Here is a 245534-nt window from a genome sequence, read left to right on the forward strand (position 1 = left end):
TAAAAAAAAATTACCCCAATAAAAAGGGAGTTATTGAAACATCATAACATGAGAAATCATAGTGATTGTTCAGCCTAACTGTACATTTGTTTTATAAAATAATGCAGACACTATTTTGCAAACTTTTAATAGATCATTGTGTACAAATCGGTGTTGAAAAGAGGCACAGAAACTATAAAATTATATATATATATATATATATTTAGGGAATAACTTAAATGACCCAATTATTGAACAAAAGACTTAAGTTCAGTGACTTTCACATTAAGTATTTATGATTTTGTCCTTAGTATTGGGAAATTTATAAATCATTTTCAATTGATTTTAGTGGTCTTTTTATACAATCATTCATATACCACTGTCATATTTTTTTTTCTCTTTCTGCTGTCTATCTTTCTTTAATTTATTATATATTGTCTCTTAATTTTATTCGTCTGGTTCAATGCATTGCGTTTTATAATGATACGAAAAACTACGTAGTATACTGATTGACCTACAAATATAGAGAATATGTAGCCATGGTAAACTTATCATCGAAATTAAATGACAGCATATATTCCCAAGCACTACTAATAGTGTAGCTCCGCTATATTTTCATTTGAAGGTACCTGAAATAGTCTCTTTAAAATTAAATCACAATATTTTATTCTCGAGTGCGAGGTACAGTTTGTTGTGTTGTATAGACATCTACAGAGGCCGATTTAGAGGGTTTCCATGAACCCGGCCCCCTTTTTTTGGTAAATTCCTGGATCCACCACTGATCTGTTTATTGTTGGAGATTTCTGTTGACATACTTGTGTATTTTGTTTTTAAGGGTCGTTGAGTTGCCCTCTCGTTATGTGAATAGCCACACTTCCTATTTTAATCATTGCAAGATACACCGTGTATATTGGACAATATTTTTGTCTTTAAGTTTCTAGAGAGGGAATTTTGACAATTAAAACCTAATTGAATTAAGAACATACGTGTTTATTGTATTAAGTCGAAGTTTAAATAAACGGAATCGAACTGCATAATATTTTTGTTGTTTATATTTAGGTATTTATGATGCAGACAGTAAAACGAAGCCGGACGATGATGACCCAACTCAAAATGTAGGACAGCTTATAGAAACAATTAAAACAATTTTGGAAATAAAAAATGATATACAAAGAGCCTATGAAAATGTGGCTAAAAATAAAAAATCAACTGGAAAAGATGACGAAGATTGTATAGAAATAGAACCAGGAACAAACCCAAATAATTCAAAACCTATCACAAGTAACAATGCTAACCATTCACTGCCTTTCAAGTATTCAGAAACAGTAGACAAATCGCCCATTGGTAATGCAGATCAAACCAAATCAACTGGGGTAGAAGTATATGATATACTTTCAAAGAAAAACAACAAGAATGATAGAAATTCATTAAGAATTAAACAGGCTGGAATGAAAATCACGGTCAACAAAAACATAAAAAAATCAGGAAAAACAACAGAAGATGCGACCCGAAAAATATTATTTTTTCAAAGAAACAAAAGTGTCAAGATTAATCTGCCAAAGAAAGTGCAACCTACTTCTTCTAAACCTGCCAATAAAGATTCGAAACAACCGAAGGATCCACTGGCCCCAACTGAAACAGATGAGTCCCAACCATCATCTGCGAAAGTACATTCCGAGATCATTCATGATGTTAAGAACGAGGCTGTACTGTTAAAGTCAGAATCTCTCTCTGAAACACCAACAGACAGAATTATCATGCCTATTAATTCACAGCCTACTATTAATATTTTAAAAACTGACACTGTACTGCCTAAAACTACAAAATCAGTAAGTGAAACTGCAAAAAGTGAAAGAAAAACAAGCAAATCACCAACAAATTCAATGGCTCAGAGTAATGTCACGAGAAACACAGTTTCAGTTAAACCCAAAACAACAGTGCCTAAGAAGTCATATAAGGGAAGTGTTACATCATTGGATGATTTAAACAGTTCAAATAGTGATATTATATTACCTAAAACTTCAGGCCTGGTAAATAAAATTAATGTAATTTCAAAATCGACTCTTTCGTCAACCAAGCAAAATGGTATTATGGATGGTGGCCAGAAAAACAATATCATATCGTCTGGATCATCTGCTACAAGTCAACCAAAGACGTCTCATGGTAGAAAACCTGAGTTGCATTCACATACAGAACCTTCAATTACAGTAAGTAAACCAACTATTGCCAATGAAGTTTTAAACATAATACCTTCACATGATGATGAGAATCCTCAAAGCATTTCTAGAAATTCAAAATTAATCACTGGAATTAAGGTCGGTGGTAACAAACGTCTACTGCGAAAAAATGATTTTTCATATACAAATAAGCTTACAAGTCAACAGAAGGGCTCAAGTGTCATAAATGAGCCAGTAACCATATCAAAATCCATGTCTAATCCTTCTGATGAAAATCAATCGTCATCTAACAAGGGATTGTCAATGAAAGGAGTATCGGGTACTACAACCCCGAGTTCAACATTATCCAAAGATTTTCCCGTATCTAATGACAGAATCCACACGACACAAATTAATGACGAACAAACACAAACTGAAACAAACGATGGCAACCATGTATCATCTGTAACACAAACCGATTCTCCCATCAAAAATTCGAACATGACACGTACCTTAGATTCAACCATTGTGTCTGTAAAGAAAATAAAAGAAAATTTGAAAACCACAGATGGGAAACACGATGATAAAATATTTGGAAAAGGACACGTAACAGATGAAGACAAGTCAAATACAAAACCAAAGTCCCCTCTAGTCAATAAAGATCCAATGCTGAACGAGAATGTAGGAGAGGACACGAAGATTCTTGTTGTGGGTCAATTAAGTCCATCAATTATAACAGGTAACGGTCGGCTTGCTTCGGAAGCTGTTGAATCTGGACAACTTTCTATGCCTCATGGATTATCAAATAGTAATGCATTTGTTGTTAATTCTGGGCCAAGATTTGTGAATAATCATGTTTCAATGGAAAAGATAAACAGAAAACAAACCAAAGATGGACTAAATAAAGGACAGAAAATAGTAAATAAACTATCAAATAGCGACATGCCTTCAAACGATGATCAAAGTAGTATTAACATCATAACCACGGATTACATTTCGAAAACTGGAAATTTACAAGTGTCTAAAGAAACAACCGTTCAGCCTGAACATAATACCGTGCCAGGTTCCATTGTCACAGGTTCATTAGGTATAGAACAATTAGTTGCTAGGAATACACTTTCAGCCCGCCCCACATTCGTTTCAGTTGTGCCTACTCCGCCTAAAAGTCATTTATCAAATTTCATTGAGAGAAATTTCGATGATCAAGCGGTTAATGGAAAAAAAGTGCAAAGTATCAATACTTTGAATGTGTCTCCTAACGAGAAAACAAATTTCGATGATCAAGCGGTTAATGGAAACAGAGTGCAAAATATCAACACATTGAATGTGTCTCCTAACAAGAAGACAACTTTCGATGATCAAGTGGTTAATGGAAAAAGAGTGCAAAGTATCAATACTTTGAATGTGTCTCATAACGAGAAAACACATTTCGATGATCAAGCAGTTAATGGAAACAGAGTGCAAAATATCAAAACATTGAATGTGTCTCCTAACAATAAGACAACTTTCGATGATCAAGCGGTTAATGGAAACAGAGTGCAAAATGTCAACCTTTTAAATGTGTCACCTAACGAGAAGACAAATTTCGAAGATCAAGTGGTTAATGGAAACAGAGTGCAAAATATCAACGCTTTAGATGTGTCACCTAACGAGAAGACACATTTCGATGATCAAGCGGTTAATGGAAACAGAGTGCAAAGTATCAACACTGTGAATGTGTCTCCTAACGAGAAAACAAATGTCGATGATCAAGCGGTTAATGGAAACAGAGTTCAAAATATCAACGCTTTAGATGTGTCACCTAACGAGAAACCAAATTTCGATGATCAAGCGGTTTATGGAAACAGAGTGCAAAATATCAACGCTTTAGATGTGTCGCCTAACGAGAAAACAAACTTCGATGATCAAGCGGTTTATGGAAACAGAGTGCAAAATATCAACGCTTTAAATGTGTCACCTAACGAGAACACAAATATTGGCAATTCTATAACGCTAAATTTGAAAGTTCACAGCGATGGCGAAAACGGTATTCACAACACGTATGATAATAATGTCAACTCGGACCTTTTTAAAAGTGGCGTGTCTGTCAAAAGTTTGTCAACCGATTCACCTGTTTCATCCAACACCGATGAATCTTTGTTCGTTGTTACCGCATCACTTCAAAGCACACAAACCAAAGTACAGAAGGCTAAATCAAAAGAAGATAAAAATAAATCTCTGGGCACGATTGTTGTTCCAAACAAACAAATGGCTGGTTTTGTACCAATGAAAACTATTGTCGATCCATTACAACAGTTCTCTAAGAATAAAACAGAATTTTCTGATGACCAACAAATGAGAGACAATATTTCAGCTGGTAAAACACTATCTAAGGTACCAACTGGATTAACCATTCAAATCCTTCCATCAAACAACGATAAAAACGCACATGTAGGTTCCAAGAAAGCAATGAGTAGGTTTTCCAGGAAACTTAAAAAGACCGGAAAAATAGCTGTTATAACAAAACCTGGTAAGTAGAAAATAATTATGATAAACTGTTTATCAAAACAACAACAAAAATAAACATTTATCAGTATGCAACTGGAAACAGTCCAAGGTTCAAAATAAACACATTAACATGTGCAGTGCTATACAGTGAATCAATCACTTAAACTGTACTTGGCACAACCTTTAAGAATGTTCAATCCTCGATGCACTTCTGCTTCGTATTTTATTTTACCTTTAACTTTTCTCATGTGGCACTGATAAGTCTTTTGCAGATGAAATGAACATCTTGCGGTACAAATTTATAAGCCTTGTATCTTTAAAGAGTTTTTATACGAAATGCAAAAAAAAATTGCGGCCGTATAATGATATGGCGATTTCGTCGTCGTGGTCCGATGACATTTAGTTTCCAGACAATAACATGATTTAAGTGTATAAATCTCTATGAAATTATATTGCAAGGTACAGTTTTCTAGTTTCAGGACAATAACTTGTGTATAAGTGTATGGATCTCTGTGAAATTGCACAACAAGCTTACGTTCCCAAAAAGGAAGTTTGGCATTTTGATTTTGAGAGCTATGTGCCTAATCGTTTAGGAATTATCGTGTGTATATGTTTTGGATTTTGACTTGGCTCACATTGAGGTCCAACAAGGTCCAATATTTAAGTTGGTTTGGTTTCGTAAAAACATTAACTATTGAGGTTCCGAATCTAATTATGTATTTAGAGTTAAAATATTGGACCATAATAAGTAAATGGTCAATTTCAATTTTTCTGAAGTTCTTTAACCATATTCATTTTGTTTCGGAAATCTATGCGGTGTGGAATATTTAATCACATTCAAAGTTCAGAGCTTTATCAAGCCTGGATGTTGTATAATAATTGCCCCTAGCCGTTCAGGGTTTGACCTCTTTGGTCGTATCAAGAAGTAGAATAACAAAATTACGAACTTCAAGAGAAATTTCATAACAAAAAGTCCCATATCAAATGGTTAAACAAAGGCTCTGACACATCAAACAAATTGAAAACAACTGTCAATGGTGTCATATTCAGGCTTTAATACAGGCATTTCCTTATGTAGAAAATGGTGGATTATACATAGTTATACAGCTAGATAAACCTATCACAGTTTGACAAGAGCATATAGTTAAGCTCATTATATTCACAACAAATTTTTATCTATTATGTCTGTTTATATTGCGCACACAGCGTTGTCGATATAATAGAATTTAATGCGACTGTCATACAAGTGAGAGTTTAGCTAGCTATAAAGCCAGTGTTATTCCACCATTTTCTACATTAGAAAATGCCTGTTTCGAGTGTTTGAAATTTTGATTTTCCATATGATTAGGGACTTTGAATTTTGAATTTATACAGCAAGACTATCATGCAATATTTGTTAAATTGATATGCAAATTTTACCGACAAGGTCTTGGTATTTTCTGATGAACTTTTTTTAGCTGCGCCTTAGGGAGCATTTTATTCTATACTAAGAAGACCATAGAATAATACTTCAAACATACTTCCAGTTTGACTTGAATACTTGTGTTCCATTACGTTTACAGTATCTGTTAAGTGAACACCTTATTAGAGGCAACAGTATATCCCCGATTTTCCATTTAATCCGAATTAAAAAAAAACAACAAAAAAACACACATGGGAAAATAGCGTTAAAAATCTGATTTATACAGCAAGACTATCATGCAATATTTGTTAAATTGATATGCAAATTTTACCGACAAGGTCTTGGTATTTTCTGATGAACTTTTTTTAGCTGCGCCTTAGGGAGCATTTTATTCTATATTAAGAAGACCATAGAATAATACTTCAAACATACTTCCAGTTTGACTTGAATACTTGTGTTCCATTACGTTTACAGTATCTGTTAAGTGAACACCTTATTAGAGGCAACAGTATATCCCCGATTTTCCATTTAATCCGAATTAAAAAAAAACAACAAAAAAACACACATGGGAAAATAGCGTTAAAAATCTGATTGTAGGGATACCGGATGAGTCGACATTGTAGGAGTATTCTACTATGCTTGCATCATCCGACTTAAAACCACTAGGTCGATGCCATTGCTGAAAGAATTTTGCATCACCTGGTTTTATTATATTCTCAACATGATAATACAACTATCTTTCTTTTGTTTTTATCATTTTTACATGAATTATTTTAAAGACTCATAGAATGATATTTTTTTTGTTTATTTCCTCGGTGACAGTATCATTTGAAGACTATTTTCAAACTTTATTATTGCTTGCTGAAAAATGTAAAATTCGTTACTTTAGACAGAATTTGCTCCTATTTTATATCATGCTCAAGAAATTCAATCAAAACATGCGTCTCCAAATAATCATGATGAATGTTGTTACTATTTTAACAAGCTTGAAACAATGCCAACAGTATAATCTTGAAAACATACAATTTGAATGGAGATTAACGTTTTCTGTTTGAAGAATATTTTGACTGAAGTTGTTATTTTCATACACTTCGAATAAAAATTAAAGAACTGCAAGTGTCTTTTATTTAAGGTTATTGGTCAGACAGTAATGGGAAAAGGTTATGATAAATATTCAGCACAAGGTACATAGCCGTGACATTACCCCCGTCAATCTTTGGAATTTGGCCCCAATATGGTTGTACAATTAGATAGGTTAATTTGCCATTGTTGAGGGAATATGCGACTATTTAGGTTATGGATTCATTGAAAGTCTATTTTATGATGGTTCAGACTCTAGTCCGAATATTATGATAAAATGGTTTAAAATTATGTGTAACTTGAATTTTTAACAAAATCTGTACAAATTCAAAACGTAAGAAATCTCCATCGAAACAAAATACTCACAAAAAGAGTTATTATGGAGAATAGAGTTGTCGAAATCCAATTAGAAAAATACTTGATCTGAATAAATTAGCACATGTAAGTGTTTTAAATTAAAAAGTTTTAATGTTTTTCTCTAGTCGAATAAAATTAGCTAACATTCTTAATTTGTATGCTGAATTCTAACATTCGAACAAGATGTTATTTGTATTCATACTATATATGGAATCTGACGCTAGTTGACAGGCAAAGTTGACCTTGGATGGATTTGAATATTATTGAATGAAATTTTTGGTCATCTAGCTCTTCAATTGTTTGAGTTCTTATGCATCCTAGGCTTTTAATTTATTTGCGTTATGTGTTCCTGATAAAGGTAAAAAAAAAAAGTGGTATTAACAATATGTGGATTCTTAAGTATTCTAATGAACTTCTGGATAATTTTAAATCTCGGTCTGTTCCTGAAATTAGTTATAACATAACGTTTGATTTTAAAACCCTGTATACCACTATTCCCCATGTGAAATTATACTTTTTTTTTTAAATATTTTGTGCGACAAAATTATATCATATTTCTTTCTATGTGACGTTTATATTTCTGACGTCATACACGCTAAGCAATGAATGTGGTTTTTAAAATTGATAGATACTTTGTGTGCTTTTTAGTTAAATATTTGTTTGTTTTGAGATTGCGACACAATGATGACTGCTGTACCCATATTGTGACTACTTTGCATATTGTGTCTGTTTTGTTCACACATCGTTGTTAATATAATGGAATTTGATGCGACTGGCATACACGTGAGAGTTTTAGTGTTATAAAACCAGGTTCAATCCACCATTTCCTACATTTGAAAATCCCCGTACCAGGTCAAGAATATGACAGTTGTTGTCCATCCGTTTGATGAGTTTTATCATTTGATTTTGCCATTTTGATTAGGGACTCTCCGTCTTGAATTTTCCTCGTAGTTCAGTATTTTTGTGATTTTACTTTTTATTTTAGAAATGCTCGTCTGATGGATGAAATATAAAGTGTGGTTTTAATTTTTTAGCAGAAAAACGTATTTGACCTTGACTTCATTTTCAAGGTTCATTGTTCAATGTTAAGTTTTTGTGTTTTGGTCTTAAAAGAGGGACGAAAGATACCAAAGGGACAGTCAACCTCATAAATCGAAAATAAACTGACAACGCCATGGCTAAAAATGAAAAAGACAAACAGACAAACAAAAGTACATATGACACAATATAGAAAACTAAAGAATAAGCAACACGAACCCCACCAAAAACTAGGGGTGATCTTAAACTGTACGTATTTTTGTTCTTTCCAAATGCACAAAAAGAGAATATCTTGAAATAGATTGCATAAGAAGAATGTAAAAATGGTCTATTAATTTGTATGATTCATTGCGTACAAGACAACCAAAAATAGACAATTAAAACGACACAAATAATAAGATTGTTTAAAATGTCGATTAGTTTACCATTATTGTCGATTAAGTTCAACAATACCTTAAGATAAAAGTACATATTAATGTAGTTGATCATGAAACCACACCAGTTAAAAGTTTAGTTTGATTTTTTTAAACTAGAAATTACACAATTTTATCATTCTGGTATCTATGATGAGTTTAATTATCCCGGTGCTATATTCGAAGCTTGTTTTGGTACAACGAAATATGTAGTAAATGATGAGTACATAAGATTAACTTAGTTTGAGAAAACACATTATCAATATCTGTAACTTGATATCTTCATATACTTTATCTAATTCTTTTTTAAAAATAACAGTGCACATAACACACCATTAAAAACTGAAGATTGAACATAATGAATCATTACAAAAAACAGGGGTGATCTCAGCTGTTCTTGAAAGGTAAGGGAAGATCTTGCTCCACATGTGGCAACTGCCATGCTGCTCATACAAGTACAAATCTGTTTGGTAATTACAAAGAAGGGCACTTATGCTTACGATGTTTAGTACTATCATGAATTTTAATATGCTTTAGCTTGTTTTTGGTTTGTTTGACTGTGGAAGTGTTGTTGAAGATTGCTGAGATGTAGTTGTCTTTTTGGTTGTTGGTATCTTTTTGATTATTTTCTAGTTGGCATGTATTCAACAGCGCTTCTTAACCATTAGTGTTATAGGAAGTACACTAATTCCTCGTAAGTCCATAATAATCAAAAAGACTGTTAACCAATTTTAGCAATCATATATGTACGTATGTACATTCTAAACAAAGCATGTAAGAAGATAAGTTTAAATCAAACTAATGAACTTCTATGCGTTGATACGACTGTCATACAAGTGAGAGGTTTAGCTAGCTATAAAACCAGGTTCAATCCACCATTTTCTACATTTGAAAATGCCTGTACCAAGTCAGGAATATGACAGTTCTTGTCCATTCGTTTTTGATGCGTTTTGTTATTTGATTTTGCCATGTGATTATGGACTTTCCGAATTGATTTTCCTCTGAATTCAGTATTTTTGTGATTTTACTTTTTGTTATACTATTCATGACGTGAATGAACGATTCAAGCAAATGATTCTATTGTACGAATCGATATTAAAAAGTACATCATTAATTTACCTCACCTGACAATAGAAATTACAATATCTTATATATTTTATGTTTTAGGAACAAGTGACAGTCAAACGCTGTCGACAGCTACTGAAAAACAACACCACAAGAATATGGATTCCTTAAATTCAGATTTGTATGAAACTAAACATACAAGAAATATTAATGTAGATGGTTCTGAACCAACCTCTAAAAACAAACAGCCATCTAAAAGGTTACTTATGTTCCCGGGAATGGTACAAAGTATAACTAATTTTGAAAACAATAGAGTGTTATACAATGCATTCCGGAAATTTAAACTTGCTGGTCTGAAACGACAGCGGAGATCAACATCAATTCCTTCGTTCTTACAAAAGCGACTGGATAAACCAATAAAAGTTTACAACAATGCTTATGAATCAGGTAAACGTAGTCAGAATTCAATTCAAATCAAAGGAACAAATAAAGTTAGAAAGATGTTTTTTGAAGTTCCAAACAATACTCAAGGTAGTATTGAAACACCTACCGAATCATACAAAGACTCGAAAGTTTTAAAGACTCAACCAGAAATGAAGGTATCATTGAATTCTCCATTAGAGAACATGAAAAATTCTGTCCATCAGAGTGAAAAGTATAGTGGATCATCAGGAGTTGTTATTCATCGATATACAACCGAGAAACCTAGACTACAAAAACGCAGGAAAAGTCGGCACACAAAGAGACATATCAAAGACGGTCTATTTCGAAGGATAAGTAAATCTTTGTCAAACGGTCTACCCATTTATTCGAAGACTAAAAAAGAAAGTACTCTAGAGAAAAAACCTACGAAACCAGGAAAAAGTTTAAGTAATGGTAATGGAATGCGAATTAATCTTGGTAATATTGAACAAACTCAACAGGCAAAATCTCGTTCGAAAGATGTAATCAAAGTGAACAGGATTTTATCTCAATCAAGAGTATTCATGTCTGGTGACCATTTTCCTGTTTCCAAGACTGCAATCAAACCGATGAATGTCTTTTATGATGCAAAATTTGAATTACCAAAAACATCAAATTCTGCTGATAGCATTCCAAAACAAAATGATCAGTGGTATGAAATGCCCCAATCAAATATAAAGTCGATACTAAAAACTGATCAACATGATATACACAATGATAATAATGATAATAATCACAATTCATTTCCGGTTGATACTGCTATACCTTTAAATAGACGGAAAATGCCAACATACAAATCGCCATTTATACCTTCAAACCAGATGATCGATAACCCTACCAAAACCGACGAAGTAAAACCTACTAAAATATTATCATATCGCAGCAGTGATTCATCAAGCAATGGCCTTTCTTCAAAGCCAGATAAATCATTCGTGTTTAATCCGCAACCACATCATGACAGCATCACTGATAGAACGAAGTTTGTATCTGGATTATCAGAGTTTAACGATATGGCGGTGGAAAATGATTTCCCTAATTTCAACAATCAAAAGCCTTCTAAATCAAACCTTAATGGACACAATGATTATCTACTTAACTTGAATGATATAGGGACTGGTCAAATTGATAAAAGTCCTTTAGATAATATTCGTCCTAACGTCATCAACTTATCAAATATCAAAATAGTGCCAGGCGGTTGTATAATCGAAGGCAGGTTCTATCGTTATGAAGAACTTCCAAAGTTTATTCAGGATTTTTATGATAACAAAACAAAAAATGAACATCTCAAACTGTCGCTCGGTGATGTTGAAAATGTTTTAAACGATTACACGGAAAACACAGGTTCTATTTCTCAAAGTTTCTCAACTGATTTCCCAATGTTAGAGTTGATTAAAGGGAACGATTCCAGTCCTTTTTCTATACAACTCCCAGGAGATTCTCAAGGATATGACATATTAGTGGATCCAAACCTCCACGAAGGTTCACTAGAATTGGCTGTTTTACACGCTAATAATTTCGCAGCAGGTAAGTGACTTAAATTTGATATAAATCTTCAATACAGTATTTCCTCTCAAGAATTTGAATAATAACATTATAAATGGTTACTTATTTCAGTTAATTGTCATTTCTATTAGATTTTACGTAAACATAAAAAAAGAAGATGTAGTATGAATGCAAATGAGACAACTTTCCACAAGAGACCAAATGACACAGAAATAAACAACTATATGGCACCGTACGGCCTTCAACGATGAGCCAAGCCAATACTGCATAGTCAGCTATAAATGGCCCCGAAATGACAAATGTAAAACAATTCAAACGAAAAAACTAACGGCCAAATTTATTTACAAAAAATAAACGGAAAACAAATATGTAACACACCACTGGATAACAGACTCCTGACTTTGGACATGCACATACATACAGCATGTGTCAGAGTTAAACATGTTGGTGGGCACAACCCTCCTCTTAACCTGGGACATAAATTTGGTATAAACCAAAGCATGCAATGTTCACTACAGCATGTTCTCTCAAGAACATTTAAGAGTGTCAATCCTGTCAGATTTGAATATCTTAATACCTTGTAATTTTAGAAGAAATTTTAAAAATACACTTTATTTAGTTATAATGAATCGATAATACACATTTAAATTTTACGTAGTAAAAAAGATATAAACCTGATGATTGAACAAAATATTTTTCAGGCAATAATCGTTTCGGCTCGCCTAGAACAATGGCATCAAGACCTGATATAAACAATAGACAAACAAAAATGAAGGGAAAGGAAAATAACCGCCAATTATTAAGCCCAGTTTTGAAATGGAGTGAAGGTGTTAATGATAAAGCTGGGACAGATTTAGCCCCAATCCCTAATTATCAAGTTGCTTCGGATATTAGAGTTGTAAATTCGTTATCAGCAGACCGTTTTCGCGCTCAAAACGACGATCCCAACGATTTCAGTGTATCTCAACTGAACGGTAACAGATTTGGATCGTACAACAATGGAATGAAGGAGGTGATAAGCTTACCAGGAATGAGAATAAAAGACCAGAAGGTTTTAACTAAGTTTTTCAATCCAATTCATATAAGCAGTAAAAACACTGTACCTCTTGTGCAGAGAAAAACGAGTCATCAGTATAAGAAGATAGATGGTGCTCCGAGCGATATTATTTTGAGGGGCTTCCTTGATATTCCCCTCAATAATATGGCAGCTAAACTACCATTGAGTAAACCTTTGAAGAAAACAGAAAATCAAAACACAAAGACAAGCGGTGTTGCAAGAAAATTGGGTTTAGTCCGAAAACAGGCTAAACCAGAAGCACAATCAAATGATGAAGCTGAGGAACTGGTTTTTAAGAACCCAAGACAACATATGGCTAATCACAATGCGCAGTCAAACAATGTTGCAGATAAACTAGGTTTCCGCAGCTTGGTACTAGAAAATGATTTCAAAGATCCACCATTAAACGCTGTAGCCGGTAAACTGAGTTTAAATAGCCAAGTACAAGATAAGCCAATTCAAAATGTACTGTCAAGTGGAAAAGCTATCAAAAATACACCACCGGACGGTGGTGCAAATAAACTTGGTTTAAAGAGCAAAGTACAAGATAAGGCTAGTCAAGAATCCCAATCAAACACGATAAAAGAAAAAGTTCAAGACAAAAAACAATCAGACGATAAGGCAGATAAAATAAAATCAAATAAAGTAATACTTCAAGGCAAGACACAATCAGACGATCAGGCAAATAAATTAAAATCAAATAAAGTAATACAATCAAATGATCACCGAGAAACTTCCAGAGTTGATTTGGTTAGTGGTTCGAGTGTCAATACAAAACCACGGGACACATATCCCCATAACATGCGAAAGAATAGTTTAGATGACAAATTGAATAAACATAAAGGAAAACATGGCTCAAGAAACAATGATATGTGGCTAAATGGATTAGACGGAAAACCAATTGAAAGATTAAATACTGGAATTCAAGACAAAATTCCGAATGATATCAAGTCAAATAGCGTTGCAACAAATAAGCGTTTGAATAGCAGAAAGCAAGGCAAAACAATTCGACATGAAAAAGACAAAATTCCGAATGATATCAAGTCAAATAGCGTTGCAACAAATAAGCGTTTGAATAGCAGAAAGCAAGGCAAAACAATTCGACATGAAAAAGACAAAATTCCGAATGATATCAAGTCAAATAGCGTTGCAACAAATAAGCGTTTGAATAGCAGACAACAAGACAAAACAATTCGACACGAAAAGCAGTTAAATAGAGTTGTGACTAAGAATACGAAAAGACCCAAGAAAACTGTTCTTCGGGATGGTGCACTTAAGCCAAATGATAAAGTCTTCTCAATATTTAAAGATAACAAGCATAAATCAAAACAACTAAAAAACAACCCATTTGCAAATCTCAAAAATATTTTAAAGGCTACTTCCAGTGCAAAAAAATCTATCGCATCAAATGTGCGTAGTGTTCAGAAGGGACCACGCACATTCTTTGATATAATTGAAAATAACATTATAAGCCCTTTTAAATCAGTACCAGTGGATACTCAACTAAAAGACAATTTTGCTTCCAATTTCAATTTAGGAGAAATATTGAAAAATGGCGTGTCTGCCTTTCACCATGAACCTGTTACATTCCCAAATTTCATAGCGCCTCCGAAACGCAACTTAATAATGTCACCTACAGCCAGTGTCCCATTACATTTAGCAGGACAACACAATCTGGAATCTATTATGAGCAAAATTGTAACAACTCCTTTTGGGATGAGACAAAATACAATTATGAACATTTTCGGCTAATGTTATATTATCAGAAAAAAATCACATTTTGTGATTATATAATTATTAGGTTGCTGCTTCGTGGGTATATTATGGAAGTAACTTTCCCTCAAGCGAGCTTTATTGCTCTAATTATAAAAAAGAAGATGTGGTATGATTGTCAATGAGACAACTATTCACAAGAGACCAAAATGACACAGACATCAACAACTATAGGTCACCGTACGGCCTTCAGCAATGAGCAAAGCCCATAAGCTTACTCTCCGGCATAAAGGACGCATGTAATATATTAATTATTTCAATTACAAGAAGGGTCTGTTCAAGGGGTCAGATCTATTTAGATAAAACAAAATTTTAGACTTGAAAGTGTGAAAAAATAGAAATGAGAAGATGTTGTATAATTGCCAATAAGACGTAAACTCTCCATAAGAGACCAAATGACAAAGAAATTGACCACTACAGCCCTCAACAGTGAGTAAATCCCCTACGCTTAGGAACTGTATACTATCCTTCAAAATCCTTCTTATCTATTTTAACAAACAAAATACACCATGTGTTTAATCACAATTAAAGATGACACTTTTTCGACTGTTTATAAATAAGTAGATGCTTGTACCGTTCTTGTTTCATTTTTTGCAGACTAGTTCGTGTAATATTAATTTTGTTTTACAAAGTACTCTTCACTTTATCAGTACTCACACAATTGTAAAATTTCGAATTGTAATTATTTTTTAATAAAATAATAAAACAATATTTTCTACGTAATTGAATAGTCAACTACATATGTGTTTTTTTAATGTATTTATTCTTTACGTAATTGAATAGCCACAGAAATATGTTTTCTAAATAAAAAGTAACATGTTTGACTTCGAAGGTCCTTTTCACCTAGTTCTTTTTTTTTCATAAGTTAGTTTGACATATACAAAAGTCCAGTTCCTTAACCAATTTCCTTGTGAATTACATTTGTCAAACAAACAAAAAAAATATCAATTAACACCCGGAAAATGTTCAACACTGTAAAACAAGATAATTTTCTGGTTTTTTTTTAAAGACTGCTAATAGTTATTTTTGTCTTTTAGATATCAGTAACTGAGGTTTATGCACTGTTTATTTATTATAACTTAATTGTAAAATGTTATTTTTCATATTTGTCACTTGATTACAAGAAGTGACATTCATTATAACAAATGTACATGTGATATTTATAATAACAAATGTACATGTATTATTACAAATATTGTATTTTCATAGATAGTTATAAACATTAATCATGTTATTCGTTCTTCGTATTTTATGCAAAGAGGCTTTCTTTCGACGAAACTGCCATTGTGTGTTTGTCTTTTGACGATACTGCCATTGTGTGTTTGTCTTTTGACGAAACTGCCATTGTATGTTTGTCTTTTGACGATACTGCCATTGTGTGTTTGTCTTTTGACGATACTGCCATTGTGTGTTTGTCTTTTGACGAAACTGCCATTGTGTGTTTGTCTTTTGACGATACTGCCATTGTATGTTTGTCTTTTGACGATACTGCCATTGTGTGTTTGTCTTTCGACGATACTGCCATTGTATGTTTGTCTTTTGACGATACTGCCATTGTGTGTTTGTCTTTTGACGATACTGCCATTGTGTGTTTGTCTTTTGACGATACTGCCATTGTGTGTTTGTCTTTTGACGAAACTGCCATTGTGTGTTTGTCTTTTGACGAAACTGCCATTGTGTGTTTGTCTTTTGACGATACTGCCATTGTGTGTTTGTTACTTGTTGTACATGCCAAAATAAATGATAAGGTAGATTTTTGTAAGCAGATTCCTCCATGAAATACTAGAAAATGTTCAATTTTCTGAGAAAAAAAATGCGCTTTTAAAAGGGTTGATTTTCTTTCACCTGCTCTATATTATTTGTTAACTGGTATTTGCTTGTAACTTATATTGAATCAAGAAGCTTTGGTATGATTGCCAGTGAGACAACTCTTCACCAGAGGCCAAATGACGTACAAGTAAGCAACTGTATGTTACCGTATTTCATTCAACAATGATCAAAACCCATACCGCATAGCAAGCTATTCGAAGGCCCCAAAAATTCCACAGATGAAGAAAAAACAGAGAAGGTTGAGCGAAAAATAAAATATTTTTTTACATGATGGTTTGTCTTAAGTCAGGGACTTCTTCAGTCAGTAACTTTACTTACATCTTGAAATGTAAAATAGAGAATGGAAATGGAGAATGTGTCAAAGAGACAACAACCCGACCATAGAACAGACAACAGCAGATTGTCACAAACAGGTTTTCAATGCAACGAGAAATTCCCGCACCCGTGGGCGTCCTTCAGCTGGCCCCTAAACAAATATATATACTAGTTCAGTGATAATGAACATACTTAACTCCAAATGTGTGAACATACTGGTAAATCTTTGGAAATCTTTGTTATAACTCGGTCTCTTCTTTAAAAATTGCTTATACTAGTAGTTGTGTGCATGATTGAAGGAATGTAGTACCTGTGTGTCTATGTGTCTTTCACTTTTGCATTGTGTATCTTGCAGAACTGAGGCTCATTGACGTATGTGCATGTCGTATTTTATCCATACTACTCAGATATAAGGAATTATGCCAAATCATGAAGTCTTTTTATTTTCTTTTACATGTCTCAGTCACAAATCGTATTCCATGCTACCTAATTGCGAGTCTCTTTCACGGTTATTACCGAGCTATAACATGGAAGGCATTCATATACAAAGATTTGAAAGGCCATTTGAATAATGTAACTTGAATGACAAAAGTAGAGAAAAAAATAACAAATTATACTGATTAATATAATGGAAACACGCTCTGGACTTAATTACGTTGAATCAAGCAATGTCTTCTTCTTTTTTTTTTTTTATCAAATACACAAACTATTTAATATTTAATTAACATTCGTCTTTCAAAAGATAGAATATTTTTCTCCTAGAACCACTATTTCGAGACCTTAATAAAGAGGTTAATTATTTATGTTACAATCAAATTATAAGATTATATTGTTAAACAATTAAAGGAACGTTAATAAAACAATGATTTGTGTGTCATATTAGTACAAATAACTATACACTATAGATAAAACAAGTTAGATTTGAGGGTCTGTGTAGGTGAGTGTCATTACTTTATTCTTTCTTTTTTTGTCATTTGTTTTCTATTACTTTGTATTTTTTGCCCATTATTCTTTACTCCTAATATTGTAATACCTCGTGATTTTCTTTTCTTTTCTTTTCTTTTCTTTTTTGTTCTATTTTTCGTACTTTGTGTTTGACTTTTTTGAGTCTTTATATTGTAGCACCTCATATTTTTTTTAATTTTATTTTATTTTTACCTATTCTTCTTTGTCCTCGTTAACCCATTTCCAGTAGTAATAAGCATATTATTCTCTATTCTGTAAGCCCCATCGAGATCCTCAGAAATTAGTAATTAATAAACAACAAGGAAGGTATAAGAACACGTCAGGTGTTTTTCTTGTCATTTATAAAACAATGCCTTGTAAGGCCAAGAATTTAGACAAACTATATATAATTCGTAATATTTTTCTTCCTTATACTTTTTCTTCCTTCGTTGTTAAATTGCATTAGCAATAGCTCCAAATTGTGTTGTAGTTATATGACTTATAAAAAACTGTAATATAAACGTGAAAGCATAATTAGTTTCCATCCTAACATTCTTTGGAGTTGTTGTCTCTTTGATATGTTCCCAATTTCTATTCTCAATTAATCTGCTTCATATTTAGACCTTTTTCTCGAAATGACTACTGATGGTAGGTTGAATACCAAAATTTATGACAAACGCGATGATTTTAATTTTCCTATAATCAACTTTCCACTTCTGTGTAGCAATAACCCAGCGGCACCAGGATATGGAGTATATGTGTCTCAATTGATACGTTACTCTAGAGCTAGCTCAAAGTACGTTGATTTTGTTGAACGAGGAATACTGCTTTCTCAAAAGTTGCTAAGACAGGGCTATGAATCAATCAAATTAAGGTCGTCACTCAAGAAATTTTACGGTCGCCATCATGAGCTGATTGGCCATTATGACAAAAGTGTATCAGAAATCATATCTGATATTCTTCCTCAGTCATAATAACCTTCCATCATTACCGAACTAAACAAAGAAATAACACGACGGGTGCCGTATACGGTGCAGGAAATGCCTACCCTTCCAGAGCACCTGATTTCACTCCCGGTTTTTAGTGGAGTTCGTGTTGTTTTTTAATTATTATTTATAACTGTTGATGTAAATGTCCTTTGGTTTTGTGAGTCTTTGTTTACTCCTTGGTTTTGATTGTTATTGTCTTGTTTTTCACATTTTAAAAATTTGTAGCCAGTTTGTTGTAGAACTACGTTCCCATTTGTGTACGCGTGAAATGCAGATTCGTTGTATAAAACAGGTAAATACATTTAGAGAAGACTCTGATTATCCTCTTGGAGTACCCGAGACCCCTTTCAAATCCGTGATTTTGATGGGTTTTGTGTCGCTCAGTCTTCAGTTTCCATGCTGTGTTTTGTTAACTGTTGTTGGTCATTTTATCGTTTTTTCCATGGCGTTGTCAGTTCGTTTTCAACTGTTTGAACATCCCTTTGGAATATATTTCGTCTCTCTTTTATAAATGCAACGTTTTCTTATTTTAAATTCGTAATATATAGTTTGTTTCACACGACTCTAAAACGATAGAATATATCAGATCTGAGAAGATATTAAGACAAGTAAAACAAGTAAAACAAGTAAAACAAGCAAAACAGCATTAATATTTCCTGATCTAAAATCGGCAAAATTCAAGTTTTTCATTCGAAGAAAACCGAAGCTAGAACTTCTGATTTTTAAAAACGATCCGATATAAAGCTTTGAAAATTGAATAAGCATTCAAGGATTAATTCTAGTTCAAACCAGTGCTATGCTTCGCCATAATGGAAAATGTTACTAGATAGAGAAAAATAATAATTCTTTGTTTGAAATGTTGAAATATGTTATAAACTGTTAGTCACACATAAAAAAAAATCTGATATTACTAATTATGATTAAATATAATTGTCATATTTTTCACATAAATGTATGTTCTAAGGCACCTGTTAAAACGTCAATTGAAGTAATGAATTTATTTAGGGATTGAGATCTATTAAAATATTACTCTGATGAATATCCTTTATATATATGTAAACCTCAGATCTATGTACGACCTCAAATCTGTGTCCGTTTCTCAAATCTATGCCCAATCGTGACGTCAGAGCTGAAGTATAGTATGCGTTTAAGAAAATCCGGCTAAATTATTTAGCTGGTATTGATAATATTGTTTCAAGTACGGTCTTATATGCTTTTTGTTTTATTAAGTCATTTTTCCATGTGTGTGGTTAAAATCTTTGCATGCGTGGGTTATTATTGTATGACGTCTTTAAGAATGAAACTACACATATTTATTTTACTAAAAAAGACAGCAAAGAATAAATATTTGTTTGCAACTTCGACGTACTTCGTTTTGTCTTATGAATTTGTTCATATCGCTGTTTCATTAACATTTATACCACTTTATCTATGTTTTTCCTTGAATACTAGTATCAAAAAATCATTCTAAATTGATAAAAGAAAAACGTTCTTTATATTTGAAATATTTGTGAATCCCAATAAAACATATATCAATTGTTTGGTCTTGGCTGATATCGATTTAGTTCAAATGTAAAACTTGTAATAATGTCTTTAATAACGAAAATATTTCCCCGAGAAGAATCATTCTTTATGTTTTGGCACATTCCTTCTCTCCAGAAACCAGATGTAAACACTGCAGTCCCTTAGTTCATGGCTGGATTTGAATTATAAATATTCCCCAATAGTAGTAGTAAGTAAAGATATCCGATAATTGTCAGAAAACATTTCAAGAGGATAAATCTCTTGTTGACGTTTTTGAAAATATTCCATCAGTCCACTATTCATAACAGATTTTCCTCCAGTTTAAAAAACAAAACATCAAGCAATTTTAAACCATGTGTATTAATAGATAAAATGTTAACCTTGCTTTTGTCATATAAACCACTTGTTCAATGTTTGTACGGTGTGAGTTAATGCTCCGTGTTAAAGGCCGTACTTACACCTGTAATTGTTAACTATTCATTGTTTACTTGATGACGTTTTGTTATATGTTTTACGTCAATGAAAGGACATAGATTTGAGCCAAAAATGGCCATAGATTTGATTAAATAAAGGACATAGATGCGAGACAATACAGGACATAGATTTGGAACGTCTATGACGCAATATTAAAAAGGACATAGATTTGCGGAAAGGACATAGATTTGATGCCGGACATAGATTTGAGGCCGGACATAGATTTGAGGCTTACATATATTTGACATATATACATTTTTAAATGTTTCTTAGATATGAAATTTGAATTTGTGTATCTTTATACGTAACTATAGACATATGTCTCTGACGTAATTTATTTAACCAATTTAATCAGTATTCTCTACGTGTCCAAGAATAAACCCATGTAAATAGCTTGCGGTTACTGTTGTTTATTCTTTGGTTTTGTATGTTGTTTTGTGTACTAAAAAAGTTCCAAGTGCCAACACTTATTTACTTGCACTCTAAGTATCATGGAATGACACAATCATGGTATATTGAGTTAGGTGCATGGTGCAAAACTTAACTGAAATATTGGTCACAACAAAAGTCTTGTCTGTCTGTTTCTTTTTAGTCATGGTGTTGTCAGTTATTTATCGACTAATGACTTTGAATGTCCCTTTGGCATCCTTCGACTTGCTTTTAAAAGCGTTCTTTTTAAAAAAATTTACAATATTTCCATCCTTGGTATTATTAAACAGTTTTTTCTGTGATTGCGGAAGAAGTAATTTCTCCAATATTTCAACTATCAACTATCGTGCAGACAAAATTGTGTTGACATTAACTGATTTCAAAATTCAAGTTTTAACAGCATAAAGTTTTACGAAAGGAAACCCTTGTGCATAATACATAATGGTGAGCAATTCAGTCAGAATTCCCTATTAGTAGGTGTAATATTAAAAAAAGATGATTTTTCTAATGTTAACATAATTGATAATTAGAAAAATCGCACATTGTTCTAACGAGGAAGTTGTAATTCGCACTTTTTATAATGACACATGTAAACCTCAAGTTACAATGATATATATCAACCATAGATAATAAATCAATTTGAATACCAAGTAATGTAGCTGACCCAACGCTCTCTTGTCAGACTGTTCATTTGTTACATACATGTATATCCGATGTGCATTAATTATTAATAAGGAAATAACTTAAAAGGTAGATGGTTATTTTCTAAAGAAGTTTTAGAGTTTCTATCCAAGAAGCACTGAAAAGGTTGTTATGGTGCCATCATATATGTCTAAGAACAGCAGTTGCGGATTCAGGGGTGGGTTGGGGTCCGGAGGTAGAACTCCTTTTTTGGATGATCAATGCGTTTATATGGAGACTTACGGTTGACCCCCCCCCCCCCTTTTTTTTTATCCTGGTTTGGGAACCCAATTTATAAATGGCTAGATCCGCCCCTGAACAGAATGGCCTGTAGACAATTTAGTGAAATTAAAAATAATCCCAAGTAATGATAGATCTGTATCGAATATTCATAGTTTAGCAAAGTTCGATTTTTCGTCTATACATATACCATGCATATCTTGTGATAGGTAAGGCCATTTTGACCATTGGATAAGAAAATTTCTAATTTCGCCATGCAATTCCCAGACCTGGATGCGTATTTGAAATGGTCCTAGCCACTTAGAATCGTACGACGGATGATTGCATACATAGCAGGATATGCAAATATACTGTCGACGCACTGGTCTATCTGCGACTGCATGGCGAGTTAATGATTATTTTCCGGCACTTGATTCTATCTCGAAGTATAAGATTTCTTCGGATATTGATTCACTATATACATTCATGCATATGTTTTGCAGAAGTGTCTTTCCGAAAACTGACCACGCCATGGCAAACAAAAAATGACAAATAAATACACCAAAGATTACTATAAAACTTAAGACAGAGTCACACAAATCCCACCAAAAAATTAAGGTAATCTTGATGATCTGGAAGGGTTAACAGATCCTGTTCCCCACGTGACATTCGTCGTGTTAGTCAATTAAATGTAAATTAGATAAGTCTCGAATTTTTTTTTCTACCCTAATTTTCATCTTGTATGAATAAAAGAAGTCGTGGGGGAAAGAAACAGTCATCAAATGACACAGAAAAGGCAAAAGATATATAGATATGTTATACTCTTCTATGCACCTCAGTTATCACACCGGGTTCTGATTTTTTTAAAAGGGGTTTTGGCTGTGTAGTCAAACGATAGTCAAACTCGACCTCTTGTCAGCGTGCATATTCCAAGTCAAGAAAGTCGGCAGTGCATGTTTTTGATATTTCTCCGCAAGATTGATTTATCCCTTTTTGATTGGCAGCTGAATCCATCAATTACTAACATTTATTATACTCATTGACAGAAATTGTGCAATTTGCATTTTAAATGCATCAAAATTGTAGATACACTGCACCACGTATATTTTATGTATAAAATGTCCCACGATATACGTATAACCCCTTTTTAGCTTTACCGATTGCTTTTTAAATGCATTGTTTTCGTCAAAGGGACTTTTGAGAAACAATACATCAAGTATTCCCAGAACAGTAAGATGTAATGCAGAAGAAAAACGGCGTGCACATCTGATATGCTCTATGTTGCTGCATAATTCCCTTTTTCTTCATTTTAAACCAGTTCTAGACTACATTTACAGGGGGGAATCTCAAGACAGCAGACTAGACTACTGTTCTGCAAGGAAACTTTACCGGAAAGGGTATCATTATGAATGGTCTAAAGATAGAAACAAACAGATGAAAATATGATCTTTTTTTAATGTGCCCACATATCAATCAATATTTATGTTCAATTATTCTCCCTATCGCGTTGTTATTCGATATACAAATAACCCGTGGTTTCCTCGTTCTTTGTTTTAGGTATATTCCATATTTTTTGCACTATACCTATAATGACAATTGGTTTTTTGTGTATTTTGCCATAACATGTTTCGTTAATTATACCTCATATTGAGCAGGGCGAAATATTATGGACATACTTAAATTAATTTCATATTTATTCCTAGGATTTTTCTCCTCTAGTAAGTAAAAATTTATTCAAAATACTTAGCATGTTATTTTGTTTTCCGAAACTTTCAATTGAATTTCGCCAGTCTAATTACAACTTTACGAAGTGAATTTAGAATAATAAAGTAATTAATAATTTATTGTGTAAACAAATGTCTCCATAAAATTTCTCGAAATTAATTACAATTACTCTTTTGAATTTTAATTTTTTAACGAGCTTTGACATGCAGTACATGTAGAACTTAATGTTTAAGGGAGAATGAATGTGCTGCATATTAATTTTAAACATTCCTGCGTATTTTCAATCTAATGTTAAAAAAAGACAACCACAATATTATTTCTGACAAATTTCCAAGGACATTATAAAGAGTGGCTTAGCGTTGTTTCAATGGAATCAAGGCTTCTTCGTGCTGTGTATTATCATAATTATGCAAAGTATTATTTAGTGTTTGACAATTGATTAGTGAAAACAGAATTTTATATATTTCGTGCGTCCGAATTTTCTGGATTAACCCTCTTCAAGAATGCTACAAACCTAATTCGTTCAATTTTCTTTTGTCAATTTTAAAGAGATCCTCGGTGTTAAAATATAAAGAAGGAACGCTGAAACCAAGCATGCTTCAGAACGTGAACAGTTAAAAAAGTTTTATAAAATAGGACATAAAATAGCTTCTCTAAGGCAATTGGAACCGATACATTTGTGGTGGGGGAATCGGGCACTGATAACATTGTTTAGCTAATCATAGCATTGTCCAATTTGACAACACTAAATGAAATGGGAATAACACAATAAGTTAAGTTAAACATCGATCCATTAAAATATAAAACAAGTATCTGTACGTAAAAAACTTAAAGGGAACTGATAATCACAATTTCTTCATAATCTTTTTCTTTACTGTGGACCTCCTGATGGTAAATCGCTACAAACGTTCATGAGCAGAAATTTGGGCGTTTGCATGACATAGTCCTGACTCGATACAGGTAGCATGCAATCGGGAATTGTGTGTAACAGTAATCAAATCCTTTCATGTCATTCATTCATAGTTTAAATTTGAGGTATGGCCAATTTCCCCTCAATTCTTTTCATTCGATAAGATAGGTAAATCATGTTTTAAATAGCCCGATAGATGTTAATTATAGTACATTAAAATACGTCACATCGTCTATTTTCATACCTTGGACAAGTATACCTACAAAAACAAGGCCAAGATTGATTTTTTTTTATTGATTTTATCTAATTGTTAACACCCTTTATGCGCATAAGGTACCATGTATACAACGTAACTTGTCAAGAAGCCAAATAATATTGAACAAATTCAAATGGGATGTCATTCTGAATATATTGTTCTGGTCTTTTAAGGTTTTATCGTCTATAAGATAAGATCTAAGCGTTTACACCAAAAAAAAAAAAATGATCGGTTCAAATAAGATCGATCTTTTTAAAACCACCTCTAGAGGTAGACTTTTTAAGTCCTATTGAAAATCGATCTTACCCGTTTACAATGAACCAAAGAACGATCTTTTTAAGATCGATCTTAGTAAAGATCGATCTTTTTTGTCAGTGTGAACGGGGTCTTAGCTAGCTTTAAAACCAGGTTTAATCCATCATTTTCTACATAAGAAAATGCCTGTACAAAGTCAGAAATATAACATTTGTTATCCATTCGTTTGAGGTGTTTGAGCTTTCGGTTTTTGTCATTTGATTAGTTTTACTGAAAAGTAGAAAGAACTAGATAAAAGAACAGTATATTTCTAATTCAAGATATCAATAAAGTTTTAGTGCAATAGAAAAACATTATCTTTTTCAAGTTGCTCCACATTCATGAAAATACAAGACAGTCAAAATTAAATGCAAAATAACTAGCGTAGTTTATGAATAATTAGGTCAACTTTTTTTTATGATTAAAAAAGAAAGATTTTTTTTTCATTTTCATTGATTTTTGTCTTGTCATGTACCTATCAGCCCTATCACGATACATGATTTACTCATTACATACACCTGACCTTAGTTTTTTGCACGTGTTAAACAATCGTCATCTAAAAGTTAGTGCTTGAAGGTCAACTTCTGACAGTTTAGTTAATTTCAAATGTAGATTTAGGTCTTTAGTCATCTAGTAAAATAGCACAAAACCATTAGACGGTTTATGTTTTGAATAAAATATGCCAAATATGATACAGAAATGCACTCAGTCTGGCTTTTTATCTGAATGATGAAATCTACGATTACTACTTTTTTTACAAATACGGATCAATTATATTTTTTCTTAGATTCATAGTTTTTTTTTAAAGAAAACTAACAAACATAAGGGGAGGTTACTCATATAAATTGATTTTAGAAAGGAATGTGCAGTAAACTACGATTTTGTTGTGTAGCATAAAACCGATACGATGATCCCTTTTTTTTCTAAGGTCTTTTTCTTCTCATTGCGTACTTTAAATCTTAAATTTTTTGTGTGTTTTTATTCACAAAAACATAGTTTTCAAAACTTACTAAAACTGAGCATGAAATAAGGCTTTGTGGTTTTTTTTTTCCTGTTCCGAAAATAGCTAGATATACTAATACTACATTTTGGTAAATCATTAAAAATTCAATCATTATAACTTAGGTCCTTCTCGTCTTTATTAGGTTCTTAAACCTTGTTAAAGTTCGTGTGCAATAGATTTGGATTTTTTAAATCTTTTTCCACAACTTCAAAATAGATTACCCAATTTAGATATAAAAGGCATGACAAAACCGAAGAGTATCCATTGCAACACGACATATTTTATTTAGGGTTTACTTATATTTGTAATTTTCTAATTGTCCAATACAGCACGATGGTACTACATTCAGAAAAGAACTTTAATCAAACAAACTTGTGCTTATATATATATTACAAGAATTTAAAAAAAAAATTAAATCTAGTTTTATGTACAAAGACAATGAGCATGTTTCAGAAGATAAGCGATCGTTCTAGGCTGCTTCTTTGTATTACTATCACAGTTTTCTACACACATATATATATATACGCCTATCCCAAGTATGGAACCTCTGGTCTTTGTTAACCCTGTGTGTTTTTTCAATGTTGGTTCATATATATGTATCGGATATATATATATATATATATATATATAAGACCCATTTTGAACATCTCTATATGAAAATAAGTAGTCCAGCCCTGGCCTCAGTGACTCATTTTTTTTTTTTTTTTTTTTGTTGTCACTGAGTCCAGCTCGCCCTCCATTACCTTCAATGGTGCAAGCTCCCGGGTAGATTACCCGGGGACGATAGAGACAATGCCAGAGCGCTCAAGTACGAAAAATGTATCACAAATGGTAAAACTTCATAAAATAAACAAGTTGCATACCTGAAATGCTTGTACACTATATGGAAACTCATCTTAACAGAAGGAAATCCCTTGCAGTCGGAGCTGTGGACATCTTGTTTACATCAGTAACGCTAAATTACGGAACGTGACGTTTCTACGTTATAACGTTAGACGAAACGAATTCAATGTATCGATACAGATTTTCAACGTTTAAACTCGTTAAATCAACTATTTTGCACCTCAAACTATTTAAACGCGGACCTTAGGGCACTGAATGCTGCTGGTAAATTATGACACTTTAAATAAAAAAAGACATGTTTATATATGTGTTCCTTCTGTTGTTCAGATGAAGTTTTCTGATGGTGTTTTTTTCTTCAGTTCCCGGCAAGTGACAGAAAGTTCCAACCAAATTAATCAGTTTTAACTTTTCCACATTTCATGGTTCCTTTCAGTAGATGACAGGACAATTATTATAATAATTTTCTTCATTAAATTATCATCCCACTTTTATTTTTTTAACAATTTTTTTATCCCGAAATTCCATGAAAAATCCCGAATATTTAATTTGGGGTTGCCGTACGGCCAACAGGCGGCTCTGTCCATTTCCTTGCGATAACATATAATATATCAACCTTTTTAAATGTGAATAAATTGTTACTTATGACAAAATGAAGAACAACTTTAATACTGACGATTTTCATTTTCTCTAAAAAAAAATTAAAGTTCTTGTTAATACTTCAACGCGGTAAGTCTTTTTTTTTTTCTTAAGCAGCGAATGATAAGTCTGAAATTGTTTTTCACTTAAATTCTTTTATTAGTGTATTCAATTTAACATTGTAATTTAATGCAATTTAATTAATTTTTCTTTCTTTCAAATTAAAGAAACACATACCCGCTATTAACATATGGACCAAAATAAAGTATTTTGGGGTGGCGATTAATCATTTTTCAAGTCTAGTTTCCAAAATCGTATCAGGGCCAGACCATCTCCGTTAACATTCGGATTGAAAAATTGTTAAAAAATAAAAGTGTAATGATTAGTTGATGAAGAGATCTTGTCCCGTCATTGACTGAAAATTTACGAAAAAAACGGAATAATCTTTCGAGTTATATTAGATTCTATTTTTTTAGTCCTAGAACTATGAAAACATTCCTTTACAGGTGTGAATGGTTTTTTTACCCGCAGAAAACGTTCATGCAGCAAGTTCTTTAATTATGAAATCATTAGAAAATAAAAATTCTTTTTGTTTTGGTAACTATGTGACATTTTTAACTGTTAATTTCCCTAGATGCAGATCTAGAGTGCCGACAGATTTGTTGCAAAACGTAACGGTTATTTGACATTGATTGCTTTATCGTTTTCCCCGGAATATTCTGCTCATTGTTGACCTTCAAAAATATCATTTTTAACCGGATTTTTGTGACAAAAATGTCGGTTATTGATTTGGGGATGTACGGTGGGCGGCCGGGCGGACGGCAATCAAATGTGGTCCGTGCATTAACTCATGAACCGTTCAACCAAAGCTTTTAAAATTTTTAATGTGTTATTACTGACAACTATACGAAGGTCAAGTTCAATAATGGCGATTTTGACTTTTACCGTTCAGGAGTTATGGTTCTTGAAAGATTGAAAAATGGAGTTTCCTGTCGTGTCCGTGCATTTACGCATGAACTGTTCTACCAAAGCTTCCCAAATTTTAATATGTTGTTACTGATGACAGAATGGAGGTCAAGTTCAATAATGACGATTTTGACTTTTACCGTTCAGGAGTTATGGTTCTTGAAAGATTGAAAAATGGAGTTTCCAGTCGTATCCGTGCATTTATGCATGAACTGTTCTATCAAAGCTTCCGAAATTTTAATATGCTGTTACTGATGACAGAATGGAGGTCAAGTTCAATAATGACGATTTTGACTTTTACCGTTCAGGAGTTATGGTTCTTGAAAGATTGAAAAATGGTGTTTCCCGTCGTGTCCGTGCATTTTCTCATGAACCATTCAACCAAAGCTTTTGAAATTTTAATATGTTGTTACTGATGACAAAATAGAGGTCAAGTTCAATAATGACGATTTTGACTTTTACCGTTCAGGAGTTATATGTTCTTGAAAGATCGTAAAATGGTGTTTCCCGTCGTGTCCGTGCATTTTCTCATGAACCATTCAACCAAAGCTTTTGAAATTTTAATATGTTGTTACTGATGACAAAATAGAGGTCAAGTTCAATAATGACGATTTTGACTTTTACCGTTCAGGAGTTATGGTTCTTGAAAGATCGTAAAATGGTGTTTCCCGTCGTGTCCGTGCATTTTCTCATGAACCATATTCAACCAAAGCTTTTGAAATTTTAATATGTTGTTACTGATGACAAAATAGAGGTCAAGTTCAATAATGACGATTTTGACTTTTACCGTTCAGGAGTTATGGTTCTTGAAAGATTGAAAAATGGTGTTTCCCGTCGTGTCCATGCATTTTCTCATGAACCATTCAACCAAAGCTTTTGAAATTTTAATATGTTGTTACTGATGACAAAATAGAGGTCAAGTTCAATAATGACGATTTTGACTTTTACCGTTCAGGAGTTATGGTTATTGAAAGATCGTAAAATGGCGTTTCCATTCACGTTGTTGCATTTACTCATGAACCATTCAATCTCAGCTTTTCAAATTTTAATATGTTGATACTGATGACAAAATGGAGGTCAAATTTGATATTGACGATTTCCACTTTCACCATTCATCAGTAATGGTTCTTGTGATATTGCCAGGACACAAATAAATGTTAATAAATCCGGTTTGCTGTCGTTGTGACAGCCACTTGTTAAATATTCTATTGATACCTAAGCATCTGCAAGATTTGTCTATATATTTAAGAATTGAATGCTTCTTTTGTAAATTCATTGGGGTGTAAAAGTGTTGACCGAAGTACATTTTGTATGAAGCGCGGAAGCGCTTCATTCTAAAAATGTGCGCACGGTCAACGCTTTTACACCCCTATGAAGTTACAAAAAGAAGCATTCAATACTTATAATTACACTTTTTAGCTATAATCATGAAAACACGAATTTTATAATTGCATTTAATAATTGCATTACTCAATAAAACTGTTCGTTCATGATAACACGTGGTCCCTCAATAAAGTGCATAGGTTATATGCACTTTATTGAGGGACCACGTGTTATCATGAACGAAAAGTTTTATTGAGTAATGCAATTGCTTAAGGAATAACACATGATGTGCAGTTAGCCAATTAGAATAAAGTATTATAATGAAACATACATCTAATGTAATTATATACATATACATGTATATATCTTCTTATGCATTACGGACTGAGTTTTAACACTTTATTTTTATTCCTGACCTTCTCATTTACATTCTTGCAAAAACTTCTCCTTTATAATGCACGCCGTATCCCTATGAAATTTTGTTTTAGAAGTAGGAATTTAATTTAGAGAAACTCAGGTTGATGTATGAAAATCCGGAAATTGTAACCCTATTAATGCAATTTCGTTAATCCCATCCGTTTGAATATGATCACAAAAAACACCGATAGAAAAATAGAAAAACGAAATTTATTGGACTGAAAGCATACAGATTGAATTAGGAAAAAGCAAAACACAAGCAGACGTTGAAACTCATGATCATACAAAAATTAGTTTGTTAGCATGGAATGAGAAAAAAAAATGGTTATTATTCGAATAAATTTCCCTGTATTTTAAGTAAAAACAGTCTCTGAAATTCATTGTTCTGTACAGAAAAAATCCGGGGCCGTGTCAACGAAACTGTCCTAGGACTATGACATGTCTTAGGATAGTCTTAGGATACGTCTTAGTCCTAAGTCAGGTTAACGAAAGTGTCCTAAAATAAGATATGTCCTAAATTTGGTCCTAAAGTTAGGATATACAAATAGGTGTCTTAGGATAGTCCTAAAGGTTACAATGTCCTAAAAGGTAATAAAAACAAAATATATAGCAAGCCGCATAAACTCAATACTAAAAATACTAATACTATATTAAACTATCATACTGTTATTAGAATTAGATTAATAAAACAAAATATTTTTCAATTTTGTTAAAGATTCAATTTTATTACATTAAATTATTTCGTGCTGCCTTTTTTAAGCCTACGAAATACTACATGTATCATCATAAGCAATATTTTTTGCGAATAACCAAAACGGTGCAATATTAATTTAAATATGGGAAAATATTACTTATTTTTTTAACTAATTCTGATTCGATATATGTAATGAAATCGAGAGGACCTAACGACAAAACTAGTTCATGTACTAAAATTGCAGCACGCATATTGCACTTAACAATGTTTTGTGACTATTTACTTTTGTTTTCGTATTAGATTCTTTTATATCTTTTATCATATTTAATAACGTATTTATAAGTATTACTTTAAATCTTTAACTTTTATTTTGCGTTAATTGTTTTCCATACAAGAGTTGTCCTCTCTCTCTTTACATATAGATACTAAAATACAATAAAATCTATGTCATAGAAATCTCTACCTTTTTTCCAATTGAATAAATGTGTTAGGATGGTCCTAGGACCATCGTAGTTAGGACTGTCCTAAGACAGCTTTGTTTTACATCCTAAGATATGTCTCAGACACGTCCTAAGACCATCCTAAATAATGTCTCGATACTTTCATTGACACGACCCCCGATATAGAACCGATAGGGTTTCTGGATTTTCTTTAGTGTTGGTGTTTCTTTGTGTGAATAAATGGAGATATGGGATATACAATAAGATAGCAAAGGCTATGCAATTAACGACATCAAAACCATAGACATTTTTCCGTTTCCTAGACCGGTGTTTCCTAGTACATATTTGTTTAAGTCGTTAAACTTCTAATTGAACTTCTGGAGAAAAATCAAACCATAATGAAATCAGGAGATGTGGTATAGTTGACAATGAAACAATTTTCCACCAAAGACCAACTGACGTACATGATAGCTTGCTAACATTGGTACATTTGATAACACCAGTTTACCATTTCACTACACTGCATATTCACTGATACATGAATTGTCACCACATTCCTTATAAAATAGCACCATCATATTGTTTTAACCGTTCGGCAGTCCAATTTGCACTGGGCATATATAGTTTTCATATATACGGCTTATCTATTAGGACAGCAGTCTTTTAAATTGTTTACCTGCTTACATGCTTGTACTAAAGCTGCGTATATCGTCAGGTTTGTTTTTTTTTGGAAATGACAGGTTACTGAATTTGGCATTATGATACATGATATAAAATAACACGTAGAATACAGACTCCGCGGAGCTTACATGTCGTACATGCACAATATCAAACTGGAATTTTTGCGCGGAGTGTTTTACTTATATGAGGGGGAGGACAGGGGTAAGGGAGACAGGGAGAAAGGGGTAGGAGAAAGGAGAAAGGGGGTGGGAGAAAGGAGAAAGGGGTAGGAGAAAGGAGAGGAAGGCTGGGAGAAAGGAGAAAAAGTTGGAGAAAGGAGAAAAAATAAAATATCTCTCCTTTTAAAATTTTTTCTAATATTTCAAGAAAAAATATCTCAAAAGGAGATGTTTTATTCTAATGGGAGAAATGGGGGTAGGAGAAAGGAGAAGAGGGGCGGGAGAAGGGAGAAGAGTACCCCCTGTCCTCCCCCTTTTATATGGAGGGTGCATATGTTAGCGTAACTTCATTCCACCGTGTATTTATTTCGGGTATCTGTTTTTCACTAGAGAATATTGGAAGTAAAAAGTGTCACGAGCGTCGATCTTGGTATCGTTGTTTTGTTTATATTGACCGGTTTATTGTTTACATATACATTTATGGGTTGAAATTAGAATAATTTTCAGGGAACCAGTTTAATAGTCTTTCATTACTGAGTAAAACTATAAATTTTTCGTCAATAGACAAGTTATAAAATTGATCGTTATGTTTTACTGCTTCATTATACAATATATTTCGAAGGTCTGCTTACAAAGGACATAAAGTAACTACATGTTTCTCATCTTCAATTTCGTTTTAACACATAAAACAACATCTTTCATTTATTGGCTTTTTCTCATAATGTCCTGTTTCTATTTTAAGTGGCGTTGCGCCGGATCTAAATTTTGCATAAGCACTCAGTCTAAATTTGATTGATATATTTTGTTTTAAATATAACTCTGCACAATATTGTGATTTATATCGCTTATAAGTAGGAAGCTTGTTACCATTACTCTGTGACAAAATTTTCGTTTGCCATTCTGGATCATTCTGCAATATATTTATTAAATAAAACATCTTCAATTTGTAGAACAATTTTCTTTATGCAGCACACTATCAATACTAGTATACAAATCAAAGTTACAATCTTTAAGTTTTTTTCATGACTCTATTACACCAGGTATTATTATTTACAGCATTTTTATGTGACCATTTGAAAACCTTTATAATTTATTCTGTCATTGGTCATGGCACTACATCTTGCCCAATGCCTAAATACACATGTCCATTCAGTGTTTTACACTAGGAGGTCTCCAGCCCATGTCCCCGTTAATTTCATCATTTGGCGCATACTTGCCAACACTTAATAAAACACCTGATAGCTCTGTTCTTGACAGCGTTGATACAAGAAAAAGAAGGAGTGCCCAAAATGGATACACCGTAGCTTATTACTGACCAGACCAGAGTATCAAATAATGTTTTAAAGGTACTGTGCTAGAAACCACAATGTGCTTTACATTTATCAATTAATAAACTTAGAGCTCGACTGGCAGACCTTGCTACAGCTTTAGCCATAATATTTTGATGAGTGGTGGATATTTGGAACTGGAACTGGATCCGGATTTACCAACCTTTTAAATTCTGTTGATGGATAAAAAGTAATATGTGAATTTGTCGCAAAAATTGACGTTTTCCTATAAAATTACAAGACCAAAAATGGTGACCCAAGTTTTTATGCATACAATGACTTATACTGATGTAACTCGATTCAAAATACAAGTGTGCCAAAAAGTTTAGAAATCGGGAGATATGCCATTCGGTATCGTGTTGTAGAACGTTGAAAATCTGTATCGATACATTGAATTCGTTTCGTCTAACGTTATAACGTAGAAACGTCACGTTCCGTAATTTAGCGTTACTGATGTAAACAAGATGTCCACAGCTCCGACTGCAAGGGATTTCCTTCTGTTAAGATGAGTTTCCATATAGTGTACAAGCATTTCAGGTATGCAACTTGTTTATTTTATGAAGTTTTACCATTTGTGATACATTTTTCGTACTTGAGCGCTCTGGCATTGTCTCTATCGTCCCCGGGTAATCTACCCGGGAGCTTGCACCATTGAAGGTAATGGAGGGCGAGCTGGACTCAGTGACAACAAAAAAAAAATTTAAAAAAAATGAGTCACTGAGGCCAGGGCTGGACTAGAAAATAAGGAGATTGTGTATGATTGCAAATGAGACAACTATCCATCAAAGTTAAAATTAAGTGGATGTAATCAATTGAAGGCAACCGTTTGGTTTACATGCTAACCGATATTGCTTTCTTCAATATATGCTGTTGCAACTTGTGTGTCATATAACAGCTGATGTGATTAATAACAATGTTCCTTTAATAAATATGACAATGCTGTTACTCATCAGGTGTGTCAAAAAACTTAATGGTACACAATTAATGTTATTAATTACAGAATGACAATATTGATGTATATAAACTAACCATTACATGGGAAATGACCCTATTTGTCGAACAAATTGTTGACCCTAAATAACCTTTTAGCATTCTTCACTTTTGAAACTGTAGTACAAAACAGGCCAAAAATCAGTTGAATTGAGGTCTGGAGCTGGCATGTAGTCCTTTGTTAAGTATTTTGCTTATAGTTTCTTCTGTTACCTTTTCTGAAAATGGACTCGGGTTCCTTTATCTGAGTGTTACTGTGTGTTCTGCTGTGTGTTTGTTTAACCCACATTGGTTAGAGTTAAAGAGGGAGAGTTCAGATATCACAAAACATGGTTAACACCGCCGCATGTTTGCGCCTGTCCCAAGTCCGGAACTCTGGTCTTTGTTAGTCCTGTATGTTTTTACAATGTTGGTTCAAATATATATACCAGACTTTAGTCGTTTTTTTTCAAAATTGCTTGAATTATTTATTTGCCATGCTTCTGATCGGCAGCACATTCGAAACTTCTGACATTGATAAAATAATATTTCAAGTCACTCACAAAATACAGAAAATTGGGAGAAACAAATATTTGAGAAAAAAATATAATCATTAACCTACTGCTGCAGATCATGAAGTTATACGATACTAATAAAAAGGAAAATAACAAAAATGCCGTAAACCGAGGAAAACTCTAACCGGAATGACCCTAAGCAAATGGCTAAATCAAAAGCTCAAACACATCAAACGAATGGACAACAACAGTCATATATATACCTGACTTGGTACAGGCATTTTCTTATGTAGAAAATGGTAGATTAATCCTGGTTTTATAGATAGCTAAACCTATAACTTGTATAACAGTCGCATAAAAAAATATATATATCACGTCTTTTGGGATTAATCGGTTGAAGGGGGGAGGGGGGTGTTTCAGATAACAAAAGTATTGTTTTAAATATAAAGGACCGCGTAATACCGTCTCTCGCGTTTTACTTTTGGTGGTACACGTATGTCGTAAACACCCACTACGAAACGAAATCTGAATGAAAGGGGGTAGGCGGCCATGTTGTCATAGAACACCTGATGTAACATATATTTGGATAATAATCATGAGAGAATTTATTGTGATTTTTACTACCCAAATCACACAACATACAATTACAATGTCATCATGTTGATGTATTAACCCTGGTAACAAGTTTGATGATGAGAAGGGGAATTGATAGATATTTGTTTACGTAGATAAAAAAAAATAGGTTAATATGTATTTAAGATACTAATAGACAAAACAATATATTTTATTACCTGTCATTTCTTTAAATACAATGTGGAATTTTACATCGTATGTATAACGCAAATAGTTAATTTTATGACATTTGGATATTCTCATTAAAACGTTCATTGCTTGACTAACATTGAGAAAGTCGGAGTATGTTTACTTCAAACTTATAATGTTATTTATTTGAATGTAGAAGTTAATCATTATTCTTTGTGTTTTGTAGATTTTCATCCTGCTCAAGGTCAATGGGGTCTCAGGTGGGGTTCGCCGGGATCTTTGAAAAATTTAAAAACCGTGAAACTTCTTGGAAATTTGAAAACAATAAAACATAGCAAAGTATTATGGCGTCCAATGAAACATGACATTGTTATAGCAAGAGATAGTTCAGATTCGAGTGACGATTCAGACAAACATAGGAGACGTTTCATAAAAAAACTAAAACGTCGCCTTTCAAGACGGAAACGTATAAAATTAAGGAGAAGAAATGCTAATGTTTTGATTGAAAAACTTATAAAAGAGAAAATTTTGCGAACAAAGAATGAACCAAACAAAAATACCAAGTCGGATAAAATGGAACCTCGTATTCATAATATTGACAAAGGAAATCAAAACGTTAAACCATTAACTAAATCAAGTTTGGTCAAAACGCTTGGAGAAAGGCTACTATCTGATTATGATTATACAACTATAACCCCAAATGGCAAAGAATCAACAGGACCAGTTGTTTCTTGGGACGGCATTTTTACGGCAAATGAGAATGTACAAAGTTCCACCAAATCTGAAGCAGTTGGGAATTTAGGTCACTCATTTATAAAAACATCGTCACCGGGAAGTGGCGTTTCAAAATCTCCGAAACCAAACGCGAATACAAATGCTGAACAAGAATTTGAAGGAGAAATAGAAACAGAAGAACAAGTTATAACAACAACAAAAAAGAATATATTTTCAACGTCAAAGCAAATAAATGAAGAACAGGAAATAGAGGCAGAAGAAACCACAACACAAAATATTATATCTACCATACGACCACTTGCATCCTCAACAGCGTCATCAAACAATGGCGAGCAAGAAATAGAGGCAGAAGAAACAACAACAATAAACAGTATAACTACAGTAAAATCACATTTATCAAAAAGTACAGCTGCCGGTGAGCAGGAAGTTGAAATAGAAGGTATCACTAGTACAACGAAAACCTCTGTCACACAACAAACTTTAGCAACTGTAGACCAAGAAGTTGAGGCAGAGGAAACCACAACACCACTGTACAGCACATCGACAAAAACATTAGTATCTAGTATAAACGATCACCAACCTAAACAGATGGTCATTGATAATGCGGTTGCAAATAAATACCACGGTATTGCAGGTATATACATTAAACCAAAGTCACTAGATAAACCGCAGATAACTGCTCAAATAACAGGAGCGACGAGACAAAAAACTGAAATTCCTTTAAATAATGGCAACTTTAGCTATATTACAAAAGGCGAACTTTCAATTTCTGGCAAAACTTTACCCTTAGATATAAATAGTGTTAATTCAAAATCAATTCTAAACAAAGATGCAAATGGGCATTCAATGGGTTCTGAAAGAAAAATAGACATGAATAGCATTATACGGCATCCACAAAAAGCATTAGGCAGCTACCATCCACCAGTCCCAGCAGAAGAGGCTGTAGTTAGTGTCCCAGGGGATGCTTCAGTAATCAGTTCACTCGACAAAAACATTCTTCAGACAAAAACAACTTTAGGGAAAGTAGGCAGCGGTAGACGACGAGTAGATGATAATGGCAAACCCAGCTTGAAATATCCAGCTGACCTTAATTCTACAACGGGATTAAGATCGATCGGATCGAATACATCGGAAAAAGAGACATTAGAATTCAGTGGAAACGTCTTTGAAATCCAACCATCATTAAATGTTCACGTTAGAACAACTGCATCAAAAGACAAGAAAGATAAAACGTCTAGAACTCCTTTAAGTGCTCATTCGAAACCCATTTCAACAATTCCATCAAAGTCAAATAGTTTTGTTGCACCAACCAAACTCCAGAAGACTATTCATACAATAAGAATTAATGGACAAAGTAAACCAGCAACACATCACATTGTTCATGGAACAAGCCGGTCCAACATGCGACATATTTCACTTTCAGGTAAAGATAACTTTAAATTGCAAAGGCACGGTATTACGTATTTACAACCGACAATTGAAGTGGTAAGGAAAAATGGGAAAACACCAGATCAACAAACTGGTAATGGTGTTGCAGCTAAACTAAACAAGAAAACCATTTCTACGGTGAAAAACCAAAATAATTTACCTCAGATCAGTGATGGTCGACGATCTTCAAATTTTATACTTAATAATGGTGTTAATGCTTCCGGAAAGACAATGTCGCAGGAACCACATGACAAAACCTTCATTGCTGGTAGGAGAACATCAGATTTATATAATAACGCTCATCCACAAAGTGGTAATGGCGTTGCATTTAAATTAAACAAGAATACAATCTCTGGGAAGAGAACCCTAAATAATTTACCACAGATCAATAATGGTCCACAATCTTCAATTGGTATACTTAATGTTGGTGGTAATGCTTCAGGACAGACCATGCTGCAGAAACTAAATGACAAAACCGTCACTGATGCTGGTAGAAACGATATAAAGCAAGTCAGTTTAGGACCGACGAAAAGTCTAACCCCTTTTCTTCCCAATACAGCACCCTTTGTAAATGCAAATGAAAACACTAGAAATGCTAAAAATCAAAATCAAAATTGGAAACCAGTGGTTCATAGTATTTCAATCATGAACGAAATTCACACAAGGACAATAGGTTCAAAAGATACTGGTTTGGATCACACTCCAAAAATTAATTCAATTTCTAAATCCATACAAAAAGAAAACAGATCAGGTATAAAACCGAAAAAATTATCATGGCAACACAGCGCTACCAGCAAACCAGTTGTTCAACAAAAAGCTTTTGTAAACAATCCACCAAACCCTTTACCAATTGCTTGGGGTCCTGTAGCAACAAGTAACACAGTTGTCAAAGAAAAGAAATTGGGAACAACTGATATTCAAGGACAACAACAAAAATCGTGGGGTCCCATGGCAGCCGGTAAGTCGAGTCTTAATAAAAAGGATACTAACGTGGAAATCGGTAACGATATACAATGGGGGCCAGTTGCTAAAAGTAAACCGAGTCTGGGTAAAAAGAATATAAACACTGAAATCGGTAACAATATACAATGGGGACCAGTTGCTACAAGTAAACCAGCTAGTATTAACTATATTCAAACTCATAAAAATATATCATGGGGTCCAGTAGCTACAAGTATTCCTGTAGTGACAGGTCAGCAAATGAATATACAGGACAAAGAAACAAACATCGATGCATCACGGCAACAAATTTCGAACAATGGTCAAGGCTCGAGCCACAAGGTTGCTACTAATAATATTTCAAATCCTTCGCAGATAACCACAAGTCACATATCTGGTCTCTCTCGTGGTTTGCTTGACCAACTTAGACAACCAAGCATGAGAAATTTAGGTTCAAATAGAGGTAGACTTACTATCATGGATGCAGGCAACAGTTCAAACGTGTTACCAATGCCAAATGGGAAAGCCAAAGATCAGATACAAAATAAGATAAAAGCAGATGAAATTTTAACGTCTAAGTGGTTAGACTCCAAAAGAAAAGAAGCTACGGTGTTAGCTACAGAGTTGGGCGGCATATGGAAAGGTAATTGCCTTAGATATAACTGAATAAGTAAACCGTGTATAAGCATATTAAAATGGTATCTCTGTTTGCAAGTCGTAATTGCATAAGTTTTGAACTTGATACTTTTACAGAAACCAGTACTGCCACATGATATTGTTATCACAGTAATGGGTCTGCATCTTCAAACTGTATAGCGTTTTATGTTCCCGTCTATCTGTCCATCAACACCATTCTACATTACCATTTAATCTTACACGCAGTTTAACGCAGGTATTGAGATTTACATTTTTTTTTTTAAAATTATATCTGGATAAAAAAGGTAAGAATATGTGATGTGATTTTCAATGAGACAACTTTCCGACCGATAGCAAATGGCATAGAAGTTAGAAACTATAGTCGTTCAAGTAAAATTAAGTGGTTCTTAGTTATAAACAAAGACGCAGAATCATAATAATAATATACCGTATAATGCATATGGTTAGGAATATGCAAGGTTCTAATGTTAAAAGACATACTAGAATAGCGCAAATATAAAAATAGTTTCTTCATCAATTGAAGTGTGGTTTTCAGATGTAAATAGAACAATGATTGGTGGAGCCTCAAGCTCATGTCCAGTGTATACAATTAAATACCAGGACAATACAGTTATATTAGATACAGTGGATAATAAATGCAGAACGTAGGTTCGCTGTCGTGCAGTAGTACTAGTTTTGCATGTCATGCCTTTTGTAACCAAATACAATATTATACATGTGTGATAGTAGAATTTAGTCTTTGCAACTATGTAATTTATCATACATATATGCTTAATGCGAGAATTGCTCTTGTAGGCTATGCAGGTGGTTACCACAAATATACATTAATATATATCTAGTGCATGCTTGAAGCAGATGAACAAATATAAAGTCATTTTTATTGATTATTTTAAAGGCGTTTTTCATGAGAAATGCATAATGTGAATTGCTTACGCAGAGCGCGCGACTTATGACCATGTATGTTCGTATATATTTACGTGTCAATACATACGAAAGAAGATGTTAACTGCACTCATTTGAAAAAAAGGAATTCTCGTCATCGGTGCTAAAAGCCAAATATCAAAAAGAATCTGGTTCAACTGATAAAACCAAACAAATTGTACAGCAAACATAGCTAATAACATCCTGTACTTGTGCATCGGGAGGATTAGCTCAGAATGCACACATGTAAAATTTTAGTTTTATCCGAAATAGTTTCAAGAATCAATGTTCAACAAACACATTGCATATCGGGCTCCTCTTAGGAGGGAATTATTGATCGTATCCCTTGGCTATCGAAGGTGACAAAAGAAGAATGTTAAAATAGCCATAAACACATGTAGATGTATTTTTTTTATCGATAATGTTCCATTTTTCAGCAGTTTGTTCAATTGTACTATTTTCTTACTTATTGGTTTCTATAAAGATTTAAAACTTTATCTTTCCCCGGAAATGTATAAAATACAATGTTTGGCATACAAAAATGAAATAAAATAAAATATCTTGGATATGATTACCAACAAGACAAGTTCATGTTTCCATGTGGTTGTCAATGAGACCAGTCAACTATTCATATGAATGCCAGTTCAAATATTCATAAAGACTCAAGGACAAAAGATGTAACTGCCAAAAAGACAACCAACTATTTATCAAAAATGAAACATTGTGAATTCAGGCACATATATTTTCCTCTGTGTTTTTGTATCATCGTATTGCCATTTGATAAGCAAGTCATGTTAATCGGATATAACTTTATACTGCTCGATCTTCGATCACTCTTAATGAAATGCAAAGTGTGACTAAGTTTATTGTTGACTTTATTTATTTTAAAGTCAAGGATATGACAGTTGTTGTCCATTCGTTTGGTGTGTTTTATCATTTTGATATTTGATTACGGACTTTCCGTTTTATATTTACATCGGAGTAAAGTATTTTTGTGATTTTACTTTATTTTTTATAACATTTTAGGGTTATCACCTGGCACAAAAAGACAAAACGTGAACAAATCCGAGAGAACACGTGGTACGGTGCCAATGTCTACTACAGGGATAGGTTAGTTTAACTAAGTTTGTTGGTATTTTAGCAGATCTTAACACAGAAAAAGTTATATTTGATATTTTACGAAACATTAATAAGTTCGTTAGCTTTCTCGTTTGAATTGTTTTACATTGTCATTTCGGGGCCTTTTATAGCTGAAATAAAGATGGCAATTATACCACATCTTCTTTTTTTTTATATATATGATTGATATAATCAAAACTTGAAGCTTGCGTCTGTGATTAAGTTACTGTAAAATATAAATAAAAAACAAAACATCAGTCTAAAGTATTAGATGTATAACTAACCAATAACAAGAGGAAGACTTTAACTAGAAAAAAGTTGCCGTCATCATCATCCTTATCACAATCATCGTCGTCGTGATCGTCGTTGTCGTTAACATAAATTATATATTGCTTCTATTTATTTCAGACCCTATTACATTCCGGTGGTCACCTACGTGGACTTAGCTAAAGTTTGAGAATAGTTAGCCACTGCCTGTACTTCCAAGAATTCCATGCTTCCTTCATGAGGAACGCAAAAGCTACAATTTACACATGAATGTACTTTTCTGTTTGTCGATTTCATTAAATGGGTACCATCATACATTATGTAGAGACGTGTTTCTGAATGTTTTTTCTTTGTCATATTTGAGCTTTATATTAATATTGCATAATAATTGCAATGATTCATGGCTTTTTATTGGAAATTTCTTTTGTTAAGAATCGATTTTTTTTATGCCTAGTATATTGTAGTATTCATGATGGGATTATAATTATTACTAGAATTATATGAACCCTTATATTTGTTCTCATAACAGGAAAAAATCAGCGCACTTAATGTCTGTTCCTCAACTCCCTAGAGACTTGTTTCCACGGCCATAGATCTCATAGATACCACAACGTTGACCGCTGTACCCCTATTTTTGACATTTTTACCTGTTTCGTCTGTTTGTTTTGTTTACATATCGTTGTAATATAATGGAATTTGATGCGACTCATGCAAGTGAGAGGTCTAGCTAGCTGTAAAACCAAGGTTGATTCCGACATTTTTTACATAAGAAAATGCCTGTACCAATTCTGGAAAATAACAGTTGTTCTTCATTCGTTTGATGTGTTTGAGCTTTTGATTTTCCCATTTGATTAGGAACTTCCCGTTTTGAATTTTCCTCGGAGTTCTGTATTTTTGTGATTTTACTTTTGTATTATAGATATTAGATTAGTCGTCACAGTGATCTGTAAGTTTACCGATTATGTCCTACTTTCATTATGGACAGTATTACTGAGTGTGGATGTACATGACAGGTTATGCTTGCATAACAGGAGAAACTTTTGCAACCCGGATCTGTTTTCTCTCAATCGATTTATGATTTTCGAACAGCGGTATACTACTGTTGCCTTTATTTACACATTGTCTCTTTTTTGAGTTCATGGAATTCCCAATCTAATTAAAAACCGATCTCATCGGTCCCGTTTTCTGATATGACGAGCTCCCACGCGACATATCAGAAAACGGGAGCGATGAGAGATTGGTTTTTAATTAGATTGTGGAATTCCCTATATGTTTTTTTTACATTGATGTGTATTTCCCTATAAGACTTATGAGAAATTGAAGACCGGTAAACTATTGTTGTTTCTAATTTGCAGTGTTCACATATTTTAACTTTCCAAATAAATGTCAACAAATAGCTCATTTAGTCCGCCTAATAATTGTCAGTGCAAAAGACAGTTCCTACAAACTAATTCCCCCTGTTTTTGAATCGTTTCTTGTGGTTGTTTTCCTTCTAAACTGATTATGATATAAAGTCGTCATCAGAGCAATTGTGTTATCAACTCACCAAAAGATTTAAGAAATATTGTATATGCAGAAACACAGACGCTGTGTACGTGTGTTTCCGACGGGACATTGTAGAAAATATACAACTTGATTATCAAAAGCACTTATTAATTATTACTAATAACCACGTGAAAGAAACTAAAAGAAAGATTTGAAAGAATTGTTCAATGTGACATTCGTGATTTGTCATAACCGGCATGACCCGTTCAAAGGCGAAACAAACATGTTATTCACCAACCAAACTGGCATTAATTAATGTAAAATGGCACATGTTTTTGTCACGAAATCTACATTCAATGAAAAGGTAAATAAGGGAAGAAATTTAAATGCAAATATGATTAGAACTTTGGTCACGATATTTATGTCCATTAATGAGAAATTAACTTTTTCCTCATCACAAATCTTTCTTAATTCTGTAAAATCCAACGAATCAACACTTAAACAGCTTTTGATTACTAGCTCTACGTTAAAAGAGATTTACAATGCATATACCACGATATTTACTCGAAATATAGACAAACTTGTGCAACTGGGTAAGTTGTAAGGCATGATGGCATACGTGACATAATTATATAGATAATTGATATTTAAAGGTTAAATTCACGTATTTTGTGTTTTACAACATTAGCAAAAGTCCTTGAGTTTGGTCGTTTTTTCCTCGTTGCTACAGAAGTAGAAAAGAGAATGGATACGAGGAATGCGTCAAAGAGACAACAACCGACAAAATATAGGTGAAATAGCACAAGTCCACCAAATCCCGCACCTGAAAGCATGCTTCAGTCGAACCATAAACAGTAATGTTTATCAGTTCAGTGAAATGCCAGCCACCCATACTCCAAAAAACAATAATACAAATGAACCAACATTTAAAAAAACCACACACACACAAGACAAATAAAGTCTAGACGGGTTCCCTGAATACAAAGACTACAAATAAACTATAGGTTGGTTGTTCCCCTCAGGAACAATTGGATTGAAATGTAATGATTAATATAAATTAAAGAGGGACAATAAATACTCAGCTCCAGATAAGCACATATATGGTTGTATTGGGTTTGCACGTTTAAGTGCTCTTAAAGACAAATCATCCGACGTTCGTAGAAGGCTTCATGTATGATGATAATTCAATGTCATTAATGGGTGCAGACAGTCATCCAAAGTCTCATGTAGTGTGATTTATACTGGTAGGGATAGCACTTATGTCTTTAATGAAACTGGGTAGTTAATTAAAATCTTTCGGGTACTTTAATAGATACGCATTTAAGCCACAACCGTAGCCATTCCTTAGAATTTCCTTAAAATCTCCTAAAGTTGACACACCACAGATTCTTCTTTGTCTAATCTATCTGATTGGTCCTTTACTATTGGCTTGACATCTTCAAAATCAAAGACATCTACACCGATGTCCGTTGATCTAGATGAGACGTTCAATTGTTTTCTGTCTGCACTAACCTTGCATGTAACTTTTCTTTCTGTCAAAAACTTTTCAAGCAAATGCTAAAGTAATTCTTGTTTTTCATTTCACTATTTTGATACACCTGCATGGCTGGTAATATTGATTTTGATGGCACAGCAAAGTTGAAATATATTGAACCTCCAGAGAAAAATGTATTTGCAGATTTTCGTCAGACATAAATCGACGAAATCTTTCATGAACCAATTACTTCAAATAAGACAGAAGGGTTTGATTTCATCCGAATATCTCATTTGCTTTATATTATCTTAACTTGTTGGTTCAACCACATCTAAAAACAACCGAGATATGAAATTGGGTTTGTCTTGAATCATTTTGAAAAACTGTTTCATAGTTGCCATCTGTTCGTTTTTCTTCAAACCATTATCACCTCTGATAAAAAGTAAAATAACAAAAATATATATTAAAGTTCGATAATACTTTGAATATCATCATCAAAAGGAATAGGATCCTCTATATCATCATCAAAAAGAACAGGATCCTCTATATCATCATCAAAAGGAAAGGATCCTCTATATCACCATCAAATCAGTATTGTTGACAGTTTTTTTTATATAATCCTCAAAAGCTAGAAAAGTTTCGAAAAGTTTCTTCTTAGACGGTGGTGATGCCATGTTATTGAGCTTTTTTTATTCGAGCGTCACTGGTGAGTCTATTGTAGACGAAACGCGCATCTGGCGTTAATATAAAATTCCAATCCTGGTATCTATGATGAGTTTATTTATAAATGAATTGGAATAACGGTTTCAAAACTGATGATTTTTTTATACGTCTATGTCAGCAGAAATTTGTTCCTGTGAAAAAAGTTCCAGTGGAACTAATTTCACAGGAAATATGTTCTGGGAGAACTTTTTTCACATACAATTTCTATATAATTTGTTCCATCTCTATAAAATAAGTTCCACACTGTACCTGGTGAAATAAGTTCTGGGTTTGTGAAATTTGTTCCTTACCGCTAGTGAAATAAGTTCCGGTTTGTGAGATTTGTTCCTTACTTGGTGAAATAAGTTCTGGATTTGTGAGATTTGTTCCTCACCTGGTGAAATATGTTCCTTGTCTGTGAAATATGTTCCACTGGTTAAACAAATTATCGTATATACTGAGCACTTGTCATCAGTGAGTTAAAGTTATCATTCAAGTACATTATAAAAAAACATGTATTATATTGATAATGTAATAAATTAAAAGTGTAAACATCAAATTTGGATCCTGTGGCGTAAAGCAAAAGTTTAATAACACTATTAAGAATAATAACAAAAATGACACTTATCATATATTACACCGTTGGTTTTCCCGTTTGAATGGTTTTACACTAGTAATTTTGGGGCCCTTTATAGCTTGTTGTTCGGCGTGAGCCAAGGCTCCGTGTTGAAGGCCGTACATTGACCTATAATGGTTTACTTTTTTTAAAATTGTTATTTGGATGGAGAGTTGTCTCATTGGCACTCACACCACATCTTCCTATATCTATTATAAACCAGGAAAGAGTACAACATAAAAATTAATAAAAAAGTCATTCAGAAAAAGTATAGTTAAAGATTAACATTTGTACTCATTTGAAAAGGTCACAGTTACTATTCAATTATATTAAAAGACATAAAGAAACAAAAGACACACTCTTTTGAAACTGTGCTAGGACCTTAGCTAGCTAAGTACATGTATGGTTATAAGAACACCCATGACAGATTAACAGGAAACAAGGAGGTCGAATACCACATACATGATAAAACATCAATACAAATGATGATACATTATCATTGCTTTTATTTCTTATCATCATCCTACATTCATGCCTTAAATTGCAAATGTATCCCATGCAAGCACAGTACAGCATCCAGCTTGCATTATAATTTCTAAAGGTTACAAGAAAATATTTTGCTGTGCAATATGTTAAAGGTACATATGTTCTGTGAAACAAGTTCGAGTCGAACTCTTCATTGATTTCTATGAAATAGCTACGTTCAAAACTAATATTACGAGAACTTATTCTACTTTTTTTTAAATTTTAATATTGGAACAAAACTCATGGAGCATTTTTGGCGGAACAAATGTCACGCCGGAACATTTTTTTTATTACATCTACACTAATAGCGGCATATCTGTTTCAAATTCACATGGAATGATTTTGAAATTCAATGTTCCATTACCATAATGACGACTGGTATAGGCGATAATTCGACTCTTTTGCATCTTTATCTGACGGTTACCCTTTATTTCAATGATGGGCTTTGATGTGTTCCAGTATGTCCTTCTGTGACAGTGACCTCCGAACGCAGAAATAACATCTGAATGAGTCCATCATAAGGGATCTCTACAAAAAAATAATTTGGAAAAACATCAATAGAATAAAAAAAGTCACAAAATCCAAATCTTCGTAAAACCGAACAACGGTCAAATGGAACCGAGACTACTATAATGTGTTATAGTAGTCTCAGAATGAAAGCAGTCGCACAATTATGTCTGAAAGGCCAACAGTTGTCAAAAGATGAAAAATTTGTTGAACACGAAGTTACAGTACATTCACAATTGCTTTGTACAAGAAGTCACATAACAATATTGCAGACCTAAACCGACTAAGTATTTTGCATTTCACGCATGTCAATATAAGTATACAGCAATATAAGCCGGGAATCATGCTTATTTGATATCAAAGACGAATGATCATAAAGGCTGTTGAAATACGTTCTTTTAAAGATTTAGAAAAGTTTAAAAAGTTTGAGATTATTTTTTTCAACCCTGAAACAGATGGTCAACCCTGAAACAGATGGAAAAAGACAAACACCTGTACTTGATTTAATACATCGTCTATGTTCTAGGTGCATGATGCCGGATGGCTGGCTGCTCATCTTTCAGTGGTAAATTAAAATGCATATTCGGTACGAGAACCGCGTGAGCGGTTAGGTCAATTAATGCGATATTAACAAAAGTCATGTTTTGTGATCGGTCATTCAAAAAGTTTCAATGGTCTTCAATCAGTTGATAAAAAACAAAATTTTGATGTCAAAAATATTACTTTCAATGTATTGTAAAAGGTTACTCACTGAGTAAGTGGGACCTATTAAAAATGCTACTCAATGATTTTTCAATAATTACATTTTTTTTGTTTTTATTAAGTTCTAAATTATCGTATGATGTTTTACGGCAATACAAGATCTCAGTAATTTGAATAATGATTAGGCCCAATATAAAAAATGCCGTTGACAAAAAATAGTTATAATACGTACATTCAGTGCCTCCATACAGACGGATGTATACAAAACTGTTCTAAAAATATACAAATTATTAATACAACCATTACTGTACTGAATGAAATGAAATATGTTTATAAAATCTCGGTTCAACCCATGACAAATAATTTCTATGATCTTCTATAATATAGAAAGCCCCTGTCCTTGCATTTCTAAGTTCAGGGATTCTTAATGCACTTCGAGTCCCTTCTGATAAATTTCTGAAACAAATCGTATCATCTAGGACAATTATACAAGTTTATATTAGTATCAGGAAACAGAAGACAAATCGAATCGCAGGGCTATTTTTTTTTTTTTAATAGAAACTATATTCTCAATTTTATAGTTAGCTTTAAGAAATATTAAAGTCAAGTAGACTTAAAGCTAACTATAAAATTGACGGAGAATATAGTTTCTATTTAAAAAAAAAATATTTGTTCTTTCTTTTTTGCTATTTAGGGAACGACCATTTAACTTCTAAAAATATATTCTGATCCTTAATTTGATGAAAAAAAATATTATATTGTGGTGAAACTAATGACGAAACAAAATTTTTCTGAATGCAGATTTCCCTCATACCTAAAACAAATATTGATAGCGTCGAAAACTAAATAAATACCCCTTGAAATGAAATGGTTGCGCCCTAACGATTGTGCGGTTCACATTTTCCCCGCCAAAATCATACGCGTATGAAATTTTCGCGATTAAAAAAGTTCGTAAGATATGCATAGATAACTTCTGCTAACTGGATGTTTAGTAATATTTAAGTTATTAAAATGTGTAATTCTTTATCCTTAAAAACAAGTTCAAGCCAGACACTTTGGGGAAAAAAATAACAGTTAATCTGACGTCATCTTGCGCCGTGAAGTATCGGGAGTTTTGTGTGCTTGTTGGGAAAGGTCCCGAGGATATCCGTCAAGATCGTCTGCAAGATGTCGAAAATTTGATATCACCATTTGTTTTAATGTAGAATAGAATATAATCAAGGTAATGCTGACCGATTGTTCAATTTTCCCTCTAAGTCCGTTTGTTTTACGTTATTTCATCTAATGGCATGAAATAACCAAGGGCTCGTAGTGTTTTGGGACACGATCCCAAGAAAATCAGGCTTAAATTAAAATATTGTTTGTTTGCAGTTTACCGACCGACCCTCGAAAATCCGCCCGACTGGGAAAATTTTATTGCTTTTATTATGAAGAAATTTTTTTTAATACTTTGTACTTCTACTGACGCGATCCGGAACGTCAGGTTTTTCCGGCCATGATTTAAAGTCTTGGTCAATTACACGTTTGAAGTTCGTTTTTTCTTCTCTTCCTGTCAAGCGTTCAAAGGACCCTTTAATGACAAAGCACATGGAGATTGTTTACCGGTATCCATGAAGTAATGGAAGAGTATTTCACCGTGTCGTCTTCTGTAAATATTAAAACTAATAATAAACAAAAAAGTGTGGTAGTAAATCGTTTGTACAGATTTAGACAAAGCAAGACATGGAATGATGTATTTGACGATATCATGGACGAAGATGCTGCAGATATCCGTAAAACTGACACGATAACCGTGTCAGTGTCAAACAAATATGGAACAGAATGTTTTGAACCGGACTTTAATGAGCCAATATCTGTTGTCAAACAGTTTGACAGCAGTCTAAAGTATGCAGTTTTTACAATCGATCGTTGTGAAGACAACAAATGCGAAACAACGCCTGTACCTGCAAAGAAGGACGCATTTCAATTGCTTATGGAGCGACGATGCCAAATAAATAGGAGGCCAACCAAAATACTTAAAGATGTAGAGAAAATGAATGGTTAGCATAAAAATAAATATCTTCTCTCTATATTAAATCTATCTTCATTTGCAATGAGGATGCTCCTTTAGGATAAGGGGGGCTGTCCCACTCATTGCAATTATTCTCTTTCTTTAAAACAATATTAAATATACCCAAACTGTGTGGCCTGTGTGAACTGTCGGAATTGTCAGAAACATGAAGTCCTTAAACTTCCAAATATTTTATGCAGTCAACACATTTAATACAGACCTGGCATGAATTTACTTTTTGAAGGGGGACTATGATTGCACCCCGAAGTCTATTAAAATTTTTGTTTCAATGGAGTCTGGCATCAACATATGTTTCAAAATGTAACCCTTATTACACATATGAAATGCTGGATCTACAATTTTTTTCAACCTTCCCCTCCTGCCATTTTCTTTATTTTTTGAAGAAAAAAACATAGCACCTCTTTCCCCCTTCTTAAATGGCAAGTTCCTGTAACTCCAGAATAATGAACATTATATAAATATCTGTCAATGGAAAAGGGGATGGTCGGGACAATGGGTACTTATAAAACTCCACCATCACATGTTTTCTGCACCTGTCCATATTAAATTAGGAACTGTCTGACATTGATGGATCTTGGTCTAGATGAAAAGGATAATCTTGATTCTTGATTTCACTACACTTTTATGTGCCTGTCTCCAGCCTGTAGTTCTGACAGTAGTCGTCGTTCGTTTATGTTGTAATATTTGTTTTTCGTAAATTGTTTTGTTATAAATTAGGCATTTATAGTTTTCTCAACTGAATTGTTTCTTTTTTTTCATGTCGAGGCCTTCTATAGTCAACTATACAGTATGTGGTTTTTTTTCTCATTGTTGAAGGCTGTACGATTCAATGCCTATAATTGCTTACATCCACATTATTTGAACTTTGGTGGATAGTTGTTTCATTGGCAATCATACCACTGTCATCTCCTTATTTTTATAAACCTTGCAGTTTAAATATTAACATTTTTTTTACAGGAAAAGAATTACTTTTCAATGAGGTCTGTGAACATATGTGGACGTGTAATGCTTGTTTTCCAAGTACAATGATAGAAGGTACCATACATAAAGAAATACATCACCTTGTCAATATTCTGTGGTATTTAGATGGCAATAAACAAAAGATAATGGATCGCAGTGCATTGGTGAAAGAAATTCATCCCATACCACAAAGGTATATTTTCTAATACAAATGTTTTTTAGATCCCCGTAAATTTTTGCAGCACCCTAGTATAGCAATCCGTCTGTCTGTCCGTCTGTCAGTCTGTCTGGCAGCGTTTCGTATGTCATACAATAACTGAAGTTTGCTTTGACTGATTGAATTAAAATAACGTTTAGCATCACTATAGAAAGCTCTTTCAAATTTTCCTTTTCAAGTTATGACCTTTATTATATAAAAACTATACACTGGAATACAACAAAGAGTTGCATTTATATTCTTCTAAAATTTCAAATTCTATTTCTTTTGAATAAAGGTAAACCAAATGTCAAAACCTATATTTTCATGCCAGATGCCATGTTTTGAATACTTGTATTCTTATATTTCAGATTCCTTGATAACTTCAACAATTTTAATGATTGGCAGAAAAAGAAACAGAAAGCACCCTTTCTTTCTTCTGAAAAACTGAAGACCCACAGCTCTGCACTGTTTTCCTTGATTTCATTATCTTACACACATACATGGGGTGACCTGAGAAAGGATCTTGAAGCTTTTGCCTTGTCTCTTGATTCGTATGCATCATTTCTTGATTCTAGTAATGATTGTCAACAGAAACGTCATCAATTAAGCAGACCAGTCCGTCAAATTGATGAACATTCCTCATTACACCATTTTGATGGATCTGAACTGAACCAGAAATATTCACTTTTAGAAGAAGCTCTGTCCAGAAAAGACATGTATCAATACATTTTATTTGATGAAAAATTACATGCTGGTTGTTTGTTTAAAACAAGTGTAGAAAAGTTCTACTTTTTCAGTCATATTCAACTGTCATTTCCTGTTGATATGATGAAATACTCACCTGGGGGGTCATTTGGCACTGTTGTCTTTTTCTGGAAGACACCTGAAGGACGAAAGGATGATGAAATAATGACATCAGCTGTTAAAGTTGTATCTAGACTAAAACCTAGCTTACCTGAATTCCACACTCGCCAAATGCGAAAAGAGTTTTACACCAAATTTTGTCATTTACCTGTATCTGCAACTGGCAACACTGTTCCACCACATATACTGAGAGCTATATATAGGGAACTTACTCTAGATGCAACAGCAGACCAGAATAAAGCTCTTGATGAGAGAGTAAGGCAAGCTTTGCTTGCAGAAGACTCAGATCTAGTTACTGATCTTAGACATATAAATCCAGGAAGACCCGGGGACACGTTCAATGATTTTTTTGAAAACCTACATCAAAAAGTTGAACAGATGGTTGCTGCAGATGAGCGACGTCATAATGTGGAGCACATGGCTACTTACCTGTCGGTTCGTGATTTAAAGGAACAAGTAGAGAAGGATCTGGAACCAGGTTCTGCTATTCCCAGTGAGTCATCAATACTCTATGCATTTGTACCAAAGAATTCACATGCAAATACTGCCAAGTTGTATAAATCCAAAATTCCACTTCAATTTAAAATCCAAACAAGACAGTTGCGTGTTTCACATCAGGATGATCACTACTGTTCAGCTGTATTCAAGTACATAAGACAATTTGCTATAAAGTTTCGAGATTGCTGCAAGCTTTTATGCATTGATGATAAGGCTAAAATTGACTATGGAGAGCCTGGCATGGCAGTTTCCAGTGGAGTAAGAGGAAAGAAATCAATTGTTCCATCCAATGTTTCCCTTTCAGCTTTGGATCATGATCTACAGACCAAGGGGTCTGTCACTCCCTCTGTTTCCTTAGATGTTTCCATACCTGAGAGTATTGACGACACTTTTTACAGAGGAAAGGTATCTGTTATCTACAAAGACTCGATTTTTATGCCTAGTTCACCTTGGAGGCATGCAACTGAAATATGTCAAATGTTACAAGCATCTGGAGAAGTACCACCACTTGTTATTCTCTTCTCTGATGGAGGACCAGACCATCGCATTACTTACCACGCAGTTAAGTTGTCTCTTATAGTCATGTTTAAAAAACTAGATCTTGATATGCTAGTTGCGGGGCGCACTGCACCTGGGAACAGTTGGGTCAATCCAGCGGAACGTATCATGTCTTTATTGAATATTGCTGCGCAAAATGTTGCCTTTACTAGAAGTGAAATGAATAGCGAGATGGAACAGATTATAAAGAGTGCCAACTCGATGAGTGAGATTAGGTCTAAAGCTGAAAAGAACCCAAGATTGAAAACTTCATGGATAGAATCTGTCCAGACTGTTATTGATATTTTAATTGAAAGGACCAAAAGGGTGGCATTGAAAGCTGTTCCATTTGATTGTCCAACACCTTCAGACCTAGCAGATGTAAAGGCTTTTGAACATTTGGTAAAAGAAATGGTTGATGGAACTTTACAACAGGGACAATATCAGGAGAAACATGTATCTAAGAAAGCAGGTTAGGGCAATTGAATTTAATTTTAAATTTTCATTTTCCTGTCATAGTTTTCTCATTTGCAAAAAAAGAATTATTCTTGAATTTTGAAGAAAGTTTTTACCAAAATATAGGGTCCAAATTTATTAAAACTCTGACAGGAACACGAAAACAAATAGATATGAAAAGGTTTAAAATTTAAATTTGCCAGGATTGAATTCCTTTCCTTTTGTGCTGAAGTCCAAAAACAATAATAATAAAAAAATGATAGCCAAAGAACCAGGCAGTGTCATGAAATTTCCATTTCAATTTTTTTTTTATATCTTCAATGACAGAAACTATTTAATATTAAAGAGTTACTTTTCAATTTCAGATTATATGAAATTTCTTGAGGATCACTGCCGGCAGAGAGCCTACATGTTCCAGATAAGAAAATGTCAAAATATCAACTGTTGTCGTCCTTCTAGATCAGGAATTACATTTCCATGGGTGCCAGATCCAATGATGCAAGTTGACAAAAATCACTACGAACCTTTTGAAAAAGTACTAGGAACTGACACAAATGAGTCTGATAAACCTTCAGCCCAAAATACAAAGACATCAGTTGTTGCTGAACAGATGCAGGTAAAACTTTAAGTAGTCTTGATAAATAATTACTTCAAGAAAAGCTAGTACTATAAAGACATGAATCGATTTATAAATAAATCTTTATTATCTGACAAACAGGATGCAAACTAAACTTTAAAAAAATGAACAATACAAATCCTGGTTTTTTACACATGTTTAATACTTTAAAATAACACTGGAATATCTGTTGTTTATTTTTCAGGGCATTCGTAATGCTGGTTTAGTTGGACAAAATGTCAGACGAACAGTTGCATGTTATGAGTGTGGTAAACCACGTTGCATCTATGCTAAAAAATCCTTAACAAGCAGAGAAGCCAGGACATTGAATAGAATGTTAGAGAAACATGATTATACCTGTGGCTGTATCATTGTTCCAGAAGGTATTAAACTTTAATATTTAGGTTTTGTAAGTACTCCTTATTTAAAAACAAATCTGACATGGAGAACAGCTATATTTATTTTACACATACAAAAGTGCAAGGCATATTAAAAGAGTTAAATATCCTGGTAATCCAAGTTGTATTTAATGACAAATATAAATGCTTGAAAAGATCATGGGCAACATTGAACCGACAGACTTTTTACAATTAATTTCAATGTTTTTATATATTGAAGCAGTTTAAAAAAAAATAGAATGCATATATATCATTTGTATATGGAGAGTTGTCTCATTGGCATACCACATCTTCTTACTTTTTATATACTAAGGGTACATAAAGACACTTTATATCTGCTCTTTGGTCGGGTTGTTGTCTCTTTGACATATTCCCCTTTTCCATTCTCAATGTTATTGGAAATTTTGAATTGAAATGGATTCAATGTTGTAATTTCTTTGTTGCAATTTAAACTACTGTGATTTATCTTGCAGATGACACACTTCATGGTATAGTTCACACTAGGCTGCAAATGGATTGCAGAACTCCTGTAGAATTTAGTTACTATGCTGACAACACTCCAATAAGACTACAGAAGGACATTTGTTGTTATTGTGCATCACCTAATTCTGAAAAAGATGCTGAAGAACTTGCCAAATTCAAAGTTGTACTCCCTATTTGTAATGATTGCAAGAATAGTGGGAAACCCATTATAAAAAGAAACCCAAAGAAAAACTAACATTAATCAATCAATGGATGTATTGTTGACGTTAAAAAAACTGTCATGAATGAACATGTATATAAAGACACAACTACAGGACCATATTTTTTTTAAACTTGACAGAGAGCTGTCAATTTTCTTGATACTTCTTTATAAATTTAAACCATTTATTTTCAGAGTTTATGCTCTGTAGGTTCTTGGAAAAGAACCAATTACAAATATTGTTAGAAATTTCAAAACAATCAGTTGTCTAATATATTTTTTTTAAGTTCCCATGTTTGTTCTTAATTGAGGAAGATTCAATTCCAGGTTGATTTTTATTTATTGAAAACACTCTTTAATAAACAATAAGCCTGATCAGGTATCCATAGCTTTAATATCTACATTTTTCTGATGAAATACTCAACTCATCAAAGCAGTCTAGTCAAGAAGAATATATATATATATATATATAGAAGTCTATATATATATATATATATATATATATGTGTGTCTGTCAGAAATGTGAATATTTTTCTTTAATTTTTAAAACAATTCTAGTCATTCCTTGTTTATAAGTGTTCCAGTATTTCAATATCATATACCATATTTTTATGTCATATATTTGATAATGACACTATGTTATAGTTTCAAATTTGATTAAAAGTTTTTAATCTGAAAATGCCTGTTTATTTCACATAGGTTTTCAGTGTTTGTTGTTTTAAAATGTTGTTTTCTGCAGGAGAGACTTGCTTTGTGTAACTGCTTATGTAAACTTTATTTTGGCTGATAAAATAAAATATTTTTCCTACCTACCGACCCTTCACTCTGAAGGTACAGTCGGTAAACTGCAAACAAACATAATTTTAAGGTTGGCCTCAAAACAACACAAGTTCACAAACAAATCATATCATCCGTTGCCGTTGGGAATAAATATCCTTCATCATATTGTGATAGAAATTTATTGTGAAAAATATCCTAGTTTAATATGGTTTCAGGTTGTAACTGCAAATGTGTATGAGAAGGAAACAACTGAACTATGACATGTTAAATATTGATGATCAGGTTTCCCTTGAAATTGAAGTAGAAGGCTCAATTAAAATTATAGGCGGCTGTAACATGCGTTCGGCGTAGCCGGACTCCCACCAAGCTGTAAGCTTGGTGCCTTACGACAGGGGTTGTTGGGGCTGCTCAAAATCCCAGAAGCTCTGGCATAAAGAGAACAAAATCCTGCATTCTCGCAATCTCCTGGCACTTAATTTCATCTTTTAAATGACCATTTTTTTATGTATGAAATTAAAGAAAGAAAAAAAATCTCAGGCATAGATTACCTTAGCTGTATAGCCTGTATTTGGCAAAACTTTTAGGAATTTTGGTCCTCAATGCTCTTCAACTTCGTACTTTGTTTGACCTTTTTAACTTTTTTGGATTCGAGCATCACTGATGAGTCTTTTGTAGACAAAACACGCGTCTGGCGTATATACTAAATTTAGTCCTGGTATTTATGATGAGTTTATTTACAAGTTTACCTTAGTATCAACTGTTGTTGGTGCTGAATTGAAATTATAAAACCCTGCTAAATTTCAAATTAAAAGACTTTATAACCAAATTTAATATCCCTTTTAATACTTCAAAAAAGATTTGAACAAAGTCTTTTGATATGCTGTTTTAGTTAATATTTTTTTCCACTTTGATATGTATACTGTGACTGAGATATCAATTTGCAGACAATTTGAATATATGTTTTATGTGACTAAAAGCTGTGAATAACTGTACAATAAGAGAACTTAAAGTTTATCATTATTTATTCATTAGTTTTGATATATATTCATGTGTAATTAGGTTTTTTTCTTCAAGTTTGTAGAAAATGTCCTTCTTGGGTGCTGACCCAGCACATGGGATACAAGAAAGGAGACAGAGTGTTGCTATACATGCTGGTTTACCAGGAAGGCGGAGGAGCACAGTTGGAAGTCTGTTAGTGAATACAGAAAGCTTAAAAGAAAGACAGGTGAACATCCAGAGTTGTTTATTATTTAAATAGAAGTTTGATTCAATGAATTATTTTTTTTCTATTTTCATTTATATGTTAAATTGTTGAAGTGATCATTTAAACACATATTTTTGATATACAATACAGATAGGATTAGCAGTCTGCTATATGAAAATAAGTTTTCTTAGCTGTCATATGGACAAGAAAATCTGATTTTCACTTATTGTGAAAGAAGTGTAGCTTTTCCACAGAATTATTTGTAGTTTACCTGACTTAATTTAAATTTTGCACATGTAGTACAAATAAATCAGATCTGATATATAAACACCAAGATTTACTTATCATGTTAGAACATGTAGTATATATTATACCTGTATACATATAGATAAATAGAGGAGAGTAAAATTATGAAGGACATGGTCTGAAGGGTTATCTAAGAGTAGCAAATTGCTACAGGGTGACATTAAAAATTTATAAAAAGTCCAATTTAAGAAGTTCTTACGTTCAAATTTATTGCATTTAATTTCATCTCAATTCTGATAAATTCATAACATTATCAAAGTTAATTTAGATACTTATTTGTTTTATTAATTTAGCAAAAAGCAAAAGAAGCAAGAGATGTAAGAAAATCACTTCTCCAGCCTCATCACAAATTTCTGATGCAGATGGTAGCACAGCATTTGGCATTAGATTATTCTGTATTGGAAGATTTTGTCTTGGATGCTGAGAGGGTGTGTATATATATTGTTTATCTTTTTTGTCTGTAATTATGGTCTCTTTGCACATGTATATATAAAAAAGATATGGTATGATTGCCACTGAAACAAGTCTCCACGAGAGACCAAATGATGCAGGAATTTACAGCTATAGATCACTGTACAGCCTTCAACAATGAGCAAAGCCTATACTGCATGGTCAGCTACAAAAGGCCCCGAAATCATAAAGCAAAACAATTCAAAATAGAAAACTTAAGTAGTAAAGTCTGACCATACATGTTTTTCCATTATTGGTTTAAATTTTTTTTGCAATTCTCTTTAAATATATTTATGTATTTGCCAGGAGGACCTATTTTCAAAAACATGAAATAATCTACATTTCAATATAAATGTATGTATGAAGAGAACCTCAATTTTTCAGATTTTTTGATGAAGTGTTGAACATTTTTCTATACAATGGCATGTAAAGCTTTCAAATATAAAGAGCATAGTCTCAGTCTTTACGGTGGACTGCTAAATCTACAGGCCCGAGGCTCAATTTTAGATTTTTTTTTAGTTAGATTCTGTTGGCCTGTAGATATGATTTTTATAGGCCCAAGAGCAATTTTACAAGCCTGGGCTGTCTGGGCTGCCACTCAGCATGAAGACTATTCTCCTCTCCTTGTTTTCCAATTTTACACTGCAGTCAAAAAGCTATTTTTGTCGAGCCTTCGACTTTAGTCGAAAAAGCGAGACTAAGCGATCCTACATTCCGTCGTCGTCGGCGTCCACAAATATTCACTCTGTGGTTAAAGTTTTTGAAATTTTAATAACTTTCTTAAACTATACTGAATTTCTACCAAACTTGGGCAGAAGCTTGTTTATGATCATAAGAAAGTATCCAGAAGTAAATTTTGTAAAAATGAAATTCCATTTTTTCCGTATTTTACTTATAAATGGACTTAGTTTTTCTGCGAGGAAACATACATTCACTCTGTGGCTAAAGTTTTTAAAATTTTAATAACTTTCATAAACTATCCTTGATTTGTACCAAACTTGGACAGAAGCTTGTTTATGATCATAAGATAGTATCAAGAAGAAAATTTTGCAAAAATAAATTTCCACTTTTCCGTATTTTACTTATAAATGGACTTAGTTTTTCTGCGAGGAAACATTACATTCACTCTGTGGTTAAAGTTTTAAAAATTTTAATAACTTTCATAAACTATCCTTGATTTGTACCAAACTTGAACAGAAGCTTGTTTCTGATCATAAGATATTATTCAGAAGTAAATTTTGTAAAAAAAAAATTCACTTTTTCCGTATTTTACTTATAAATGGACTTAGTTTTTCTTCCAGTTAACCAGAGACATATAATACATTATATGTCTCTGAGTTAACATTACATACAGTCTGCAGTTAAAGTTTATAAAACATTTATTAGATTCATAAACTATCCTGGATTTTTTACCAAGCTTGGAAGCTTCTTTCAATCAAAAGACAGTACAGAGAGGGAAATTTTTATTGATGTTTTTCCTCATTTTTGTTGAGTCTGCGATTAACAGCAAAAGTAGGCGAGACACTGGGTTCCGCGGAACCCTTACAAATTTTTGAATAAACGATTACACTATTATGTTAACTTGAAATTCACTTTTAAATTTAAGCCTATGGAGAGAATGAATAAAATCAAAATTAAAAGAATACAACTAATATTTAGTTTGTTTTTCATGTATTTATTGTCGAGCCTTCGACTTTAGTCGAAAAAGCGAGACTAAGCGATCCTACATTCCGTCGTCGGCGGCGTCGTCGTCGGCGGCGTCCACAAATATTCACTCTGTGGTTAAAGTTTTTGAAATTTTAATAACTTTCTTAAACTATACTGAATTTCTACCAAACTTGGACAGAAGCTTGTTTATGATCATAAGAAAGTATGCAGAAGTAAATTTTGTAAAAATAAAATTCCATTTTTTTTGTATTTTACTTATAAATGGACTTAGTTTTTCTGCGAGGAAACATTACATTCACTCTGTGGTTAAAGTTTTTAAAAATTTTAATAACTTTCATAAACTATCCTTGATTTGTACCAAACTTGGACAGAAGCTTGTTTATGATCATAAGATAGTATCAAGAAGAAAATTTTGTAAAAATAAATTTCCACTTTTCCGTATTTTACTTATAAATGGACTTAGTTTTTTTGCCAGAAACAAAACATTCACTCTGTGGTTTAAGTTTTTAAAATTTTTATAATGTTCTTAAACTATCCTGGATTTCTACCAAACTTAGACAAAAGCTTGTTTCTGATCATAAGATATTATTCAGAAGTAAAATTTGTAAAAAAAAAATCACTTTTTCCGTATTTAACTTATAAATGGACTTAGTTTTTCTTCCAGTTAACATTACGTACAGTCCGCAGTTTAAGTTTATAAAACATTTATTAGATTCATAAACTATCCTGGATTTTTTTACCAAACTTGGAAGCTTCTTTCAATCAAAAGACAGTATAATAATCGAGAGGGAAATTTTTATTGATGTTTTTCCTCATTTTTGTTGAGTCTGCGATTAACAGCAAAAGTAGGCGAGACACTGGGTTCCGTGGAACCCTTATGAATTTTTTTATATTAATCATACCGCATGTGCATATATTTTTTTTTGCAGCAAGTTACATTGATAACAGATTTCTGTGTTAAAGATGGCAGTAGAAGTGTTAAATTTTATTATCAGGAAGCAATGATACCTCTTCTCGAAGGTAATAAGAGCTCCAAACAAATATATGTTTGTTAATGGTTATTTAATGTCCACAAACAAAATCAGGAAGTCTAGTTAATATTTACTTGTATTTTGTTATATTTTTTGTAAGAATTGAGCACTTTCTAAAGGATTCATAATTCAAGAAAGAAAATTTCACCCATGGTGCATTTTACAAAGGCTATGACAGAAAAAAATGCATTGGGGGGGGGGGGGGGGGGGCACTTTATTTTATACAATGTTATACATTGGTGATGGATATATAGATTAAATTTTCACTCTATCAAAAAACGAAAGAGAAATTCTGTTTGCAAGTTTGAAAAATTGGATAAAACAAACCCATAACAAGTATCTGTGAACATCCAAGAGCTGCTTTTAAATTTTGCTAGTCATTGTGGCATTGTAATTAAAGAAATTGCTTTAAATTGATTCTTGAAATGAATTAACTTGAATTTGCCTGATCATGGCATAGTGAAAGAAAATTTCAACTAAATGCAAATCTATTATAGAATGTGGGAGAACAATATCTGGAGCAGGAAAAGGAGCAGTAGCACCAAGGGTACTAGTAACGAGTGGAACAGGGGAGAGATTGAGAGGAATATGTGTTTATTTTCTACGTACCAAATCTGACATTGCTTTGACAAGCAAAAATATATATGATGTAAGTTGACTTTTTTCTATGCTGTCTGTCCAGCAGAATCTGAACATAGAGATAGCAATTTATCTCTCATGTTGCTGCAAATTATTGTATCAGTATGGCTTTTATAAATTAGACTGATTTGCTAAAGGATAATTATCTACAAAGTTAACAAAAAAAATAAAAATAGGATTTTTTTTTTTTTGAATATTAATTGAAGTGGAATTGTGAAATAATACTATGCTCATAGCAGTCAGCTTGGTTCAATTTAAAAAACATTGATGATGTTATATTGGCTTGCAAGTTATTAATCTAATCTAATTATTTAAAATTCAGGTAAAAAAAAATCACCTTTAAATTACTGTCTACATTCTTTAGAAGTTTTATTTTTTTGAAAGTTGAAACATGTAAGATCCTTTTACATTTTCAATGGTAGAAAATATATTTTAACAGGAAGTGACTTTTGGAGTATTAGATGCCTCAGATCCAACAGGAATATTGACAGCATTTGAATGTGTAATGTCCAGTCTGTATCAACCATGCCTTTCAGCATTAGAGACTTGGGGAGAGTTAGACAATGATCCTCATGGCAGAAAGTCAAGGTCAACTTTTATGGATAGTTATGAAAATTTTGTGAGCTTCCTTGGTCGTAAGTTTTTATATTCTAAAAGATTTGGCTGAAAGAGTTACTTATGTTTCTGATTAGTTAACACTTTCACTACTGAAATTATTTTTTCGCAGGATTCTGTGGCCAAAATTTATTTGCACGAGCAGTTTGCCTGACTGGGATTAATTTGACATGTGCTACAGCAAAAACGACCTCGTAGTTTTGGTCATTGAAAACTCAGGAACCGTAGCGAGTTGTGTGGTCAAATTTTGATAAAATGTAGATAAATATTATAGGTTGAGCTCTCATAGACTGTTCATAGAGAAAGAAGCGGTTTACCTTAAAAACGGGTGTCGATAACGTAGATTGATTGAGTCGGAAGATAATTTTTGTCATTGCATACTGTATATCACTTTCACTTACATTCAGCAACATTTCTTATGCACATGTGTGTTTCAAAATGTTTCGATGAGCCACTGAATTATTTTCCTTCAAAAAACGTTTCCATTTTTGTTTTCTTGGCAAAAATACTTGTAAAATGAGACTGTTGTTCATGTAGCAAATATTCAGCTGTCTCTCAAGAAAAAGAGCCTAGTGAATTTATTTTTTTTTGGAAAATTGTAAAAATTAAAATCTTTCCTATGTAGTCAAAATTTAGGATGTACATGTATAAGATAACATAAAATTGACAAATACATCAACTGATGTTTGTTAAAGCAGCACAAATAAATACCGAAAGCTGACAAATTTATTTTCATCATAGTTTAATTTATTAATCACATGAAGTACAGGCAAAGAAGATCATATTATATATGCAGACAACTACTGGGTACTGTTTTATTTAAAATCATGGTATGCACACACAGATGCAAGTCGTTGAAAACTATTGCCAAAAAAGGGATTAAAATACTTGTTTTATTGCAGAATGCAGTTTTAAAATTCATTGATGGAAAGCTACATCAGGGAACTGATATAGTTTGTAAAATTTTATTACTTTTGGAAGCTATGAAATTTGTTTTATTTTCAGTTTATTATGCTGCCTTGAATAGGAGGATTCATATCATAAACTCTTTTAAATTGAGTGAGGACATATGGAAAACTATTTTTTTTTTTTATTTTCTGCTTATGTGTTGGGCTTTTATTGGGCTATTTAATGGAATGGTTGTCAAAAGGTAAATAAAAATAACTTGAATGAGGTTGTTATACTATAACTAATGTTACCAGTCTATTGATTAATCTATTTCATCCAGTAACAAGTATTACTTACATATACATGTAAGCCTATATATTAATGTGGTATGAAAATCCTGCTTACATGTACTAGTCCCATAAATGGTGTTAATTTAAGAAGCTGACTTACATGGTAACAGCCACAAGACCCTAATATGGTCCCATTATCCCATTTCCGATGTGATCAGTCTTTTATATGACTTGACTTCTGAGAGAAGCAGCAACTTCAATACCTTTTGAAGTCTCTTTTTGAACACAAAAGAGGTGTTTCCTGGTGCAAAAATGGTTGTTTACATGAGAATTACAAATTACAATAACAATAGGCACTGCCACACTGGTCATTCATCTTTTGTGTTTGTATGCAACATGAGGGGGAGTAATTTATTATGTTCCACATAATTTTCAAATCAAAAAATTGAACCCCTATTGTTTTCAGAAACATACAGGAACAGTATTTTTTTACAATAATAAATAATGCCATCTTAGATTAATTAGTAGAAACAAACAACACGTTATGTTTTTCACTTTGGAAAAAAATTCATTTCCCTTCAGCAAAAAAAATAATTATTTTTCCCTTCCCAATTCTGAAAAAAAAAACAATTTTCCCTTCCTATCTAAAAAAATATTATTTTTCAATTCCCTTCTTTGACAATGTTTTCTTTAAAAAAAAAATATGGAATAAAAACAATTTGTTACATAAAAATAATCATCTTGGCATCTTTCAGTTGTTTTACTCTCTGTCAACAGAATTTGTTTTTCAAAACAACTTTAAAAATTTTTGTATGCTGAACCTCTGTTACAAGACGAGATACATCATGGAAAATAATTTACTCTCGATTAAAATACGAATAAGATTGCAGAATATTGTTTCATCTTTCGAAACCACTTTTCTTTTAAATAATAAAGCTATGAGATGTGACAACATGTGTTTTTATGAACCGCACTATTTATAAACTCTCCATTTTGTCAATATCTGGTTCTATTTTAAATGGAAGTGGACTTTCGTTTTGTTGACATAGATATTGCAGTACAGCCTTTCAACAAGAAGAAATAAAACCTGTAGCACTGTAGACTCCTAAGAGTGTCTAAAACGATGATAAAAGAGTATGATTCAATCGGTAATGAAAGGTTGACTGTCAACGGCAGCGAGAAATAATAATTTACAGTCGTGCACCTGATGACGACAATCAAAGTCTTGATTTCAAGTTGTTTTACAAATATGCTTCTCACCACTCCAAAATTTACATTCATACATTACTTTTGTACAAGTTGAACGACTTTCATAACCGCAAGTTAAGTTTTCTAAATGTTTCACGATTGATTCCACCATTTTGTTTTCCACGAGTGTTTTTCTTCTCAACAATCTTTGTAAAAAGATATTTTTACAGCGTTTTTATGCCCGATACTAATATATAGAATTCATTTGAAGTTTATCATGACATCTATGGAGCAACTGCACAAAGAAACATGTCTAACATTATTTTTACTGTTTGCACTGTGACTGTCTAAAAATAGAAATCTATGTATATCCGTAAGGATAATTTCGCCCTCAGTTCCGTGGTGCCAAAAGGGTAATTTTGGCTCGCACTCATTGTAATTTGAAAAAAAATATTCTTGGAAATGTGTATGTGTTTAAACTCTTTATTTATAGGTGAAAATGTGTAGTGAAAAAGCACAAATGAATAGCTTCAAATAACCTCATATTTTATATAATTCTGTCCAAGAAAGCTTTGAAATAACTTGAGTAAGCAAGAATGGATCTGTGCAAAGTTTTTATCACAATGCTTGGTTCTATATAGACAACATTTTGAAGTCTAAGATTTCTTTTGATATTACAGATGCACAAGCCAATTCTGGTGAATGTGTAAGATTAGCTAGTAATACCAGTGAAAAGATCAATCTACAAGAGATAAAGACTGCACAAGACTGTATACAGGCTGCAGCCAATCCTGATATAGTCTCTGATGTAGAAGAATTAGCTACAGTTTGGTGTAAACAAATTGAACAAGTAAGATCATAGTCGTAGCATTGGACACCTTTATAGTATAAGATTATGTAATCAGTAGTAAATTTTCCTTGTCAATACTCAAATCATTAATTGCATCATATAATTTTAACTTCTGTTGTAATATTAAAAAGGATAACAAAATGTTTGCCTCATTGGAATTAATTTTTATGCCCCACCTACGATAGTAGAGGGGCATTATGTTTTCTGGTCTGTGCCTCCGTTCTTCCATTCGTTCGTTCGTCCGTTCGTTCGTCCCGCTTCAGGTTAAAGTTTTTGGTCAAGGTAGTTTTTGATGAAGTTGAAGTCCAATCAATTTGAAACTTAGTACACATGTTCCCTATGATATGATCTTTCTAATTTTAATGTCAAATTAAAGTATTGACCCCAATTTCATGGTCCACTGAACAAAGAAGAAGATAGTGTGAAGCTCAGGTTAAAGTTTTTGGTCAAGGTAGTTTTTGATGAAGTTGAAGTCCAATCAACTTGAAACTTAGTACACATGTTAACTATGATATGATCTTTCTAATTTTAATGCCAAATTAAAGTGTTGACCCCAATTTCACGGTCCAGTGAACATGTAAAATGATAGTGCGAGTGGGGCATCTGTGTACTATGGACACATTCTTGTTATATTCAGTTTTTATTTAAAGAATAACTAATCTGCTAATCAAAGTATTCAAATAGAGAAAAATATTAAACGAATGACCAAACAATACATTAATTCATGAATGTGCATGAGTTAATTATCAGTGTTGTTGGGTCACACAAGTTGAATATTTTTCGATATTGGAATACTTTGATTAGTTATATTTTTATAACATTGGCAAATGGCTTTTTTATGAAATTAAAGTAGAAGTTGCTAAGGAACTATATCTTTTTCTACGCATTCTTAATTTGTTTTGATATGATGCAACCGACGTCTTGACAACCCCTTTTGTTGTATGACGTCAGAGAAGTGAAATAACCCATTTAATTCACATGAGAAATTATTGGTTTTTAATTTCACTGGGAAATCAATGTAATTCATTGCAACCAAGTAATAAAAGAAATTATTTTTATTTTGTTACTTGAGCCGAGCTTTATTTCTTGCATTGTTTCATTTACAGATTTTAGCAGAAAGTGACCAGATGAGGAAGGAAGCAGATGATACTGGACCTATGGCAGAGTTAGACCACTGGAGACAGCTAATGGCCAGATTCAATGCCTTGTTAGAACAAATAAAAAGTCACAACTGTCGCATGGTCATCAATATTATCAACATTTCTAAATCAAAAGTTTTAAAGGTACTTTATTATTTATAGCTTTACTCACAATAAGGTAAACAAAAGGACTAGGAACCTTTAGGCCAAATTTTCCCTAAATTCAATCATACTCCAATTAACTTGCATTTTCAAAATTAAAATTTAAATGTGTGTACTTTGAAATAAAAATGCCCTTTTTGCCCTATATTTATATTAAGCAATGTTCTATTTAATCTCTACGCTTCTCCCTTTTGATTTTAGACAATGAGACAGATTGATTTTATGATTCAAAATTTGAGCCACATGCAACTTAATTTCGATTCTTAAGTTTGTGAAAGGATTTATTTCTTAGTCTTAGTACAAATTCCAGATTAAAGAAATATGCATTAATGTCTTACAGATATCTGTTACAAACTTAACTTTTTGAAATTGATTCTTTTTTTTTCTTCAGAAATGGAAGGAATTGGACAAGAAAATAACAGACAGTGCAAATGAAACCAAAGACAATGTGAAATACTTGTATACACTAGAAAAATATTGTGACCCTTTATACCGCTGTGATCCGGTAAAGATGGTTTTTTTAGAAATTGTATACTGAATTACTATGTGATACACACATTTCAAACGCCAAAAATGAATCCTGATATCAACATTCTATTTTCAATATATATAGAAAAAGAAGATGGGATATGATTGCCAATGAGACAACTCTCCACAACAGACCAAATGACACTAAAATTAACAAGTACAGGTCACTGTATGGCCTTAAAGACCAAACAGCCTATTTATTTCTACCAGTGATTTTTCGTTAAAATTTTGTGAAGGTATTTCATGATTTGAAGAACAAAAAATGATGAAAAAAATTGGGGGTCACCGACTTAGTTTTGTCGCTATAGCAACCTCAGTTTCGTGTTTTCACGAATATTGACATAATATTTGCTTGTTACATAAACTCTCCAAAAATCCTTTATATCAAACCTACAAGCATAATTCTTGTTTCACATTAAACAGTATATTTGTATCTATCAAATACATGTTCAAGAGTTTAAGCCTCATATTGTTTTGATCTTTAAAAATATGATTTATTTCATTCCCGCCAAAAATAAAACGTAAAAATGAAAAACGTTTCCAGATTTAAAAAATATCTACCAGTGATTTCTTTATAATAATTTCAAGAAGGAAAGTACCACGTGCACTCTTCAAAATAAAGCCAAAAAAAGTGTATGTCACCGACCTATCAAAAAAGTTAGGAGCAATTTTCTTGTTCGTTTTGAAGAAAAGAGTTGTCTTTCTATAGAACATCGCATCTGACGTCATAGTACAAACTTCCCTTGCTGGCGCACTATTTGAAAAAAAAATTCGTAAATTGGACGTTTGAAAACAACATTTAAATTTCCAAGAATAACAACTATAATCACCTACTTTATTATCCGGTAATACAAGAGATTAAATGCATGTGTCAGTATTAGATCTTGTGATGTTGTTGCCGCACAATATTAACCTTCAGAAACCCCATCCGTCGGAATGGAATTTTGTATGAAATAACCTTTCTCGCCGCTTTTGTTAGGAAAGTCTGGTTTTGTCCTCTGTCCCTCATTAGCAAAATAAATGAAAGATGGCACTGGCTAACTACAGAGTATTTGGCTATATCAGACTATATGTGTGTGTTTTTTCCTGTTTTTTTTTTCGCGTCAATTTCAGAAGTTTGCGTAACAAACTCATTTGCTACTGTTGACAGAGGGACACACAAAAGCATGCACGGACTTCTTTGTACCATTATATTTCCCGACTAAGACGAACGTATAGAAATTATTCCATCTAGTTTGTGAAGTCGTTATTTCTGAATATTTAAGATATAGGGAAATTAAAATTATAAGTATAATATATAAATTAAAGTTTTTGATTCTAAAACGTTATATATATACATCTATCATGAAATACAATCCCTGTTATTACTACCTTACATGACAATGTTTTGAATAAACGAGACCGTAAATATAAAATACAAAAGGTTTTTAATTCAAAAATTAATTTAGAATTCATTTTCTGTTGAAAACTACAAAGTTAGATTTCTCCAACAGGATAAAATATTATAAATCTAAATTGCTAATTTTGTAAATTAAAAAAAAAGACAAGGTTGTTGCCGGAATTGAAAATCGAAATTTGTTTTCAATCTTTCCGGTCATAGTTTTAGCTAAATGAAAGGGAGAGATTTTATGTTGGATATTATTCTTGGAGCAATTATTTTTGTTATAAGTTAAATTTACAACTATTTTATATGTTTTGCCTTACAGCTAATTTCCTAATGCATGTAGGGTAAAATTTTGGTTGACTTCCTTGCTTTGTTTGTATAAATGTTTATTCAAGCTTTGTAATTAAGATTGACATCTTCATATATAGGTATGTAAACCTGTATATATGATAATTCAATTGGACATTAACAAAATATACCAACAAAGCAAGCAACTAACTAAAGTGATGATCTACATTCAGTAGGAAATTAGCTGTAAGCTTCAGTGAGATCAGGCGAAATGTTTATCATTTCTTCTTAAGACAAATTGAAATGAAACAAATGACAAACGACAATGACCCTTTGTCATAATTATAAGATTTTGTCAAATAAGCAGTATAAATAAATTTTAACTTCATTGCAAGATCGGACATTATTTTACGAGAAGCATCTAGACATTAGTTACATGCATACGTTGCCAGTATGTCAAAACTTCTAGGAATAATTTTTTATCGGCCTGACCTTCTTAATACTCAATTTTTTAAAATTTTGAAAAATTGACAATAAAATTTGAAGCAAATCATAGGAAACATGTGTATTAAGTTTTAAATTGATAGGACTTCAACTTCATCAAAAACTACCTTGACCAAAAACTTTTACCTGAAGCAGGACAGACGGACGAACAAACAATCGGCTGCATCGATCAGAAAACATAAATTGGACATATAAATAACTTTCACCTATCTAATAACCCCGGTAACCTGTACACAATCGGCGCAAATGAAAGACAAAATGAAAGAATTAAAAAAAAAATGAAATGCATATTGGCGCAAAAAAGTAGAGATCAAAAGTTATATTTCATTGTTTTTATAAGAACGAAGGTTAAATATAGTGTAGTATCTTTTGTGTCCATTTGTGTTAAATCCACAAGATATCAGCTCGACGCTTAATTCCTCTTTACTTTGGAGACATATTTTTAAGCGTACACCATGTTGGAATCCGTGAAAAACGCGAAATAGGACGTTATAATTTGACGATTTTATTGCTAGAAACAACGTCATAGAGCTGCTATGTCACTACCAAGTTGCGTTAGTTGATGCGCATAAACAATAGGCTGTTTGGTCTTTAAACAATGAGCAATAAGCTTTAAAAAAAAATGATGCCCCATCCTTACAATACCCCACAAAGAAAAAAAGAGGAGATTGTGAGTTCCAGGGTTTATTTTCAATTATTTAATGTGTAGAATGCTTCTTTGATTGGTCAATAAACTAGTATTTATAAATATATTTTAAAAATATTTATTGTATTTTGAGTGTTTCTTGACTATAATGGAAAATAAACTTGATTTACAAACATAGAATTGTATGATGAATTTTTCAGGTTTCTATGACAAATTGTCTGCCAGGATTAATCAATTCTATAAGAATGATCCATAGCATATCAAGATACTACAACACCTCAGAGAGGATGACATCATTATTTATAAAGGTGGGATTTTTAAGCTTTTCTTCTTCTTTTTTATTTGCATAAGAAGGATATTTTGTTGGCCCTTTCAATAAAATGGAAAATATGTCAAAGAGACAAACCTCCCCCTTTACCTCTAGCCAATGTAGAATAAAGAAACACATAGCAAAACACACAGTAAAACTCAGTTTAAAAGAAGTCCAAGTATAATGTCAAAATAGGTAACAAAAGAAACTAAGCAAAATGACAATGATACATATAAAATTAACAAAGAACTACTAGCAGTTACCTACATGTCAGCTCCAGACCATAATTAAATTGATTGAAAGAGTATGTCTTCCATCAATTTTTTGTGTGGAATTTATTATAAACCACCTTTAAGTTGACCTAAATACAAATTCCAAGATACCATACTTAATTTGCTGATTCTGTTAATTTTTGTCAATGTTAAAACTTATCACTTTACCTTTGAATGGGGCAAAATTTAACAGTATTGCTTCAAACATTTGCTGTGTTTTCTGATTTTGGATGAAAAAAATGGAAAGACAATTTTGTTTGTGCATGTGAAATAAATATTTTGATTTGATTTATATAGGTGACTAACCAGATGGTTACTGCATGTAAGAATTACATAACAGACCATGGAGTAAACAGGATATGGGATCAACAACGACAGCCTCTTATAGAGAAACTGCAGAACTGTGTCAATCTTTATAAGAATTATCAGACTGTATTCCAGAAAACAAAACAGAAAATTGAACAAACCCCAGGAGAGAAGCCATTTGAATTTTCAGAAATGTACATTTTTGGAAAGTTTGAAACATTTTGCAGAAGATTAGATAAAGTAAGTTGCTTGGTGATTATTATGAAATTCAAATAATTTGCAGTTTTAAGTTTAGCAAGTTCTAGCTGTGATTGCATTTTTTAATGATGTGATCTCATATTCTGCAAGATCCTTCTATCATTGGTGCCAACTTTATTCATCCTTGCATTTACTTAGGGTTTCATTTTATAAAACTATTTGTATGTCCTCTATTGTGACTTGCAATTTAAGTCTATTATTGTCACTCATTTGATTATTTGCAGACATTTTGATGGATTTTTTTACCTTGTATTGTCAATATTGTTTTGTGTCTGTTAATACCACTATCAGCCTCAAATTCTTTATATCATTTTACATGTTCACCTGTAAAGCCAAACTTTTGCTATATATTTAAGAAGAAATTTGAAATAGATAGCAACGAAATTGCAACCTAATGATACAAAATAACCCAAAAGACATTTAAAAGACAACTAACAGTATAAAACATTTATGGACAACTAGTGTCTGAAAAATAATAAAAAAAAAAAAGGATAAGGTAAGGTTAAATTTACCCTCAGTCTTGAATATAGTTGTGAGTAAATTAAAGTGATATGTTCAAAGTTCTATGATTAGTTTACAACAGAAAATACTTGAACACAAAGGAGTAGGTTCAGTAAGACCCCTTTTTGGCCCCAAAATATAGCAGTTTTACAAAATTGTGAAAATGTATTTTTTTTTTGCAATTTTGTGGAAAGTATCATGCTTCTGCTACATAAATATGGGTGGTTTTTGACAGTACAATGCACATATATCGGGTACTAGCATCATTAAGTCGTGCTAAATTACTGAAATCTTCATAATTTTAGCATTTTAGTTAAATTTTAGATGGTTTCTGTTTTAAATGAAAGTGGCCTCATTCGTGTTCATTCATAATATTGAAATGCAAGTTGTATTTGATGATAATACATAACATATACATACATAAAGGTTGAGGATGAACACGGATGCGGCCACTTTCATTTTTGACAAAAATCATCTGAAAAGTGACTTTTTTTGGCATATTTGATAGATTTTTCATATTTAAGCTTGAATCGGAGCGATTTTAATGACTAAATCAGCTAAAATCGTTCACAAAAACTATTTGAATCAAGTGAAATAGACACTTAAGTGTTTAAAAAGTGTTAGATGAACTTGAAATTTGAGGCCAAAGTCGGTCCTTACTGGACCTACTCCTTTTGTATAAAGTATTTTGGAATTAACTTACATAGGCAGAGTTTTATGCTTTGTTTTCTTTTCAGATCATCACTCTTCTGAACTACATTCAGATATTTTCCACATTATCAGAATCTAAGGTAGAAGGAATAGAAACGTATGGAGGCAGGTTTCAGCAGATTTTGGGAAGCATCAAGAAAAAGCCTTATGATTTCTTAGATCAAAGAAAAGTGGACTTTGATATAGACTTTGAAGACTTTAAAAGACAGCTTGCAGAATTGGAGGCAAGTACTTTAAACTTCTTTATAGATTTCATGTCAAATTTACATTAGTGTAAGCCTCAATGTTGCCATGTGCTTTAACAGTTTTTGTGAACATTTATCAATCATGCATTTATAAATGCAAAGGAAATTTATTCCATACTGATATTAGAAATAATAAACAAAATCTTTGAACTTTTTAAATTTTATACTGGTGACAAGTTGGCTATATACTTACTGCACAATTTTATTGTGGATGCATACTGATTAATAAGACTTATAATTCTTTTAAATAACAAGATAGCAGTCTCATGTTTTTTACCATACTATAAGTCTTCAACACAGACTTCCACTGTTTATTTGCAGTCTTTAATTATGTGAAAATAAACCTCTTTTTCAGACTGGCCTTCAAAACTTTATGGACAGTTGTTTCTCAAAAACTTCCTCAACAATAATGGCATTAGAACTGTTAACTAGGTAAGACATTTAGATTAGATTTACCTAAAACTAAGTGAATGTCAAGTTGTTTTTTTGCCTACTGTGCTTCTTGAATCTCAGTCTTTAAGAACTTGAAGGTAACTACATGCACAGAACGATTTGATGTGAAAATCTTCAATGTCACTTTAATCCTTTTATCCAGTCAAAAATTTAAAATGAATTTTGCATAATTTTTTTTATGGCCCTGCAACAAAGTTGTTGGTGCCATATAGTTTGACCCTTGTCAGATATTCCGAAACTTTCTGAAATTCTGAATTCCGCTACAAACCATTATACAGAGTTTTTTTCTAAACGCCTTCAGATATTGGGCTGATTTTTGGTATGTGAGTTAACCATGATGAGTTACAGATCAAGTTTAAGTTTCATTCCGCTCCACTAATTTTTGTCTAAATTACGGGCTTTGGACTTTGAGAAATTGTTGAAAATGACAGTTATACAGACTTTTTTTCTAAATGCCTTCAGATATTTAGCTGAATTTTAGTATGTGATTTAACCATGAGGAGTTACAGATCAAGTTTTATTTTCGTTATGCTCCACTAATTTTTGCCGAAATTACAGGCTTTGGACTTTGAGAAAATGTTGAAAATCACAGTTATACGAAGTATTTTCTAAACGCCTTCAGATATTAGGCTGATTTTTGGTATGTGTGTTAATCATGATGAGTTACAGATCAAGTTTAAGTTTGTTTCCGCTCCACTAATTTTTGCTGAAATTACAGGTTTTGGACTTCGATAAATTATTGAAAATCACAGTTATACAGATTTTTTGTCTATACACCTCCAGATTTTGAGCTGATTTTTGATATGTGAGACTACCATCATGTTTGTGTCCACATGTGTTATTGAAATTGCAGATTTTTCAACATTTTGGGAAGGGGCCATTTGTGTTGCTTTGACACATCTAGTTCTGAAAAATTTGGATTGTACAATTTTGCACAACAATATGCAATCTTTTGACAAAACACATGTTTTTCTATTGATTATTAACTGCAGTATATGATAATTTTACAATTGAAATGGGATTTGAATAGATGATAAGATGTAATTTAAATTTTTACCAGGTTTGACAAACTGAAAATACCATCCCTGAATATTGAAGGCAAATATGCTGTTATACTAAGACAGTATGGAGAAGAAGTTGAAGAAATCAGGAAAGTATGTCTTATTAATCCCCTAACTAAAATGATTGCATATCGTCAAGACTCAGTCAAGACTCCAGAAATGTTCATATGTTGACTTTAGTTGGCGTTATAAGTAGATATAAGAAGATGTGGTATGAGTGTCAATGAGATGACTCTACATCCAAGACAAAATTTGTAAACCATAGGAATCTGATGAAACTTTGTTTACCAAGTGACCATATAGGGGCATGGGTTTGTGAGGGTCCTTAATTTATAATTTTCAATTAGTATATTACCATCCCAAAGGAAAAATTTCTCAGAAATGATTGACTAATTTTGAAAGCTTGAGTGACCATCTATAACCAGTATATTTAGAAAAATCACATTTCTGATCATAACCTGGATTTTTAATTGAGATTGAGTGATTGATGTTTAATTTCACTTAACAAACTTTGCTTTTTAACAGTGACTAGCTTTTATCAAAATGGTGGTTAATGAGAAAGTAAAAATAATTTAGAAAAAACACTAACTTTTGACAGGCAAATAACTTACTTTCAGTTGGAATACTGACACAATCTTTGTGCAATAAGCTGGTTAGAAAACATCACCTCAGTGTAGACTGGTAATTTATAAGTGGTTTCAATACTAGAGAAGGTTAGCTATGATATAATGTGTTATTGTATGTGTACTCCTAATGTATTGCAGCTTTATATGAAGTACAAAGAAGAGCCACCAATACCCAGGAACATGCCACCTGTAGCAGGGAAGGTCACATGGGTTAGACAGTTATCACACAGGATAGAATACCCTATGCTTATATTTATGGTATAAATAATATTATAATTTAAATCTCTGATTATCTCATTTTTGGGGTCACCTGTTCCATTGGGACCAAATGAAATATTGCTACCTGTTGTCGTCTTTGTTTTTCCTTTTACTTCTGAACTATATTTCTTAATAATTGCTGGACTTCATCAGAGCTGTTTAAAATGACAGTTTTGAAAAGAATGAAGATTTAATGATTTTTTTCCGGAGCACCTGAGATCATCCCTAGTTTTTGTTGGGATTTATTCTTTAGTTTTCTATGTTGTTTCATGTGTACTATTGTTTGTCTGTTTGTCCTTTCCATTTTTAGGCATGGCCTTGTCAGTTTATTTGCGATTTATGAGTTTGACTGTTCCTCTGGTATTTTTCCTCTCTCTTTTAGTTAACTTTATTTCAAAGCAAAATCTTAAGAATCTGTAGTAATAAGTTTATGACTTATGTATGTCCCATCCAACAAATGACAAAAACTGAAAAATAGGGATATAATGCAAGTAATTATTTAATTATAACCATCCTTTAATCATAGCCATACATATGTTGAAGCCCTGTTTTTGAAAGACTTGAACTGTATAAAAAAAATTAGACAATGTTTTCGATTTGCAATGATAGATATTCATCATCTTTTGTAGTAAAGAAACAGGATTCATTAAAAAAAGAGAGCAAAATGAACCTTTTCAATTTTTTGTAGGAACAATCAGCCTGCTTGAAGACAGATGAAGCAAAGAAGATAATAAGAGCATACAACAGGATAGCCAAAGTGCTAGTAGAATATGAAGTACTGTATCACAATGCATGGATCAGGTCTGTGGAAGTTGCTACCACATGTAAGATTTTTTTTAAGCTTTACTATAAAAGTATTACTCTATGAGTGGTGACTTTATTTATTACACCCTGTTCATTTGTATGTTTCAGTCGGCGCTATTCTATTACACATTTCTTATGTACTACTGAATAGTTTGACTTCAAATAAAGTGTGCAAACTTTTAGGGTCCTTCAGATACATACCTTTTGTTTGGTGATACTTTAAACTTTTCTTTCTATGTTTCGAATTATTTTTTGATTTTTTGTCACACATTTATGTAAGACTTTTTAGATTTTAACATATATTTTTTTACAGATTTGCAAGTGCCAGTTCTAGTTAGACATCCTCAGAATCAGAACATGCTGTTAGTGAACTTTGATCCCTACATATTTGAAGTAATTAAAGAAGCAGAATATATGATGAAACTGGATTTAGACATTCCAGAGTCAGCAAAATTATTGGTTCATGCAAAAGACAAACTGAAAGACCACAGAAATCAGATGCAGGTAGTTTGAAGGAACGCACTGATAGTAACCTGTTATATAAGTTATTCTTTGATGCTACAGTATCAATGGCATTCACAATTTAGTTCTCTTCATTATATCTTGTAGATTGTACCTTTTACAATTAATTGATGATACTTGATAAGTGTGTTCACATAAACTAGAATGGCTATAGATTTGTAAAAGTATGGAGAAGCCAAAACCAACATTAAAATAGATTTGAAGGCCCCCTTGAAAGTTTTGAAGGACTATATGAGCCATCTTGCACGTAAAACCCCCATGGGCATTATGAAAAGATGGCAGGTATGGGTGTGTATCATTAAAAAAAATTTCAAGTGCACAAACTCAAGTTACCTTAGGTTCTGAGTAGTTTTTAACCGGATTTTTGTGTCAAAAATGTCGGTTATTGATTTGGGGATGTACGGCGGGCGGGCGGGCGGGCGGCAACCAAATGTTGTCCGTGCATTTACTCATGAAGCGTTCAACCAAACCTTTTAAAATTTTAATATGTTGTTACTGACAACAAAATGGAGGTCAAGTTCAATAATGACGATTTTGACTTTTACCGTTCAGGAGTTACGGTTCTTGAAAGTTTAAAAAATGTTGTGTCCGTGCATTTACTCATGAACCGTTCAACCAAACCTTTTAAAATTTTAATATGTTGTTACTGACAACAAAATGGAGGTCAAGTTCAATAATGACGATTTTGACTTTTACCGTTCAGGAGTTGCGGTTCTTGAAAGTTAAAAAAATGTTGTGTCCGTGCATTTACTCATGAACCGTTCAACCAAACCTTTTAAAATTTCCTATTAGGAGTTTTGGTCCTTGTAATATTGATAAATGCCAGAACACAAATAAATGTTAAAGAATCTGGTTTACTGTCATTTTGACAGCTCTTGTTTCTACATCATTTCTTGAAAAAACTTTGAGTTAATTGATATATATGAATGTTGGGTTTTGAAAAGTTAAAATGAAACTTACTTTAAAGTAAAAAACTAAGTGTTAAGATCCATACCCTAAATCAATATTGATAAACAGTATCTGTTCTATATTTTGAAAACCCTTGGAGTAAATTGAACATATCTGCTTGGTATGAGTGTTCACTCGTACAGGATGTGTGTGGCCAGTTAGTATTTCTTACCTACCTAATGAAGTTAAAGTACCTAAATGAATTTTTATGTATTTTTCTTCAGTAATATAGACATTTTTTTTTTTATCTAAGAGAATTATCTACTGACAATATAATTAATCTTTTATATATTATTTACATCCTTCCAGATGCTTCTTGATGAGAACAATTCTATCAGAGATGAAATTCCTTCAGTGTTTCAGATTTTACTGGGACCAACCCTCAAAAAGGTAAATTATATCTTGTTATCAATAATAATACAGGTTTTTATAATATGAATTAACACATTTACTAAACTGCAAGGTGTATATAAAAAAAGCCAACTCTCTGTAAATACTGGCATGATTTCCAAAAATATCTTCAAACAATTCTCATGGGATCAATTGGTGATTTACTAGGTCTGACTAGTCCTGAAGGAAATTGGTTTGTTGAACCAGGGGTTGACTGCATTGAATCTACTATTTGAATGACATTCATTCATTACAGTTACAGTTTACATTGGAGTTAAAATCAAATTTGGCTGTGTATTCATACTCACAAGGCTGTAAAATAGATGTCTGTAAAATTGACATGTGGAATTTTTTTATCAAGAGAACCGACACTGTTAAATTTCCTTGACTTCTTTCTAAAGGAAGTTATTGTACGATCTATCAATTAAAACCTCACATTATAACAAAAAAAAGAGAAGTAATTATCGTAGCCACATGTAAGATAAATCTTACAATATAAATGTCAATATTGGAAAATTAAAATAATAAATAACACATTGACATGACAGTTAAGGTCAATATAAACCATTAGTAACCACATGGAGACCTGAAATGAGTAGATCTTCAAGGAATTTCAAAACCACCAAAGCCAAGTTGCATTCTAAAAGCTCAGTGAGCAATGACAAAAATCTTACTATTGCGTGGATATCAGTTGACCTAACAAGTGTTTTTTTTTTGTGGTTTCTGAATCATAACTAAATTACTACCTTGCAATATTTAAACACAATGATTTTATTCATGAAAAAATTGGAAAGTTTGATTTTGACAGTTTTAGCATGCAATATTACATTCCTGAAATTCTGGAAACGGTGAATTAAACATTGATTTGAGCTATGGCTTTTTTTATTGGTTGAAAACAACATTGAAAAAATGGGTAAAAATTAAAAAACATTTTAGTTTCAGAATAGTAGCTTTAGTACCAAATGACAGAAAGATTTGTTCTAACAAACTGTCATGGAACATGATTTTGATGGATTTGGCATATACTAGAAAAGAGTTATGCCCTAAAATTTATATTATTTTATTTTTTGCTCTTTATGGATAAGGAAAACTTCTCCATGTGACAAAATATCTAATAATTTATACTTAATATATTTGACCATGACTATACAAGTAAAATTTGACAGAACAGATGTTTCCTGTTCAGAGTATGATGGAATTAGAAGTATCTTTCATTACTAGATTATCTAATTCCAATTTTATTTAGAAATGGCATGCAAATGACACACTTATGTTTGAATATGTTGAAGCCCATATTTTTGTTTTTAGGTTGATATAGCAATGAGACCAGGAGTTATTTCTCATACATGGACTTCACTGAGTCTCCCAGCCTACTTTGAGGAGGTGAAAATAGCTTTAAAAGAACTGAAGATAGTGGTGAAACAAGTAAGATATTAATATTTAATTTCAGAGGAGTAATTATAAGATATATATTGATAAATTATTAAACTTGCCTGCATAAATATACACATGTAGTAGTTGATGCTTAGGCCAATAAATAAACATGTGTGTTTACTGTACCCCTACCTACCCTAAAGTTTATTGGCCATTGATTAACCCTTTCAACGCTACACAAAAAAATAGAAAAATGGCTGCTGCTGCTGCATTTTTTTTGTGTTCATTCATTAGAACAATATATTCCTTTTCAGACTGCTGTAACTTTTTAGCTCACCTGGCCCGAAGGGCCAAGTGAGCTTTTCTCACCACTTGGCGTCCGTCGTCCGTCGTCGTCGTCCGGCGTCGTCCGTCGTCGTCGTCGTCGTCGTTAACAATTTACATTTTGAACTTCTTCTAGAGAACCACTGAATGGAATGGAACCAAACATGGCATGAATGTTCCTTATGAGGTGCTGACCAAGTGTTGTTACTTTGTAGCCGATCCATCATCCAAGATGGCCGCCAGCGGGGGACTAAGTTTAACATAGGACGCTATGGGAAATGCATACAAATGACTTCTTTTAGAGAACCACTGAATGGAATGAAACCAAACATGGCATGAATGTTCCTTATGAGGTGCTGACCAAGTGTTGTTACTTTGTTGCCGATCCATCATCCAAGATGGCCGCCAGCCGGGGACTTAGTTTAACATAGGACCCTATGGGAAATGCATACAAATGACTTCTTTTAGAGAACCACTGAATGGAATAAAACCAAACATAGCATGAATTATCCTTATGGGGTGCTTACCAAGTGTTGTTACTTTGTAGCCGATCCATCATCCAAGATGGCCGCCAGCAGGGGACTTAGTTTAACATAGGACCCTATGGGAAATGCATACAAATGACTTCTTCTAGAGAACCACTAAATGGAATGAAACCAAACATTGCATGAATGTTCCTTATGGAGTGCTGACCAATTGTTGTTACTTTGTTGCTGATCCATCATCCAAGATGGCCACCAGCCGGGGACTTAGTTTAACATAGGACCCTATGGGAAATGCATACAAATGACTTCTTTTAGAGAACCACTGAATGGAATAAAACCAAACATAGCATGAATGTTCCTTATGGGGTGCTGACCAAGTGTTGTTACTTTGTAGCCGATCCATCATCCAAGATGGCCGCCAGCGGGGGACTTAGTTTAACATAGGACCCTATGGGAAATGCATACAAATGACTTCTTCTAGAGAACCACTAAATGGAATTAAACCAAACATAGCATGAATGTTCCTTATGGTGTGCTGACCAAGTGTTGTTACTTTGTAGCTGATCCATTATCCAAGATGGCCGCCAGCGGGGGACTTAGTTTAACATAGGACCCTATTGGAAATGCATACAAATTACTTCTTCTAGTGAACCACTGAATGGAATGAAACCAAACATGGCATGAATGTTCCTTATGTGGTGCTGACCAAGTGTTGTTACTTTGTAGCCGATCCATCATCCAAGATGGCCGCCAGCGTGGGACTTAGTTTAACATAGGACCCTATGGGAAATGCATACAAATGACTTCTTCTAGAGAACCACTGAATGGAATAAAACCAAACATTGCATGAATGTTCCTTGTGAGGTGCTGACCAAGTGTTGTTACTTTGTAGCCGATCCATCATCCAAGATGGCCGCCAGCAGGGGACTTAGTTTAACATAGGACCCTATGGGAAATGCATACAAATGACTTCTTTTAGAGAACCACTGAATGGAATAAAACCAAACATGGCATGAATGTTCCTTATGAGGTGCTGACCAAGTGTTGTTACTTTGTAGCCATTCCATCATCCAAGATGGCCGCCAGTGGGGGACTTTTGAATGAAATTAAACATGTTCCTTTCCTTATAAATGAGGTTGTGTTGTCACTTTTAGCCAAATTTTATATTTTTTTATATGATTTCAAAAACCCAAGTAGAATCAGGTGAGCGATACAGGCTCTTGAGAGCCTCTAGTTTATTGTAAGAGATACAGAAAAAGTTATTGCATGAAAAATGCTCAGGAGAGTATGAACTGTAATGTTAGGCAGTTATTTCAGTAAAATTTGTATCAGGTTACCTGCATTTTCAGGTAATTAACAGGTAAAAGGTGTAATTTGTTACATTTGTGTTGAATTTTGAATAAAAACTACTTTTCGTCTTCATCTATTTGGTTTTTTTATCTGCCATATAATAAAGAAGACACCAATTGCTCGATTCCGTAGCGTATTGCACCATACACAACGTATTATGTAATCATGGCACAAATCAGTGGCTCCGTCCTCAAAATTTTCAGTCAACCTCCGTTTTCCCCCCTTTTTCTACGTCTCGTAATGATCGATCAAATCATATTTCCCACACGTATTGAATGTAATAAACACATTGAGATAACAAGAAACCTTTTAACTAATCCTCATCATCAATTTCGCCATAGAAATGCTGAAATATTTCCATATTTACAGCTTCGTTTCCGATTTCCGCCATTTGCATTTGTCAAAATATTTGTTTTTATTTTCCTTCAATTTTCCTTCTACTGCATGATTTTACAATAAAAATTGCCGGGATTTCAAGCGCAAATGAGACCTTGCATATCCTCGATTCATACAAGGAAAAATTAGAGAGGACCCGAATGAAAACCGAATGGTTTAAGAGTCCTTATGAAAAATCCGTTGTCATCGCGGCATATGCCGCGAATAGCAGTGGCGGACGGCGTATGTCATCGCGGCATATGCCGTGTATAGCGTTGAAAGGGTTAAGCATCGTTGAAGTCACAATGTTGCTCCCATAGACTCAATGTAAAAAAAAGAAAAAAGAAAAAAATCCTTATTTCCTACCCTGGTTTTTTTTTCAGCATGTGACAATAAACACATATATTTTTTTGTGTGGCCTTATCTGCAAACAAAATATATCAATTTACTATGGTTTTATATTGATAAAACTTGAGCCTAATATAGCAATTTGCCAATGTAATTGCCATCTCCGCTTACAATTAACTAACCCACATGTATCTTTGTAATGTTATCTATTGTAACTCTTCCTGATGTTATAGAATTGTAGAAAGATTTATAACAGGGAAATAACCGGGAATGTAGGTATGGTGCTAATGAGGAAAGAATATGTGCTAAAATTAATTTACCTACATGTACTGACCAAATAAAATGAACATTTGTTCTTCAGTAGTGTATTGACATTTATTACCTTTTTGCTCTGACAATATGGGTTATTATTGGAACATTATTTTCATAACTACAAGTTCTTTTTTTTCTGTCAAGCTAAATTAATCAATGAATGATTGGCTTTTCAAGGAGAAATTAAAAGGCTTCATTGAAAAACTTTCCACAGAGAACAATAGCTACTGTATTTATAAAATGGGACAGGTGAATGTATCATACCTTGGCCAAGAGGAAATTGTTCTATGGAAAGTTTTTATTTCGTTTGCAATAAAAGTATTGGCTATAAAAAGTAAAATAAAATAACAAAAATACTGTATGACAAGGAAAATTCAAAACAGAAAGTCCCTTATCCAATGGAAAAACACCTCATCCAAACAAGAGGATAACAACCGTCAAATTCCTGACTTGATACAGGCATTTTTGTATACACAAAATTAGTGGATTAAACCTGGTTTTATAGCTAGCTAACCTCTTACTTGTATGTAATGTATTAGCCTAGCATGACAATGGTCGCACATTTCTGTCTGTTAAAGCTACCACATTTGTTATAGTGTCAAAATTTAACTTCAACTTCAAATAAATACATTCTGCTATAAGTGTTTTAGTTGAAGCTTAAATTTGAGTCATAAAATTTCTGAAACTTACATATAACCTTTCTTCTGATGACATTTGATCATTTTCTACCTGTGTTCAAAAGAAAAATGTCTGTTACATTTCAGTACTAACTTTATTATATAATGAGAAAGATTGACTTGAAAATAAAATGGTTTAGCAGAACTTAATACAGATTTAACTGTACAGCATTACTATTTTAAATACTTATTCGAAAAGCATGATAGAAACACTACTACCATTTTTTGATTTTATAAAGAATTAAGTCAGTAAGAAGCCTTTGTCACTATCGCTTTCTTTATTTTCATATCCAGAAATTACACAATTTTGAATGTGTCTATTCACATGATTCATTCTCAAATGAGATTTCTTTTAACAGGTGAATGATATTAAAATTATAAGAATTGACAACATGCTTAAAGATATTAGTGAAACATTACTGTGTGAACTTCCAGAAAAGACACCATGGACAGTTGATGAATTTATGCAAAAAATGGAGGTATTTTTATTTATATTATTTTTGGTTAATGTCAATGTACCTGCAACCTAATAATTCGCAAAACATCTGAAGACATTTAGAGGTAAACATTCAGTCTTGATTATGCAGTTAGGATCATTCATGAAATAACCACTTTTTTGACAACCATATTAAGTAACTACCCACACAGCTTTAAGTTTCAATGAAAAGGTCATTTGCACAGAATATAATTTCACACCACAGAAAACACAAGCCATAGAAAAGTATTCTTTGTTGTCAAGACAAAGGGTATTTTTTCTATAACAGTTACAATTTATCAAACAGGAATTGTAGAAGGCCTGCTACACTGATGCAATCAATGCACATAGTGGAAAAACTACTCACTGTTGCTTGTGTCCCTTGTAATATACTGTAAATTCAGAAATTATTTCAAAGATTTTATAATTGCGAAAAATATGACGTAAATGCAAAATTTTCAACTCACATTTTGGAATATTTTATTTGAAAAAAACTGGATTTTTCTCAAAGTCATAAAAATTAAAATCGCATTTAAGTCTAAAATGATAAAATTGCAATCGTTAATGCAAGCAATACTTTCAGAATTTACAGTAATCAAAATGTGATAAAAATTTATCACCATTGTATTGTCTCGTTTGTTTGATATCAAGGTGTATTGTGGAGCTATGACAACTGAAATCAACAAAATGAGCCAGGTAATAGAAGATGCAGTGAAAGAACTGATTTGTATATTTCTTCAAAGAGCTCAAATGGATCAAAATTCTGTTCAGTCAGGACAAACATCAGAAACATCATCAGAAGGTAGAAATTAAATTTGAATTCAAACAAAAAAGTATGTGTGTTATTAGGTAAAGATTGAATTTCATGCAATTAAAACCTTATGGGACTGATTTTATATCTAAATCTTCCAAGTCTTATCACTACCTATTTGATACACAAAATATATTGCATTGATCATAACATTCTATACATCATATCCATGAACATTTCCAGAAATTTAACGATGTAATATATGCTCAGATATTCAAGGCACAAAATGATGTAAACTTGTCAAGAAAATTACATAACTTTTGCAAGGTACAGGAATCTAATATTTCTAATAATACAAATGATGTCATTGTTAATTTTATGTCAATAAATATGTTACCATCATAAATTCTGAGTACATCAATCTGCGCAAGTCTGACAGCCAGAAAACCCCAAATAAAAATATCATCCAATGAGAAGATGGATGACCATATAACCATGCCTTTATGTCATCCATTTAATTTCCGCCTGCGCATCAAGACACATGTGTTACAACTTACAGAGAAGACTAAGTTTTTTGTTTTTTCAATAGTGAACATTGTAGGTATCCCCATACCATTGTTTATTTGACATTTTTTTGTTATAATATTGTTGTTTATAAGTGTTTAACTTCATACTTCTTTAATTATGAAGTTTAATGCTCCCAGTCCTTACGAGGCCATTACAGGTAGTGATGTTTTTTTAGACGGTTCGTTACCCTTTCCTGTGACCGCAACAACGGTAGGGAACCCCTCCTAATAATAGTCAACTAACCGACGTTTTTACTTCGGTGACTTCTTAGACTGGTCAACAGACCCTGGATGCAGGTTCTGTCGGTTATCATGGAGGTGTCCCTACCATTACCACTGTTACGCACACTTTTTCTAGGCCAGTTGACACCACAGGGTCCATTTCATCTTACCCTGGTACCTCTATGGGTTTAAACTTACCTGGGTCTAAAGCACCAGCGTCCTATTGTGGCTTCACTTTACCCGCTTCGACTAGTAATGCCATGTCATGGTCTAGACCTCCTTGGTCTCAGTGTTATCCTTATTCAGGCTTTCCTGGTCAGGGGTTTCATGGTCAAGGGTTTCCTGGTCAAGGTTTTCCTAATCAGGTTTTCCTAGTCAGGTTCCTAGTCAGCCCTTTCCAGGTTTCTGGCCTTATTGTGGACCAACACCAGTTTTTGTTCCTCAGAGTACTACACCTAATCTGTCAGTTCCTGCTCCTCCTTTAGCAGTGTCTAGTAGTTGTAGTAGTGTATCTGTACCTGCTGCTCTGCCTACCTCTTCTGTTAGGCATCAGTTTAATCAGGTAGCTGACTCTGGCCCCTCCTTAGATGGGTTCAAGAGTATTTTGGACGATTATCGTCAGTCTATTTCTTCTGAATTGACTTCTTTCTCAAACCGCCTGGGTACGATTGAGAACATTGCCAATAAGTCAAAATTCTCCAGTGATTTCACTCCGTCCAGATCATGATATTGGAAGTGAGGTGGAGGACAGTGATGAGGAAGAACGCTTTTCAGTTGCCCCAGGCAGCCAAGAAGAAGGTTTTACCTCTGATGAAGATGACAGTTCAGTTCAGGTCTCTCAGTATGTTTTGCAACCTTCTGTTCCTGTGTCTATCTCTTCATCTGTAATTGGTCAGTCTTCTACCAATTCCAGTAAAGAACCAGAGGCAGAAGATGCTCCTTCCACTTTGAAGGATCTCAGAGATTCTGTTTTATACAATCATGAGATATGTCAACAAGGTGCCATTTCAGTCTCCTCCAAGACCCAAGAAACTAACCTCTACTTTCGAGGCTTCATGTGGTCTGTCTGTAGACGATACTAAATCTCATACTAGTTTTCCACAATCTAACCATATGTCTAACTCTCTGCAGATCATCAATGATGGGATTGTGGCTAATGAGTCCCAATTTTCAGTGGTTTTGGGCTTGCCTCATTTACTGAGCAATTCCCCTCGAAAGACTATGACATTTTTGACTCTACCGTGGGTACACTGGTACCCAAATGTGACAAGGTTTTTTCATCTACTATTGCTTCTAAACCCGCCGATGGACTGCGTCTTACTCAGTTAGACAGTTTGTTTGGTCCAAAACGGAGAACTTTCTTAGAAACGCATCTCATGTTTTAGGCACTGCTTAACACTTTTTATCAGCAGTTGCTCCAGTTCTTAAAGACTCTTCTCTTCCACCAGAGGTCAAACCTTTTCTATAACAGGTAGACAAGGCTTTGGGTGCCTCCCAATTGTTGATTATGGGTTCCATCGCCAACTGCACCTTATCCAAAAGATCTGAAATTTTGGATAAGGCAAAGGTGTCAGATAATCTTAAGGATGCTTTCATCAAGTCTCCATTGGATGAGAAGATTTTCGGGTTACCACTTGATGAGGTACAGAAGCATCTCAATCAAACTACAGCCCCAGTGAAGGTAAATGTATCTTTCTGGAAATAATTCTAAACGAGGTAGTTATTCTTCCGCTGGAGGCTCATCTTATAATTCTCAAGAGAAGAGGAGGAAAATCACTAACGAGGGAGGTAATAAACCTAAGAAATCTTCAATCTCTAGGTCTAAAATTATTCCCCATTTCAAAATGGAGACCAATCGTTCAATAAGAACTTCTATTCCTCCAGGAATGTGCACAACATTCCTGGATCTGACGGACGCTTATTTTCATGTTCCAGTTTGCCATTCATACCGCAAATTCCTTTTGTTTGTTTGGAACAAAAGGGTTTACTAAATCAGGGCTCTCCCTTTTGGTCTGTCAACTGCACCACTAGCCTTTACCAAACTCATGCAGGTAGCAATTTCTCACCTTCATTCACAATCTATTCAGATTCATTCTTACCTGGACGACTCACTGATCAAGGAACTTTCTCCCGAGAAATCTATCTCAATACCGATGTAATCACCAGATTGCTGCTCTCTCTGGGGTTTCTCATTTCTTTGAAAAAGTCGGACCTCATTCCGTCTCAGGACATTATTTTCTTAGGTGAACATTACCCTACTCGTCAGTGCATAGTTCAACCTCCTCAGGAAAAGTTTCAGAATCTTGTTCAAAAATTCATCTGTTTCTATCTCAAAAAACAGTTACTGCTTGCCAGTTTTCACAACTGCTAGGTCTCTTGAATTCACTAGCAGATGTTGTTCCACTCGGTCACCTTCACATTCGACCTCTTCAATTTAATCTACATCAACATTGGCTCCCAGCTACACAGGATTTGGGAATTTCCAGTTCCAATCATTCATCAGGAATTGTTTCCTCATTGGTTTGGTGAACTTCTCAAGCAAACGTTTTGAGAGGCCAACTTCTGTCCTCTCCAGTTCCAAATCAGACTCTGTTCACAGATGCCTCCAACCTTGGTTGGGGAGCTTATCCGGAAGGTCTTTCAGTGTCAGGAGTGTGGACTCCAAATCTTTTGAAGGAACACATCAGCATACTAGAAATGAAGGTTCTTGCACTGTCTCATTTTCAGTCCGTACTGCAGAACAAATCTCTGGTTCTAGCAACGGACAACACCACTGTGGTGGCTTATTTGCGAAACCAAGGGGGAACTCATTGTTACGAGCAGTATCTTTTAGCAAGAGAAATCCTCCTGCTTTGCAATCCCCTTCATTTACAGATTGTAGTTCGTCATGTCCCAAGGAAACTCAATGTGTTAGCAGATGCTCTGTCAAGAACACTTACCCCAGTCAATACAGATTGGGAACTTCTCCAATCAGTACTTCAGGCAATAACATTTCAGTGGGGGTCTCCTCATGTAAACTTGTTTGCAACAAGCCTCAATTACAAAGTTCAAGTGTTCATGTCTCCTGTACCAGATCCGAAAGCTTACGCAGTAGACTGCATGAGTGTTCCTTGGGACGGGATGTTCGCTTACGCCTTCCCACCCTTCAGATTTTTGTCACAAGTACGTCTGGAAGATCTCAGCACAGCAAGCGTTGATCATTCTTATTGCTCCAGCTTGGCACAAACAAGCCTGGTTTCCAGATCTTCTTCATCTGTCTTGTGCTTGTGCACTGGTTCTACCAGTACGACACAATCTTCTGTCCCAGTTCAAGGGCAAGATACTTCATCCGAATCCAGAAAAGCTACATCTGTTCGCGTGGCTTCACTCAGGGATAGCTTCAAGAAGAGAGGTTTTTCTGAATGCGCAGCCAAACATCTCTCAAGAGCAGTTAGAGATTCCACTAACATAGTCTATGATGCCAAGTGGACTATCTTCAGTAGTTGGTGTAGTGAGAAGGAAATTGATCCTTTCCAAATTTCTGTACAACAACTAGCAGACTTTCTGATCCACCTTTTTGAAGAGAAAGGATTATCTCCCTCTACTATTAAAGGCTATAGATCAGCTATTTCTAGGATGATTCAACTGTCTGTAGGTCCAGACTTTGGTAATAATGAATTCATTTCTCTTTTAGTTAAGAATTTCACTCTTGAACACCCTAGACAGAGAGTTTTAATCCTGTCATGGAATTTGAGTGTTGTTTTATCAGCTGTAAAAACCCATCCTTTTGAACCTGCTGAAAAGGTTGAAATCAACTAAGTTGAAATCAAGTTTTTATCGTATGATATTCTGGTAGAAGAAGAAGTGAAATTCATGCTTTTTCCACTGCTGATTACTGCCTTCGTTTTAATAGGGATAAGTCATCTGTTACCCTATTAACGAATCCAGCTTTTTTAGCCAAAAAACAAATTCCAGGTAGAGGTTCAGAACCAATAGTGATTCCAGCCCTTCCTGATGATTCAAGTTCTAAAGTACTGTTAAGAATTGCACATGAGGTGTTCCCGCTACCGATCTCCATGTACACGACGTCACCGTTGTTGTGACGTTAGCTTTTCAGAGTTCAATACATGTATCATTGCAAGCAGACGTTCTTATTTACTAAGCCTTAATTTGTGTCCGATACAACCACTCTACGATATTGGTGCCGTGACCAGGATGAATCTGAAGCTACGTTCGATACGAGCAGGACATAGAAGTGCAGTTTCCAGACTGATAAAGAAATTTGAAGACGTTCAACAAGAAGAAGATGGAACCGTGGACACGGAGGATTTGTCAAACATATTGGATAGTCTGAAACGGAAGTAAGAAATATTACGCAAGTTAGATGAGGACATAGTACAGGAACTGGACGACGGAGATATTGAAACAGAGATCGTTGAAGCAGATGAGTATTCATTTAACTTAGAAGGTAAAATTCGTCAAGTCAACAAATTTATCTTAGTCAAAACTACAGCGTTGAATACACACGCAGAAAGTTTTACTCCACGCATAGAAACTACTCAACCCGTTCATACTATAAACTCTTCATATACAGAACATCAGAACAATTCAAATTACCGTTTGTCAGATTTTCGCCCATCCTTTAGCTCAACTAGTGAATACAACAAACTACCCAAGTTGAATCTCCCTACTTTCGATGGAGATATTCTTCAATGGCAATCATTTTGGGACTCATTTGAGACAGCCGTGCATACGAAACCAACCTTAAGCAACGTCCAAAAATTCAATTATTTGAAATCGTTACTTCACGATGAAGCTCTAAAATCAGTGACAGGTTTTGTGCTCACTAATGCAAACTATGAAAAGGCAATTTCCCTATTACAAGAAAGATATGGTCAGCAACATAAAATTACACAGAGGTATATGCAGGAACTTATTGATATTACGTCGCCTAGGTACACACTTTTCAACCTCCGACATTTTTATGACAACATTGAAAGTTACATAAGAGGTTTAGAATCACTAGGACAAACTGATGATTCATACGGAGCGCTGTTAGTGCCAATAATATTGAACAGACTACCAGGGGAAATTCGAAAAAACCTAGCAAGAGAATTTGGGTCCACAAACATACGCTTAGCAGACTTACGAAAAGGCATATTTAATGAAATAAATATCATGGAAGCCGGTAACTCAACAGACAGTCATGAAAATCTTACCGCTACTGCAGCATTTTTGACGAACACAATACCGCGAAATTGACAATCAAGTCACAACCACCAAAATAAGAATCACCAAAACACTAACTTCAAATCTAAACAGAGCGATTATTGTCACGAATCACATGCCTCGGTAAACTGTACCAAAGTTGTTGAATATCAAGACCGGATATCAATAGTCGAAAGAGACCGCTTATGTTTCAACTGTTTAGGACATCACAATTTGGTTGATTGTAAGTCAATCAAATCATGCAGAAGGTGTGACAAGCGTCATCACACAAGTTTATGTAAAGAGAATACACATAATGAATATCTAGACAGTGTAAACGTAAGTACCATACAACACAACGCGAAGGAACCGGACATAATTTCACATTCACAGGCAAACACAAATGTTTTGCTCAAAACTGCAATTAATCCTGTAAGATCGGGACGACACTGTTCAGATGCCAACATTCTTTTTGATGAAGGAGCACAGAGATCGTTCATCACAAAAGACCTAGCCGCTAAATTACAGTTATTAATAACTGGCACAGAGACTTTAAACTTATCCGGATTTGGGGACAGTGCAGAAAGTACAACAATTAGACACTTAAAAACTAGTATTCTTTATTTGCTAACAGATGAAGGACAATTGCCAATCAGAGTATTGATCGTACCTGAAATCGCCGCACCGCTCAAAACGTACATCCGTAAAGCCGCAAAATTGCCGTATTTATCAGGAATAGAACTCGCTCATCCAGTTACAGCGAATGATAATTTTCACATCTCAGTACTCGTAGGAGCTGACTACTATTGGTCAGTTGTAGAAAACCATGTCATTAGAGGCGAGGGACCTACTGCCGTGAAATCAAGAATTGGATATTTATTATCAGGACCACTTCACGGTACACCAAGCTACAATAACCAGCAAACAACTACAATGAATGTAGGGATATCACAAAATACAGAAGAGTGCAACCCGGAGAAGTTACGGAAGACAGAATCATTTGGTATTGAACATATTGACGAGAGGACAGGGCGAAAGAAAGTATTTCAAGTATTAGATTCATATCAGAACCAATAGTGATTCCAGCCCTTCCTGATGATTCAAGTTCTAAAGTACTGTAAAGAATTGCACATGAGGTGTTCCCGCTACCGATCTCCATGTACACGACGTCACCGTTGTTGTGACGTTAGCTTTTCAGAGTTCAATACATGTATCATTGCAAGCAGACGTTCTTATTTACTAAGCCTTAATTTGTGTCCGATACAACCACTCTACGATAAGTACTCTGTCCTATCTGAGTCTTACTTTTATATCTTCAAAGAACCTGAAGTCTCCGCACCTCCTCAAATTCCGGGTTATTTATTCCTATTAACAAAGGAAAACAAGATTTGTCTGCTAAAACCATTTCAACTTGGATCTGTAAAACTATTCAATTAGCTTACAGTTTTTCTAATGAAGAACTTCTGAATAGTATGCATGTTAAAGCCCATGATGTTAGAGCTATTTCTACCTCCTGGGCCCTGTTTAATAATGTTTCTTTAGAGGAAGTCTTATCTGCAGGTTTCTGCAGAACTGAACATTCTTTCATTTCTCACTATCTGCAGTCTTTAGCTACTCAAGCTCAGAGTTTGTACTCCTTAGGACCTTTAGTTTTTTGCACAGAGTTGATTTTCCTCCTGCATCTTCTGGTTCAGGGGATTCAGCTTTGTGTTAGATTCTATATTTTACTCAGAATTTATGATGGTAACATATTTATTGACATAAAATTGTATATTTTTAAAGTAAAATGAGATTTTATTAAATAAATACTTACCATCATAAATTAAAGGTCCCTCCCAACCTCCCCTTCATCCCCTGTTTTTTTCCTATGGGTTCTTGCTTACGTTAGGAAATTAAATGGATGATATAAAGGCATGGTTATACAGGCACTGCTTGGTCATCCCTCTTCTCATTGGATGATATTTTTATTTGGGGTTTTCCGCCTGTCAGACTTGCGCAGATGGATGTACTCAGAATTTATGATGGCAAGTATTTATTTGATAAAATCTCATTTTACTTTAAAAATGTTCAAAGTCATCTTTAAAAAAAAAAAATGGAGTTATCTTCCTTTGTTTAGAATTGCTGTTAAATCAACTACAACCAATGCAATATTTAATTTTACTTCCCACTGATAAATTGAAGCAATCAAGCACTTTGATTTGTACCCAATCCTACCATAAAGTTTTTTTAACCATTTTTGAATAAGCATTGTTACCAAGTCACAATGTTTCTTCCAGACTCAAAAAAATATTAAAAATAATAAAAAAATATCCCTACCTACCCATGCTACCTACCCTATTTTTTTCCAGCATGTAGCAGTTAACATGCATACTTTTTGTTTGGGCTTACATGAAAACAAAAATAACTCAAATTAGCAATTTTTGCAGTTTATGGAGTTAAATAGTCCTAAGCACATATCATATTTTTATGTCAACATATTTATTTGATATGGACTATTTACCCTAAAAATCACACAAAATTTACTTAATATTGAAACAATACCTGACAAGAATGGGAGTCACTCAATACCTGACAAGAATGGGAGTCACTCAAATTATTTAAATACAGGTGGTATTTGCTTAAAAAGAATAAAAAATTAGTAAAATAAAAAAATGATCTAATGCTTGGCTAGTCTGAAAAACTTTCCTTCCATTCCCAATATTGCTTAATTCTTTACCAACGTGGATAATGAAGTATAGCAACTTTTATATTTTAAAATTTAATTCAGCAACTTTTATATTTCAAACTTTAACTAAAACATGATTTTATTTTGTTGTTAATATATTTCTAAGAAAGTGACATTTTTAATCAAAGAAGAGTATTCTGAAAGATTCATGATGCTCCATTTATCTTAATTTGGTTTAAAATCTCAGTTTATTTCTCAGATATTATCAGAGCAGCAAAGTAGATTAAAGTGAAAACTGAGCATTTGCTTCTAATTTTAGGAAATGATAACAATACAACTCCTGAGCCAGAGAATTTAGAGGACCAAGACGCTACTGATGAACAGTCAATACTGGAAGCTTGTGATGAACTAAAAGATTTCTTCAACAATAGACTAGTAGAATCTCTTCTAAAAGCCACCAGACATTCCTTAGATACAATGAGGAGACGCTTCTTTTCCAGGTAAAACAAGTTTTTAATTAAACATGTTTCAGCCTCATACAATTTTGCATGCTGCTCATACTAAACACAAATATGAATTTTGAAATATTTAATATTAGTGTTTATTTTTTTTTTCTATTGATAATTAAAAGCTTTTCATCAATTATGTTGATATTACAGAATATGACTTTTCAGTTATGAGGAGTACAAAATACAAATCAATTTGACATTTGTTTGAAAGAGGGTTAGTTGGAAAGTCTGACATATGATAGGAATTCGTATCCCCTAAGATATTAATCCTAAGCATATACAAACTATTTGTATTTCTAAATAAAACCATTTTAATATACTATTGCAATAATATTTGTTTATAAATCATCCTACATTTTATGTATGTGTTTATAATTTTTGTTTTTGTTTTAGTGGTAGAAGAGGTGGTGGTTCACATTTTATGTATGTGTTTATAATTTTTGTTTTTGTTTTAGTGGTAGAAGAGGTGGTGGTTCACATTTTGATGAGAGTGTTGGAGGATGGAATGACAGTAGAGTTCCATTCTTTGTTGCTGATATAACACTTTGTATTCCCAATGTGGTAGGTACTAGGTTATATGGTATAAAGTTGTAATTGTCTGAATGGACGGATATTCTTTGGAAAGAATGATTGAAAAAACTATTTTAAGACCAGATTACTGAAATCAGTAAATCATTGTATATTTAAGAAATAATTCATGGGGGCTTGAATATATCGTAATTTTACCACGGGTTGGCCCTTTATGTCAAATATTTTACCCTGAGCGATAGCGAGGGGTAAAATATCAGCATAAAGGGACAACCCGTGGTAAAATCACGATATATTCAAGCCCCCATGAATTATTTCGATTCTAATAGGACAAAGACGGCAATTAGTTTGGATCGAAGCGCTCTAGGTGAAGGCATTATTTGCCGTTTTCATAAATAAACGCACTATTGAATTGACGTAAAAGAACGGAACAAACTGAAAAAGTAACATGCTTAAACTATTTACAATAACATATTTAGATAGGTTTTGATGAATCTAAATGACAATTGTACTTATTTGTCTTACATGTATACAAAAAAATGGCTTTTATAACATATTTTAGCATCGTTTGTTTAACTTTCCATGTTGTGCTGATTTTCGGTTTCAGTTTCACAAGCGTGTATTTTCCGTAAAATGCTTATATTCTGACGTCATCATTCTATTAAGTTGGGTAGCTCATTCATAAAAAAGCATATGACTTGAGAGTATGATGGGAACAGCCCAAACAATATATTCATATTTTACCACGGATGTGTACTTAAAGCGTTTGAAGGACGTCATGTTAGAATTAGATATTTGTATATAAATATTCTTTACATATTGACAGATTCTAGCCATTAAAGCACCAGCACATTAAAGATTAAAACTTATAAAGTATTTAATGCCTTGTTCAGAGGGAAATGAGTTTAACAGAACATCTCTAAAATTTTCTTTATACCTGATTGATAATTTAAAATATTCTATATTAAGTATAGATGAGAACAATTTGTTAATTTATGTAGGGCCAATGTTGTAGTATTAATTCGTAAAAATAAATTGAGTGTAGGAAAATTTTGACAATGTTTTTGAAACCCATGCTTAAGATTAATGATGTATGAGAAATTTATTTTAATATGGTAGAAATCTTTTTGAAAGATTATGATAATGTCATTTAAGTGTAAAATTACATTTTAAAGGTAATGCAACCAGGACTAGATGATATTCAGCAAGCCTTAAATAAAGCCACACAGCGTACCCTTGATATTAGTAAAGGCGTTTATCAGTGGGGACAGGACAGAGAAGAGCTAAACTCAAACACAGGCAATAGTAGACATATGAATGTCACAGAAATAGGTATGTTATGTACACAGAAAATATCTGTGTGGGCTTTTTTTTATGCCCCCGCTTTAAAACAGTGAAGGTATACTGTTTTACCTCTGTCTGTCCATCCTTCCGTCAGTCCATCCCATGAATATTTTTCTTCACATGTTTATCAAACACATCATTGTACAAATGACATCAAAGTTGAAAAATTTTCCTCATATTTTTCTCACGGACAACATTACAAGGATTTCTGAAATTTGGTTTCAGGTTTTATATAAGTCAGCTTTACCCTGTGATGGGTTTTTAGATTCATCACTCAAAAACTTCCTGTTTACCATCAAGTATTTGGGCGGGGGTATCATCAGTGAGCAGTATCTTTCAGTTTCACTTGTTTATCCTGAATATGCAATATGTATTTGCCATTGCAAATTGAGCAAACTAAAATCAATTTATTGTCATTTTTTTTTTCTTGAAAAAAAAAATAGAACTTTGATAATTTTGAAGAGGCTGCCTGCCTACTTCAGCACCAGTGTACATATTGTTATTCGGTATATACATGTTTTTTGGTTTTTTTTAAACAGTAGTTACATGAAGTATTTTGAAGTTGGTGTGATATCACAAATGAGAATAAACTGTCTATGTTCCATATTCCGAATGAGATTTAAAGTACAACCTTCTGTTACATACTGTATTTAATTTCAAAGTATTTTCTGTTTATTAACACATGTTAGATTCATTTCAGATGTTGGTGCATTGTTGAAAGCACCTCCAGTTGGCAAGAAAAATTTCTACAAAAGCATTGCTGAGAATAAAGATGTAACAAAATATGTTATGATGATGTCATCTGCCATCAGTACATTGAAAGCAGATGTCTTGGAATCCCTGCAGAGATATTCTGACTATTCCTTTTTATGGGAAAAGGACAGACAAGAAGCTGTTACTGTAAGTTGACACTGTCAAAAAAGTAATGATACTCTATAATTTGTACCCCAAAAAAATCACATTGAAAATAAATTGTGTTCAGAGCATTTCCTGGAAAGAAAGTATTGGCAGATATCAGGCTTTTATTGCGACAGTAGTCGTTTTAATTAGCAGTTACCAATACCTTGATAATATCATTTATCAATGTGCTGTGCGTCTGACTTGCCTCAGGAATTTATTAGGGTCCCGCCAAAGGCGGTCCCCTATAGTGATCAGTCTGTCCGTCCGTAACACTTTGTGTCCGCTCCATATCTAGAGAACCATTATGATTTCATACTTTATACTTTACATGTTTATTAACCACCACCAGAGGGCGTGTCATGATGTATGTACAACTTCCTAGGTCAAAGGTCAAGGTCAAAAAACTTTGGTTTCAGTTGACAACCCTGTGTCCTGTGGTGAAGATCGTGTCCACTCTATATCTTGAGAACCGTTATGATTTCAAAGTTTATACTTGACATGTATATGAACCAACACCAGAGGGTGTGTCATAATTTATGAACGACTGCCTAGGGCATAGTTCAAGGTCAAAAACTTTGGTTTCAGTTGACAACCCCATGTCCTATGGTAAAGATTGTGTCCGCTCTATATCTTGAGAACCGTTATCATTTCATAGTTTATACTTGACATGTATATAAACCAACACCAAAGGGTGTGTCATAATTTATGTGCAACTTCCTAGGTCAAAGGTCAAGGTCAAAAACTTTGGTTTCAGTTGACAACCCCATGTCCTATGGTAAAGATCGTGTCCGCTCTATATCTTGAGAACCTTTATCATTTCAAAGTTTATACTTGACATGTTTATAAACCAACACCAAAGGGTGTGTCATAATTTATTTACAACTTCATAGGTCAAAGGTCAAGGTCAAAAACTTTGATTTCAGTTGACAAACCCATGTCCTATGGTAAAGATACAATTTTTTAATGCACATTATTCACAGCGGGGCCCACAGAGATGGCTCCCATCTCAATGATATCTAGTTTTTGATTAATTACACATATTCATAAAGCAGCAAAAGTTGAATATAGAAATTGTGTTCAATATCATTCCTTTTAAACAAAATATACCTGCACAAGGGTTGTTTACTGTAGAAGAATCGTAGTTACATAATTCTCCAAAGCTTATTCTGTTTTAAAAAATAACTTTCTTGGTGAAAAGAGGATATTATTTAACTTTGGTGTAGATAGAAACAATTGTTAACTCCTTTGTGTGCTATAAACAGTTTTGTATAAAAAACTAGGGGTTATTCCCTGACTAAAAATAACCATGGAGGGAAACCCCTGTTTATTTACTTTATTGGTGAAAAAGTACACGTATCATGTTTTTTGTATTTGATTGTAAAAATTAGTTAATTAGCTTTCAATTAAAACAGGTTTAATGATTATAATTTAAAAAATTATATTAAATACACATGTTTTGAGGGGAGACAACACTGTAAACATCCTGTTTTTTTGGCAGTGAAAATTGAAAACTTATTTGCAGCCACTGTAGCTCTTTTCGGAGCAGGTAACCGTACCCTGAAACAAGATTTTTTTGAAAGGCCAGGTAAAAACCTATAAATTTCATACAGTTTTGATTATGTAAAATGTGCATGGATCATTTGATCATGTCTTCATGGGTGTGCACATGACCTGGTTTCAGGTTTTTGGAAAAATTAGAACTTGTTCTAAATCTTTACTTAGGCACCGGCCTTCCTAACAACAGGACAGGTTAGCTACTGTTACTAAATGTATTCACACTGAAATATAGTTCCCGAGGTTCTCATGTATGTGCACATAATACCAGGGGTCGAAATTAGCGCTGGTCCGGTGGTCTGGGACCCGTAGAATTTGAGTAGGACCAGTATATCTTGCCACCTGGTGGTCCGGCGGACCAGTAGAAATTTGTTGATAAAATCCCTGATTGAATCGCAATTTCGTTTTTTTTTTAGAAAACAATTTACCTGCGAAATCAATTACACGGTACTGGAGGTACTAATAATTACAATTGATTAAGTTTTTATTAATATCGAGGTTGAGCGTCCTTCACAACAACTAAAAATGTGGAAATTTTTGGAATGAGTCAAATCGACGGACGAAAAATGAAAAAAATAAGTGACATTCAAATGGAAGATCTGAATAAAGTTTATGAAATTGAAAAAAGAAACGTAAATATCAAAAATCATAGGTAAAAAAACGTGAATGGTTTAACTATATAGTTGATTGCAATGTAATGGATTGTATTACATGTATGTATATCATGGAACAATTTGCAGTGACAGACCTAGATCAGAAATGTATTTTTGTAACTAGATTTTCAAATTTTAAGTTAGATTCTGTACTTGCTAATGAACAATCAGAACAGCACTAAAAAAACTACGAGAATAAAGGAGAGGAAACAAAGGAAGGGAAAATCATGAAAATAAACGTAAAAATCTCTCATTTAAATTAGTGTTTGTCAAATGAATTTCATTTGTGTAGGACCAGTAGATTTGGAGTCGGACCAGTAGATTTTCTGTCCACTGGTCCGGCTGGCCAGTACACAAAAAAGCTTAAATTCGACCCCTGCATAATACACATACAAACTGAAAAAAACTGGGTATATTATTGGAGCAGTTCATTCAAGAATGTATGTCATTAAGGTGTGTTGATGTGCAGGCTTTTTAAAAAACATTTTGATTAGGTAACTGGGTATTGATTCAACTAGTATGATTGACAACTGTCATTATCACTAAACAATCATAGACAAGGTGGACCTTTAATTACAATGCCCCACCTCCTAAACTGCCAATCAAATTGACCACATTACCTATCAACCTCAGCCTACATAATTATACAGACCACTCAATATACATATAATTCTTATACACAAGTATTTGACCTCATAATTGAATACACAAATGTGTATATTAGATGTTTGATATTTATAAGGATGATAGATTTATTTATTGCCAATTACTTTTGATCTACATTACATAAAGTGATTCTGTAAATTTTATCTGAAAGATAAATGATTAATGGATTAATCAGGAATTGGCTTGAAACAGTTTAAAAATTTTAAAACTTTTAATTATAACAAACCATTGTTTATTAGTTTATTTCCCATCAATCATTATGTCTTTTTTTAGTCATTTGAATTTTTATTAGAAGTGAATATATATTTTTGCAATCAAGAAAGAATCCACATTTCAATAAAATAAGTTTTTTAATTGGTTTACCTTGAAAAAGTACATTTTCAATGCCCTGTGTTGAAAAATACTTTAAAAATTGATCAAAAGGCACTCTAAAACTTCTAATCTTCAATGCCATACAACCTCTGTTTCAACTTACAAAATGCCCCAAAACAACATTTTTCAATTTCTGTTGTTGACACTTTAAAGTTTTAAGCTGTTGGTCCAGATTTAAGTCTTACAAGGATAGTTGGTAACATTTACTAGAAGAATTTTTGCATTTTTTTGTTTTTTTGAAACATGTTCAGAACCGGAAACATAATTTCGATAAGATATAAACTGCAGTTTAAATAAAATTGTGTAAATTAAGAGACCCATATTATTTAATTTGAGCTCATTTTATCCTCATACTGGAAAAGCAAGTTTCCTTCTAAAGACCTGCTGTAAATGCAATTTTCAGCAATAGTACTTTATAAATGTTTATTTTTCCCCACCATACCTTAATATGAAATAATTCAAACTACTCTTCTAATCTTTCCATGAGTGATTTCCATCACTTTGATTTATGTTTAAGTTAGGCCCTAGGCCCTTTTTTCCTCATGTTCATTGGATGGAACTTTTTTTAATATATTGAAAGAACACAATATTTTTATTTCATTATAAACTAAAGAACATTCTGATTCCAGTGATACCTACTTTTATACAAGTATCTTTATAAATCAGTCCACCACTAAGGGTCACTTATGCATGGTCCCTCAAAATATGACGTCATAGAAAAAACTGTTGATTGCACCATTTAGACATTGAGATGCTTCTCTTAAAGTTCATTAGGTGTGTCAGCTTTATATTAAGTTCATAATGGTATTAAGTGTGTCAGCTTTTAGTTTTGGGAAAAGCTTTGAGATAATTGATAGCTTTTATGACTTTTTATGCCCCACCTACGATAGTAGAGGGGATTTATGTTTTCTGGTCTGTGCGTCCGTCTGTTCGTCCGTCTGTTGGTCCGTCCGTTCGTCCCACTTCAGGTTAAAGTTTTTGGTCAAAGTAGTTTTTGATGAAGCTGAAGTCCAATCAACTTGAAACTTAGTACACATGTTACCTATGGTATGATCTTTCTAATTTTAATGCCAAATTAGATTTTTTACCCAATTTCACGGCCCATTGAAGATGGAAAATGATAGTGCGAGTGGGGCATCCGTGTATTTTGGACACATTCTTGTTCATTATTCTTCACTCCTCAAATATTCAAAAATAAAAAAACATGGAATTTCTAGCTTTGAGCTCAAGGTCAAAAACTTTTTTTAAAGTCTTGGTTTATGCCAAATAATATTGATTCAAAAAGGGAACTACATCTTGGAGTGAAATGTTGATTCTCAGCATGATTGGTAGTCACAGCTAGAGGACATGTTCTGATATTAGCTGAAACAAGTTTGGGAACAACAGATGGCTTCCTTCAAGTTTTATCTTATTTATCTCATGTTTACAGTTATAGACTTGGTATTAATTATTTTAATATTAATTTGTAGGAGTTTATTTCCACGGATCCAATTTTGTCCGAATATAAAGCTAAAGTAGCCATGTTCACGAAATTAGAAGACAACATAGATGACATACAAGCTTCGGAAGTTGTTGGTCCTATTGAACTATTTACAGGTAATTTGATACACATTACCCATTATAATGCTACAGAGGTAGACCTGTTTGTTTAAATTGATATGTAAAGTAGTTGGCCTTATTTTTCAGAAACACATTATTTTACTAGATCTAAATAATCTCATCAAGTCTTTCTAAAATCATTGCAGATATGAATATTGACAGAGATTTGATAAAGTTTGGAGTTTTAAAAAACAGCCAACTTAATTTTTCCTTAAATATTCTGTTTGAATGAGGTTGTATATTTCACTATTTTTTTCCAACAATTATGGCTCGTTGTGAGTGAATAACATTTGTGAAATTATTCATTATATGCTTTCAGAAAAGTTGAAATTGGCTTTGAGAGTTGAGATCAAGGCATGGAAACTGTTATTTGGGAAAGAATTGAACAACAATTTTAGAATTAAAATGGACGAGGTCTTATCCTTTGTTGATGATTACAGCAAACGATTAGCTCGTCCAATCAGAGACCTTCAAGATGTCAGAGAGTCAATGGGAGCCTTGGCAGACATTAGAAATAATCAAATACATTTGGATATGTCACTTGGTCCTATAGAGGTAAATGAATGTTGGTTTTGATGCATTGCTGGAAACGATTCTCAACATCTTTTCAAATATAAATAGTGATCAATATCGACAAGTTCAATTTAGAGTTACAATATGCAACAATTTAGGGATTAAATCTTATAAAAGGTTTTGTGTTAACCTTTGTTTGAATTTCCATCATGATCATAATTGTTTTGTTCAAATATATCTGATGTCAGATCATTGTTTGTCCAGGAGGCAAGGATCCTAAAAAAAAAAAAAGGGGGGAATAAAAGATTTGTGTGATGTTATTAGCATCCATTGTTCATCCACTACCTTTAAACTGAATGTTATAACTAAGATGACATTAGTGGACAATATCTCACAGTACATATTACTCATCAGAAATTACATTGAAGTTTAAAAGAAGGATACATTGACTCTTTCTCTCTCTCTCTCTAATTGTTTGTTCCATTTTGATTACCCAATACTGCTAGGTTATTGGTTGGAAACAAGTCTTTGTGAGCAGTTTAATTCTAGTCAGCTATGCTATAATTTTTATGAGTTATATTTCCTTGATATTGCTGGAGAAAACTCCAGATCAACTACATTGATAATAAACCTAAAATAATCTGTCACTTCTTTCATTCCTTTTAGGAGTCCTATGCTATTTTGAATGATTTTGAAGTTACTGTACCCAAGGAAGAGAATGATCGTGTAGATTCCTTGAGATATTCATTCCAGAAGCTAATGAGAAGTGCTGTAAGTATACTTTCTGGTGACATTTAATAATTTCTTCATTTTTGAGTTGGGGAAAACAGCCTAAAAACTTTTATTTTACATCTCATTAGCGAAACATGCATTGATGATAAAAGGCTAAAAAAAGAATATTTTAAAGCCAGCACATATACTGTAGAAACATTAATTTTCGTGGGGTTAAAATTTCGGGGTTTTGTCTCTCTGTAAGATTTCATGGGGATTTAATTTCGTGGTTTCCTTAAACTGGAAGTGGTTTTATATGGAAGTTAAATTTTCGTGGGGGTTTTAATTTCGTGGATATATTCTTTCCACGAAATAAACGAAATTAAATCCTCCACGAAAATTTCTGCTTTTACAGTAGATTGCAGGAATGAATATTCTTATGCGACCCTCACATTTATAGGAGTTGGGGCTATATAACATTCCATGTTATATATCTATCTATATCAATTCATTCATTACAAATTTCTGTCAAACTATTATCTCTCAATTTCTACTGAACAGAGTAACTTCATATTTTAGACCTTGACATATATATTATTGAAATTTATAATAGAATAATAGAACATTTTAATATCAATCAATTTTGATTATAATTGATAGTGGGGAACTTCACCTACTAGGTGATATGTCTTCTCGCAACTGTTACCTACTGACATGTTCAAAATGAAACTAAGCATTTCTGTCTATTACATAACAGGCATTATTTTTACATTGCATTAATATAATATCATCCTAATGTGCGGTAATATTTGTCACTGTATGTACAGCACCAATCCATTATTATGATCTTGGGTGAACAATTCAAAAAACACGTTCCACCTGTGCGAATTTCAAACGCGCAATTTTACACCAGTACTGAAAACCTTCTATCCTTTATGGGTAGACTTTACATAGATAAATTAAGTCATATAAGAAAAACAAAATGAGTATGTTAAATTTGATGTATGCCTTTTTGTGCTTCTTCGTTACATTTGTTGTTTTTATAGTGATATTAAGATGATAACACAATATTGACTGCTGTACCCCTATTTTTGACATTTTTTACTCTTTGAGTATGTTTGTTTTGTTCATGCATCGTTGACAATGTAATGGAATTTGATACGACTGTCACTCAAGTGAGAGGTTTAGCTAGCTATAAAACCAGGTTCAATCCACCATTTTCTACATTAGAGAATGCCTGTACCAAGTCAGGAATATGACAGTTGTTATCCATTCGTTTGATGTGTTTGGACTTTTGATTTTGCCTTTTGATTTTGGATTTTCCTTTTTGAATTTTCCTCGGAGTTCAGTATTTTTGATACTTTTTTTCTATGATTGCAAGATTAACTCTTTCAAGTTGTGTCTGTTCTACATTTTGAGTTTGATGGTAGTTTGTTTAACTGTTTGCCATTACTACACAGGGTATTCCAAACTAATGTTAAAACTCCCGAAAGAAGGTTAAGGTTATAATTTAATATAGTAGACCCTTTGTTCTTGTCCATAAATTATATTATCTCTTTTATTGGAGTACATTTTGTAATTAATTTACGGCTATTTTGAGTCAATTAGTTTTAATGATTTATTTAAATACAGTTTAAATCTTTTGACTTTTATCACTAGGTCACAAAATTACTGCAGACTGTAGATCTATGTCCTGTATTGTTTATAGAAAAGTGATAATATTTAACTTTGAAGTATAGAAATCCATGTACTTATGATGATTATAATGATGCTTTTTATTAGAACCATGTCCAAGATGAATTAGTAAGAGTACAGCCTGGATTCAAGAGTGAACTTTTGACCTCAGTAGAAACCTTTCACAAAGATGCAGCAGACTTTGCTGAAAATTATGATGTAGTAAGTAGATTATTATAAAATAACTCATGAATATTGATAGTGTTTGAAAATCAATTCAACTATATAGTTATAATACTCAAATGGGCAGAGAGACATAAAGATAGAACAAGAAAAGTAGAAGATGAAATTTTGTTAACTATTGTTTCAGATTTTAGAATTTTCAGTTATTAAATTACTTTAATTTGTGACTATGCAAGATTTTTATAAAAAAAAAATATAAAGAGATTCAATATTGTGAGGCGCTGCCATTCAGCTGGTATAACTTAGAAGCACAAATATTCAATTCATTAAGTAAATTTAATTAGAAAACATATTTAGTTTTCATTGTTGCAACCTGTAGTAGCTACAGTGAATAATTATATCATTTTTTAGGATGGACCAATGTGTGAAGGCATATCACCAAATGAAGCTAATGACAGACTCCAAGTTTTTCAGGTAAGGAAGCTGTATGTCATTATACAGTGATCTATTGACACTAATTGTTTATCAATGCATAAAATATTAGTGTTGTCAAATCGTACAACTTTGCCTAACCGGTTACTCATATAATTGTTCGACCGGTTAACCGGTAGTTAAAGTTGATGTTTGAAGGCCTTATCAATAGTACCCTACACATCGATGTAAGAAGATTTGGTATGAGTGTCAATGTGACTTCCTTCCATCCAAGTCATACATTTACGTTTTTATAATATGATGAATTGAAGTTTGTCCTTTGGTATTAATAGGCTTGTCTGTGAAGATTCCTGTTGAAGTTTGACTTTTTAATCAAATACACGGTATCAACTATTTAAATAACAATTCAAATTGATCAATCCTGATATTTGTACCATCAAGTATACATTGATTAAATTCACGTTTGCACATTCAGATGAAGGTCTACACAATATAAGACCAAAAATAAAATAATGAAGTAAATCGTAAAATTTAATCGTGTTACTGATTAAAAATTACTGTTAAAGAACATGTTACTAATTATATTTCCCTAAGATCTTGCCCCTAGTTGAGAGACAAGTTCTAATTAATTTTATATTTTTGGATTAACAATAGCAATCAACATACTGGACAATTGATCTGTCAAACTAATTACTACTACGATAATTTTTAAAGAAAACAAAACTATTTAATGATTTCAATACAAATTTATATAAAAATTGAAAAAAGTCCAGTTAACCGGTTAGCGTTTTTGGTATTTGGTATTCAGTCGTTCGAAAGGTTAGCCGGTTAGCCGTTGACAACACTAAAAATATTCAACCAAAGCTATATTGGTCACATTTTAAAAATTCATGTGAGTGTCCTGCCTCTATTACTATACATGTATAATCTTTCCTTTGTTCACCCTTATAAAATGCAAGTTTTGTTTCTAATGTTGCTGATACTGACCTAGTTTTTGGTTGGTAGTTGCATAATGAAGAGTTTAATATGAAAAAAGAAACATGTTGATGTTAAGGGCTATTCCAGAAAAAAATGTAGGGGGTGGGCGGGGGGGGTTGGAAGGCAGTTTTTGTCAGCACCCGCCACCCAGACAATTGTAATTGAGAATTATAGTGCATTATAGTGTGAAAAGTTGCTCTGATACCCATCACCCATGTATTATTAATACAATGTGCCTGCCAACCCCCCCATACATTTTTTTCTGGAATAGCCCTAATGAAAAAGCAACTTTAATAGCGATGTATTTCATGTTTTTGCCTCCCATGGGTTCCATTGGTTCAAGTGGGTGTAACTCCACTATTTTTTCACAAATTATACTCAAGTTTAAAGTGTAATCTAAAAATGTGTTTGCCTTTTAGCAAAATTTAATGACTGAAGGAACTAAAATAAGATCTGAAAATATGGGTCTGTCATAAAATGGCATATTTGTTTTTATAATTTTGTGGGTTGGGCTAAACTCTTTGTACTGACAAATGTAAAGCAATAAAGTGAGAAGTACAAAATTGTTCCAGACCAAAACAAAATATCTACTTTAGTGTTTTTAGAAGAATAGAGCCTTGAAATATATAACTCTGTGCAAAGTTCTGTTAAAAAAAAAAAAAAAAAAAAAATGGAGTTTTCACCATTTTTGACAGAAATGGTTTTCCATAGACTACCGTAGCAAGTAATCTTCTTCCACTTTAAGATTGATTGATTGTTGGTTGCTTTACGCCGCATTCAACAATCAATCAAACTTGGAGTGGAAGATTACTTGCTACAGTAGTCTATGGAAAACCATTTCTGTCATTTCTTCCACTCTAAGTATTAAAAGGATAAAAGTTGTCCTCAAGGACTACTACACCCTTCACCCAAACTACCTTCCAACATCCATTTGCTTGAGAGTCAATACATGTATAAAAAAAAGCAGTTTTCTATTTTTGTTTATACATTTGCCTTGAAAAAATCAAGAGGTGTGTAAAAAATAAAATAAAAGTAACAATGAATCTCTAAATTTTATTTTCAGAGTCAGTTTGATGAGTTGTATAACAAGTATGGTATATATTCTGCTGGAGAACAACTATTTGGTTTACCTGTGACGGATTATCCAACCTTAATGAAGATAAAGAAAGAGCTTGGATTGCTACAGAAGTTGTATGGTCTATACAGTTCTGTCATGTCAGTTATTAATGGATATTATGATATTCTCTGGACAGAAGTAGACATTGAGAAAATTAATACAGAACTTAATGATCTTCAAAATAGGTATGATATTACTTAGTTTGAAAAAATGTTTTTGTCACATTTGTGTACCTTAAAATTGCAGTGTGACCTATAGATATTAAGTAAAATGAACATTGATGAAAAGAGAGTATAATCACATTCATTGTTACCTTCTAAACTATCATACAACACACAACATGTTCGGTTAACACATGAACTCCATATCTTTCTAGCTTTGTGTTATTCTATAAGGTATATATTGTGGGTATATTATGAAAATAAGACAAATGTGAATAATTTTAGATAATATAGTTATTAACAATAAACCATTAAAGATATATTAAATTTAAGTACCTAAAGATTTTGCTGTTATTAGAACACCATTTTCTAACATGTAAGTGTTTTCAGATAAATTTGTTTTATTCCAGTTGCTATCTTTGAAAATAAATGAATTGGAAGGCACACTTTTAATTGAACTGATAATTTAATGAAAATATTTCTGTAGATGTCGAAGGCTTCCTAAAGCATTGAAGGATTGGCAAGCTTTTATTGAATTAAAGAAGAAAATAGATGACTTCAGTGAATCTTGTCCTTTGTTAGAACTGATGGCTAATAAAGCCATGAAGGATAGACATTGGGAAAGAATAGCTAAACTTACTGGTCATACTTTTGATCTAGATTCAGAAAACTTCATGTTAAGAGATATCATGAAAGCTCCTCTTCTCAAGTACAAAGAAGATATTGAGGTATTTATTGACTGGATATTTTTTCAACATTGCATTGATAATATAGGCTAATCTATATACAAACATTTGATAGTTTTATTTTTTTTTTAAAAAGAATATATCAGAATGCTGAATTTTTTCAGATGTTTAATGTTAATTATGTTAATGATAAAATGATAGAAAGAAAGTTGATGTAATTTTAAATGTTAGTCCATAATGAAAAAATTAGAAAATGTTTTGATGCCTTATAAAGATTAACTTATATGTTTAGTGAAGTAAGCATGTGATTGAATTTTAATTGTAATTAACAGGATGTTTGTATCTCAGCTGTTAAAGAAAAGGACATAGAGGCCAAGTTATCACAGGTTGTCAATGATTGGAATGGTCGTACACTGTCCTTCGCTAATTTTAAAACTAGAGGGGAGTTGTTACTGAAAGGTGGAGAAACAGCAGAAATCATTACATTTTTGGAAGACAGTTTAATGGTTTTGAGTTCTCTATTGAGTAATAGGTAAGAAAATAGTTAGTTGTTTTTTTTACACTTGTGTGCAATCGAGATAATCCTATTTCAAGCAATCCCTTTAGCTTTGTATTACAGATTTTGTTAAACATGTGTTGGCAAGGTAAAGATCAAGTCTTTTCTTCACATATTTAAGTTAAGGAGATGTGGTATGATTGCCAATTACAAAACTACACTGAAGTTCAAATGAAGTGGATGTAAAAGCTATTTATGCAGTTTGAAGTTTGTCATGTACTTCTATTACTTCCATTAATATGTTATGTCCCTTCAAGTATTTTAACCTATCCTGTTATGTCTGGCCAAAAAAAGAATAAGCTATTGATTTAAATTTCAGATACAATGCTCCATTCAAGAAGACCATTCAAGAATGGGTAGCTAAGCTGTCTAATACAACAGATATATTGGAGAACTGGTTGGTGGTACAGAACCTATGGGTCTATCTTGAAGCTGTATTTGTTGGCGGTGACATAGCTAAACAGTTACCACAGGTAAATAAAACTTAATAAGGGATTTTCCATAAAAAGGTACATCACATGGAATTTACATTGAAATCTCGTCTATTTTGTACAATGAAAATAAAAAATTCTAAAATTGCATTTATGTCTATAAATGGTTACCCTATTTTCAAAGTGCCTTTCCTGCACACCATGTATGGTTTAATGGAACAGCCTAAACTTATCCAAAAAACAAAACAGTATAATATCAATTATAGTGATACTATCTGATGTTAGACTTGAAATCTAAGGAGGAAATATTAAAAATAACTTTATTTTGTATATTCCAGGTCTTTGCATTCATCATAACCTTTTTAATTTCAGTAATTTTTCATCGGTATATATTGACAATGTTTCTGTCAAGAAAACAGTGAATGAAATTGAATGTGACATCCTTACATATGTGTGCTATAGTTAAAAAAAGTATGTAAACCATTCTAACATGGTCTAGATCTGAAAGCCCTGTGTGTGACAAATAGGTTCTTACTGAAATAATGACAGATTGTTCCTTGATTCTCATCATACAACCTATAGGGTCTTATGACTTCATTTTACATATTAAAGAGCCTATTTTTTCTCTCTAGGAAGCCAAAAGATTTCAGAACATTGACAAATCCTGGGTGAAGATTATACAAAGAGCTCATGAAGTAACTAATGTAGTACAGTGCTGTGTAGGAGATGAAACTCTGGGACAACTGCTACCTCATCTGTTAGAACAACTTGAATTGTGTCAGAAATCACTCACAGGGTAATTGACTCAATCAATTTATATAATTCTTTTTATTTGCAGAAACTACAATACTAACATAACCCCTCCCAAATGGAGCTATGGAAGACCAAGCCTTCACGATTAACGAGTTCACAAGCCCAAAGCTCATTTTTTGAAACTTTTAGTTGGATTCTTTTGGCTTATAGAGAAGAATATGCAAGTCTGAAAGCATTTTTACAAGCCAATGACCTAGGACTTGTGGTTAAGCCTGAAGACTCGGGACTCTTTCTATCATTTAACAAGGTTATACAGCTATATGTCAAGGATGCCGTACAGTTATCAAGGCTAACTTACTAATAAAAAGTTCTAAACTTGTGAGAAAATAAATGTTGACTCAACTATAGAACTATTTGCAAATATCGGTCAGGTAAGCAATGGTTTATTGTTTAAAAGAAAAAAAAATTAAGGGGGAAAGGAAGAGTGGTACCAATATGTTTATTGTCATAGTAATTTTTTTTTTCCAGCTACCTGGAAAAGAAGAGACTTGTATTTCCAAGATTCTTCTTTATATCTGACCCTTCTTTACTGGAAATATTAGGACAAGCCAGTGACTCTCATACAATCCAGGTATAGTTTAAGGTTGTGTTAGTTTTCTGTCCCATTTTAATAGAGGATTATGATACAGATTCACAAGTTCTGCCTTATTCTCTGACATCAACATTTTTCAGTCTTTGAGTTTATTTAGAATAACTTTTATTAAGATATGGAATTTCTTTACGTTAATTTAGAGAAACTAAATAAAGAAATCGAAATTTACAGTAATTAAAAGTATTTCATTTATGACCATAGTTCATATAAGTGTATTGTGACTATTGAAGATCAATAATAACTAATGTGATGTCATTCTCAATTTCAGGCACATCTTCTTGGAATTTTTGAAAATGTAAATGAAGTTGAATTTCATGAGAAGGATTACGATAAAATGATTGCTGTGTTATCCAGAGAAAATGAAAGAATTATGGTAATATTTCATTGAGAAAATGTCTGTCCGTCCACACCAGGCACAATAACCACAGCATATTTGAAACAAAGGAAGAAAGCTCCCTCTCAAATGATTTTGATAATTTTGAGATTTTTCATTCAAGATTACAGAAATTTTAATGGTCAGATTAAAAGCAATTCTTCATGTGTGACCCACTTGCTCAAGAAGAATGCTATGATCAGTTTAAACTATTTACTATTATTTGAATTGATGAAAGTAAGCCTGAAATTTTTAAGATTTTACTTTTCCAGAGTTGTAGGATTCAAACCATCAAAATTAAGGCAATTTGTTTTTTACCTGTAGCTGTCAATTACATATTCATCGATTTGATTCAAATTCTGATATTTTATTCATAACATGAATATTCAAATTACAATAAGTCTGAAACATAAATATAAATAGATAGCAACCTTGTACAATTGGACTTTTCTAGGTCTGTTTGATTTCATGCTTAAATTGAAAAGTCTTTACTTAAGGTTAAATCAATTTGTATTTTGATTGTTTGCTTTAATCTAAACAATAAAACAAGGTATTATATTTATTTTTAATGAAGATAAAGTACTGTCAACAATGTAGAAAATATTATTGTGGTTTCTGTGATATGCCAAAAGAGATTCCTTATTTATATTTTCAGTTAGAAAAAGAAGTTATGGCCAAAGGAAATGTTGAGTCTTGGTTAGGTGAGCTTTTGCAAGAACAGCAAAAATCATTACATGGTGTGATAAGAGATGCATTCAGAACTATTAATAATGACGGATTTGAACTTATAAGTTTTACAAATGGCTTTCCAGCACAGGTTAGTACTGTAGTACCTTATTCAATAAAATATACAAGAACAAAAAAAGTTTCTTTAAATTTGCTCCAGAATTCAAGTTGTTAAAGGTTTCTTAGGAAAAAATTATTTCAAGATTTATTTTGTAACACTACAAGACTTTCTCCAATATTAAATGAAATAAAATAGCTTAGCTCTTTCATATTGTAATGTAGACAGAACAAGGCAGACCATGATCAATAAATTGTTGTTTGAAAGGACACTTCTGATATTTGGGTGTTCTAAACAGAAGGGAATGATATTGTTCTTCAACTTTGATTGAACTTATGAAAGAACATACAACATACCTATGATTGTTTGAAATTTTCTCTATATGAATATATTGTAGGTTGGTTTGCTGGGAATCCAAATGTTATGGACAAGAGATGCAGAATTGGCTCTACAGCATGCAAGGGGAGATAAGAAAATTATGCCAACAACTAACCAGAGATTTCTGGACATGTTGAACAAACTGATTGATCAAACTACTCATGATCTGACCAAGTTTGAGAGAATTAAGTATGAGACCCTTGTTACAATTCATGTACATCAGAGGGATATCTTTGATGATTTGGTGAGTTACCAAAAATGACACTAGACTGCTGGCTATGCAGGGAAAAATATGTCCATATTTAATTTTCAAAAGACTTGGGACTACGATCTGTTTTTTTTTTAATGTAAATTCTTGTTTTGAGGAACTATTCTAAAATGTTTATTAAACTTTATGTAGAATGTGTTTTTTTTTTAGCTTACCTGGCCCATCAGGCCAAGTGAGCTTTTGTAATCACTTCCTGTCCCTCGTCGTAGCCCCTGCGTTAACTTTTACAAAAATCTTCTCCTCTGAAACTACTGGGCCAAATTTAACAAAACTTGGCCACAATCATCATTAGGGTATTTAGTTAAAAAAATGTGTGGCGTGACCCGGCCAACCAACCAGGATGGCCGCCATGGCTAAAAATAGAACATAGGGGTAACATGTAGATTTTGGCTTATAACTCTGAAACCAAACCATTTAGAGCAAATCTGACATGGGGTATAATTGTCTATTAGGTCAAGATCTATCTGCCATGAAATGTTTTATAGACAACCCTTTGTTGGTTTGCTGCCACCAAATTAGTAATTTTATGGAAACTTTGCAGTTTTTGGTTATTATCTTGAATATTATTATAGATAGAGATAAACTGTTAACAGCAATAATGTTCAGCAAAATAAGATCTACAAATAATTGTCATTTGACCCCTTAAGGAGTTATTGCCCTTTATAGTCAATTTTTAACCATTTTTCAAAAATTTTAGTATTCTTTTAAAAAAAATCTTTTCCTCTGAAACTACTGGGCCAAATTTTACCAAACTTAGCCACAATCATCATTGGGGTATCGAGTTTAAAAAATGTGTGGCGTGACCCGGCCAACTAACCAAGCTGGCAGACATGGCTTAAAATAGAACATAGGGGTAAAATGTAGATTTTGGCTTATAACTCTGAAACCAAAGCATTTACAGCAAATCTGATCTGGATTAAATTGTTTATTAGATCAAGATCTATCTGCCCTGAAATTTTGAGACAAATCAGACAACCTGTTGTTGGGTTGCTGCCCCCAAATTAGTAATTTTAAATAAAATTTTGCAGTTTTTGGTTATTATCTTGAATATTATTATAGACAGAGATAAACTGCAAGCAGCAATAATGTTTATAAAAATAAGATCAACAAGTAAGTCAACATGACCAAAATTGTCAATTGACCCCTTAAGGAGTTATTGCCCTTTATAGTCAATTTTTAACAATTTTCATAAATTTTTGTAAAATTTTGGAAAATATTTTCCACTGTTATGACTTGGCCAAGTTCATTATAGATAGAAATAATTGTAGCAACAAGAATGTTCAGTAAAGTAAGATCTTCAAACACATCACCATCTCCAAAACTCAATTTTGTCATGAATTTATCTGTGTCCATTGTTTAATATGCACATAGACCAAGGTGAGCGACACAGGCTCTTGAGAGCCTCTAGTTTATACAAATTACTTTATTTTATGGCTTGTATTGAAAATTAAAATGAGTGTGCAAGTATGCATTGTTATAGATAATTTTTATGTATCAGATCCTTTTGAAATGAAGTAAAATATGAATTTTAAATTGTTCTGTTATCATGACCATTTCAGACAAAAATGCACATAAAATCACCAACTGACTTTGAATGGTTGAAACAAGCCAGGTTTTATTTCAAAGAAGACACAGACCAGTGTATTGTATCGATCACTGATGTAGACTTTATTTACCAGAATGAATTTCTAGGATGTACAGACAGATTGGTCATTACACCACTTACTGACAGGTACATATAGCAATTATTGTCATTTAAAAAAAACAAAAAACATTGTGACCTATAAATATCATATGACAAATAGTTATTGTGATAATGTATGTGTATGTGGTGTTTGCTATTATTTGAGATATGTTTACCAAATATAAACAGTATCATACACCACAGCCTGTTCCTCTAATGACAACAAGGGACTTAGTGACATGCATATCTAATAAGGCCGTGTTCACACCAAACTCTATGTACACTAAACTTGTTTACAATTAGTTTAATATACTGGACATTGGTTTCACATTAAATTTGTTCCCATCTATACACCTTGTTTAATTACCTGTACATAAGATTTGTTCACACTTGTAAACTCGATGTCATTTAAATGTTATGTATATTCCAAACCCCAATTGGAAAAAAAAATTGATTCTACAGATGCATGATAAATGAATTCTGAATCAAGAGTTTCCCCATACATTATAGTGTTAAATTTTAGGAAAAAAATACATACCAGCATCGAAATAAAAAACGGAATAAAACGTTTGCGCGGAAAACTTCTGACTCAGATAAATAAACAAAATACCCTCCTTCCCCCTTTTTGAAGTTAAGTGGTTTCTTCTTTATGAAAGCCATTTTGATGATTTGCAGTAGTTTAAAGATACTAAAGATGTCACGAATAAGCATTAGAAAACGTAGCTGCAGCAGCGTGCTTACAGGCGAAGAAGAAGGATATATTAGGGATGACAATATTTCTATCTTTTCTGTTTGTTCAAGAGGTATTTCTTCTCCAATGAGTATTCGGCAAAGGGAGGGGGTAATTTTTTTTAACTTTTAAGTGTAATTTAACGGATCCGAGATGCTTGACAAAAAATACATTTACCTCACACTTTTTAGGTAATGCATTTATGAATGAATCGTTGTTTGAGTAAAGACCAGTGGCAAATATTTCTGTGTAAGTCAAGTTGATTCGGGAAGATGTGAAGGTGGAAAAAGTCGGACCAATGTATTTCTTATTTCGGACATCTAGACTTGTTTCTTATATTATTCAAATACATGTATTTCTACAAAGAACTTTATTAATAACTGTTATAAATATCAATTTTATTCAAACATCGTTTCTTCCTTAAATATACACGGTGAAACTAATGTTTTAAATGCCTAGTTTTGTGTACGCTTAATCTACACAAGGCCTACATCGAGTATCGACTGCATGTAGACAAAACATGATTTACACTACATGTAAACATTGAGTTTTATCAATGGGAACGTAATTTTGTTTTGTTTACGTTTAAGTTACACTTACACAACACCGAGTTTAGGTCAATGTGAACACGGCCTAAGTCTAAGTAATGTATCACTAGCCCGTCAACACTGGGGTTGTCAGATTGAATTCCACATGTGGCAGGAGCGCTTGACTTCAATTTTGATTGACGAGGATTGTCAGTTTTCCAGCCAAAGGTTGGGGTTCTTAAGGACACTCGGGCTTGCTCCACCAACTAAAACTGACGGTCACAAAATAGCATAGTAATGCTGAAAGCCGCATAAAAAAGCAGTCAATCAAGCTTTAACAATAAACAATATTCTCTATTCAATGTTGACAATCTTCAGTTTTGTATTCTTGAGTTATGAGACAAATATAGTTGAAATAAGAGTACAGACATCTTATTTCTTGAGTTCCTCCTTTCAGTTTTCACTTATGAGGTTTATAATTTGGCTCTGAAATTATAGTTGAGACTTTATTTAATTTAGGTGTTATATCACTCTTGCACAAGCTTTAGGAATGTCAATGGGAGGTGCACCAGCAGGACCAGCAGGTACAGGCAAAACAGAGACAACTAAAGACATGGGTAAAGCCTTAGGCAAATATGTTGTCGTCTTCAACTGCTCTGATCAGATGGATTTCAGAGGACTTGGCAGAATTTACAAAGGTAATCCTATCTAGATCTGTGCCTTATGACTAACTGTTCTTGTATTTACACATCCCATTAGTGTTTACTATGGAAAACTTATTTTTAAAGTTGAACTCCAACTCTGGAGAGAAAATGTTCCAAAATCTTCCTCATTCACTATCATTTGTTGATAAATATCTTAATTATTGTCAAAAATATTTTGTACACAGATTTAGAGGTTGATTTTTTGGCACAATTTTTAAGTTACTAGTTTTGCATTCCACTGATAGTTTCCTTTCATATGCATATAGGTTTGACTTTTTCATGACACTTTCATGATCTGTATGAAATTATAGATTCAATTTGATTAAGATGTTATACTTCCATTATTTCCTAAAGTTGTTTCAGATCTGTGTATATTTGGCACTTTCATTCTTTTTTGGACTAAATTAACATTTAAACCTCATATTTTGATAACTTTGTCTTTTAATCATTCCTTCATTGAAAAGAACACAATAAACTTTGCTTTGTATATTTAATATTGCAGGACTTGCTCAGTCAGGATCATGGGGATGTTTTGATGAATTTAACAGAATTGAGTTACCCGTGCTATCTGTAGCGGCTCAGCAGATTTATATCGTATTGACTGCCAAGAAGGACAGGAAGAAAGAGTTTATATTTACTGATGGTGACAATGTAGAACTCAACCCTGAATTTGGTATTTTCTTGACTATGGTAGGTGAATTCTGAACATATATAAATAAACTCATCATAGATAACTGGATTACATTTTGTATTTATGTTATCATAATGAATAAAGGAAGGTTTGGTTACTCCTTGAGACAGCAATTTAAAAAAACAAACAACACCAATTCCTTTATAGCAGACTTTACAGTATGAATTTGTTTCATTGTTGAAGGCTGTATGGTTGCCTATATTGCTTATTTCTAATTGAATTTTATCTCAAGGTCTAAATGATCTTTTGTTTAGATATGTTGTAAATGCCTTAAATTTGAAATTGTTATTTAAACTTTTAATTGATCTTGTCTGTTAGATAACAGTGAAATAAACAATTCTAAGTTTCGTTATATGTCCAATGTAAAACAAAATCTTCAGTTGAAATTATCAAAAACAGTAGCAGGCTGAAAACCAAGTTCTATGATTCTTTACAGGAGTTAAAAAGAATCCAACTTATTTTGCAGCCTCTGGCATATTGAAATTTTCAAAAAGGACTTTACATTACTCAAAAAGTTCTGATCATTATGGCATTGCTTTGTTTTAGAACCCTGGTTATGCAGGTCGTCAGGAATTACCAGAGAACTTGAAAATACAGTTTCGTACCGTATCCATGATGGTGCCAGATAGACAGATTATTATGAGAGTAAAACTAGCTGCTTGTGGTTTCATTGAAAATGTTATTCTTGCCCAGAAATTTTACACGCTTTACAAATTGTGCGAAGAACAGCTTTCAAAGCAGGTTAGAAGTTAAAAATTAAGCAATATTTGATCCCAACTGTTTCAATTGTTTATTTGATAATTGCCAGCAGTTTTGAGGATAGTTTAATCATATTGTTTAGAATTATGGTTGATCATACAGAAGAACAAAGTAAAAAATATTTAAAAATTTATTTTATGAGTTTACACATTACATTCTCAGCCTTAAATTCATTCAGACAATAAATATATAATTATGACTTTTCAGTTCAAAAATGTTTATTTAGCAATTGAAAAAGTATGACTGTCACTATCCAGAACATGTAAAATGGACTTGTATTTTATATTTAATAGGTGCATTATGATTTCGGTTTGAGAAATATTTTATCAGTATTGAGAACACTTGGAGCTCAAAAAAGAGCTAGGCCTACAGAAACAGAAAATACTATTGTAATGAGAGTATTGAGAGACATGAACCTGTCTAAACTTGTAAGTATTGTGTTTTATTTAGTTTTGTCTCAATGCTAAGGTCAAGTTTTTGATGGTGTGCCAAAAAGTTCACATTTAAAGTAAAACACTTCAGATACTGTAGATTCATTATCATTAGTTGGATAGCAATTTTCTTGGATTTCGTGGGAAAAGGTGAACCACGAATTCAAATGTTCAATGAATTACAAATTTTCTATTGGCTTTTAATGCAGAAATTGGCAAAACCGTGAAATCAGATATCCACAAAAATTGGTACAAACGAAAATAAATGAATCCACAGTAGTGTTTGAATATGTTGTGGAACCATTCTTCACAAATGATTCTTCAATAGTAGGATTGTTGTTCATTGAAAAAGGATCTAATTTAAAAGTTTGAAAGCATGTATTTAGTATTTTCTCAGTTTTAATGGCAGAATATTATTTTAACATACTGCAACATATACAGTCGAACCTTGATTTGCCCAACTCAGTTGTGACATCTACATTATTTTGTCTCTGATTGATAGTTGACTCATTGGCAATCATACCACATCTTCTAATATTTTTTTTTGTAACTTTATACATCAATATCTTGTTTTAAAAATGCTATCTGAAATTTTTATCGGTTACAGCTTATTTAATGTTAGATTTTTTTAACAACTACCTTTTTTTTTTTTAAGAGAGTATTAGGAATGAAAGAGACATGTTTTAATTTTCCTGTATTTTAGGTTGATGAAGATGAACCATTGTTCATGAGTTTGATAGCAGATTTGTTCCCTGGCATTGTTCTTGATAGTGCTTCCTATGCTGATCTTCAAGTTGCCATATCAAACCAAGTTGAAGCTGCTGGGCTGATAAATCATCCTCCATGGAATTTGAAACTTGTTCAGGTAAATACTGTTTAAAAGCCTTATTATGCCCCATTTATGGGCATTATGTGTTCTGGTCTGTGCGTTCGTTCGTCCATCTGTTCGTCTGTCCCGCTTCAGGTTAAAGTTTTTGGTCGAGGTAGTTTTTGATGAAGATGAAGTCCAATCAACTTGAAACTTAGTATACATGTTCCCTATGATATGATCTTTCTAATTTTAATGCCAAATTAGAGATTTTATACCTTTTTCACGGTCGACTGAACATAGAAAATGATATTGAGGATGGGATATCTGTGTACTTGGGACACATTCTTGTTTTGAGAATGTTATGTGAATATTTGTTGCCATTGCCAATAAAACACAAGCTCCAAAAAATTAAGTACAGTCGACTCTCGTTATGTCGAAGTCAGCCGGACCAGAGAAATATTTCGAGATACAGGTAGTTCGACTCAAACGAACACCGGAAGTTCGACAATCTAAGGGACACAACTCTTGCTTAGCTTGGTAAAGCTAAAATAAATCCGGGTGAATATGACAAGGGGATCGATATTCTAGTATCAGATCGATGTATTTGTATGTCACAGTCTTTTATTATTATAATGACTGTTATTTTTACTTATTCAATTGTTTCAATTAAAAACAAAATCCTATGGCTTTTCCAAGAGAGTAATTTCCAATCGACAGTTTCGTAATTCAGGTCGCTAATAGCTGACAAAATTGTTTATTCTCGGATACAAGAGATTTAAGAAAATTTTGATTTCTATTCATTTTGTTTTATCTCACTCTTTGTTTTCAAAAGAACATATAATAAGATTAAAGACGCCGTTTGAGTAGTTTTTAGGTGATCATCAACGGAAGCCATAATCCTCACTTTATACACACCCAAGCTCATTAGTGTAAATCACAAATTAATTGTTTTGTAAACAATTAAAATACTTTTTCATGAACATTAACAATTTATCACTAATTATTTATAAAAATTCTACAAAAGATAATCTTAAGAAAACACTCATGGAAATAGCATGTCATAAATCAATACAGTGGTCAGTGACCGGAAATTTAATTACACGTGTATTTGTCAGATTAACTCTTTAATCCATTTAAATCCCGGAGGTCATGTTTTGACATATGTGTATTAGTTCGAGATAAAAAATGATTTTTGAATTCTTTTGTTAACCTTGGGACCGTAAATTTAGTTCGACTCAACCGAAATTTCGACTCATCAGGAGTCGAATTACATACTTTTGTATGGAATAAAGTTCAGGACCACGTGAAAACTTCGATTCATCCGAAATTTCGAGTCAACCGAGTTCGAGACAACGAGAGTTAACTGTATATTCGTATGGTTAAAAAATGAAGCAGTACCTTGACATCACCCATAAGTGGTCATACCTAAAGCCTTTTTAAATTATTTACATTATTGTAGTTGTATATTCCTGAAACCACAGTACTTAGTTGATCAGACAGGGGACACCCGTGTTACAAAATTTGGTTGTACCAGCTAATTAAAAAAGAGTTGTTGTTCTTTATAATGCATTTTGTGTTAACAGATTAGCAGCACGGAAAATATATTAGGAACTAATGAATTTTTAACCGGATTTTTGTGACAAAAATGTCGGTTATTGATTTGGGGATGTACGGCGGGCGGGCGGGCGGGCGGGCGGCAATCAAATGTTGTCCGTGCATTAACTCATGAACCGTTCAACCAAAGCTTTTAAAATTTTAATATGTTGTTACTGACAACTAAATGAACGTCAAGTTCAATAATGGCGATTTTGACTTTTACCGTTCAGGAGTTATGGTTCTTGAAAGATTGAAAAATGGAGTTGTCCGTGCATTTACGCATGAACTGTTCTACCAAAGCTTCCAAAATTTTAATATGTTGTTACTAATGAAAGAATGGAGGTCAAGTTCAATAATGACGAATTTGACTTTTACGGTTCAGGAGTTATGGTTCTTGAAACATTGAAAAATGGAGTTTCCAGTCGTGTCCGTGCATTTATGCATGAACTGTTCTACCAAAGCTTCCGAAATTTTAATATGCTGTTACTGATGACAAAATGGAGGTCAAGTTCAATAATGACGATTTTGACTTTTACCGTTCAGGAGTTATGGTTCTTGAAAGATTGAAAAATGGTTTTTCCCGTCGTGTCCATGCATTTTCTCATGAACCATTCAACCAAAGCTTTTGAAATTTTAATATGTTGTTACTGATGACAAAATAGAGGTCAAGTTCAATAATGACGATTTTGACTTTTACCGTTCAGGAGTTATGGTTCTTGAAAGATCATAAAATGGCGTTTCCATTCAGGTTGTTGCATTTACTCATGAACCATTCAATCTAAGCTTTTCAAATTTTAATATGTTGATACTGATGACAAAATGGAGGTCAAATTTGATATTGACGATTTTCACTTTCACCATTCATCAGTAATGGTTCTTGTGATATTGCCAGGACACAAATAAATGTTAATAAATCCGGTTTGCTGTCGTTGTGACAGCCTCTTGTTCTAAATTATACAATGTATTATCTCATATATTTCAGCTTTATGAAACACAAAGGGTACGTCACGGTATGATGACTCTTGGACCTAGTGGAGCAGGAAAGTCCTGCTGTATTTATGTACTGATGAAATCAATGGCAGATTGTGGTGCTCCACACAGGGAAATGAGAATGAACCCAAAGGCTATTACAGCACCTCAGATGTTTGGACGTTTAGATGTAGCTACGAATGACTGGACTGATGGCATTTTTTCTACTTTGTGGAGAAGAACACTTAAAGCTAAAAAAGGTTGGATTTTTATCTGAAAGAACTGAAAAGATAAAATTACATTTGTCAAAAGGCAAGAAATTGCTTCTGTGATTTATTTTTTAAGAAGATTAAATTTTGAAGAGGAACATAGTAATCTTTTGAGACTGGTTGTGTCTCTTATCTATTATCTTTTCCTCTGTTGTATTGAAAGGAAATTAAATAATTCATTATATTTCCATTTAGTATTTGAAGCTTTATTGTAAATTAAAACGTTTATGGTGTGTTCAGTCTAGTAGTTATAATTATTATAACTATACTCATCTTTCATTATAGGAGAAAATGTTTGGATTGTATTAGATGGCCCTGTGGATGCAATCTGGATTGAGAACTTGAATTCTGTACTTGATGACAATAAAACTTTAACTTTGGCTAATGGAGATCGTATACCAATGGCACCTCAGTGTAAGATTGTGTTTGAAGTACATAACATTGACAATGCATCACCAGCTACTGTCTCTAGGAATGGTATGGTTTACATGAGTTCATCTGCTTTAGATTGGAGGCCTATATTACAGGTAAACTTTAAGGTTTATATTATTAAGACAGTTATTGTTTAAGTTACATTGTGACTATAATTTATTAGATACATTGTAGTACCTCTGTGGTAGCATTGAAGTGTAATGGTTTGCTCTTTCGCTATTTTGTTTATCCTATTGCTCTAATAATCATATAAAAAAAGAATGATTGATTGATTGGTTGCTTAATGTCCAATGGCAATATTTTATTCATGTTCAGGACTAGAACAAATTATTTAAACAATAAAACCAATATATAGGTCTTGTTATAAAGCAGTCTGGGATGAAGGGCTGGAAATTTGGACTGCCACTAGAAAATAAGGATATATTGATTGAGGACTAAAAATTTTGCTTTGCAACAGCTGAATTGGTAAACAAATGTGTAGTCATAAATACTCATTTATACAAAATACAGGTTTGATTGGATTTTATTGTATGTTAAAGTGAAAAATATAAACCAGATTTCCTACCAACGTTGACAACTAACTGTTAACTCTTGACCATGTAAGAGTTTGAATAGGACTGGATTGTTCCTTTCTTATATTCAAGCAAAGTTTAAAACCAAAATTTTTATTGAGAATCATCACTGCATTAGTATGTTACACATGATAAGATTTGATACTTATTTATGTTGAGCAGGGATGGTTGAAGACCAGAAATGCAGCTGAGGCAGATATACTTTTAGGATTATTTGACAAATTGTATGAAGATGTCAATCTTTATGTCAACTTACAGTTAAATGCAAAAATGGATGTGTTACAGTGTAATCAGATTAAACAGGTTTGTGTTTCTAGATAAACATACAAAAATGGATGTGTTACAGTGTAATCAGATTAAACAGGTTTGTGTTTCTAGATAAACATACAAAAATGGATGTGTTACAGTGTAATCAGATTAAACAGGTTTGTGTTTCTAGATAAACATACAAAAATGGATGTGTTACAGTGTAATCAGATTAAACAGGTTTGTGTTTCTAGATAAACATACAAAAATGGATGTGTTACAGTGTAATCAGATTAAACAGGTTTGTGTTTCTAGATAAACATACAAAAATGAATGTGTTACAGTGTAATCAGATTAAACAGGTTTGTGTTTCTAGATAAACATACAAAAATGAATGTGTTACAGTGTAATCAGATTAAACAGGTTTGTGTTTCTAGATAAACATACAAAAATGAATGTGTTACAGTGTAATCAGATTAAACAGGTTTGTGTTTCTAGATAAACATACAAAAATGGATGTGTTACAGTGTAATCAGATTAAACAGGTTTGTGTTTCTAGATAAACATACAAAAATGAAGAGTCATAAGATTTATTGTTTAGCCAGTGAAATTGAAAATATTGCAAAGTTCTTCTATCCTTTCAAAATATTTACTAATAGGTCTATATGGTTTATAAAAACTGACAACTGAAGGCTTCAAATTTCAGTTGATTTCCTATTCAAAATGACGAACTTATCAGACTAACAGAATGAAAAATATCCTTTATGAAATGGAAAAAAAGTGAGGTCTTTTAATTAACAAGCTCTGAAAGTTTGTAACATTCAAAGAGCCAAATATATGTCGAGTTTGAACCAATCATGCTACTTTAGGAGCATCAACAAAAATTTCTGAATATAAAATATATTTCAGGCATGTGTGTTGTTGGAAGGTCTGATTCCAAAGAGAGACGATAAAGGAACATTACAGGCCCCTCATCTAGAGAAACTGTTTATCTTCAGTGTTATGTGGAGTCTTGGAGCATTACTAGAACTTGAAGATAGAGCCAAGATGGAAGAGTTCATGATGAATCATGAATGTGGCTTAAATTTCCCCCCTAAACAAGATGATGAAACTATATTTGAGTATATGGTAGATGAGAAAGGTACAATAACTAGTAAAACAGTAAGAATAGTTTTTATGGTATTGTATAGTTTTAAATTTTTTTTAAATAAGTTTTTATGACTTTACAATACCACCTGACTTTAAGTTTTGATTAATTTCATTACAAACCAAATGATACCTCTTTATAGTTAGATTTCTTTGAGTTTGTAATAATTTAAGATGAAAAATATTTATCTTCTCTAATTCTATTTAGAATGTTAGAAACTTTACAATATTTTTTTTGTGTATATTTGTAGGTGAATGGTGTCATTGGTCAAACAAAGTAGAGGAGTACATCTACCCTGATGACAGTGTACCTGAATTCTCATCTATTCTGGTACCCAATGTGGACAACATCAGGACTAATTTCCTGATTGAAACAGTTTCAAAACAAAATAAGGTATCGTAAATTAAGTAGATAAATCTTTTGTTAAAATTATGTCATGAAACAATTGTGTTTGAAGTATGCCTCGGGTTGGTCCAGGATAGAATGGTGTAAATGATTTGGATACAAAACTTTTGTGTATAAAACTTTTTTTGTAAAAACAGGAAAACAATGTCAATCATGTTGAAGAATTAAATGGAAAAAGTTGATATTGAATTTACAGTTATAAGCCCAAAAAATATGTGTATGCAAATGTTAGGCTGGGAAAGAGTAGTTACCTACTTTGTTCAATTGACTCCTTCAGTTCTGTTGAACCCATATCCCTGTAACTTAGATTGCACAAATATTGAAATTGTGCACCTGATATTATGGCATTGTTTCACAACCCCCCCCCCCCCCCCCCCCCATTTTTAACCTTATATTTTTATGTATTTTACCAGGATTCACGCTTCAGACAGCTGACGATGAGACCCGGGATCGGAATACCTCTTTTATATTTCCCACTCAAAACAGTGCAAACATGAGTTATCTTTCTTTGTTGAATACCCGGATGAAAGTTTAAACATGGCCCTTCTGTTTGTTGAAAAGCGTGTTAAAATCAGAGGAAATTTACGGAATTTACGAGAATTTGAAATGAGGGAACATTTTTCCTGAAAGAATATGGAAGAATTGAAGTCAAACTATTATACTTTTTTGACATAAAATGTCGTTTTATGTACAAAACACTTCAAATGGACATCATTCAGTGTGAGGAATTGATACAGCCTCATTAAATTTTTATGCCCCACCTACTATAGCAGAGGGCCATAATGTATTCTGGTCTGTGCCTCCGTTCGTGCATTAGTTCGTTCGTCCGTGCGTCCATTTGTTTCAGGTTAAAGTCTTTGGTCAAGGTAGTTTTTGAAAAAGTTGAAGTCCAATCAACTTGAAACTTAGTACACATGTTCCCCATGATATGTTCTTTCTAATTTGATTACCAAACTATAGTTTTGACCCCAATTTCATGGTCCACTGAACATAGAAAATGATAGTGCGAAGTTCAGGTTAAAGTTTTTGGTCAAGGTAGTTTTTGATGAAGTTAAAGTTACATCAACTTGAAACTTCGTACACATGTTCCCTATGATATGATCTTTCTAATTTTAATTCCAAATTAAAGTTTTGACCCCAATTTCACGGTCCACTGAACATAGAAAATGATAGTGTGAGTGGGGCATCCGTGTACTATGGACACATTCTTGTTTTAAAAAAATTTGTTTTGGGTAAAAAAATTCGATTTTGGGTCAAAGAGCAGAATTTTAAGAATTTCACCTAGATAATGCGGAAAATTTGAATATTTTATGGAGAAAAAATTATCAAAACATGAACAAAACTGTGAACATGGTGTTAGTGAATGAAATAAAGACACAAATAACTACAGACAAGTTTTTACTGACATTTATTATGAAGATCTCCCACTTGAGTAATAGTAGCCAGGGCAGCCATCATCTCAGAGTAGCTTCTGTCTGGGCAGCTATCGGTGAAAGGGTTAATCTATTTTTATATGCTATTTTTATGTCTCTATTTCAGGCAGTCCTGCTAATTGGAGAACAAGGTACAGCCAAAACAGTTATGATAAAGGGATATATGGCTAAATATGATCCAGATAGCCACTTGAGTAAAAGTTTTAACTTTTCATCTGCATCTATTCCTATGATGTTTCAGGTACATATATAAATTATTAATCTCTGCACAGTAAAGTTGAACTTGGTATGAATGCAAATAAGAATACTTTCTACCAGAGACAAAATGATGCTAGCAACTATCATAACTATAGGTCATGGTACTAACTTCAGTAATGAGCTATACCCATTCATTAATATGCATTTGATGTACTGCAAAGAAAGCTATAAAAGGCCTAACATAGCAAAATGTCAAATATTTAAATGAGAAGACTAACTGCCTGTTTAGAAGAAGAAGAAAAACATATGTGAAACACAGTAACAAAGTACAACTACTGAATTGCAGGCTTCTCACTTTGAGTTTTGGCTGAATTTTTCATATATGATGCGTAATTAATCTGTCAAATTCCTACAGTTGTCAAGTTAAAATATATCACTTCTCAAAAATGTTTGCATGCATATACATATCACACAGGGCAAAAAGCAAAGTTCTATTCACTCATTGAAATAAGTGAACCAAGGCTTTGCATACTTTTGTGAAGTTTTTTGAGAGGTTTATTCACAATAGTTATATAATGCATGTAACAGATTTAACTCTCATCAGATTTATATTATCTGCTCTTAGCTGTTTGTCTAAAATAAGGATTGCTAAATTTTTATCTTTATGCAAGGTGATGAGTTGATTTTGAATGGAACAATTCAAAACATTTTATAATGTTTTGTGTACCTTGTGATTTACAGAATTCAGAATGAATGAATGGAAATGTAAAGATGTAGTTTATAGATTTTTTTGTAACCTTTTATTTTAATTCTATTTTGTTCATTTTTAAAACTATTTTACAGAGAACAATTGAAAGTTATGTAGATAAAAGAATGGGAAGCACATATGGACCTCCAGGAGGGAGAAGGATGACTGTTTTTGTGGATGATATCAATATGCCAGTTATTAATGAATGGGGAGATCAGGTTGGTCATTTAAACTGGTCTTTTATTTTATAACCAAATAGGTCAGTTTTAGAATAGAATGAATCATGTTTTGATAGAAAAAGATCTGAGAACCAATGGACAATTTTCCTTAGTCAAAGTTCTGGATGGACAATTTCTTGGGAAGTATTTTTACAGCAAAATAATTGGTTTCAAAGCTTCACATTTCAGAAAATGAACCTAGTGATTTTTTTTTCAAATACTTAAATCATCAAGTAAACATATCAAAAGTACACATACTTTAAAAGATATTTTTTTTTAGCCCATACCCTCTTTCAATTTAAGCTTTTCACAGGTGAATAATGACATTCAAACAAGATTAAACGAAGTTATCAAAATGAATTATTTATTTAACAGGTAACAAATGAAATCACAAGACAGATGATGGAAATGCATGGAATGTACAGTCTAGATAAACCAGGAGAATTTATCTCTATTGTTGATGTCCAGTTTTTAGCAGCCATGATACAGCCTGGTGGAGGACGTAATGATATACCACAGAGACTCAAAAGACAGTTTTCTATATTCAATTGTACTCTTCCATCAAACAATTCTATTGACAAAATCTTCAGTGAGTATTAGCATACCAGTACCTTAGGGTTGAAGCTATGTCTGGCAGCAACCAATACAAAACTTAAAAATGTTTATCATTTGATGAAAATATATAATATTGTCTATATATGCTACAGAATTAAGAAAATGTTTTAAATTTATAGATAAAGAATAGAGAAAAATGGGTAAAAAGATAAGAAAGATAGAATAATGGGTGTGCAAAAGTACATATCAAAGGAAATTTATATAAAAATAGAAGAAGACAGAAAATGAGCGAAGTTGGGAATTTAAATGTGACAAAGTTGCTTACTTAGCCAGATATGTTGACCAACTTGCTAGTTGTATAAAAAAAAAAAACAGACAAAAAAATTGAAATTTCAAACTATATGGCCCCTGCATATATTTGTACTTTACTAGGTATAATAGGATGTGGCTACTTCTGTTCCACCAGATTTGAGCCAGTTGTTTGTGATCTAGTACAGCTATTGGTACCAGCAACCAGAACTCTCTGGCAGATGACAAAGGTATGTTAGGTTAAGTTTTAAACATCGTTACCAAACATTGATTAAGAGATACCTTTACTATCCTGAAAATTTGACAAAATGCAAGAATAAATTTAGGAAGATCAGGAGAAATACCAATGTCCACCAAGCTATAGTTAAATGATGCATATATGATTCTTATTTTAGTCAGTCTCCTACTGGAAGTTATACTTAATTCTGATCAATTTTTAAAAGCTATACAAAATAGTTCTGAAAGCATATTATGGTAATGGGTTGACTATGTGCCACTGAACACAATAATTCATATGTTTGATAAGGTTTGGCAAGTGGTTAAAATTGACAAGAGCATAGATCAAGGCTGAAGATATACTCTTTAGAGCTTTTAGTTAGATTTGTTAACTGATCATACAGAAGAACATTTAAGATTATTAGAGGCTGCAATATGATAAATAAGATTGTCCTTTTGTGTAGGTCAAAATGTTGCCAACACCAGCAAAGTTTCACTACATCTTTAACTTGAGAGATTTATCTCGTATATGGGAAGGCATGCTGAATATTCAAGGCACTGAATGTAAAGATGAGGCTACCATGATGGGTCTATGGAAACATGAATGTACCAGAGCTATTGCTGATAGGTCAGTATAATGTAAACAGGACCAATTTATTTGCAGGTTCAGTAATATCAAAATACACAAGCCCTTTCAATGTCTTACTACTAGACTTTTATGCTTCATTCAAAGAAGCAATGCCATTTTGCCAAGATCTTATATTCTTTGTTTTGTTTCTCTGAAATTTTCCGAAAACATACTCTTTTATATTTCCTTCTGCCAACCAAAAAAACTGCTTTTACTATCAAACATACAAAAAAGCAAACCCTGGCCATCATTACTGATCTGTTTTTATGCCCTCTACGATAGTAGAGGGGCATTATGTTTTCTGGTCTGTGCGTTCGTCCGTTCGTCCGTCTGTCCCGCTTCAGGTTAAAGTTTTTGTTCGAGGTAGTTTTTGATGAAGTTGAAGTCCATTCGACTTCAAACTTGGTACACATGTTCCCTATGATATGATCTTTCTAATTTTAATGCAAAATTAGAGATTTTACCCCAATTTCACGGTCCACTGAACATAGAAAATGATAGTGCGAGTGGGGCATTCGTGTACTGAGGACACATTCTTGTTAAAACTTACTTTATAGTTATTTAGGAAGTACGTTAGTTTTATTATGGAAAAAGTTCTGTTTTTTTGAAAGCGGAAATGTAAAACAAGAAATAAAGATATTTTGCAACTTTCTTTAATAGTTTACAGTTAAAATAATAAAGCATGCAAACCAAGAATTTAAATGCCTTGCTTGCAAACTTTTGGTTGTTTGCTCAGGCATTGTAATTAAGATTGACACCTAAATTCAATGGAGAGGCAGAGTAACAGTTTGTTTACTACATAAAAAAGAGTTGATTGGACAATGGATATGATATTGGATACAATTTTGATATTCATTGACCAATCAAACCATTGTGCATAGTAAACAGACTGTTACACTCCACCTACCCATTGAATTTAGGTATCAATCTTAATAACAATATCTGAGCAAACAACCAAACTAAGTTGGCAAGCAAGACATTTGAACTCTTGGTTTGCATGCTTTATTTTTTTAACTGTAATGACTCAAATTTATTGCCCTTTATTAATTAATAAAAGCCATTTTAAGTTCTGGTATGAAATTAGTCAGTGTGTGGATGCCGAATGACTAATAATATAGTTAAGGATATATGTAAAAAAATTCAAAATCAGGAGTCTTGGAATTTTCTTGTCCTTTCTCTTCTAATATTTATGTCTTGCATCTTCCATTTCCACTGCCAATTGCTTGATTTGCTGGATACCTTCAACCAAATCTTTTAAAATATTTTGAAAATGTTGTAAAATTTTAAGTTTTAAGTGTAATACATATGATATGTTGTTCCAGGGTTATTTCCTTCAAGTACCCATTACGCCACATATTGAATATTTTTTGTTGTTATGCCCCACCTACAATAGTAAAGGGGTATTATAATTTTGGTCTGTGGGTACATCCTTTGTCTATTCTGTCCCTCTTCAGGTTAAAGTTTTTGGTCAAGGTAGTTTTTGATGAAAATGAAGTCCAATCAACTTAAAACTTAGTATACATGTTCCATTTGATATGATCTTTCCAATTTTATGCCAATTTGATTAAAATGGAGTTTTTACACCAATTTCAAGGTCCAAATGGTAGTGTGAGTGGGCATCCATGTACTATGGACACATTCTTGTTTTTTGTTTTTTATTTATTATTATATTATTACATATTGGTTCAGTTTGCTGAAACATATAATACATTTTCATGAACAATTATTCTTTTTTTATTTTATTCATATTAGATTTACTAATTTTGAAGACAAGAATTGGTTTGAAAATGCACAGAAGGGTGTAATAAAGAACAATATTAGTGAGGAATTAGCAAGTATATGTCCTGAAGAACCATACTTTGTAGATTTCCTTCAGGATGCTCCTGAACCTACAGGAGAAGAGTCGGAGGATGCAGCATTGGAGGCACCAAAAATATATGAACTGGTTAGTAAATGTTGAATAGATAAAAAAAAAAAATTAAGTTAAGAAATTTGTTGTTTGAGGATATTCCCAGTCTGAATTTGTTACTGACAAATTGTTGATAGTGATGATGGAAAACTGTTAAACAGCAAAAGGAAAATAAAGTGCATATTTGGGACAAGAACTTTTTAAAGTTATAAGAATATTTTCCCTGCTTTGTACTAGACCAACACTCTTAGTAGGAGTTTTAGTTTAACAAGCTAGTTCTCAATATAGTAATCATCAGGAAGACATCTAAGACTTTGAGCCAACCAGTCTGTGCTCTTTCTCCTAAATGCTGTGTGCACAGCAGAGATACAGCAAATATCAGTTTAAAGGTCTTTTATTTTGACTGTATGGGTTCGAAAGCACAACCTTCCACAATCAAGGTGAACATGAGATCATTTGGGTGGTACAACAACTTGTTGACAAAGTGATGCAAACAACTTGTAAGAAATAAACCTTCAAACCACCTTAACAACCTTCTAGTTTTGGTGAAATTTATGTAGAATATTTATAGGGAAAATAAGGCTAAATTGTAACAGATAACAGATTGGACAAAGGATTACATATTTACCTTCTTCATTATGATTTTCTTATTAGATTCTTAAATTTCCTTGATTTTGTTCTGATTTGAAATCAAGCTTTTTAATTTCTGGCATTTTACAGAGTAAACAAACGTTACCTGTTACCTGTTTAATGTATGTATGTACCCAATAAAAATGTAACGAGAGGAGAAACTAGTATATTTTTAGGTATTGCTTTATCACATCAGAATGTTTCAGTCATAGAAATGATGCTTTGATATGAATTATTTAGGTGCCTAGTTATGAGTTCCTGAATGAAAAACTACTAACATATATGCAGCAGTATAATGAATTGGTTAGAGGAGGACATATGGACTTGGTATTTTTCAAGGACGCCATGGTTCATTTAATAAAGGTACAAATAATTAAAGAAAAGTTATTCAAGGCAACATAATTATTGACTTGGTATATTTCAAGGACCCCATGCTTTATCTTACAAAGGTACAAATCATTCAAAAAATCATTTAAAAAATAATCATCCAGTGGCTGAACAACACATTAAATCAGATATCAAATTAGTGAATGATTAGAGTTGTTCTGTCAAGATCTCAATATTTTGTATATTGTAATTTTTCCATTAGTTAATCTTTTTTTTAATATTGTCTTTTTATGTAAATAAAGTATAACATGGTACAAACCATATTTTTCTTCACTTTCTCACTTTGTTTTGTTTCAAATTCATTTACATCTCGACAACACCTCGATACATTTATATGGCAACTACTGTAGTGTAACTTAAACTGATTGGTTTGAACTAGAGAAAATGTTGCAAAGGATTTTTATAAGACTCTAAGCAAAGAGGATTGAGCACATAGTGTTATCCATATCTGTCATTCTCTTCTTTCTAAATCCTAACTTTTTAGGTTGTGCTTGTAAATATTAAGTTGATTTGTGTTCAAATGTATGAAGATGAGTTACAGATTGAGTTGCCATTTCATTTTGGTTGAATCACTTTTCTTTAAACTAGGCCATTGTAACTGTGCAGCAGGTGCAATGGTGTTTTCCTGACGATTAAAGATATAACTAGAAATTGTTACTTAATTTATGACAGCTAAAATGTCTATGAAAACTGATTTTTACATGAAAATGTATTTTAGATATCAAGAGTTATAAGAACCAAGAGAGGAAATGCTTTGCTGGTTGGTGTAGGAGGATCAGGGAAACAGTCTCTAACTAGATTGGCATCATTTATTGCTGGATACAAAATATTTCAAATCACATTGTCAAGGTAATGGTCATGATTTTATATTTAAGTCGACCTGCCAAATTAATTTTAGTACAGTTAACATCATGAAAAAATAAATATTTCTACTCAGAAGATAAGAAAAGGATGAATACATTTATATATTTTTTACTTTTGTTTTTAACAGTTCACGAACAAGTAAAAGTAAATTCCACTCTTCTATTAATACCAAAACTTGTAACACAAAACTATCAACTTTGTTTTACTTGTTCTTTGTACTGTCATAAAGGTTCCATTTTGAGTGTCGATTATTTTGATTATAGATCTTACAATGTGAGTAACCTGATGGATGATCTGAAGTACCTATATCGTGTAGCTGGTGGTGAAGGAAATGGCATCACATTCCTCTTTACAGATAATGAAATTAAAGATGAGGCTTTCTTGGAATATCTCAACAATGTTTTGAGTTCTGGAGAGGTATAGCTAATGTTTAAGACCATGTTGGTCCTATTTATAACTCAAATATGTTTTAGGGGGAAAAGGGGGAGGGATTTGGGGCATCGTATAGGGTTTCCTCAGCATTCATCTCCATACAAACATCCTCCTTTATTTCTATAATTGATTAACCTATACTTATAAAATACTAGTTATTTTTTCAAATTTGAAAACCATGAAACTCTGAAAGATGGTACAGCTTGCCCAAAGACTAAAACAATGATGGAAAATTATACAAAACAAAAACTGATATACTCTTCATTCAATTTTTTGGGTGGCATCACTTGAGTTATGTCCCTTTATAACATTGTATGCAAGTGGGGGGCATCATCTGTGTACCATGGAAACAATCTTCATTTATTTTAACTTTCAGGAACATGCCGTCATAATATTTCTTTAAACCAGTCAATAAAACACATTTTAGAGCCACTAGTTATGTATCAAAGATAATCCTCAGTCAAATGATTACTAACGTAATATCTTTGTGTGCCAAACAAAAATTGATATAAGAGTACTAAAAGCTGTGTAGAAGAATTTCATGTTTGGTCTGCACTGCAATTCCCCTTCCTGTTGGCACATTTATTTAGTACAACTCCTTTAAGGTGGTACCTAACACTACAGGGAGATAACTCTGTAAAATCAACTAAATGTTTTAATTACGTTGTGTTGTTAAGGGAATATTAAGCTTCTCAATGATCAAAATAAGTGTTTGTCAAACTGCTATATAACCTGTGTAATTTTTCTGATAAAACAATTGGTTCAATTTTTTTCAAATTTTTGTCAAAGGGTCAAAGTAAATACTTTGTCAAAATTTTAAGAAAAATTAAACGAGCCAAATTAATTTTAGTTAGTAGTGTTGGGTACCACGTTAACATTGATTATTATGTGCTGTGTTAATTGTGTGATTATTGTATATACATTGTAGTTGGGTATTTTGGTTGACCATAATGTTTCCTTAAAGCAGAAGAAAGCAGACATTTCTTTAAAGAGTAGTGCTTATGTAAAACATGTAATGGTACTAATCTGTAATTTTACATGATGTGAACATTCATTGATTATATTCCTGATATTTTAAGGTTTCCAATTTGTTTGCCAAAGATGAGCAAGATGAAATATGCCAAGAATTGATTCCTGTCATGAAGAAGGAATTACCAAAGCGTCCACCAACACAAGAAAATCTGTATGATTACTTCATTTCCAGAGCTAGAAATAATCTTCATACTGTTCTGTGTTTCTCACCTGTAAGTACCTGATTGGTTAATACAATCATAATTCATATATAGAATTGTAGTGAATCTGAACCCACATGCAGCTAAACATTGAATTATGCTTTTTCTGTTGTTAATTGGTTGAAACTTTTTTGGCTCCTTGGTTTTCAGCTCTTTTTTTTTTTAAATGTTTTTGCCAAGTCTGTCTGAAATTCAAAAGCGAATGCTCAACATATATAAAAAAGAAGATGTGGTGTGATTGCCAATGAGACAACTCTCCACGAGAGACCAAAATGACACAGAAATTAATAGCTATAGGTCACTGTATGACCTTCAACAATGAGCAAAGCCCATACTGCATATTCAGCTATAAAAGACCCTGAAATGAAAATGTAAAATAATTCAAACAAGAGAAGTAAAAAAGAAAAAATGAATGAAAAATAAATATGTAACACATAAACAAACAACAGCCACTGAATCTCAGGCTTCTGACTTGGGACAGGCACATACATAGAGAATGTGGCAGGGTTAATAGGTATAGGAAGATGTGGTATGAGTGCCAATGAGACAACTCTCCATCCAAATAACGATTTATAAAAGTAAACAATTAAACATGTTAGCGGGATCCAAACCTCCCGCCTAACCTGGGACAGTGGTGTTACAGTACAACATAAGAACGAACTATATAAATTAGTTGAAAAAGGCTTAACTCATCAGATGGATAAAAATACAAATACAACAAATACAAATATGGTGGTTTGACAAGGTTTATAACTCTATGGAACAGGATGAATGAGTATTACTCGTTTTACATGTAGAGTTTAAATTTTTTCTTTCTTCAGATGAAATTGCAATCCTTTTGTATTACAGGTTGGAGAGAAGTTTAGAAATAGGTCATTGAAGTTTCCAGGACTGATATCTGGATGTACAATGGACTGGTTTAGTAAATGGCCAAAAGATGCACTGATAGCAGTATCTGGACATTTCCTAAATACGTTTAATGTTGTTGCTACACCAGAGGTCAAGACACAGCTAATTAACACAATGGGTGTGGTGCATGATGATGTAGCTCAAGTTTGTGTTGATTATTTTCAGAGGTTTGTATAAAAACCTTTAATGAAGTTTTTTATGCCCCACCTATGATAGTAGAGGGGCATTATGTTTTTTGATCTGTCCGTCCGTCTTTCCTTCCGTCTGTCCGTCCGTTCGTTCAGGTTAAAGTTTTTGGTCAAGGTAGTTTTTGATGAAGTTGAAGTCCAATCAACTTCAAACTTGGTACACATGTTCCCTATGATATGATCTTTCTAATTTAATTGCCAAATTAGAGTTATGACCCCAATTTCACGGTCTACTGAACATAGAAAATGATAATGCGAGTGGGGCATCCATGTACTATGGACACATTCTTGTTCATACTAATTCATGGTTCTGCTTTTCACAAGAGAAGTGATGTTTTGTCAATGTATATCTATTCCATCTAAAAGAAGTTCCCCTGGCAATTTATTTTTTTATAAATAATGATTTATGGTGTGATGTAGATTCAGCAACACCCATCTTCAACTTCCTGTTAACCAAATACTACTATTTTCAAACACATTGTAGCTATATATTAAATTAGCATGATCTAAGGAACTAATTTTCTAAATTACTGTTTGATCCATATTTTCCTTGGTTCACATAATTCTTTAAGCATGATATTACTGCTCACAGTTCTATTTGTTTATTTTAATTCATATTCACTAAATGTTGATTTTAAATATTTTAGATATAGACGACAAACTCATGTGACACCAAAGTCTTACTTGTCTTTTTTGGATGGTTACAAAAGTGTATATACAGTAAAACATGCAGAGATAGGAGAAATGGCCAGGAGAATGAACACTGGTTTAGAAAAACTTATTGAAGCTAGTGTATCAGTGGATGCACTGTCAAAGGAACTTGTTGTCAAAGAAAAGGAACTGGCTGTTGCTAATGTGAAAGCTGATAAGGTAACTTTTTGAGAGAATATATAATGCACTTGTTTCTTTTATTTTCTAATATATTGCTAAAAGAAAAAATGAACATTGATGAAAACCACATGAAATCAGTGAAATCCTTCTTAAATTTGTCTTAAATCATCAAATCTAACTACTAACTTAATGGAGCATTGATTTTTCTTAAGAATTGTTATGTTGTTGATACACCAATTTCTGTTATGATTATTTTGAAATAACTTTTTCCTTGTTTTTATGTCCTTTGTATATAAATGTACATGAAAGAAATTCATTCAATAGTTTTCAGAAAATTAAAGAGATATGTGCATTTTGTATTCAATTTACAGGTATATTTCAACTTTCCAAAGTTGTATGCAAAATTTCATCAAAATCTGTAAGTGCCACTTTGACCTTAATCCACCCTGAAACACTGGTTATGCTAATAATCTTATAACTGGAAAAGATAAAGTGTCAAAATCTCTGTCCCACTTCAGGTCATGCCAAATTCAGTAAGCTGTGTAAGAATGAATATGTGTTCTTGGTAGGTTTAAGACTTATTTATTGAAAGATAGGTGTCTGGTATATTTTTTTCAATTTAAGGTATTAGCAGAAGTGACCGTTAGTGCAGCTGGAGCAGAAAAGGTCAAAGCAGAAGTGCAGAAAGTAAAAGACAAGGCACAGAAAATTGTAGATGAAATAAATGTGGAAAAGGCTTATGCAACAGAGAAACTTGATGCTGCTAAACCAGCTTTAGAATTGGCTGAATCAGCTTTAAAGGTATCAAATTTCTTATATAAGAGAGCTTTTGCAATTTGTTTGGTTTGTTTTTCTATAAGTCAGCATTCAGGTGAGCACCTGACTTGAATTGAAATATAGTCCAGAAATTATTCAGGTAAGGACAATTTCTACATTTTATATGTGAGTTTGAATTATGGCAGAAATATTTCAACATCTATTTCCTTGTTTATTTATGACATATTTCCTTTTCTCAGTCTTAATGTATTTTAAAAACTTAAAACTCTTTAACCAAAAATTAAAAAAAAAATATCTTCAGATTTTTATTGTAGCAAGCAAAATTTTTCATTTTTCTATGACTTGTTTATATAATTTGTCTCTTGAATACTAATGAAGTAACTCTCATTGTTCATTGGCATTGTTTATTATATTATGAAAGAAATTAATAAAACTGGTTAGTTTGCCCTCACTTGTATTTTGTTCCATTTCAACTTAACTTTGCTGATCTGGTCTAGCCTGTGCATGATGGTTAATGTATGAGATTCTGTTTGGCTTGGAAAAACATGAGCTCTTCCGGGTTTGGTCTTGAATCCAATTGTGTAATGGGCCTAGATCAGAATATAGCCTTTTCCTGCTTGGAGCATTTAACATTGCAAGCAGATATTTAATTCTCTCAGGAATCTATGAGGTGGAGGTGGGACCAGTACAAGTGTATCTGGATTAATACTAATAAATTAAAGTAACTCTTAATAATATTTAAACTAATTATGTTGTTGTTCATTTATAGACTATTAAAGCATCTGACATATCTACTGTGAAGAAGCTGGGTAAACCCCCACATCTGATTATGAGGATCATGGATTGTGTACTGATCTTGTTCCAGAAGAGAGTAGATATTGTGACGGCTGATCCTGAAAGACCTTGTTGTAAACCATCTTGGGGTGAATCTCTAAAGGTCTGTTTGTTATAATGCATGCATTATAATTACATGAGTAAGACTTTTTAGGAATAACATATTAAGACATTTCAGATCAATCTTTGAAGGTGAAACATTGAAGTATGCTTATCCAAGCTGTTTTTGTAAAGCTTTAGATTTTGGAGTTTAGAAAAGCTGAATTATCAGCATATTTTGTATGAATGACTTATGGTCTGTATAAGTTTCTTACTGGCTTTTCATGATATCACTAATATTATAAATTATAATAAAACTTTTATGTGTTTTAACTGATGACAAAATGGATATTGATTATTACTACTTTTACCATTCAGGAGAAAATGCCCTTGATATGTTGGAAAAAGGTACTGCAGGTTGTTTACATGCAATAATTATGACTTTTCAACGATTATTTTGAAATTTTTATATGTTGTTACTGATGAAAAAATGGAGGTCAAGTTAGATATTGATAATTTTAACTTTTACGGTGTTCAGAAGTTATCGTCCTTGGTAATTAGTTGAAATTAAGATGCATTCATTTTTATATGACCACAAAAAAAATTAGCCGTCGTATATTGGTATTGCGTCGTCGTCTGCGTTGTCCGAAGACGGATGGTTTCCGGATAATAACTTTAGTATAGGTAAATAGAAATCAATATAATTTTAACACAATGTTTATAACCACAAAAGGAATTTTGGGATTGATTTTTGGGGTTATGGTCCCTAAGGTTTAGAAATAAGAGGCCAAAGGGGCCCAAAACAAGCATTTATCTAGTGTCAAGACAATAAGTTGTGTATAAGTTTTTCAATTGTTCTGAAATTGTACCACAATGTTTAATACCATAAGTAGAAGGTTGGGATATATTTTAATGGTTATGGGGCAAAGGATCTAGGAATAAGTGGCCAAAAACAAGCATTTTTTGTAGTTTCAAGACAATAAATTGGAGTTATCTATCTTTGTCCAGAATGGTTGATGAATCACCTAAAACCAATGCTTTATGAAATCTCTTTTAAAATTGGAGTTATCTTTCTTTGTCCAGGATAATAGTTGAATCAACTTAAATCAATGCTATATACAATATACAATGCAATATTCACTTTTACTACCAACTGATAAATTAAAGCAATCTTTACCATTCAGTGATTACAAGCACTTTGATTCTATTCTAGGGTTATGCCCCTTTACAAGTGGAAAAATTGAAGAATTTTTTCGTTTCTGTTCTCTTAACTTAAGTTTGTCTCAACTAAATTTGATAAAATGTGTATCAAATTCTTATAACCTCTAAACTCAGTTTAAGTTCAATTTTTGGCAGCTTCAATTTTACAGTTCTTGAGTTATGTCCCTTTATAACGTTATATGCTAGCTGGGGTATCATCTGTGTCCCTTTGGACACATTCCCCATATATTTTTTTAGAACTTACTATTAATTAATATGATTAATTTTAACCATGACTGTATGACATTTTATATTTTGATACTTTATGATGTATTTTAATGAGTAGTTATTGTTGCAAACTCCATTAGAAATTTGAATTGAGATCATTTTTGGAATAAGGGAAAGGGGGAGGTGAAAAAAAATTGGGGGGGGGGGGGGTTCAATTTTTCTCATTTCAGATTTCAGAAATTAAAAAAAAAAATTCTTCAAATATTTTTTTTTTTGTAAGGATTAATATTCAACAGCATAGTGAAATGCTCAAAAGCAAAAAAAAAAAATTAAGTTCATTAGACTACATTCATTCTGTGTCAGAAACCTATGCTGTGTCAACTTTTTAATCTTCATTCTGTGTCAGAAACTTATGCTGTGTCAACTTTTTAATCACAATCAAAATTCAGAGCTGTATCCAGCTTAAATGTTGTGTCTATACTTGCCACAACCTTTTAGGGTTCGACCTCTAAGGTTGTATAAAGCTCTGCCCTGCGGAGCATCTGGTTGTATATATATAAATGTATTTAAGAATAATGCTAAATAATAATGCTTAAAATTATTATAATTATTTTTTAAGTTCCATCCTTGAAAGTTTTTCTGTGGAGATCTCTATTGGTTAATTTTATCGTGAGAATCATCAGAACTAACAAGAATTGAATGTCAGTTAACATGTCTTTATAGTTGATGAGTGGTTCTGGGTTTCTACCTAGTTTACAGTCATTTGCCAAAGACACTATAAATGAGGAAACAGTAGAACTGCTAACACATTATATATCTATGGAGGATTATACATTTGAGACAGCTAAGAAAGTCTGTGGTAATGTGGCTGGACTCCTATCATGGACAACAGCTATGGCATTTTTCTTTGGAATCAACAAAGAAGTATTACCCTTGAAGGTTAGTCACTTTATTAATTTATTTTATTTTACATTTATAGTGAAACCTTTTATGGTCACCTCATTTCAGCAGTCACCTGCCTCTAATGGTTGTTTCAGACCCTTGCAAATGTTTTCTATGTTCAATTTAACTCATTTCAGCTGTCTCCTTATTTTCACACAAAATCATCATTTCAATATGGATAGCCAGCCCATTAGAAGTTGAATTTGCTACTTTTAGACAGCAATTTGACAACATCAGTTATTAAAAATAAGTTTTGACAGGTGAATTTTATTTTCGTTATTTTTGGGACAGGTTTTCTGTTCATATGCAAACTCAACAGATTGGCCAACTGCATCAGAAATTTTGAAATATATGTAATTGTTTATTACAGCATTTGAATAAACATGTTAATAAATTACTCCTCTGACAATTATGGGATGATTTAAATCAAATGTTTTCACATGTCTTTGTGTCATCTTCATAAAAACAATTTCCATAATTGTTGAAACAATGTTTTTAATAGCTTTATTCTCAATAGCTATCAATAATCTTTTTCCATATATAACTTTCTAATTTACAATTTTGTATAACATACATTTCTTTTAATAAACATAGGCAAATCTGGCAATTCAAGAGTCCAAATTAGGAGTTGCCACTGCTGAACTGAATAAAGCACAGGCACAGCTAGATGATAAACAGGCAGAATTGGATAAAGTGCAAGCCATGTATGATGCTGCAATGGCAGAAAAACAGGTTTGATATTTATTTGCTAATAAATTTACAAATTATCCCAGGTGATAAAGGAAAGGATTCTTATCATCTTCATACCTGAAAGGTTCAGGTTGTGTAAGGGAGATCACCTATATCAGGTGAATCTTACAGCATGAAGTTTTTTGTGTAAACGGAAGAAGTTGCAAAAATCATAATTTCTTCCTGAAAGTGAGTACTGTGATGACTTGAACCAAGCTTGACAAATTTCTTATTTAGTTCAACTTGATGAAAAACACATGCAAGAGGAAATTTTTACTGTCAATTTTCTAAATAATTCTCATCTCTAGCTTTATAAAATTTATGATAAAAATGAGGATTGTAGAACCATTTAAATTAGTTAGATTCATACTGTTGTGGTCATCTAATAGAACACAACCCAGTTATTATGCTCACATATATCACCATTGAAATCTATATGACTTATTTTTGACGGAAAATCCTGGGGGTAAATTTATATTATGTCAGTCTGGCATGCATTACTGAATAATATTCATTTAAGAATTAAATTGAATGCTTTTTGTAGTTTTATTTGGCAACTAAACCTACAATTTTGGGTGTGAAAAGCGTTGAATGAAGCACATTTTATATCAAGCATGAATTCTTATGAAACATTCATATAATGTAACGTAAATATTAAGAATATCATGGTTATTTTTATGCCCCACCTACGATAGTAGGGATGCATTATGTTTTCTGGTCTGCATTCATTCTTCTGTTCTTTCATTCGTTCCTCTGTCCCGCTTCAGGTTAAAGTTTTGGTCAAGGTAGTTTTTGATGAAGTTGAAGTCAAATAAACTTGAAACTTAGTACACATGTTCCCTATGATATGATCTTTCTAATTTTAATGCCAAATTAAAGTTTTAACCCCAATTTCACAGTCCACTGAACATAGAAAATGATAGTGCGAGTGGGGCATCTGTGTCCTGGGGATACATTCTTGTTGTGCATATTTATTATACCCCCGCTTTAAAAAAGGGGGGTATACTGTTTTACCTCTGTCTGTCAGTCCGTCCGTCAGTCAGTCCGTCCGTCAGTCAGTCCGTCCCATGAAACTTTCGCCACATTTTTCCCAGGAACTACACATCCACCCTTTCTGTAATTTGGTATCAACATCCGTCCATCAGTCCGTCAGTCAGTCCGTCCCATGAAACTTTCGTCACATTTTTCTCAGGAACTACACATCCACCCTTTCTGTAATTTGGTATCAACATTTATATATGTCAGCCATACCGTGTGATGCGTTTTCAGATTCATCACTTGACAACTTCCTGTTTCCCGAACACTTGTCTGATTTTACACATGATAGCCAAGTTGAAAATTTTCGTCACATTTTTCTCAGGAACTACAATACAAGGATTTCTGAAATTTGGTTTCAGGATTTATATAAGTCAGCTGTACCGTGTGATGCGTTTTCAGATTCGTCACTCGACAACTTCCTGTTTACCGAACACTTGTATGATTTTACACATGATAACCAAGTTGAAAATTTTCGTCACATTTTTCTCAGGAACTACAATACAAGGATTTCTGAAATTTGGTTTCAGGATTTATATAAGTCAGCTACACCGTGTGATGCGTTTTCAGATTCATCACTCGACAACTTCCTGTTTACCGAACACTTGTATGATTTTACACATGATAACCAAGTTGAAAATTTTCGTCATATTTTTCTCAGGAACTACAATACAAGGATTTCTGAAATTTGGTTTCAGGATTTTTATAAGTCAGCTATACCGTGTGATGCGTTTTCAGATTCATCACTCGACAACTTCCTGTTTACCGAACACTTGCATATTTTTACACTATTAATATTATCGGGGGTATCATCAGTGAGCAGTAGCTCGCAGTTTCACTTGTTTAATTTACAAGGAAATGATAAATAAGCCTGGTAAGTCATAATATCTTAATTTTTAATAGGTTAAATTAAGACTTGGAAAACTTGTTACTAAGTTGTATTTAAAATAAATTTCAGTAGAAACAAATCCATGTGAGGTTATATGAACTAATTAGATGTTAATGTTTTATAGGAATTATTGGAAGATGCTGAATCATGTAGGAGAAGGATGTCAGCTGCTTCTGCTCTCATTGGTGGTCTTGGGGGAGAGAAAATCAGATGGACTGAACAAAGTAAACAATTCAAATCACAGATAGAAAGGTAAGATTAGTGTCTTAACTTGAGGAGGACACATACAAATCTAATTGAACTTTCCCATTAGAAACAGCCTCAAAAGTCTTTTATGTTAAGGGGGTAGGGAACACCTTTTGTAATTTGTAAGGGTTCCGTGGAACCCAGTGTCTCGCCTACTTTTGCTGTTAGTCACAGGTTCAACAAAAATGAGAAAAAATCAATAAAATTATTCCTCTTGGTACTATCTTTTGATTGTAAGAAGCTTCTGTCCAAGTTTGGTTAATATCCAGGATAGCTTATGAATCTGGAAGAAAAACTAAGTCCATTCATAAGTAAAATACAGACGAGGTACAAAATTTTAACAAAATTTCATTCTAGATACTAGCCTTTGATCATAAACAAGCTTCTGTCCAAGTTTGGTACAAATCCAAAATAATATAAGAAAGTTGTTAAAATTTTATAAACTTTTACCACCGAGTGAATGTGTTGTTTCCTGGCAGAAAATCTAAGCCCATTTAAAGGTAAAATATGGAAAAAAATAGAATTTTATTTTTACAAAATTTATTACTGGATACTATCTTATGATCAAAAACTAGCTTCTGTCCAAGTTTGGTACAAATCCAGTATAGTTTTAAGAAAGTTATAAAAATTTCAAAAACTTAAACCACTGAGTGAATATTTGGACACCGACGCAGGCGGAATGTAGGATCGCTATGTCTTGCTTTTTCGACTAAAGTCGAAGGCTCAACAAAAATCAGCTAAACATTTTAATCAAATACTATTAGTAAGGTGAAATCAAACTTTTCAACGATCAAAATTAGTGTTTGTAAAACTGCTATATATCCAACCAAATTATTCCTGTAAATTGTGTGGTTCAAATTTCTAGAAATTTTCATACTTTTGTCAACAGGTCAGAATTAAAGTTATGTCTAAAATTATACGAGCCAAATTTGTTTGAGACCAAGTGTTGGGTACCCCCTTGATTACTTGGTTCAATCTTTCAATGCAAAGTATTGCAAATAGGAACATTTTTGGGTTTCTAAAAAAAATTGCAGTTAAGATTAAGTCTTTGCTTTGTCTCTTTTTAGCTTCTAGATACATGTAACTTGAATTTTGCTTTTGAGTATGACTAAATAACTTTGGACCTTTGTTATGAATTGCAGATCAAGGAACAATTTGGTGATTATGTGGCCATCAATATATATATATAGTTTCTGATTAAGGTTTCAATGACATAATGATTGATCAATAAAGTAAATGTCATTTATTATTTAAATTCTGATATTATTAAAAAGATGAGTTTCCTTCTTGTCTAGAGTTGAACCTTAATTTCTAACTACTATTGCCCTTTAGAAAAGATCATGATATAAGTAGGATTAAATGTTCCTGACAAAGCAGAATGATGTATGAACATTTTATGGATCCTTAATTGATATTTATCAGAATCCAATTGTTTTAAATCTCAACAAAATGACCACTGCCCATCTCTGTTTTAGGTGGATTTTTTAAATAATAAGAATTATATTTACAGATTAGTAGGTGATATACTTCTTTGTACTGGATTCCTGTCTTATTCTGGACCATTCAACCAAGAATTCAGAGATAAATTGATCAAAAATTGGCAAAAGGAAATGTTCGCCAGAAAAATTCCATTTTCCGGAGATATAAATTTGATCACCATGCTTGTAGATACTACAACGGTAAGAAGTTTGAAAGAAAAAACATGGACTGCATTATTTTGTTAATTTGAGAATGATACATATAAAAATAAAAAGATGTTGTATGATTACCAATGTGACAACTTTAGACCACTGTACAGCCTAAAACATTAGGATATCCCATACCATACAGCTTCAGTATGCTATAAAAGTTCCCTGCATGACAAAATGTTAATCAATCAATTGCCTGATTTTTTCTAAAATAAAAAACAAATATCATAAAACCATGAACAAATGGTAACAATTTTATAAACTGAAAAAGTTTGTTTGGAGTAACAGAAACTTGTTTTTATTACTAGAAATTTGTGTGAAACATGAAAAAGGGCACTTATATTATCTTCTCTGTTATTTTGGCATTTCATTTTTTATTTGTGAGGTAAAAAAAAAATTGAAGAAGCATGTTTTCACAAACAACATGTGAACAATTAATTCACTGTACACCATTAGTGCATGCACACGTTAATGTCCATAAAAACTCATTGAAAATGTTAAATCAGTTATATGTCAGATTGGCAAACTGAATCATTAACTAAAACTATTTACTTTCAGATTGGTGATTGGAACATTCAAGGATTACCAAATGATGAATTATCAGTACAGAATGGTATCATTACAACAAAGGCCACTAGATATCCATTGTTGATAGATCCACAAGGGCAGGGTAAAAACTGGATTAAAAATCGTGAGAAAGAAAGAGAATTACAGGTTACTATAATATAGTGTTAACAAGGACATTTTGATGAACAAGGACTTCCTTCTTTTTGATATTAGTTGTTTTTTCAAATTTGATACAGGTATTGGTGAATTTTCACAATATATTGTTATACTTCCAGCTTGGTGAATGGCAAAGTATTGTGTTTATTTGTCTGGGTTGCAAAGAAACTGACATATGCTATGTCACTATTCCAAATTGAATTTATTCTCCAAAATTTTATATATAAACCAAAAAGTCCAAAGTGTCTGCCACAGGACTGTTTCAAGGATTGTCTTTATCTTGCATCATCCCATCTTGCACTACCTATTATAATTTTTCATCCAAATCATTTCAAATCGTTTTTTTGTATAACCAGAGGGTGATAACTATTCTTTCACAGTTCCTTTCTTACAAAAGGAATTATGAACCCATTTCATTTCTTAATCCAAAGAATTTTTGGGGTTTGTCATTGCACATCACAGACTTTCCTATGAATGATCTTAATGGAGGTAGTATTGATTTAGATTTGGTTAAATTTCAGCATGGGTTAGATGACTTAGATGATTTCAGATGACTTGTCATCAAGAATGGCATGATTTTTTTTTTAATTTTAAAACCTTGTCGAAAAGAATAGAGTTGATATTAAATCATTAAGTAATTTAATAGAAAAGAAAGGATATAGGGTATCAATCCATGACACAAATTCAGTATGTTCACAGCAAAAAACACAAAAAGCAAAGAAAAAAGCCCATTTATTGCTGTTGTTGATCTATGATTTCAATCTATTTATAGGTAACATCCTTGAATCATAAATATTTCCGAACACATCTTGAGGACTGTCTTTCTTTGGGACGACCACTCTTGTTGGAAGATATTGGTGAAGACCTTGATCCAGCCTTAGACAATGTTCTAGAGAAAAACTTTATTAAGTCAGGATCTACTTTCAAAGTAAGTACTTACTAGAAAATTCTGACAGTTACAATTTGTGATAGTTCTATGGTTAAAGTTAAGATCCAACTGAATTGAAAACCATAAACTACATTATATTATATCAGGGCCGTAACTACCTATGAGGCAGGGGAGGCAACTGCCTCCCCTGAATTTTCTACACCAAAATGTTTTTGAAGTAATAAAATGAAATATTGACAATATATACACAAAGAACTTGAATTTATATTATAAACAACACTAGTTAACAGTTTTAACATTGTTATCATGATACGTGATATGTCTGTCATTTTCCGGATTTTTTATCGAAAGTGAACCGTTTCAGTATTTATTTTATTTATTTTTTTCGTGTGGCCGTCCGTCTCAGTGTTATTCAGTATTCGTACGAGAACATATATGAAACTTTGCTTTTGACAATTTTGAATAAAACATAACTATTCACATTTATTTAGGGGCTCAATATAGCAGAGGAAGTTACCTTTGTATTGTGAATCTTTTAAGATATCGGAAATTCATTACCGGCTGAATCAGCTGTTGGGTCGTTTTTTAACGTCTCCCGATCGTACGAGAACATTATGGTCAATGCCTCCCATTTGTTGTAGCAGGGACTTTCTATACTAAGTATATACTAGCATAGAAAGTACCTGGTTGTAGTTATTAACATGTCTGTTCAGCTTTCAACAATATTGAAATTCAAGGTCCTCGATAAAAAAAAAATCTTGCGTTCTTTAATCTTGCTTTATATGTTTTTTTTAACTTACCAGTTTGATTTCTAACAAAAATATCTTTAAAAAAGAGATAATAATTGTTTGCATAAAAATTGCTCCCAGGATCCAGCAATACTGATGTTTCTTACAGTCCCGGTCAGGAAATCGAAGGAAAACGGGTTATTTTTAGCCATTTTACTAAGAGAAAAAAACCTTCAAGACAGAGCATTGGCTCACCCCGAACAGCAATCTCAGCTTGTTTGTGCATAAAAATTGCTTCCAGGTTCAAGCAAAACTGACGTTTCTTAAAGTAAGGAAATCGAAGTGAAACGGGTCATTTTAAGCCATGGACTGAGAGAGAAAAAAATCGGGGGGAGGCTATGCCCCCCAACCCCCTATCTAGGGGGCCTCAATCGGCGGCCCCAAACCCCTGCCTCCCCTGAATTCGAACCCCAGTTACGGCACTGTATATTGACATATATTTGCTTAAATATCACTTCTTTTACATAGGTGTCTTATTGGATATCGTACCACATCTCTTTACATATAAGTCCTTTTCTTGGTTTCTCCTGAAACCAATTTTCAGAGGGAAGATGGTAAAAAAATAATTTCAAAATTGATTTTCGATACACTTTTCCAGATGAAACACACAAGCATACTTTCCAACCATCAGCAATGAGAAATCCTTTTGAGGCATGACATGCCATGAAATGTGCTCAAACAGGCACAATGATTTTTTGCTCTGAAAAAAATCACATAATTTAATTTGAATAGGGAATGGAAAACTACTGTTACCTGTAATTATGTTCAACAGTTGTTCATCATGAGTGTTACCAGAAAGATATATCTTTGCAAATGAAATAAAGTTTACAATTAACTGAAAACTCATTCAACATGAAAACAATTAATACATTTTTTTATATATTTAGGTGAAAGTTGGAGATAAGGAATGTGATGTTATGCAAACCTTTTATTTGTACATGACAACAAAGTTGGCCAATCCAGCTTACACACCAGAGGTTAGTACATTTTTAGTTTGTCATACTTCTAACTAAGGTCAACACACTTGAAAAACGTGAAAAGTCATGTCACGGTAGGAAAACCATGGAATCCTAAGGGAAAAGTGAAGGAGACAAAATTCACATGCTGACTGATATGCTTGCATTGAAATTTCAAAATTCCCTTGGAAGTTTGTATGTAAAAACACATTTGCCTTGATTTTTATAAAATTTGAAATTCTCATGGATGTCCCCTGAAATGAAGACTATATATTGTTGTGTTCATCAGTTTGAAGATGCAAAATCAGTTAAAACTCAAATTTGAACATTGAACAATGAATTAAGGGAGATTAATGGTAATTTTGGAGGGGCAGCCTTCTTAATGCATTACATAGATTTGACACTTAAAAAAATATATTTTTTGTTAAATTTCATAATGACATGCATTGTATTAACCCTTTCACTGATTGCTGCCCAGACTGAAGCTACTCTGAGACGATGGCTTCCCTAGCTACTATAACTTAAGTGGGAGATCTTCATAATAAATGTCAATAAAAACTTGTTTGTAGTTATTTATGTATTTATTTCTTTCACTAACACTATGTTCACAGTTTTGTTCATGTTTTGATAATTTTTTCTTTATAAAATATTCAAATTTTCAAATTTTCGGCATTATTGAGGTGAAATTCTCAAAATTCTGCTCTTTGACCCCAAATCGTAATTTTTTTAACCCAAAACGGCAAAATTAAAAAAAAATTTAAGGAGGCTGTACAAATTCCTCACACTGAACGATATCCATTCCAAGTGTTTTGTACATAAAACGACATTTTATGTCAAAAAAGTATACTAGTTTGGCTTCAATTCTTCCATATTCTTTCAAAAATAATGTTCCCTCAATTCAAATTCTTGTAAATTCCGTAAATTTCCTCTGATTTTGACACGGTTTTCAACAAACGGAAGCGCCATGTTTACACTTTCATCCAAGTATTCATCAAAGAAAGATAACTCATGTTTGCACTGTTTTGAGAGGGAAATATAAAAGAGGTATTCCGATCCCGGTAAAACGGGACTCATCGTCAGCTGTCTGAAGCGTGAATCCCGGTAAACCGGGACTCATCGGCGAAAGGGTTAATGATATTCAATACTTGAATATTCAAGTTAACAGCAATCTGTATTTGAATTACTTTCTTCTCAAGAAAACTTTTAATTAAAAATTAGAAAATCATGATCAAAGGGAGATAACTCTACTTAAAACTATAATTGATACATCTACAAATGGAAGTATAGAAAATTAGTGTATATATTACTTTAATCTTACAGGTCAGTGCGAGGACATCTATAATAGACTTCACAGTAACAATGAAAGGTTTGGAAGATCAGTTGCTTGGACGTGTCATACTTACGGAAAAAAGTGTAAGTTTGGAAAGGGAAAAAAATGGGATGACTACTTGACTGTATAATTGCAATTCCATTTTAATTGGTAATACACATGTTTTATTTATATAGTGAGAAATATCCTGAACCCCTCCATCCATTTATTTTAGCATTATATGAAGTATAGTCAAACACCTCCCCATTTTCATGAAATAGTCCTAAGTGATTTATAAGTGAACGGAATTAATATATAGCAACAATTATAGAACTATACACATGTGAGTTGTGACTTACCTCAATAATGATTGCAGGAATTGGAAGCTGACAGAGCTAAGTTGATGATGGATGTTAACATGAATAAAAGAAAGATGCAAGAACTAGAAGATAATTTATTGTACAAGCTAACCAGTACTAAGGTAAAAATTTGTCATTTGTTGATATTTAAAGCCACTATCAAGTAGCAGAAAGATAGATTTTGTTTGGTTAAGTTTTTATTTTAGGTCCATATCTTAATTAAGTTACCTTTTGCAAAAATGAAAATCAATGATATTCTACCATTACATTTTGCTGGTGTAGTACAGCACTATAAAACAAGTTTGGTCCTTCTAGCCAACATTTTTTATACAGTCTGTCTTTGCTTACAACAACAGCATCCAGTCTCAAAATTGTAACCCTTAAACATGTTTATGAGATCTCAGCCTTCCCCTATACCTCTAGCTAATGTAGAAAAGTAAACGCATAACAATACGCATATCAAAATTCATTTCAAGAGAAGTCTGAGTCTGATGTCAGAAGATGTAACCAAAGAAAATAAACAAAATGACTATAATACATAAATAACAACAGACTACTAGCAGTTAACTGACATGCCAGCTCCAGACTTCAATTAAATTGATTGAAAGATTATGTCTTCATCATATGAATATCAAGCACAATCCTTCCTGTTAGGGGTTTAGTATCATACCATCATAACATATATGAGAAGAACATAACCTGTGTCGTGCCAACAACTGTTTTTTTTTAAATAAATGTGTTTAGTTCCGATGCAAAGACCCTATAAGTGAATCAATATTAACGCCAAAATATGCAATCTTTAATGACCTGACAACAGTATCGTAACTATATCCCTTCTTAATAAGTCTATTTAAAGGTTTTGTTAGCTTCTGAGGTGAATACTGACATTTTTGTGCTTTATAAAGAATATTTCCATAAAAAAATGGATGTGAAATACCTGAACGTATAAGAAGTCTGCATGTTGAGCTATATTTACAAATGATGTCCTAATACCGATGATAAAATTTAGTAAATGTTTTGACTAGTTTGTGATATCGAAAAACCCTGATGTAATAATTTTTCAGTAATACATAAATTTCTCTCGTTAAAATCTAAAACATTGTTACATACACGTGCGAATCGTACAAGTTGAGATATATAAACACCGTAAGATAATGACAAGGAAACGTCACCATCTAAAAATGTATAATTAACGATAGGAAATGAAAAATTATCTCTTTTATCATAAATTTTAGTATTAAGCTTTCCGTTACTGATATAGATATTTCTTTAGTATACATACTGAAGTCGTCATTCTTGAGAACCAAAATATCATCCAAATATTAAAAAGTATTATTAAATTTGTGTATAAGATGTTGTTTCGATGGGTCTTTGCTGATTTTTGTCATAAATTGTAACTCATAGCAATACAAAAACAGGTCCGCAATAAGTGGTGCACACTTAGTCCCATTGGAATTCCGATAACCTGACGATATATGGAATCTCCAAAGCGAACAAAAATGTCATCTAGTAAAAATTCAAGGGCAGATATAGTATCAAAGCATGTCCAATTGACATAGGTTTTTTGTTTATTGCTACTAAAAAATGACCTAAAAGAGTTTGAACATATATATTCACATTCTGACTTTTTAAATGCCCATTTAATAAGATGTGTGAATTTTTTCTTAATGAGAATGTGAGGCAATGTGGTATTTAAGGTAGAAAAATAAACTTTGAACAGATTCAAAATCACCAATATAAGCATGCAATTTATCAAGTACTTCCAACGAATTCTTGACACTCCAAAAGTAATAAATTCCACTATTTTCAAAGGCCTTATTTGAACAATTTATTATCAGGTTTTTGATTGTACCAAGTGTATTGGTGAGAAGAATAGACAATTCAGTAGTGGAACAATGGCTTGAAGACAAAATAAATCTATATTTGTACGGTGTTTTGTGTAGCTTCGGTAGCCAATACATAGTTGGGACTTTCATTGTATTTGGTTCTGCTTGTAAAGCGGTAGCCAAAAGTTGATGTTTGTTACATATGTCGTTTTCTGAAAATGGAGTCAGTTGGAATGTTGGTGAATTGGTGATTTCTTTATGCAGAACCTCAATGTGAAATTTACTTCAAACAATAATAATATTATTGGAAGCTTTATCGGCCGGGACAAAAACAAATTTCTTGGCTAATTCTTTTAGTTTATGTTTGATATGAGAAATAGGTTTATTATGGTTATTGTTAAGAGTAAAATGTTCTTTAAGATGTTGAATACGTATATCATTTTATCATATACTTAGCATTGATATGATAGCTTTTGCATATGTGTAATGAGCGGAAGTACACAAGCCATAATTTTCCATCCAGGCTGATAACCCATATCAGCCCGCTGATAACCCATATCAGGGGCGTCTCGTGCAAAAACCCATAACAGTGCTTCTCGTGCAAGTTATTTCCCGTGTTTCTGGTATTGAGTGTTCACTTTTTCATTGTGACGTCAGATATTTTTTATGACAACATACATGTGATTCTTCCGGCGGGACTTAAAATCTCCCGCTTTTCAGACCCTCTTCCGTCCCTCCTGTTAAAATTTGAAATCTTCCGCTTTTTGAAAATGTCAATCTCGAAAAATTTTCAGTAGACATTTCTGTTTACAAAATAGATACAAACAGGGAAAAAGTCCGAGAAACTCTAAAATGATATGGGAAAACTCCGAGAAAATCGGAAGTTTCCTTTAATGGAATTTGTGTCAAAAAGGTAAATAGGAAAATTGCCTCGAGTAATCAATGAAGGTGTTAAGGATTAGACTGTATATACAACAATAAAAGATGATTGGCATTTACCTAGTAATCAACTAGCTAGTTAAATAAACATGTCTGGATGATTAAAAGTGATACTGACAATGGAACAGTTGTATAAACATCGACTTTAATAAATTTTGATGCTGTTGAAAACATGGAACAACAGACTTAGTTTAAAATGAACCACAAAGACAATAAAATCAACTCAAATATGATATGTCTTCTATCTGGTCCAATGGAATACCTAAATAAGTGTGTTTGTCTTATAATTTGACAGAATGCAAACTGTATGTTATCACCAAATACTTGTAAATGTACCCCAGCATCAAATTAAAGAAGACACAATATCACTGTAGCCAAATTAAAAAATGGTGCAAGTCCAGTGACAAGAGTCAAGGCCATGCTTACTACATTTCACGCAAAGCTGACTTTGGTGGCCCTAATTACTTGACCAAAAATATGGAGACAGCTACCCATCAGAAAGCCCACAACTTTATCAATTCAACACCTTCTGTTACAAACATGTTCAGTAGTGATACAAAAGTTGACAATGTGGCTAAAGCAGATGTACTTTTTGCCAACTATGTATGATGGCTGATCACTGTATCTTGAACTATATAAAATTATGATGAATAAATATTTGAACCCCTCCTATCTATCTTCTATTTTACTAAATAAAAATGGCTATGTAGGTGCTTGAAGGTATGGAATCATTGTTGTGTTTTAACAAAAAAGGAAGATTATGCAGTTTAAACACACACGAAAAAATCTTGCATATATCGATAAAAAAATCTTGCGTATGTCGATAAAAAGGTCGATAAAAAATCTCCAGTTATGAGGCCCAAACTCCAGCTGAAAATTTCCAAATCTCCAGTTGTGGCTTGACAACTCTGTCACATGTATGTGACAACGTCAAAATTTAGGGGAACTTTTGTGAGGATAGTTTAGTACTTGCTAACAAATGCCATTGACAATTAAGAATAATTTTATAGTACAACAAATATGGAGTAATAATGATCATAAAACTCTTCCAAATTTTCAATGTTTCAAAATGCCTCATTAGGAAATGTACCTATACATATATATGGAGGTACTGATGCTGTTGTTGGACAATTATAGTATATTTGATTCATAATTCAACTCTTTATAAAGTTTTTGACTGTTTTAGTTGTTGCATTTGTTTATTTGCCTTACATAAAACTATTGTCGGAAGTATATGATAAAGCGATTAATACATGGCATTTTCCATATCAGCCTGGGTATCATCCCTCGACCCATATCAGCACCTCGACTCCGTCTCGGGCTGATATGGGGGTCTCGGGATGATACCAAGGCTGATATAGAAAAGGCCATGTATAAATCTCTATATATCAACTATGTTCATTACTGAATTAAAAAAAGGAGTCCAAAGATTTTTTGTCAGCTTTTTCCCGTTTTATCTATTTCGAACAGTAAGTACGGACATATTTGTATGTCTAAATTAAAACCAATCAACTAGTTCAATTATTTTTTTATGCCCCACCTACAATAGTAGAGGGGCATTATGTTTTCTGGTCTGTGCGTCCGTTCATCCGTCCGTTCGTTCGTTCGTCCGTCCCGCTTCAGGTTAAAGTTTTTGGTCAAGGTAGTTTTTGATGAAGTTGAAGTCCAATCGACTTCAAACTTAGTATACATGTTCCCTATGATATGATCTTTTTAATTTTAATGCCAAATTAGAGGGTTTACCCCAATTTCACGGTCCACTGAACATAGAAAATGATAGTGCGAGTGGGGCATTCGTGTACTGGGGACACATTCTTGTTTATTATTGAATATATGATTATTACACATGTTAGTTTTTCATTACTTTTAGTTTTGTAAGATGAAAATATGAAAGGTAGGTATATCCCTGTAGAATATTTCTTATTTCTCAGTATAGTATGCTTGGTTGTGGTGCTGTCCAATATTTTTTTATCCCTGCTTGCTCTCTCATAATATTGTAGTGCTAAATATATGTCTGGTGCTTAATTGCAATCCATGCACTACTTACTCACAACTAGTGTACTTTTAAAATTATTTTTGACTAATATTGATAAAGATATTGACTACTAATTAATATATGTGTCATAATGTGATATAACCTTCTTTATTTCTTATTACAGTTTGCACATTTTCTTTCTCAAGCTTTATTTTTTAACAAAATACACAGACACAAATTATTTTTTGTGGTGCACTTTATTTTCTCTCACCATGTTACCTAGCTACAAACACAAAATATATTAAGCTGCACTCTTGTATCGATAGAACACACAGAATAATATCAACATACATTGTAACTGGCAGACTCACAAAAGTTAATGCTTATAGTGATCAAACTGATATTAACAACATTTTGTTTCATGTTTAAAATTATCCTTATCATTCAGTTTGTTGTTAAATGAAAAGTGTCTACAATTCTTGAGATAAAATATTGTGGTCTCTAATAAAACTTTGAATGAAAAGTAAAAAAGGCATTTGCCAGGGGACTCACAAATATAGCATATTCCTTTGAATGGAACAAGTCAAGATAGAGCTTTCATTCTTGTTTTGTTTTTCAAATATAAGTAACAAAAGTCAGATATTGAATTCTCTTGTACATGCATTTTCATTCTTTCATTTCTCTACTTATTCAAAACAAGCTTTTTTTTGTATAGTGTATATTAGTACCTTAAAACAGTAGTCTATAAAACTAATTTGATCTGATGTCTTTTTAAGGGTTCTCTAGTAGATGATGAATCATTGATTCAAGTATTGTCTACAACAAAAGTGACAGCTGCTGAAGTGAGTGAAAAATTGACTGTAGCTGCTGAGACAGAAATTAAGATCAATGAAGCAAGAGAAGAATTCAGGCCAACCTTAAAATTATGTTTGTTTGCAGTTTACCGACTGTACCTTCAGAGTGAAGGGTCGGTAGGTAGGAAAAATATTTTATTTTATCAGCCAAAATAAAGTTTACATAAGCAGTTACACAAAGCAAGTCTCTCCTGCAGAAAACAACATTTTAAAACAACAAACACTGAAAACCTATGTGAAATAAACAGGCATTTTCAGATTAAAAACTTTTAATCAAATTTGAAACTATAACATAGTGTCATTATCAAATATATGACATAAAAATATGGTATATGATATTGAAATACTGGAACACTTATAAACAAGGAATGACTAGAATTGTTTTAAAAATTAAAGAAAAATATTCACATTTCTGACAGACACACATATATATATATATATATATATATATAGACTTCTATATATATATATATATATATTCTTCTTGACTAGACTGCTTTGATGAGTTGAGTATTTCATCAGAAAAATGTAGATATTAAAGCTATGGATACCTGATCAGGCTTATTGTTTATTAAAGAGTGTTTTCAATAAATAAAAATCAACCTGGAATTGAATCTTCCTCAATTAAGAACAAACATGGGAACTTAAAAAAAATATATTAGACAACTGATTGTTTTGAAATTTCTAACAATATTTGTAATTGGTTCTTTTCCAAGAACCTACAGAGCATAAACTCTGAAAATAAATGGTTTAAATTTATAAAGAAGTATCAAGAAAATTGACAGCTCTCTGTCAAGTTTAAAAAAAATATGGTCCTGTAGTTGTGTCTTTATATACATGTTCATTCATGACAGTTTTTTTAACGTCAACAATACATCCATTGATTGATTAATGTTAGTTTTTCTTTGGGTTTCTTTTTATAATGGGTTTCCCACTATTCTTGCAATCATTACAAATAGGGAGTACAACTTTGAATTTGGCAAGTTCTTCAGCATCTTTTTCAGAATTAGGTGATGCACAATAACAACAAATGTCCTTCTGTAGTCTTATTGGAGTGTTGTCAGCATAGTAACTAAATTCTACAGGAGTTCTGCAATCCATTTGCAGCCTAGTGTGAACTATACCATGAAGTGTGTCATCTGCAAGATAAATCACAGTAGTTTAAATTGCAACAAAGAAATTACAACATTGAATCCATTTCAATTCAAAATTTCCAATAACATTGAGAATGGAAAAGGGGAATATGTCAAAGAGACAACAACCCGACCAAAGAGCAGATATAAAGTGTCTTTATGTACCCTTAGTATATAAAAAGTAAGAAGATGTGGTATGCCAATGAGACAACTCTCCATATACAAATGATATATATGCATTCTATTTTTTTTTAAACTGCTTCAATATATAAAAACATTGAAATTAATTGTAAAAAGTCTGTCGGTTCAATGTTGCCCATGATCTTTTCAAGCATTTATATTTGTCATTAAATACAACTTGGATTACCAGGATATTTAACTCTTTTAATATGCCTTGCACTTTTGTATGTGTAAAATAAATATAGCTGTTCTCCATGTCAGATTTGTTTTTAAATAAGGAGTACTTACAAAACCTAAATATTAAAGTTTAATACCTTCTGGAACAATGATACAGCCACAGGTATAATCATGTTTCTCTAACATTCTATTCAATGTCCTGGCTTCTCTGCTTGTTAAGGATTTTTTAGCATAGATGCAACGTGGTTTACCACACTCATAACATGCAACTGTTCGTCTGACATTTTGTCCAACTAAACCAGCATTACGAATGCCCTGAAAAATAAACAACAGATATTCCAGTGTTATTTTAAAGTATTAAACATGTGTAAAAAACCAGGATTTGTATTGTTCATTTTTTTAAAGTTTAGTTTGCATCCTGTTTGTCAGATAATAAAGATTTATTTATAAATCGATTCATGTCTTTATAGTACTAGCTTTTCTTGAAGTAATTATTTATCAAGACTACTTAAAGTTTTACCTGCATCTGTTCAGCAACAACTGATGTCTTTGTATTTTGGGCTGAAGGTTTATCAGACTCATTTGTGTCAGTTCCTAGTACTTTTTCAAAAGGTTCGTAGTGATTTTTGTCAACTTGCATCATTGGATCTGGCACCCATGGAAATGTAATTCCTGATCTAGAAGGACGACAACAGTTGATATTTTGACATTTTCTTATCTGGAACATGTAGGCTCTCTGCCGGCAGTGATCCTCAAGAAATTTCATATAATCTGAAATTGAAAAGTAACTCTTTAATATTAAATAGTTTCTGTCATTGAAGATATAAAAAAAAAATTGAAATGGAAATTTCATGACACTGCCTGGTTCTTTGGCTATCATTTTTTTATTATTATTGTTTTTGGACTTCAGCACAAAAGGAAAGGAATTCAATCCTGGCAAATTTAAATTTTAAACCTTTTCATATCTATTTGTTTTCGTGTTCCTGTCAGAGTTTTAATAAATTTGGACCCTATATTTTGGTAAAAACTTTCTTCAAAATTCAAGAATAATTCTTTTTTTGCAAATGAGAAAACTATGACAGGAAAATGAAAATTTAAAATTAAATTCAATTGCCCTAACCTGCTTTCTTAGATACATGTTTCTCCTGATATTGTCCCTGTTGTAAAGTTCCATCAACCATTTCTTTTACCAAATGTTCAAAAGCCTTTACATCTGCTAGGTCTGAAGGTGTTGGACAATCAAATGGAACAGCTTTCAATGCCACCCTTTTGGTCCTTTCAATTAAAATATCAATAACAGTCTGGACAGATTCTATCCATGAAGTTTTCAATCTTGGGTTCTTTTCAGCTTTAGACCTAATCTCACTCATCGAGTTGGCACTCTTTATAATCTGTTCCATCTCGCTATTCATTTCACTTCTAGTAAAGGCAACATTTTGCGCAGCAATATTCAATAAAGACATGATACGTTCCGCTGGATTGACCCAACTGTTCCCAGGTGCAGTGCGCCCCGCAACTAGCATATCAAGATCTAGTTTTTTAAACATGACTATAAGAGACAACTTAACTGCGTGGTAAGTAATGCGATGGTCTGGTCCTCCATCAGAGAAGAGAATAACAAGTGGTGGTACTTCTCCAGATGCTTGTAACATTTGACATATTTCAGTTGCATGCCTCCAAGGTGAACTAGGCATAAAAATCGAGTCTTTGTAGATAACAGATACCTTTCCTCTGTAAAAAGTGTCGTCAATACTCTCAGGTATGGAAACATCTAAGGAAACAGAGGGAGTGACAGACCCCTTGGTCTGTAGATCATGATCCAAAGCTGAAAGGGAAACATTGGATGGAACAATTGATTTCTTTCCTCTTACTCCACTGGAAACTGCCATGCCAGGCTCTCCATAGTCAATTTTAGCCTTATCATCAATGCATAAAAGCTTGCAGCAATCTCGAAACTTTATAGCAAATTGTCTTATGTACTTGAATACAGCTGAACAGTAGTGATCATCCTGATGTGAAACACGCAACTGTCTTGTTTGGATTTTAAATTGAAGTGGAATTTTGGATTTATACAACTTGGCAGTATTTGCATGTGAATTCTTTGGTACAAATGCATAGAGTATTGATGACTCACTGGGAATAGCAGAACCTGGTTCCAGATCCTTCTCTACTTGTTCCTTTAAATCACGAACCGACAGGTAAGTAGCCATGTGCTCCACATTATGACGTCGCTCATCTGCAGCAACCATCTGTTCAACTTTTTGATGTAGGTTTTCAAAAAAATCATTGAACGTGTCCCCGGGTCTTCCTGGATTTATATGTCTAAGATCAGTAACTAGATCTGAGTCTTCTGCAAGCAAAGCTTGCCTTACTCTCTCATCAAGAGCTTTATTCTGGTCTGCTGTTGCATCTAGAGTAAGTTCCCTATATATAGCTCTCAGTATATGTGGTGGAACAGTGTTGCCAGTTGCAGATACAGGTAAATGACAAAATTTGGTGTAAAACTCTTTTCGCATTTGGCGAGTGTGGAATTCAGGTAAGCTAGGTTTTAGTCTAGATACAACTTTAACAGCTGATGTCATTATTTCATCATCCTTTCGTCCTTCAGGTGTCTTCCAGAAAAAGACAACAGTGCCAAATGACCCCCCAGGTGAGTATTTCATCATATCAACAGGAAATGACAGTTGAATATGACTGAAAAAGTAGAACTTTTCTACACTTGTTTTAAACAAACAACCAGCATGTAATTTTTCATCAAATAAAATGTATTGATACATGTCTTTTCTGGACAGAGCTTCTTCTAAAAGTGAATATTTCTGGTTCAGTTCAGATCCATCAAAATGGTGTAATGAGGAATGTTCATCAATTTGACGGACTGGTCTGCTTAATTGATGACGTTTCTGTTGACAATCATTACTAGAATCAAGAAATGATGCATACGAATCAAGAGACAAGGCAAAAGCTTCAAGATCCTTTCTCAGGTCACCCCATGTATGTGTGTAAGATAATGAAATCAAGGAAAACAGTGCAGAGCTGTGGGTCTTCAGTTTTTCAGAAGAAAGAAAGGGTGCTTTCTGTTTCTTTTTCTGCCAATCATTAAAATTGTTGAAGTTATCAAGGAATCTGAAATATAAGAATACAAGTATTCAAAACATGGCATCTGGCATGAAAATATAGGTTTTGACATTTGGTTTACCTTTATTCAAAAGAAATAGAATTTGAAATTTTAGAAGAATATAAATGCAACTCTTTGTTGTATTCCAGTGTATAGTTTTTATATAATAAAGGTCATAACTTGAAAAGGAAAATTTGAAAGAGCTTTCTATAGTGATGCTAAACGTTATTTTAATTCAATCAGTCAAAGCAAACTTCAGTTATTGTATGACATACGAAACGCTGCCAGACAGACTGACAGACGGACAGACAGACGGATTGCTATACTAGGGTGCTGCAAAAATTTACGGGGATCTAAAAAACATTTGTATTAGAAAATATACCTTTGTGGTATGGGATGAATTTCTTTCACCAATGCACTGCGATCCATTATCTTTTGTTTATTGCCATCTAAATACCACAGAATATTGACAAGGTGATGTATTTCTTTATGTATGGTACCTTCTATCATTGTACTTGGAAAACAAGCATTACACGTCCACATATGTTCACAGACCTCATTGAAAAGTAATTCTTTTCCTGTAAAAAAAATGTTAATATTTAAACTGCAAGGTTTATAAAAATAAGGAGATGACAGTGGTATGATTGCCAATGAAACAACTATCCACCAAAGTTCAAATAATGTGGATGTAAGCAATTATAGGCATTGAATCGTACAGCCTTCAACAATGAGAAAAAAAACCACATACTGTATAGTTGACTATAGAAGGCCTCGACATGAAAAAAAAGAAACAATTCAGTTGAGAAAACTATAAATGCCTAATTTATAACAAAACAATTTACGAAAAACAAATATTACAACATAAACGAACGACGACTACTGTCAGAACTACAGGCTGGAGACAGGCACATAAAAGTGTAGTGAAATCAAGAATCAAGATTATCCTTTTCATCTAGACCAAGATCCATCAATGTCAGACAGTTCCTAATTTAATATGGACAGGTGCAGAAAACATGTGATGGTGGAGTTTTATAAGTACCCATTGTCCCGACCATCCCCTTTTCCATTGACAGATATTTATATAATGTTCATTATTCTGGAGTTACAGGAACTTGCCATTTAAGAAGGGGGAAAGAGGTGCTATGTTTTTTTCTTCAAAAAATAAAGAAAATGGCAGGAGGGGAAGGTTGAAAAAAATTGTAGATCCAGCATTTCATATGTGTAATAAGGGTTACATTTTGAAACATATGTTGATGCCAGACTCCATTGAAACAAAAATTTTAATAGACTTCGGGGTGCAATCATAGTCCCCCTTCAAAAAGTAAATTCATGCCAGGTCTGTATTAAATGTGTTGACTGCATAAAATATTTGGAAGTTTAAGGACTTCATGTTTCTGACAATTCCGACAGTTCACACAGGCCACACAGTTTGGGTATATTTAATATTGTTTTAAAGAAAGAGAATAATTGCAATGAGTGGGACAGCCCCCCTTATCCTAAAGGAGCATCCTCATTGCAAATGAAGATAGATTTAAGGCCAACCTTAAAATTATGTTTGTTTGCAGTTTACCGACTGTACCTTCAGAGTGAAGGGTCGGTAGGTAGGAAAAATATTTTATTTTATCAGCCAAAATAAAGTTTACATAAGCAGTTACACAAAGCAAGTCTCTCCTGCAGAAAACAACATTTTAAAACAACAAACACTGAAAACCTATGTGAAATAAACAGGCATTTTCAGATTAAAAACTTTTAATCAAATTTGAAACTATAACATAGTGTCATTATCAAATATATGACATAAAAATATGGTATATGATATTGAAATACTGGAACACTTATAAACAAGGAATGACTAGAATTGTTTTAAAAATTAAAGAAAAATATTCACATTTCTGACAGACACACATATATATATATATATATATATATATAGACTTCTATATATATATATATATATATTCTTCTTGACTAGACTGCTTTGATGAGTTGAGTATTTCATCAGAAAAATGTAGATATTAAAGCTATGGATACCTGATCAGGCTTATTGTTTATTAAAGAGTGTTTTCAATAAATAAAAATCAACCTGGAATTGAATCTTCCTCAATTAAGAACAAACATGGGAACTTAAAAAAAATATATTAGACAACTGATTGTTTTGAAATTTCTAACAATATTTGTAATTGGTTCTTTTCCAAGAACCTACAGAGCATAAACTCTGAAAATAAATGGTTTAAATTTATAAAGAAGTATCAAGAAAATTGACAGCTCTCTGTCAAGTTTAAAAAAAATATGGTCCTGTAGTTGTGTCTTTATATACATGTTCATTCATGACAGTTTTTTTAACGTCAACAATACATCCATTGATTGATTAATGTTAGTTTTTCTTTGGGTTTCTTTTTATAATGGGTTTCCCACTATTCTTGCAATCATTACAAATAGGGAGTACAACTTTGAATTTGGCAAGTTCTTCAGCATCTTTTTCAGAATTAGGTGATGCACAATAACAACAAATGTCCTTCTGTAGTCTTATTGGAGTGTTGTCAGCATAGTAACTAAATTCTACAGGAGTTCTGCAATCCATTTGCAGCCTAGTGTGAACTATACCATGAAGTGTGTCATCTGCAAGATAAATCACAGTAGTTTAAATTGCAACAAAGAAATTACAACATTGAATCCATTTCAATTCAAAATTTCCAATAACATTGAGAATGGAAAAGGGGAATATGTCAAAGAGACAACAACCCGACCAAAGAGCAGATATAAAGTGTCTTTATGTACCCTTAGTATATAAAAAGTAAGAAGATGTGGTATGCCAATGAGACAACTCTCCATATACAAATGATATATATGCATTCTATTTTTTTTTAAACTGCTTCAATATATAAAAACATTGAAATTAATTGTAAAAAGTCTGTCGGTTCAATGTTGCCCATGATCTTTTCAAGCATTTATATTTGTCATTAAATACAACTTGGATTACCAGGATATTTAACTCTTTTAATATGCCTTGCACTTTTGTATGTGTAAAATAAATATAGCTGTTCTCCATGTCAGATTTGTTTTTAAATAAGGAGTACTTACAAAACCTAAATATTAAAGTTTAATACCTTCTGGAACAATGATACAGCCACAGGTATAATCATGTTTCTCTAACATTCTATTCAATGTCCTGGCTTCTCTGCTTGTTAAGGATTTTTTAGCATAGATGCAACGTGGTTTACCACACTCATAACATGCAACTGTTCGTCTGACATTTTGTCCAACTAAACCAGCATTACGAATGCCCTGAAAAATAAACAACAGATATTCCAGTGTTATTTTAAAGTATTAAACATGTGTAAAAAACCAGGATTTGTATTGTTCATTTTTTTAAAGTTTAGTTTGCATCCTGTTTGTCAGATAATAAAGATTTATTTATAAATCGATTCATGTCTTTATAGTACTAGCTTTTCTTGAAGTAATTATTTATCAAGACTACTTAAAGTTTTACCTGCATCTGTTCAGCAACAACTGATGTCTTTGTATTTTGGGCTGAAGGTTTATCAGACTCATTTGTGTCAGTTCCTAGTACTTTTTCAAAAGGTTCGTAGTGATTTTTGTCAACTTGCATCATTGGATCTGGCACCCATGGAAATGTAATTCCTGATCTAGAAGGACGACAACAGTTGATATTTTGACATTTTCTTATCTGGAACATGTAGGCTCTCTGCCGGCAGTGATCCTCAAGAAATTTCATATAATCTGAAATTGAAAAGTAACTCTTTAATATTAAATAGTTTCTGTCATTGAAGATATAAAAAAAAAATTGAAATGGAAATTTCATGACACTGCCTGGTTCTTTGGCTATCATTTTTTTATTATTATTGTTTTTGGACTTCAGCACAAAAGGAAAGGAATTCAATCCTGGCAAATTTAAATTTTAAACCTTTTCATATCTATTTGTTTTCGTGTTCCTGTCAGAGTTTTAATAAATTTGGACCCTATATTTTGGTAAAAACTTTCTTCAAAATTCAAGAATAATTCTTTTTTTGCAAATGAGAAAACTATGACAGGAAAATGAAAATTTAAAATTAAATTCAATTGCCCTAACCTGCTTTCTTAGATACATGTTTCTCCTGATATTGTCCCTGTTGTAAAGTTCCATCAACCATTTCTTTTACCAAATGTTCAAAAGCCTTTACATCTGCTAGGTCTGAAGGTGTTGGACAATCAAATGGAACAGCTTTCAATGCCACCCTTTTGGTCCTTTCAATTAAAATATCAATAACAGTCTGGACAGATTCTATCCATGAAGTTTTCAATCTTGGGTTCTTTTCAGCTTTAGACCTAATCTCACTCATCGAGTTGGCACTCTTTATAATCTGTTCCATCTCGCTATTCATTTCACTTCTAGTAAAGGCAACATTTTGCGCAGCAATATTCAATAAAGACATGATACGTTCCGCTGGATTGACCCAACTGTTCCCAGGTGCAGTGCGCCCCGCAACTAGCATATCAAGATCTAGTTTTTTAAACATGACTATAAGAGACAACTTAACTGCGTGGTAAGTAATGCGATGGTCTGGTCCTCCATCAGAGAAGAGAATAACAAGTGGTGGTACTTCTCCAGATGCTTGTAACATTTGACATATTTCAGTTGCATGCCTCCAAGGTGAACTAGGCATAAAAATCGAGTCTTTGTAGATAACAGATACCTTTCCTCTGTAAAAAGTGTCGTCAATACTCTCAGGTATGGAAACATCTAAGGAAACAGAGGGAGTGACAGACCCCTTGGTCTGTAGATCATGATCCAAAGCTGAAAGGGAAACATTGGATGGAACAATTGATTTCTTTCCTCTTACTCCACTGGAAACTGCCATGCCAGGCTCTCCATAGTCAATTTTAGCCTTATCATCAATGCATAAAAGCTTGCAGCAATCTCGAAACTTTATAGCAAATTGTCTTATGTACTTGAATACAGCTGAACAGTAGTGATCATCCTGATGTGAAACACGCAACTGTCTTGTTTGGATTTTAAATTGAAGTGGAATTTTGGATTTATACAACTTGGCAGTATTTGCATGTGAATTCTTTGGTACAAATGCATAGAGTATTGATGACTCACTGGGAATAGCAGAACCTGGTTCCAGATCCTTCTCTACTTGTTCCTTTAAATCACGAACCGACAGGTAAGTAGCCATGTGCTCCACATTATGACGTCGCTCATCTGCAGCAACCATCTGTTCAACTTTTTGATGTAGGTTTTCAAAAAAATCATTGAACGTGTCCCCGGGTCTTCCTGGATTTATATGTCTAAGATCAGTAACTAGATCTGAGTCTTCTGCAAGCAAAGCTTGCCTTACTCTCTCATCAAGAGCTTTATTCTGGTCTGCTGTTGCATCTAGAGTAAGTTCCCTATATATAGCTCTCAGTATATGTGGTGGAACAGTGTTGCCAGTTGCAGATACAGGTAAATGACAAAATTTGGTGTAAAACTCTTTTCGCATTTGGCGAGTGTGGAATTCAGGTAAGCTAGGTTTTAGTCTAGATACAACTTTAACAGCTGATGTCATTATTTCATCATCCTTTCGTCCTTCAGGTGTCTTCCAGAAAAAGACAACAGTGCCAAATGACCCCCCAGGTGAGTATTTCATCATATCAACAGGAAATGACAGTTGAATATGACTGAAAAAGTAGAACTTTTCTACACTTGTTTTAAACAAACAACCAGCATGTAATTTTTCATCAAATAAAATGTATTGATACATGTCTTTTCTGGACAGAGCTTCTTCTAAAAGTGAATATTTCTGGTTCAGTTCAGATCCATCAAAATGGTGTAATGAGGAATGTTCATCAATTTGACGGACTGGTCTGCTTAATTGATGACGTTTCTGTTGACAATCATTACTAGAATCAAGAAATGATGCATACGAATCAAGAGACAAGGCAAAAGCTTCAAGATCCTTTCTCAGGTCACCCCATGTATGTGTGTAAGATAATGAAATCAAGGAAAACAGTGCAGAGCTGTGGGTCTTCAGTTTTTCAGAAGAAAGAAAGGGTGCTTTCTGTTTCTTTTTCTGCCAATCATTAAAATTGTTGAAGTTATCAAGGAATCTGAAATATAAGAATACAAGTATTCAAAACATGGCATCTGGCATGAAAATATAGGTTTTGACATTTGGTTTACCTTTATTCAAAAGAAATAGAATTTGAAATTTTAGAAGAATATAAATGCAACTCTTTGTTGTATTCCAGTGTATAGTTTTTATATAATAAAGGTCATAACTTGAAAAGGAAAATTTGAAAGAGCTTTCTATAGTGATGCTAAACGTTATTTTAATTCAATCAGTCAAAGCAAACTTCAGTTATTGTATGACATACGAAACGCTGCCAGACAGACTGACAGACGGACAGACAGACGGATTGCTATACTAGGGTGCTGCAAAAATTTACGGGGATCTAAAAAACATTTGTATTAGAAAATATACCTTTGTGGTATGGGATGAATTTCTTTCACCAATGCACTGCGATCCATTATCTTTTGTTTATTGCCATCTAAATACCACAGAATATTGACAAGGTGATGTATTTCTTTATGTATGGTACCTTCTATCATTGTACTTGGAAAACAAGCATTACACGTCCACATATGTTCACAGACCTCATTGAAAAGTAATTCTTTTCCTGTAAAAAAAATGTTAATATTTAAACTGCAAGGTTTATAAAAATAAGGAGATGACAGTGGTATGATTGCCAATGAAACAACTATCCACCAAAGTTCAAATAATGTGGATGTAAGCAATTATAGGCATTGAATCGTACAGCCTTCAACAATGAGAAAAAAAACCACATACTGTATAGTTGACTATAGAAGGCCTCGACATGAAAAAAAAGAAACAATTCAGTTGAGAAAACTATAAATGCCTAATTTATAACAAAACAATTTACGAAAAACAAATATTACAACATAAACGAACGACGACTACTGTCAGAACTACAGGCTGGAGACAGGCACATAAAAGTGTAGTGAAATCAAGAATCAAGATTATCCTTTTCATCTAGACCAAGATCCATCAATGTCAGACAGTTCCTAATTTAATATGGACAGGTGCAGAAAACATGTGATGGTGGAGTTTTATAAGTACCCATTGTCCCGACCATCCCCTTTTCCATTGACAGATATTTATATAATGTTCATTATTCTGGAGTTACAGGAACTTGCCATTTAAGAAGGGGGAAAGAGGTGCTATGTTTTTTTCTTCAAAAAATAAAGAAAATGGCAGGAGGGGAAGGTTGAAAAAAATTGTAGATCCAGCATTTCATATGTGTAATAAGGGTTACATTTTGAAACATATGTTGATGCCAGACTCCATTGAAACAAAAATTTTAATAGACTTCGGGGTGCAATCATAGTCCCCCTTCAAAAAGTAAATTCATGCCAGGTCTGTATTAAATGTGTTGACTGCATAAAATATTTGGAAGTTTAAGGACTTCATGTTTCTGACAATTCCGACAGTTCACACAGGCCACACAGTTTGGGTATATTTAATATTGTTTTAAAGAAAGAGAATAATTGCAATGAGTGGGACAGCCCCCCTTATCCTAAAGGAGCATCCTCATTGCAAATGAAGATAGATTTAATATAGAGAGAAGATATTTATTTTTATGCTAACCATTCATTTTCTCTACATCTTTAAGTATTTTGGTTGGCCTCCTATTTATTTGGCATCGTCGCTCCATAAGCAATTGAAATGCGTCCTTCTTTGCAGGTACAGGCGTTGTTTCGCATTTGTTGTCTTCACAACGATCGATTGTAAAAACTGCATACTTTAGACTGCTGTCAAACTGTTTGACAACAGATATTGGCTCATTAAAGTCCGGTTCAAAACATTCTGTTCCATATTTGTTTGACACTGACACGGTTATCGTGTCAGTTTTACGGATATCTGCAGCATCTTCGTCCATGATATCGTCAAATACATCATTCCATGTCTTGCTTTGTCTAAATCTGTACAAACGATTTACTACCACACTTTTTTGTTTATTATTAGTTTTAATATTTACAGAAGACGACACGGTGAAATACTCTTCCATTACTTCATGGATACCGGTAAACAATCTCCATGTGCTTTGTCATTAAAGGGTCCTTTGAACGCTTGACAGGAAGAGAAGAAAAAACGAACTTCAAACGTGTAATTGACCAAGACTTTAAATCATGGCCGGAAAAACCTGACGTTCCGGATCGCGTCAGTAGAAGTACAAAGTATTAAAAAAAATTTCTTCATAATAAAAGCAATAAAATTTTCCCAGTCGGGCGGATTTTCGAGGGTCGGTCGGTAAACTGCAAACAAACAATATTTTAATTTAAGCCTAATATAGAGAGAAGATATTTATTTTTATGCTAACCATTCATTTTCTCTACATCTTTAAGTATTTTGGTTGGCCTCCTATTTATTTGGCATCGTCGCTCCATAAGCAATTGAAATGCGTCCTTCTTTGCAGGTACAGGCGTTGTTTCGCATTTGTTGTCTTCACAACGATCGATTGTAAAAACTGCATACTTTAGACTGCTGTCAAACTGTTTGACAACAGATATTGGCTCATTAAAGTCCGGTTCAAAACATTCTGTTCCATATTTGTTTGACACTGACACGGTTATCGTGTCAGTTTTACGGATATCTGCAGCATCTTCGTCCATGATATCGTCAAATACATCATTCCATGTCTTGCTTTGTCTAAATCTGTACAAACGATTTACTACCACACTTTTTTGTTTATTATTAGTTTTAATATTTACAGAAGACGACACGGTGAAATACTCTTCCATTACTTCATGGATACCGGTAAACAATCTCCATGTGCTTTGTCATTAAAGGGTCCTTTGAACGCTTGACAGGAAGAGAAGAAAAAACGAACTTCAAACGTGTAATTGACCAAGACTTTAAATCATGGCCGGAAAAACCTGACGTTCCGGATCGCGTCAGTAGAAGTACAAAGTATTAAAAAAAATTTCTTCATAATAAAAGCAATAAAATTTTCCCAGTCGGGCGGATTTTCGAGGGTCGGTCGGTAAACTGCAAACAAACAATATTTTAATTTAAGCCTCAGACCTGGTAAACCCTACTTTATACTATAGCTAGTATCTACTGTATTGTCAATATTATACCTCACATCAATTTATAAATAGTCTGGCATATAATTAGAACATTGCTTGAATTCAAAAGGTTATAATACCACAGTTTTAGCATGCAGGCTTCATTGCAATCGCTTTGTCTGTCCCTTTGTTCAACACATATATTTGTCACAACTTTCTCAGCAACTGCCTGACAATTTGGTAAAACAATAAGGGTACAGGTATTTCACACAGTCATAAGTCATTACAGCCAAACTTAGCTTCAGTCTCCTGAATACTGCTTCTGATGCAAACTTCTGAAGAATATCCAGTAACTAATTCTATTAGACAATAGAAAAAGTCATGGAAATTCGTAAGTATAAACTTGATTTTTGCTCACAAGATACATCTAAAAAAATCAAGTTTGGCTATTACTAAAAAAAATAAGAAATCCCTTTTACTCAATTTATATGTTTTGTTGTTGTAACATTAATACTGTATGTACTAGTCAGCATTGGTTACACCTTCCATATATTGCTTGTATTATCAGTTACAGTCTTGGGTCAGACAAAATTCTACGACATGAGAAATTTCCATCTGTAATTACCAATCTAAGCACTCTGGTTGTACCATCATCATATAATTGCATCTATTTATATCTATTTTCAGTTGCCACAAGAGGAAGCATCTTGTATTTCTTGATTTGTGACATGAGTAATGTAAACAGAATGTATCAGATCTCATTGAAACAGTTCCTTGGTATATTTGACATTTCTATGGCCAGGTAAACTTATATTTATAAGTAATATCAATTTGGAGGGAAATATAAATTACTTTTATCTTTAAAAAAACAAATTATATATTCTTATTTTCATTCCAAGATACATTAATTACTGAAGAAATATTTTTAAACAATTGAAATTTAGATAAACCGTATTGTTTTTTTACCTAGATTAGATTTTTGAGAATATTTTAATTTAAAGAAAGTGGTCAGGTGAATTAATATATTTTTTTTTATTAGTATTTTATACATTTCATAGATAAAACTTTCATGTGTACATATAATTCAGATCAGAGAAGAGTCCTGTGACTACTAAAAGGATTGGTAACATCATAGAATATTTGTCATTTGAGGCCTTCAGATACACATGTAGAGGGTTGTATGAAGAGCACAAATTCCTCTTTGTACTGTTGATGACCTTTAAGATAGATTTACAGAATGGAAGAGTAAGGCATGAGGAGTTCCAGACATTTATAAAGGGTATATAACATTGTTACAAATTGTTCATTTTCTGCATTAACTTATTTTAAAAATTACAATTAGTAAAATTGTGTTGTCTGTAGGTGGAAATCTCTACCACAATTAAATCAGTATTTAATGAAATTGTGAAAGTATAAATTAATGAAGTCAAAGAGAAGAACCAGCTGTGATGTGTTTACGTCATATTTTTATGCACCACTTAAAGGCATAATGTTTTTTCAGTCTGTTCATCGGTCTATCCCTCTTTAGGTTATTTTTTTTGTCGAGGTAGTTTTTGATGAAGTTTAAGTCCAATCAACTTGAAACTTAGTACACATGTTTCTTATGATATGATCTTTTCAAATTAGAGTTTTGACACCAATTTGACAGTATACTGAACATAGAAAATGATAGTGGGTGTGGGGCATCCATTTACTATTGTCACATTATTGTTCATTTATGTAATTTTTTAAAACATCTAACCTTTCTTGACTTGCTGCATGATTATAAATTGTAGGTGGTGCTGCTTTAGATCTGAATGCAGTTACACCTAAACCTGCCAAATGGATTTCTGACATAACTTGGTTAAATCTTGTACAACTTAGTGGTCTTGCTCAGTTTGGTGAAATACTTAATCAGGTAATATAGCATAAATCTTTTCTTTTAGAGGTGTGAGACATAAATTTGCTGAATGTCTTTGTGTCATTCTGCCTTTTGACCACTATAAACCTCATAAAATTTACATGAGAGTTTTTTCTTTGTGTCACAGAAGGCAAGACTTAGGTATTGATTTTATTGAGAAGACATTGACATCAACAAGTGTTGAGTTTTCTGCTTAAGTTAGTTTAATAGGAACTACTTATGATTGCCAATGAGACAACTCTCCACCAGAGACGAAATGACATAGAAGTTATTAACTATAGACCACTGTGCGATCTTCAGCAATTAGCAAAATCCATAGCAAGCTATTCGAGATTCCGAAATGACAAATGTAAAATAATTCAACACCAGAAACCTTATGACCGGACAAAACAATATTCTAAAAATAAATATCATATACAGCAACAAAAGACAACCACTGAATTACAGGCACATACAGAATGCGGTGGGGTTAAACATGTTTGCAGCATAAGCACTGTTACCTTTAGAGGAGTTAAGGCACTGGGAAAAGTAAACTATTTACAATATGAAAATGATCATAACAAAACTTTTTCAGATAGATTTTACTAGAGTTCAGTTGCATGAATAGAGCTTTTAGCTTAATTACAGAATCCATATCTGTCTTCATAAGTTGTGCAATATTTTATGTATCCAATCCATTAACTACACCATTTAAAGTTCTAAGCTCTAAAATCAAATGGTATTCATTCTGTACAGAAAATTATTTATTGGTAAAAAAAAATTGCATTATTTTCAAAATATTCATATCTTCAAGATTTTAAAAGAAGAAGACTGCACTTGTATTTTGATGGTATCTACATTTATAATAAAAATAGGAGAACTGGTATGATAGCCAATGAGACAAGTATAAATTAAAAACCAAAGGGAAAGAATGTGAACAACTACAGTCAAGTCATTAAATGGCCTACATACACATTATGACCTCCAACTCAATTACTGTAAATTCAGAAATTATTGCGAGGTTTGTATTATTGCCAAGGATTACAGTTTTGTCTGATAATCATTACTGAAGAAAAATGAAAGGATTGGTAAAATTTCTATTTCTTTTTTTTTTTAACAGGACAGGAATATTTCTGGGAAAATATCTTACCTCCAAGAGATATTCACATTTGTTATTGTTTTGTCCATTAATTAGGTGTCAAGAAATGAAAAGGGTTGGAGAGCATGGTTTGACACAGATGCTCCTGAAGAAGAACCAATGCCAGATGGTTATAACACTTCACTGGATAGCTTTAGAAAATTACTTCTCATTAGGTAAATATAGATTCTATCTTGCCATGACATAAAAAGACACAATTGTCCACTTATAGTAAGTTGTTTTAAGGTAAAGATTGCATGAAATGCAATCAAAGACCTTATGGTACGTACTGACTTGATATTTAAATCTTCCAGGGATACACAAAACATAGTGCATTGATCATAACATTCTATACATCCTATCCAAGAACTTTTCCAAAATATTATCAATGTAATTTATGCTCAGATATTCAAGTCACAAAATAATATTACACTTGTCAAGAAAATTACATAACTTTTGCAAGGTGCAGGGATATTATATCTGTTCTTAAAATATAAATTATGTCATTGTTAAAGACGTCTTTAAAAATTGGAGTTATCGTCCTTTGTTCGGAATAATAGTTGAATCAACTACAACCAATGCATTATACAATGCAATATATATTTTTACATCCCACTGATAAATTAAAGCAAATCATTACCCTTCAGTGCTTACAAGCACTTTGATTAACAATTTGAAGCTTCAATTTAAATTTTGCCATTCTATGGTACTATAATATCTTGAGCTTTTCCATTACCACTTTGTGACTTCTCTGGAAGATATATGTTTTATTCCACTAAATCAGTTTCTACTAGTTTTTAGAAAGTAAAAAGTCATACCTCTGGTTACCTTAAAATGTCAGATTATAACTTTTACTATCACATGTAACAGGTTTACTTGTTTGAAGCTCTGGCAGATTTGGAAAACTGTCAGTATTTAAGAAAGGTCTATTGTCACAAAATGTTCATGAATTGGACAACAAAATTATTATTTTTATTTTGAGGTATACAATCTGTTGTGAGATAACTTTAACCTTTTTCTGTACAAAAACAGATTATATTTATAGGAAAATTATGTGTCAATTGTAATACAGTGGTCTGGTGTAAGAATTTTTTTGTCACTGATTCAGAATTCTCCTTTATTTACAGATCCTGGTGTGCAGACAGAACAATACCTCAAGCTAGAAAGTATATAGCTGACTCTATGGGAGTGAGATATGCAGAAGCAGTGTTATTGAGTCTAGAGGATACATGGGGAGAGAGTGATAACAAAACACCCCTTGTGTGTTTATTGTCTATGGGTTCTGATCCTACAAACCAAATAGAAGCACTATCAAAGAAACTTCAGCTTGGTTAGTAAGGATGAATTATAATTTACTCTTTTGGGGTTTTCTCATGATTAAGCATCAGTTGTCTGTCATATATTTTTATTTCTTCGAAATTACACGTAGCTATGTGGAGTCAAACAAAACTTAACCCTTTCACCGATTGCTGCCCAGACAGAAGCTACTCTGAGACGATGGCTTCCCTGGCTACTATTACTCAAATGGGAGATCTTCATAATAAATGTCAACAAGAGTGCACACGCTGAAATGTCTCGCCTTCTATACTAATCATTGATATTATGTTGATAGTCTTAAGTATAAAGCTAAGCTTTATTACAACTGTCACATAAACTTTACATTAACCAAGATAACTAAACAAAGACCAATGAACCTTGAAAAAGAGGTCCAGGTCAGATGAACCATGCCAGGCAGACAGGTACAGCTAACAATGCTTCTATACAACATATATAGTTGACACATTACTTATAGTTTAAGAAAAATAGACCAAAACACAAAAACTTAACACTGTGCAATGAACCGTGAAAATGAGGTCACGGTTAAATAAAACCTGCTCGACTGACATAAAGATCATAAAATATTTCCATACACCAAATATAGTTGACCTATGGCATATAACATTAGATAAAAAGACCAAAACTCAAAAACTTAACTTTGACCACTGAACCATGAAAATGAGGTCAAGGTCACATGACATCTGCCCGCTAGACATGTACACTTAACAATCATTCCATACAACAAATATAGTAGACCTATTGCATATGGTATGAGAAAAACAGACCAAAACACAAAAATTTAACTATAACCACTGAACCATGAAAATGAGGTCAAGGTCAGATGACACCTGCCAGTTGGACATGTACACCTTACAGTCCTTCCATACACCGAATATACTAGCCCTATTGCTTATAGTATCTGAGATATGGACTTGACCACCAAAACTTAACCTTGTTCACTGATCCATGAAATGAGGTTGAGGTCAAGTGAAAACTGTCTGACGGGCATGAGGACCTTGCAAGGTACGCACACATCAAATATAGTTATCCTATTACTTATAATAAGAGAGAATTCAACATTACAAAAAATTTGAACTTTTTTTTCAAGTGGTCACTGAACCATGAAAATGAGGTCAAGGACATTGGACATGTGACTGATGGAAACTTCGTAACATGAAGCATCTATATACAAAGTATGAAGCATCCAGGTCTTCCACCTTCTAAAATATAAAGCTTTTAAGAAGTGAGCTAACGCCGCCGCCGTAGCCGCCGCCGTTGCCGCCGCCGTAGCCGCCGCCGGATCACTATCCCTATGTCGAGCTTTCTGCAACAAAAGTTGCAGGCTCGACAATAAAAACTTGTTTGTAGTTATTTGTGTATTTATTTCATTCACTAACACCATGTTCACAGTTTTGTTCATGTTTTGATAATTTTTTCTTCATAAAATATTCAAATTTTCAAATTTTCGGCGTTATCTAGGTGAAATTCTCAAAATTCTGCTCTTTGACCCCAAATCGTAATTTTTTAACCCAAAACGGCAAAATTTTGAAAATTTTTATGAGGCTGTACAAATTTTTCACACTGAACGATGTCCATTCCAAGTGTTTTGTACATAAAACGACATTTCATGTCAAAAAATTATACAAGTTTGGCTTCAATTCTTCCATATTCTTTCTAAAAAAAATGTTCCCTCATTTCAAATTCTCGTAAATTCCATAAATTTCCTCTGATTTTGACACGGTTTTCAACAAACGGAAGCGCCATGTTTACACTTTCATCCGGGTATTCATCAAAGAAAGATAACTCATGTTTGCACTGTTTTGAGCGGGAAATATAAAAGAGGTATTCCGATCCCGGTAAAACGGGACTCATCGTCAGCTGTCTGAAGCGTGAATCCCGATAAACGGGGACTCATCGGCGAAAGGGTTAATAAAAACAAAACTATAATCAATACTGTAAATTCTTTAATTATTGTGATAAATGCGACAGGGTCATAATCGCTAATATTTAAACTCACAATTTGAAATTTTGTATATGAATTAAACATTATTTTTCTCAATATCACAAAAATTAAATCTAATTAATCGCAAAAATAAATACTCGCAATAATTTCTAAATTTATAGTAATATAAGTGTGTTTAGTTTAGAAATTATAATGGATGTGTCTGTTCCTTAGCATGTTTAGAGCTTGTTTTCTTGTGAGACCTAATAAAGAATGAAATATTTCAAGCTAACTCATTTGTTTTATTTTATTATTCAGAAATAAGAGCTATATCGATGGGACAAGGACAAGAAGTTCATGCCAGGAAATTAATCAGTAATTTCATGCATTCAGTAAGTATTTGAATATGTATGAGGGTCTGGATGGGGTTTTAGAAAAAAGACTTGTGGGTAAAATCTATGAGGAATAGAGATAACTTGCTGAAATATTAAAGAATAGTTTAGTTTAAACATATTTATTTATAGTGGAATGGGAAACAAGTTTTTGCAACTTATATTAATACCTCTCCACTTTGCTGGTGCGAGTGCTGCCTGTAGTGTCATTAGCCTGCTTTTTTCGAAAATCTACAAGGGTGTCTTTTACGTGCAAGAATTATTGCTTTCTCTTAGCACGGGTCAGCCAATTATCTTCCCCTTCCAACGGTCTATCATTATTCCTCAAGACCATACCTTCAAATGGTGTGAAGGGCCTGAAATTTTCTCCCCTGTACGGGGATAGAACCAGGAACATTTGTGTTTGTAGTTGGATGCGCTAACCACTACACTATGACTGTTATTAAATAATACAGACATGAACAACCCCATTCAGACTCTCATGTATGGACACTGGTGTACACTTAATTTTGTAGCAACATTATTTACCAGTGTAGAGCATAACCAAGATTAGGTAAACAATATTTGACAGTATTAAACATAGTGTATCGGTTATAAAATCTTGATGTTCCTTTCACTTAATATTTACATCTAAAACTTATCTAAATAGAACCAATAAAAGGAGTAAACTTATATTTTTGATGGTCTAATTTAAACAATTTTTTACACATGGTATATTTTACTTACTATAATTCTAAAATTAGGTTTATGTTCTTTATGCAGTTATTAACTAAAAACTAAAAAGAGCTTTAATCTTGTGTTTCTCAGAGCTTAAATGATTAAAAACTTTTTCGTATAAATGTTAATATTGCCTCAAAGAATTTAGCAAATTCTGGTCCGAGTACACAGTTATCGTCCTTGATTTTCGTTGTCCACGAATATAGTCCTTAGTGTGGACAGTGTGTTACTTGCCAATTTTTGTTATACCCCTTCCAAATTTATTTCTCCATGTTTTATGCCTCATATAGCAAGTTGGGGGGTGAAATGACACTGTAAAAAAATTTGGGTCATAAATATTAATGTAAAGTAGTGATTAGGTTCAGCTGAAAAAGGTCAAAAATTAGCACTTCGGAAGATGTCAAAAGATTTCAAGACCCCCTTAACACAAAATTGTCCATATTTTGAGTTAGAGCTGATGAAGTTTTCTATAATTTTGATATAATTTGTCCCAAAAGTAGTACAACACACTGTAAAAATATTATTGAGAAAGCGCAGGTGGGATTTTTTTAATTTTCATTTATTGTCTAAAAGAAATGCACTACGAAATAACTGTGTACTCGGACCTAAGAGGTGAAATCAGGAAATATAGAATCTGTACTTTGGCAACTTCCCTGAATGATTTGATGGTGTCAATTTGTCAAATAGCATAAAACTAAAGGATTTAAACTTTTATTTGATAGAATTTCTGCAAAAATGACCAATTTTGGCATTATATGGTCAAAATAAGCATTTCATAGCTTTTTCAATTTTGATGCATAAGTGGTATTCTGACTTTCTATCTGACATGTTTTCATGTGTCAATTTTTGTGTTTCTATGCTTTAATCCAGTTTTATTTCTCATGTGTGAACTCTGAATCTACAGAAAAGAAGATTATCTCAGACAATATGAGCAAAATGTGTTGTATAAATGACCCTTGCCTGATCAAGTTAAATGTGAGGAGCATGGCAAATAAAAGTTGAAGTCCATAATAAAGACCTCACTAAATTTGTATAAAAAGCACTTAACAATGTCTTTTGTACCTGTTTCATTTCACATAATATCTTTCTTTACTTCTGTAGGATAGCATGTGATTCAAATATAAGCCTGTTGAGACTAAAATTGCATGCAAGTTTTTCACTAAAAAGTGAAAAATCTTTGTATCAGACCATACTGTCTGCTAAAAAAGTTGAATGTAAGAGCCTTTTTGTGCTCAGAATTATTGTATCATGTCACCTGAGTATAGAAATGATAGAAAAGACACACATTTTTATTTCCTATAGCTTCAATATGCATTTTTAAATGTAAATATGTGCTACGGCCTAAATTGACCCTAAATTATTTTTAGTCTTACTTGGCCTAAGACCCTTTTAAACTAATATGATATGTTATTTGTAAGTTTTCTTTCCATTTAAAGTACATTAAATACATATGTAAGGATTATTGATAATCAAAAAGCTTCACAAATTTAAAGTTGCTGGAAAATATTACATCTTCATGTAAGGCCCCCCTTCATTGGAAAACCTCCATTTTTAGGCACAGGCTCATATAAATTTGACTTTTGAATAATTATGCTAAGTCTGATATATCAAATGAGTACTCTATTGCTTTAAATACATGATATATTATATATAAAGGCATTTTAAAAGTATTTTTTTTGCAATATTTAAATTTTAAAAGCCCCAAATGTTGATAGTTGAAATTTCTCAATTTTAACGTCTAAATTTAACACGCAAAGTTGAATATAGAATTAATCATATTGTCTATAATATATATCCTATTGCTATGAAACTTTGTAAGCAGTCTTATAATATATTAAGCTTTAGTCATACCAAGTTTTATTAAAATTGGTCAACTTATTCTATCCTATTAGGTCCGAGTACACAGTTATCGTCCTTGATTTTCGTTGTCCACGAATATAGTCCTTAGTGTGGACAGTGTGTTACTTGCCAATTTTTGTTATACCCCTTCCAAATTTATTTCTCCATGTTTTATGCCTCATATAGCAAGTTGGGGGGTGAAATGACACTGTAAAAAAATTTGGGTCATAAATATTAATGTAAAGTAGTGATTAGGTTCAGCTGAAAAAGGTCAAAAATTAGCACTTCGGAAGATGTCAAAAGATTTCAAGACCCCCTTAACACAAAATTGTCCATATTTTGAGTTAGAGCTGATGAAGTTTTCTATAATTTTGATATAATTTGTCCCAAAAGTAGTACAACACACTGTAAAAATATTATTGAGAAAGCGCAGGTGGGATTTTTTTAATTTTCATTTATTGTCTAAAAGAAATGCACTACGAAATAACTGTGTACTCGGACCTTCTGCCATGAATATCTTTTTTTTGTTATTTTTTGGTGCACTATCTCTTCTATATGCTTTTTTATAAACAAATATAATATGGGGACGAAGTCCCCAATTACGGTAGAAAAATCAATAAAAAAAAAAAAAAAAAAAAAAAATCGGGAAAATTTCCCTAATTTTTCATTCTACCAATGAACTCAAAATCGTTGACTTTTTTTTTCAGATGTACTTCCTGTTCAGGTTTTCTCCGCTTTTGCGCAGATATCTGTCTTGTTTGCATGAGACTTTGAAAAATTTATATCTATCAGTCTAGTAAAATATAAGATTGGATCTCAATACAAATTCAATTTTAATAATTGTTTGATATGAAAAAACGTTACCTGATGAAAGCGTTTCTTTTGTTAACATCGAATATGACGTCATAACTTAAAGAACGTCACAGCTGATATTCCCTAACAACAGAATCAAAATCGGGAACGTTACGTACGGTATTTCGGTTTCTTTTATCAACGTGATTGAATTAAAAAAATAATACATACAGACTTTGTCCCCATTCACAGGTTATGCCTGGCCTCATATTATTTGTATAATAACTAGTTTCTAAGTAAGATTTGAGGCACAAATACAATCAGATGATATATGCAACAAGATGTTTAAAAAATAAGACCATTGAGGCTTTTTGTTTGATTAAATCTGTTTTAATGTTACCTTTTGTGATTATTATTATTGCAATTTTATTGAATATAGATCCATTTTTAATTTTAGGGAGGCTGGGCTTTGCTGCAGAATTGTCATTTAGGTCTGGACTTTATGGATGAATTATTAGATACCCTGGGAGAGGTACAACAGGTACATGACCAGTTCAGAGTATGGATAACTACAGAACCTCACCCAGGATTTCCTATCAGTTTACTACAGGTAATTGTTGTTCTATGTTATTCTATATTGAAAATAGGAATAAATGAGGAAACCTGAGGGTTATTGGTATATGCTTGTTGCATTTGCATTCAGTTTTAACTCTTAACTTCCTCAATTATTTCTTGGGGGAAGGTAGATACCATCTGGCATCAGATTTATTCTTGTTTTTCATTTAATGATTTGAAAGGTTTTCATTGGTTTACTAGAGAGTCTACACCTTGCATCAAAATTCAGTCAGTGTGTAGCATTGACTTAAGCAGACTTTTTTATGCCCCCGTCTTCATCAGAAGGGACATTAATTGTTACCCATATCAACTGTCCATAATTTTGTCTCAAAATTTGTTTCTATTCTCTAACTTGTTTTTCTCAACCAAATGTAATGAAAATTATACACAATGCTTTTTAGCCCAAAACACAGATCAAGTTTGAAAACGTCACTTTTATTGTTCTTGAGTAATGCCCCTTTATAAATGGAAAATTTCCTACTTAAGTTTGCCACAACCATATGCTATGAAACTTATACACAATGTTTTTATGTAATGCCCCTTTATGATCATCAAAGTCTGCATCTGTATGTGGAAGTTAATTCATGCATATCTACAAGTGGAGGGCATCTGTTGCCCATAGATGCATTCTCCATTTATTTTAGATGTCACATTTAATGCTGTTTGTTTCAGACTTCCATTAAGTTCACTAATGAACCACCCCAGGGAATTAAAGCAGGTCTAAAGAGGACATATGCCAGTATAACTCAGGACTACCTTGATGTTAGTAGCTTGCCACAGTGGAAGACAGTACTGTATGGAGTGTCATTTATGCACACAGTAGTACAGGTAATTTATACTCAAACATGGTTTCCACTATGAAATATTAAGGTTTTTGGACAAAAAGTTGCTTTGTGATTTAGAAAATTTCATATTGCATTGAACAGGATGATTGTCAAACAAAATTTTCAGGTATGTATTTTATATTAAACAGCTATGACCTTCATCAAAAGTTGATATAAAAAATTATTGAATCGAGAAAATGGGCATTTTCATGAGGTTGACAAAACTAAAGATTAAATTAGCTCATTTTTTTTTAGAGAATGATTCTTTTGTTGGGTTTTATTTTTGACCTTTGAGTCTTCTTTATTGATATTTACAATTTCAGTTTGTTATCCCAGTTATGAGACTTTAATGATAAAAAACAGTTTTTCATTTCTATAAAATTCATGTATGCTTTTCCAAATCATTATGAATTTTTTTAAAGATAGTTTATTCTCATAAAACCATGCAAATACAAAGGTTACAGAGAAGTTAAAAAATAATATACATAAAAATAAAAATGCATAACATTCAAAAATTTTAACACTTTTATTTATTTTATTAAACTCCATGTGGTGAACCAACGCCTGTGTGAATCATTTCGTTAGAGTCCCTGAAGTGGATACCTTGGTATGCAGGGTTGTCAAATTATTTATTTTATAATATGTATTTGATCTGCATATAATATATATTCTCACCTGGCACAGTTAATTGTAATTATGAGTTATGTTTGATTCTTTGGTGGTGACCAAAACATTTTCATGTATATATATCAAATGTCAAAATAAATATTTGTAATTTATAATTCTATTACTAGGAAAGAAGGAAGTTTGGTCCACTGGGATGGAATATTCCATATGAATTCAATACTGCAGATTGGGGAGCTAGTTGTCAGTTTGTACAAAACCATTTAGATGATGTGGATCCAAAAAAGGTAAGAAAAAACAGAGAACTACAGCTGTTTTATATATAACTACTGGCTGACTTAAAGTCACTTTACTAACAAGAACACAACAGATTTATATGTTGATCAAATCTAGCATTGTAGTTGTATAAAGGAGTTAATATATAGGGCAATTCAACTTGCGTAAATTTTTTATCCATCTTGACATTTTAGTGTTGGGGAGAGAATTTATAAAAATATTTTTCCCATTTCATAAATTTAGATAAGCATATTATTCCTAGTTACATTGTGCAATGATTCTTACAATCTTGGTTTTATATAAATATATGTAACTGTGTATTCTTAGTGTTTTTTCCAAACAGATTAAAATATTTTGCTTATGAAAGTGAAAACTTAATAAAGACCTATATGCATCTGTGCTTTCAATTCTTATTCAGGGTATATCTTGGACAACTGTAAGATATATGCTTGGTGAAGTACAGTATGGTGGAAGAGTTACAGATGATTATGATAAACGCTTACTAAATACCTTCGGAAGGGTAAGATATCGTTATCATAGATGCCAACCATTACGATTTTTCCGTAGTTTTTCCGATTTTGCGATAAAAACTACGCTATTACGGTCGAAGTTGAATAGTTACGGATTTCCAATCATCGCCGTTCAATTTTGTAAAACGCGGATTTTGATCATTACTTTTCCGTCCTGGTCCGGTATTTAGAAAACGCCAATGTAAAGCTTCCGGTTTCTCGGGAGTTATCAACCTATTGTTGAGAACTAACTGACTTCCGAACAGGCAAACTTGCATTTTATGAAGTAGCTTTCCCCCTTTCTCTACTTCTCCTTGACAAAACGAAAATGTACGAGTTGAGAACATCTCATTCTGAACAATTAATGAATGGAATGCATACTACAGACAACATGTTGAACGACAAATTTTAGTGCACATCATTTTGCAACCACTCGTCAGTAATTTTTATTGGTAAATGCAAGTTTATGAATGATTACTGAAAACTTTTCAAAAATACGGAAATTTTGATAGTCTGTTACTGATTGTGTCAAAAGGGGTTGGCATCTATGCGTTATTAATTTCACTTAGGAATTGCAAATGCATTGTAAGATTTCTTGTAATGAAGAAAATAGATATGGCTTTTTAATGAGTTATCTCATCCAAGGGTCCGGAAACAGTCATATATGCCAGACATGACCGATTTGGAAACTCAAAAGTCCTAAATCATTTATTGGGATTTAGGTCAAATTTTATTTTTCAACAGAAATAATTTCGGTCATTTCGTTGAGATTGAGTTTCAAATCGCCATTTTAAACATATTTTTGTTTTGTTATCGATTTTATTGTATTTAAACTGCTAATCCAGTAAAGTGTTATAATCCTGAGGGTCCTCCTAATAGCTATATTAATGCCTCGGGGAGCTATTGGCTAATGATCGCTAATCTCTTTACCTGTGTTTCTAATTCACACCTGGCTATTAATCACAAGCTCCGAACTAATATTATAAAGAAATTAAAATTCAATACCAACTGTCTTCATTATTTAATTACTTTTCAGCTAAGACAATTGTCAATTATGATTTAAAATTAAATTAAAACTTGATTTAATTTACGTAGAAAAAAGATTTTTTTCACTACTAACACACATGCTTTGTTTACTATGATACGCATGCCTAAAATTCTCTTCCGCAGATTTGACACTAAATCGTAAATTTAAAATGATTTCTTGCTAAATAAAGCAAGTGCAACTATTTTCATTAATATTCTTACACTATTAAAGGTAAAATATTAAAAAAAAACGATGTTTTCCTGTGAATTTGATAAACAAAACTAATCTCGGGAATAAGTCCGGAATTGTTCGTTTTAGTATAGTCGCATTACATCCGGTTTGAATTTTGACTTCAGAATCGAAAGAAACGTAAGCGATGACTGAGAAAATTACGATTTTGAGTCATTAAAATCATTTTATTCTTAAACTGTTGCCTTCCCTTAATTGCTCTTGATCGATTTTAGGAAAATGGTAGGATAAATCATGAAGTAAACGCGATGCAACAGTTAAACAAGTTCATTGATGCTACGAGTAGGAGCATACTCATGCAGTAATGAGATTTTGACAATCTGTTTTTGAAAAGGGGCACCAACATTTAAGTTATATGAAAATGACCGAAATTAGGTGAAAAAATTTCCAGATCCTTGATCTCATCACAATATTGTCAAAAATTTTAACTGTTCTTTGAACCATAACCGATCTTTATAAAATCTTGACTTGGCAGTTCTTATAGAATATTTCAGGTTTTAGTTGGGTTTTTTTTTCTATACAATATCAAGTGTTACTTAAAACTTATGAGGGCAAGATGACTACAATGAATTCAGATGCAGTTTTTTACTGAGTATGTTTTAGTAACTCTTGTGTACATCTACCCGATTTATTTTTATAGGTATGGTTTGGTGAGTTTATGTTTGCTGATACTTTCCAGTTCTATACTGACTATAAGATTCCTAAGTATAAAACTATGGAAGATGTAATGGGATTTATAGAACAGCTGCGTTTAGTGGATTCTCCAGAAGCTTTTGGTCTACATGCTAATGCAGATATTACGTAAGTTTATTGGCAAGTTGTTATATTGTTAAAGTACATTGATTTATATGGATTCTTTTATATTAACTCATTGTATGTTAGAGGGAAATATATACAGGTTTGTGACTTGAATTTCTTCAAAAAAAATTGTTTGGCTCAAATGTCTGCTTTATGGACTTTTTTTTCATTTATGACAAAGTAAGTGGTTCTTACTAATGATTAATTAGTTTAACCTTTTATCATACCCTGCTTTAAAAAGGGGGGGGGGCATACTGTTTTACCTCTGTCAGTACGTTCCATGAATATTTTTGGCCCATATTTTTCAAGAACTACTTGACAAGGATTTCTGAAATTTGGTTTCAGGGTTTACATTAGTCAGTTATACTGTGTGATGTGTTTTCAGATTCATCACTCAACAACTTCCTGTTTACCAAACACTTGTAAAACACTTGTATCATTTAAAACATAATAGCCAAGTTGAAAATTTGCGTCACATTTTTCTCAGGAACTACAATACAAGGATTTCTGAAATTTGCTATCAGGGTTTATATAAGTCAGTTATACCATGTGATGTGTTTTTAGATTCATCACTCAACAACTCCCTGTTTACCGAAATATTTCAGTGGGGGTATCATCAGTGAGCAGTGGCTCACAGTTTTACTTGTTTTAAATGCTATTTTGATATTAATTATCTTTCATTTTCAAACCATTTATTCAGGTACCAAACTAAGATGTCAACATCAGTTCTGGAGACCATCATGAGTATACAGCCTAAAGATAGTGGTGGTGGTAGTGGAGAGACGAGAGAAAGTGTGGTCTACAGACTGGCTGGGGACATGTTGAGTAAACTTCCACCTGATTATATACCACATGAGGTACATACTGGAAATTCACAAATTAATACATGCATTGATTATTGTGAATAACTGATTACTGGTAAAAATGCAAGATCTGATTAACTTGATTGCCAAAGGATGGAAAACCACTGCTGAAATTCTGATTCTATTGTATAATTTGCATAAAAACATCTGAATAATTTTGAAATTTACAGTACATATCAGTAATTTAAAACAAAAGGAAGATAACTGTTAAGTTATAATGTGGCAATTTTTTAGTTTTGTAATAATAATCAGCAAGCGCTTATATTTAAATGGTTCATGTTTTGTTAGAGTAACAACTCAATATTTTATTTTACAGGTAAAAGACAGATTGAAGAAGTATGGACATCTCCAACCATTAAACATTTTCTTAAAACAAGAGATAGACAGGATGCAGAGGGTTATAGGTGTAGTAAGGACAACTCTAACAGACCTGAAACTAGCTATTGATGGTACCATTATCATGAGTGAGGTAGGACATTATTAAGGGAGCAATAAAATTTTAAAAATAAGGAATGTGTCAAAGAGACTAGACCAAAGGGTAGAAAACAGACGAAGGTCACCAATGGATATTCAACACGGTGAGAAAAATCCCCAACTAGGAGGCAGGCTTCAGCTGGCACCTAAAGAAAATGTGTACTAATTCAGTGTAAATAGACATCACACTAAACTCCAAAATACTAAATGAACTATAATTGAAATAAAACATACAAAACTAACAAGGCCAGAGGCTCCTGACATGGGACAGGCACAGAAATGCAGTGGTGTTAAACATGTATTGTGAGATCTCAACCCTCCCCCTATACCTCTAGCTAATGGAGAATAAACAAACACATAGCAATAAACACAGTAAAACTCTATCCAAAAGAAGTCTGAGTCCCATGTCAGAAAAGGTAACCCAAAAAAATAAGGAAAATGACAATGATACATATATTAACAAAGGACTACTAGCAGTTACTGACATACCAGCTCCAGACCTCAATTAAACTTAATAGAACTCCATATATAGGAAACTTAAATGTACTTGCCATGATGGAGGTAGCCTGTCTCTGAAGAAGCCTTTGTTTTTAGTTTGTACGTCTTCATTCTTATATCTATGTTGTATTTTTTTTTATTCTTTCATCTATGTAACTAAAGTGCCAGGTCTTTTTGATGTGTAACCTCAGAAAACGATAAACTAGCTTACGAAAGCACAAATATAAGGTTTATGAGTAAATTATATACAGTGATCTTGAAGGTTTTTTTCCCTATGGGCCCAGGGCCCCTCAAAAATAAATTCAATGGGCCATTTAAAAAAATAATGGGCCATGTTGTCAAATGAGTGGGCCATTTGAATTGACTTCTGTAAAAAAAATGTATCAGTATATTTTGGCAAAGATATAAATAAAATCATGGGTATTGTTCCTGTGATTTTGTAATTTCAATTTTAATGAATATACAATAACTTCTTCCAACCCGAACAATATTTAAGTTATCCGTTAAATTTATTTACAATGTTTAAACTGGTACTGTTGCCTTGTTCATGTTCATGTTGTTGGTTTTTTTTACATTAAATGTGGGTCTTCGTCGATAACATACTTATTCCAGACGTTCCGTATCAGATGACATTTCAGGCATTTCCTCTGCACTTCTTGTATTATTATAACTTCATCACGGTGACAAGAATAACAGTATAGAGTACCATTAATTCATAGAACAAAACAACAAATCGCTGAAGTCATGTTTACAAAATGTCAAAACGAGCCAAAGACCAAAATATGACAAGGACAGTTAAACGTCTTTTTTGGAGACAAAAACTATATTCCTAAAAAGTCTTTGGGGTTCTTCAATCGACATAATAGCAAGCTAAACTAAATGAGATTATTATTAGAGTTAAATCTCGTCTGTACTAGCCAAATTTCACAAATTTAAAGTTGTTTATGTAAAAATATATCATGAATGATGGTTAATTACGTTTTTCGGGTTATCAGTTAGATCACATGGTTCTATTATTACAATAGGAAAACACCCGAGACGTTAAACCGCATGGTTTTATTATCATAGGGAAACACCCGAGACGTCCCAAAAATATATAGGTGCTCCTATAATTGGAGGAATATTACACAGTTGTGTACACACACATTGCGGCACGGAACACGATCGGAAATCCATTTGTCGATATCTAAGCGTTTCGAAACGAAGTGAAAAATATCGTGCGCCACGTGGGCGCTTACATTTGTCACTGTATGCGCCATTTCTTGTCAATATGCACTATAGGCGCAGGGCGCACGACCTTCCCGATCACTGTATATATTCAAATAATCACACTATTTGGCGACACTGAGGCCTAAATTAAAATATTGTTTGTTTGCCCTTTTCCGACCCTATTTTTTGAAACAGGGTAGGTAGGTAGGTAAAATATTTTATTTTTCTTTCCTAAAAAATAACTTGGCTCAGTACATTTTTTGTCATGGGTAGGCTGAAGGCAGGTAGGTATAATATTTTATTTTATAGATACAAAATCTGCATGATATCATTTTTGTCTGTATTGCTTTTGTTTAAGTATGATTTTACTGATCTTAACTATTAATTTATTAAAGTTTGTGACTATTAGTATAATAGTCCCAGGAAGTTATGAAAAAAAATTTATCATGTTGAATGTGAAGTTAATTCATATACACTACTATTTTGTTTTCAAATATCAAAATATAGGGCTGTGCGTTTATATGCGTGGAACTTTTCAGTTTTAACTTGCACTAATATTCTGTACTACGTACATGTACCTTGTACGCTTAACTTGACTGAAAGGTTTATTAATATCATATATCTCCCTAGCATGGTTTGTGAAACAGCTGTATAATATGCATGTTTTATTCCGACATTCTTCCAATTTTATCAAAATTTGAACTTAAATTATCAGAGATGATATCTGTGAAATAAAAATAAAAATTTGACTAGAACATAAAGCCACTGCCCGGCAGTGCATTTCCCACCATCATCATCATGCAACCAGTTAAAAGAGCTAAAACTAAGCATTTGTCTTATTTTACATGTACTTACAACCCTAGAGACTAGCTGAGTGTTTAAATTTTCGTGTGTCCCGGTGTTATCACTAAAAATCTATTAGACTTGAAACTCAATTGTCATGTATTTTACATCGCATTTATAAATTGCCTGTCAGGAAAACTTGTCGATTTTACTGCCAATTATTCTCCAATTTACAGGACTTTGGTTCATGTCAGATATAAATAAAATGTCAAAGCTGGTCGAAGGCAGCGTTAAGATAATCACCCTGATCTACGGATCACCAAAGGCGATCCCTACATAGGATACAACATCCATTAACAAAATATTTTGTACACACGTTGATAATTTTGTATTGGACAAACTTTTTTGAATAAACCCTGCGCTTCAAGTATAAGGACAGAGGGCAACGTTTGTCATATCATGATTTCAAAACCTTCAAAATCGATTTCAATCAAATGCTTTGAATTTCTAAATGCAAGTGTTCATGCCAAACGCTCATGTGATACCAAACGGACTTAACCTTATACGGGGAAGATAAAAACCCAAGGATTCCGGTAAAAAAGTTTTGAGCGGGAAATACAACTATACAATTTTGGTAGGAACGGGGGAAAAAATAAAAATAAAATATTGCTGGTAAATACAAATAAAAGATTTTCAGTCAGAACGAATTTATATGGTCGGTCGGTAAAGGGCATAAAAACAATATTTTAATTTAAGCCTGATTATGATTAGTTCAATATTTGTGGAAAAATTGAAAAACACCAATCATCATAAGTTCTTAGATCGTAAATTCAATCAACTTTAACTTGGAATAAAGATTGCTTATCCAAATATCAATTTAATGCATCAGATAATGAAATGGCAGACAATTTCCAAGCAAAATATCAACCTGTAGTAGGAAAAAACACATAGATCTACCTGTTAACAATACTGACTTATCAGAACATTTTATAATTAAAATAAGACACATCTTTTGTAGTATAAATATTTCTCAACAATGCCTTTCAATTGACACAATAAAACTATATTTCAGATTCAAATGATGATACAAAATTTCAAATCATATTTGTATTTGCAAAACTTCAGATAAAAATATAGAATGTTATTTGCATGTTCATATCATAATATTGTTCTATCTGTACTGTATATAATACTTTTATATATAAAAAAAAAAAAAAGAAGAAGTCATATTCAAAATCATTATAAATTTTTACAAAATACACCAACCTTCAATCTTCAAATATTTTCTTGTTCACAAAACTGAGACACAACTACCCCTGTCAATCAGTTATTTATCCATAGTGAAAAACATACATAATGTAGTGAACAGTTTTTACCTGTACTCTTATGACTAGAATGAAGTAATTAATATTTTAAAATACATATAAATAATATTTGGACAATAATCAAACTGTATCATAAATATTATTTGATAAATTATATAAATGCTATTATCAAAATTATCTTTCTTTCTCTTTTTCATTTTTTAATATTTAAATTCCCAGTTTTACTCCATTCACTGAACTCTATACAAAGAGAGATAACTCAAAAATAACTAAGGTAGTTTTTGAATTGTTCAAAGAAAATAGTTCACTCAATATCATTTAACAATATGATTACATGTACTACTGTGAATTCGTTTATTTTCTTTGGTATCAATTTTTCATGGATTGTTGAAAACTTGAATATTTATGGATATTTAATTTCTTGGTTTTGGTATTAGGGCAGATTTGCTCATATCATTTAAACAAAAACTAGTATTACATTTTTAATGCAAATTCCATTATAATTCCAGAATCTAAGAGATGCTTTAGATAATATGTTTGATGCCAGAGTACCAAACCTTTGGAGAAAGATTTCATGGCAGTCATCCACCCTTGGTTTCTGGTTTACAGAGTTGTTGGAGAGAAATGAACAGTTTAACTACTGGGTATTTACTGGTAGACCAGATGTCTTTTGGATGACAGGATTCTTCAATCCTCAAGGTATTTGTCTGCATTTAAATATGTATCATTTATACTTAAAAGTATTATATTGTGATGGAATAACCCTTTTAATGTTAAAGTTGAATGTCATCATTGATATCATCCAAGCTTTTGACAAAACTTTATTTTCAGCAGTCAGGGGTAATACTGTTTTAGTATGGGGATTCTTCCATCATTAGAGAATGTAACCTTTTTAAAAAGAAAAATTGTTTTGCTTGAAGATGCTTGGCTTATTTTTATGCCCCACCTACGGCTACGATAGTAGAGGGGCATTATATTGTTTTCTGGTCTGTGCATTCATCCGTCCGTTCTTTCGGTCGTCTGTCCCACCTCAGGTTAAAGTTTTGGTCAAGGTAGTTTTTGATGAAGCTGCAGTCCAATCAACTTAAAACGTACACATGTTCCCTATGGTATGATCTTTCTAATTTTAATGCCAAATTAGATGTTTTACCCAATTTCACAGTCCATTGAACATGGAAAATGATAGTGCAAGTGGGGCATCCATGTACTTTGGACACATTCTTGTTTTTAATGATATACAGATATAAAGTCCAGGTTTCCTTTTAAATGACCATGTTTATAATAAATGGATTTGTTTTGATTTTATTTTTCAGTCAACTGTTACTTGCAGTTTTAAAAGATTTCAATACTTAAATTACTTAGTGGTACCTTTATGGAATATAAAACTTGGATAGAAACTTATTGATAATATGATCACAAGAGAGCACCCTCAGCTAAATTTGTTTTCTCTTATTTTTTTTATGCCCCATTTATGGGCATTAGGTAATCTGGTCTGTGCGTCTGTTCCTCCGTCTGTCCTGCTTCAGGTTCAAGTTTTTGGGTTCCCTATGATATGATCTTTTTAATTTTAATGCCAAATTAGAGCTGTTTTCACCCCATCTTCCCCGTCCACTGAACATAGAAAATGATAGTGCAGATGGGGCTTCCGTGTACTAGGGACACACACTTTTTTTGTATGTCTTGAGAAATTGAGTTGTAGGTAGTTAACATTAAATTGTTACCCTGACAGCAGGAAAAGTTCTATGTACATTTGTTTGTTTACAGGATTCCTAACAGCCATGAGACAAGAAGTGACTAGGGCACATAAAGGCTGGGCATTAGATTCTGTCACTTTACATAATGATGTTATCAAAGCATTCAAGGAAGAAATAACATGTGCTCCTCCCGTAAGTCTTTCGTGTACTTCTATTATTTAATATATTTGTAGAGATAACAATTCTGTATTCCTATTCAACAGCTGAACCTATTATTAATTTCTGAATTTTCAATTTTGGATACAGTTTTGCATGATGAATGATATGGCATAATAAACACTGACAAATACAAATTTTGCTTAGAAAAGCAAAGAAGAGGTATGATAAATTTATTTCTATTCCCTTATATTTGGGTTTTTCCCTTATCTGTTTCTATCTTTAAAGATAGTGATAAACCTTGAAAAACTATCACTATCTTTGATGGTTCTTATGTGGTAACAAGCACTTTAGTTAGTAAATTACAGTGTCAAACTTTTGACATTCTATGGTATGACAGATAATATCATAGCAAGCAATTCTGCAGGCATACACAAGTTTTCTAATTATTTGATGGTGTAAGAAGAATGAAAAATAAAGATGTGGTATGATTGCCAATGAGACAACTGTCCACCAGAGATTATATAGAAATTAAAAACTATTGTTTACAGGGGTCTCATTTGCAATCATACCACATCTTTTTATTTTCATTCATCTGACACCATCAATACGTAAGATTCAGATTACCGAACGTCAAGAACTCTTTTGTACATGAAGGTACGTAAGTCGTGTGACGTCGGGGCAACTATTTGTTTACATTGACGACAATGGACTCTGATTTCAAGAAAAAAAACGTCCCCGAAATCAAACAGTTTTTGAAAAACAGAGGTGTTAAAACAACGGGTTATAAAAAGAGTAAATTAGTTGAACTAGCTGAAGAAGCGGAATTACAAAAGCTTCCCGCTTTTGAACCCGATAATTACATATTCGCAAACAAAATACGGCGAACTGTAGATGGTGTTGAGTTGCCGCATCCCAAGACTGTTATTGATTGGTCTGATGATTTAAATACAATTCCAATAACTTGAAGCGTTTGATGTTAATCATTATTTGAAAAACATTTGTAACTGGACAAATGAACGTTTGAAAGGCTATAAAAATGACAACAGTTACCGTCTTCATTCTAATGGACATATCCGTGATGTTAGGCAGTCAAAATTTCACAGCGATATACACTATGTAAAAGCAGCATGTGTACCAGAAGAGAGACAGTCTGCTGACCCGTACGAAGTTTGGATATTGGTCCTATTTGATGGGTCAATACATTCAGCAGAATGTACATGTGTGGCGTAAGTTTTTACATGAATAATCCGAGTCCGAGGTGGAGTTTACAGAATAGAGAATAATGGGGTGTTAAAATATAAAGAATAACACAAGAAAATAATGAACAGATTGGTTAAAAACTATGCTGATAACAGAAAAGAATAATAATATCAAGAATACAGTTATCAAGTACATGTAATTGTAGAATTCTGATTAGCCATTATCTTTTTAAGATATTATTTGAAAATAATGAGCGAGAAAAATAAAATAAAGATTAAAAAGATGAATATAATCCCATCAAAAATTGCCAAAAAAATGTGTATTTTTATTATGTCATCTGTTTTTGATTTTTAACCTACAAGGAATACCATATTATCAGTTCACTCCAACTTAACTGTAAAGGGCACATAAAATTAATTTCCATTTTTTTTCTTCTCAGAATTATCACCTTCAAAAAAGAGATGCAAACAAGCGGGGATAGTCAATGTTGATTTTTCAGAGACAAAAGATTTTTTTTTCAAGCAACTTTTTGTTTTTATTTTTAGCTCACCTGGCCCGAAGGGCCAAGTGAGCTTTTCTCATCACTTGGCGTCCGTCGTCGTCGTCCGTCGTCGTCCGTCGTCGTCCTGCGTTAACTTTTACAAAAATCTTCTCCTCTGAAACTACTAGGCCAAATTTAACCAAACTTGGCCACAATCATCATTGGGGTATCTAGTTTAAAAATTGTGTCCGGTGACCCCGCCAACTAACCAAGATGGCCGCCATGGCTATAAATAGAACATAGGGGTAAAATGCAGTTTTTGGCTTATAACTCAAAAACCAAAGCATTTAGGGCAAATCTGACAAAGGGTAATATTGTTAATCAGGTTAAGATCTATCTGCTCTGAAATTTTCAGATGAATCTGACATTCCGTTGTTAGGTTGCTGCCCCTGAATTGGTAATTTTAAGGAAATTTTGTTGTTTTTGGTTATTATCTTGAATATTATTTTAGATAGAGATAAACTGTAAAAAGCAATAATGTTCAGCAAAGAAAGATCTACAAATAAGTCAACATGACCAAAATGATCAGTTGACCACTTTAGGAGTTATTGCCCTTTATAGTCAATTTTTAACCATTTTTCGTAAATCTTAGTAATCTTTTAGAAAAATCTTCTCCTCTGAAACTGCTGGACCAAATTATTTGAAACTTGGCCACAATCATCATTGGGGTATCTAGTTTAAAAATTGTGTCCGGTGACCCCGCCAACTAACCAAGATGACCGCCATGGCTATAAATAGAACATAGGGGTAAAATGCAGTTTTTGGCTTATAACTCAAAAACCAAAGCATTTAGAGCTAATCTGACATGGATAAAATTGTTAATCAGGCGAAGATCTATCTGCCCTGAAATTTTCAGATGAATTGGACAACCTGTTTTTGGGTTGCGGCCCCTGAATTGTTAATTTTAAGGAAATTTTGCTGTTTTTGGTTATTATATTGAATATTATTATAGATATAGGTAAACTGTAAACAGCAATAATGTTCAGCAAGGTCAGAGTTACAAATAAGTCAACATGACCAAAATGGTCAGTTGACCTCTTTAGGAGTTATTGCCCTTTAAAGTCAATTTTTAACCATTTTTCGTAAATTTTATATATCTTTTACTAAAATCTTCTTCTCTGAAACTGCTGTGCCAAATTGATCCAAACTTGGCCACAATCATCTTTGGGGTTTCTTGTTTAAAAAATGTGTCCGGTGACCTGGCCATCAAACCAAGATGGCCGCCACTGCTAAAAATAGAACATAGGGGTAAAATGCAGTTTTTGGCTTATAACTCAAAAACCAAATAATTTAGAGAAAATCTGACATGAAGTAAAATTGTTAATCAGGTCAAGATCTATCTGCCCTGAAATTTTCAGATGAATTGGACAACCTGTTTTTGGGTTGCGGCCCCTGAATTGGTAATTTTAAGGACATTTTGCTGTTTTTGGTTATTATATTGAATATTATTATAGATATAGGTAAACTATAAACAGCAATAATTTTCAGCAAAGTAAGATCTACAAATAAGTCAACATGAACGAAATGGTCAATTGACCCCTGTAGGAGTTATTGAACTTTGTAGTCAATTTTCAATCTGCTTCCTTTGTTTAATATTCACATAGACCAAGGTGAGCGACACAGGCTCTTTAGAGCCTCTAGTTTAAATATAGGGAAACATTGGTTTTTTTTTAAATGTTTAACCCCTCGAGCACTTCTAAAAAATGAATACTTTAGTGTATATAATTATTTTACAGTGGTGATGGAACATGTAAGCACGTTGCAGCACTGCTGTTCGGGATGCAAAGATTTTGTCAGGATTTGTCCGATAGATCGGTTATTTCTGTTACTGACAAGGCTGCTAAATGGGTTAACCCAGTCAGAACATCAGCTCCAGTAAAAATAACCTCTTTAGACCTGAGGAGTGAGCCTACAGGACAACCACCAATCAAACCAACAAGTGACCATTATAGGCCTTCTTGTCATAACATGACACCACATGCTGTAGAAAAAGAAATGCTTCAGTTAATAAAATCAGAAAACTTACCAGCATGCGCAGCATATGTTCTGTCAGATAGCTCTGGTTCGGAGTATGATTTTGAGTGTCTGCCTGTCAACATACTAGATCTAGCAACACAATTTAATAATGATGATTCTCCAGATGATTCACTTGAATCTTTTATTGAGCACATACATAGAAATATCCCTGATAATTATTTCACTGATATATTCGAAAAGACTATCAGTCAGAGTGATAGTGATTTTGTGGTTTTATCAGAGACATGGCAGAATAACAGCTTCCATTTTATATAGTTGTCTTCATTTTTCAGGAAGAAACCCTGATGACCATCTAGTCAAACTCATTTTAGGTCTTACAAACAGTGTTAATTCAGACTTGCCTGCTTTAAGACATGGAAAAAAATTTGAACATGTTGCTAGAGAGTCTTATCTTCATGACAAAAAAAACTTGCATGATAATTTAGAATGTAAATTATCTGGGTTTGTAATTGACAACAACAGTCCTTACTTAGGTTGCTCTCCTGATGGTTTATTAGAGTGTAAATGCTGTGGACAAGGTTGTTTGGAAATAAAATGTCCATATAAATTTTCAGAAGAAACACCAATCAATGCTGCTTGTTTAGACAAAACAAACTTTCACATAGAAAATGATACTCCACTTATGAAGAGAAATGACACATCTCCGTATTACTGTCAAATTCAATGTCAGCTTGCAGTTACTAAAAGAAAATGGTGTGATTTTGTATTATTTACTTTTAAAGGTGTACATCATGAAAGAATACCATTTGATGAACAATTTTGGTCTAAAGTTTTTCCAAAACTTGCATCATTCTACAGTTCATATGTTCTACCTAAAATTCTGCTAGTATAGACGTCAGAATTACACATGTACCAGTTCATGAATACTTTGTTTGAAGTTCATTACAATTCACAATATAAAACAGTGATAAAGTTTGGTCATATAATTTAATTCGATTAAACATTACTAAAATAAACAATATTAAACATAATAAATATCATCTTTTATGTTAAGACAACTTATGATATATATGTCGCATTCATTATTTAAAACATTATCAGCTGATAATGTAAATAGTCTCTATTCTTCTAAATTTAATATGAGGCAGGCATTACCTGTAAATGGGGCAGAAGTCTGTATGAATTATTTTTTTGTAACTTAATTATTTGTCAAAAAAAAAAAGAAACGGAAATACCGTAACGTTTCCGAGTTTGATTCTGTTGTTAGGGATTTTAGTTGTGACGTTATTTAAATTATGACGTCATATGCAATGTAAACAAAGAAACGCTATCATTAGGTAACGTTTTTTCATATCAAGGAATTATTAAAAATGAAATTGGTGTTGCGCGTTTCTTCCTATTTTATACTAGACTGATAAATATATATTTTACTCAAAGTTTCATACAAACGAGACCGGAAAAAGGAAGTATATTGTACATTTCTGCGCAGGTCCGGGATTTCAAAACATGACATAAAAAAAATTGAACGATTTTGAGTTCATTAGTACAATGAAAAATTCGGGAAATTTTCCCGATTTTTTTTTATTGAATTTTCTACTGTTATTGGGGACTTCGTCCCCATATAAAAGACAACTCTTTCAAATGGGAGATAACCTACTATTGTGCATAGACGTGTACATCTGTTAGTTGTGACAAAATTTTAATTTTGAATACATGATAAAGCCATATTTCCACTACTTATCAGTTTTTGAAAGAAAATTTTAGAACAAAATAATTCTCTTATTAAGCTGTTGATTTTTTTTATTCAAGGAATATAATTTGTTGTATTAACATGAATCATAAAAGAAAAAAAGAAACACTGGATAAAAAATTGCCAATCATTGCTCCTTTAATTAATATATATGTCAAATAAATTTCAAATGATTTATAAAACAAAACAAGTTTTATAACTTTTGAACTAATGGTTTCATCAGGTTACAAAAAAATCCTGCAACCTTAAGAGCCTGATTAGCAACAGAAAGTGAATTTATTGGCATAACACCACTTAAGAATTTATAAGATTTCAGTCTCTGGATTGATCTTTCTACATGTATTCTCAAAGAGGCTATGGATTTTGATTCCTTAATCTCCTTTGCCGTAAGACATCGTCCTTTTCCATGTTTACATGGTCTGGTAAATGGTGGCATATTTAAGGAAGGTGGCACCTTTTGATAATAATAAGTCTTTGATTAAAAAACCTCTGTCAGCCATTACATGATCCCCCTTTTCAATCAGATCAATGAATCCACTTCTTTCAGTAATGCTCCTATCAGAAATGTTACCAGTCCATAAGTCAGATATAAACGAAAAAGCTCCATTTGGTGTTATACCTACAAGCGTTTTAAAAGTGTTCTTTGACTTGTAATATGACCACGTTTTTGACTGTGCTGTTGGGTTTCTTGGTCTCTGCACATAAAATTCAGTAGCATCGATGATTACACGAGTGTTGGGATATTTTCTACGAAATGACAGAGGCATGTGTTTTTTAATCTTTTCCTTAGATGGCCATTTAATAAGTGGTCCTAAACATTGTGCCATTAAAGATATCCAAGTCGTGAAAACCCTGCTAATTGTTGACTGTGAAACACCAAACAAAAGAGACAACACATATGTGTTTAGTCCTAGCCTCAACCTCAAAAGAGTTATAACAAATTCTTCAAAAAAAGTCAACTTCCTTGAGGCACCAGGTTTTTTCTTATTATTTACTTGCCATCTTTTACCGTCACTCGAGTCGGGACCCATCCAGAATTTCATTTTTGAAGCATGTCCTTCTAATAATTTAAAAATTCCAAAAAGCATTGAAATACTTGGCAGTCCAAGAAAACATTTAACATTACTATTTGATTTAGTCAACTTTTCAACGAGTTTGTCCTTTAGCAGTTCATCTGTATTATTAAACTTCTCATTTAAAACTTTATTTTCCTCTTTGGTAGCATGTAGTTCAACTTGTAGCAATTTAACTTGCTTCCGTAGCTGGTTATTATCTGTCTCATATCTTTGACATTTTTGCTGTGAAAAAAAGTAATAATTATAAATACATAAATCAATGCAAACAATTTATGAAATTGTTTTTGTATTTTTTGTTTAATTACTTAAGTCAAGTTGGTAACAATAAAACAATACAGTTGTATGATTGATTGATTTTTGGTTGCTTAACATTCAGTGGCAAATATTTCATGCATGTTCAGAATGAAATACAGTTATATGGTAAAATGACTAAAAAAAAACATTTACATGTAATACTATATTTCAACTGGTTCAAGTTGGATTACAAATTTTAAAAGTAAATATATATTTAGTAAAATGTTTGAATAGATCATATTTAATATTGATGTATTAATTTGAATATAAAAGCACCTTGCTTCTTACATTATATCATTTTTGATGTACATATGTATGAACTGCAATCTAATAAATTAAAACGAATCAATTTTTGATTGAAATACATATTATTTCTATAGTTCATAAGATTAAAAAATATGTTTTACATGGCTTTTGACTCTTATATCCAATGGAGGAATTTTCAATATCAAATAAAATCCCAATTAATTTCGTAAGTAAATATGTACCATTTAAATTAGAATTATTTGACTACAATGTACATCAGTCAGGATCATAGACTGGTTGATTAAAAAGAATAAACGTACAAAATGTGCATGTAATTTAGAAAGTTGAAGTACAAAAATGTAGGTAATCATTTTATAAATGGGAACTACAACCATATGTTTAAGAGCCATAACTCTCAGAACACATATCTTTTCTACTGGACCTTTAAGACTGTCCACCAGTATACCAGTTGATGGTGTACATGTAGTGTGCAGACAAAATTAATCTGAGACTCATATCTATCTTTGCAAAATACTTTTTAAATTTTGTTTTTGAAGTTAAGTTTATTTTGTGATAAAATATATAATATTGGCAATTATTTTATCTTGAAATTGTGAAGATAAATTGTTTAAAATTTGATATATGACTTTTATATTTGTATTTTAATTAGAATTATATTATAATTGTTATTAAGCATTGTTTACTAATTGATTTTATGTCGTCATTGACTGATTAATCACAATTGTTATTGTTAAATTAAATTATGAAAACCGTCCATGCATTTTAACTATATATATATATGACTATCAGAACATGCAGTCATACAATAGACTGACCCCTATGTTCCTTGGTTCAGTTACATGTACATGTAGCTCCCTCTGATTTAACAGTACCATGGTGGCACACTGACTATTCAGTCATGACATCTTTTTTTATTAGTTTTACTTAAAATTACCTGGAATATCTGGTATGTATTTCTTTTGTCTTGGTACTTTTGGCAGTTGTGAAACTGTAACAATGTTTGCTGGTCTGTAAAATATGTTAAAAAAATAAATATATATCTTCATGTGCATACAGTCCAATATTTAAAAAACACTGTTCGTGAACATGAAAACTTTTTTTTTAAGTTGTCAAAGCTTATTATCTTGGAGCCTCGTGGACATAAGAGGGGTAATTTCCGCCTCTTATAAACAGATAAAAGGGACAAACACCGGTTTTCTACCCCCCCCCCCCCCCCCCCCCCCCAAACACACACAATTTTCTTTTACTGTTTCATCATAATAGGCAAACAAGACAAAAATATAATGAAGAATGAAAAAGGAAGAGGACACTAATTTCAACTATTTGTTACTTACTGTGTTGTCAATATCAATTGTTCAATGGGACGTAAGGTACTGTTCTTGGTGTCTCTTGGTGTTCCAGTTTTGTAGTTGTTGTAGGCAAATAGGGTTGGGACTGCATTTTCCTTCGTAGGTCTTCCTTCAATAAAATGACGGGAGCAAAGTGCATGCCAGTGACAATTTGGGTCGGGATTAAACCCGTCCCTTCTTATCTGAGACAACCAGAGCTTCCTTAGTTTAGGGTTCTTTATGACTGAAGGAAGTACATGAAAGTCGACAATACATCCATTTAAAATCATATCAGGATACTTTACAGCATTATGTTTCTTTCGTGAATCGTTGGAGCAACCCTCCGCTATGCAGTGAAAATTTACCATGCTTCTTTTTGAAGCGTTACCGCTCTAAAACTATCATAATAATTTTACATGACGTACATTTTATACATGTGTTTGGACACAAAACATGCCCATAATAACGCAAAATCTCGCAGTAAACGTTATCACTAGGGCGAGACTAACGGTAACCTCAAATACGGAACGGATAATCTGAATCTTACGTATTGCCAATGATCCTTTAAAGTTGAATTTAATATGTATTGTGTTTACATATGGAAACAAAGCAATATGTGAATAAAAAAAATTAAACAACAAATATCTATGTTTTTGGTAGATGTTATAATACATAATTGATAAAGTATTATTATTTCATTTTACAGGAAGGTGTTTATGTTTATGGCTTGTGTTTGGATGGTGCAGGATGGGACAGAAGAAATTGTCGTTTATGCGAGTCTCCTGCAAAAGTCCTGTTCACACCCATACCTGTAGTTCATATGTTTGCCATTAATTCTACTGCACCAAAAGATCCAAGACTTTATCAGTGTCCTGTCTACAAGAAGCCAAATAGAACAGATTTGACGTATATTACTTTTATTGTCTTGAAAACTACTCAGTCACCTGATCATTGGATACTCAGAGGTGTAGCAGCTCTGTGTGATATCAAGTAAATGTTACATGAATATTGTTATCCACCTGACTAATATCTAAGTAGTATGGAAAACTCAATAATGTGCAAGGAATTAGATATACCTTTATTATAGCATTGTATGGGTATATGTAAAAGTGTTGTTTTGGTTTATATCAGTTTTATTTCATTATTTATTAACTTCATTAAAGAATGATATTATTGTTGTGTAATAAGCCAATTTATGTTTAACTTAAATATTTAATATTTATTGTTGTCTAGACATTATATTTTATTTTATATATTCTAATAAATATTTTATTGTGTTATGTCAGTTTGTTTATATTTGCTAATAATTGCAACCCATTGGATTCACACAAATGTCGTTATGTATTATCTTCCTTTCAGGGCCATAACTACATTGAGGCAAATGCCTCATGTTGGAAATTTCAAAAAAAAAAACACAAAAAAAAATGAAACAAAAGATTGTCTTCATATCAAATTGTTTTCATGGAAAGGGTCTTGCAATAAGCAAGTTTTTTTCACTCTCTGATGTCGCCCTTGCATGTTTTCGTAATCCATGTTTCTGTTTTACTTTTAGTTTTCAGAGTTGATGGTCTATTGTTTGTGCTTCAGTGTCCCGGGTTTGTCTTTTGTTCATTTAATGTCCTATTTTATGTCTATAGTAAAAGTGTTGATTTTCATTTGTAAATGTGTGGTTTTGCAATGTTGCATGTTAACGATGTCCAGACATTGTGGGAGAAAATATTTTAAGAATAAAGAAAAAAATGGTCGTTTCTGCTTGGTGAATTGAACTTTGAGATCAAAGAATACAAAACTGGCTCTTTTTTCTTGCAGATAAAACTAGATAGCTGACATGGTTTAAATTAAAGTAAGACCTTCAATTTCCCGGTATCAAATCATTTAAAAAAAAAAACATCAATGTATTGCCATATGACCTTTTACATTGAAGGGTTAATAGATATAGGAAGATGTGGTGGGAGTGCCAATGAGACAACTCTCCATCCAAATGACAATTTATAAAAGTAAACCATTATAGGTCAATGTACGGCCTTCAATAAAGAGCCTTCGCTCACACCGAACAAAAAGCTATAAAAGGCCCCAAAATAACTAGTGTAAAACCATTCTAACGGGAAAACCAATGCTCTAATCTATATAAAAAACAAGAACCAAGAAACACGTATAAATTAAACTTGTATTAAGTCATGTTCAGACCCTTTAACAGAAAATAAAGGAATATGGAGTAAACATGCACGGGACCTAATCGCAAACAAAGTCAATGTATAGAAAAAATACAAATGATCAATGGTCAAAGTTTTTATTCTTGTTCTTCATCTTGATAGTTGCTGGAGGGTTTTCAACAGTAAAAGAATCATTAATGCCGTAAAGCAAAGTCAAGATGGTCCTTAGTGTCGACTTAAGCAGTACTAGTACTTAAAGTATAATACTGCACTGTCGCTATATTAAAATCTAGTCATAAAAAAATCGTCAAAGTCTAAGCACAATACAAGACAAGAACAGACATACATATCCGGTTTTAATGATTATGAGAATTACGATTTTTGCTTTATCCTACATATTGGTCTATTAATGTTGGCCCTACAACCTTCAAGTCTTAAATTACAATGAATCTATGATTTTGCTTTGAGACAAGAATAATGTCGAAAAAAAAGCTAAAGTCAATTGAGTTTCAAAGTAAAAAATAGTCTTTGAAACGCTCAGAATGCACGATTTTGCCTTATTTTTCTCATGAGCTTCTGGGGGCCTTGAGCGCCCCCAAGACCCCTGGCCAAACTTTTTCGCCTCACTTCGCTCGCCAAACATATTTTGCCTCACTATGAAAAGAGGCTAGTTACGGCCCTGCCTTTCATCTCTTATTTCAACATTAACTAATTTATTCACATTTAACCTGGTAAACAAGACAGAGACAAAGTAAGGTGAAAAAAAGGAATTGCTTTCTCAATATGTTTTTAACCAACTCATTTTACATTGATTGCATTGATCTTTTGTTCTTCAAAACAACTATTGCTGCATTATGCAAGGTTGTCATGTATTCGCCCTGGCTCTACAGTCTATGCCAATCTATTACAGTTACTGAAATTATGTTTAACCACATTTCATAATGCCTGGATACTAGTCATTCAACAAAAATTAGTTTTACAATATCCTCATTTCAAACACATCTTTTTAAGTCGACTCATACCTGATCACTTCTTACAATTACTCTTGCTCCAAAAATTTTCAGGACCTTTACTCCAAAAAGGTAACTAAATTTGAGGTTCAAGTTGCATAGTGGATTTTGTGTTTAATAAATGTCTTGGCCATTGTTTTTCATACTGCCTACTTTGATCAAAGTGTGACTTCACACATATGTTGGTTATGACACAAAAGTTTCATGTTGTGACTGATTGACTAGAGGTCATATCTTGAAGTTCAAGTGCTAAAGTACTTGTTGAAACTAAAATTTCAGTGCCTTTCAACAAATTTGAGTCGTTAGATATGATTTTTACCTATGTTTTAAACTTGAAGCCATTTGGTTTTTAGCTCATGATCCACAAAGCCAGTGTAAGGTTTTGTTTTCATTTGTAATCCATCTTCTGTTCTTGCAACTGCTGGGTCAAATTATACCAAACTTGGCAATAATTACCCTTGGGGTCTCTTATCTAAAAAAGTATTTCCTGTAATCAAGCATGTTAACCAACATGGTTGTCAAGGCTTGATATAGAAAAAAAATAAATCAAATTCCGAAAACTCCAAGGCAAATTCAAAAAGTGAAAGTCCATAAACAAAGGGGGTAAACACAATCATTGCCTGTTTACTTGTAAATCACTACAGAAAGAGATAATCTGGCAGTGGCAGAATAATGAGATCTACAATTTAAACTGTCAAAAATCTCTAATAGTAGTTAAAAAAGGCAACAGTGGTATACCCCTGTTCAAAAGTCATAAATCGATCGAGAGAAAACAAATCTAGGCTACCAACTAAAATGGAAGGAACACATCAACTATCAGAGGAAAACTACGAAACAACAGAAACTGAAGTGCAACATAAAACAAACCACAATGCAACATACATAAAAACGAACTATTAGATAACAACTGCCATATTCCTGACTTGGTACAAGACATTTACCAACTTGGTACAGGACAGTAACCAACCTTCACCAATTTTTGTGTTGGTTTTTTTCAAAATCAATAGAAGATAAGAGAAACTAAACAGGAAAAATTAACTGCAAAAGAGAGAGTTTAGCCATGAATTATATTCTAGTTTACAATGTTGAACTTACACAAAATACACAGATCCAGTCGAGTGGCACATGGTCTTTATGTCTCTTGTTATAATCTCAAATGTTTTGAATCTTTTAATTTCCCATTATTTGGTCTTTAGAATTTATGTGAAGAAGGCTATCTGCGAAGCATATTACATGGTTACTGAAATTGGTAAGATATGTGTTCATACCCTTAAAGCTATTGAACTTATACCTTAGCCAATAACCATGAGGCAAAGGGGTTGACTGAAATTTTGAAACCAAAAGTCAGAACAATGTAAAATTTTATGTGGGATTCTTACATCACGGAGTTACCAATTCATTTTCTGCAAGTCTGTACTGTAATTATGTCTTAACATGTAAAATTCAAATGATAAAGGAGGACGGAAGAGAATGACCAATGGAAATAATAATGGCTTTGTTCAGTAGCTTTCTTGTAATCTGCAAGACTTTATCAAGGAAATCTGAATAGCAAATCTCATTAGTTTGGTGAAATATACCCAGCATGCATGTGCTTCTTAGAACAAATAGTGCAATGGCCAATTGGTGTTGTCTCATTTAATGCAAAAGCTTTGTACGAATTTTGCTGCACCAGATGTGCATTCCACAATAATGACAGTACAGTGAATTCGGCCAAAAGATGTTAAACTCCATATTCCTGTCAGCCACCACTATCCATTTGTAAGTGAATTCTATATTTAAAGAAATCGCTTAATTGTGGGATTTTGGGATTTAACTTCCTACTATTTGATAAAAGAAAGAACATCAACAATAAAACGGATTACCAAGTTGCAGTATTATGCATTTTTTTTTCATTTTATATCTAGATGTCCCTGAAGAAAGCAGGTTAAAGCAAGTGCGGTAAAGGCCCTGTTTGGCCCATTTTTGCAATCATAATTTAATACAGATAGAGATGGACTAAATAGTGTTCCATAGGAACTGAAGTTGAGTGTGAGCTATTAATTGTGAAACTGAATATATTTTTACAGACGACTGTTGCTTTTTTTTTTTTTGGACCAGCACAAAAACGGTTTCACGCAAAATCCTTTTGGGTTAAATATAATTTGAAAACTTATATTTGTCTGTATTGTTCAGAGATAACTCTTGTTATGGAAACCTGGCCTGAAGGGGAAGTTGGGTTCATCTGACCTTTTCCAGTTTTTATACGACCGCAAAATTTGAAAAAATTTTCGTCGTATATTGCTATCACGTTGGCGTCGTCGTCGTCGTCCGAATACTTTTAGTTTTCGCACTCTAACTTTAGTAAAACTGAATAGAAATCTATGAAATTTTAACACAAGGTTTATGACCACAAAAGGAAGGTTGGGATTGATTTTGGGAGTTTTGGTCCCAACATTTTAGGAATTAGGGGCCAAAAAGGGCCCAAATAAGCATTTTCTTGGTTTTCGCACTATAACTTTAGTTTAAGTTAATAGAAATCTATGAAATTTTGACACAAAGTTTATGACCACAAAAGAAAGGTTGGGATTGATTTTGGGAGTTTTGGTTCCAACAGTTTAGGAATTAGGGGCCAAAAAAGGGCCCAAATAAGCATTATTCTTGGTTTTCGCACAATAACTTTAGTTTAAGTAAATAGAAATCAATGAAATTTAAACACAATGTTTATGACCACAAAAGGAAGGTTGTTATTGATTTTGGGAGTTGAGGTCCCAACAGTTTAGGAATTAGGGGCCAAAAAGGGACCCAAATAAGCATTTTTCTTGGTTTTCGCACCATAACTTTAGTATAAGTAAATAGAAATGTATGAAATTTAAACACAAGGTTTATGACCATAAAAGGAAGGTTGGTATTGATTTTGCGAGTTTTGGTCCCAACAGTTTAGGAATAAAGGGCCCAAAGGGTCCAAAATTAAACTTTGTTTGATTTCATCAAAAATTGAATAATTGGGGTTCTTTGATAAGCCAAATCTAACTGTGTATGTAGATTCTTAATTTTTGGTCCCGTTTTCAAATTGGTCTACATTAAGGTCCAAAGGGTCCAAAATTAAACTTAGTTTGATTTTAACAAAAATTGAATCCTTGGGGTTCTTTGATATGCTGAATCTAAAAATGTACTTAGATTTTTGATTATTGGCCCAGTTTTCAAGTTGGTCCAAATCGGGGTCCAAAATTAAACTTTGTTTGATTTTATCAAAAATTGAATAATTGGGGTTCTTTGATATGCCAAATCTAACTGTGTATGTAGATTCTTAATTGTTGGTCCCGTTTTAAAATTGGTCTACATTAAAGTCCAAAGGGTCCAAAATTAAACTAAGTTTGATTTTAACAAAAATTGAATTCTTGGGCCTCTTTGATATGCTGAATCTAAACATGTACTTAGATTTTTGATTATGGGCCCAGTTTTCAAGTTGGTCCAAATCAGGATCCAAAATTATTATATTAAGTATTGTGCAATAGCAAGAAATTTTCAATTGCACAGTATTCAGCAATAGCAAGAAATCTTCAATTGCACAGTATTGTGCAATAGCAAGAAATCTTCAATTGCACAGTATTGTGCAATAGCAAATATTTTCAATTGCACAGTATTGCACAATAGCAAGAAATATCTAATTGCACAATATTGTGCAATAGCAAGATAAGAAATTCCAATTGGATTTCAATTGGAGTTATCTTTCTTTGTCCAGAATAGTAGTTGAATCAACTTAAATCATTGTTTTATACAATATACAATGTATATTCACTTTTACTACCAACTGATAGATTAAAACAATCTTTACCATTCAATAATAACAAGCACTTTTTTTACATTTTAATATTTTATGATGTATTTAAATGAGTAGTTATTGTTGCAAACTTCATTAGAAATTTGAATTGAGATCAGTTTTGAAATAAGGGGAAGGGGGATGTGAAAAAAAAATTTGGGGGTCCATTTTTTTCATTTCAGATTTCATAAATAAAAAGAAAATTTCTTCAAACATTTTTTTGAGAGGATTAATATTCAACAGCATAGTGAATTGCTCAAAGGCAAACATTTTTTTTTAAGTTCATTAGACCACATTCATTCTGTGTCCGAAACCTATGCTGTGTCAACTATTTAATCACAATCCAAATTTAGAGCTGAATCCAGCTTGGATGTTGTGTCCATACTTGCCCCAACCGTTCAGGGTTCAACCTCTGCGGTCGTATAATGCTGCGCCCTGCGAAGCAACTGGTTTTTATATATTTTTTAATCTTATCCTTATAAACCATATAGCCCCTTTAATGCAACTATGTCCAAAAAAATCAAATTTTGGGTGCTAGGTTCCAAAAGTCATGCTGCTTTTCTGCTAATTTTTATTTGAAGCGAATTGTGCAGTTTAAATAAATTTGCCATCCTTTTGTATACATGCAAATTGCTGTTTAAATGATGTTCGATTTTTAATGTTGGATGACATCCTCCCCAACTAAATTTGGAATTTGCTAAAATTATTTTTAACTAATAAATGAATCAAGTTTTGAATTCTTACAGACACATGTTATAGCATATGAATCTTTGGGAAATGGTTGATTCCACTTTCCGACTAATGATGTATGTTGCTGTAAGTATCAATAGGACATTGCAAAAATGACGAAATACTAATGCTATTCCAACCATTTATCTTTGGTGACTTTATATTTTACTGACATAAAACGTTGACATTGTGTAATACGCTGGTGTCAATAAACCAATTTAATACTTCCATGAATCCACTATTGAGAACATTTTACTAAGTTAATCTTGTATAAAACTCCACTTTCAAAATTCAATCAAACAGTTCATTATCTCTATTTTCATGCCAGAGCCAAAGAAACAATTTCCGGATGACACCTTCGTCATGTACATGCGAAGTCAAAATACAAAACATAGTCCCGATAGGAAATGAAACTCAAAACTTCAAAAAACATTTCACATATTGAATCTATAATAAAGCAGTACGCATACAAGGAATGCATTCTTGACTTCGGCGAGAATCAGAAAAAGACTCGAAGTTGCACTGGAGGTGTATATGACATTATTAGTAAAAAAAATTATGATGCAACATATTTATTCTGTAACTAGTAATATAAAGATGTTCTAAGGATTATCTTTCGTATTTATAAGTACTTGTTCGCCTGGAATTTAGATGTCTATGGATGTATGACATTTTTGCACATTTGTAGATATTGTTATCTTCATATGCAAATAAGTCCATATTTTGCATTAATAAATGTATATTTTAAAATTATTTAGGCTGATCTGAAGGTCAATTGCCGATGTGTTCTGTTGCTGTATGAAGTTGTTAATTATTTTTTATGATTCTAGTTCCGGAATTTTCGCACAAATAATTGTGAAATATGTAAACATTTGCATGTTTATTTAAGTGCAACGAAGTTTTGAAAGTATTGAGAAAAACAAAACGATAAAATTGTTTTCTTATAATTACCATAGATGAAAACTTCAAACTAGGATCTGCCACAAAAATTATGATTTCATTTTCAGTTTTATCATTGTCAACAAATTTCAGTAGTCGTCTGTGCAAGACGTTTACATATCTTAACTCATATGTTGAACACGTCCATACTTTGGTTTCGTTGGGTTTACTCTCCCCACACAAAAATCCTCATGGTAATACCAACAAAACGAGTGAAACCGACAATAATCAAGTACACTGTCACAATCACGTATCTGTTGACCAATACGATGTATACCGGGTATGTGACTGTTCTAAAAAGAAGACAAGTTAACGGGTTTTTTTCTTTGGGTACTAGAATAATGTGCTCTGGAGATTTGTCGATTGTGTCTTATTATCTAAGGCGATACTTTAACAGCTTTTAATTCATGCATACCAGAAACCTCAGACATGTCTATCGTATGTCAATCTTTTTAATAGACATCGACCCACCTGGTGACCGATCGTTTGGTGTTCGTGCGATATCCTCATGTTTTGATTCTAACTCAACAGGATATATAAGTAAAATAGTGTAACTGTCTTCCCATCATTCGGAAATTAATGCTTACCGGACCTTTGTCATTTTTGCCAGGACATATTGTACTTATTTTTAGTACATAAGTGTCTATTAATACGTCTGTGGTTTGTTCGGCTTGACCGACTTTTAAACCCTTGTACCTGTCCGTCCTACATTTATTTTAATGCTTGCAGGTCTTGAACTAGTATTTGTACATCAGGGTATAACATAAGGATGTTTAACACTGACATGAAATTTCGTTTCCGCTGACCTTTTTTTCGCGATAAGACTGCAGGCGACGGAAACCATGCGTACCGATAGATCTGTCTCTTTGTTAGTGTATTTCGTCAAAGCCGTAATCTCGTCTTTTCCTGGATCTATCAACTTATTCGGAATATGTCTTGCCTTGGATTTTTACCTATTATAAGCAACATGATGTGTGACTGTAGTTGAGTACGAGCTGGTTTTTCTTTTGTTGCACCTGATTTGTACAGGGATTTTGTGTTGCTTTAGTTCCATATGTTATATTTTATTTATTTTTTAATGGCTATCTTGTTTTCTGTTGGAAACGTGCCTTTTAACATGGCCAAATTAAGTATTCTAAAAGTTAATGAATGATGACAGTTGTTCGGGTTTAAGAGACGGACAACAACTTCTTGTCCGCCTCTAATCCTAAATACATAGGTAGTTGTTTTTAAACTTTCTTAATACTTCATTTGGTCCTGTTTTATGTTTTAAAATTAAGATGCTTTGAGATAACCAATATTAACCAATCTCCTTGCATTTGTTATCGTTATTACCGTTTTGATTCATCACATGAGTTGAAGAGGATTAATGCAACTGGTGTGACTAGTAAAGAAGAACACACAATCCATCTGGACAACCTGGTTAACTCTTTAAAAGGTTTTGGTAGTATCGATGTTGTCCAATCTATACTTGTTTGTTAACTTGTTTCTTTCTTTGCCTTGGTATTTTCAGTTGTATATGACCATGATGACTTATAGCTTTGGAGTGTCCCTCATTTACTTTTTTAAAGTTGTATCAAGGTTTGATGTGAATCTTCTACCTATTACATAGCATGTACCCTGATATCACAGACATTTAAAGCTCATAATAAACCCAGGGAAAAAATCAACGTTCACTTTTCATAACCTTTATACAACTTTAAAAAAGTGAATGAGGGACAATCCAAATATATAAAGACTGTGGATTCATTTATTTTTGTGGGTACCAATTTTCGTTGAAAAATTTACATGATCCTTTTGAACAACCTGGTTAACCCCTTTAAAGGTTTTGATAATATCGGTGTTGCCCAATCTATTGTTTTCTTTGAAGTTATTGTTTACTTATTTATTTTTTCTTCAAAATTCTAACTCAAGTAATAAATGTTCATGTCTTGATACTTACTGAATGACCATTTGCGTGATACGAGTATCAACCTGTTATTATAAGGAGGCAAACAAGTTCTATAAACGTATGTTAGTCTGTTGTCCATGATGTATTTATTTATAACCATTGGGTTGATACCACTTCTGGTGATGGTTTCATCCCCGATCACATCACCAGCCCAGTAGTCAACATTTCTGTGTTGACACGAATTACCGTTTGTATGGTTATAATTTTAAATTAACTGTTTGCAAAACTTTAAATTTTTCGAAATACTTAGGATGTTCTATCCCAGGAAAAGATTTCTGTTGATGTATTCGACAAACCTTTCAGAATATTTGATACTCGTTGCTCGTCAAATTCGTTCTTTATTTGTTTGGTTTTTTTTTTTACTTTTTACTCGAGTGTTAACGATGATTTTTTTGGTGACAAAACGCGCGCCTGACGGACTGAATTTCCTTCGGTTTTGGCTAGTAACCCGGATTTTTTTTTTCATTCGATTTATGACTTTTGAAAACTAGCATACTAACCTGGTTAACTCTTTAAAAGGTTTTGGTAGTATCGATGTTGTCCAATCTCACGGCCGACACTCGGCTAACCGAGAGATTGGTCGGTTAATCTATATTGAGTATGCGGCTATATGGGAGATTGGTCTGTTAATCGGGTTGGTTATACGTCTGTTAAGAGTAAAACGCACAATTTAATGTTAAACTCTATTAAATATACAGATTTTTGGTATTTATAAGAACCAAATCAAAAAAAGAAAAGTGTCTGACAAAATGATATCTATCATAGAACATTTTCCACTTGTAAAATCATTTCATAGTCTACGCACTTTTCAGTAAAATTAAAAGGCGTCGCGCAAGTATGTAGTATTTATGCTTATACGCATAGCAATGTTTTTAATAAAAGTCGAAACAAACAATTTTAGATGTCATTTAAAGGACACAAAATAGTACTTTGGTTCTAAAAAATAAATTTACATTGGTAAATATTTCATAATTGTAATATAACGTGAATATTACCACGGTTTAGTGAAAATTATGGGAATAAAGTCTGTTAATGGGTTGGACAATTGAAATTGTGTCAGTTAAGAGTTATTTAGCCACAGTAATTTTTGCTACCTTTATATTTTCCTATAGAAAAAGTTAAGAATGAGATGTTCCTGATTAAAAAAAAAAATGATTATACGGTGCAACACTATTCTACGGAAGCGAATTAGCGCCACACATTTTTTTTTAATTTTTCTTCCTGTATTTGCGTTGTAACGCAAACCTTTGCAAAATAACGCAAACCTCAAATATCTTGATTTCAATTGTTCATTAAGTTTTGTAAAAAAAACGTCCGTCTGTCATTCATCTCGGTTGTGATTTACTAGGAATAGCATTTTTATTTTGACTTTCTTTGCATTTTATTGAAGGGTGTGTCACTTCAATATAGCGTGAAATGGATTGGCCGCTGGAATATGCATGAATTTATTATTAACGTTTTCAATCAGCCTCAATTTTTGTGTCTGTTCAAAGTAGCACGTTCTCAAATCCGACTGAAAGTGTCTTTCTAATACAACACAGGGTACCGGTAAAATAAATATAAACTGTTCATCTGCCGAGAATGATTTAACTTTGTACCGGTAAAATAAATATAAACTGTACATCTGTCCAGTGCATATAACGTGTTGTCATTCTCATATGCACATGATATTTGTCACTGGACGTTAAATCCTAATTCGTATGCATCATCCAATTGATTCTTTATTTCTATCACCTAATCATATGTTGTTTACAAATTATTCTCAAAAAGTAAATGGAAAGGAGCGAATGCAGCTACATTTGGTCATCTTAAGTTTTAATACATTTTATTCCGTTTAGTTCCTTTTTTCATAAGTGTAGAGGAGAACGGCAGTTGTCCGCATGTAAACTTCTAGCATTTGTCACCAATATGAGTACATCGCATACTTTTATTGCCATTCATAACTCTTAACAGACCAATTAACAGACCGGGTTTTATACATCCGACCCATTAATAGACCAGGTTTTAAATAAAGATTGATTTATGTCACCAAAATACAGATTTTCGTGAATATTTTTCACACAATGATTTCAGTATGGATAACAAACATAATGCCAGTCTTTTTTCGATGTTCAAAATATTGTATGCACGTAAATTCAACCAACGTGTCATTTTGTGTACAGTTTGTGTGTGTAAAATGTGTATAAATTTATTGATGAGTAACCCGCCTTTCCATTTTATAGATCGTACATTGAAGCTAGAAAAATAATAATTACACCACTGGATTCAGAACATTGAATTGTTTTGTTAGACATGAATATTTTTTATGATAAAAATATATTTAAAAAGTTATACAATGAAACATGCTGAACTTTCAATGATTTTCTCGATAACACTTGATTAACAGACTTTAGCCAACCCGATTAACAGACCAACCTCCGATATAGCCGCATACTCAATATAGATTAACCGACCAAACTCTCGGTTAGCCGAGTGTCGGCCGTGAATCTATACTTGTTTGTTAACTTGTTTCTTTCTTTGCCTTGGTATTTTCAGTTGTATATGACCATGATGACTTATAGCTTTGGAGTGTCCCTCATTTACTTTTTTAAAGTTGTATCAAGGTTTGATGTGAATCTTCTACCTATTACATAGCATGTACCCTGATATCACAGACATTTAAAGCTCATAATAAACCCAGGGAAAAAATCAACGTTCACTTTTCATAACCTTTATACAACTTTAAAAAAGTGAATGAGGGACAATCCAAATATATAAAGACTGTGGATTCATTTATTTTTGTGGGTACCAATTTTCGTTGAAAAATTTACATGATCCTTTTGAACAACCTGGTTAACCCCTTTAAAGGTTTTGATAATATCGGTGTTGCCCAATCTATTGTTTTCTTTGAAGTTATTGTTTACTTATTTATTTTTTCTTCAAAATTCTAACTCAAGGTTTGATGTGAATCTTCTACCTATTACATAGCATGTACCCTGATATCACAGACATTTAAAGCTCATAATAAACCCAGTGAAAAAAATCAACGTTCATTTTTTAAACGATGCATAGAATGTTTTTTCAGCATATTCATCCCAAAAAAAAACCTTTGAATGTCAAGTCTTAAATTTAACCACTGCGTGGCTTGATTATCATATTTTGCTATATCGAAATAGAAGTGTTGACACTTATCTTCATTGTGTATTGTAAATAGTTTACTTTTACTCGAGTAAACGTTTCGTTTCATGTTTAATTTTTAGCTCACCTGGCCCGAATGAGGTGCTGACCAAGGGTTGTTACTTTGTAGTCGATCCGTCATCCAAGATGGCCGCCAGCGGGGGACTTAGCTTAACATAGGACCCTATGGGAAATTCATACAAATGACTTCTTTTAGAGAATCACTGAATGGAATGAAACCAAACATGACATGAATGTTCCTTATGAGGTGCTGACCAAGTGTTGTTACTTTGTAGCCCATCCATAATCCAAGATGGCCGCCAGAGGGGGACTTAGTTTAACATAGGACCTTACGGGAAATGCATACAAATGACTTCTTTTAGAGAACCACTGAATGGAATGAAACCAAACATGGCATGAATGTTCCTTATGAGGTGTTGACCAAGTGTTGTTACTTTGTAGCCCATCCATAATCCAAGATGGCCGCCAGAAGGGGACTTAGTTTAACATAGGATCCTATGGGAAATGCATACAAATAACTTCTTTTAGAGAACCACTGAATGGAATGAAACCAAACATAATATGAATGTTCCTTATGAAGTGATGACCAAGTGTTGTTACTTTGTAGCCGGTCCATCATCCAATATGGCCGCCAGCGGGGGACTTAGTTTAACATAGGACCCTATGGGAAATGCATACAAATGACTTCTTTTAGAGAACCACTGAATGGAATGAAACCAACATAGTATGAATGTTTCTTATGAGGTGCTGACCAAGTGTTGTTACTTTGTAGACGATCAAATATCAAAGATGGCCGCCAGTGGGGTGACTTTGTTTAACATAGGACCCTATGGGAATTGCATACAAAAGTCTTCTTCTAGAGAACCACTAAATTGAATGAAATCAAACATAGCATAAATGTTTCTTTCCTAATGAGGTGGTGGCCAAGTGTTGTTACTTTGTAGCCAATATTATCTTTTTTTATATGATTTCAAAAACCCAAGTAGAGTCAGGTGAGCGATACAGGCTTGAGAGCCTCTAGTTTGTACAGCAATCGGAATCATACATATTAGCTCTCCTGGTCTTAAAGCTGAAATCCCTTGGAATTCATGGATACAACATGGATGGCTATGGTTGAGTACTAAGCAAAACTTTACAGCTCTATGCATATACATGAACTAACCCAAATTGCAGCAAAATTTTATGATTTACATGGTGCAGGGCTCTCAGTTGTGGTTGCAATTACTATCCTCTAGTTAATATGTTCCTGTAGTATATTTTGACTCTTTTTTTATATCCTACTATAAAACAGAATACAAAAGAAAATGTAAACAAGAAAGCTAAAAGGAAGAGTGATAGAAAACAAATAGTTAATGAAGTTATACATATATATATATTAAGGTGAACAATGTTTTCCTTGTATAAAAATAAATAAGGTTTATTTAATGTATGTCGATTAAGCATGGCATATATATATATATGGTGTTTTTCTTTCCTTTCTAGAAACTCTACCTATTTATGTTTTTATTATTTCTTTGAATAGTAGTACCACCATAGCCAGTTGAAGTCAGGTGTTGATGTGACGAACGAATACACTTGGGGGACTGAAATAAAAAATAAAAACAGTAAATGTCTTTTCTCAAAAAGGTCGCATCTAAATTTTATTATAAATTAAGTAATTGTAATTAAGTGAGCTTTTAACATGGTGTTTGACTTTTAATCAAGTGTTCTTAACACATGTAATATTGTGGGAATATTAAAATAATATGATATCACAGTGTTAAATTAATTACCTTTGTCCAGGCTTATTAAACCATCGGATAGAATCGTCTTGAGATATCACACTGAAATAAAATGTTAGTATATGTTAAGTATGCTGGTTAATGTGATTAGTGGCTACATAAACAAAGCTGCATATTTTGGTAGCTATATCAGATGCGAAAATTATGTGGACATATTATACAAATTGTTAGCACATTTATTAATAGAAATTGCCTTCTTAGTATCAGTTTTAAAAAGTTTCTTTATTTTTTTTATTGTGTTTTACTTCCAATGAATTCTAGTATCATGATACATATACAGATTAAGAAAAAAAAACCTTCATGAAATAATTGACATTAAAAACGTTTAAATTCCAATATAACTCAAAGCTCTTCGACTTTGTACTTGTTTGACTTTATAACTACTTAAATAACTTATTAGTCATTTATCTCGACCATTTATGTCTGACCTTCGTGACAGTAAAAAATTCAAGATTTATATAAGTAAAAAATTCAAGATTTATATAAGCATGTTTAAACATACATTTCACACTCTCCATGCCTCAATATGACATGATGTTCCACAACGGCATCATGTAAGGGAGGACAACTGCCTGTATTTTTTCGTTGTAGATTACTGTCAGTTGTTACGTTCCCACCTATTAATATTAGAAGATGCATTACGCAGATTTACGGAAAAAATAATATCAGAAGATGCATTAATCAGATGATAAATGACATTTAAAAACCATGTCATTACATAATCTTGTTCATTACAAATCATGACTTTTAAGTACAAACAATTAACTATGGTTACATTTTAACATTTCTATAAAATTCAGTGCATGCAAAATATTCTTCAAAGAGACCATTGATGCATAAAATACTTTGTTTAGTCGGGGTGGAAAATGAAAACTGGATAAGATAAGGCGAAGAAGCTTAAATAGAGATTTGAATGTCCCTCTGGTATCTTTCGCCCCCTCTTTTTTTAACATGGTCGACAAATCTGCATCGCCATCATCCTGTTTTGTATAAGTCGTAATAAATTGCCATATTTACAAATATTTTTTCCTAATAAACTTAAAAGTATTTCTCTGAAATAAAGTTCATGTCAATAAATAAATGTGTCCCCAATTAGTGTACAGTTAAGGGACCGTTTTACTGATTTATTTTAAACGATTAAACACTTCAAAAGTTGTAAAAACCCTTTTTTAATTTAACAAAGAAAAATGAGACACAACTATGTCATTCTTTCAAAACTCAGGTAAGCCAACATGTTGGTGGAAATGAAGAAAACCCACACTCTAATTTTGAACATATTTATTGAAGTTTGATCATGAGCGAAAAAATACATATTAAAATATGTTTTCCTAGTCTTTCTATTTTTAATCATCGTTTTTATTCACCATATATGTTTTAATGCATACAGAATTGCAATGCACATGTCAAGCATTATGCATTAATATCATCAACTGTGTTACGCATTCAAAATCATGCATTTTGTCAATCATGCTAGTATTACAATATGCCTGAAGCTATATTTTCACATATTTCTACATATCAAGACTTTTTTCCCCAAAGTCGGTTCAATTGGGAACCAAAAGAGTTCGTCATCGCTTGCCTTGGTTTTAGTATAATTTCGATAAATTTAAACAATATATTAGTTTTCAAACTCATGCTAGTATCGGAGCAATTGTATTGTAAATGTGGCTTTGGATTGGTAGTTCAACAGCTACGGTACCTCTGATGGTAGAAACTTAACCATGTGATTATAATTCATTTTGCAGTAATAATCTTATATTTCATTTTTGCTTTATTGTTTTTTTTATTGAGACACTAGTTTGCACATTTGTAAAAATACCACGGGTTTCGAGGGTGGTTTGTTTTCTAAGAATATTATGTCGTAATTGATGTGATGTGTAACACAAAATAATCCAAATTAAAAAATATAGCAATGAATTTACATTTTGTAAATGATTATTGAATTATGAATACTTCAATTACCTGTTAACTGGAAATAGTAATTAACGATCTTAATGACACTAAATATTTCATGCTTTAAAAAAGTAAACTTTTACCGGTTGTTCCTTCTGCTTCGAATTCAACTTCTGTTTCCACTGCTTCTGTTGGTTCTGTTGGTTGTAATGTCGTCTTTTCGGTACTTTTTACAGCTGTCATTGGAATGTTTTTAACCCGTAGTTTTGGTGTCTTGCTGTTAACATTCGGAGGACGTCTAGTGGGATTGTAAAAATCATTCTGTTCTATTGGATCTGTGAAGAAATGTAAAAAAAATTCACACCATAAGTAACAAATTTTAAAGTTATAGATCTTTCATTTTAATGAATATGCATGCTTTATGCGTAAAGCATGGGGTCTGGTTTAGACATTTACATATTTCATAAAAAAAAAGTTCTGTGCAGAAAAATATATATAAATATATATCCAAAAATCAAAAAAAAAAAGTTGTTGATACTATTACTCACAAGTGGTTACTTGTATTCATATGTGCCATTCCTGAAATAACCGGCCCATGAAAAAAGAATAGTTTCCAGTCGATACACATAATATGCTATATAAACTAGGACTATTTTTTTCTATTGCATATCAGTCAGTTGTTCAATTCAGGTACACGTCACTTTGCTATACAAATTTTAACGTGTTTATAATTCACAACGTATTATCTATTAAAGTTTGTAGCTAATGATTATAATAAATAAACCTAAAATATCAAAACATCGTTGTTAGCGTATAAGTTGGAGTCACTGATAGTGACCTGTTTCAAACAGTTCGTACCATTAGCAGGTGGTGTAGTGGGTATCGAAGAATTATTTGTTGTGACATCTTCGCCAACCTCAATCTCCTCAGGAATATCAGTTGTTCCCTCCCATTCCGGTGACTTCGTTGGTGTCGTTGCTAAATGAACACCAACAAGTACTGAAAACAAGAAACAAGATTTATTATTCTTAACCTCTAAATAATCAATTAAATCAAAATACATTCCAGTGGCCTCTGCTTACCAACACTTAAAAATGCTGTCATATTTTCAGTGTTAAAATAAATTAACTTCTCTAAAATAGTGTCCAAGAATATACCTGTGTTACTTATTGTCAGCTGTAAACATTATGAAAACGCAATGATATCGTTGAAATATTTTCCTTGTAAGCTACAAAAATTAACCTTTCAATGTAATCCATATGAAAAAAACAGGAGATTTAAATGCCGCAAGAAATGAAAATTAATCTTTATTTCTTCTAATTTCAATAACAGTTCTTTTGGATCTTTTACTGTGATAATATATAGTTGTCAGTATCTAACACCGTTTAACCTTTATACAAATAAACATATCATGTCAAGCTTTGGTCAGTCAAACATTACAGTGGAATAGATACATGTGTTATGATATACCTACCCCACTCTTTTCTTAACAATTTTTTCGAATACCCCATATTTAACATACATTTGAATAATAATTAGACCAAGGAAAATAGGGAATAGTGCAACTTATGATAACATTTTATTTGGGTTTCTTTTTGAAGATTTCAAATTTTTACTACGCAGTTAAGGAGAATGAGAAAGTTGATTATTTTTTATTTTTTTATTGTTCAGTTAAGTTTTGTGTCCATACATTTGTTTCAAACATATATTTGCTTTGTGAAAAAAAATTGAGCCGAAGAGGACTAAGTTAAACGCTTTTTGGCATACCTCATGTTTTAAAGCTGCATTCATAAAAGTAAATCAGTTTACTTCTAACTTAGATCCGATCTTCATTCACTGTTTCGAGTGGGTTGTTTTTTATTTCAATTATTATGATAGTTTTACCTCCAATTTTAGTTTTCGTGTGATGCACAACTGTATTATAACTTTGTGAACTATGTAATGTAGCTAGGGAAATAACCAAACTCTTATTCCATTAGAATACCAGACTTTTCTTTTGGGCTTCGGTTTTATTGATTTTATCCTAAATCAAAAGGAATCTTATGTTTTGTCATAACCAGTAGTAATGCTTACTACCAAACTGACAAACATTAAGTGATCTTAAGTATGATCAAATTTTGTTGTCCCAATGCATGAGAAGATGATCTTTGAATTTGAACTGGACTTCCATAGTTGTTGATTACGATACTCAAGCCAATTATCCGTCATTAAAGGAAACATATAAATCCCCTGCCTAGTAGTCAGCACTTCTGTGTTGACATGAATTATCATTGATATGGTCATTATTATAAATTAACTGTATACAAAACTTCGAAGTTTTGAAAGTCTAAGGTGTTTCTACCTGTATTTTTAGCAAAACGCTTGTGAATTTTTGGTCCTCAATGCTCTTCAACTTTATTTGGCCTTTTTAACTTTATTTGAATTTCACTGATTAGTCTTTTGTAGATGAAACGCACGTATGGCACAAATACAAAATATCAATCCTGGTATCTATGATGAGTTTATATATTTAAACTTGATACACTTCAAAAGGTTAATTCATGAAGTACTGAATTAAGTGACCCCACAATTAAATAGGAGTTCACTTATTACTATGTTTGGTAAAGCGGTATTATAACTGTTATTCTTTATTTCTTGCCAATTTCAATGGTCGATGAGGAGGCTTTGCTTTTTAAGGTCCCGTATTTAACTTGATATAAAATCGTTTGTTATTCTCTCCTCATCAAAGTTGCCAGGCAATTTCGAAATACTAATATAAAGACGTTCTTATCCCAGGCATAGATAACCTTAGCCGTATTTGGCACAACTTTTGGGAATTTTGGACCTTAATGCTCTTCAACATATACTTGTTTTGTTATCTTACTTTTTTATCTGAACGTCACTGATGAGTTTTATGTAGACGAAATGCACGTTTTGTGTATCAAATTATAAGTCTGGTACCTTTGATAAGAGTTGGTACGTCACCGTTTTTCGTCTGCATAAGACTCATCATTGTTGCTCGATTAAGGATAAAAACAATCGACACTTATAGCTAAAACTAACAAGTCTTTTATGTTCGACAACATATCATCTGAATTAACAGTCTTAAAAAATATATAAAACGTTATTCAAACAAACAGATACTTTAAAGACATGCAATATTTTTTTTCCAAAAATACAATGAACTCAAGAACAGTTCAGAAACGTTGTAGTTGACATTGCATGTATATTAGCTCATCATTTATACCAGGATTAAATTTTGTTTTAGCTATTCAACTATTTCGGTTCCTGTACTTTCTTGGCTTTCATATATTCGGCTTTGATTGTTCCTGACAATGGTTAAACCAGAATAACGCTTCAAGACACATGAACTTATAACGTGTTATTTTCATTTATTTTTTATATAAAAATAAACTTACCCGATAATAAAGTAATGATCCTCAGCATCCCTTTTAAATTTTGATATGACAATGTCTTAAGTATTCCAGAATTGGTATGAAACATTCTTAAAATTTGATTTATATTTATCTTCTATTTGATAAATGTTCCCTTCAGTCTGTAGTATGATATGACAATCCGTCTCAACCAATCAAATACTCTGTGATAGGTAGATATGTATGTTCATTTATTTCATTAACACGTTATTTACATTAATTAATAATAGCAGTAATGGACTTCTGATAAAAGAGATACAAAAAAAGCTAAGTATTATATGAGATTTTTTATAATAACAAGGAGGTGGAACTGTGGTTTTGCCATCAAAAGTTTACAAATGTGTGGCATCCAATGAAAAAGGATATAGTATTTCAAATCTAGTATACCTGTTGAGATATCAACTTCACAATATTTTAAAAGGGAGCATCTACATATATTTTAGTTATATTCATTTGATTAATAAACTGTTTTGTTGTATTGGTCCCTAATGCTCACAAATCTATCTTTCTAGTCGTCAGAATTCCCTTGCCGTTGTTATAAAAAGCGGTAAATATAAAACAGTAGGATCCGCCTATATTCCCAAAGCGCTTAAAATCGTCCGTGGTTGTTGAGTTTAAAATTATTTAATTTCATTTCATAAGACTGTTATACAAGTGTGAGGTTTATCTAGATGTAAAGCCAGGTTTAATCCATCATTTTCTACATAAGAAAAAGTCTGTAATTAAGTCAGGAGTATGACATTTGTTATCGGTTCGTTTGATGTGTTTTGATCATTTGATACTTCAATCTGATTACGAACTTTCCTTTTTTGAATTTTCATTGGAGTTCGGTATCTTTTCTTTTTGCATTTTTACTGATGTCGTCTTTTTAGAACAAAACTAAGGTATTATTTTTTAGTCACGGGCATTTAAATGGTCAACCGTAAAATGCTATAAACATTTCGCTATTGTCCCTTAGTTCAAAATCAAACAAAAATACTGGTCCAAGGCAATTTATCCTTGTTTAAACATTGTGATGAAAGGTAACAAAGATAAATGGACAGGTGAGGATACTGACATACTCACTTTGAAGTATCTATTTCTGATTGTGGGAATACTAAATAATGATAAACACTGTCAGTTTATAAATAGAATAGTATGTGTACCAAAACAAGTGTTTGTAAATATTACAGATAGAGTATACCTTTGGTATCTTTTGTCTCTTTCTTATGTAATTTCCTTTTTTCAAATAAGATATAATATCAACGTCAGATTCAGTTAATAGAACAAATAATATCTATTTTTATACTTAAGATAATTGCTTAATTATAAAGAAACTCTTATGTGCACGTGACTGTTATTTATTTTAGGCTCTTTTAACGCTACGTTTAGCCATATAAATGATTAGGTGTATGCTCTATTGGACAACATTGACGAAAAACTGGTTGTTTTAATATATTCACTGATATACACATTTTAATCGTTAATTATTTCAAGATCGAGTTGACTTTGTCGTCTTCGTCTTTAATTCCTTTTCAAAAACATTTTGACCAGACTGCAAGACTATTCCGTTGTATAAGAATCAAACAATGTTTTGGGTTTCAATCAGCATTAACAAAGATAATGACAAAGATGCTGACATTTTTATTTTCTTTTGCGGAGGAAATTTTGAAGATTCTGTATTAAATCTTAGGGGTTGTAGGAACAGCGTGCGTAATGTAAATGTCAAATCCTTTGCACAATAATAATTCAATTCTACCATATGTCTCTAGCATGACCAACAGTTCAACAATGCAATTGATTAATTGATCTTGTTTATCTTTAAATGTTTGACCTGTAACATGTGTAACTGGTACACATAGATATGGGGTTTTAAAAATATATTCGTTTTCAATTTCAAAATTGCAAGTTTCATTTCTTGTATATCTGCAATCGGAGATGACAATCCCCCTGAAAGAAATGTCTCATGAAAAGATTAGAGCATTTTGGATGATCAGATGACGATGACTTATTTTAACTACCAATTAAGCATACACAATTGTATAATTGCTTTGTTTTATTCATTTAATTTGTCTTATAAGTCATATCTGGTTTTTTTTTTACTTGACAAAGATTACAAAAGAGATACAGAAAAATACTAACTTTCATGGTTGAGTATATCCTGAATTAAAAGTACAAAATTGCTGAACAAAAAGACAAATTTCATGAATTCTAAACCTGACAAAATGAAATGTTAGACTATATCACCCATAGGAACTCATGGAAAGCAACTGTCAAATTCCGACATTGTACAGGCACTTTCCGTAGACAATGGTATTATAGCTAGCCAAACCCATAAACTGTAGTATTTTTTTCATTAAGTCAAATCTTTGTATATCTGGAAGAATGCATCTTCCGATATAAGGTTAGATTATCTCAACACATATTCACAACTCATCGTCCAATCAGATGGCTTGAATTTCCGTTTTAAGTATTATATACCAATCTTTTTCCTATGCATTACGCATGTTACGTAAATATGAACGGATTACCACAAGTGTTACATTACACATATACCATAAGGCATTGTGGTATGTCCAATTCGGTTTCATGACATTGAGTTATCTGATATGAGGTTTTTAATGTTGCAGATGTGGATTTGGGTTTGGTGATTTAAACCACACTTCTTTATTATAAAGGCATAAATCATAGAATAATGGCCGCAAACCACATTGAAATACATAATATATCTAGTTCATTACAGGTTTAGCAGACAAAAAATAGCCGAAGATTTTATTCTGCTGATCGTGTGCGTTCTCCATGTTTTGAAAACATTTTGTGTTTCACAGTAAACCATAGCTATGTTAATATATTAAAGTATATGCGTGTGGTAAACGTTATCATATTGCTATATAAAAGTATGTTTTATAAAACTTAAAACTGACATTCAAGTAATTTGATTGGAGGATGAGTTGTAAATATGTGTTCAGATAATTATTACATTTATATATTAGCCTGAGAATAGAGAATAGTTTTCCGACCACGTTTTGGGGAGATTCGGTTGGCGATTGATACTTCATGCAATATTTTATGCATGATTTTATGCATGATTGATCACCAAAATAGACACAACTACCCACATTTTTTTACGTAGATTCAACATTTTATCCGGAAAAGTGCACACTTTTATTACAATAAACCGATATTTCGCTGTATGTTTGTTTATTTGTACTGTTAGATCATACATCATTATGGGCTAATCAAGCATTTGTTATGGTCCAAAAAACGATAATTACCTGACGTTTACCGTTATTTGAGTGATTATTGTTGACATTTTTCTGCACCTGCGGTATATAGTGCTTGTATTGCCAACAATGATGTCATAATACAATATTTACGGAAAGAAAATGGAACTTTCAGTATTCCTTGTGTCTGGTAAGATTTATTAAGTAAAAAATATAAGCCTTGTATCTTTAATAAGTTTTTATAAAGTATGTTCTTTCAAAAATCAAAAGGCGATGTTTTATTGAACAATAAATTATAATTGATTTTTAAATCTAAATGAGGGAAAGAACTATGAAGTAAAAAAATATGAGCTTGGCATCTTTGGTGAGTTTTCTTGATTCGATATTATTCTAAAGATTGGTTTTCACTCAATCGGACAACTTATGACTATTCAACAGTAGTATAAAGTAAAATCACAAAAATACTGAACTTAGAGGAAAATCAATTCGGAAAGTCCATAATCACATGGCAAAATCAAATAACAAAATGCATCAAAAACGAATGGACAAGAACTGTCATATTCCTGACTTGGTACAGGCAGTTTCAAATGTAGAAAATGGTGGATTAAACCTACTACTGTTGCCTTTATTTAAAATAAAAATGAGTAAAAGTCCACGAATTCGAATACAATAAAATGCTTAAAAGATAATTTTTGTTTATATATTCTTTTGACTTTTAGTTTTATCGTGCATCCTAACGAGTAAATGGGTTGATGCTGTTATTTTTCCATATAATCCTTACACGCTTCAAAGACAAAGTTTCGACAGTCCTGTAAATAGGCCTACCATAGGGAACACACAGATGAGACCACCAGTAAACACTGTCCAGGAAAAAGTCGTTTGTCCTTCATATAAAATCTATTATGAAGGAGATAAACTGGTATTGGTACTGCAGGCCGGAAAATGTGAGCTTATTGTAGAAAAATATGCAATTGAAGATTCAATCTCCATGGAAGGGAAGACACCAGAAAAAGAAAAGTAAGTGTTATTAGTAGGAAAATTTTTTAATAAACACCGTTTCACATTGTAATGTTTTGTGGATTGTATTTATGCTATAGGCTAAAATAAACGTGAGTTTAATCACCAAAAGTAAAGAGATTTTTATCATGCTAGTTTTACTGTAAACTGTTCTTAAGATTTTAGATTCCGTTATTCTTTTAAACAATTTAAAAATGATAAGTTAATATGGAAAATAATAAAATTGGCGTTATGTTGAATTTTGAAACAGTTTTATATAATACCAAAACATTTCATGATCAACGCAGTATTTTTTTTAATGTTACCGATGCATTTTATAACCAACACCGCATTTTTAATTAATGTGTTGTATTACATGAACACTGCAAACTTTTTTGAAACATTTTTGTGAATCTTTAAACTCACACCGCAAATCCTGTCTAAAAAACAGTTTTATATGATACAAATGCATTTTATTACCAACGCCGCAAAGTCTTTTCGCCACATTTTTTTATAGTATCAATTTATTTTATAACTTACATACAAAATCGTTTTGAGACACAGTTTTGTATGTTACCAATATATTTCATTACCAAAATCGCAATTTTTGCACCGTTTTATATGCTAAAAGTGCATTTTATTACCGACGCCGCAATTGTCTTTAACACCGTTTTATATGTTGCCAATGCATTTTATTACCAACATCAATCTTTTTGACACATCTTTTTTATGTAACCAATTCATTTTATTTATAACATCTTTTTGAGACACTGTTTTATATGTTACCAATGCATTCCATTACAATCACTGCAAAATATCTTTGAAACATTTTTGTTTATGTTACCTGTGCATTTTATTACTAACATCTCAAAATCTGCTTTACACAGTGTTTATATGTTACCAATGCATTTCATTACCAACACCGCAAAATATTTTATGGCACAGTGTCTGCATGTTACCAATGCATTTTATTACCAAAGTCTTAACATTTATTTTCCCCTAAATTTTCAGGACATACGTACCAGTGCTACATTTCAAAAATATACTACCTATCTGTCGTCAACTACCGTATGAATACAAAGGATTTCATGTTACTGTAAAAACCACCAAAAATTGTCAGTTGTAAGTACAAATATATGTTTGAGAATATGTCTTGTTTTATAGAAGATGGTAAAGTGTGACTGACCTTAAAATCACCAACTAAAGCTCATCAAAGATGCCAGAATAATGATTAATTACTGAAAGCACGCGTTTCAAGGAGCCGAATACGTATTTGAGAGTATTGCTGAGTTGAGCGAAAAGATTATTCATAATTTATTTTGACAAATATTATTGACAAGATATCATGGCAAGATATTAAGGGAGAAGCGGATACCCTCTGTGGCCCCCTCTTTGAATTCGTTTTTATTTGAGAAGCCCTTGATACTGAGTCCTCAGTCAACAGAGACATTTATCCAGTGGTAATATTTAACTTCGATTTAACGTGTTTCATGAATAATCACCAAAAGAGCAACAACATCACAAAAGAGAAGTTGAATAAATGATGAGATCAAACATTCAGGAAAACAGAACAGAATTACTTATTATCACGTTGCATGTTTCTTACATAAAGGGCAATTCCATATCTATATTTTCTTTCATTTTTAATTTTAAATCAATTCTATCTTATTGTTCATTATGATAAACATCAATCTGCTGCTACAAATTGCTACACAAAAAAGCTTGATTACAACATAACATTTATTTTTTATAGGACCTTTGCAGTGAAACATTTTAGAGAGATGAATCCGTTTTCTCCCCGACCGAAGTGAGTATCTTACTCTATTTACAGACCACAAAATGTCATGCTGCTACAGCATCGGCCATTCAAAGTCAGGAACAAAAAATTGCAAACAGGTCGATCTATTGCTTGACATATTGTATAATCAACTGTTTTTTTTAAGAATAAGTTTATTGTTAAAACCTTTTTATCAGCATCTCTTACATTTATTGATCTTTTTAAATCTCAATGTTGTTTATTTTGTCAACGCGTCTGGCGTATTATTAAAATTATAATCCTGGTACCTTTGATGACTTTTTTTTATCATTTTAAATTGTTTGCTGGGTGTTTTTTTTTTCTTTTTTTTTTTTTATCAAAAGTTGTATTTTGAAGTTTTTCAATCTAATTATGTGGTTTTTTTTAATCTCAGTGTGTATACATTTCGGAACATGACTAGAACGGCTTACTATACTCCATTAATGTTTCCGTAATATTTCCTACAGTAACACTTTAAAAAAGTAATAACATGCAATTCCTATACTGATAAAAGTTATTCCTCGATCCTAAATATGCACTTGTACAGAAAAAAATATTTTGTGGTCCTAAACTTGCAGAATACAGTAAACAAAATAATACAGAATCTAGTAAAAAAAAAACATACAGAATGCAGTCTAAAAAATTTTTTTTGGATCTTAAACTGCGGAATACAGTAAAAAATGTTTATTTTTAGTTGGGTCAAAGAGAACTTTAATACCCCTTAGTACATTAATGGGAAATTATGTCATTTTATACTTGCAGACTAATTTCACGACCAGTTGTTGTAAATACATAGCCCATGGCAGCATGACAGTCAGTAAAAGAAGAGAAAACAGATCAGGAAAATCCATCTTGCGTTTTTTTTTTAATTAACAAGTCTGTCATTAACGGTACTATACTCAGACGGTAAATGCTGAAATTTATAGTTTCCAGACATGTATATATATATAAATGGTCAGAAATTGCATATATATGCAGACGATATTTGAATTTCAATAAAATTATTTACAAAAAAAAGCAGTTACATTTTTTGCCATTAAAAAAGGAATATTCTCCTTACGACTTGTACTCCACACAATACTGGTTATACTATACCAACAATATATTGCGACCACCTTTTCCGTTCGTCAGTCCGTCTTTTTATACGTTTGTACGTCCCTTCATTCTACAAGTGTTTTGTTGATTGTAGTATGTCTTTGGCCGTTTTTGTGTTAATGGCAACCGCCTCGCCTCTGTTATCATATGGTCTTGGGTTTAAACACCAACCTGGTCAAACCAAAGATAGGTATTTGCTGCTTCTTCACTAAACATGGCATTATAAATAAGACCAAAGACTGGTCGAATCGGAAGTCATAAAATTGTATCCGGGTAGGCTGACATACGGCATGTCTTCCTGTGGACTATCAACTGGTGAACTCTGACTGAGCGTATCGGTCTAATGCAAAGCAGGGTTCATATTCATACAACATTAACAGGTTCTAATCGAAAGCTTATCCAATTAGGTTTAAAAATTGCCGAAAATCATATTCACATTTTACGAAATATAGAAAATATCTTCCATTTCTGCACGTCGGAGCCATTAAAAATATGCCTTTTTCATTAAGCGAAAAAAAGTAGACGATCTTTTTCAACTGCATTTTAAGTCAATTTGAGCCGCATGACCATATATATTTTTTGGTTGTAATGCAACACTGGCATTTCTAGTAACAGGAACTGCTACTCGTTTTTCCCTAGTTTGTGTAGTCTCGGAGAAAAAAATACGGAACACTAGTGGTACCCTATGGAAAATGCATTACGAATAATTGAGCTCTTGTAACCTTAACAGTAAACTATAGCTATGTTAATATATAAACGATAATTACCTGATGTTTACCGTTATTTGAGTGATTATTGTTGACATTTTTCTGCACCTGCGGTATATAGTTCTTGTATTGCCAACAATGATGTCATAATACAATATTTACGGAAAGAAAATGGAACTTTCAGTATTCCTTGTGTCTGGTAAGATTTATTAAGTAAAAAAAATATAAGCCTTGTATCTTTAATGAGTTTTTATAAAGTATGTTCTTTCAAAAATCAAAAGGCGATGTTTTATTGAACAATATATTATAATTGATTTTTAAATCTAAATGAGGGAAAGAACTATGAAGAAAAAAAAATATGAGCTTGGCATCTTTGGTGAGTTTTTTTTATTTGTTCTTATAAAAATTAAGAGGACATTTTTTCTAAAACAATAAATTGTAATTTATTTTAAATCTTGTTTAGGGAAAATGCAATGGTTGAAAGTATATGCGAAGCAATTCTTACTTCTTTATCGATTTCTTGATTCGATATTATTCTAAAGATTGGTTTTCACTCAATCGGACAACTTATGACTATTCAACAGCAGTATACTACTGTTGCCTTTATTTAAAATAAAAATGAGTAAAAGTCCACGAATTCGAATACAATAAAAGGCTTAAAAGATAATTTTTGTTTATATATTCATTTGACTTTTAGTTTTATCGTGCATCCTAACGAGTAAATGGGTTGATGCTGTTATTTTTCCATATAATCCTTACACACTTCAAAGACAAAGTTTCGACAGTCCTGTAAATAGGCCCACCATAGGGAACACACAGATAAGACCACCAGTAAACACTGTCCAGGAAAAAGTCGTTTGTCCTTCATATAAAATCTATTACGAAGAAGATAAACTGGTATTGGTACTGCAGGCCGGAAAATGTGAGCTTATTGTAGAAAAATATGCAATTGAAGATTCAATCTCCATGGTAGGGAAGACACCAGAAAAAGAAAAGTAAATGTTATTAGTACGACATTTTTTTAATAAACACCGTTTCACATTGTAATGTTTTGTGGATTGTATTTATGCTATAGGCTAAAATAAACTAGAGTTAAATCACCAAAAGTAAAGAGATTTTTATCATGCTAGTTTTACTGTAAACTGTTCTTAAGATTTTAGATTCCGTTATTCTTTTAAACAATTTAAAAATGATAAGTTAATATGGAAAATAATAAAATTGGCGTTATGTTGAATTTTGAAACAGTTTTATATAATACCAAACCATTTCATGATCAACGCAGTATTTTTTTAATGTTACCGATGCATTTTATAACCAACACCGCACATTCTTTTTGAAACAGTTTTTTTTTAATTAATGTGTTGTATAACATGAACACTGCAAACTTTTTTTAAACATTTATTTTTACCAGTGAATTTTTAAACTAACACCGCAAATCCTGTCTAAAAACAGTTTTATCTGATACAAATGCATTTTATTACCAACGCCGCAAAGTCTTTTCGCCACATTTTTTTATTGTATCAATTTATTTTATAACTTACATAAAAAATCGTTTTGAGACACAGTTTTGTATGTTACCAATATATTTCATTACCAACACCGAAAAATATTTTATGTCACAGTCAGTGTCTGCATGTTACCAATGCATTTTAAACACTGCAAAATATTTTTGGAACATTTTTTTTATGTTTATGTTACCAATGCATTTTATTACCAACGACGCACAATATTTCCGACATATTTTTTTTATGTAACCAACTTATTTTATTACTAACATGCAAAATCTTTCCGACATATTTTTTTATGTAACAAACTCATTTTATTACTAACATGCAAAATCTTTTTGAGACACATTTTTGTATGTTACCAATATATTTCATAACGGAAATCGCAATTTTTGCACCGTTTTATATGCTAAAAGTGCATTTTATTACCAACATCAATCTTTTTGACACATCTTTTTTATGTAACCAATTCATTTTATTTATAACATCTTTTTGAGACACTGTTTTATATGTTACCAATGCATTCCATTACAATCACTGCAAAATATTTTTGAAACAATTTTGTTTATGTTACCTGTGCATTTTATTACTAACATCTCAAAATCTGCTTTACACAGTGTTTATATGTTACCAATGCATTTCATTACCAACACCGCAAAAATATTTTATGGCACAGTGTCTGCATGTTACCAATGCATTTTATTACCAAAGCCTTAACATTTATTTTTTTCCCAAAATTTTCAGGACATACGTACCAGTGCTACATTTCAAAAATATACTACCTATCTGTCGTCAACTACCGTATGAATACAAAGGATTTCATGTTACTGTAAAAACCACCAAAAATTGTCAGTTGTAAGTACAAATATATGTTTGAGAATATGTCTTGTTTTATAGAATATGGTAAAGTGTGACTGACCTTAAAATCACCAACTACAGCTCATCAAAGATTCCAGAATAATGATTAATTACTGAAAGCACGCGTTTCAAGGAGCCGAATACGGATTTGAGAGTATTGCTGAGTTGAGCGAAAAGATTATTCATAATTTATTTTGACAAATATTATTGACAAGATATCATGGCAAGATATTAAGGGAGAAGCGGATACCCTCTGTGGCCCCCTCTTTAAATTCGTTTTTATTTGAGAAGCCCTTGATACTGGGTCCTCAGTCAACAGAGACATTTATCCAGTGGTAATATTTTAAAAAAACTTCGATTTAACGTGTTTCATGAATAATCACCAAAAGAGCAACAACATCACAAAAGAGAAGTTGAATAAATGATGAGATCAAACATTCAGGAAAACAGAATCGCATAATTACTTATTATCACGTTGCATGTTTCTTACATAAAGGGCAATTCCATATCTATATTTTCTTTAATTTTTAATTTTAAATCAATTCTATCTTATTGTTAATTATGATAAACATCAATCTGCTGCTACAAATTGCTACACAAAAAAGCTTGATTACAACATAACATTTATTTTTTATAGGACCTTTGCAGTGAAACATTTTAGAGAGATGAATCCGTTTTCTCCCCGACCGAAGTGAGTATCTTACTCTATTTACCGACCACAAAATGTCATGCTGCTACAGCATCGGTCATTCAAAGTCAGGAACAAACAAACAAAAAAGTATCATCTTTTTTTTTTTTTGCAAACAGGTCGATCTATTGCTTGACATATTGTATAATCAACTGTTTTTTTAAGAATAAGTTTATTGTTAAAACCTTTTTATCAGCATCTCTTATATTTATTGATCTTTTTAAATCTCAATGTTGTTTATTTTGTCAACGCGTCTGGCGTATTAAATTATTATCCTGGTACCTTGGATAACTTTTTTTTATCATTTTAAATTGTTTTGGGGTGGTTTTTTTATCAAAAGTTGTATTTTGAAGTTTTTCAATCTAATTATGTGGGGTTTTTTAATCTCAGTGTGTATACATTTCGGAACATGACTAGGACGGCTTACTATACTCCATTAATGTTTCCGTAATATCTCTTACAGTAACACTTTAAAAAAGTAATAACATGCAAATCCTATACTGATAAAAGTTATTCCTGGATCCTAAATATACATTTATACAGAAACAAATTAATTAGTTGTCCTAAACTTGCAGAGTACAGTAAACAAATAAATACAGGATCAAGTAAAAACAAAACATACAGAATGCAGTCTAAAATTATTTTTGGGATCTTAAACTGCAGAATACAGTAAAAAATGTTTATTTTTAGTTGTGTCAAAGAGAACTTTAATGCCCCTTAGTACATTAATAGGACATTATGTCATTTTATACTTGCAGACTGATTTCACGACCAGTTGTTGTAAATAAATAGCCCATGGCAGCATGACAGTCAGTAAAAGAAGAGAAAACAGATCAGGAAAATCCATCTTGCGTTTTTTTTTTAATTAACAAGTCTGTCATTAACGGTACTATACTCAGACGGTAAATGCTGAAATTTATAGTTTCCAGACATGTATATATATATATAAACAAGTACACACCCGTGATATCGCGGGTCCGTGACTGAATTAAAGTATATAACTATGCCTAAGCCTTATTTTAGTAATTGGTATTGTCATCTGATAAGTCATGTCAATTATAAGATACACAGTTTTCTCTGCTTTCAAATCTTTCTGTTTGAACCCGTCGACCTGGAACTTATCAGTTATTGGAAATATTAATTATTTGGAAAACAAAAGGTCCTGGCTATCCAGGAATGGAGTATTTTTTAATCAACAGCATTGTCCTATATTAGTTATCTTAGAAAGTCTTGCTGATTTCTGAATAAAACTACAATAGGGAACAATTTGACAATGATTGAATTTAGTAGTGTCAGTCCTTTGATTATGACCCGTGTATATAGCAAAATCCTAAATACACAGTTTGGTGGTGCGCCTGTCAAATGCGGAACGTACAGATAAGGTAATAGCTGAATATACTATTTGTATCGGTATCGGTATCGGATTCGACCCGGAACTTGTTAATTATGCTGAAAACAAAAGGGTCTGGAGTGGTGTAATGTTTAATCTACACCATTGTCCTATATTAGTTATATAGAGAGTTGAATTCTTTGATTTGTCGTTTTTACCCGATGACGGCTGACAAATTGGACCTCGTAATTTTAGTATTATAGATGGTCAGAAATTGCATATTTATGCAGACGATATTTGAATTTCAATAAAATTATTTACAAAAAAAAAAACAGCTACATTTTTTGCCATTAAAAAAGAAATATTCTCCTTACGACTTGTACTCCACACAATACTGGTTATACTATACCAACAATATACTGCGACCACCTTGTCCGTTCGTCCGTCCGTCTTTTTATACGTTTGTACGTCCCTTCATTCTACAAGTGTTTTGTTGATTGTAGTATGTCTTTCGCCGGTTTTTGCTTATGGCAACCGCCTCGCCTCTGTGATTATATGGTCTTGGGTTTAAACACCAACCTGGTCAAACCAAAGATAGGTATTTACTGCTTCTTCACTAAACATGGCATTATAAATAAGACCAAAGATTGGTCGAATCGGAAGTCATAAAATTGTATCCGGGTAGGCTGACATACGCATGTCTTCCTGTGGACTATCAACAGGTGAAATCTGACTGAGCGTATCGGTCTAATGCAAAGCAGGGTTCATATTCATACAACATTAACAGGTTCTAATCCTGAATAGGCATTTGATTTGCTGCACGATGTTTGAAATCCATCTACCCTGATAATCCTCATTGTTTTCTGCCATGGCGTTGTCAGTTTGTCTTCGACTTATAGTTTGAATATACCATTTGTTTTTACTGCATACTTTGTTAGGATCTTTCCCTTAAAGTTGTCTCTTGTTTGTTCAACTTTCTTTTTTTCACTTTGTTTTTTCAATTATACAAAGTTTTACAAGTTTGATTACTCATTGTTGGACTTTAACCTAATAACCAATCAATCATTACTTGGCGGGCAAAATTTCCTTAAAACACTAGGCAATGGCGTATTACTTTAATTATTGATAGTACAATTACCAGATAGTGGGTGGGGAAAATGTACAGACTCTCTCTGAGAAACATGAAAAAAGCAAATCGAACTATACTAAAATATTTAATAAATTAATTGATTGAAATAATGAATGGATTTCAATAGAATTGAGCGAAACACACAGTTTAGTCATCAGAATCACTTTCTGAAGAACGTCGAGGCCATCTTGGCAGTTTTCTCATTGGCGGACTCCATGCTGGTCTTGTGTTCGACATGATGTGCCGAAGATCCGGCAGTGTAGGTATTCCAATTACCCTGAAGTAAACATATCTATCGTTACTTAACATTATTATGCATTTGTCCTATACATGTCATATCATTTACCTTCAGTTGACTGCTTCTAAAGAAACAGGAGATAGCTAAACCATAGAGTAATTCTAAGGTTTTTTATCAATTGAATAACACAGTTACCATCCTAAGTGTGGACATTCTGTTAATTGCCAATTTATTTATACCCCTTTCAAATGTATTTCTTCATGTTTTATGCCTCAAATAGCAAGTAGGGGGATGAAATTCCACTATAAAAAATTTAGGTCATGACTTTTAAAGTAAAGTAGTGATTTGGTCCAGCTAAAAAAGGTTAAAAATTAGGAAGCTGTCAAAAGATTTCCAGACCCCTTAACATAAAATTGTCCATATTTTTAGTTAGAGCCGATAAAATTTTGAAATAATGTGTCCCAAAAGTAGCACAACACACTGTAAAAAATGATTGAGAAAGCGCAGGTGGGATTTTTTTTTTAATTTTATTATTTTAAACAGTACCTACACGACCTTAATTGTTTATAGCTATAATAGTTTAATTTTCTTTGAAATGGAAAACGTATCGTGTACCGGTGGATTTAATTTAACAAAAAATAAAACCACAAAACAACGCACAAAATCTTTATTGTTTTGTACTTTGTACTTTTGTTTAAGCTTTTATTGTTATACATTTGTATGTTTGACCTTTTGGGTCTTGTACCTGTTACGTAATATTCAGTGTTTGACCTTTAATTAATCACTCTTTGTCTTATGATGAATTGCTCAGTATATACTTACATTTGACAACGTCCTAACACCGTATCCACTACAAAGAATGAACCCATCTTTCTTGTATGGTGGTGACAATGATGATCTTTTTGTGCCAGTGCTGTCTGTCTGAAGGTGACTTCAGGATTGTACTTTCTGTTCAAATTAAATTGAAACATTAGTCAAAAACTGCAACAAAGTTGTATGAATGAATGCTAAGTATTGAGAACCCATACCTAAATAGTTGATAAAAAATATTGAACCCGAAGTAAGAATTAGCGTGCATAAATTTTTGTGTTTGTTCAGACTGATCGAAAGCAAACAATTTGAGGATGCTTTTCCATTTATACATAGTGTCATCCAGGTTCGATATCATGATCAATGTTTTATACATATAGATCAAAATGATTATTGCTCAATCGAAACAGGAATGTGGTTTTCAAATTAAGCTGTATAAAATTAACAATCCTTGTATTCAACTACATTTATTGGTACATGTATGTGTGTAAAATGTGCCATAAATAAGCAATATTTTGTTGTATAAATATTTTATTTTTATATGGCTTATAAGACGAAAATTATTCAAAAGAACTTCTAATCGATTGCAGTACCATTTGCATTTATTTGTGTTAGCAGACGATACTTATCCGTTCGTCAAAAATAATCCGTTTGTTTTCTGCTTTGAATTGTTTCACATTTCGTTATTCAGATATTTTACAACCATTTTTTACAGCCAACTCTATTCTATATGTTTTGCTCATTGTTATAGGCTGTAGGTCTATAATTGCTTATATACCAGTCCTTGTGTCATTGGATAATACATTGTCTTATTGATAATTATTTACTGAGTCTTCCTATCTTGACATGTATTGTCCCGACAGTTGCGATTTGGGATATAGTGAGTTGATGTTATTTTCATGTCACTATATATATATAGATGGACTTTTGTTCTACTTTGGAACCTTCATATTTTCTAATACAATATTCCCATGGTCTGACAGTTAAAAGTAAAGGTAGAAGTGTACACGGGGGAACAACCCTCTTTAATAAAAACCCACTATATTGTCTTTTCAATGTTATGAAAACTATGATTTAGAAAATAAATCAGTTTTAATAAATAGGTTGGTATACAGTTACCATTGCCAGAGACGTCAAACATATTTAAAAAAAAAAAAAAGAAGCAATATTTACCACAAAATTGAAGAAAAAAACATAAACCTCCCCATCCCAACTGGTCAAAAACTAACAACCGACTAAAGGCATTTTTCAAAGGAAGGGGAATATGATACAATGTACTTAACAACTACATGAGTATATGAAAGAGACCGTTACTGGAAGGAATATTCATTTACATTCAACATTTCTCTAGAACTTACCTGGTTAATAGTTGATAAACTGGAGAATGTCTTCCGGGAGCCCATGGGTTGCTCTGCTTTTCTTCAACAGGTTTCTGATTAACTATCCTGTAGGCATTATTGAAAATAATTAAACATAATGTAATGATTAAATGAATTAGCAAAGAAGAAAGGAAAAGTGTATGATTGGGGCAATGCTTTCAACCTAAAACGATTTATTTGCATGTATAACTTGCGCTTCCTGTATGAATCTAAGAAAGCCTTTCAAGTTTATGCCCGTGTTTCATTTGATTACTTTTGAAGGTTTGTCTACAGCGCTTAACGTTAGGTTTGTTAATTTCATAGTGTTTTTGGTCCCTAGTAAATTATCCCAAATTGTCTCATTGGTAATTATACCACTTCTTCTTTTTCGTATTTATTAAAAAGCAAATGAGACATCGCAGCTAAAGTCATACATTTTTATGATTTTGTTGCAAACAATATATCTACATGGAGACATGTTTTTTATTACACAAAAGTCGTCTTTTCACATTCATAGAACGTAATGGATGTATCTATTACAAAATTTGATGCATTTTAGGAATCAAAATAATGTATCAAAATGTCCTAAATTTGAATAATGGATAAGCAATTAAATCTCAAATAATTTATCATACACCAGTGTTTTTAAACTATATAATGCATTACTTACATTTCACATTTTCCATCATCTAATGTTACAACGAACGATCCTTTCTCGTATCGTGAATTAAACTCCGGACAGGGTTTCATATTTTGATGTGCACTCAATACGGGTTGTGGCGTATGTTCTATTACAAGCTCTGTATTTATCATTTCCTTACCACCCGTTAACATTAAATTGTTATCTGTATATAGAATAGGTTCTGGCGTGATTTCTGGTGCTGGTTCTGTATTTGCCATTTTCTTACCGCCCGTCAACATTAAATTGTTATCTATATATATAATTGGTTTTGGCGTAAGTTCAGGTGCAAGCTCTGTATTTGTCGCTTCCTTACCACCCGTTAACATTAAATTGTTGTCTATATATAGAATAGGTTTTGGCGTAGGTTCTGGTGCAAGCTCTGTATTTGTCACATCCTTACCACCCGTTAACATTAAATTGTTATCTATATATTTAATTGGTTTTGGCGTAGGTTCTGTCGCAAGCTCTGTATTTGTCGCTTCTTTATCACCCGTTAACATTAAATTGTTGTCTATATATAGAATAGGTTTTGGCGTAGGCTCTGGTGCAAGCTCTGTATTTGTCGCATCCTTACCACCCGTTAACATTAAATTGTCATCTATAATGAGAATAGGTTTTGGCGTAGTTTCTGGTGACAGTTCTCTCTCCTCTGTATGTGGAGTTTTAATCAGTAAATGATCATCTTTTATAAGAATGGGAATCGGTATATTTTTGTTCGTTGGAAATTGGCTCAAGATACCATTTCCATTGGTTGGTACTGGTTCTATTAATACACCGCTGTTTAACATAGGTCCAAATGTAGTAGCATCAGATGGGGATCCTAATGATTCTCCAACGATTGGCTTTACGGCGGCTGGTTTCAATTGCACTAAATTATTTCCGACAGAAGAAAGAACAGATGCGACATCGGATATCCCTGTAGCAGCACATTGAATGTGCCATACATCTGTTGAAATACAAACAAATTATTATTTTGTGTGATGTTTGTGCTATTTGTACTTCCTCTTGCAAATATAATAGTTTAATGCAACCTGTTATCTAAATGTACAAATGTACACGTATATCAAAATGAACATCTTAATTTCTTAGTCTGGCAATTACTCTTACTTTTACTCGAATTCCTTATCAATTAAATATTTAAAAGCACAACACTAAATAAAAAAAATTTTCATCAACATATTAATACAAAAAAAATTATAAAAATGATTTTGTTTTATTTTATCGAAAATTACTTACATGAAATTAAAACAATAAATAAAACTGATATCTTCATTATGCTGTGTGTTATTTCTTATACTTCTACTGTTTAACTTTTAAGTTTATATATATATGATCCCGATATGGTGATTATTAATTATAATATTGAATCAGCGTCATAGCGGGAAGTAAATATTCCTACCTAGTTAGTCGGCGGACACGTCTTGTCATATTTTGATTGATGGGAAACATCGGGACAAATGTGTATTGCGCACTTCGAGAACTGTGGTGTTTATCATACAATAAGAATGACCAAACACTGAAAAATCTAGTGTAACTTTTTATTCAAAATTAATTGTTTACATTTACATAACCGATATGTTTTAGTGGGATGAAATATCGCTTTTCTTTCTACATTAATGTGAATGGGCTAATGTACATGGTCTGTGTTACAGTCTAAAATTATGCAAATTTAATAAAAAAAAAAAAAATACTTAAAAAAGCAATGTACTAGCTCTGCTATTGCATCAGTTTCATTTAACAAGTGTATTAGACTTCAATTAAAGGAATTGAGTTAGAAAAAGATGGATGTGACCCTATTTCGATGCGATATTTGCGTCATAAAAAATACCAAAATAAAACGTAAAAGCAAGAATTTATAACTAATGTAAAAACGTCCTTGTAAATGAGACAATGCGTGACGGTAATTACCGACGAAAATATATAAACAATGACAAATAATAGGATGACATATTTTGATTTGTTTGAGGGATGATTGAAAAAGAAATTTGATTTTAATAGCAAATATATAAGTGGGGTTATTTACGATGTTTTTTCTCCCTATTTGTGTAAACTACAGACACTAATGAAGACCATCCTGTTATGATTGAAACGGTGGTGAAAAAACTGTTTTATGAATTGACCATACAAGCCTTTCTCTATTTTGACTATTTCACTATAAACATTGATGACCATCCTAATATGATTGAAACGTCGGTGAAAAACTGTTTTAGAAATTGACCATAATAACCTTTCTAGTTATTTTACAGTAACACAAGAATACGTCAGCGAAACGGATACAAAATCTTGAACTTGATTTTAGGTCCACAAATGTTTAATGGACATTACATAAGATGAACTCCACTTTATACAAATTTGAATTTTTAAAAAATTTCAGTCAAAATCAAGGTTGCTATGTAAAGAATACTGGAGAAGAGGTTTAACAATGTTTAATTTGAGAAATTTTATACAAGAGCTAAAATTGACTTGAGTTATAAGATTATTTTACAATTAAGTTCAAAGTGGATAGAATTATTTACTTCTACACAAAATATAAATTTAACAGAGTTTGCTTATTTTGGAACAACAACAAAAAATAGATAACCAATTTTCAAAAGAAGTTTTTTTTTTCTGGCTGGAAAAATATGTCAAGACTTCGACATCCTTGTTATTTTGAAGAAGTCAGCTCGGCATCTATATGGAATAATTAATTAGTACATTAAAATTGATGATATATCTATATTATAAAAGTTTAGCACAAAATGGGGTATGGAAAGAAGCGTATTAGCGCCACACACTTTTTTTTTTATTTTTCTTCCTATGTTTGCGTTATAACGCAAACCTTTGCGTTATAACGCAAACCTTTTGCGTTACAACGCAAACCTTTGCGAAATAACGCAAAGGTTTAAAACGCAAACCTTTGCGTTGTAACGCAAACCTTTGCGATATAACGCAAACCTTTGCGATATAACGCAAACATTTGTTTTATCTTATTTCTTATTTAAGATTCAAAGGAAACAGTAGTTATTAATGGAGGAGGCTGTATATATTAAAATTTATCACCTTTGTAGTCATTGCAAAGTAAAATGCTTGAATAATTATATCATATCATTGACTAATGATGAGCAGAATAATATAAGAAGATGTGGTATGAGTGCCAATAAGAAAAATCTCCATCTAAGTCACTATTCGTAAAAGTAAACCATCTTAGGCCAAAGTACGGTCTTCAACACGGAGCATTGGCTCACACTGAACAACAAACTGTAAAGGCCCCCCAAAACGATATCCATGTTACTACTTGTATATATATTACAAAGAAAATTGAGTAAATTGATGTTATACCTAAGAAAAAAAATCAACCCTGCTAATATAGCTATAACCGAATATAAATATACTTCCAAAGTAAGCTCTGGTTTGAGAACTGTGTAAAGTAGGTTAGATTCAAACAAGCTACCCTTTGACAATAAATGTATAGAATGAAGATGTTTTATTAACAAAATTATGTTCTCTCTATTCAAATTGCTACCAAGCATCTTAAAAATACTTCATTATATTGAAATGAAAATTCAATGACTTTCTATCAAAGAATCTTGATCATATTCTGAGATTTAAAAAATGTTTCCTTATTAATAATTCATTTTAAAGCAGAAAGATCATTTTGTCTATTTGACCTGGAGGTTTCACAATTGTATGACATTATTTTTATCTTTCAATTTAAATATGACTATATACTAAACTATATCTATTTTCTTGTTAAATTATATACTTTTCTGATGCACAAATCAGTCTTAATTTATGTATAATTGCACTTCAAGTATTCCTTTATTCCTATGCATATTTATTATAATGATTTGGCCTTGTATGTATGTTCCTTTTTTATATCTACTAGTTAATCACATCCGAAATGAATGACAGACGGACATATATACAAAACTTAATGAATAATTGAAATCAAGATATTTGCGTTATAAATATTGTCTTTTCAAAAAATAATAAAAATAAAATAAAACATGTTTTTCTACAGTTTTATAGTATTATACTAGCATTAAAAATGGTTACCATGGTTTATATGAACGACCACTAAAAAGGGAGAAAAACCACAAGCTCTTTTGTCTTTCAATCTGAATACCTTCTTTAAGTCAGGGAAAAGGTTCAATATACATGTGAAATATTTTGAGACAAAGTACAACAAAAATGGGAGATATCATTAAATGAAGTTGTTTGAGGTGGGAAAAATACATTTATGTTATTAGGTTTTTCAAACAATACCAAACTATATTGGTTTCAATATACCGAATAATCACCGTTTTGGGGATCAAATACTTTACTTTTCAAAATGAATCTTGAACATTATGATTTATACATATTGCAAGGAAGACCCAGAAACTATAGACCACTTACTGTGGGTTGTAATGTTGTAACAGATACCTGGCACCATGTGAATGCTTGCATATTTGACGCAACATATATTGAAATTCCACTTTATGTGGATATCGTTATTTTTGGCCTCTATGAAAATTATAAACTAAATTTTATGATTATTTTTTTTACAATTCATCTGTTTATACACATGAATACATAAATATTTAGATATTAAAACAAAAGGATACATTGCAGATGGATTTATTTCAACCCAGGGTAATTTTTAAAAGGGTTTCAATATTTATCAGTATATATCATGATAAATATTATAACAGCTTCATATATATATATTTTCAGGTTTTAAATACATCCGGCATATCGCATTCAGAACACGTAACTACATTATTCATGTTTAAAGTTGCAATTTTATCAATTTTTACAAATTTTGTGTATGTATCCACAGCGTACTTAACTAAATTTAAAAGTTAAAATCTATCAAGTTAAAAGTGTAGAGGTGACGTCGCGTACGGTGTTGGTGATAATACGGGTTTTGCTTTCCAGTTCGCCTTTATAGCTCTACAAAATACAACGCAAATCTATTATAGTCAAAACCTATTTATTAGTCATTCACGGGAATAAATAGTATTAAATTAACCTTTTGTTTATGAATGTCCTTAGATTTAAAATTTAAAAAAAAAACATTATTTTTCGACGCCTGTACATTTTGTTATATAAGGATATGAAAATTGATCAACGGCAATAAATATTAAACTTCGATTTTATAAATACATGAAAGAAGAAAAAAAATATGCTTTATTTTCAATAAATACATTTGTTAAAAAATCTATGAGGTATATCTTTAAAAACATTATATTGATATTGAAATTCAGCAAGATTTCTCTTTTAAAGGTTATATGATCTGATTGAAACAGGGCGCGACAAGCTAAATTTGACATGTAATTGACTCTTTCATTTTTTTTTCTCGATCTTCATAAATAAACTTTGCATTAATTATTTAAAACATTCTCTGTATATCATTTAGGCGAAGTTTTACTCATTCTATTAATTAACTGCACATGTAAATTTGTAAGTCAACAAATATTCTAAAAACGTAAAAAAAATAAAAAAAATTGACATTAATGTCTATCATATTGTGCATTTAAAAGTGACAGTTATGAATATGTATCACTGCAAAAAATACGAACAATAACCGCAATATTGGGCTGTTGTACCACAATCGTGATGGTAAAAATCTGAATCTATTGTTACGTTTTATGAACCAAAACAACAATATCTAACCCAGGACGGTTGTATATGTTACTTAGACAGTTCAGTATACGTCCTTGATCTGCAATATAAATAGTAAGAGGGGCAGATAAAAGCATGTGTAAAATACGCGTCAATGAGACAGCAACCGAACAACTAAAAAAAACTAAAAAGATAAAACGAATTTTCTTGTGTACGGTACACTGAGCGTTGTAAGTGAGAATGTTATTTGGTACTGTACAGCTATAGCAAGTAATAATTTTCTTGTGTACGGTACACTGAGCGTTGTAATTCAGAATATTGTTTGGTACTGTACAGCTATAGCACGTAATAATTTTCTTGTGTACGGTATACTGAGCTTGTAAGTTAAAATGTTATTTGGTACTGTACAGCTATAGCAAGTAACAATTTTCTTGTGTACGATACACACAGTAAGTAAGAAAATACAAATCACTAGCATGTTATAGACATCAACGTTGGGCCTCTCCACGCTGCCTTCTAATCAGTATTGCACTAACTTTTGATCAGCTGACCATATTCCAACATTGTTTGAACAGTTTGTAAATAGGGGTAAAACATCATTAACCAGATGCTCCGCAGGGCGCAGCTTTATACGACCGCAGAGGTTGAACCCTGAACGGTTGGAGCAAGTATGGACACAACATTCAAGCTGGATTCAGCTCTAAATTTGGACTGTGATTAAATAGTTGACACAGCATAGGTTTCTGACACAGAATGAATGTGGTCTAATGAACTTAAAATTTTTGTTTTGCCTTTGAGCAATTCACTATGCTGTTGAATATTAATCCTCTCAAAAAAATTGAAGAAATTTTCTTTTTATTTATGAAATCTGAAATGAGAAAAATGAAAAAATGACCCCCCCCCCCCCATTTTTTTTCACATCCCCCTTTCCCTTATTCCAAAACTGATCTCAATTCAAATTTCTAATGGCCCCTAGCAATAACTACTCATTTAAATACATCATAAAATATTAAAATGTTAGAAAAGTGCTTGTTTTCACTGAATGGTAAAGGTTGTTTTAATTTATCAGTTGGTAGTAAAAGTGAATATACATTGTATATTGCATAAAACAATGATTTAAGTTGATTCAACTACTATTCTGGACAAAGAAAGATAACTCCAATTGAAAATTTCTTGCTATTGCGCAATATTGTGCAATTAGATATTTCTTGCTATTGTGCAATACTGTGCAATTGAAAATACTTGTCATTGCACAATACTGTGCAATTGAAGATTTCTTGCTATTGCGCAATACTGTGCAATTGAAAATTTCTTGCTATTGCACAATACTGTGCAATTGAAGATTTCTTGCTATTGCTGAATACAGTGCAATTGAAAATTTCTTGCTATTGCACAATACTTAATATAATAATTTTGGACGCTGATTTGGACCAACTTGAAAACTAGGCCCATAATCAAAAATCTAAGTACATGATTGTTTAGATTCAGCATATCAAAGAAGCCCAAGAATTCAATTTTTGTTAAAATCAAACTTAGTTTAATTTTGGACCCTTTGTAGACCAATTTGAAAACGGGACCAAAAATTAAGAATCTACATACACAGTTAGATTTGGCATATCAAAGAACCCCAATTATTCAATTTTTGATGAAATCAAACAAAGTTTAATTTTGGACCCCGATTTGGACCAACTTGAAAACTGGGCCAATAATCAAACATCTAAGTACATTTTTAGATTCAGCATATCAAAGAACCCCAAGGATTCAATTTTTGTTAAAATCAAACTAAGTTTAATTTTGGACCCTTTGGACCTTAATGTAGACCAATTTGAAAACGGGACCAAAAATTAAGAATCTACATACACAGTTAGATTCGGCATATCAAAGAACCCCAATTATTCAATTTTTGATGAAATCAAACAAAGTTTAATTTTGGACCCTGATTTGGACCAACTTGAAAACTGGGCCCATAATCAAACATCTAAGTACATTTTTAGATTCAGCATATCAAAGAACCCCAAGGATTCAATTTTTGCTAAAATCAAACTAAGTTTAATTTTGGACCCTTTGGACCTTAATGTAGATCAATTTGAAAACGGGACCAAAAATCAAGAATCTACATACACAGTTAGATTCGGCATATCAAAGAACCCCAATTCTTTAATTTTTGATGAAATCAAACCAAGTTCAATTCTGGACCCTTTGGGCCCCTTATCCCTAAACCGTTGGAACCAAAACTCCCCAAATCAATCCCAATCTTCCTTTTGTGGTCATAAACTTTGTGTCAAAATTTCATAGATTTCTATTTACTTAAACTAAAGTTATAGTGCGAAAACCCAGAAAATGCTTATTTTGGCCCTTTTTGGCCCCTAATTCCTAAAATGTTGGGATAAAAACTCCCAAAACCAATCCCAACCTTCCTTTTGTGGTCATTAACCTTGTGTTAAAATTTCATAGATTTCTATTCACGTTTACTAAAGTTAGAGTGCGAAAACTAAAAGTATTCGGACGACGCAGACGATGACGACGACGACGACGCAGACGACGACGCCAATGTGATACCAAAATACGACCAACAAATTTTCAATTCTTGCGGTCGTATAAAAACCAGATATAACTGGTAATAGCTGGGATTTTAAGGAATAATTAAGTCAGTGCTTTGGGATTTACATGTAATTCTAAAATTTTAAGTAATTATGTGTAATTCCTGATTTCACCTATTTACTATAATATATCCATCATATATGTGTCTCTGGCTGTATTAGTTATAATTTTCTTGTGAACGCTTGGTAACTAAAAGTATTCTTGTGTACGGATTGTTAAAGTTTTTATGTATCAAACCTTACATTCAGTGATCATTCTCTAAATATGTTGCAAATTATTCGAAGGCTCTGTTCCGATTTTTTTTTATTATATATTCTGTGAACTTCCCACAATAGACTGACTTTTATAGGCTTTTGCTCAAAGAATTTCGCACCCTTAATCGATCAAATGCTTATAGGAGCTGAATTTAAGTCAAGACTGATTCCAACGATTAAGTGGATAGAACTTGAAATTTCGGTTTTACTCGACACGGTGCTATTTATAACTCCTTTCTTATTCCATATTTTCTCTTTATTCAACGTACTAACAAGTTTAACTATCTTACTTGACCCAGTACTCCTTACTGAAGGCTTGACGGTTGCTTACATCCACTCCATTCAAATTTTGATGGAGAGTCATCTCATTAGAAATTATATCATTTCTCCTTATTTTTACAGAACTGACTGAAGAGTTTGTTGAACTATTAGCAATAGTCATTCATAATTCAAAAATAAGAATAAACAATCGCAGTGTGGTTGATCATTAATTACTGTCCCCCTCCCCCCCATTTTTTTTAGGTATGTTCATAAAAGGTTTGATAGTAATATACAGACTATGAAAATATGGTCCAGGGTAGGTGATCTTTGTGAAGTAATGTGACATAAATCACACATATTATGTTGTTTAACCGGACGGCATTAAGAAAGAAACAAAGAATCTTTCAGAAAAGAAGAAACATGCCAAGTCACAAAAAACTTAAATACCCAAGTTCAATATATGGGAGAAACTTGTCAGAGAGACATGAACATTCTGACTAAAATGCTTGTCATATCACGAAAACGTCATATCGATCGAGGAAACATGAATACAAGATCAAGGTTAGGTGTTTGCTCGTACATGGATATAAGATAAAGGTCAGGTGTTCCTGTATTTCTGATATTTGGATTTGATACTCACTCAAAAACTCTCAAAAGGCCCATTGTCTTAGTCATGAAACTTTATGAACCTTTCCAATAAATGTAAATCTTTATAGGCTTTATACAAAACTGAATAACAAACCGGATTTGCATATATGATTTGTATTGCCTTCAGAGAGTTGTGTTGCAACCACAGGACAAAACGCCAAATTATCTGCTAAATTCGTGAAAACATTAGCTTAAAAAAAATCAGAAGATGACCAATCAGAAAAATGCTGTCACGATTTCATACCAGACATATTATAAAATGCATGTCTTACTCTTAGATTAATTTTTGTTTTTATTACAATAAGTATGCGATGCTCCTTCCCTTAAGTTTTCCATCAAGTGATGGACATTCTCAAAGTCACTATCCTGGAATCATTTTTAATGACAATGAGCTTGTCTTTTGGATTTTTGGCATCGAAAATCAAAATGCATATTCCCA

General features: G+C 32.6%; 8 protein-coding genes and 3 long non-coding RNA genes across 15 annotated transcripts; 6 read left to right on the forward strand and 5 right to left on the reverse strand.

Annotated features, from left to right (window-relative positions):
* Window positions 1–1081: 1081 nt before the first annotated feature.
* On the forward strand, window positions 1082–4652 carry LOC143078562 (uncharacterized). The gene has a single exon (XM_076253422.1). The coding sequence runs from the start codon at window positions 1428–1430 to the stop codon at window positions 4650–4652; it is 3225 nt and encodes a 1074-aa protein (XP_076109537.1). The 5' UTR covers window positions 1082–1427.
* Window positions 4653–10088: 5436 nt separating this feature from the next.
* Window positions 10089–15483, forward strand: LOC143079326 (uncharacterized). The gene is made up of 2 exons (XR_012979387.1): window positions 10089–11963; window positions 12644–15483. It is a non-coding gene; the product is annotated as an uncharacterized LOC143079326 (long non-coding RNA).
* An 8306-nt stretch (window positions 15484–23789) lies between these two features.
* Window positions 23790–42504, forward strand: LOC143079327 (uncharacterized). 2 transcript variants are annotated; one of them, XM_076254584.1, is made up of 5 exons: window positions 23790–23896; window positions 36325–39843; window positions 40393–40501; window positions 41805–41888; window positions 42306–42504. In XM_076254584.1, exons 1-5 carry the CDS (start codon window positions 23845–23847, stop codon window positions 42352–42354), a joined length of 3813 nt encoding a protein of 1270 aa, XP_076110699.1. In that variant the 5' UTR covers window positions 23790–23844; the 3' UTR covers window positions 42355–42504. The 2 variants fall into 2 exon arrangements, 1 of the variants encoding a protein (XP_076110699.1); XR_012979388.1 differs by lacking the exon at window positions 40393–40501.
* Window positions 42505–49259: 6755 nt separating this feature from the next.
* LOC143079331 (dynein axonemal heavy chain 8-like) lies at window positions 49260–199786 on the forward strand. Of its 2 annotated transcripts, XM_076254588.1 has the most exons (90): window positions 49263–49397; window positions 57311–57461; window positions 58040–58174; window positions 60794–60884; window positions 61393–61544; window positions 61974–62169; window positions 65196–65365; window positions 66472–66648; window positions 67058–67171; window positions 70217–70324; window positions 70896–71144; window positions 72401–72598; window positions 72975–73051; window positions 74133–74226; window positions 74898–75017; window positions 75706–75841; window positions 76135–76325; window positions 77601–77681; window positions 78990–79106; window positions 83286–83405; window positions 84053–84203; window positions 93112–93292; window positions 93757–93862; window positions 95005–95161; window positions 95874–96073; window positions 100788–100914; window positions 101237–101472; window positions 102097–102201; window positions 103924–104037; window positions 104410–104472; window positions 106472–106710; window positions 107174–107414; window positions 107705–107904; window positions 108248–108401; window positions 108992–109155; window positions 109641–109743; window positions 110033–110137; window positions 110793–110954; window positions 111319–111543; window positions 113127–113299; window positions 115028–115206; window positions 115715–115902; window positions 116450–116644; window positions 116956–117090; window positions 117797–117958; window positions 120483–120729; window positions 121024–121265; window positions 121905–122045; window positions 122898–123129; window positions 123386–123528; window positions 125080–125214; window positions 126015–126137; window positions 126513–126726; window positions 127125–127231; window positions 127682–127845; window positions 129598–129790; window positions 130625–130747; window positions 131490–131620; window positions 131899–132052; window positions 133147–133311; window positions 134149–134375; window positions 135044–135266; window positions 135852–136028; window positions 136774–136941; window positions 139029–139244; window positions 139842–139979; window positions 142025–142152; window positions 143657–143825; window positions 144393–144548; window positions 145330–145485; window positions 147122–147211; window positions 148511–148603; window positions 148876–148980; window positions 154375–154525; window positions 168818–168932; window positions 169219–169409; window positions 169906–170027; window positions 171205–171323; window positions 172275–172477; window positions 174725–174798; window positions 178604–178756; window positions 179434–179589; window positions 180380–180496; window positions 180904–181005; window positions 182911–183071; window positions 183769–183925; window positions 184248–184400; window positions 188730–188919; window positions 189985–190106; window positions 199213–199786. In XM_076254588.1, exons 2-90 carry the CDS (start codon window positions 57321–57323, stop codon window positions 199498–199500), a joined length of 13866 nt encoding a protein of 4621 aa, XP_076110703.1. In that variant the 5' UTR covers window positions 49263–49397; window positions 57311–57320; the 3' UTR covers window positions 199501–199786. The 2 variants fall into 2 exon arrangements, with proteins under 2 accessions (XP_076110702.1, XP_076110703.1); XM_076254587.1 differs by lacking the exons at window positions 168818–168932; window positions 169219–169409; window positions 169906–170027; ... (11 more) ...; window positions 189985–190106; window positions 199213–199786 and adding an exon at window positions 153494–153517 and having other exon boundaries at window positions 49260–49397; window positions 154375–154508.
* LOC143079328 (uncharacterized) lies at window positions 49575–56048 on the forward strand. Its single transcript, XM_076254585.1, has 6 exons — window positions 49575–50214; window positions 51204–51399; window positions 51774–53776; window positions 54126–54376; window positions 54582–54759; window positions 55248–56048. Exons 1-6 carry the CDS (start codon window positions 49794–49796, stop codon window positions 55490–55492), a joined length of 3294 nt encoding a protein of 1097 aa, XP_076110700.1. The 5' UTR covers window positions 49575–49793; the 3' UTR covers window positions 55493–56048.
* LOC143079334 (uncharacterized) lies at window positions 154791–159794 on the reverse strand. Its single transcript, XM_076254589.1, has 5 exons — window positions 159440–159794; window positions 157063–159065; window positions 156463–156713; window positions 156080–156257; window positions 154791–155591 (listed from the first exon to the last, which is right to left on the reverse strand). The coding sequence occupies exons 1-5, from the start codon at window positions 159598–159600 to the stop codon at window positions 155347–155349; spliced, it is 2838 nt and encodes a 945-aa protein (XP_076110704.1). The 5' UTR covers window positions 159601–159794; the 3' UTR covers window positions 154791–155346.
* On the reverse strand, window positions 160598–167379 carry LOC143079329 (uncharacterized). The gene is made up of 6 exons (XM_076254586.1): window positions 166710–167379; window positions 165525–165720; window positions 163148–165150; window positions 162548–162798; window positions 162165–162342; window positions 160598–161676 (listed from the first exon to the last, which is right to left on the reverse strand). The coding sequence occupies exons 1-6, from the start codon at window positions 167128–167130 to the stop codon at window positions 161432–161434; spliced, it is 3294 nt and encodes a 1097-aa protein (XP_076110701.1). The 5' UTR covers window positions 167131–167379; the 3' UTR covers window positions 160598–161431.
* LOC143079330 (uncharacterized) lies at window positions 195992–198933 on the reverse strand. Its single transcript, XR_012979389.1, has 3 exons — window positions 198513–198933; window positions 198113–198186; window positions 195992–196839 (listed from the first exon to the last, which is right to left on the reverse strand). It is a non-coding gene; the product is annotated as an uncharacterized LOC143079330 (long non-coding RNA).
* Window positions 199787–213431: 13645 nt separating the features above from the next.
* On the reverse strand, window positions 213432–219492 carry LOC143079335 (uncharacterized). Its single transcript, XM_076254590.1, has 6 exons — window positions 219337–219492; window positions 216797–216937; window positions 216082–216273; window positions 214548–214662; window positions 214037–214087; window positions 213432–213847 (listed from the first exon to the last, which is right to left on the reverse strand). The coding sequence occupies exons 1-6, from the start codon at window positions 219419–219421 to the stop codon at window positions 213811–213813; spliced, it is 621 nt and encodes a 206-aa protein (XP_076110705.1). The 5' UTR covers window positions 219422–219492; the 3' UTR covers window positions 213432–213810.
* Window positions 219493–222525: 3033 nt separating this feature from the next.
* LOC143079336 (uncharacterized) lies at window positions 222526–231204 on the forward strand. Of its 3 annotated transcripts, none has more exons than XR_012979390.1 (9): window positions 222526–222744; window positions 223274–223571; window positions 224562–224672; window positions 225304–225357; window positions 226108–227346; window positions 227845–228142; window positions 229397–229507; window positions 230148–230201; window positions 230957–231204. It is a non-coding gene; the product is annotated as an uncharacterized LOC143079336 (long non-coding RNA). The 3 variants fall into 3 exon arrangements; XR_012979391.1 differs by having other exon boundaries at window positions 227845–228069; XR_012979392.1 differs by lacking the exon at window positions 227845–228142 and having other exon boundaries at window positions 222530–222744.
* A 1525-nt stretch (window positions 231205–232729) lies between these two features.
* Window positions 232730–237088, reverse strand: LOC143079337 (uncharacterized). The gene is made up of 5 exons (XM_076254592.1): window positions 236982–237088; window positions 235734–236691; window positions 235064–235150; window positions 233718–233843; window positions 232730–232934 (listed from the first exon to the last, which is right to left on the reverse strand). The coding sequence occupies exons 1-5, from the start codon at window positions 237016–237018 to the stop codon at window positions 232805–232807; spliced, it is 1338 nt and encodes a 445-aa protein (XP_076110707.1). The 5' UTR covers window positions 237019–237088; the 3' UTR covers window positions 232730–232804.
* Between the last annotated feature and the right edge of the window lie 8446 nt (window positions 237089–245534).

Source organism: Mytilus galloprovincialis, chromosome 6 (genome assembly GCF_965363235.1).
Source record: "Mytilus galloprovincialis chromosome 6, xbMytGall1.hap1.1, whole genome shotgun sequence".
Taxonomy (NCBI): domain Eukaryota; kingdom Metazoa; phylum Mollusca; class Bivalvia; order Mytilida; family Mytilidae; genus Mytilus; species Mytilus galloprovincialis.

Excerpts from the sequence above, each read along its gene's own strand:
- LOC143078562 (XM_076253422.1), top strand. The coding sequence starts at position 1,428 with ATGAAAATCACGGTCAACAAAAACATAAAAAAATCAGGAAAAACAACA.
- LOC143079331 (XM_076254588.1), top strand. The coding sequence starts at position 57,321 with ATGTCCTTCTTGGGTGCTGACCCAGCACATGGGATACAAGAAAGGAGA. Across the intron at positions 95,162-95,873 it reads TATGAATGTCACAGAAATAG|ATGTTGGTGCATTGTTGAAA; the intron begins GTATGTTATGTA and ends GATTCATTTCAG. Across the intron at positions 110,138-110,792 it reads GAGAAAATGAAAGAATTATG|TTAGAAAAAGAAGTTATGGC; the intron begins GTAATATTTCAT and ends TTATATTTTCAG.
- LOC143079337 (XM_076254592.1), bottom strand. The coding sequence starts at position 237,018 with ATGAAGATATCAGTTTTATTTATTGTTTTAATTTCAT. Across the intron at positions 236,692-236,981 it reads ATTTATTGTTTTAATTTCAT|ATGTATGGCACATTCAATGT; the intron begins GTAAGTAATTTT and ends GTATTTCAACAG. Across the intron at positions 232,935-233,717 it reads GTGTTAGGACGTTGTCAAAT|GGTAATTGGAATACCTACAC; the intron begins GTAAGTATATAC and ends TGTTTACTTCAG.
- LOC143079327 (XM_076254584.1), top strand. The coding sequence starts at position 23,845 with ATGGACATACTTAAATTAATTTCATATTTATTCCTAGGATTTTTCTCC. Across the intron at positions 23,897-36,324 it reads CCTAGGATTTTTCTCCTCTA|ATTTTCATCCTGCTCAAGGT; the intron begins GTAAGTAAAAAT and ends TGTGTTTTGTAG. Across the intron at positions 40,502-41,804 it reads GTGGATAATAAATGCAGAAC|GGTTATCACCTGGCACAAAA; the intron begins GTAGGTTCGCTG and ends ATAACATTTTAG.
- LOC143079328 (XM_076254585.1), top strand. The coding sequence starts at position 49,794 with ATGGAAGAGTATTTCACCGTGTCGTCTTCTGTAAATATTAAAACTAAT. Across the intron at positions 51,400-51,773 it reads ATTCATCCCATACCACAAAG|ATTCCTTGATAACTTCAACA; the intron begins GTATATTTTCTA and ends CTTATATTTCAG. Across the intron at positions 53,777-54,125 it reads ACATGTATCTAAGAAAGCAG|ATTATATGAAATTTCTTGAG; the intron begins GTTAGGGCAATT and ends TTTCAATTTCAG.
- LOC143079335 (XM_076254590.1), bottom strand. The coding sequence starts at position 219,421 with ATGTTTCATACCAATTCTGGAATACTTAAGACATTGTCATATCAAAAT. Across the intron at positions 214,663-216,081 it reads CGAAGCAGAAGGAACAACCG|GTGGGAACGTAACAACTGAC; the intron begins GTAAAAGTTTAC and ends TAATATTAATAG. Across the intron at positions 213,848-214,036 it reads TTTAATAAGCCTGGACAAAG|TCCCCCAAGTGTATTCGTTC; the intron begins GTAATTAATTTA and ends TTTTTATTTCAG.
- LOC143079334 (XM_076254589.1), bottom strand. The coding sequence starts at position 159,600 with ATGTGGACGTGTAATGCTTGTTTTCCAAGTACAATGATAGAAGGTACC. Across the intron at positions 156,258-156,462 it reads TTGTTGCTGAACAGATGCAG|GGCATTCGTAATGCTGGTTT; the intron begins GTAAAACTTTAA and ends TTTATTTTTCAG. Across the intron at positions 155,592-156,079 it reads CTGTATCATTGTTCCAGAAG|ATGACACACTTCATGGTATA; the intron begins GTATTAAACTTT and ends TTTATCTTGCAG.
- LOC143079329 (XM_076254586.1), bottom strand. The coding sequence starts at position 167,130 with ATGGAAGAGTATTTCACCGTGTCGTCTTCTGTAAATATTAAAACTAAT. Across the intron at positions 162,799-163,147 it reads ACATGTATCTAAGAAAGCAG|ATTATATGAAATTTCTTGAG; the intron begins GTTAGGGCAATT and ends TTTCAATTTCAG. Across the intron at positions 161,677-162,164 it reads CTGTATCATTGTTCCAGAAG|ATGACACACTTCATGGTATA; the intron begins GTATTAAACTTT and ends TTTATCTTGCAG.